Source organism: Molossus molossus, unplaced genomic scaffold (genome assembly GCF_014108415.1).
Source record: "Molossus molossus isolate mMolMol1 unplaced genomic scaffold, mMolMol1.p scaffold_m16_p_5, whole genome shotgun sequence".
NCBI classification, from domain to species: Eukaryota; Metazoa; Chordata; class Mammalia; order Chiroptera; family Molossidae; genus Molossus; species Molossus molossus.
The window spans coordinates 51401434-51689791 of record NW_023425388.1 but is presented as its reverse complement, the minus strand read 5'-3'; the positions used below and the strand labels follow the sequence as shown (position 1 = coordinate 51689791).

The 288358-nt window shown below is 44.7% G+C and overlaps 3 protein-coding genes, 1 long non-coding RNA gene and 1 pseudogene across 25 annotated transcripts; 2 read left to right on the top strand and 3 right to left on the bottom strand.

Moving 5' to 3' along the window:
* The first annotated feature begins 9219 nt into the window (after positions 1 to 9219).
* MASP1 (mannan binding lectin serine peptidase 1) lies at positions 9220 to 67681 on the top strand. 4 transcript variants are annotated; one of them, XM_036242853.1, is made up of 15 exons: positions 14953 to 15195; positions 33884 to 34061; positions 35083 to 35214; positions 37255 to 37451; positions 38837 to 38984; positions 40257 to 40375; positions 41370 to 41448; positions 47500 to 47637; positions 48448 to 48522; positions 58275 to 58412; positions 61882 to 61974; positions 62801 to 62986; positions 64756 to 64823; positions 66903 to 67002; positions 67491 to 67681. In XM_036242853.1, exons 1-15 carry the CDS (start codon positions 14953 to 14955, stop codon positions 67679 to 67681), a joined length of 2085 nt encoding a protein of 694 aa, XP_036098746.1. The 4 variants fall into 4 exon arrangements, with proteins under 4 accessions (XP_036098748.1, XP_036098745.1, XP_036098747.1 ...); XM_036242852.1 differs by lacking the exons at positions 58275 to 58412; positions 61882 to 61974; positions 62801 to 62986; ... (1 more) ...; positions 66903 to 67002; positions 67491 to 67681 and adding exons at positions 9297 to 9523; positions 52451 to 54016 and having other exon boundaries at positions 14964 to 15195; XM_036242854.1 differs by lacking the exons at positions 14953 to 15195; positions 58275 to 58412; positions 61882 to 61974; ... (2 more) ...; positions 66903 to 67002; positions 67491 to 67681 and adding exons at positions 9420 to 9523; positions 52451 to 53681.
* A 13085-nt stretch (positions 67682 to 80766) lies between these two features.
* Positions 80767 to 96108, bottom strand: RTP1 (receptor transporter protein 1). 2 transcript variants are annotated; one of them, XM_036243752.1, is made up of 3 exons: positions 96102 to 96108; positions 83439 to 83636; positions 80767 to 81691 (listed from the first exon to the last, which is right to left on the bottom strand). In XM_036243752.1, the coding sequence occupies exons 2-3, from the start codon at positions 83600 to 83602 to the stop codon at positions 81172 to 81174; spliced, it is 684 nt and encodes a 227-aa protein (XP_036099645.1). In that variant the 5' UTR covers positions 83603 to 83636; positions 96102 to 96108; the 3' UTR covers positions 80767 to 81171. The 2 variants fall into 2 exon arrangements, with proteins under 2 accessions (XP_036099645.1, XP_036099644.1); XM_036243751.1 differs by lacking the exon at positions 96102 to 96108 and having other exon boundaries at positions 83439 to 83710.
* Positions 96109 to 148986: 52878 nt separating this feature from the next.
* On the bottom strand, positions 148987 to 268603 carry ST6GAL1 (ST6 beta-galactoside alpha-2,6-sialyltransferase 1). Of its 18 annotated transcripts, XM_036242564.1 has the most exons (12): positions 248354 to 248471; positions 240319 to 240452; positions 239691 to 239764; positions 238706 to 238839; positions 237888 to 237943; positions 237666 to 237799; positions 187988 to 188122; positions 183718 to 184374; positions 170739 to 170836; positions 156164 to 156262; positions 154588 to 154762; positions 148987 to 151867 (listed from the first exon to the last, which is right to left on the bottom strand). In XM_036242564.1, the coding sequence occupies exons 8-12, from the start codon at positions 184322 to 184324 to the stop codon at positions 151626 to 151628; spliced, it is 1221 nt and encodes a 406-aa protein (XP_036098457.1). In that variant the 5' UTR covers positions 184325 to 184374; positions 187988 to 188122; positions 237666 to 237799; positions 237888 to 237943; positions 238706 to 238839; positions 239691 to 239764; positions 240319 to 240452; positions 248354 to 248471; the 3' UTR covers positions 148987 to 151625. The 18 variants fall into 18 exon arrangements, 13 of the variants coding, with proteins under 13 accessions (XP_036098457.1, XP_036098461.1, XP_036098462.1 ...); XM_036242568.1 differs by lacking the exon at positions 237888 to 237943 and having other exon boundaries at positions 239691 to 239781; XM_036242569.1 differs by lacking the exon at positions 238706 to 238839 and having other exon boundaries at positions 239691 to 239781.
* A 187-nt stretch (positions 268604 to 268790) lies between these two features.
* Positions 268791 to 270883, top strand: LOC118617059. Its single transcript, XR_004956778.1, has 3 exons — positions 268791 to 269146; positions 269632 to 269769; positions 270864 to 270883. It is a non-coding gene; the product is annotated as an uncharacterized LOC118617059 (long non-coding RNA).
* Positions 270884 to 282994: 12111 nt separating this feature from the next.
* Positions 282995 to 284619, bottom strand: LOC118616941 (annotated as a pseudogene).
* Between the last annotated feature and the right edge of the window lie 3739 nt (positions 284620 to 288358).

The following is a 288358-nucleotide window of genomic DNA, read 5'->3' as shown; positions in this document are numbered from 1 at the left end:
ATTCCAACATGTGAAAAATATGGTGCAGGGCCTTGACTTATTGTAGTGAAAGAATAACACAAGTAGACAAATATTTGCTCTATAATTTGACACACACAATAATTTAAAGTATGTGTAAGGAACAAGGTAGTGTTTACTTCTGTGTTGGGTGATCAGGGAAGATTTCCCAGAGAAGTTGACATTTGAGCAAGATTTCAAAGGATAAATAAGAGGAAAGTTTACATACACATGAGGAAGAGACTAGCATTAAAGATCAAGAGAACCAGGTGTGTAAGTGCACACAGGTATGAGAGGAGGAGGGAATCTGGAATACACAACTACTTTGGTAGCAGTTCCAGACATTAAAGTGTGCAGGTTGTGGGGGATAATATAGAGGTAAAACTGCAGTCCCATGTAACAGGAGTGTGACAATCAGGATAGGCTAGATTGTCTGCAGTAACAAACAATACCAAAAGTCAGTGGTTTCGCACAATTCTTTCTAATTCATACAAAGTCAGCCATGGCACCAGGCAAATCTTCAGGGCAGCTGTTCTCCACATGTTAGCTCAGCACTACAGGTTACCTCGGTCTCATGTCAACATGAGTCAGGGTTCAAATGCTATTCTGAGACATTTCTATTTTATTCTGTAAACAAGGGAGAACCCTGGAAAGTTTGGCAAAGAGAATTAATAAGGCTTATATTTTTATTAGAGTGGGACCAGAGGTATAGAAATCAATCAAGAGTTTGTTGAAATAATCCAGGGAGAACTAATGAAGCCCTCCGCTAATGCAGGGACATGGAGAATGGAAGATCTGCATGGTGATGGATTTGATAGGTACTTATACATCAACAATAGGACATTGATTGATGGCATATGAGAACAAAGAGAAAACATAAATCAGGATGACACTCCAATAGCTGGTTTTGGTTTCTGACTTGATGGTGATTCATGGACACAGTTGGTAGAGGAGAATGAGCAACTTGGGAAAGAACAGATAGCGACCTCTGTTCATTATAACCTTCAGATGGAGGTGTGACTAGGCATTTGATTTGTGGGTGAGGAACTATGGGGAGATTTTAGGTTAAAGAAATTGATTTGTAAGTGATCAGTCTGTAACACTATTTAACACTATAGTGGTAAAGTGCATGAGAAATTTTCAGAAAGAATGATTAAAACTGAGCTTCTAAAATGTCCTCAGGAGAAGATAAAATAATTTTTAAAAAAGAATAGAAGAGGAAAATAGGATTAAGGAATGATGCATTGGGACCTGCTGTGTTTGAGATTTACGTGTGGCTCTTTAAATACAGTTTAACTCAGCCCTGGCCAGTTTGGCTCAGCGGTTAGAGCGTCAGCCTGCGGTCCAGAGGGACCAAGGTTCAGTTCCCACTAAGGGCACATGCTTTGGTTGCAGTTTCTCCCCGGCCTTGGTTGGGTCGTGTGGGTGGCAGCCACTCAATGTGTCCCTTTCGTGTCAATGTTTCTTTCTCTCTCTCTATTCCTCTCTCCCTCCCACTCTATCTGAACAAAATGTGGAAAAATGTCCTCAGGTGAGGATAAACAATAAATAAAAATAAATACAGTTGAACTCAAAAAAACAAAAAACAAAACAAAACTGAGCTTCTAAGCTTCCTGGTCTCAGGAAGGCCATGAAGCCCCTGAAATTATATGCCAAGTTTTAAGAATATGTGCATATTTAAATTTGTATTGGAAAAGGCCTATTTCACAAATGTTTATTAAGGGCTTACTATATGCAAGTCAAAGATACTATTCTTGGTACAGGGAATACATTAGTTAAAAATATATATACTTGTCCACTTGGAGATTGAATTATTCTAAGGGATGGAAAGGAAGTAACAAATAATTAAAGTAAATAGTACCTTAGGTGGCGACTAGTGCCATAAGAAAAATGAAACAGGGTATGGGCATAGCAACTGTGAGTGGGAATGGAATTAGTAGAATAGCGTGGTCTGGTAGGACCTCGCTGAAAAGGTGACATATTAAGAAATAACTCAAAGTGGGAGAGCGTGCACTATGAGGCTTTATTGGGGGTATTCCAGACAGACAGAATCTAGCTTTCACTGGATTCTCAGTGTTTCACCAGAAAGATAAAGAACCATTCCTCTGAAAAGAGCCAAGAAACGGGCAGAGAAAGAATAATCTACTAAGGAATGCTAGTGATCGGTTGTGGGATTCAGAAAAGATGTAAAGCCAAGAGAAGCTGATCGACTAGAAGAAAATAGAGTGATGTCAAATGACTGGATGTCTTGGCGAGGTTGAAGTCCAGATATAGGGTTACTGAAGAAGCAAGAGACCTAGAAAGATAGAAGATGATCATCAGAGAATGGGGTGTTATGAGCTTAAGACTTCAGAGGTGTGTGTGTATGCGGCTAAGGGAATAGTGTCTGGCTAAGGTGAAATGGAAGACGTCATCACTGAAGATGAGGAGGGCAAGGAATGACATCACTCAGCCTATCAGGAGGAAATGGAAAAGAAAGGTAACCAATGGGGCCCAGTGCCTAAGTTCTTAATGAAGGGAAAAACGATAGGACTAAGAGATTGGAAGGTCACTAACAGAGATGAGTAAAATATGCCAGAGTGATAGAAAACAGGGAAATCTGGAAGGAGGATAGAAAAGTAATGGTCGTGAAACAGCCATAGGAAACTGGGAAAGTGAGAACCCTGACTTCTTGATGATCCGAGTCCTGTCTCCCACACTGTCTTACCCCAGTTCTCCATTTGCTTCTTCTGGCCTAGTCATCCCCGTCCATCCATGATTTGATCGGCTTAATCCATGTGGTCTTAGCATCTGGGAGAAAGGAGAGTGAATATGCATGTGTAGCAACTATAATTGATGTAAAATGGATTTAGGTGAGCAAAGATAAGGGAGGTATGTATGGTGTATTAGTTTCTTAGGGCTGCCATGCAGACTCGGTCCCTTAAATTGCAGGAATATATTTTCTCACAGTTCTGGAGGCTAAAATTCTAAGATCAAGGTGTTGGCAGGTTTGTTTTCTTTGGCATCCTCCCTTCTGGGCTTACAGATGGCTGCCTCCTTGCTGTGTCCTCACGTGTCATCCCTCTGGGTTGTCTGTATCCTCATCTCCTCTTCCTATGAGGACATCAATCATTTTGGATCAGGGCCCACTATAACAGTCCCCTTTTAACTTAATCACCTTTTTAAAGGCCCTATATTCAAACACAGCCATATTCTGAGATACTAGGGGTTTGGACTTCAACAAATGAATTGTGAAAGGGGCACAATTCAGCCCGTAACAAATGGTGTATGTCTCAAGTTCTTAAGAACCCCAGGATTCTCTCTTATACATCACCCCACCCCCCAAGAATACCATGAGGAGAAACAGCCAAACAGGAAGCCAGGTACCCTGTGTTAACAGCTAGGCTAGCGCCATAGTCATAGACTCAAGCTCTTCAGTGAAGCTTGGATGAACAACAAGGCTCCCTTTGGCCAGAAGTTGAAGTGGAGCATCCCCACCTCCTGCTAGTTTAAATTTTCATCTCCTCTCCTCCCATTCTTTCGCCAGGCACATGAGAAAGAAGATCAAAGAGAGAGCCAGAATTACCTACAAGAAGCTGCTTCCACATTAATTTTCACTGAATGAAATGCGGCAGAAAGCAGAAGTTGGTGTGTGTGCCTGGTTGACTCACTTTCACTGTAAACTTAGACTCTGGCTTGGAGAAGAATGAGAAAGAGAAAAGAAATCAATTTGGGCTGAGAGGTGGGAAAAGACAAGGTAGCCCTTCTTATATAGAGATCAAAGGAGGTTCTAGAATTCATAAGCCTAATGGCAGCTGAGAATGCATAAAGATTTTGCTTCTCAGGAGAGGTCAAAACACCTTAGCATACTTCTTTATTTGATAATCCTGTGTGGGAGAGAGCAGGGCTGCGTTGGTTAGGCAAGGGTCTTAAAAAAAAAAAAAAAAAAAAAGTAAGTTACTTTTTAAAGTACTTAGTCTCAAATAGAGTGGCCTGCAACTAATATACAAGAACAGGGGAGGATAGAAATCTGAGTTCATGGTCTCAGCCCCACCCTGGGCAATGCATATATCGCCTCTGGGTCTAAATTACCTCATCTTGATATCATTAATCATGTAAGTAAAAGAGAGATGATAATGTATGGCTTTTACTGGCTATTTTGAGGAGAAAATGAGTCACAGCAGAGAAGTATTCTTCTTGGAAACATCTTTTTCTGTTCTACCTTAGAGGTCACCCTCTTTTTAAAACTACTTTGAAATCTTCTAACCTTTAATCTAGTCTCAATAGTGGTGCAATCGGTATCGTTCCACACACTGAAACAGAGATGCCGTGAAGGGTTTGAGTAGGAAGGTACTTAAAAATAAATAAATCAGAATGCCTAGTCCAACATTATTCTTGTGAATGAGAAACTCAGACGAAAAGCTCAAGGCTTCACCCTGGGCTGAGGCAAAGTGTGGCCACGATTCCTGGCATCTTGACTCACAGGTCAGTCCTCTTCCACCATGAGTCCACCCTCTGGAGCAGCCACCCAACATGTCATTTATCTTGATAGATTTTCATATGCATAAATACCACCTACGTTATTATTTTTAATAGTTTTTATTCAAATCAAATCTGGATTTATTTTTTAACTAAAATCCACATATTTGAAAATAATGGTACTGCCATAAATGTAAAAATGAAGACAACGAATAAAAAACTGTTAAATTCTAGCGGATACTATTGCCTCCACAGGACTCTGAACTTGAGGCCTGCTTTTCCTTGTGAAAAGGGAAGACATCACACATGGCATAGTGGCACCACCTTGAGACTGCCTTTCTTTGCAATATCAGGAGTGCAGGAGAAATGTAAAAGGCAGGACTTTTTTGGCATATGATGGTGACGAACCCCGAAGATTGACTCATACAATCCCATTTGCAACCCCTGTCTTCTTTACTGCCTGCTTCCACTACATAAGCTGTGAAACCTGGAAGTTATGGGGGCTGTGGCACCCAGCTCTGGCCTGTCACACATAAAGAAAAGTCCCCCAAGGCTACCATTTCCTCTTTCTTCTTCTTTTCTGCTTAGATATTGACATGACATCTGGAGTTACTGCAGCCATTTTGTAACCATGAGGTGACAAGCATGCCAACAATAGCCCAAATCCTAAGTTTGGCAGAGCAGAAAGAAAGAAAACAAGGTCGAGCAGCTGCCCCAGAACTAACTACCTCCTCACTTCTTGCTATGTAAAGAAAATGAATTCTCTCTATTTCAGCATTGGTCAAGGTTTATCTTATTACCTACCAAACAGCGTTTATTAATTCCATACGTATGGCACCTGCACCCGGCTTGACACCACTGGTGGTATGTGTTTCATGCTTTCGGAGAACCTTCTGTAAGAGAGCCTGTATTCATTTGCTAAAGCTGCCATAACACACTACTGCAGACCGCGCAGCTTAAACAGCAGAAATGTCTTTTCTCACAGTTTTGGAGACTAGCAGTCCAAGATCAAGGTGTTCTTTTGAGGTATCTCTCCTTGGCTCACAGGTGGCCACCTTCTTGTAGTCTCTTCCCATGTTTTCTCCTGTGTTGTCTGTGTCCTAATCTCATCTTCTTATAAGGACACCAATTATATTAGACCCTGATACCCCACTTTTAACTTAATCACCTTTTCAGAGACTATTTCTAAATAGTCATATTCTGAGGTACTGAGGGTTAGGGCTTGCTTCAATATATGCAGTTGGGATGGACCCAGTTCAGTCCATTAAAGAGCCTAATATTTTGTTTATTTATTTAGTAGAAGCTATTTTTCCTTCCCCAAAATCTTGCAGTCACATGACAACAAGGCTCATGGATGTTTGAAGTCCACAGGCAGGATCAGGAGTTTGCAGATGAAAGGAAAGATTCCTGAACTGGGGGTCAGGAAGCCTGGGCTCTAAATATTGGTTGTCCTCCTGCTGACACACTTAGTCTCTCTGAAGCTGTGTCATCATCTGTAAAAAGATGGGAATATATGTGTAGTAATGTATATGGAAGTAGCTGGCACATACTAAGAATGTTTCATCAAATCCAAAATGCCATCAATTACAAGATGCACCATCATGTTATGTGCACCCAAAATGTAAAGATTATGCCATAGAAGTCATGGGAGTTTTTTAAATTACAGCATTAGGATCTCCAACCAAGATTCATGAATCTGGGATAAAGTTTGGGAATTGTATGTTTTAAATTCTCCAGATGATTCAGATAATCTGATAGGCTCTGAAGTGATGACTCTCAGCATACTGTCAGTCAATGTGTTCAATAACACAAATCTTAATTCTAAGCTATGTTCTTTGGGGATACTTATCAGTTTCTTAGATATTTTATAGGAAGCTTGGATTTCAGACTTTGCCAACAAAAACCCATTGCCCAAATTCCATACATTTTTCTAACACATTCATGGAATTCCAGAAGGTCCCGTCTCAGGAGCTGCATATAATAAATACTTCAGTAGAACATGTAAACTAAGTCCTTTCTCGTGGTAGGAATGCTGTGGCATTTACCCTCTTCGTAGTCGTTTTCTGGTCCCTCACCCTGACTATAACCTGGGGGTGCTGAGCCCACATCTGTCATTCTATAACTTTATTATCCTAAATATCATACTGTTAGTTCCTTGTATGCATATTTTAAACCTTTTGGTGAAACTTTTTTAAAAACTAGCTGAATCTTCTTAAAAATTATTGTTGTGAATACCTATGTTAGAATTCTGGCTAATGGGATACTAATATGACAACAGTGTCAAGATCAGAGAACCACTCTGGACTCTTCGACTTGCCTTACAGGTCATTAGCAATCCACCTGACCACCTTCACTGCAATAGCATGCCATAGTCTGCAAGCCACATCTATATGTGTTCATGATCTCAGAAGAGTCCAATCCCCTGATTTCACAGTGGAGCAAACTGATGCCCCTCCTCCCTCTCCCCTGGTTGAGAACCTAGATGACCTGCCCAAGGTCACACATAAGTTAGCTGCCTACTTTCAGACCACGTCCATTGCTCCCGCTTCCACATCTATCAATGACTTCACAGGGAGTTTTTTCCGAAAGCACAGGACAATATCACCAATGCGATCTAACCCAATGGGAAACTGCTCCAAAGCCCACCCAAATCATTCCTAAGCCACATGGTGCCTGTTTCCACACAGATTCCATCAGAGCATTGGCTCACTCCCAAGGAAGAACACATCAGATCTGCTGTGTATTGGCAGAACTTTGGCGTACAACATATTTCAAATGCCTCCCATTGAACATTGGCAGCCTTGTAAAAACATGGCCAGGAAATTATTCCTGGAGGCTCAGTTGCTCTATGACACCTTACAAGGAGAAGCTGATGGCTTTCCCCCCTAGGTTCTCCCCTTCGTGCCCAAGACAAATGACTGCATTCCCCTCTATGCGCCCTAAGTTAGGAGAGGGCCAGCTCGGCTGCAGCATGAATGGAGGGGACATCTTCAATGAGCAGGGCCCTCTGCACAGACAGTGTGCCTTGCGCCAAGTTCTTTCTCCTTCAGTTTTAAAACCCTTGTGTGTTCCAAGAGAAATGTAGTCCATGTGTTTCTGATTCATTTACACTTAAATCATTAAAATGTTGTTTTGTGAGTTATTTGATGTCGAAGGAGCCTGTGAGTCTTCTTAATGGGACTTTTAAGGGGTTGTTTCTATTATGCCTGAAACACAAAGCAAAATTTTGTTGAAACAGTGCCTGAGAACAAACCTATTTTCTCGTCCCATGTACTTGCACCCACATCATTGACCACAGCCTCTTAATCATGCCAGATTTGGCAAGGCTGACATTTGAAAGTGTTAAAATAGAGAAACTGGAGAGAAGATGGAGCAAGGAGAATTTTAGCAAGATTGAAGCCACTGTTCCCTAAAATATGACAAAGCAGGGTTGAGAGTGCATGCATGTACCCCCTTGGTTGGAATCAGTGGTAACTCTTTCTTGGGTATGCCGCTGCATAGCTAAAAAGCACTCCACAAGTATAATCTCACGTTTCATAGCAACCCCCATTTTCTAAGAAAACAGAACTGCAGATGTTCAGTATTGGGGCTAAAGTGCACAACTAGCTTAGAACAGAAAAATCGCATCTAAGTTCTGACTGAGTCTAACCCTGTTTTCAAAATAACTCAAATTGAGTTTCTCTGTGAATGTTGTGTGGACTTGAAATGTCATATTCATTATAATACATCACTGAGAAGCCGTACAATAAATAAGTTACAGCTCAGATTTTTTTCTCATTGCTTTCTAGCTGTGTGACCTTGTTGGGTAAGTTACTTGACCTGTCTTGGCAGTTTCATCATCTTTAAAATGAAGATACTATTACTACCCACCTATATGAGGTATAGAGATGATTGCAGGGAATTAACACATTAGCAGAACAGTGCCTGAGGCATAGTGCTCAATAAATGTTAACTGTTAGTGGTAATGGCAGTAAGGAGTAGCAAAGAGCTGGGTAATCTTGGCAAGTCATGTAGCTTCTCCGAGCCTCAGTTTTCTCATCTGTAAAATGAGTATGATGGTATGACCCTCACACGTTTGTGGGAGTAATTGAGATGACACTTGTGCATCGCTCTGTGCCTAATGCAGTCAAGGTCCTCAGTAAAATCTAGATTTTACACCCTTTTGCTTGTCATTGTTGTAAGGGAGTGCTTTTCCTGCTGTTCAGCTCGGCTTAGGTCTGGTGCCAATCTCTCCACAAACCTGCACACAGACATGTATACAGGCCTGGCTCTTTCTACACCCCTGGGTGCGAGGTTAGCCCTCTGCACCCTCCGAGCTGGTAAACAGTACAAGTTCAGTGTTTAAGTGGAAAGAAACAAGGAGCCAACTGCAGGATCTATGCTCCAGAACCTTCCGGGCCAGCGGCTCTGCTCACAGGAAAACCTGTAGTATTTGGGATCTGTTTTCTTTCCCAGTGTAGATGTTAGAATTGCCTTCTTAGTGGTTATTTCTGTTTAGTTGGTGTCTTTTTGCCGGTGTCCCAAAAAAAGAGCAGAAAACTATAGCCATCTGGCAAGGGAGACTGAAGAGAAATTAGACTTTGTCCCCCTCCACCTTCTACACACACACACACACAGAGAGAGAGAGAGGGAGAGAGAGAGAGAGAGAGAGAGAGAGAGAGAGAGAGAGAGAGAGGAATACCTATTTGAGCCTCTCAGTTATTTTCTCAGGGACTGGAGCCAGCCATGCAGGATAAAGGGGGGAACTGGAGGAGCAGTCTCTTCAGGAAGACAGATTCTGTTCTGTCAGGTTCCTCTGAGTGTGTGTAAGAGCCAGTGAGAGGCGGGGTGGGGGGAGAGAAAGAGGGAGAGAGAGAGGAAAAGGCAGAGGGAGAGGGGGAGAGGGGATCTGTTGCAGGCAGGGGAAGGCGTGACCTGAATGGAGAATGCCAGCCAATTCCAGAGACACACAGGGACCTCAGAACAAAGATAAGGCATCGCTGACACCACATCGGGGACGAGCTCACAGACAACTCAGGCCGGGGGACCAAAGCCAGGCAGCCAGGAGCACCCAAGGCAGGAAAATGAGGTGAGTGCCCGGGCAGGAGTGGGGACAGTGTCCCTTCAGGGTCCAGGTGTCAAGTGGCCCTGTAGGGACTGACCTTGTCTCTGGGCTGACTCACCTTTGTGTCCTGTAGGTGGTACAAAGGGTTTCTTATCAATCCTTGGGGCTCTGAGCAAAGACGTGGGTTGGGCGCCTTCCCCGGGACTCCGGAGACAAGCAACTTGAAACGGGAGACTTTGTGCAGGTCCTGCCCAGCGCGCTGAGGCTCAGATTTCTCCCTCTGCCAGCGCAGGGTGCTGCCTGCTGGCCACGGACTCTCCTCCTGTGGCCCACAGGCTCACTGTTGGTTGGTTTGTTTTCCTCCTCTGCAGAGAGAATCGGTTCATCTCTCCCAACTCTTTGTGAGTTAGGTATGTGTTTGCATGTTTATTTGCTCTGACCGGAAAAGAAACCCGCTTCCCAGAGCTCAGCTCTGTGGTTTCTTAAACCATCAGTAGCTGGCTGGTTAAAACCTCAATTTTGAAAATTAAAAACCGGTTTAACAGTTTTCTATAAATTTCTAATTTTCTCATTGAAATCAGAGGCAGCCGGTGGCATGAATCTGGCTACGAAATGCACCAGCCGGCTCTTACAGGGACACCACAATTTTGCTTAAAGGAGCCTTTGGAGTTCTGAACCAAGGGCTTTAAATTCTAATTGTTTTTATGCTCTTCAACATTTCCAGTTCCTCAGCCTATAGTTAAGTTACTTGACCCTTCCTACATCAAACATTCCTTGTAAGTTTTTCTCTGCAAGTCTCAAAACCCTACCACCATAATTATTTTTACTTCTTATAAGTGTTAATGCTGTTTAAAAAATACCAAAAAAGAAAAACCCTGAAGCAGGTATGTGAAGTCCTAAACACCTCTTTTCCCATTAATGTTTTCTCAGTGGAAAAAGAGGTTCTATTTGCTTCCCTGTTGTAAAGTCACCTAGCAACTTTTCTGGGTCTGAGTCCAGAAGGGGCTTCAGACTGTCAACTCTTTGAACTCACATTACCTGGGGTTCAGAGAGGGAATCAGGTCTTTAAGGTTCATTCAATCATTCTGTTCTTTGAAAATTCATTGTAATTTTAGATCTGCCATCTAAGTTCATTTTCCTTTCTCCTAAAAGAGATGAAATGTGTGCCATCTACATGCAATGACAATTTGATGCATCTGTTTGCTATTTGAATCCCACCCTACCACCCAAAGCCCCAGTCACCCCAAACTACAGGGCTGATGAACAGTTCTGTGTCTTTGGGTTTACTCGTTCTTGAACCCAGAACATCCCTTCCCCTTATTTTCTACCAAGGGTACCTGATTGCTCCAGCTGGCTCGAACACCACCTCCTCTTCCCTAGCCAGCATCCCCAGAGTAAGCATCCCTTCCTTTGGCCCCTCTCTGTCCTCTGGGGCCACACCTCTTCTTGTCTTTGTAACACTTCCTTGTTTAAATGTCCACCTCCTCTTCCAAGACTGAATGCGGCTTAGGGTACGGAATCTATGTCTTGCTCATGTTTGTATGCCAGTACCTAGCATACTCCCTGTTTCCTATAAGGCATTCAATAAATATTGGCTGGATTGAATTCAGTTGTTAAATAGCGAAAGTTGTATTGGAAACACGTTCCACTAGAGGTTTTCAAAGAGCCTTACCTCGAACTTCGGAGTTTGCAAAACACTGTAATGGGCACTCTCTCTTCTGGTCTTCAGACTGTTTGATAAGGTGAGGAAGGATGGAAAAGTGAGGCTAAAAGCAGCTAACAATTTACCCAAAGCCTTTTGAAAGGCTCAGACTTAAGCTTGGGTCTTTGGGTTCCAACTCCAAGACTTTTTTCTACTATATTCCAACAGACTCTCAACCAAGTCACACTCTACACGGGCAGCTCTCGGTTGTAGCTGCACATTACAATCATCTGTGGCGCTTTAAAGTGCCAAGGACCAGACCTCACTCCAGACCAATTAAACTAGAATCTGTTGAGGAGGGGCTTTGCTATTAGTATCTTTTTAAAAATTCTTCACATAAAGCCATGGGTTTTTGAATTATTTTTCACAGGATTAATTGCTTTGGCCAGATGCCTAGGCATATGGGCATGGACCCAGCTTCCTCTGTGAGCTTTGGTTACTCCCTTCTTCTGCTGAAGCTAGTTCGCCATATGGTATTGGATATGAACTGTCACCTCTTGGGGTATCCTTTTCATCATCCATCAAATAAGGGTGTTGTCAAAGGGATCTCTACAGTCCCTTTCAACTCTTCTACTCAGAAACAGTCTGGGTGTGGTATAGGTGGACGTGAGGGGAGTGAATGGAGAGGATAGAGACTACTCATGGCACAGTCACTGATCTACACGGGCATTTGGATCATTCCCGATAGCCTGCTCCCACAGTGGAGCCTCTGAAATCCCACCTTTCGGCATTACTTTGACATTTCGAGCAAACGTTGCTAAACTTTTTTGATTAGCTGGAGAATAGATAGCAGGTGTCAGGAATTGTACAGCCAGTGCCTGGTGTATCAGAAGCCAAAAACACTCAGAGAGCGTGAGGGGGAATGAAAGCCACCACTTACATCCTTTGATTCGCAGCCCCTAAAACAAGCAAGCATATGCTCAAGCCCATTATGTGCAAGGAGCTATTTGTTTCATATGTTCAAGTGTTTTGGGATGCAAACAAAATTGAACAGAAAGCTTTGCAGGCCTTCCTCCCACACTAATGAGTTGTCTACCCCACATGGTTCTGGGCCCCTGGGGCTGTCAGCAGCTGGCCCTTGACAGACCTACAGTAGGAGGCTCAGAGTCTCCTCCATGTGATCTGGAAAAAGCAGACATGGAGAAAGTTGACCTTTGAGCCTTGCACAATCTGGACGTCGCTATTGCAGGGAAGCCGGGTTTGGGAGGCAAGGCTCACTCCTAACCCCTGCTTTTCGGGAAGCAGCATGATGGAGTAATCATAACTAATGTTTGCCTAGGGCTGGACAGTTAATAAAGCACTTTCCAACCCTCTTTTATCTGAGAGCAGCCCTGTGGGAAGTCATATTATCATCGAACGGATGAAGAAACTGAAACCTTACATGACTTCCCCAAGATGGGTCAGATAAATGAAGTCAGAGTTTGGACTTGAACCTAGGGCTGCTGACCCAGGACCAGCACTGCCCCCTCTCCAGGCAGCACTGAGCCAGAACTCCCTGCCCTGCTGACGTTGGTATATTTCCTCGCTTGAAAGTGGGGCTGCCTGGGCCCAACAAGTGAGTTTCTAGACTCAGCTTCCCTCCGAGTTCACTGCACACATGAACTTATGTCTTCCCTTCTCTGCCTCTGGGGCCCTTCCTCCAACAGATTGCTTTAAAAAATATTGACCCTGACAATTGGATTAAAACATTTTGTCTCCTTAGTTGCATCTCATATGTTGCCATTGTAAGGGCCTTGGAAAAAAAATTTAAATAATTCTGTTGTCTTATTTTTATTGAAAAAAAAAATAGTACAGATCCTTCTCGACAAATTTGAGCATTTTGTATAAATAAAAATAAAAGAACATTCATATTCCCACTTCAGCAATAACCACTATTCATACCCTGCTGATAACCTTCTAGGCCTTTTTGCACTTACCTACTTACCTTTTATGTGAACATTATATGAGAAAACTAGAAAGTCTATGTATGTAGTTATCTTGTGTTTACACACTCAAAAATTCATGTGTATGTACATATACACTTATATGCATCTGTACACCTGGCACAGAGGGATGGGAGGAACGGCTTTCTGATTAGCAAAGATGTAACTATTAATCCTAAAATGCTGGTCTACTTCCCCAGCACTGACTTTTTGGGCTATATAAGACTGCGGGCCCACTTCCATTCATCCATTCAGTCATCATCTATTATATATCACACTCTACTCTAGAGCATTCAGTCCATCATATCGAATGCTCATCTGAGTCCTATAATTAGATATTATAATCTCCATTTTACATATGAGGACATTGGAGCTCAGTGAGGATAATTACCCAAGCTTCTATGGCCAGTAAGCAGGAGAATTGGGATTTGAACCCAAACACATCTAACTCCAGGGGCTGCACCTCCAAAGCAGTGCAGTGTGATCCATGCTCTAATGGAAGCATGTACTGCTGGGAGCCGTGCAGTGAAGGATACTCCATAGCCCGGGAAGCTTTGAGCTGGATGGTAGAGGAGAATTAAGACAATCAGGTGAGAAATGTACAAGGGGACTGGATGGGCATGGTGTTTTCCCAGAATGATGCCAAAGCATGGTTGGCACTGAGATAAAGCTGGACAGGCAGAGCAGCATTAGATCAGAAAGGGCTCATCAGCCATCCCAGTAGCAGATGCTTTACCCGGCAGGCACAGTGCAGCAGCATGGTCACATCTGTGCTTTAGAAAATCAACCTTGGTGGAAGATTGCTGAATAGTATAAAGTGGGGGCAGGGAGATCACTTAGGATGCAATAGCAAGAGTCCATATAAGAACACTTAAATTTGGGCCCTGGCCGGTTTGGCTCAGCGGTTGGAGCGTTGGCCTGCGGACCAGAGAGTCCCGGGTTCTGTTTCCGCTAGGGGCACGTACCAAAAAAAAAAACAAAGAACATTTAAATTTCTTGACCATGGGAAGCAGAACAAACAGGACTTATGGGAGAAGTCGATGCACCAGGTTTGGGATGTTTGAGTTCAAGGTCCTTGGATCTTGCTTGGTTGGGGGTGGTGTCTATCTATTAGATGCCTGGTGTGGTGCATATTGACCATCAGGGTTTGGGCCAGCCTTGAACATTCCGCCTCTTGATTGCATCAGTCACTTTGGGCATGTTCTGTAATGTTATTGAGCTTTCCTGTTCCTTTATGCAACTCTCTTAACAGTCCATTGTCTTCGACTCCTACAGCTGGAAAAAATTGTACGATTTTGATCCTTTTGTAAGAACACTTACCAAAACAGAAAAAAAATTGTTTTACTGATTTTTTTTCTTAATTTCAAATTTTGCATACCTCGATTAATTTTGTTAAATTTGTTTACGGTACTGCAGATCCCATCAATGAGTATAAATCTCATCCCAATATTACTATGTTACTATTACCTACTTTTTAGAAAATGAAAGAGTTTATGATTCTTGAATGAAGCTGAGCTGAAGAAATAATAACAACTTTTACCTAAGTATGAAATTTACATTTTCAACAGAAAAATGGTGTGAGTCAGAGTTTCAAATGTCATACTTGATGGGAAAGTTTAATACTATTATCAAATTTTCAAAAGTGCACCCTGGAAGAAACCTTAGAAATCAGAGTTACCATCTTCTGTATTCTAGACTGGTAAGAAGGCCCACAGGGAGAAGCAATGACAGAAAGTCCATGGCAGAGATACGCCGAGAACTTGGTCTCCGGGCTGCTGATTTAGTTAAATGGTGAGGACCTATGTCCATGAATGTAAGCAGATCCATTTATGTCTTTCAGGTGGCTCCCTCTTTATCATGCTCTGTGCTTCTCCTTGTTGAAGGCTTTGGCCCACACTGTGGAGCTTAACAATATGTTTGGCCAGATCCAGTCACCTGGCTACCCAGACTCCTACCCCAGTGATTCGAAAGTGACTTGGAATATCACTGTTCCAGAAGGATTTCGGATCAAGCTTTACTTCATGCACTTCAACTTGGAATCCTCCTACCTTTGCGAATATGACTATGTGAAGGTGAGACCCCCCCACCCCCATGTTCCCTAAGTGGGCCAGGATCTCTGCTGGGGAACTTGCTGGGAGTTAGGGAAGCCTAGATGAGCCGGATGCTGTGCTTGCCCTCCCGCGGTGCAGTGAGGGAGACGCAGTCCGGCTGCTGAGTGGAGGTGTGAGTGGAGGCTAGGTGCGGCTGAGTACATACACCTAGAAAGGACCGTGGAGAATGAGGCCGGCAGAGTGGGACTCAGCCAAACACGGCTGCCCCTTTCCATTTCTGTTCTCAGAGTCTTTAATGCTTTCACTAATCTCTGCTCCAAGGTCACCTTTAATTTTAAAAAAAGAAAAAGGCAGAGACCCCAGAGGAAGCACTAATTACACTAAAACGCATCCGTAATGATGTCCAAATGTGAGGCATTAGGAAGCATCGCCCAGCTCCCTAACAAATGATCAAGTTGTGGAAGGTGTAGGGTAGCAGTAGCAGGCAGTAGGAGGGGAGCCTGGGAGGCTGGATTGGGGAGAGATCCTGAAGGGCCTTGAATGTGATGCTAAGGAGTTTGTGTTTTATCAGCAAAGAGTATAAGCAAGGGTGGGGGTCATTGTCAGAGGTGAATGTAAAGGAAAAAAACACACATGAAATAATCAACACAATATTCCCTGGAATTTAGAGAGAACCCACAAACAAGACCATGGATGGAAAGTTGTTTTTTTTTAATATTTTTTCTTTTTATTGATTTTAGAGAAAGAGGAAGGATGAATGAGAGAGAGATAGAGACACTGATGAGAGAGAACATCAATTGGTCATCTCCTGCATGCCCCCCACTGGGGATTTGGGCCACAACCTGAGCATGTGCCCTGACTGGAAATCAAACTGGCGACCTCTTGGTGCATGGGTCGATGCTCAACCACTGAGTCACAATGGCCAGGCAGGAAGTTGTTCTTTAAAAGTGGGGCTAAACAAAGTTAGAGTTCTTTCTTTCTTTTATTTTATTTTATTTATTTAAATGGAAAAAAATATGTGATTGGAGTACTTCTGAGAGATCAAATTTAGTAAGATTGTGCCTGGTTCAAAAGATAAGAACTACTTTCTAAACTTTCTCTGGTTTCCTGGAAAAGATTTTCATCAAACCGCTCTAGAGTAGGTAGACTTTGCGTATTGTGAGTATTGCTGGAGTCTCATTCTTCCACAGCCAGTAATTCAACAAGAGTTAACTTTGCATCGACAACGAAGTAGTGAGTTTGCAAAGTACTTTTACACTTATAATCTTATTCAGCCTTTAAAACAATCCTATGAGACAGGTACTACTGGCCCATTTAACAGGCCAAGAAACAAACCCAAGAAGATGAAGCAACTCACCCAAGGTTGTATAGCTAGTAAGCAGTGAATTAAGGTCCTAAGCCCATGTTTTGTGACTGTCAATTCCATGCTCTTTCGGCAATGCAAGCTGTGCTCCACTGAGCCCCAGGATACTGCAGGGGCTTACGAGGCCACTAGAGGCAGGGGAGGCCTGGCAAGTGGGGCTGTGGACTCCTTACCCTGCTTAAACTCATTTTAATTGCTGGATGTTGCTTATTATTTATGTTGGGTCTGCATCAAAAATCTCACTTGCAACAAGTTTTCTGTGACTTAAAAACCTTCCCAAATTGGTACTCCATGGCAAAGTTTCTCAATGTCGACGCCACTGACATGTTGAACCAGATCATTCTTTGTTGAAGAAAGCTGTTTTGAGAATTATAGGAATTTTAACAGCATCCCTGGCTTCTGCTCACTAGGTGCCAATAACACACCCCCTCCAGCTGTGACAACCAAAAATGTCTCCAGACAGTACCAGTATCTCGGGAGAGGCAAAATCTCATCTGAGAACCACTGCTCTATGGCATACAGTTAGGGACTATTGAGAATTTAGGGATACAAAAGATCTGATCCCTTGCAAAGAAAGATGAGCCCCCAAAATAGCCACTGCCCATGATGGAAATGAGTAATGACAATAACAGACTGACCAATGGAACCAGCCTCTCAGTGTCACAACAATCAGGCAGGGGCTATTCACCAAGTCCCTAAGTGTTCATTATCCTAAACTGATATTTCTGACAAACAGGACAATTATGTCTTTCAGGATATAATCTGGCCTCTGCCAGAACCAAACTCCAAGAGAAGATGGATTATGGGTGGGGGACATTAGGTTAGCAGAATCCCTCAGCCCAATTCCCCAGCTAATGCTGGTAGTAAAACCAAGACATTCTTGAATATCTGGGTTGGAGAGGAGACTTAACTAGAAGGAAAATGACCACAAGTTGGCTTAGTAAAACAGTGTGTTCCACAGATGTAGACAAGACTAAGTTTGAGCCTCGTAACTGCTTTATTTCTCTCTTTCAAACATGTCAAAACCATGTAGAAATTTTGTCAGTGAAAACACTTGCTTTTATTGGTAGCTGAAGCCTCACAACCACGAAAATTACATTTTTTTCTTTAGCTGCAACAATGGCTTATTATCATCATCCGCCCTCCTCCCCTCCCCCGCCCCCTCCTTCCCACCCGTAGAACTGACTCTCGGTTCACGTGCACTGAGCAGTCATTTCTCACAAGTTTTCCTCTCATTCAAACTGATGCCGGCCTTTGACCTTGTTAGGACTCCTTTATCAAGATGATAAGCACACAGTAGAGGATTTAACTTATTCCTTTGCCCCAAATAAATTCAGTCTCCTGGCAAAGCAGATTAAGGAGCTGACATCAGCTGCATTTCATAGTAAAAAAAAAAAAAAAAAAAATGACAAGGTACTTTTCAAGGGCAACCGTAGAATCTGAAGACCTTTTCTGACACTGAATTAAGGACACTGGAATACATTTGCACCCAAAGCTTGGCCTTTCTGGCCCGAAAGGATTTTGGAAATTGGTTGATGGTTCCTATCCAGGGCCGTGAGACACCTTCCTGAAAGCCCGAGGAGGAAGGGCAGCATGGTCTTGGGTTCTGCCTGGGTTTTAGGAAATGCCTGCTCTAGTCCTGTATCTGCCATTAATTCCCAAATGATTGGGAGTGAGCAAGAAAATCTCTCTCTGCTCCAAAATTAGACTTGTAACCAAAAAAGCAGTCTGCTTGAGGCAATGCAGAAACTGGGCTGTCTGCCTGAAACACCCTACAGTCCTTGTATCTCTGATCCAGACACATTTTCCCAAAATCTTTGAGGGAAGGGATGAGCACACTGGGCAGGGAGGGCAGGATGCATTTCTCACTTGTGCTTGCCCAGCTGACTCCCTTCTAGAATGCCAACCCAGCATCAGCATTAGCCACGCTGCAGAGGCTCCAGCAGCCATGAGGCCTTTGCAGGACACTGTGCCCTGGTCAGCTGACAGCTGGTGCTCACATGGAGACAGGCCCTGTGCCCTTGGCCACACATGCCCGGCAGAGTTCCCCTCCTGGAGTCAAGAACTCACAGAGTGCCAGGCTGCTAGGCCCTCTGGAGACTCATCTTGTCCTATGTTGTTGCTTGGTATTGTTGTTTTTTAAATATTATCTCCCCAGTAAACTTTTTCTTCTAAGAAATCTTCTAGTAGCCTGATATAGAAAACAGAAGTGGGGCTGCCTGGGTGGAAAATGGCTCTGAGGCTCACTCTGCACGCTCACCCTCCTTGGTCACCCTGAAGGTCACACCTTTCAGGAATCACAGCTTGACTGTTGCTTAAGTTCCTGTTGGACGGAAGAGGCCACCATCTCAGAATTCAGGGACAAGACTAGTACTCTGGCTTTTGAACTCCCAAGCCCAGAAACCTTCCACATATAGTTGGAAACCACCCATTATTTCCAGTTGCCCCCCACCCTTGGCCCCCAGAATGTGTCTTTCCTGGCTGCAAATGAGAGGGACGTTCTTCCCTTTCCATCTGCGTGAGGTTTGAGTGGGTCACGCCACCCCGATAAGTCAACCCTTCTACAAAAGTCTGTGTTTTTATCTGCTCCCCGGTGGTGAGATGATGAACACTGAAGTCCCTTCAATTCTAGAATTTTAATCCTAATCCTCCTTGCCATACCTTTCCAGATGACCCCACTGAACCCTCATTTTCCTGGTTAGAATAATTCCAGAAACCGGTAATAATATGTTATGACAGCCTCTTCTCAAGGTCCCGTGGCCATAAGCACCCCCAATAAAAGCCAACAGTCTGCTGGGGATGCCTCAGTGACATGTCATTTAAAGAAAACTTGTAAACATATCAGGCCACTGCTGTTCTTTTTTATAAGAAGTTTTAAATATTTCTGATTTCCATTTAATGGCTTCTATCCAGGGATGTTAAATGCTCACATACTATCTTCTGCTTTGAGGCTTTATCACTCTGACTAAACTCCCTTGGCAGACTTTGAAGTGGTTTTAAAGAGCCCTCCAGTTCACAGGAACCCTTTTCAGTCCAGTCTAAACCCACAGACCACCCTTCCCACCCTGGCCCATCCAGGGGATGAGACCACACTGCTGGCCCTGCACAGCAGTAGCTTAAAGAAGACCAGGACTGATGCTCTCTTTTGATTCAAATCCCTCTCTCCGACTTGATTTCCCGTGGTCCTTGGTCTTCAAGGTGCATACACATCTGCACGACAGCATCTGCTTCCTTGGAATGTGTCTACACTGTGTGGATTCCTGCAGCACACAGATGAGGGATGCAGATCACAGTGGGTTAATGCTGCAGGCGGGGGCAGAGCTCCAATCTAGCCAGGGCGTAGGTAGGCCTGGATTCTGTGGCCATTCTCTGCTAACAAGGTAAACCTTGGGCAAGTGACTACTTCTAGAAGGAGCTCTGCTTCCTTCCTCCTCTTTCAAATACAGGGACTTGAACAAGATGGTCTCTAAGACCAATCTAGCCCTCATTTATATGCATTTAAGATCTCAAAAATTACAGTTCATCTCTATCATCATTATGATCAAAGCCTAGGGAAGGGCAAGTCATTGGCCAAGGTCACACTGGGACCAAAATTTATATTTCAAAATTCTCAGTCTTTTTCTTCTTTAAAATAAATTAAATGGCAGTGGAGTTCCATATTGTGGGTACTTAGGGTTTTTCTAAGTGTAATGAAATATAAGTATAATGTAAGGCAAATATTGTTTATAGTCAAACTTAATCTCTTAAATAGAGTAGTGCATGTCTGATAGTATATCCAGAGGGACTTTTTTCCTCAGAAATGCAACAAATTACAGTTCCTTTGGTTGAGCATCACATGAAGCGCTCAATTTGTGCTTAGAAAGGAGCCCTGAGCTGTGGTTCCTGAAAGAGGTGCTTAGCCACCAGAACCTCCAAGGGGACCGTATATTGCACACACCCTATTTTCAAATTCATTCCATGGCATCTGTTTGCCGGAGGGGAAGACAATGAAAACCTGCATTCGGTTTGTATTCTCTTCTCTCTTTTACTCATTGGGTGCAGAGAGCTCAATTGGCATCTGTTAAATGTTCAGGTGATGTAACACCATTGTTCTTCTGTTAACTCCATACACTTGATGTAGTCAACATTTCTCCCCTTCTTTCCACTGTTAGGCTCTTAGTTCCAGTTTATTCTTCTCACCTAGTCTATTGCAATAGCCTCCTAAATGTCTACCAGCTGTCCGTCTCTCGCTATCCAGTCCACCTCCAAAGGAAAAACATCGCTTTGATTGTGCTGCTCCTGAAATCATTCAACATCTCCACACCATCTATGGTATAAAGCCCAAGAACCCTATTGAAAACCTACTGTAAATTGGACACTGCATGAAGACCAGGCTCACGAAGATGAATAAGATAGTACCTATCCTTAAGGAATTCACAATTCCGCAGTGTCTTATGAGACAAGTATAAAATTAATAAATTAAAGCTAGGCCATTAACACAAGGGGTATAAGGCAGTATATAGGGGTATAAGACAGAGTGGTCATTTCTGGGTGCTCAGAAAAGGCTTTGGAAATAGTTAATGTCTACAATAAGTCTTGAAAGGTAACTAGGAATTCAACAGTGTAATTCCCTAAGCTTCTCAATCTCCCTAAGCACTGGTTTTGTCATCAGTGCAGAAAAAAGAAGTTTAAAATTATACAGTACTTTTCTCGAAGGCCATGGGAAGGTTGAAATGAGATCATGACTGTAAGGACAATCAGCACTGCAAAAGTCATGTTCCAGGGTTCAGAAACGAGGCGTTAGAGCAGGTCAGACCTGGGGTCAGGTCCTGCCTCCACCTCTCACTGTAAAAGTGGGATAATAACAATGCTTATCTCATGGGCTTCTTGTGAATGCTAAATAAGATAAATGCTTTAATGGTGTATGTCCAAGACATGTGTGATTAGCTCAATAAATACCATATAGGGGTAATGATGGCATGGTGTGAGTAACACAGTGCCTGCAGGGATCAGTGGATGCTCAATACATGCCAGTTATCTCATCTGCTCTGACTCTGCCACTAGCTGGTACTTTGAAAGGACTGTTCAAAGGCAGGAGGTTGTTTCTCCTGTGTTTACAGGTAGCAACACAGATTTATTGCAGATTCTACTCCATTTCCTCCCTTCGTTCCCATGGAATAGAAAGAGCAGGGATGATGCACCTGATTTAAAGAAAAGAAAACTGATCACAAAAAAAGCTTAAATGGATTTGTCCAAGTCTCCATAAAAAGCCAGGTCTCAATTCCTGGTCTTCTTACTCCTAAGTCATAATTTTTATCTTCACTTGGCCCTTCTCAGAACAGGTTTTATCATGGAGGGGACCTTGATATTCTTCCTGGCTATGCATGTTTCCTAAGGCAACACTGTCTGTCGGGGTAATTTAGTAAAATTTAGTAAAGCAGCAAGACCTTGAGGGTCTTGTATTGTCTAGATTTTGTTAAAGAACTCTTTTATCCTAATTTTGAGAGGAAAACTATTTTATAAAAAATAATTGGAAATGGAGTCTGAGCTATGAAGGCTGGGAAATGCTCCATTTATCTGTTTGTACTACACAAGCTCTAATGGTGAACTCAAGGTCATTCCGCTAGACTATCAGCCTCCTAAGTTCAGGGCCCATGTGTGTGTTTTTTCCCAGCAGTGAGCACAGTTTTGGGGCAGAACAGAAAAAGGTTCCTGGCAGTGACCATAAAGGAAAAGACTCTGGTCTAGAAATCAGCCGCTGAGACATTGGGCAAGTGACCTCTCTGCTTTGGTCCTCAGTTTCCCCATCTTCCCAGGGAGAAAGTTAGACTAGCTGGCCTTAGCCCTTCCAGTCCTGAGGGTCTGTATCGCTCAGTCTACCACCCCCTCCCCCAGGCCTCGTCATCAGTCTGCATCCTGCTGCATAATTGGAGATGAGTCCTCCGTGGCCCTGCTCCAACCCCCTGACCCCGCCCTCACGGTGCAGAGTTCTGCGTTTCCTCAGCGCAGGGCCCGCCCCTTCCGGCTGTGGCTGCCCCTAGCTACTGCAGCAGCTCCGCTGGTTCTGTGGGGGTGCACAGGAGGCCTTGAACTCTGAAAGAAAAGAGAAATGGATAAATGTTTCTTGGGAATTTTAATTGTATTCCCTGTTGGGATTCTTTCACTCCAGAGATACTGGGTCCCAAACACTAATTCTTGCTGATTCAGAAGAATCCAGAAGTGAAAATGAGCTTCAGAAAAGTGTGAAAAAAAGCTTGTTTTATGCAGGAAGTGCAAGCAGCACAGGCTGTGGGTGATAGAAAACAGAAGGAAGGTCACAGTGCTGGGGCAGGGAATGTGTGAGGGAGTGCTCCAGGGTGGGCGCACCTGGTGTGCAAATCTGGGTGCTTGTGTGTACATAGGCTGCTCTCAGATACACCTTAGTCAAAAGCAGAACTTCTTTGGTGTGCTCATTCATAGAGGAAAAAGTTGGGGAATGGGAGGTATTCATTTATTCAACAAGTGTATTTATTGAATGCCTACTATGTCCCAGAGCTGGGACTATAGCAGTGATTAAAACAGGCACAAGTCTCTGCCTGCAAGGTGCTTACATGGCACTGGGGGAAACAGACAATGAACATTAAACATCATCCAAAGTAAATTACATTGTGGGTCATAAGGTGGTCGGCAAAGAAATGAAACAGAGCAGGGAGAAGATGGGCCCTGAGTTGGGGTGTGGGTTGTGATGGAAATATGTTGGTCAGCCCAGCCGGCGTGACTCAGTGGTTGAGTGTTGACCCATGTATCAAGAGGTTGCCAGTTCTATTCTGGCACATGCAGGTCAGGGTACATGCGGGCTCTATCCCCTACAGGAGACATGCAGAAGGCAGCCAATCAATGTTTGAATGTTTGGCTCTCACACTGATGTTTCTCTTTCTCTCTCCCTCTAAAAAATAAATAAAAACATTTTTTAAAAAATATGATAGGGTAGTGCTCATTGAGAGGGTGACATCTGAGAAAAGAATCAAAGAAACTGAGCAAGTTAGCCATGTGGCTTTCTGGGGAAAGCATTTCCACCAGAGAGAACAGCCAGTGCAAAGGCCCTGGGGTGGGAAAATGCGTGTTTGAAGAACAGCAGTGTGACCTAAGCAGGAGGGACAGGGATGATAAATGAAGAGAGAGGTGTGGTGGGGGGCAGGGAAGGAAAGCCTGCTCATGGGGAGGGTAGGGGATAGGGTCCCTGCTAAATGTCAACAAGCAGTGAACAGACTTTACGAGCTGCTTTCACACCAATGTTTCTTTCACTTGACCTCTTGACTCTTAGAGGACAGAACAAATGTCCATCTTGTATGTTTGTGCAAACAGCCTGAACACAGTGGCGTGCTTGTAAATGATTGACAACTGGTCTGCACTTGGGGGAGGGGAGCAGAGTGCACAATAGCACATCGCTCATCACTCCTGTACCAGATATTAACATCTCAAGAGCATAGATAATAGTAAAATGCTAAAATAGGAGGCAGTGCATTTTTATATCATTTGTTTTTCATATATATTATTTCTATGTAAGTTCTAATAAAACTTAATTTTCCATGAGGGTTGTTTCACAACAGGGTCACAAAAAGCCCTGGATGTTCATGGTTGGCTCTCATAAACTGGTACAAGCCAGCTTTTCAGCTCCAGCCCGGGAGGTTAAAGGGACACAGGACAGAGCAGCGACCAGAACCCAGGCTGTGTTTGAGTCGGCTCCAGCTCTCCAGAAGGGCTTGCCTGGAGATGTGAGGAGGGGCACTGGGTCAGGGGGGCACTGGGTCAGGGCGGTGCAGGCCTGGGCAGTGGCAGAGCCCTGGATCACTGGGGACCCTGGCCTGGCGGGTCCCTGCTCTCCACTCCGCACTTCGCAGTCAGTGCTGCGCTCCAGGCCAGGCTGCGACACACCTTGAGGCAGGCGGCCGGCCGCGGAGGAAGCAGCGAGGCTCTGTTTTTAGCTCTCTTCCAGCAAATTTCCTCAGCTGTTTGGGGCTCAGCCTCCTCGTCCCTGAGGGGATTTGCATGTAAATGAAAGTCACTGAAGGGGTCAGGTGGGGAGTCTGAGCCATTCACAGGCGAACAAGAGTGTAAATCCTTCCTGGCCCGCCTTCCCAGCCTGGATTCCCAGGCCCTCCTTCCCACCCCTGCTTCCCAGCCACTCCCGCTGAGACGGTGGGCACTGCCAGCTTCCCACCTGCGGGATGCCGCTTCCCAGGCTGCCAGCCGCAAGGCCTGCCCAGCCCGCTCTCCTCTCCCCTGCTCATGCTGCCAGGAGCCCAGCCCCTTTTGTGTCCAGAGCCCTCTAGGCAAATGGGCCGTTGTGCTGCGACTGAGCGTCTTAGACTCTGAGGCTTGTGAGGGAGCTGCGTTAGGGCCTCGGCATGTGTGTGTACACAATACCTTCCTAGGACTCCCCTACTCTGTCGCAGGTGTTCACTCTGACAAATAAAGAACTCTGGACGGGGACTATCAGTATGCCTGGGCCCTCCTCCTGGCTCTGCCATTGGCTGGCCACGTGACTTTGAACCAGTTGCTTCACTTCTCCGAGCCTCAGTTTCCCCATCTAAGAAAGAAAAGAGATAGACTTGATAGCCTTCAATGTCTTTTCTGTCTCTGATGCTCTGTGGTTCCCTGATTCCAGCGACTGAACCAAGGCTGGAAAACAGGACACCTGGAGCTGGTCTCAGGGCTGCTGCTCCCAGGGTGGGTGGCCTCGGGGACTCACATCACCTCTCCGGGTCCAGGATCACAATGCCTACCTGAAGGGCACTCATGACAAGACTGCTGTCACAAGCACATAAATAAACAAGGTAGAAATATCCTGCCACTTGGAAAGTTTCACACAAAACAGGGGACTATTCTACTACTACTGTTATTGTTGTTGTTGTTGTTGTTTTTATGGCCAAATGACTTGGGCCAGGACTGAAGCATCCAACTCCAGCCCTTCTCAAATGAGGCCACCTTGAATTAGACCCAACAGTGGTGCTATTTTTACTTACATGGCTTCCAAGAGCTTCTGAAATATAATACACACACACACACACACACAGAGAACTCTTTTTTCCCTACTCCCATGTTCTTGTCTGGCATCCAGTGCCTTTCATTTGCTCCTTTTCATCATCTTGAAGTGTAATTTGAACAAGTGGATAAAGCCGCAAACTTGGGCTGTTAGCCCTGCTGCGGCCCCCGGACGTGGCGGACGTGCGGTGAGGGTGACGTCAGCAGCACAGAGCACTCAGGAGTCCTGCGCCCAGGGCTGTCACTGACTCAGCCTAAATTCACATATCAAGCAAAATTCTTCGGAACACGGGACAGTGAAGAGATTCCTGGGCTTAATAGTGTTCTCTGGCAGCTGGAAGCTGTTAGAGGTTCCTTAGAGTACTCTGGTCCTCTCTCAAAAAATAGGAATGATATCCTGGCCGTGTTGCCCACCTCCCAGGGCAGCTAGGAAGTTTGTCGAGTGCAGAAATCAAAGGGACCTAAGATACCACCTGCCAAATTAGGAGACTGGTGGGGGTCTCTAGGTTCCCTTCTGCTCCCTCAGCCCAGAACCTGGGGCTCTATAAAGAGGGAAGTCTTGCTGATGGCGTCCGTGAGATTAGGAATGGAGTGGAACCTGCAAGCAAAAACACGTCCAGGAGCCGTTCTAGTCTCTCAGTTCTCCAGCCGCAGGAAATTGCCCGTGTCCCACTTAGCTGGGTGTCATGTCAGTGGGCTGGATCTCAGTAGTCCTGTTCTTCTCACTAATTCATTGAGTGCTGACTATATTTCAGGCCCCTTGCTAAATGTCTTACATATATTAACTCATGTTGTGTTGATAACATCCCTGTGGTATAAATACTCTTATTTTCACTATTTCACAGATCAGGAAACCTGTATTCAGAGCGTATTTTTTCCTAGGGCTGGCATAACAAACTACCACAAATTAGGTGGCTTGTAAAAATAGAAGTACATTCTCTCCTAGTTCTGGAGACCAGAGTCTGAATCAAGGTGTTGGCAGGGCCATGCTTCCTCTGAAGACTCTAGGGGACAATCCTTCCTTGCCCGTTTAGCTTTGACACCCCTGGGCATTCCCTGGGCATGGCAGCCTATCTCTAATCTCTGCCTCTGTCTTTATACGTCCGTCCCTCTGTGTATCTCTGTGTTCAAGTGTCCTTCTTATAAGGACACCAGTTATTGGATGAGGGTCCAACCTAATCCAGTATGATGTCATCTTAATTATATGGGCAAAGACCTACTTCCATATGAGTTAGGTCCAAAGGTTAGGACTTGAACATATCTTTTGGGGAGATACAATTCAAGCTCTAACAGAGAGAGTTTAAGTAATTTCCCAAACATCTAATAACTGGTGAAGACTCGTGTTCAACTAATAACAATGGTCCCACATGATTCAGTCTCAGTAAAGATCTACATCCCAAAAGACAGGAAACTGAAACAATGAGAAATAATGCACAATCAGCTCACTCTCTCGAAAAACAAGCAAACAAAAAAGGCAGAGGTGTTCTTGTCACAAACATTCTTAAATCTTCAATCCCTCCTCACCTGATTTTCTCTCTCTCTACCCCGAAAGTCTTCATGAACTCCGCACCAAGGAATTCTTCTGTCTCCCCTCCTTCATCGACTTCCACCAACCTAGTATCTTCTTGTCTTGGTGACTCAAGCACAAGATAAACACAATAGAACTCCTGTTGAAAATGGGAGGTGTGGGAGGCACATTGCAGTGACTGCTCCATAGTAATCTGAAGTCCAGCCAGGCGAACGTTGCCTACTCCAGAGATCAGCTTTGGATTGGAGCCCGGCTCTGCTCTCTGAGAGGGTTCCCCAGTCCATTGCTCTCTGTGGCTCTCTGCTCTGCCCTCTGGCTTCTCAGCTTTGGCATCTGAGACATTCTTCCTTTTCCATAAGAAATGGCACATTTTACAGCTAAGTTGAACTTTCCACCGATTTCCTGTGCATTGAAACTTGGGATCTAGAGGCCTCTTTTTATTTTGAATTGTCTCAGCCATTTCTAGTCCAAGCTGGTTGGTACAGCTCTCTTTAAAAAATGTTGGTGTCTCATATATGTGAATATAGTCCACTCCTCTAGACCAAAACAACACCCACAGTTCTTTCCAAAATAGGCCTCTCTGTCTCTCTACTTTGAAGAGCGTGTCAGGGTGCTATGGGACAATGCTCATACCATTCTTCAGTGCCCTTTGTCTAGCTGATAGGGGGCTCTAGGCACTGTCTTAAATATTCTACATGTAAATGAAGAGTCTTACAGCCAGAGCTTTGACATGATTTTTACCCTAAGGGCATTTTTGCTTTTAAAATATTTTGCTAGTAGTTGCCCGGCTGGTGTGGCTTGGTGGTTGAGCATTGTCCCATGGTTTGAGAGGTCCCAGTTCCATTCCTGGTCAGGGCACATGCCCAGGGTTGCAGTCTCAACCAACCCAGTAGTGGTGCATGTAGGAGGCAGCTGATCTGTTTCTTTCTCACATTGATCTTTTTATTTCTCTCTCCCTCTCTCTAATACATCAATAAAAACATATTTAAAAAATAAAATATTTTGCTAGTATAGAGACTAGAGATGAGAAGCAGTCTTATTTTCCAACCCAGCTAGTCCTGGACACTCTGTACTTCCTCTAATTTCAGCCGTACGCCAAAGACTTACTTTTTCCTGGAGCACCTTGCCCTGTACAGCTAGAAGCACACACTGACACTTGCAACATGCTACATGGAGATCTCCTCAGCCAGATCCACAGGTTTATTACTGTATATTTTCCACAGGCAAATTGTGCCACTTGTTTCACCACGACACACCTCAGGCCACCTTTTGTCTGGCCTCCTGTGGCGGTTTCCTCACCACTAGCCAAACCACAGCCACATGCCCTAGCTTTGGTTATGCAGCATCCTCCTTCTGATGCCAATAACGGTGTCTGTCAGACTACCTAGTCCGTCAGGAAAGCAGGCCCTTTACCAGTATTGTGAGATAACGGCTCTTTACTACGGGCATCAGAACTCATATAATTATGGGAGGAGCTAGGAAAATGAGAGTCCCAGCTTCTCATAGGCAGAGAGTTGGAGGACCACAGAAAGGTCACTGATCAGTTCTCCTGAAACCCTGGAGTAAGTGGAAATGATGGTGTCTGCAAAGAAATTGAGAATTAAGCAAGCCCATCTAAGGACTGTGAAGGGGAGCCCATGGGGAGAGATCTTGGAGAAGCTGTTGGCTCTGAGCAGCTACCACCCCTGTGGGTTCACCTGCCAAGCATCTGGTGTTAGGTCTGGGCCACTTGGTCATCAGAGCCAGTAGTTGAAAAGAAGAGCTGGATGTAGATTGAAGAGAGTGAGGACACGTTATAACCTAATGGGTACATCTACATCTGTTCACTTCTGTATCTGATCACACAACAACCCTCAGAGAGTAAAAAGACTGTTATGTGCTAAACTCACCAAAGTTCCTCTTTTGGTCAACACTACCCTGGAACTATACAGGAAAGGAGACTCTGGGGGATGTAGCTCCCAGATCAACGAATTGACAACAGGACAATCCCCCACACTTCCTGAATGTCTGCCTAAATTAACTCTGACAAGGTCTTCAGGGGCCCAGAGAAGACTTCAGAGGGGCTCCGGGATGTAGCTTGTGAACAAGGACAACCAAAGCCTTGAGGGAGCACGAGTGTCATTGGCTATGGAATCAGGATGCTGCAGCTGTGGACCAGGAGCCACCGCTCGATAAATAATGGCCCTGTCTGATTCAGTTAAGTCATCTGGGCTTTAGGTTTCTTTTCTGGAAAATGAGAACAATCACTCCGAAGCTATCTTCTCCATCCCTTGCTCACGGAACCAATGGGTAGCTGTCCATAAACTCTGACAACTTGATGATATGTGAAGAGCCGCTGTACCTGTCCTCCCACAGAAACGTGGCCAAGGTTTCTGTGCCCTTAGTTTTGCTTAAGAGTTTTGTGCTGTTTCTACTAAGGCAGAAAATACATAGAAAACAGACTCTGGCCTCTCCTCCTTAGATCGCTTTTTCCAGATTTCTGTCCACAAAAGAACCCCTTTCAGGTGGAGGTGGGAAGGGAGGGGTGGTTGGGACTCTAAATACCTCAGGACCATCAATTTTCTCTGCCTGGAGCCTCTTCCTCCTACCCCTCAACCCTCAACCTGTTATTTCTACCAGCCTAAATCCTATTCACCTTTCAGTCCCCAGCTCAAAGAACATTTTCTTCTTCCTAAATGTTTTCTGATTCCCCTCAGCTGGATGGTATTTTTCCCCCTGTTTTAAACCCCATGGGACTTCCTCTTTCATTGCAATAACTATACCCTGATAATGCCTAACACATGAATGTTTGAGTACTTGTCTTAGTCTCCTACTTAACTTCACATTCCCAGAAGCAGGGGACTTGCATATGAAGCTCATGCAACAAGTAATTCATTTTGGGCATACTCCACATTACAGTCCAGATGGAATTTGGTGTATAAATAATTGATGAATTCAGTTGTAAGAAAACAAATTGAGGACATACATCATGTGTTGGTGCCTTAAATAACAATAGCCTGAAAGGACATGGTTGCCCATAATAAGATATAGAAAAATGAAGAGTCTGTGATCCTCAACCAGATGGTTCTTGGTTCTCTATTATGAGTTTTGTGTGATAATGCTTTTGCCTCCATCATATTAATATGATGACCCTAGAAATTGGACAGCCCAAACAAAGCCAGGGCTCAATCTTCCCCCTGTACTCAAAGGTAAATGATTTTTATAGAATTTTACAATTCACAGTAGCAGCTACAAATATTAACCAGGGCCAGTGACCCCTTCTGTTTAACTTATGGCTGGAACTGTCACGGAGCCACATCCTCTCTGGGAGACAGTCCATGTACCCAAGATAAGATTTCAAGAGGTCCTTGAGCCAAAGAAGTTGTCAAAGTGTCTATGTCTTTTGTCATAGACACTCTGGGTTGGTGGGTTCTTTTCTCAAGGGTCAGAAGAGTTCCAAAAGCAAAACTGATATCAGAAAATGCCTGTGATTATCTCTCTACTCTTAAGCAAGTCACTTCCCCTCTCTAGACCTCAGTTTTCTCTAGACAGAGGGCAATTGAAATAGCTCTTAAAGGTCCCTCTCTCCCCACTCTGATATTCCAGGATTCTATTCTGAGAGGCAGGCTGAATGCCCAGGGCTTCGTGGCCTTCTCTTTCCTGCTTCTGAAGACATATACGGCTCAGATTTTCCCAGGGACCTCAGCTGGGGCGTGCTTACCTGTTCTCTAAAATAGTGTCGCTCTACAGGAGATGACAGTTTATCTGCCATCACAAAAATTTCTCTAAGCCTGGAAGATATGAGGAGGGAGTTTATTTATCACAGATTTTCATTAGGTCTCACCCTAATCCAAATGATCACTGATTGGTTTTACTTAAAAGTGTCTATGCTACAGACATTATAAAAGATATCACTATTTATGAGTAATTGATTTTGTATTCTACGGTTAGAGACCACAAACAAGTTCGTGTTCATCATATTCTTTAGCAGGAAGCAATTTGTGTGTTCAAACTCCTGCTCACCGTCTTCTAGTATGTGTGTATGGGTCTGTATGAATGGATATGATGACTTGTTAGAATACCAGTTTGTCAGAATTGGAAGCAAATATAGAGCTCAACTATTTCAAACCCCTGTCTGATTAGGTGGATAACTGAGAACTAAAGAGGAGGCTGCCATGTAACAGTTTATTGTAGATCAGGAACAGGGGTCAGGACACCTTCCATCACTCCAAAGCAGCGGCCACCAAGAGGGTGTGCTCCAGCTCCTTCCGTCACTCACAGCAGAAGCCCTTTCCCAGGCCCTCGCTGTAAACCCAGTTAGTCTTATTTTTAGGTTCTAAGAAGAGCAGCTTAACGGCTTCTATTTTACAACATATTTTAGCTAATAAACTCATAAAGATACATGAAATAAACAGTACATAAAGAAGACGTAAGAACTGCAAAGGCATTATAGTCTGGGGATGTTCAAAGTAAGGCAAGCCCCATTACACAATTCTATATCCCTAAGACGGTTCACTTTCATACCAGTGTCCCTGGATCTCCAAGAAAGGTTAGCATGTTTCACCTAAGAAGGCAAGAATGTGTATAAAGCTCTTTAAAAGGCATTACAGCCCTGGCCGGTTTTGCTCAGCGGTTAGAGCATGCGCCTGCGGTCCGGAGAGACCCGGGTTCGGTTCCCACTGAGGGCATGTACCTCGGTTGCAGTTTGTCCCCGGCCCTGGTTGGTCGTGCGGGTGGCAGCCACTCGATGTGTCCCTTTCACATCAATGTTTCTCTCTCTCTCCCCCTTCCTCTCTCTCCCTCCCACTCTATCTGTACAAAAAATGGAAAAATGTCCTCGGGTGAGGATAAAAATAAATAAATAAATAAAAGGCATTACAGAAAAAAAATATATATATTTTTAATTGTAGTTAAGTAAAACTACAGTTATCTGGAAAACTCAGATAACGAAAATAACCAACCAGCTGTGATGTTCAAGGAAGTTACATTTCAGCTGCGTGCAGATAGGCACATTCTACAGTAATAAGCCTGGTGAAGTTTGGCTAGTATCTGCAGAGAAAAGAAATAAATAGTAAAGCCATGATCTCATCTTCTGTTTACACTTCAATTCCCAAAGTTAGCGATTAGTTGTCCTCGTGTTTTGTTGCCAGGGCAAATTGTTTTTCTTTAAAACTCCCACTTATTTTAAACAAATAAATCATTAGTTTAAAAACAGCAGTGTCAAATGTCAAGATACTCTGACATACTAAACTAATAAGCAAAACAATTCATTAGAATCTACTAGAGATAGGCAGCCTTTGATAACTTTCCTTTAATGACTTTGAAAGGCAGCAAAATCATTCTTGGTCGAGATTTCCTTATGCATCTTGGCTAAAACATCAGCCTAGAAGCTGCAAATACAAATACAAGCGTAAAAGAATGTGGTAAGGTGCAAACAATAGAGTCATGGGAAAGCCAAGTGCTTGTGGTCAATTAAATAATACTACACAGCTGCCACACTGTGCTTCCCAAATCAACACGCAATCACCGTTAGGCAACCTGTTTAAGATCTCTGCTTGGGTCTCTGAATGTACCCTGGGTTTCTGGCTTTCCCACTGTAGTGAATTCTTTTAGCAAATAGGAAACTTTGCATATGAGTCTTAGTACAAACATACACAAAAATGCACTATTGCTGGACGATCCCAGTGGTTTTGGTATTATTAAAACTGCCTATGCCCAGCCTGTATGGCTCAGTGGATCGAGCAGCGTCCCATGGACTGAGAGGTCCTGGTTCGATTCCCGGTCAGGACACATGCCTGGGTTGCGGGTTCAATCTCCAGTTGGGGGCAAGCAGGAGGCAGCCCATAGATATTCTCTCTTACATCAATGTTTCTATCTCTCTCTCCCTTCCTCTCTCTCTAAAAAATCATTAAAAACATAACATAAAATAAAATAAAGACTACCTATTCAATGTAGTTCCCATGACATAACTTCCCTGTCAAAAGTTTTTAATGTCTTCCCTTTACTCTCAGAATGAAGAGTCAGATATTACTATGGCATTCAAGATCAACCATGATCTAGTTTCAACCTACACTTCAAGTGCATCTCCTACAATCTCCATAGACTACCTGGCTTCTCGTTGCTCTCAAAATGGGTCATGTACTTTGAGTTCTTGACAACAAATAACTCCTATATGCCTGGTCTGTTCCATGCACTGAAGTCACATCTGTAAAGAAAACAAAGTCTTGTTGTCCTGCAGCTTACATTCTAATGGGAATAGTTCACCTCCTTCTGAGCATTCCCTGTGCTTGTTTTCCATTAAACCAGCTGTCACACTGAATGATAGCTCCGTGTGCGTTTTCAGCAGTCTGAACTCTGTCTCCCCACGCCCAGCTCTGTGTCTCATTCTTCTATCATCATCCCCATCACCAGTGTCAGGCACACGCTGAATGCTCAATGAATGGGCCAAATAGTGTATATAAAGTTTGTTTTCTTTGGAAATGTGGTAAATTTCTGTTGCATACAGAATTCATCTGTGAGTTTATCTAACTCTTTTTTAATTTTAACACTGAGTTATTTTCAACAAACAAGCCATTTGGTTGTCAACAGGAATGACAAAGGTCAAGCTACTTCCGATGGACCTAAACGAAATGAATGAAACAGCGACTGGACGGCCCCTTTGACTTACCCTGCAATGTGTCTTCCCTTGAATTCCAGAATCCCTAATCCCTCGCTTTAGGTTTCCCTGGCTGCCTGGTGTGCTTAGGGGCAGCCCCTCCCTTTCTTCGACGGGAGACCAGCAGAGAAGCTCATTTGGGAAACTGCTCATCTTGTTCCCTTTCTCTTTGGCCTCAAAGGTAGAAACTGAAGACCAGTTGCTGGCACTCTTCTGTGGCAGCGAGAACACAGACACTGAGCACACCCCTGGCCAGGAAGTGGTCCTCTCCCCTGGTTCCTTCATGTCCGTCACTTTCCAGTCAGATTTCTCTGATGAGGAGCGATTCACAGGCTTCGATGCCCACTACATGGCCGTGGGTAAGTGAGAAGTGCGTGGCTCATCCCCAGGTCTCCCTTTCTCACTAAACACTCAAAGTGCCTTGTGCTTTCTTCTTTGCAATGAACACCTGTGTACTCACCACACAGATTCTACCATGAATGTCTTACTGCATTTGCTCTATCATATATCCACCTGCTGACCGGTGACTTGGAGCATCTTTTCTTTCTTTTTTTTTTTTTTATCCTCACCCGAGGATATTTTTCCATTTTTTGTACAGATAGTGTGGGAGGGAGAGAGAGGAAGGGAGAGAGAGAGAGAAACATCGACGTGAAGGGACACATCGAGTGGCTGCCACCCGCATGACCAACCAGGGCCGGGGACAAACTGCAACCGAAGTACGTGCCCTTAGCGGGAACCGAACCCGGGTCTCTCCGAACCACAGGCCGACGCTCTAACCGCTGAGCCAAACTGGCCAGGGCTGGAGCATCTTTTCATGTACTTGTTGGCTGTTTATGTATCCTTTGGGGGGAAATGTATGTTCAAATTTTTTAATTGGATTGAGAACACACATCTTTTTTATCTTTATATTTCAAATGCTTAGAACAGTGTTTGATTTCTATATGCAACACAGGACGGGAGAGGCAGCATGGAGAAGTCAGAGCCCATGCTCCAGAGCCAGCCCACCTGGATTTGATTGCTGCCTCCACCACTTACTATCTGTGTGACCTGGAGTCAGTCATTTAATGCCTCTAAGTCTCAGTTTTGCCATCTATAGAATGGGAACAGTAACTGTCCTGCTTGCTATTATCAAAATTGTTAGATAATAGTGGCTCCACCAGGAGTCAAGGTTGCTTGGGTTTGAACCTGGCTCTCTGTAATCTTGGGGAAACCTCTCCCCTCTCTGAGTTCCCATTTCCTCATGTGAACAGAGAAACCGGCTACTTCTGGGCTTCATGTGAGGATTAAATGATGAAACTCATGCTAAGTGCTCTGTAAATGTTGGCTGTTGTCCTCACCACCCCACGCGCACTGACTGACTGAGAGGCTGTCTGCCCGCAGACGTGGACGAATGCACCGAGCGGGAGGACGAGGAGCTGTCCTGTGACCACTACTGCCATAACTACATTGGAGGCTACTACTGCTCCTGCCGCTTTGGCTACATCCTCCACACGGACAACCGGACCTGCCGAGGTGGGGCCTAGGGGTGATCCTATTCATCGCCATCGGGTGACACGTTTTCCAATCAGATTGAGGACGCTCAGAGAATGGACAGATATACAGTAGGAACAATTAAAAGTGAAGTCAGAGAGCTGTGCCTCCAGGTACCACATGGATGATGCTGTTGACATGCCCAGAAGCCCTAGCCTCTGGGCCATCTTTCTTCCCGGGCAGCAGAAATCTCTGCCCTTTTCTCCCTATCTGTTCTCCTACTGCAGGCCGTCAGTCTGGCCAAGTTTAGGAAAAATGGTTTCCTAGTCCCCTCTCTGAGCCATGAACTAGGTCTCACCCAGAAGTTCCTTTTTTCCTTCTCTTCCACGGCCCCTAAATTCCTCTGTGATAAAGAGAACCCCCGTCCAAAGGGAAGGAGGAGGAGAGAGGCAAAGACAGAAGCAGCAAGAAAACACCTCCTTCTTGCTATCTCTGTTTTCATCTCTCATCCACATACCTATTCTATTCTGCCATAGTGTCTGGGCTGGGCAGAGGTGGACAAGCAGAGGGGTCAGCTACTTTCCATGAGGACCACCCAGGCGAGTGGGAAGCGGCCGCACAAGCAAGTAGTAAATGCTGTACAAGAAGAGTGGCCACAGCACAGTCAGACCTCAGTCCACCTGGGGAGGGAGCAAACACCTCCCAGAAATGGTGGCGCTGGCAGACGTAAAGGAACAAGGAAGGGGCGAGCGTTCTAGGCAGGACACAGCTTTTGCAAACCTCCCCAGGTCTGACAGAGCATGGAGCGTTTGGGGAATTACCTGTAGATTAGTGAGACCGCAGGGTGAGGACCTGTGTTTTAGGGAAATCCCTTGGAAGCTGAGTGAGGGATCACTGGAGGAGAACAAGGCTGGAAACAATAATTCTCTTCTCCTTCAAAAGCTTCCACTTGTGTCTGAATAAAATCCCTATATGACTCATCAGTACAGAGCAGGCACATTTGGGGTTTTCTTCCAGAGAGGGTCATATTTTCTGTTTCCATTCAGTAAGGTTTTATTGAGTACCTGCTATATGCTGAGTACAGTGGAGGCTAAGAATGAGCAAGGTTTCTTGATCTCTTTTTCATTTTTACCTGTGCCTCCAGGAATTTTTTAAAATATCATCTTCCTAATCTTCTTAATATCTGCCCCTGCGATATACTGTATATATTGTTTACGTGCTGTATGCCTATCTATTAATAAAAAGGGTAAGACATCCCCCCACCAAGAACCAATTTTAGCCATGAGAATGCTTGGGGTGGAAAATGCAAACAGGTGAGAATTCAAGTGACCTTGATCTAAACCTTGTTCTAGAGCTCAGAGTGGTAGAACTTCAAGTTAGTCACATGCCCTTTTCTGGGCCTCAGTTTACTCATTTGCAAATGAGCAGGATGAGCAAGTGCTTAGACAGGACTGACATCCTAGGTCTAGGATGGGCCAGCCCAAGGACAAAGGTACAGCAGCCAATAAAAGGACGTCAGCAGCGCTAAGCCATGGCCAGGATCCTAGGACACTGGGTCCCTGATGCAGCAAATGCAGTGGGGACAAAGCAGACTCCCTGAGCTCAGGGGACCTTCAGTCTACTGGGAGCAAGAGAATCCACAAACAAATATATCACACAATGGCAAGTAGCGGTCAACAGCATGAAGGGCAACAAAGCAAGGCCAGAGGCCGGAGAGAGTGTGTGAGGGATGGAGGCAGGCTTTGAGCAGAGACCTTCTGGGCTGAGGGGAGAGCAGGCAAAGGCAGTCCCGACATCCCCCTCACAACCACTCAAAACCTTCCCATGTTATGCTCCCTTTGTCCCCGAAGGCTTATCACATTCACTGCCTTTGAGTCTTGACTCTGCAAATTATTAGGTATGTGACTTTGGATAAATTACTTCCCTTCATTGAACTTCAGTTTCCCCATCTGTTAAATGGGGAGAATGAATCCTTTCCTGCTTGCCTCTTGGGACCGCTAGGAAACCGTACAGTAACAGATAAGAAAGGCGTTTCTGTGGCCATGGTGTGCTGTGTCACTTTGCTCTGGTACGTTTCCACAGTGGAGTGCAGTGACAACCTCTTTACCCAGAGGACCGGCATGATCACCAGCCCTGACTTCCCCAATCCTTACCCTAAGAGCTCTGAGTGCTTCTATGTGATCAGACTGGAGGAGGGTTTTATGATCAGCCTGCAGTTTGAAGACATTTTCGACATTGAGGACCATCCAGAGGTGCCTTGCCCCTATGACTACATCAAGGTAAGCCTGCAATGGTCCTTTGCGCTGAGGGTGCTGGAATATCTGGCTGAATTGGGAAAACTAATATTCTTGCCCTCTACCTTCTCCCAGGATAGGGGGCCAAGCAACTTACTTCCCAAAGAGTAATTATTTAAAATAGCATCTACCAGCTTAATCAGATCCAGTCTAGGGATCTTCCCTGATCCAAAACTACCCAATTGGCCACCTGCAAAATCCCGTTTGCCCTGTAACATAACATCGTCATGAAGTAGCACCCAGGGTGAAGGTCATGGGGACCACCTTAGAATTCTGCCCACGACACATGGTCTTCCAGGAGTTCTATCATGAGCCTTATCGAGGTACTTAATCTCTTGGGGCTTTGCTTTCCCCTTCTCCACAGTGAGGGTGGCAAGATGAAGATACCACCGGGATTATAGAAGTCACTAAATGAGGGTTAAGGAATTCTCATCTTCAGAGATGGAAGGAAAAAGTTAAAGGCATAGAAAGGACCCAGGGCTGAGAGCTGAGAAATCTGGATCAGCCTATAGTACCTATTCCCTTTCTTCACCCCACTGCCTCTATCCCAGCACAAACCCCCATATTTCCTGGTCAACTGCAAAGCTTCGTAGTAGGTTTCCTAGCTTCAACCCTTGCCCTGCACAGCCTGTTCTCCCGTGAGATCCAGGCTGATCTTTACAAAGGGCAGATGCGATCAATGTTGCACTTGGAAGTAAACACAAATTCCTCAACCTCACGTGGCCCTTGCCTGCCTTCTCTACCTCACGCGGTGGCACTTCCTCTGCTCCAACCACACTGGCTTCCTTCTGCTCTTAATGCTTTCCAGACTCTTTCCTACCTTTGGCCTTGACCTTCCCCTTTGCTGTTTCCTGCCTGGAAAGTGTCCTCCTCTCCTCCTCCAATGACAACCTCCTGTTCATCCTGCGTGTCTCAAATCCAATGTCGCCTCCTCAAGGAGGCCTTCCCTGGCCACCTATTTAGAGTTATTATCATATTAATGATGAATTCTATAGGTCACATAGATTTTACTACATATTATAAACCTAGAGTATATATTTATTGTCAGACTCCCCCAGCTAGACTACAAATTCATTGAGCGCAGAGGCCTTTTTCTGTGCTGTGCACCCGGACAAGGTCCGCCCCTCTCTGAGTTGTGCTGTGTTCATCTTTGAGCAGGGGATTATGGGCCTGCTTTGCGCGCTGTCAGGGCCACTGTACGTGGTAAATGGGGGGCTGGAGATGGAACAGCTGGTGAATGGTGACGCCTACCAGGAGTGTGATGGATACGGAGGTTTCCAGGAACCCCGGGGCGCAGAGCAGAGGAGGTCCCTGCGGCGGCCACGGCTGCTCCAATGTGACCTTCTTTTTCTTCATTTTGCTACTCACAGATTAAAGTCGGCCCAAAGGTTTTGGGACCCTTCTGTGGAGAGAAAGCCCCGGAACCCATCGACACCCAGACTCACAACGTCCTAATCCTATTCCGCAGTGACAACTCGGGCGAGAACCGGGGCTGGAAGCTCTCGTACAGGGCAACAGGTACCCTGGGCGCTGTGCTCGGCCCTCGTGGAGCGGTGGCCGAAGGAGAAGGGGTGCTGGCCTGGGACTCCTCTGGGATTGTGGCAGGACTCCCAGTTCTGCCTCTGAGGTCGCCAAGGCACATTCTGTCTTCCGACTCAGTGTCTCATCTATAAAATGGGATGAAGGGCCGCAGTGATGTGTTCGAACTTACATTCAGGATCACATGGGGAGATTAAGAAACAAAACTCGGTGTTTGAACTGCCCCCTCACACTGTGATTCCCTGAGCCTGGCGAGGACCTTCCAGCGCCAGCCCTCTCCAAGTCTGAGGCGGTGCCCTGGGTGTGGGCCTGCAGCTCAAAATGCTCCCTTGTGGCAGTTTGCCTCCTTGTGCTCCCCCAGACTGGCAACGCCCACAGCTTTCCCTCCCCACTACCCCAGGGCAGCCAGTCCCCGCCCAAACTCTGATGGAGCCCTTCCACCCAAAGGGTATACACTAACTAGAAAAAAAGAGGAGAGTGGACATCAGCAACGAGACCACAGCTGGGTGTGACTAATGCCATTAGCAGGCTCCAGTGTCCTGGCCTGGCCTGCATTATCAAATTCAGTGCCCAGTTCTGGGGAGAAAAGTGACAAGAATATTAACAAAAGAGAGTTTGTCTAGAAAAATAAATAAAAATGTCAGGGATAGTCCCAGGCCTGGGAATCCTGTCTGATTTCACCTTTTGAAGAGAGGGCTCAGAGGTATATGATCACAGTCCAACACTTTGAGGAACGGTCTTGGGAAGAAAGAGAGATTGGAGTCACCCCGAGTTCCCCAAGAGGGCCGACCACACCTGATGAGTCAAAATTACATCTCAGTTGAATATGAAACTACTGCTCCTTTAATCAGGTGAGTGTAGTATGAGAGGTACAGGTTTGCGAGGTGGTGTGCTCCCTGTCACTGTAGGAATGCAAATAGATGTTTGATGTCTACTATGGAAGATGTTATTTACAAAAAAAGGCGTCAGAAGAGGATTGCACTCAGTGACATTTCATATGCTACCCAACCCTGAGTTTTGATTAAATCATCTGGCTAACCACCTCATTTTACAAATGAGGAAAGGGAGGTCCCAGTTGAAAAGTGGCCTGCTCGGGGTTCCAGTGAGTCTTCAGGGCTTATTAGGCCCAGGCCCCAAAGCCCAGTTCTGTGTTTTCTGCACCCCCATCACGCCTGGCAGTCTAGGGATGGGCTTCTCGCTGCCAGACTTTTGTTTCTCACTTCTTTTGTTTCTTCCATTGCTCCCCACCAGGGAAGGAGTGCCCAGTGCTACAGCCTCCTGTCCACGGGAAAATTGAGCCTTTGCAAGCCAAGTATTTCTTCAAAGACCAGGTGCTCATCAGCTGTGACACGGGCTACAAAGTGCTGAAGGTACAGGCTCCTGCCCGGGGAGAGAGAGCCACTGGCCAGAGAAGTCCTCCGAGCCTCCCAGAACAGAGGGGCTTCCAGAACTTGAGATGATCCTACCAGAGTATTTTCTAGATTCCCCATAAACCTTCAAAATGCTCCAAAAGTTCCAGTCTTCTGAAAATACAAAGCATGTGTCCCAGACTCACTTCTGGAAGAAACACAACAGTCTTTTACCAGAGCCTGGCCTGGTTTGAATTTCAAAAAAAAAAAAATCTAGACCTCCTCAGCGCTACAATCAGGACAAACAACATTGACGAATTTGAGGCATACTGGGGGAATGGGAACGGAAAGCGGAGATTTTAGAGGTGGCAGGCAGGTACTGCTCACCCCCTCACCCTCTGCAACAGTGGTTCTAGGAATCACCTGCTTAACTTAAAAAGCAAAGTCACCTCCCAGGCCCACCTGAGCTCAATGAAAGTAGGATCTCTGGGGTGGTGCCCCGTGACTGGTTTTTCTGTCATGTTGCCCAGGTGAGTCTGATGTGAACCAAACTCAAGGACCGCTGCCCTCAAGAAATGGTTCTTGAAGTGGGGTTCCCACCGCAGTATCTTCTCACTGGTTCAAAATGCAAGGCTTGATCCCCAGGCCAGGCCCACTGACTCAGAAACTCCGGGGGCAGGGCCCGGGCATCTGGGCACAAGTCCTCAGAGATGTGGATGCTGGCTCAGGTCTGAGAGCCACTGCTCTGGAAAAGGAGTCAAGGGGGGAGGTTTCCCTTCAGAGACGGTGCCCAAACCCCTTCTCACACCCTGCCTTTCGCCCTTTCCAGGGTAGGAATAGGGACTATAAACTCAGCATCTGTCTTTCCCTTACCTTCAAGTTTGCCCATGGAAGCTTATGGTCAGGAAATCTCAGGTTAGGACACCCAGGTTTCTAGTTTGAGCTGGTTTTACTGGAAACCACCACCAGCCCCACCTCTCTTCCTTCTCCCCACACCTTTTCCTGTTTCTCCTAGGACAACGTGGAGATGGACACGTTCCAGATGGAGTGTCTGAAGGACGGCACATGGAGTCACAGGATTCCCACCTGTAAAAGTAAGAAAACAAACTTGGTTGATTACACAGACTATGAGCTCCCCAGCACAGTGGGATTTGAACAGAGACCACGCAAGGGAGACAGCTTGGCAGATACACTTTGAAAGAAAAGGGGCGGGAAGTCAGCAGACCCATGTGGGCTGGACCAAAAAAAAAGACTATTAATGTTTCTTTCAGAAATAGGACATTAGGATTCCAAAAGGAACTTTTTGTGGGTCCCAGTTTAGTTTCTAAATACTAATTTTACCTCTGCCTGCAGACAGGTCGCCAAACTTGCTAAAGGAAGAGCATGTCTCCTGGTTTGAAGCTAGCTCTGGCAATGGCTAATTCAGGAAGCTATTCTGGCCCCAGTACCCAGAGCCCAGTGACCTTGTCAGTCTCTGTGTGGCCGTCAGCCAAATCCACTGTCTTCTGGGACAGCTGATGCTTTAGGGCTGTAGGGTCCGCACAGTGAACGTGTGTGAAGCAGGGGACACAGTTCTTCCCGGCTCTCAGGACCCAGAGTTCTTGCCTTGTCTCTGCTCCTAACCTACCCTCTGACCATGGACAGGATCCTCCTCCTTGACAGTAGAATAAAGAGTTGGACTAGCTTTAATATTCTAGACTATATCCTGGAATGTAGTCCATATAAATCACCTACTGAGCTTTGTAGATCAAATTGTCGGCCACTACCGCCTCTCCCTCTGCCCCGGTGATTTCAATGCAAAACTTGTAAGGACCACAATTTGAGAAAACTCATCTATAGGGCAGAAAGGAAAGGAAACGAAGAGGGAGGACAGGAAGGCATATTTACTTTAGAACAGAGGGGTGAGAAGTCAAGCATTAGGATTGGTCCTGCCCACCTGTAGTTCATGACTTCATGAACACTTTGGCGTGGTGTCCCACCACCTCCTAAATGGCTCAGAGCCATTCCCACTGCCCCAAGGGGACACTGTCAGGGCAGGGCTCGCTTGAGGCAAATCCCAGGCAGAACTTTGGAGAAGAGTGTGCTTGTTTTTCATTTTTCTTTTTTTATATGATGATGTGGCTGGAGCCAGAGCCCATTGTGGGGAAGGGAGGAGGACGCCATTGACAGTTTCAACAAAAAGTTTCAACGAACATTTACCCGATGCCTATCCAGAGGTCTATGAGGAACTTGGGTAAAAAAGACAAGGTCCAGACACGGAGGGACTCAACTGCCAGCAGACACAGCTGCCCCGCCTCCAGCCTGTGGCTCCTGTGAGGCGCTGTGGCTGAGTTCCACCACGCAAGGGGGTGTTCGGAAGGAGGGGCTAGAGGAGGGTTTGGGGTGCACAGGACAGAATGTGGCTTTGGAGTCAGAAGGTTGTAGATTCAAGTCCAGACTCAAACAGTTGAAGGCCCCTAAGCAATCTAGTCAGATGCTTTTGGCCTCAGTTTCCCACATTCTTGACTGTTCTGAGGACTGACTGTGTTCATGTACATGTCATACCTGTGGAGCGCCAGGAGCAAGGAACAGCTCGAGAAAAGCTTATTTCTCTCCCCCACCCCCCAACTCCTTCCCTAGGAAGAGGTTTGGTTTCTCTCATTCACACTTTTGGAAAGTAGGAAACTTGAATAATAGTTTTCTTCCCTAATGAAACACACACACTTTTTAGTGTAACGGATGTGTTGCTAGAGTTAGGCACACCTATATCCGATGGTACTCTTTTAAGTGACTTTGGTTAGTATACAAAAGAATTCCTGTCATTTTGTGCCACAGAAAAGAGGAATTTTTTTCTCCCTAATATGACCTGGTTCTCCCAGCACAGCCTGGATTAGAACTATTAGAATCTCTATTTAGACACACCCGGCATCTCTGATCGTTCACTGAGTGGGTGTTTATTGAGCATCTCTCTGTCCCAGGCATGTGCCAGGTCCCAGGGGAGATGCAAAGTTGAACAAGACTGAGAAGCTGAGAATCCCCAGAGGTGGTGAGGAAAGGGGTTGGGAACATACAGGAAGTGTGTGTGCTGGAGAAAACCTGCACAGGACCAGGAAGTAGAAATTATGGGTTGCTGTCCTGGCCCTGCAACCACTCTGAACGCCATCTGTCAAATGAGGGTCTGCATCAGGTGAATGCAAAGCCTGCTCTGGGGCAGAATGTTATAATCCTCATGAGCCAGAATTTATGATTTGTGCAAATTCTCCAAATGGTACAAATTCCACAACCCCAAACTGTCCTTCACACTGGCTGTACCTGAACTATGCGTTCTTAATCAATTCTGGTGGAGCGATTTCTGTGTTTCCTGCATAAACTGCTTCTGCTTTGCTTGCTAATTTTTCTCTTCTTTCTCTTTCTCCCTTCCTCTCTCTGCTCCCTTCCTCTGGACCCACTGATCCCTCTTTGATCTTCACCACGGTGACAGAAACCGAAATGGATGTGGAGAGCGAACTCGAATCAGAGCAAGTGGCTGAGTGAATGACGGGACCCCACACATTGCAGACATCCAGGAATGGATCCCTCCCAAGACCCCGGGCCCCGAGCTACTCCGTCCCTCCCCACCACGCCAGCACTCCGTTCCCGTTTCAGTGCGGATTAGAGAGGGCACTAAACAAGGCAACACAGTCTCAAGCAGCTGAAACTCCTGTGTGTATGAGAACAGTTCTCCATTTGAGGGTTCACCCACCATTCAAACGTTACTCTAGAAAACAATAAAAAGACACTGGGAGATTTTTTTTTTTTAGCACCTCTAAGTGGAATGTATTCTTCTCAAAGGAAAAATGACTTTGGTCCTAGAGATCTCGTGATTTAATGATACACAATCATATGGCTTTAGGTTGACCAGGTCAAAGTGGGCCCTGGTTTCCAATCCACTCCACACTCCAAGTTTAAGTGGACCAGAATGCCTATGACTTTATGACTTTAATATTTTCACCTGTTGCCCCTTTCTTAACATGAGTAGGTGGAACTAGGAATAACTCTTATAGCCCAGATTTTTAGGGAGTCTAGATATATCCTCATGCCTAGAAGTTTCCCTTCCACCTACACCTAACACAGGGCTGAGATTCCATCATCAGGGGTTCTTTCCTCTGGGGCTTACAAGTTTTGAATTTCTCAAAATTTACTGCTTAAAGTTCTTTAAAAGGTAGGCATCACACTGCAGGCAGTGGTCCTCAGCTCGGGTGCCCCGGGACATCACTGAACAAAATCTGGATTCACATATCAGAGAAGCCTTGCATGGCATTGTGACTACTAGTCAATTTGCTGATGAAGTGGCCCCTGGAGGAGGTCAGAATCCCACAAGGGCGAACAAAGAGCAGTCCAGAGACCGCAGTGCCAGCCTAGGGCAGGGGTGCCCCTAAGATAGGACACGGGGTGGTCACTAAATACCAGCATCAGTTGAATCAGTATTTTTAAGCCCACAAAGTATAATTGATGTTGTACTTAGTGTGTTAGAAGGAACTATAATTTAGGCAGAAGGCATGAAATCAACATAAGATACACACATCAGAGAAAAGTCAACAGATAAAGGGATCTGCAAGGAGAAATGCAGACAACCAGAAGCAGCCCTATCTGGTTTGAAGAATGAGAAAGGCTTTCAAGAAAGAGCGGTGTTCAAGGCCTGGAGGCTGGCCGGAGCCTGGACACGCAGGCTCTCCCATGTGGGGAGAGCTGCGGGGGGAAAGAGGCCCAGGAAGGGGTGTGATGCTGGAGCACAAGTACTGAGCGGAAGGATGGAGATGAGGCTGGGCGGGAGGGGGCCATCCCTGGGTTGAGCCAACTGTGAGTTGTCCAGGAAGTTCCCAAATGGTGACAAAGTAGGCTCAGGACAGCATGTCAAGAAAGATGTGTCTGAAAGAAAATAAATGGCAGAAAAAGGTGACAATGGAGACAAGACCTGGGGTGGTACTTCCCATTCCAGAGAACAATGAGAAAGGGAGGCCAAGGGAATGGGAAAGAGGGGCGGGGCACGTTGAGAGAGTGGAAATAGCCAGAGGAAGCTTCAGAGAAAAGGATGAAACTCTTCCTAAAGCAAAGAGGACAGACTAGCCGAGGAAGCAGGGTCCGGATGTGGCATCTTTGATGGTGCCGGGCAGAGCTGATCAAGGCCTCCCAAAAGTGGACGTTGTCTCCAGGCCAGAGAGAGACTTGGTTCTTTGCCGGCTACCATAGACTTGGGGAGAAGGCACCCCTTCCCTGCTCACTCTCCCCAAGCTGAAGTGACCTCCATTTTCCACCATGTGTTACCTCCTCTAGATGGTTGTAGGGCCAGCTTTAGCAGTAGGCAGGTTTCTTCTCTGGAGCGATGTGAAAGCAGGCCCTCTACCCAGGAAACTCACCATTGCGGGCCGTGTCACATAGCCTGACCGTCTCACTCACCATGGCTAAGACCAACTCTGGAATTCGTCCACCTGAAATTAGAATCAGGTCTGGAGGCTACCTTAGGCAAAATGAACTGCCAGACCGGAGTTAAAGGAGACAAGTGTAAAACCAAGATCCAGGCACCAATCAATGGCATTTCCTAAAAAAAGGAGGAAAAATCTGCTTTGGTATTCGGAGGATAATACATGTAAATTTGTGGCGAGCTTTCAGTAATAAATATGATCACCCCTTGTTCTATCGCTGACCTCCACATGCTCTCCTCAGGGAGTAGAAGCCTGTGTGTACTTCGAGTGATCAAAACACATGGAAACGATTTGTCTCGGGGGGTTGGAGGCCAGGACAAAACACTCCTGACTTTGGCCTTCCGAGAGGGTAAGAGGGACCCCCTCGCCCTCTGCTGCATCCTGGAGAGCTTGGAGTTAGCTGTTTTTTAAGTCTGACAGTTCTGTAAGCAATCAAATAGATAAATTTAGATTCCTAAACTTTAAAGTCATTAATATTTGAGTAGTATCTGAGGGGTGTATTGCCCCCCCCCCCCCCCCCCCCGTTTCCCAAGATAAACAGGTAAAATTCAGCAAGAGGAAAATTCTGGAAATTCTACCAGGGCCTTGGAATTCAGTCCTCTGAATTATCAGAAGATTGATAACTAAAGTCCACCATTACCCAGCTAATACTGATTATAGGCAGTTTCAACTAGAAAAACAGATCCTTCAGAACTGTCCATTCGGTTTATTAAAAAACAAAACAAAACAAAAAAAAACTGAGTTTAAGGTCAGGTCTAGTTCCCTGACCAGTTCTCTGTGTGCCCTTAAACCAGTCAAGTCTCCTCTCTGAGCTCATCTGTAAAGTAAAGATCACTTTCTAGATCACCTGCCAGAACAGTCCTTTGCAGCTGAAGTTCTGTGATTCCTCTAAAATTCTTCAACGCTGGCACAGGCTGTTAGGATTTCCTTAGAAATGAACAACACCCCCTAACGGAGGCCCATGAAGAGACACTGACAGTTTGGGTCCTCAGACTATAACCTGGCCCCTGGCAGGCTTGTAATGGACTCTATCAGTGCTAGAAACATACCTGAGACCTGGTTGGACGCATCTTTGGTCTTATCCTACAGCCAGCCCTAATGTTCAGTCACCGATGATTGGAGAAAATAAGCAGGTGAAGACTAAAAACATTGGTCCACCCTGACCCCACTTCTGTGTCTACAGAGCCAGCAGGGTGGGGCTGTATTGGATTTCTTCCTGTTATTCTTTTTCTTTTTGCTGAGCTCCAGTGTGAGCACATTAATGGCTCTTACTCAGCGTGTGTTTGGATCTGGAAGAACTGAATATTCTTTGATTCTTGTTAGCCAGAATTTCTTGCTGAGCCACAGGCTTCAAGCTTGGGCAGAAGAGGCTAAGAGGGCTGAACAATAGATCTGAAAGTCAAAAAAGGGGCCCTGGTGGTGAAGAGATGGATCTGCTTAAGTCTCAGCAGATCTGCCCTTGTCCTGAAATTGACATCAGGCTAGGTGAGCTGACCACACAGTAGATGGGAGAGACCCTGCAAGCAAGACCTCCGATGATTACAAAGGTTGCGCCCTCCACATCCCCTGGGACGTCATTCTCATAGACTATAATATGGCTTACTGGACTTGTGTGCAGAGCAGACAACTATATGAGGCAGACCTACCAGGTCCCAAGAAGAAGAGAAAAGGGCAACGGAGGGATCTCATTCTCTTCTCTATCAGTTGCAGACTGTGGAGCCCCGGCAGAGCTGGAGCATGGTCTGGTCACCTTCTCCACAAGGAAAAACCTGACCACATACAAATCTGAGATCAGATACTCCTGCCAGCAGCCCTATTACAGGATGTACCACAATATCACAGGTGAGCCCTGCATGCTAAGCCAGTCCTCTCCTACCTCTTACCCTCTGGGTCTCAGGATTAGGGTGGGGGCTGAAACAGCAGGAATGGGGAAGAAAAACACAGGAGACATGTCTTACCTCTCCCTGGCTCAGGCCTGTACCTCAAAAGATAGGCCACATGGTACCCCACACATTTACATATACACACTCACAGCCTTCTACAGAGAAGGAACCCATAGGGAGATGGAGCTGATCAGTTCTGCCCCTGCCGCAAACTAGCACTGAGAAAATTCCCCTAATTTCTCAAAGCCTCCGAGTTCTCACTTTAAAAGTGAGCAGGGATGTAGCTCACAGAGCTACTGTAAGACTCAGCTGAGATGACATGAGAGTGGTTCATTAAAGAGTCTGTTAAATGACAAAGGAAGGGAAGGAGAGTGTGCCACAGAGCACTGTGTGAACCAACGCCTGTGTGACTAATGGCATGTGCCTGCCAGCGGCTGGGCAGGGCTGGGCAGGGAGACGGCAGCCTCCAGACAGTGGAGTCAGATTGCACAAAGCCTTGGACACCACGCTGCAGTGTGCGGTGTTTGTTTTTGAGGGCAACGAGGAGCTATTGTTATTACTGAGCAGTGGAGGGACATGGTCAGATTGTCATTTTAGAAAGAGCCTTCAGGTTGCAAAGAGGACTGGCTCAGAGGGAATGGCATCAGAAAGACAATCTGGAAGACTGGCAGTGGTCCACAATAGAAGAATTAGGAACCCAGATCCATTTTCCATGTGCTTTAAATCAACCATTTTCTCCCTTTTCTTCAATCTTTCTTCACTCTACCAGGTATCTATACCTGTTCTGCCCAAGGAGTCTGGATGAATGAAGTACTGGGGAGAAGCCAGCCCACCTGCCTGCCAGGTATCTCGCCCTCAAGTCCTCTGCCTCAGGGTCTCCTATGCAAGGTGTTAGGGCCACAGGTGCTCTGGCTGTTAATGGAGCAGGGAGTTGGGGGATGACGCTTTGATTGCTTTTTAAGATACCTTCAGAGGGTCCAAAGTCAGAGAAGCCCAGCCTCTATATTCGCCTGTTCTATCAGACTGGTTCTGCTGCCTTCACACCAGGATTTTATCCTACACAGTTTGTGTGGTTCAGGAAAATCAAGAAAGCAGGCACCCCATCCTCAAGCACTCACTGTGCTGCAGAGGAAACGAACAGCAGCAGACAAATAACCAGAGGACAGAGGAGGTCCTTTCAAAGATCAGTGTGTTCAAGTCTTACTGACTGCTGCCTCCTGGTGGCTCACCTACTGACCCACTTTAAAATGAAAAAAGACGTGTAGTAATAGGGAATGTCACTGTGTATATAGATTTAGGGGATATTCTGTGGATCGCTGTGTTAGCATTAAAAGCATGGATGATTTACACTGCAATCATGGTGCATATATGTATATGTTAAAACCAGCTTATTAGAAGAATATAGCCCTAAATAACCCACAAAATTATATTTAATATTCACAACACTGAAATGTATGCTTTTTTTAAAAAGCAAGAACAGAAGTAATTGAAAGACGAAACCATTCCAGACAGCACTAAGGAGCAGTACTGATTCTGTCTATGTGTTTAGTCCAGCGTTAGGAGCTTCCCAGTATGGCTAAGTGTTGGGTGTCATTTGTATTTTACTGAATTAGAGTATTAAGTAGATGGAGATAATATTATCATTCGATTGCTACATTTTAGTAACCCTCAGTATCACTCAGTAGGCTTCTAGGTCTTAGAAATGGAAAGGCTATGGAGTCATCTATCATTAGCCTTAAGAACTGAAGAAAGTGTCAGCGTTTGGGAATCAGTTTTGGCCACACAGGAGCTATGAGATACCAGAGAAGGGGGAAGTCACTGAACGTGGTTGTCTGGGAGTGGAAGGGTGAGGACTGGTTAGGAAGACTTAACTTAGGAGGGCTTTATGTTTACAAAGGAATTCTTGAAGAGGTAAAAGAGGGGAAGGTCAACCCACCCACACTCTACTAATCCCCATCATCTCATTTAGGCTCAGCCAGAAAGACACCCAAGGCGTCACACAGTTGGTAAAATCTCAGAGGAAATGGGGAATAGTGGAGTTGTAACAAACAGAGGGTCAAATCCCTACTTTGTTAAAATACTATGTGGGCCATAGAAAACAGCACTGCAGGTGGATTCCATCCTGGGTAGCTATGTTGCGACCTCTGGAAAGGAAAGAGGCACTGAGCTGGGAGTCAGGGGTCTGAGTCCCAGTCCTGGCACTGTCATTTCTTAATTGCGGTTTTTGGTAAGTAATATCACCTCTCTGGGGCTAGGATTCCATACCTCAGTGGTAAGGGAGCAGACCCATGTGATCCATGACATTTTGTAATTTTTAATGGTCATCATCCTCTATATTTATACAAAGCATCTTGGATACAATGAGTCATAAAATTATTTTAACACTTGTGTTGGGCAGAACTATGGTGTATTATTGGACCAGGCTAGAGATTTATACATTTTCCTCTCCTAAAACACTGAGATTAAACCCAGAAGCAAGCCAGAATGGAGAAAACCATTTCATCGAGCATAATAATACCCACCTCTCCAAGAAAACTTTAAGCAAATATTATTTGCCCCTTATTTTACACATGAGAGAACTAAGAATCAATGAGGTATGATTAATCCAAAGCTACCTAAAGAAAGTTAGGGGCAGAGCTGGAAGGTGAACCCAAGACTTTTGATGTCAACACAAGCAATGCTGAGCTATTCTTGATTCTGATTATATTTTATTCCATCCTCATGAACCCAAAACTTTAGAATATCACATTTTTGTTTTAAAAGTGCTCCTCAGTATCTCCAGTCTTCTAGAGCCCAAGTCTGGCTTCAGCCCAGCTGAAACTATAGTATTTCAAGATTCCTTTCTCCCAAAAAAGACTGAATGTAGAATGGTGTCCACCATAAATAATGGCCCCATTTCCATGAGCCTTCTTAAAGGCTTGTTGCATTATTCAACCTCTCAAAAGTACAAGAGCATATTAAAAGTAAAACCAGTCTTTTGTGGAGAAAATAAAACTAGAGTCACAAAAAAAGGGCGCTTCTGGCTCTGTCACTAATGACTTCGAGTATGTCATGTGCCTTCTCAGAACCTTGGTTTCTCCATCTGTAAATCAGCTGTTCTCCAGCTTCCCCAACGCTAACATTCTGGAACTTGGGTATGCCATTGGCACCTTGGTTGGAAAAAGGAGTCGTTCACACTGGCTTTGTTGTGATCATAACTAAGCCACAGGCATGTCTTTTACCAGATGAGGTCCTTTTGACACTAGATGAGTCATTGTGCAGGGCCAATCACAGACCTGCCTTGAGCTGTCACCTTGTAGGTTGCTGCTTGTAACTGGGAGTCTGGCCTTCAACTGTGAAAGGCCAGACCACAGAGAGTTAGCAAAGGCCAGCTCACATCTGGCCTGGAATGAACAGCAGGGTGCCGCGGGATCACGTAAGAAGCATTTGGCAGCAGGAAGAAGAACATCTGAAAAGCATTAGGTTTCTGAAAGCCTGACCTCCCAAAGTTGTCAAGAACATTCAAATGCTCTTTGGTCTTTAAAGGATTGTTGATAGTTTCCAGGGCCAAGGAATGTAGCCTGGCCATTTGCAACCAAGAGGAGGCCCACACTCACACCAGGCTTACCTCCCAGGCCTAAGAATCATGCTGGGAAGGGCCCATGTGAACCACTTGTTCTTAGCCAGCGGGTCTGGTACTGAAGACCCTCTGCTCATGAGCCAAAGGCGTTTGGCTGCAGGAAGCTGATGGTGCATGTGCATGCTCGGGGTACAACTCAGTGGAACGAAGTTTGCTCAGACCTTTCTTCTTCCCCTAAAGGTACTACAGGGCTCCTGGGTGCAATGATGGGTGGCTCAGAACAGGGCCCATGCATCATTGCTTGTAGATTATGCCACCTTTCCCCATTCCTAGATGCCCTGGGCATCCATTCACAGCATGAGTCCTTTCTGCTAGAGAAGAAAAGGTTGGAGGGCCCATCACATGATCTTTACATGTAATGAGGCATTGTGGGATATAAGACAAGACATTGATCTTAGAATCTAATTAAGCCTCTGCTATTTATCTTAATAGCTATGTGATCTTGGGCTAGTCACTTATCCTCTGGAGAGTTTTACTCACCTATGAAATGGGGGTGACTAGGGCAAGTGAAATAAAAATTAAAGAAACTTGGGATTTGAAAGATCCTTGGAGATCATCTTGATCAACTGCCTCATTTAGCAGATCAAACATTAAAATCTAGAGAGGGCAATTTACTTACCCAAAGTCACACAGAAGACAGGAGAGAAAAGCCAGGTCAAGGCCACAGGTGTTTTGGCTCCCAGTCCAGTGTTTGCTGTGACCTGCTGGACAACCTTTCTGTTTCCTTTCATCTCTCAAAGCCCATGACCTACAGTTTTCAGAATTTGTCTAAGTAGACACAGTATGAACTAGTTCTGGAATATGAAATGCCTTTCTAGAGGAAAAAAAGGGGAGAGGTGATCACAGTTAGAGACAGGCCTGACTCAGATGGCCCAGGCCGAAAGTAATCCTGGCTACAAATGGTTCAAGATGGTGACGGTCCCTGCATGAAATGGTTTGGTCATAGATGGCCCAGAGTACATCTTGGCCAGACTAGAAGACTTAGGCGAAGCACAGAGCTCTCCCAGGCTGGTGTGGCCCCATGATGCAGAGCAGGGTCCTGTGGTGGCATAATCTACAGTGGGTGAGATGTGAATTTCTCTTAGTGGCTCTTTCACACGTCTGACCTGACCAGTCTCCGTCTCTTGTCCCCACTCCCTCCTTCTCCTTACAGTGTGTGGACAGCCCTCCCGGTCTCTGCCAAATCTAGTCAAGCGGATCATCGGGGGCCGGAATGCCGAGCCCGGCCTCTTCCCGTGGCAGGCCCTGATAGTGGTGGAGGATACCTCGAGGGTGCCAAATGACAAGTGGTTTGGGAGTGGGGCCCTGCTCTCCGAGTCATGGATCCTCACAGCAGCCCATGTGCTGCGCTCCCAGCGCAGAGACAACACAGTGACCCCAGTGTCCAAGGAGCACATCACCGTCTACCTGGGCCTGCATGACATGCGGGACAAATCGGGGGCTGTCAACAGCTCAGCTGCCCGAGTGGTGCTCCACCCCGACTTCAACATCCAGAACTACAACCATGACATAGCTCTGGTCCAGCTGCAGGAACCCGTGCCACTGGGACCCCACATCATGCCCATCTGCCTGCCAAAGCCTGAACCCGAAGGCCCGGTGCCCCACATGCTAGGCCTGGTGGCAGGCTGGGGCATCTCCAATCCTAATGTGACAGTGGATGAGATCATCAGCAGCGGCACACGGACCTTGTCAGATGTCCTGCAGTATGTCAAGTTACCCGTGGTGCCACACGCCGAGTGCAAAACCAGCTATGAGTCCCGCTTGGGCAACTACAGCGTCACAGAGAACATGTTCTGTGCCGGCTACTATGAGGGCGGCAAGGACACATGCCTTGGAGATAGCGGTGGGGCCTTTGTCATCCTTGATGACTTGAGCCAGACCTGGGTGGCCCAAGGCCTAGTGTCCTGGGGGGGCCCTGAAGAATGTGGCAGCAAGCAGGTCTATGGGGTCTACACAAAGGTCTCCAACTACGTGGACTGGGTGTGGGAGCAGATGGGCTCTCCGCAAGGCCTGGGGGCGCTCCAGGTGGAGCGGTGAGCTGACTGACCTCCTCAGGGCCTGGCTGCCCTGCCTCAGCCCGCGTGGGCTGACCGCACACTTCCAACAGCACACTCCACGTTACTCACCGGACCAACTGCAATGGAACATGCTGCCCCCATCCTCCTGAGACAACGCCAGGATGCTGAGAGGCAGCAGAGTGGTAGAGGGGAAAGTCTCCACCCAGAGACTTGGTTCCATGGCCCTGGGCAAGTCCCTTCCCCTCTCCAGGCCTCTCTGTCCTCAGCAGTAGGAGGGAGCAGGACGTCTGGGCCGGTCCAAGCACTCCTCTCCAGGACCGCCTTACCCCAGTGGCCCCATTCACTCCTATTCTCTTATCAAATCCACTGTTGGTATAACCGGGCCTGATTGTTAGAAAAGGTTTTCTTTTATTAAGCTGAACTCCGAGTCCATATATTTTCCCAAGTCTGTCCTCTGAGCACAGACAAGTCTAGTTCCTCCTCTAGGAGAAAACCGTTCAGGTTTGGGGAGATGGCGTCATACCCCGAGGCCCCTCCTCCTAGTGAAATCTCTGCAGTACTCTTATCACTGGGGTTTCTCTCTCAAAAGCTTCTTGTAGTCCAAGCCTTAGCCTTTATGTTCTCTGTTAAAGGGATTTCAAAGGACACAGCGAAAGCTGGGAATGTGTGGGTGTCTGGAGGAGGAGAGCAGTGGGAAGCTCCCCGACCCTGTTAAATTTCTATTGTCAACTCAGAACATGTCATTTGGGACCATATGTCACCCTCGAGTACCAGCTGACAACACAGGATACTCCAGACAAGCCTGAAGCAACCGTCCAGCCTTGAAATGTGTCATCTGAAAAGGCTACCTTCGCCCCAGCCCCATGCATGGAGACTCCTCTGGATTGCTGGGAAAAAGAGAAGGCACGCACTGTGCCCCACAGTGCTTCTGAGCAGGAGAATGGAAGGCAGGTGGGCCGAGGACATTAGGAGTGACCCCATCCCACCAGGCTGCCCAGCATGCCCACAGTCTGAGCTCTTCCGGGAACCCACCCAGCATGGATGTTCAGAAGGATGCCCCTCCGGCTTCCGGGAGCCAGAGTACAAGGCAACAGACACTTGCCCATGAGAAGAGACAGAGAGCTGAGTCCTGGACTCCAGCCCCAGCTCTGCCCCGACTGGCTGGATAACCTCTGACAAATCACTTTTCCTTTGGGGGCCTCAGTTTCACCATCTGTAAAAGAAAAGCATGAGATTTTCCAATTGCCAGCAGCCTCTCCCTTGCCCTCACAGGGCGGATGGTCCTCCCAAGATTTTCCACCAGAGACAGACAGCCAGAGAAGGCCCTGAGAGGGACTCCAGAGAACATCTGGGAAGTGTCCGCTTTCCCAGTGGATTCATGAAACCACACTCCTGTGTCTATGAAAGCTGCATGTAGAGGATGCTATGTATTGTATATTTTATATCACAAGCTCACTACTCTGTAAGGTGCCTCTGTACTCTGTTTCTCCTGCCAAGGGTCTAAAGTGGAAATAAACCCTCTGTGGATAATCAACAGCCTTCATCTGGGGGTCTGGTTATTATTGATATTTGTTTGTTTTGACTCTTTAAAAAGAAACTTGCCCCTCACGAAGACAAAACCTCTCCCATTACAGAAAAAGTACAACTTTGTCACCTAGATATCATCCAAGAAAAGGTGATGAGGAATGGGGTTGCTAGTGACATGTGGCCTCTCAGAGGCTGCACAGCCTGCTATTTAAGCCCTTGACTTCTAAGAGCTCAAACTAGCATGCAAGGCAAGGTCCTGTGCATCCGGGTCGCTCACAGGAGTCATAGAGGAGTGGAGATGGCAGTGTTATGGGAACTTAAAAGGAGCAAGGAACCCATACAGCTGAAGGGGGTCAGGGCAGCTTTGCAGAGGTTGCAGAGGTTGCCAAGGCTGCCCTGAGGGGCGGAAGGAATGGGCAGAGAGGACAATGATCCAGCAAGAAAGTGTGCGTGACTAGAGTGGGAGCTGTGGGGTTAAGGGAGAGTGGAAAGGGTCTTGAAAGCCATACTGTTTGCACATTGTCCTGCAACTAGTGACTCTCTAATTTGGGGTATATCACACTCACCTAGGATGCTGGTTAGAAATGCAGATTTCTGGGTCTCCCCCCACCCGGGGAATTCTGAATCAGCAGGTTTGAGGGTGGGCTGCATAGTGTGGGAAGTGGCTTGTTGCAGGCGGTGAGCTAGAGGAAAAGGTGGGGAGACTACTGCAGTCATTCAGAGGGAGATGGTGAAAACCCACCTCACCCAGGGCTATGCTAGCGCAGACGTGGGCGCAGGGAGTTTAAGACAGTTAAGGAGTGTGTTCAGCGGGCCTTGGTGTCCAGGCTTAGAAAGGGTGCAGGTGCAGGGGGGCACAGGCTTGTTGGTTAGCGGGGGCTGTCCATGGAATGTGCTCATTCTGTGCCTTTGTTTGGAGTTTGTATTATAATGACGATGTCATGCTTTTCACACCGCTGGGAACTGAACAATTCTAAATTATGTTTTACACTTTATATGTGGCTGGTTTCAAGGATTACCATATCTTGTGTTACATTTCAGATTTTTACTTTCCTCTAGATAGTTGGACTGTGTGTTGTGACATACTGAGACACTGAGGGTCGTGAGGTTATGTGGAGCAAACTGACATGGAGTGGGAGGGACACATTACTCTCCACTTCCCCTCGTGATTTCTCACGGGTCAGTGACTGAGTACAGGGTGAAGGAAAGGAAGACAACAAAGATAAGGCCAGTGCAGACATTAAATGTAGGCATTAATAGACATCTGGATAACAAAGAGGAGAAGGTTGTTGAAGGGCAGAGACCAGGGCTTGGCTCCGCTGCGCTGGAGGAGTTTATGAGCATTCCAGCCGGAGGTAAGGAAGGAGGTATTTCAGGGGGAGGGGCAGACTAGAGACACCGATTTGATATCCCTCAGGGTATAGTGGTGTGATGGCATGAAAGGAGAAGGTATTATGTACTGGAAGTTTGCAGGAAAAAGAGGGAGGGGGGTAGGACTGAACAAGGGAAATACTAGCATGGGAGGCATAGAGAGAAGAGAAACGAGAGAGACAAAAAAGAGGGATCGAAACAAGGAACAGAAGTGCTTCAGAAGCCAAAGAGGGTACGTGTCAAGAGAGATGTAAAGTAGTTAACAGTGCGAAGGCCACAGTGTAGTCCAGAGGAGCATCTGAGGCTGGACATTCCTCGGGGACGGGGACCCAATCTCTGTTGTCAACTCTGAAAGAATGGCCAGGGAGCAGGGACCATGCTGATGTTTAAAGTCCCTAACCCTCCCGCTCTCCCCTCTTTTCCCCTTCCCCTCCTCCTCCTTCCCCTCCTCCTCCTTCCCCTCCTCCTCCTTCCCCTCCTCCTCCTTCTCCTCCTCCTCCTCCTCCTCTTCCTCCTCCTTCCCCTCCTTCTCCTCCTCCTCCTCCTCCTCCTTCCCCTCCTCCTCCTCCTCCTTCTTCTCCTCCTCACTCCCCCCCCTTTCTTGCTCCCTTTCTTTTTCTCCCCTTCCTTCCATCCTCCTCCCCTCCCTCCCTCTCCAGGCATCTCCTAAATTTTTAGGTCTTTCCTGAGACAGGACACACTACCCTTACATTCTCCCTTCTCTATGACTTATAGTAAAAGTTATATACCCAGTTTTCCCAGTTGTACTTCCTTAAAACCTACAATTTTTTTTTTACCACGGGCCCTGAATCTTCAAATGAAAGTCTGTATTTCCAGACATTGGTTTGTGCTTTGCTCTTTCCGAAGGCAAAGCTGTATCTGGCCTAACTTAAAACAAGGATGCTCCAGCTTCAATAGTGAGGAGTCGCAGGGCAAGGAGACTTCCGGGGAATGAAGAATACATGAGATAGATGTTCAAATAGTTTCTTCCTATACGTGTAGCTCTCACTATTGAACATCTGTTTATGGGTCCAGAGCCATTCTATCTCCATCTATGGTTGTGGATCTAGTAACTATTCAAACGGCTACTTTTCTTCCAAGTATGTGCAGAGCATGGTGCTTCTTCTAAATTCACCTCAAAGGAGAGAGAAGGATGTGGAGACTGTCAACTCTTCTTTCCAGAAGCTTAGCTATGGAAAGCATGGAGGGTAGAAGTCTGATTTTAGGATGAGAGGGCCTGACCACATTTTGGAGTCATAGAAAAAAGAGAGATGCAAAATACAGGAAAGGGTATGAATCCCCAAAGCCAGGTCCCCAAGAGTTTGGAAGTGAGGAGATCTAAAGTCCAGAACTACTTCTGAAGAGAAGGAAGTTTACAGAAGCAGATGGAGAGAGGGATGGTTGGGGCACTTCCCATACAGTGGGCTCTGAGTATCTCCTGGGAATGGGGCAGGTGTTTAGCTTAGGGAGAGAGAGAGAATTACAGGCTCACATAACTGAAAGTCTATACCAAAAAGCTTCAGGTATGGTTAGATCAAGGGGCTCAAATATCAGGATACAATCTCTCTTACTTCACCCCTCATCTTCTAGCCCCACTTTTCTCTGCTAGTAAGGTTATTCTCAGCAGACTCTTCATGAAGTGATTATTGGCAGACCTGGGCTTATAACCAGTATCTTAGCAACCCCAGCAAAGAAATACCTTCTCTCTCTCTATCCTTAGCAAAACTCCCGTCAGGTTTTCATTGGCCTGGCCATGGTTCCATTCTGATCTCTGAGCAATTGCTGTGACCAGAGGAGGAGAGGTATTAATTAGTTAGGTCTAGGTCACATCCCCACCCCTAAAACCAGAGGTACAGTCATTCCAACTCAGGATATATGGACTCGGAGTAGGGGAAGAGTGGATCCCAGGGGGAAATTAGCATGCTGTCACTGAATGGGGCAATGGATGCTGGGAAATCAAAAAATAACAGATGTTCCTAACAGAGAGTAACGAGCCGGCAGCTCTGGCAAAGGGCAGTATGGAGCCAAGAGTGTGACGTGTCCCTGCCTCCCTTGCCACAGTGTGTGGGCTCCCCAAGTTCACCCGGAAGTTTATAGCCAGGATCTTCAGTGGAAATCCAGCCGAGAAGGGCACCACCCCCTGGATTGCCATGCTGGCGCACCCGAACGAGCAGCCCTTCTGTGGAGGCTCCCTTCTAGGTAAGGAGAAAGTGGAAGGGTGGGGAGCCCAGGGGTAGGGACCAGGGTGGAAGTGAAGGTACCTGACCCTCTTTCTGTACACTGATCAACATTTCAACATGTCTTCCCTGAGGGCCGCTGTCTGCACTACAGCAAGGCCCAGAAGTTCGGGAGCGGGAGCAGGAGGCGTGTTCCTAGTCAAGCTGGCTCCTTCAGTCAGCAAGCCCTGCTGAGGCCTGCTCAGTGTCTGGGCGTGGAAGGGTCAGAGAGTCCGCCCCTCAGATACGGATCCCAACACATGGCTCCAGGGCAGGGTGGCCAGGGCTGTGGGGTCAGGGAGAACCAGCAAATTCGCCCTCAGACCTTAGGGAAGAGAGACTTACACAGGCCTTGAATGCCTTGCTGAGGGGTTTAGATTTTTATCCTGAACACTAATGCAGGTTTATAAGCATGTTCTGGAGAGTTCTCTCAGGGGCGATGAGAATTGCAATGGAGGGTGACTCAGGAGGCGAGGCATTCAGTGAGGTGGCGATCGCAGTGGTAGTGAAGGGAAGTCATTAGCTTCAGGATATGGACAGGAGATGGGGGATGGAAACGAGGCTGATTCAAAAGCATTGGGAAATCAATTCGTCAGAAGTTCGTAATGGGTTCAATATGGTGGGACTAGGAGCAAGGGCAGGGAGGGATGGCTGCCGACCTTCCTGCCGCAATTGGGTCCAGATGGTCCAAGGTCCATTCCATAAGAAAATGAATAGCATTCTCGAGTCTACGCCCGACTCCTGGCTTGATCCCATCACAGAAGGTCTGGATGAGACCACATCTGCGTGGACAGCTCCCGGGGCTGCTGGTCTCGCCTGCACTGACACACGTCCTCCGGGGTGCAGTCAGGTGAGGGCAGCTCCCCATCAGGGGTCCCCAGGGGGCGGCACCAGGCCTGGACCAGGCTGCAGGCCGGACACCCTGGGATATGTGACATGGCCACCAGGCACTTGTCCTCCTCTGCAAGGACTTGATCCTTACATTCCACACACACGGAGGTGAATGTCCCCGCCCTGCGAAGCCTCCCGAAGGGCTTGGAGAGTGAGCACAGGCGACAGGGCAGCCCTGTGGGGCGTGGGCAGGGGAGAGGACCCAGGGAAGAAGGGGAAGAGGAACAGAGAGACAAAGCTGGAAGGACAAAGACAGAGAGGACAGGAAGAGCGACAGAGAATATGAGCGAGACCTGGAAAGTAGGAGAGAGGGAACTGGAGGAAGATAAGGGAATAAATAAAAGTAAACAAATATGACGAAAGAAAAAGACTGGCAGGGCACGAGAGAGCCGAGAGAGGCAAGCCAGGAAAGACAGGAGAGCTGAGAGGAGCCGGAAGTGAAGAAAGTGTCGGAGGAGAAGCGGAGAGATGGTGAGGAGGAGCAGACAGGCCGAAGGGGGAAGCCAGACCCCTTCATCGGACATTGCCGATTTCGCTAGAATGTGAGTGAGAGAGGTGGATTACGTGCCCATCGTTTCAAGAATTAAATTAGTTTTCTAAGCCTTGAGATTTTTTTTCTTTTTTTGTTCAGATAGAGGGAGGGAGAGAAAGAGAGAGAGAGAGAGAGAAACATGGATGTGAAAGGGACACATCGAGTGGCTGCCACCCATACGACCCAACCAGGGCCGGGGACAAACTGCAACTGAGATACATGCCCTTAGCGGGAACCGAACCCGGGTCTCTCTGAACTGCAGGCCGACGCTTTAACCGCTGAGCCAAACCGGCCAGGGTGAGATTTTAAGTTCAGTAATATTCAATGCGCCCTGTCTGGTTTGGCTCAACGGTTAGAGCATCAGCTTGCAGACTGAAGGGGTCGCAGGTTTGATTTCCGGTCCAGGGCACGTACCTAGGTTGCAGGTTTGATCCCTGGCCCGGTTGGGATCGTGTCGGAGGCAACTAATTGATGTGTCTCTCTCACATCATGTTTCTCTCTCTCTCTCTCTCTCTCTCTCTCTCTCTCTCTCTCTCTCTCTCTCTCTCCCTCTGTTTCACTCTGTCTAAAAAAATCCAAGGACAGATATCACAGATATCCCTAAGGGAGAATTAGCAAAAATAAGAATAAGAATGTTCACTGCTTATTTGTATCTACTGCGTGTTTATTCCCTGTTGCGTTTTGAAGATGTTAGAAGTCTGCTTCTCTGTCCTCACCAAGCTTCAGGTTCTTTCATGCGCCAGCCTGCACAGCCTTCTGATCTAGCATCTCCTCCTCCTGGTCTGCAGTTCTGTGGAGGGAGGTCTGAGTGGGGAAGAACAGGGGAGCGGGAAAGGGGCCGAGGGACAGAGGAAGGAGCTGGGAGGCAAAGCCACGTCTCTGCACTGGCCACTGCACACCCCTGAGTGCATCTCAATGGCCAGGAGCCCTGCTCCGAAGCAGGCCCTCCCACCTGGCTACCTCCTCCCACTTTATCCACCTGGAAAATTTGGCCCACAGTCCCTGGCTGTGGACAGAGATCCAAATGCCTCCAGGGAAGGAGGTGGCCTACCTGGAGCTCTATCCAGAATCCAGTGGCCAGAGCACATAGCTGCTCCTGAGAGGGCCAATGGGGCCTGGAACTTGCTCCAAAACGGTGCCTGTGCCTGCGCCTCCGAACTCCAGCCTGTACCCTCAACCCCAAAGCCTGTGCCTTCTTTCCTGTTTGTCTCATCCCGGTTATGCCTCTAGGTTTACATATGGATTTATTATCTTCTTCACCTAAAGGAGGACCAGAGCCTGACCCTGTATTAAGCAAAGGGCAGGAACCTCTCCATTGAGGGGGAAAGACGGCTGAGAGAAGAGAAATGCTCTAGGCTTATGGTCCGGAGACTCAGGGTCTGGCCCCGGCCTCTCACTAACCTCCTGGGTGGCCCTAGACATCCCTCTTTCCTCTGGGCCACAGGACCTTATCTGTAAAATGACGGGTTAGGATCAGAATAGTGACGGCAGTAGAAACATCTGGGGAAGTTTTAAAATATCCTGGTGCTTGGGCCACACTTGGCTGGTCTGGCTTCAGGCCCAGGCACTATGTTTTTGTTTTGTGTTTTGTTTTCATTTCCCCAGATGGGTCTGAAGTGCACCCGTAGTTGAAAAGCACCTTGCTAAATCGGTGCTTTTCACACTGCGGTGTGCATAAGAATTACTCGAGGATATTGATACAATTCCCAGATTTTCTGCATTTCTAAGAAGTTTCCAGATGAGGCTGTTGGTGCTGGTCCAGGGACCACAAGGCCAGAGGGGTGGCCAGTGAGCACAGGTGTTTCGTTTAAGGGAGCCCTGAAACCCCGTTTGTGAGGTTCAGCCTTGGCTTTGGTTGGAATAGGTAGATAAAACCACAGGTTTAACTCCTCATCTTCGGAGCCGGACATGAGCGTCTGACGCGGGGCCTTGAAGTGCGACGGAGAAGTGTGCCCTAGCGCAGCCGGGGGGCCTCCGCTGCAGACAAGGGGCAGCGCAGGGCAGCACGTGCACACACTTCTGTTCTCAGGCTCCAGCTGGATCTTGACCGCGGCTCACTGCCTCCACAATGTGCTTGATCCAAACGACCTGCTCAGCCCTGCTGACTTCAAAGTCATCATGGGTGAGTGAAGGGTGAGCTGTTTCCTGAAGCCAACTGTGGTTCTGGGGATGGGTGTGTCCGTTCACTCATTCATCAGGGCAGGACACCCGGGGTGGAGGACCAGCTAGGACAGGAGTCCAGGGCCCTGAGCCCAAGCTCGAGGCCATGATTTCTAGGTGCAGGGACTCTGAGCAAGTCGTTGACATCTAGGCCTCAATTTTATAAAGTGAAAATGAAGAGCCCAGTCCCAGACCATTTCCAAAGATTCCTCGGGCATCTGTAATCCATGGTTTCAAGTGGATCATACAACCCAAGCTTCCCCTTCCCAGGACCACAAGCTGGTTCAACTTAGTTCCCTGCGGACACTATGCCAGGATCTAAGGACATAAGCATAATTAAGATTTAGTTCATGCCCACAAGGAGCTTACAGTCTAACAAAGGAATAAAATATAAGCACAGAGACCTCCAATATAAGAAAGAAAAAAAAAGCAGCATGTTCTATAGGAGAGAAACAGATAAAGTGTCTTGGGAGTTCATAGGGAAAAGACTTCTAACTAAAGAATCTAACTCAAGAGTTGGAAGGCTTCTGGAGGAGGCAGCACATGATCCAGGCGCTGAAGTGTAATTACGTGATCTGAACATGGGGTGATGAGCACTGAAGTTAGTACTAAGGCAATGAGATCGGCTCATGAAGAGAGACAGAGGTGGGAGCCCATGAGAACACATGAAGAGCAGGTGGGGAGTAAAAGAGTTAAGGCTGGAAATGTAGGCTGGATGGGAGCAAGGTGTGACCCTATCCTCTGTGTCTCTGTCATCTCCATGCCTCATGTGCCTTCTTCTTGTCCAGGTAAGCACTGGAGGTACAAGTCAGATGAGACTGAACAGCACCTCAGGGTCAAGCAGATCTTCCTGCATCCCCTGTACAACTACAGAACATTTGAGAACGATGTGGCTTTGCTGGAGCTGTCAAAGGGCCCGGTGCTGAATGACTTTGTGATGCCCATCTGTCTGCCGGAGATGCCCACGGAGGAAGGTACCTCTCCCCACCCCAGTCCCGCCTTTGCAGAACAGCAGGTGCCTCCACAGACTCTTCTCCCGCGTTGGTGAGGCTCTGGTGCCAGCAAAGCCAGCTGACGGTGTCTGCATGGTTCCCAGCCGCCTCCCCCGAAACAGCTGTCAGAACTGGCCCCGAGGCAGCACAGAGAACCAACTGGCTTGATCAGAGCTGCAAGTACTGTATCCATCAGAGTCCAGGTAGGAAAACAGAAGCCAGACTAGTAATTGTAACAGAGAGGACCTACCAGAGGGGACTGGAGGACTAGAGAAGGAGGGAATAAAGCTGAGATAATAGAGAGGGTATTTGTAGAAAGCAACCATCACTCCTGGGGCTGGAGGAACAGGGAAGAGGTTGGGTTATAGGACCCAGAAGCTTGGACAGGGACCCTGTGGAGCCAGAGCTCAGACTCCTGCCAAGAGGCCCTGGGTGGTGGCGTTAGGAAAAGCAGCTGGAAATGACCACCACAGCTGGGATAAGGAACCACGGGTAGGGTGATGCCAACAGTAATGCCATGCTATCCTAGAAGTGCCCCCTATTTTCAGGATCCCCTCGAAAAGGCAGAAGTGCCATTTCAGAGTCCCACCTGTAGCGTTACAAAGCTCAGTATAAAGAGTAAGTTTGGAGCTGAGGGACCATCGCTTAACCACCAGCACAGACTCAAATCCCCATGCTGCCATTTCCTACTTGGTTGACCTTGAGGAAGCTGCCGAACCTCAAGTCCCTTCTCTCTACACTGAGGACAACACCCCACAGGATGGTGGTGACATTTAAAGAAAATACCATACTCAGATGTATCCAACATAGAGTGAGAGTCCAGCCAGGGCCACTGGCTTCCCTTTCATCCTGTTAGAAGTTCAGGGATGCCATGTCACAGCTAAACTCCTTTAGTTCAAAGAAGTTGTGGAAAGGGCTGGATGGAACCTGAGAAGAGTTTGGGTGGAGGGAGCCACCGGGAAAGGCACTGGTGGCTGATTCACCAGACGCCATGCGCCTACCACGTGCTGTTGCTTTACATTCGTCCGCTTATTTGCCACTAATGAAAGCCTTGTGAGGTTGTACTGTAGTCCCGTTCTCCAGACGAGAAAATTAAGGGTCAGCAAGGTGAAGTGACTTGCCCAAGATTCAGCTCGTAAGAAACAGAGCTGGGGCTAGAATCCAGGTTTTTTGACTTCAGGCCCCAGGCTGTTTTCAGGACCCGAGGCATTTTTTCGAATAAAGACGTACGTGTTCCATCAGTGCTCACCCACTTCCACATCCCTCCAAGATGTGCCAACGCCGCAGTCTTCTGGAATGTCAGCGCTGGGGTGGGAACGTTGGAGAGTCCCCAGCCCAGCCTCTTCATTTTATGGATAAGGAAACAGACTCGTAATGGGAGGAAGGGACAAAGGCTTGCTGTGGGTTAGGCCGGACTCCTTCTTCCACAGTTACTGACCGAGCACGTCTGTGCCAGCGCTGCCGCAGGCCTGGGCATCAGCCTGAACAAGACAGGGAGACACTGTCTCGGGGAGCCGCGCCGTGCTAGTTGGGAGGGGGAGACAGACAACTGAACACCGGCTAACGATTCATACAAACGAATGCCTAGACCTCCAACCTCCAACCCAGCAGTCCTCCTCCCCGCCAAGCTGCCTTTCTCTGAGGGGTCAATTCAGCCCTTCCTCCTCAGGCAGAGGATGACGGGGCTGCAAGACGCAACCTTCTGCAAACCCCGCGATAGCCTCTGCTTCCACGGTGTCTCCCTCCTCCAGGCACCATGGTCATCGTCAGTGGCTGGGGGAAGCAGTTCCTGCAGAAGTTCCCAGAGACCCTGATGGAGGTGAGGTTCAACTTATGCCCTACAGGGAGTGACACCCCTACTCTGCATGGGACCCTCCTGCTCCGTGTTGCCCTTTAGGATCTTGGAGGCTTGGGCAGGGAGTGGTTGAGAAAGCCACCAAGGTTTACATCACTGGGACTTTGAATCCCCAAACAAGCTTGATCTCTTTGTCTTGTATGCATGGCCTCTAGTCTCCAAACATTGTTGACTATTTCTGTAGCTTATTAAAGGCTCAGCTCATGGCAATTTTTGCAGAAAACAGCAGGCTTCGACGCCCAAAAGGATGATCCATCTGTACATGATAAAGACTCACACAGTAGACTAAACAAGAATGTGCCAAAGAATAGGCTCTTGAGAGCTTCAGTCCGTGCAGTAATGAACTTGACTGTTGCATTTAGAATTGCACATTCATATCATTGCATAAAAGAACACTGAACTAGACGTAAGGGGCCCTGGCTCCCCATCCTGGCTCCTGCTGACTTGCTAGGTGCTAGTAATTTGCCGTTTTAGACTATAGTATGGGATCTCAAGCTGCAAAGTCAGGGGCAACACTAGATGTCCTTCCAGAGCTGCCTGGCTCTGACAGTTACTGGGTTCCATGACTACCACAGCTGGTTCCTTCAACATATGTTATTTTAATGTACTTTAAAATTTCAAATTTGCAACAACCATTCATCCTCCGTTCATTAACTCCCAGGCATTTATTTGGAGCCTACCATGTACTAGACATTGCACCAGCTATCGGTATGCTGGGGATAAGAGGACAGATCTGGTCCCTGGCCTCCTTGGTTTGAGAGTCAAGAGTCAAATACAGAAAGTAGTTACTGCCCTGGCCGGTTTGGCTCAGCGGTTAGAGCGTCGGCCCGCAGACCAGAGAGACCTGGTTTGGTTCCCACTAAGGGCACGTACCTCGGTTGCAGTTTTTCCCCGACCCCTATTGGGGTTGTGTGGACGGCAACCACTTGATGTATCTCTCTCACATCGATGTTTCTCTCTCTCTTCCCTGCTCTCTCCCTCAAAAAAAAAGAAAAGAAAAGAAAGAAAGTAGTTACCAATACGATAAATGCGATGATGGAGAATGTGGAATGCTCCGGAATGTATAAGGGAATCTGACCTCATCTGAGGGGTTCAGGAGGGCTTCCCAGAGGAAGTGACACCTGAACAATAAAGAGGTTAGTCAGGCGCTTGGTGGTTTGCTGAGGATAGGTGCTGACAACCACCTGCCCTGACTTCCTCTCTCCGCTTATTCAGGAAGGCCGCGGCCCAAGGGCCACGTGAATGTCCTCTGGTCCCCTCCCCGCAAAGGCCAACAGGAGCTGTTCTTTGGGGCTATATGACCCAGTCAGTTTTTAGTTTGGCTGAGTTAGACTCATAGTTTCCTTGTTTTGCTCCAGACATCTATGCCAACATTTAGTTTCCAGTTATGTAGGACAGAAATGGACAAGCTACAGACCCAGGGTCTGGAAGCTCACACCGTGGTGAGGGAGAACGCAAGGACGTGCTGGCTGCCAGGTGAGCACCAGGAAGCCTGCAGCACCTAATACGCAGGCAGTGTCTGTAGCTTGCCAAGCAGCATCCGCTTATCAATCTCCTCTTTCTACAAGTCTGTGTGACAAGCATGTGGCTTCCATTGTTCAGATGAGGAAGCAGAGTCTCAGAGGTTTGAGAGAGCAGCGATTAAGCAACATGCCACAGGCTCCACAGCCAGTCATGGCAGGATGGGGGGAAAGAAGCCTGCCCGGAGCTTTTGCACACATTGCCTTATTTGAAATAATGCATGCACTAGGCAAGTGTTATTATCACCAGTTTACAAATGAGAAAACTGAAACTCGAAGAGGGCCAATGACTTGCTCAAGGCCACACGGCAAGTTCATGACTGAGACAGTACCTGATCATGGACCTCCTGATTCTCCATTCAGCGTTTCTTTCCCCTACACCAGCGGGCAGCTTCTGAAACCAGGGCTAAGGTAGTCCCAGGCTCCTTCACGATAGGGATGGGGAGGAGCCAGCTCTAAGGGGTGTCAGACGGCAGGGACTCCTCCCCCAGGAGTGGGGACCAATGATGGCCTTGTGTTTCAGATTGAAATCCCAATTGTTGATCACCACACCTGCCAGAGGGCGTATGACTCACTGAAGAAGAAAGTGACCAGGGACATGATCTGTGCTGGGGAGAAGGAAGGTAAGTCAAGAGGATGGCGTATAACAGGGCACCACCAGCCAGGACGTGGTGCAGAGCCCAGAAATGGAAGGACTGGAGACCTTGGAGTCTGGTAGGCTGAACAGTGGAGAGGGGGAGGAAGGCCATGAAAGGAAGGATTCTGATGGAGAAACTGCATCAGAGAGAAGAGTGATGAGAAAGTTCCAGTGTTCCCTTCTCCAAGTTCAACTTTTCACCTATGAAACAAGAGAGTCCTTAACCTGCTCTTTCTAAAATCACTGAGCTCTGTGGAGGTCTGACCAGAACTGCTCAGAACCCAGGTTTGAGTCAAATGTTCTGTTTGCGCCCCCTCGTGTCCAATTCTCTGAACTACAAGTCAGAGGTGGGGAGAAGGAGGCGCCTTTGGATTTGTGGCTAGGGAAGGGGACAGTTACCCTGTCTCTCTCTCTCTCTCTCTCTCTCTCTCTCGCTCTCGCTCTCGCTCTCGCTCTCTCTCTTTTTTTATCTAGGGGGGAAGGACGCCTGTGCAGGTGACTCTGGAGGCCCCATGGTGACCCTGGACAAAGAGAGAGGCCAGTGGTACCTGGTGGGTTCAGTGTCCTGGGGTGACGACTGTGGAAAGAAGGACCGCTACGGAATATATTCCTACATCTACAGCAACAAGAACTGGATCCAGAGAGTCACCAGTCTGAGGAATTGAATTCCATTTTTCCCCATCTGTTCCTGGTCAGTTAGCAGCAGAGGGTAATTATCTGATGCAAGACACTCTGGCCTTCACCCGCCTCATTCAGCCCATCCATTCCTGGCCAATAACGGGGGCATCTCAGCCCCTATCCACTCTCCTTAAAGAAGCAGAGTAGCTGAGTGGTCAGCACACAAAGCTAAATCCAGCCTCCATCACTTACTAGGTTTGCAACACTTGGAAGGTTGCAACACTTCACCTCTTTGAACCTCAGTTTCTTTGTCCATATTCAGGAAATGGCATACCTTTCTACCTCATAAAAGTTTGATGAGGATCAATTAATTATTATATTCATAGCACTTAGCACAGTGCAGGGATAGACGGCATGCTCAATAAATGTGACTTCGCAGGATGTCAGTGTCTACCAGACAGGCAAAGTTTTCTTACAAATCCTGGCTGGTTCTTAGGGCTAACAGTATGGACCCTTCCCTTCAACCTTGACCGCTTTCATCTGCCCCTAAATGCTTCTTTGTTACCATACATATTTCCCAACCCAGTCCCTGCCCCCCGAAAAAAAGTAAGAGAGACAAAGATCTCAGCCCCGCAGCATGGCCCGCAGCGACGCATGAGCTGGACACCAAGGGGTGAGGGTGCCCATGAGAAGCAGGATGGGGAAGGAGACTGGGAATGGTCGACGGGAAGCCAGACACCAGGTTCTAGAACGAGCTCTGCCTCCAGGTCCCTGTGTGACTCTAAAAATGTCCCTTCCCCTCATCCCAAAGGACCCTCCCAGCTCTAACAGTCTAGGATCCAGTGAAGCCATTTCTCCTTGATGAGATGACTTAAAGCCAAAGTAACAGAAAGGCAGAAATTACCTTAGGGTGCAATAGAGTTTTGACGCAGAGAAAATACTGCTGCTGCAGCAGCTCCCACCCTCGTTCACCACACCCTGGTTCCCAGAGACGCGGCCCAGGCAGAGTGCTAGTCAGGGGATCTTCCTTTATTCCTAAGCAGAGCATCAGCTCTAGGGCCCAATCTCCTCCCTTCCTGAGAATCTGAGCTGCACCCGATCAGCCCTGATAGGCTAGCCTCAGGCCCCTGACCCCTCCCTTCCTGTGTCCACAACTGACCCCACGCAGCCATTCTTCTGATTCCTCCCCCCTGTCCTAACCCGGAACACCCTAGGCCCACACGGTCATAAGTGTATCCCATGCAGAATTCCCTCGGACAGCCATGTCCTCTCTCAGGAAGCCCCCATAGACCTCATCCCCTGCAGAGCTCTAAGATTTAAGCTTTTCAAGGGATCAGAAGCCCCAAGTCCCTGTCTGGTTCTATCAAAAGTGGTCTTCGTGGGAGATTTCAGCTCTTGACCCACACTGCCGCTGCTGGGGTCATTCAGGGGTTTTGCTGAGAGAAGATACAAGGAACGAGACTTACGGACACTGATGTAGGCTGAGTACTGAGGGACAGCAGTTCACACCCTGCTTCTGGTTCTGTGAGTTAGTCATTCTCCCTCTCTGTGTCCTGCAATGTATTCTGCAAAGGGCAGATGACTGTGGTACCCAACTCCATCAGGCATTGCTCAAGCAAGCTGGAGCTGTACTGATACACCAAAGAAGAAGTGTGATGCCAAGTTTAGGAATTGTCCTAAGGCATTCCAGCACACCATACCTCCCTGACTCACAGACTGCCCGGGAGTCCCGTGCACCAGGCTGTGCTGACTGCTCTGGAGACTACTGAGATAAGGACAACATGACTCCTACCTTCCAGAAGCTCCAACATGGGCCACTGATGCATACACAAGTGACCACCATGATCAGAATGAGCCTCACCCGCCGCTGCGCAGTGGAGCAGCACAGAGGCACTGGAGGAGGGGGCATCAGGAGGGCATCCCAGATAATACGATGCTGGAGCTGAGCCTTGAGGAGGGTAGGCATTTCCACGGCTAGGCAGGGAGCCTTTCCCGGTGGAAGGAGAACAGAGTATATGGCCTCTCGGCTTTTCCCAGATTACACTACCTTCTCTCACAAAAATGACGTGTCTTATAGACCATTGTTCTGATTTTGCAATCAGAACCAACAGTGAAGGGGGCTTGCTCCTTAAAGTCCAACAGCAATGGGACTTCGCCTCAGGATTTGTATACCAACATGAGTTTCCCTAAACTCGTTCCCTGGGAACGAATTTCAAGTTCCTGTAAAACTTCTCATAAGACAAAATGGTGTAAAGGGAAGAAACAGTTACCTTGGGACACATCTTGCTAACAGATGCGCAAAATAAATCAAGGCAAAGCACAGATGCTCACAGACACAGTTCAGAGCCATGGCGTCTGGATTTGCGATGCTGAATGGGGCTCCCAGGGCAGGGGCTCGGCGGGGCCGCTCTCTCAGCTCAGGGTGCGCCCTGCTTCTGGAACCGCTGCTGCAAAACAAACGCTGGACACAAAGTTTGCTTTCCATTTTTATCTTAAAAGTGAAAATCCTCTTCCGATTTCTTCTGGTTAGTGAAACAGGTATAATGTAGGTCTTTTATAAAAGTGAAATGAGATAAAGCAAATGTTACCCTTATTCTGAGGGCATCTGTGCTGCATAAAGATGTATCAGCCCCTGTACTGCTGCTGAGATCCAAGAAAAGAAAATCTCTCACAGTCATAGAGGCAGCAGGTTGGAGTGTCTGTTAGGACCATTTTGTCTAACTTCATGACCTCTTTCTTGAACATTTCTAGAGATGGGAAACTCACTACCTCCAAATGCAGCCCATGCCAACTTCAAAATGAGCACAAAGTTCTCTTCTGTGCAACCGAAACCCACCATCCTAGAATACAGTTTTTTATATCTAAAGCTATGATTTCATCCCATGAAGTTTGTTATTATAAATAACTATCATTAGCAACAGAAGCTGTTGTTCTTGTGGGTGACTACACATTTGTTCCAATAAACATCTGCATTGAGTCAAAGCATCCTGTTTGGCTTGTATGTCTTTCATGCACTGATGGTCCTGGTGAGTTGTGTTTTCACTTATGAATACTTCTCTGTATCTGATTAGGATCACTGTATCATGAAGAGAGAGAGAGAGAGAGAGAGAGAGAGAGAGAGACTATGATGAGAAGATCATATTATCAATACAATAGCATGTCTTAAGTTTTGTAGGTCAGTTCTGATTAAATACTGTGTCCTACTGATCCTATAAATTGTCAGAATATCTCAGGATGCCAATTTCTCAGCATCCATTTACATTTCTTGATTTTATCCATACTGAGAATAGAAAAAAAAATTTTGTTTGTATGTTCAATTGTTTGGTTTAGAAAAGATGGCACCATGTCTATGAGTGGCCTGTTATGGATTGCAGGACTTTCTTTCTGCCATAAGTTAATATTTTCTGATGACAGGAATCTAAGAATCAGCACCACCAAGTCCTTCAAGCAAAGGTAGGCAAAAATCAGGGACGGGAAATCTATTCCACTCAGTTGGCAGAGATGGTGGCCAATCTGGTCAAGAATGGGTCTTGGAATCAACACATTTCGGTTTCAATGTGGCATAGATTGATCCCTTATTCACATAATGTCTCTGTGTATAAAGTGGTAGGAAAATATTTTCCCTACCCTTATATGAGGGTTCTTGCTTCATAAAAATGAGCAGATAGGAAAGAATTTTGGCAACTAACTTAGCTCACATGTAAAAAAATCTATGGGAAATAATCACTAACATTTTTGAGTGTTTACTACGTGCTCTATGATTGAGACTACATTAAGTTCTTATTCCGTTCTCTAATTTAATCCTCAAAATAACCTATGATAAAAGTACTGTTATTATCCCCATTTTACAGGTGAGCAAACTGAAGCACAGTGAGGTCGAATATGTGGCCCAGCCTAGAAAAAGCAACACCCTGTAGCAACAAGCACACATAGTATTCAAATTTTGGTTTCAAATACTATTCTCCAATAAAAGAAACTCATTGAGGAAATAGCTGGTTCTGGGGCTAGGGCAGGAAGTGTGCCCCGCCCTAGTGCAGGTATTGTTCTGGTACAAGACGAGCTCACAGCCTCGGTATTAGAGAGTGAGGAGGACACACGATGATGTAGGTGCACCAAGGAGCGCAGGAGCCTGCAGGAAGAGCTCCAATGGCCAAAGCTGGAATAATTTAAACAACAAAACAAATAAAATAGTATTGGATTATAACCCAAAGTGTAAAGTAAATATCCATGAGCGCATACTTATATGCACAAATTACTGGGTACATAAATAAATGGGGAAACTAGATAAACCTCCCATGGGGAATGCCAAACAATTTATGTGAATACTTTGCTCTAAGGGAGGTGGAATCACGCTCTACCCCTTACGTACGGGCTGCACATATGACTTCCTTCCAAAGAGTACAGTATGAAATGGGGGAGGGGGAAAGGTCACTTTATGGTGGAGAAACCTGGCAAATCACTACTGTAGCCAGGTGATCGCAGTTAATATCGACAGTGATGAGTCATGTTGATAGTATGTGGTGGAAGTGACACTCTACCTTTGCGTTTTTCCTGCCTCCCTACATCTCATAACCCCCGTCTAATCATAAGAAACATATCAGAAAAATCCCATTTGAGGGATATTCTAAAAATGCTTGACCAATGGTCCTCAAAAATTTTAAGAGTATCAACAATAAGGAAAGTCAGAGAAACTGTCACAGCCGAAAGGAGGCTGTCATGGGTCAAATTGTATCCCCCCCCCCCCCCCCAAAGATCTGTTGAAGTCCTAATCCTCAGAACATGCAAACGTGGCCTTATTTGGAAATAGGGTCCTTGAAGATGTAATGAAAGCAAGGTCATACTGGAGTAGGATGGGCCCGTAATCCAATATGACTGGTGTCCCCATAAGAAAAGGAGACATGAGACACAGACACAGGAGAGAGAACCCCACGTGCCAGGAACTGACAACCACCACCAGAGGCTGGGAACAGGCCAGGAAAGGTTCTTTCCTACAGGTTCGGGGAGCCGGCCCTGCCAGCAGACCTGCAGCTTCCAGAACCGCGAGACAACGCAGTTCTGTTGTTTTAAGCCACCCAGTTCGGGTGCCTCGCTATGGCCGCCCCAGGAAACCGAAGCAGAGCCCAAGGAGGAGGATGACTCCATGCAACGTAGTGTCCTCGATGGCCTCCGGGGACGGGAAAAGGACTTCAGGTAAAAACGAAGGAAATCCGAGTGAAGTACGGACTCTAGTTAAGAATGAAACATGAATATTGGTTTATTAATTGTGACAAATGTACCGCACGAATGTAAGATGTTAATAACAGGGAAAACTGGGTGCAAGTCATGCGAACTTTTTGTACCATCTTTACAATTTTTCTGTTCATCTAAAACTATTCTAAAAGTTAAAGTTTATATTTAAAAAGTGTGACCCAACATCTCTCAGTTAGGAGAAAAAGTGACCCAGCCTTGAAACCAGTTCTGACGGACTCTGGAGCCCAAGGTCTTACTGCGCAGGTTCTACACCAGGGGCCGCCCAAGTATCTGTACAAGGAGTCACCGGGGAAGTTTATAAAAATACTGATATCTGGTCCCACCCCCAGAGATTCAAATATAGTCAGTCAGGAATAAGGCCTGAGCATTGGGGTTGGGGGTTCAAATTCCCCAGGTAATTCAAAGGCACATGCCCCTCGAGAACCGCATGTCCAGGCTCTCCTGCTGGTGTGACCCTGCAAGAATGTTGGTGGCCTCTATGACCCAAGCTTGGGTCTTTGACTTCAGTCCTCAGTCATGCAGCTGGTGAGAAGCAGAGATGTGGGCCCCTGCCGCTCCAGGCCATGATGCAGAACTTTCCTGTGACTCTCAGCAACGCCCCCACTCAGAGCTTTCTGCATCTGTTCTTCCTGGAAAGAATTGCCTTTGGCTTTGCAGCGGCCAACTGAAGAAGAAGGCATTGCAGGCGTGGGGGCACAGCATTTGTGAAAGAAGGGGGGAAAGGGCTTGGTGTTCAGGGGAAACTGAATGACTGGGTGTCCCTCAGGAGCCATACAAATTGGGAGAAAAGAAGACCACCAAGAGGGAGATCTGAAGTCTCAGCCTGGGGTGCGCAGCTTGGTTTTGGAAATGGGGAGACATTGAAGTTTTGGGACCAAGGAGAGGCATGATCAAATAAGCATTAGTGCCAAGTGGGCTGAGGGAGAAGCTAAAGGCAGGGAAACTTAAGACGGCCTGTGGGCATCGGGCAAGGACCCCGCTGGCCCCGAACGAGGGCAGGCCCATGCAAAGACAGCACCCGAATCTGCTTCCCGTGGCTCTGAGAACCTAGACTGGACCTAAAAAATAAAATAAAACAAAACAAAATAAAATAAAATAAAACAAGTCAGTTTTAACAGATTCTCCACTTCAGGGTGAATTCGGAGAGAAGCAGAGAGGAAGCAGGGCCGGGACCCAAACCCAGAGAGGTAATGGGTTTCAGGCCCTGCTCTCTGCGGCCTGCTGGCATCCGTGCTGGTCTCCAGAAAGGAAGGAACAGCATTCTCTGAACTTGAGGGAGGAGACAAACAAGGCCTTTGAAGCCATCTCCTGTGTCTGGTACGTGCTGGCCGTTTTTTCAAGAAGACAAGGAAAATGTCACTTGGATGCCAAAACAGGCTCCATTCCCAGCAATGAGCTTCTGATCACAGGAAAAAGAGCCAGGACCCTTTCAACACAGGCAGATCACAAAGGCTCCAAGGGAGTTCCCTCTGCGGAATGGGGTGTCAAAACAAGACAGTGTAATGACAAGGTGTGTCAGGACAGGACGGTGCCTGATGAACAGATCGGTGTGGGTGGGAACATACCTCCCCCACCAACATGTGCCAGTCCCAGTGGAGGCCTCTGCAAAGTCACAGGTTGCGATGCCCAGTCCATACCAACTGGCCAGCAGCAGCCAGAGCAAGCTCCGGGCCCTGGGGAGTGAACAGGCGCAGTCCAGGCCCAAGTCTCCAAAGATGACCTACTTTGAAAGTGAGGACTCTCATCTCCCCTTGAGCTATTTATCCTGTGACATTATTCCTTCTTGCCCATCTCCTGGGACTGTCTGACTTATTTAATCCTATTTATTAGGCACTGACATGTGCCCCAGGCTGTCACTGAGATCCAAGACAGGACACTTTTTCCTTTAAACAACACCAACGACATCTCCCTTTGGTCTAAGTTTGCATGTCCAATGCCTAAATCCATGTCGGCAGTCTAGGCCTCCCACTAAGTCTTCAGTTTCAATGCATTGTAAAAGTGTTAAGTACTTCAACCACGCTGAGAAAAACAGAGGCAAAAATCCATGTCCTGCTCAGACTTGATAAAACAACTTGTCCCAAGCAAAGGACATGGACAGAATTCCAATCCAAAGAGTAAGTTGGTACCGTGAGAGAGGGGGGGCTTTGGGCCGGTGGAAAGAGCTCTGAGCCCTGACTCTGAAGACCTGGGCTCCAGCCAGGCTCAGATGCCTACCGGCTCTGAAAGCTCAAGTGATTCATGCTCTGTGCCTCAGTCTCCACAGCTGCCCTGTGGGTTTCTCCTTCTTTCCAGTCTCTCTACATGGAAAACCCCAGCGCTATGTATGAATAATTCCACCTAATCTCATGACATTTAATATTATCTAAATGTTGATAACTCCAATTTTATCTCTAGCTTGGACCTCTACTCTGAACTGCCACCTTGGTATTTCTTACATTTGATGTCTCACGGAATGCCTAAGACACATAAACTTCGCGTGTCCAAAACTGAATTCCTCAGATTGCTCCCAAAGCTTTTCCTACACAGCCTTCCTCATCTCAGAAAGTGGTAACTATATTTATTCTTCCAGTTTCCCAGGCCAAAACAAAAAACAAAAAACGTGGGGCCTCTTTGAGTCTCTTTTTCTCATACCCTATGTCTGAATCATTAGCACATCTCAGCTTATCTTTAAAGTAGATCCAGACTGAATCCCATTTGCTACCACACTGGTACAGGCCACCACCCTGGAATACACTTCTTTTATTACTCCATAGTTCAAACCCTCCTGTGGCTTCTCGTCTCATTCAAATTAAAAACCAGTGCTCTGACCCCCATTACCGTATAGTAATGACTAGTAAGTCTGAACTGCATCCAGCCACATTGGCCTCCTCCTCACAGTTCAACATTCCATCTGCTGCTACCTCAGGGCCTTTGCACATGTCATTCCCCTTACTCAGTTCTTTTCTTTCTTTTTTTTTTTCAAATGCCACTTTCTTAGTGAGACCTTCCCTCCTTATCCAATCTGAAATTATAATTCTATCACCTGTCTTTCCTATCCCCTCTGCCTACTTTATTTTTCTCCTTGCTACTTAACACTGTCCAATATACCAGACATCTTATTTATATTGTTTATTGTCCAGTTCCTCTACTATCAATAAGGTCAGTGATTTAGTCACTTTGTTCTTCACTATATCCTAATGCCTAGAACAATACCCGGCACATAATGTGTACTCAATAAACATTTGTTGAATAAATTGATCTTGAAAATAGGTAATATATTATGTCCTCAAAATATTACTATGACTCTGTTAAGACATAAGTGAAAATATTGGGCTTATTTAAGAAATAAGGAGATAAAATACAGATTGAAATGCCATCACTACCACCCAAGTCCTTACATAAGGCAGTACCTCTCAAGGTAACTCCCTTTCAAAATATGAATAACCTTTAAAGAAGTCTAGTCAGAGTAAGATTTATAAAAGTTTGCTCCCAGGAAGAAAAGGAAAGAAAAATGTTATGGCTGTTCAGTTAAGGGGGTCAAATTCCAAACTAACGGAGACTGAAATCCTGGGGTAACAACCAGATGATCTGCTAGAAGAGTCAGGGTCCTGCACAACCCCAATTGCTCAAGGACAAATAGGGCATAGTCTGTGACAAGGTCAGAGCCAGCAGGGATCCTGCAGATCATTTTCCCTCTTTGCTTTACAAATGAGGAAACTGAGACCCAGGGGAGGGAAAAGACTAAGTCACCCAGAGTAAACAGCCTAGATATCTAAATAATGACTAAGCAGGGCTGAAACCCCAGTTGTCTGGCTCCTATACTAACCTCACCCATCCTTGCGAGGAGGCCCTATCACCAAATAGCCAACCAACAGGAGGATTTCATTTCCCTCCTGCATGTGGCAGTACCCACACAATGCCAAGAATGACTCCAAAGGAAATTCCTTAGCTGAGAGTTCTACCGAGAACCAGAATGAGACTTGGAAAAGAATTGAATTCCTTCTGGGGATTTCAGCCAATGGAATGGAGCCCAGAAATCACTGGTGTTAACATTTGGGGAGATTTTTTTAAATATCTATCTTTGAAGAATGAAGAGGGGCTACGATACTGCTAGAAAATGAAGTCATTGCTTTGAAATATAGGAGGAAAAGAAAAGAAAGGACCCTACGTATATTAAAGTAGACCAGGTCTCAGCCTTGTGCTAGGAAATTAACCCTTGCCTTCCATTGTTTCCCTAAAGCATTTATTTATTTTTTTTGTTTTTTTGTTTTTTTTTTTATCCTCACCCGAGGATATTTTTCCATTTTTTGTACAGATAGAGTGGGAGGGAGAGAGAGGAAGGAGAGAGAGAGAGAGAGAAACATCGACGTGAAGGGACACATCGAGTGGCTGCCACCCGCACGACCAACCAGGGCCGGGGACAAACTGCAACCGAAGTACGTGCCCTTAGCGGGAACCGAACCCGGGTCTCTCCAGACCGCAGGCCGATGCTCTAACCACTGAGCAAAACTGGCCAGGGCTCCCTAAAGCATTTATCATCAGAGCTTAAATCACAAAGGGAAGCGCCCTTCCGAACTCAAAACGGGGGCGGGACTGTCAATTGAAAGAGAAAGGGGACAAAAGAATAGAAGGAGCATGTGCTCTATCAGGCAATATCACAGACAGTATATTATTTATTCCTTACCGTCGCCCTCCAAGGCAGGTAGTATTATTCCCATGATGAGGAGGAGGAAAATGGGGCTCGAGGAGGTTAAGTAATTGCCTAAGGCCATACAGCTGGTCAGTAGGAGAGGCAGGAATCAAGTGTTTCCTAACCCCAAATTTCGTGATCTTTCCTTACTTCATGCTGTACCCTGATGGTCAAGTTTTTTACATTCTCTAGGCTTCAGTTCCCTGACCATGACATAAGGGCCCAAGATTGTGGTGTCTCTAATATGTCTTACAGCTCTGATGGTCTATGGACTTAACCTGTTGGGAACTGACCTTAGTTAGTGATTTTTTTCTTTGTTCTCAACGCTCCTGATCCCCAGGAAGAGTTCTCCCATTGGGCTGGTCCCCGATCCCAATGAGTTTGAGGGAAATGATCAAGGCAGCACTTCTTGCTGACCCCACACCAAGGATTTCAGCCTCTAGAACCACAATTCAGTGCCTGTAGGTTTCCTCCTGGCTGGAACATCAAGACCAGTGCACAGAAGGTCCACTGGAAGAGGCTTGGGATCCTGGAATGTCCCTGAGAAGTTCATTTACAGTCGTCCCTCGTTTATCGAGGTTAAACCGTTCCAGACTCCAGTGGTTGCACTGGTGTTGAAGGATTCCTGGGGTGCTCGAATACATAGGCCTACAGTCCACACATACAGTAATTTTAATTTTAATTGTAATACAGGGGTGTATAATTGACTCAGACAACCAAGCATGTGCTGTATTATTTTCACTGTCTCGATCAACTTTTTAATGAATATATTTGAAAAAACCGCGATAGAGTGAAGTCGCGAAAGTATAAGTGCGAAGTGGCGAGGGACAACTGTATAGCACCAAGGGTACATCTCACAAGTTCATTGTGTGGCATGTATGTAGCAATGTGTGCATGGAAAGAACAGTACCAGACAAATCTTTGCCAAGGCAGGGCTGAGCTGGTGAGCAAACCTACAACCCCCATCTATAGCAAGTATAAGGGACAATAAGGGAGACAGAGGGGCCTCCAAAGATTGTAGACATCTCCCTAAAGAGGAGGAAGAGACATAATGCTTTAGGAAAGAGTTCTGGACTAAAACTGAAACTCGATCAGAGTTAGACTCCCTGCTGTCACACTATCTGGCAGTGGGACCTGAGGTAAATCACTTCCATGATGGGGTCCCATTCCAGCAGGGAGTATAGTCACAGACAAGTAATTAATAACAAAGTTTCATAAGTATCTGGCAAGATTGGTAGAGCGAGTAATGGAGACGCTCAGAGCAAGATAAGCCAAGGTCACAGTCAGGAACTGGGAGGTTTGAGGAAGGGTCAAGTTCCCTGGGTAGGGAATGGGTGTAAGAAAGCTGCACCCAAGTCCTAAAGAATCCAAGGCAGGTCATCAGGGAAAATCTTAGGGCTCATTCTTACAAGACCAGGTGCCAACAGAAGCCTGTTCCTCAGTTAGAAGGCATTATACCACCTGGGTGGATCACCTGGGAGTCTTATTCTAAGTCAGAAATTCTGATTCTGTGGGTCTGAGGTGAAGGCTAGACAACTGTATTTCTTTAAAAGCTCCCCAGGATTTCTCAAGTGCAGCCAGGGCTGAGGAACTTTTGTAGTAAGCAGAGACCTCTGAGAGACAGGGCCTGCCCTTAGTGCCCACTGGATCCTGGCACCCAAGTCAGGGCTTTCCAGAGAAAAGCGCTCAGGACATGTGACCCGAACACAGGGAGGAATGCTTTGGGACTAAAGCAAAGGAAGTCACCATCCAGGGCAGGACTTCCTGCAAGGGCAGGAATGACACTGACCTTATACTGGTTCCCTGACCAAGGGCTGCCTGCATCCCACTGATTATGAACACAATGGCCCACACCTTGAAGCTGGAGGAAGATAGGGCCTTATGTGGGGACCCCAGAAAAGAGGGAGAGGGGATGGGAGATGTCCAACAGTCCACTACGGATCAGGGAGAGTATGGTGAATCTGAAGCACACATTAATGACTGCTAAGCCTGATTGAAGAAACCCCATCTTTATTAATGTAAGTGGACCTCTTCCCTCCACCACTATAGATGATGGCGACTTTTCATTAAAAAGGGGAGCAGAGGGGGAAATAAGTCAAGTTATTAGGAGAGGTGAGGTGAATAAGGAACCTCAAAAGTGCAGGGTGGCATTCCACCTCTCCTTTCTGCCTCTCTCCCACACCCCACTCTGTGCCCCCATTATCAGAAGTCTTCTCTCCTCCCACTCCAAAGCATACTGCTTCCCATTTAAGCAAATGTAAGATCCTCCCACATACCTATGTACTCGTGTATGGGCACATCTTTAAAGCTTCTCCTCTTCCCATCCCTGTGGTTCGAGGTGGACAGCTGGTTTTTGGTGAGAAGGCCCATGCACGGCCTGTGAGAAGACCTCTCAGTGAGGGTTCCAGCGAGGGGCCCAGGAGACCAGGCCTCGCTTGTGCGTTCCAGCCATCAGAACTTCTGAGAATCAGTCAGACTTGGCCTCTGAACTCTGAAGACCCTTTGTTATTATGGGAAGTCATTATATTTGTTTCTTAGGGATTTTGTACTTTGCTTCCAACACTCGATCTTCTATCCCCTAAATTCTCTGCCCGTTCAAATACACTGTGTCAGAAGCCTAGTTCTATGGGACTGCACCCCAAGCAACACCTCGGAGCCAGGCAGACCCCAGAATTTGCCCTGAGTGGAGGGAAGCTGGAAGCTGGCATCCTGGAAGAAATAAAGGATCCTGTGGACCCAGCAGCAAAAGGACAAGGCTAGTGCCCCCACCTCCCTTCAAAGGGAGCCTCTGCTGTGTGCATGGAGGCAGAGCTGTGGATGAGGCTCAAACAAGAGGCAGAAGCTCATTAAAGGCTGCAGCTCCAGATGTGGGAGATAATGGGGGAGGGGTGCTTAACAAAACAAGGATGCACTCACTGCTGTGGAAAGGCCTTTGAGATTTCCTAGTCCTGTCATTTTCAAACGTTTTTTTGAGCAGATAGAAAGGAGTTCTGGACTAAAACTAAAACTAGATCAGGGTTGGACTCCCTCCTGTGACACTATCTGGCAGTGGGACCTGAGGTAAATCAGGGGTCACATTCCAGCAGGGAGTGTAGTCATAGACAAGTGATTCTAACAACATTTGATAGTACTGGCAAGGGTGGTAGAGGAAATAATGGAGACTCTAAGAGCGAGATAAAGCCAAGGTCACAGGCAGGAGCTGGAAGGCTTTTGTTTTTGTTGTTTTTTTTTAATACAAATTTTTAAATGGAACTCCATCTAAGATGGAGCTGTTCTGATTAAAGACACAGCAGGAGGTAGGAGTTGGGGATGGGTGATTTGACCAGGATGGAAAATCCACTCACTCAATCTACCTTCCAAATTCAAAAGTCCCTGGGGCACCTATGCAGAAGTCTGGGGCCCTGAGTTTCACTTTGAAAACCCAATGATCTAGCCCAAACCCATGACAGTGCAGATGGAAAAGCTGGGTGAACTATCCAGGGAGCCCAGTGAGTCAGTGCAGCACCAGTGCTGGAACTTAACCCCACTCCCACCCCAGTCTCTCTTGGTCCCTCCCACTAGCGGGCTGGCCCCCTGGCCTTGGGGGGCTAGAGTCCCCTGGGACTCACCAAGGGAATCTTAGACTGAGCTGCGGAAGGAGAACTGTAGGTAGATGATCAAGAGCAGGACTGTGGCCCAAAACAAGCACCAGGGGATAGAGCAGAAGTTGCGGCCGGAACTCATCTCGGCTTGTGGTTTGGAGGGGCTGGGGGCAGGTTTAAAAGTGTAGGTGGTCGCCTCCTCCTCCAGCAGCTTCTGGCTCGGCTTCCAGTGCACGATGCCCTCCTGGCAGGCCTCGCAGAACTCGCCGCGGTGCCGCCTGTTGTCTTGGCGGCTGGCCACGTGGATGCGGTACTGGCCGCCGCGCTCGCCGTAGCACTGCTCGCGCAGGCTGGTGATGAGGTTGTCCACCAGGCTCTCGATGTTCTCCTCCAGCATGCTGGACTCGTCCAGATGCGCCGTGCCGCACTCGTAGCACAGCTGCTTGAAGACGCGCATGCGCACCGAGCCCGCACGCTGGGCCCGGTCCAGGAACATGTGGAAGAGGATGACCACGTGGGGCGACTGCCACGTGTGCCAGCACCAGGAGCAGTGGAACCTGCGGGGATTAGGCCGAGGAGAAGGAATGGAAGCAGTGGAAACAGCCGCAGGACGTAGGGGAGGGTCAGTAGGCAGAGCATGGAGGCGGTGCGTTTGTGGTCCCCTGGGTTCATAAGCTTTCCCCAGGTGGCTGCCCAGCCTGCCCCCTTGTGTGCTCTGCTGGGCCCAGGGCAAGCTCCTTAGGATGCACCTGGCATCCAGCAACGCTCTGCCAGTCATGGGCCCACCTCCTCCGTGCTCTGCAGAGGCCTCAGCTCCTCCATCCCACTGCCCTCAGCCTTGCCCTGGGCCTCTGGCTCTGGGCATCTTGCCTCATTTGTAGAACATACAAGTACATAGATGAGCCCGGATGGCCTGCATCATTTAGGAATCGCATGGTCTATCCACACCTTCTTACCTGTCAACACTGACTGTGAAAAGGCTAGACCCAAATCCGGAGAAAATGATAGTAATTTAACCTCTCACCTCCAGCCAGAGATAGGATGCACGTATCTCAAGGCCTGGAAGTGCAGGCAACCGATGCCCAGAGTGAGCTCACTGGGGCCAGCTGGAGATCACAGGTCACCAGGCGGTCTGGAGGAGGCACAAGCCCTCTGCACTTAGCCCAGAACGCCTTCCAAGTCTTGAAGAAGCTCCTGGGTCCTGTCAGGAAGTATCCAGCCTTTTGCACCCCCAGCAAGTGTCCAGCTGTTTGTACCCTCCTGTCAGCCAGCTTAGGGGCTTCACAGTTCAGTCTCATCTCTTGTATTTTACTCATATCCTTTGAGGACTGTCCTTCTCTCAGACTAGACTACAAAATTTGGAGTAGAAAATGTCAAGACCTTAGAAATCACCTAATTAACCCTTTGTTGTACTCTGAGGCAGAGAGAATAAGAAAGCAATCCCTTTACATGTAGCTAGTTAGACGCAGAGCCAGTACCCAGCACATTGCCGGTGCCCAGTAGAAGTTTCTTGAATTGAGTTGACTAGGCCGAACCAGAGGAAGGCAGGAGGCAGCACCACTCAGCTTCCCTATCTTATGTCCCAAAGGTAAGTTTTTACATAACGGACCCATGGACAAGAGAGACGGAAGGTCATCTCAGATGTTATTGTACATACGATATATTGTACATACCTAGGAGCCTTTATTGAAATGAAGATTCTGATTCAGTAGGTCTAGAATGGGGTACAAGTTCATCATCTTTCACAAGTTCCAGGTGATTTTGATGCTGCTAGTCCATGAAGCACAGTAAGGATCTAGACTAACCCCTCCTCTTGCAAATGGGAAAGTGAGGTACAAGATGGGCAGTGAATGGCTCAAGGGCCATGGAGCTAAGTAGAGCCAGTTTCTCGCACACTTCTTGAGTTCAGTATTTTATATTGAATCGAGCTGTATTACACTGATTGAAATGGAACTGCTCCAGGACCAGAGCACTTAACCCCCAATAGATCTCAAGCCCTTCTTCTCTTAACCATTTTAGATTATATCCGAAAGTACGTATTTAGAACTAATGACTACATTCCACCTCTTTTTTGGAAGGGGAAACTTGGACTCAGAGAGGGAAGGTTACACAGGTGCTCAAAGGAAGAGCAGAAATCAAACTGAGGTGTCCCAACTCCCAGTTTGGGACTCTTTCTCTGCCTCCAGTCTACACGGACCCAAGAGTGAGACTGACTCTTAGCATCTGGGAGCCCCATGTTTCTGTCTCTCCTTGGAAGGTGCCCCAGCAGCTGCCTGCAGGGCCCCTACTTACTGGACTACTCACCTGCCTGAGGCATGCAGCTCCAGGTACTGCTTCCAACCAGGGGCCAGCACATTGTGCTTGAGGTTGGGATCTATGATGAGGTCCCAGCTGTCAGCCGGCTTGGCCACCTCCATCTTCTCATAGAAGGCTTTCTTCCATTCACCTGTGGTCACGCTTTTGCACATGGTCTCGTCAGTGGTGAGGGAAGGCAAGCTGCACCTGAGCGAGAACACGGAGAGTGAGGGCAGGTGCAAGGCAGGGCAGCGCAGTCTCCACGGTCTAAAAATTCTCATCTATAGGAGCAGGAGGAAGCAGGACCCGGCTCCCTCCTTTGTCCGCAGTGGAACCTGTTTCCACAGCAACCAGGCAGGGTGCCAGAAATAGAGCTTAAGGAGAAGGACACCTCCGAAAGGGTGTTTCAGAGCCCTGAGGCTGCAGAGGCAGGGTTTGTGTGTCTAAGTGGCTCCAGACAGAGTGGGGGTCCTGAAAGAAGGCTGAGCTTCAGCCGGGCTCACTCTGGTCTGCAAAGGTCATGTGGAAATGAGGACCTGGGAGCTAGCTCAGCTTCGCCTTGCTGCCCCTAGAGGCATCATCAGCATCTGGCTGTTATGGTAACCGAGATGCCTTAGAGAGCCACAGAGAAATAAGGGATGAGAAGATTAAACCTGTTAATAGATGCAGCAATAATAATAAACTCTCTCTGTACCCCCACCCCCACCCATCCTGTGACCAGCACTTTGCCATTTACAAAAACTATTGGAGGTCTCTTGACTTACAATCTTTATTGCCACTGTACAGATTAGGAGCCTGGGACTCACCTAGCTCATAAATTGTAGAGTTCCTATCCAAATCCAAGTTATTAAGCCCCTGCCAACTCATTCATTTATTTATTTCAAACATACCCATGTGCCAGGCTCTTCACCAAGTGGTTGTAACTGCGTATGTACCCACTAACCTGAATGCAACAGGATCTGCGCTATGACAGGCGTTTTACAAGAGCAGCCCTGTGCACAAAGGTGGGAGCCATTGCATCAGCCAGGCAGGAGCAGAAAGATAATTTTCAATTTCAATAGAAGAGGAACACACTATCCACGGAAAAAGCGGTCTTTACTATAGGTGCCTCTCCTGCCATTTTTGAATAAATTATTTTTTCTTTATAAAAGTCATACAGGTTTATTGTAAAAAAAATTAGAAAATATAGATAAAATAAGGCAAAAGATTTTTCCTAATACTAATATGCATGCTCAAAATTATCACCATTAATATTATGAGACATACTCTTTGCCTGTCATTTTCTGTACATGTATGTGTGTATGCATATATATAGACACACATTCTATATACCCCACTGTGACCTATTTTTTTATTTTATTTTTTTATTAATTTATTTATTTTTGTTACAGATGTTTCTTTTTATTCCCCCCAGACACCCTCCTACCTAGCCCCCTCCCCCAAGCATTGCTGTCTATGTCCATGGGTTACACATACATGAATATAAGTTCTTTGATTTATCTCATCTCTATGCACCACCCTCCACCCCCCTCCTCTGAAGTTTGTCAGTCTAAACCATACTCCTTTCTATGTCTCTGGGTCTGTTTTGTTCAGCTTTTTTTGTTCATTATATTCCACAAATAAGTAAGATCACATGGTATTTCTCTTTCTCTGATTGGCTTATTTCACTTAGCTTAATACTCTCCAGGTCCCTCCATGCCGTCTCAAAGGATAAGAGATCTTTCTTTCTTACAGCTGCATAGTACTCCTTTGTGTATATGTACCACAGCTTTTTTTTTTATCCTCACTCGAGGACATTTTTGCATTTTATCTTTAGGTAGAACAGGAAAGAGAAAGAGAGCGAGAGAGAGAAACATTGATGTGAGAGAGACACATTGGCTGGTTGCCACCCACATGACCCCAACGGCCGGGGACAAACTGCAACTGAGGTACATGCCCTTAGCGGGAACTGAACCCGGGACTCTCTGGTCTGCGGGCCAGTGCTCTAAGCACTGAGCAAAACTGGCCAGGGCAGTACCACAGCTTTTTAGTCCACTTATCTATTGATGGACACTTGGGCTGTTTCCAGATCTTAGCAAGTGTAAATAGTGCTGCTATGAACATAAGGGTACATATATTCTTTCTGATTGGTGTTTCAGACTTCTTAGGATATATTCCTAGAAGTGGGATTATTGGGTCAAATGGCAGTTCCATTTTTAATTTTTTGAGGAAACACCATATTATTTTCCATAGTGGCTGTACCAGTCTGCATTCCCACCAGCAGTGTACTAGAGACCCCTTTTCTCCACACCCTCACCAGCACTTGTTGTTTGAGGATTTGTTGATGGTGGCCATTCTGGCAGGTGTGAGGTGATACCTCATAGTGTGACCTATTTGTTTTTTTTTTATTCTCACCCGAAGACATTTTTCCATTTTTTGTTGAGATAGAGTGGGAGGGAGAGAGAGGAAGGAAGAGAGAGAGAAAAACATCAATGTGAAAGGGACACATTGAGTGGCTGCCTCCCACACAACCCAACCAGGGCCAGGGACAAACTGCAACCGAGTTACATGCCCTTAGCAGGAACCGAACTTGGGTCTCTCTGGACCACAGGCCAACACTCTAACTGCTGAGCCAAACCAGCGAGGGCTTAAATAACAATGAACTATGAATATTTTTTTGGTCCTTAATAATATTCCATCTCGTAGGCTGCCTATGTTCTGTTATATGGTTGGGCATAATTTATCTAGCCAGTCCTCTATTTGGGGGCATAGAGCTTTTTAAATCCTCACAATTACACGAAAATGATGCTTCCTGAAGCTGGAAAGCACATCTCTCTGCCATCTGCAGAAGCTTTGTGTGGCTAGAAGAATCTGAACAGGATCTTCAAGCAGTATGACTACGAACAGCCCGCAGATCCTGAAGTTAATGATGAAACAGAAGGGTCTGAATCTGCCGTCTGATACTGGAGACTATCTTCCAAGTGCTCACCCTGTCTCTATGAATGCTTGATGCCTTGACATCCTTTAATTTACCCTCAGTTTATTCATCTTAGCAATGGGATAATTAGGAAGCAGTATCTGTAGCGATTACAAGCCTACAACAGACTTCGGGTCATGATGGCAGCGCAGGTAAACACGGTATCGTGTCCTCCCACAACCATATCAAAATTACAACTAATCTACAACACAACCGTCATTCAGAACCACCTGAAATCGAGCTGAATGGAAGTCCTACAACTACAGAATTAAAGAAGCCTCCACATCGAGACTGGTAGGAGGGGTGGAGGTGGACGGGCTGGTCCCACACCCACGTGTGGTGGATAAAATTCAGGAGGACACCTCAGCTGGAAAGGTCCTCCCTGAGGACTGAGGGGTCCCTGTCCCACACCAGATGCCCAGCTCAGGGTTCCAGTGCCAGAAAGAAAAGTCCCCATCACTTCTGGCTGGAAAAACCGGCGGGAGCCCTGGCCGGTTTGGCTCAGTGGTTAGAGCGTTGGCCTGTGGTCTGGAGAGACCCGGGTTCAGTTCCCGCTAAGAGCACGTACCTCGGGTTGCAGTTTGTCTCCGGCCCTGGTTGGGTTGTGTGGGTGGCAACCACTCGATGTGTCCCTTTCACTTCGGTATTTCTCTCTCTCTCCCTCCCACTCTATCTGAACAAAACATGGAAAAATGTCCTCGGGTGAGGATAAAAAACAACAAAAAAAAACAGTGGGAACTGAGGCTGAGAGAGGCTGCGGCTACTAGAGCCCCAGGCAGCTTCTCTTAAAGGGCCTGCGCACAGACTTACTCGGACTTGTTCCCTCTGAGTTGCAAGAGAAGGCAGCTTGAGGGGTGCCAGAGACATACAGGGAAGAACTGAGCTGTTTGGCCTCGGGACAAGGGCTGGAGAGGCGGCTTTCTCCTGGACAGACACGCTGGTGGAGGCTGATGTTCCTTTGGTGAGCCCTTCCCCCACAGGCCCAGCAGACAGCTGCCATATCTGGGACTCCAGCAACCTGGCTCACACTGTTGGCCCCGCCCTGGTGATTTCCTCAGGCCCTCACCCAACTTTCGGGCCCACCCAAGCTGTTTCCAAAGGCTTTACCATAGTATTGGCCTGTCTTGTATCCTGCTTCAGAGTTTCCTAAAATCTCTCAAACAAGCAGCATCTGGTCTCAGTGAGCCCCATACTTCTTGTTAAATGGCCCCAGGCCTGGCATTAGAAGCAACTAGCCTTGGTTCGCAACTTGGCTTTTCCTGGGCACCTCCAAGCCCAGCACAAAAAGCAGCCATAGGCAGATCACTTTGTAGCTTATGCTAGTGGCACTGGATAAAACACAGGCAGTGGCTGACCTTGCCCCAGAGCCAGCACACCCAGTGGACAGCTTCAGACCACATCAAAACATAACCACCCAACCACCTCCACAAGTGACACACTCAATGAGTGGACTCAGTGGGTACCAGAGCCCTGATGAAGTAAGTCTTCCTCTGTGTGGTGGGCCTCTACACCACTGATCCTCCAAGGTAGTCAGAGGCCAGTGGCTACTGGACACAGCCAGTCTTTGCGGCTGATCAGCCTGAATAAATCCCTCCTACTGACATGCCAACAGCAATCAAGACACACTAGGAGTGCACCTAGAGGGCCCAGCTGGGACAATCAGGGAGGCTGTGTCACTGGATCCTACAGACACCTACAATAATAGGCCACCCTACAAAACCTAGGAGACATAGCAACTCTAATACATAGAGACAATTACAGGGAAGCTACCAAAATGAAGAGACAAAGAAACATGTCCCAAATGAAAGAAAAGAACAAAACTCCAGGAAGAGAACTAAACAAAATGGAGATAAGCAATCTAACAGATGCAGAGTTCAAAACACAGGTTATATGATTGCTCAAGGAACTTGGTGAGACATTCAGGGGACTTAGTGAGGCCTTCATGGAACTTAAGGAGACCTCTAGGAAACTTAGTGAGAACATCAACAACATAAAAAAGGACCAGTCAGAAATGAAGCATGCACTAACTGAAATAAAGAATAATTTACGGGGAATCAATAGTAGAGTAGGTAAAGTCAAGAAGCAAACCATCGATTTGGAATATAAGGGAGCAGAAAACACCCAGTCAGAATAACAAAAAGAAAAAAGAATCCAAAAAAATGAGGATAGTGTAAGGCGCCTCTGGGACCACTTCAAGTGTACCGACATTCTCATCATGGGGGTGCTAGAAGAAGAAGAAAGAGAGCAAGAAATTGAAAACATATTTGAAAAAATAATGACAGAAAACTTCCCTAACTTGGTGACGGAAACAGACATACAAGTCCAGGAAGCACAGAGAGTCCCAAACAAGATGAACCCAAAGAGGACCACACCAAGACACATCATCATCAAAATGCCAGAGGTTAAATACATGAGAGAATCCTAAAAGCAGCAAAAGAAAAGCAGTTTGTAACCTACAAAGGAGCTCCCTAAGACTGTCAGCTGATTTCTCAAAACTTTGCAAGTCAGAAAGAAGTGGCAAGAGATATTCAAGGTGATGAAAAGCAATGACCTACAATCAAGACTACTCTATCCTGCAAAGCTATAATTTAGAATTGATGGACATATCAAGAGTTTCCCAGACAAGAAAAAGCTAAAGGAGTTCACCACCACCAAACCAGTATTATATGAAATGTTGAAGGGTCTTCTTGAAAGAGAAGAACAAAAATATGAACAATAAAATGGCAATTAATACATATCTATCAACAATTGAATCTACAAACAAAATAAGCAAGGAGAACAGAAACAGACTCATAGATATAGAGAACTTTTTGTTGGTTGCCAGATGGGTGGGGGCTGGAGGGATGGGTGGAAAAGATGAAGGAATTAAGAAGTACAAATTGGTCCGGCTGGTGTGGCTCGGTGGATGAGCATTGACCCATGCACCAAGAGGTCATCAGTTCGATTCCCGGTCAGGACACATGCCCAGGTTGTAGGCCTGATTTCCGATGTTCTCTCTTATTGATGTTTCTATCTCTCTCTCCCTCTCAGTTCCTCTCTCTCTAAAATCAATAAAGGAAAAAAAAAAGAAGTACAAATAGGTTGTCAGACTGATGAACCTCAAAGGGAAAGGGGGAGGGAAGGCAGGATGAAATAAACCAAAGAACTTCTACGCATATATGCGTAACCAATAAACACAGACAATAGTGTGGGGAAACAGGAGGGGGGCGGGATTGGGGAGGAGGGGGTCAATGGGGAAAAAAGGTTGAAACATCTGTAATACATTCAACAATAAAAAGGAGTTTAAAAAAAAAGTCTACAACAACCTCAAAAAAAAACACACACACAAAAACAGGAGCTCTAGAATCTCTTGCCTGGCGGGGGTTGGGGGCAGATGGTGGTAAAGGGTGTTGTTTTTGTTTTTTGTGATTCCCTTTTATCTTCCTGGGTAGCTATGCTAATATATTTAATGTGTATATTTCATTCTGGCAAAAAATGTGTTGGTGTTTTATGTGAATGTACTTTAAATTTGTATAGTAACAGTAGTTACTATATAGTATTTACTAGGCATCAGGCATCATTCCAAGTGCTTAATACATATTAATTTATTTTATCCCAATAACCTCTACAGGTAGGTAATAGCAGCTGCAGCTCCATTTTCCCATATGTAAGTTCAGCAGAGAGGTCACATAACTTGCCCAAGACTCAACAGCTAATAATTAATGAAACTGGGATTTGAACCTATATGACTGTCTCCAAAGTTCCAGCTCAATCACTGCACTGCCCAGCATGGAATCTAAAACATTTTCTAAGTAAATGTCTCTTTCTGCTTCCTCATCAGCTGGATAGGGTCATTCCAGACTCCAAGAACTGAAATTTATATTTGTTCAATAAATGGTTCACTAGGCCACTCTGAGGCCACACCCCCAGGAAGAGGAGAGAGGTGTATTTGACCAGTCAGGCACCCTGTTCCTACTACGGATGCCACTTCTGCTGCTGAACCGAATGGAGCCACAGTGTCCACAGACTGCTGATGTCCAGCATAAATACTTCAGAGCTGAAAGAAAAATGTAACTTGCAATCTTATCAAAGAAAATATAGTGCATACAGGCACCTCCAGGTACACCAGTCCTGCGAAGCCCTGGTTCAGTGGAAAGAGCACTGGACTGGAGTCAGGAAATATAAAGATATATCTCAGCTCTGCTACTGGCTGGCTCTGTGACCTTGGGTGAGTCACTTCTCTTGGCCTCAGTTTGTCCATCCGCTCAGTGAAGAACTAGAGTAGATGGTAATGCTGAGGTCCCCTCAGACTGTGGCCATATGTGGTTTGAGAGAGCTTTATAGTGAGAAACCTGAATCCTTGGAGGGAAAAAGGTAGGATGGAGGCCACTAGATGAGGAGGGCAGCTTCTAATGAGGCATCGCAGTCAGGACCTGGAGTCGGGTCTGTCTCCTTGAGGGCTGGTATGTAGCTAAAGAGTGGGGACATTTCACTCCACTAGCTTTGTACTGTACACAGTAAGAAGGACAGAAATTAGCAACTGACCGCTAGCACTGGAAAGAATTTTTAAGTTCACTAAATATTGTATCCTTCAATTCAGTATTCTTGCCTCTGAATTAAGGCAGTCAAACCCAGAGAAGTAAAGTGAATTAACCACCCTCGGAAGTGTGATCAAGATGACTCGGGTTGCAGCCAGGGGCCAACGTGAGAATGGGGGCTGGGGACATTCCCAGAAAGTTTGTAAAGCTGAGAGAAGCTTATAGAACTTGTTCTGGAGCCAGAGTGTATTATTACCCAACACCAGGGACAAATTCTCTGAAAGTATTTTGCATGTGTTGCTACAGTAAACATTATGATGAAAAACAAGAACACAGAAAGTAAGAAGCACCAGAGGGGTGTGCGTGTGTGTGCGCGCATGCTTGTGTGTGTGTAGCCAGATGATGCAATCCCCATTGGCACAAATTAAGTTTAATTTAGAACCTGAGCTTGCTATGCAAAAGCCAATGTAAGGCATCCTTCCATATAGCACAATGTTTCATCTAATAAAATAATATTTCTATCAAGACAAATAACCCATGGTATTGCAACTTGCTCTCCATCACAAAGCTCTGATGCCCTGACATCTACAGTTTTGAGATTGTCAGTCTAGATAGACATCTTTGAAGCCAATGGCCTCACCTTGGCCAATTTCTTAAAGTTTGTGATGTGAATAATTTAAATTCATAAAACGATTTAAAACTAAATTCCAAACACAAAGTAGAGTGATAAAAAACAAAACAAAACAAAACAAAAAAAACAGAAAGAAAGGAAATCATGTCTCTAATTTGTTGTTTGACTCAATAAGAAATATTTTACAAAGTTTATTATTTTATTATTGTTTATCAAAACGTTGCAAATATTAACAGTGTCACTCTTGAAATAATGCACTAATGAAAAACGATTCTCAAACAGGGGAAATTCTAAATCCCTAAAGGGAATTTGGGAAGAGGGAAGAGTATGTTTGGGGGCTGCATTGAAGACTAGAAGTTTTGCCCTGGCGGGTTTGGCTCAGCAGTTGAGAGCATCAGCCTGAGGACTAAAGAGTTGCAGGTTCAATCCCCGGCCCTGGTCAGGTCCTGCAGGAGGTAATCAATGGATGTGTCTCTCTCACATCAATGTCTCCCTCTCTCTCTCTCTCTCTAAAAATCAATGGAAGAATATCCTTGGGTGAGGATTTTAAAAAAAGACTTAAAGTTTCTACTGGCATTCAGTGCCCAGGAAACCAAAAAATCTAAATGTGCCTGACAATTCCACAACAGAGAATTTTCCTTCTCAAAATGCCCCACCCCCTTGCTGAGCTTGAACAGTAAGATCCTTCAAGATCTAATTAGTTTTAGTCATTCAAAGGCCCATGTAGTAGTTTCAACTTCCACTTTAATGGAACCACTCATTGTTTTGTTTCCTAGGGGAAACATCCCTCCCTTGGGAACCAAGACCTCTAAACCAGCTGGTCCAAAGTTGTGCACCACCCCTAGGCTCCTTCTCTGCCTGGCTATTTTTATATTTTGTGCCAGGAGGAAGCTAACACAGACTCTTCCTCTATTTCCTCCCACCCGGGGAATTGCTGTGGCCAGTGGATGTGGTGACTTAGAGACGGGGTTTGGCATGGCCTGGAGAGAGGACTGGGGGGAAGGGAGCATCAGATCTGTTTCCAACATCATCACCAATAGCCTAGCCAGTTCATTTCAAAGTGAACAGTTCATTTTAAGCCTCCTCACATCTCACTTCGTAGGAAGCTTCCCTGACACTAGCAAATGGCCCGTCACCATCTCTATTTCCCTAGTGCTGTGGTAATTGTGTCCTCGGTGTGTTTTTGCACATTTTGGTGGGAAGTAGGTCTGTAGGTTCCCCAAGCAACTGAAAATAGCTGTGTAAATCCTCTCTGGAGGAAAGAATCCTGAATTCAGGCCCCAGGTTCTCCACAAATGGAGATCAACTACGTAGAGGATTATAAAGCATTACCCCCAGGGAATGTGTTTCCAGTCAGCCTTCAAGCCGCCAGGGACCAACCCCAGAGGGCTCCTTTCCTATGAAAGAACAGAAGTGGATGCTCCTTGGGCTTTGACCGGGGGCAACCTGACTCACTTTCTTTTTAGATGACTGCCACACTTCACAAAGTTTCTGTTTAGCCAAGGCCTTGGCTACACCTGAAGTCAGGCTTTACTTTCTGTTGCTATGTTGTCATTTTTTCTTTTTTAGAAATTTTGCCAGTCTCATTTCAGAAGACCTGGGTATGAACATTAGGACGTAACGGACATCTGGTAGGATTCAGCTTCGTCTTCCGATTAGAAAGAGACACACCTGCATTGCAGGTGTATGGATGGGCTTCGGTCAGTGCCGAGGCTGGTACATATGTATTAATTCACACATAACTGATTTCACACTGTCAGCCAAGTTAAATCTGAATCTAGCATTATCCGCAAACACATTAGGTGTTTCGATTATAAAGGCTTGATGCTATAGTCTGCACAGCTCCAACCCTACATGGTGTTGTGTTGAAGGTAAATGCTACAAGAGCCAAACAAGTAATTATGGAAGAATTTTATTTACTTGCCTTTCCGAAAGGAGACAGGAGTATCCAAGTCACCAGCTGTAGCAACATTTCTCCCACTCCTGTTTCTCCCTCTGCTTTCCACCCCTGTGCCCCCGGCTCCTCTCGTTTAGCTCCCGCTCGCCACCTGGGCAAGAGGAAAGTACACGGATAATTCCTGATTAATATTAACTTTAACAAGTCTTACGCCTATACATCATAAAGATACAATCATAAATTTTATTTTAGTGCCTCATAAAGCATTATAATAATAGTAAAAATAAAAATTAATTGATGCCCCAACTTTCTGGAAAAAGAGTTTAAAGCAGCTTTCAAAGATGCATAAAATATAACAAGGTGTTCTATATTTTCAAACAGCCAGAAACATGTAATGAAATAATATTACATTTCCCTTCAATACGGCAACCTCATGTTTAGAAATCTATTGCCTAAAATACACTGGCAAAAAATGTAAAATGATATGCACAAAAAGCTATTCATTGCGATGTTATTTGTGGTAGCCAAAGGTTGAAAACAGCCTCAGTGCCGATCCGTAGGGTACCAGATGAATAAACATGGATCATCCACCCAGTGAGAACTATGCAGCTGAACAAAGGTGTGAGGATCGTCTCTGTGAGCTGTTATAGAGTAATCACCAGGATATACTTTTAACCTAAAAAAAGAGAAAGAAACAAGTAAAGGGCAGAAATGTATATGCAGATTGCTACCTTTGATCTAAGGATGGAAGGTAAATATTTACATACATGAAAAATAAATGGAAGGACAAATGAAATTTGAACGAAGAACACCTGTGCCTACCAGGACAGGAGATAGCAGGGAGGCTTGATCACGAACAGAAAGGCAGCCTCACGTCACATGCCTCCGAACACAGTGCTATCGGAACCGTATAGCACTGACCCTGAAATAGTCACATAAAAAATCAGGGGAACTGCCCTGGCCAGTTTGGCTCAGCGGTTAGAGCGTCGGCCTGCGGTCCGGAGAGACCCGGGTTCGGTTCCCTCTAAGGGCACGTACTTTGGTTGCAGTTTGTCCCCGGCCCTGGTTGGTCGTGTGGGTGGCAGCCACTCGATGTGTCCCTTCACGTCGATGTTTCTCACTCTCTCTCCCTTCCTCTCTCTCCCTCCCATTCTATCTGTACAAAAAATGGAAAAATATCCTCGGGTGAGGATATAAAAAAAAAAAAAAATCAGGGGAACTATTATAAATAAAGGGCATTGAGGTGTGCCACCAAATGTGGAGTGTGGACCTTCTCTGGATACTGGTTGAATCAAAGGGGACTATAAAAAGACATATGTGAGATAACAAGGGGAATTTGATTATGGGCTGAGTTAGATGAGTCTGAGGAATTAAGAATTTTGTTAGATGTGATAATGTCATTATGGATTTGCAAGAACCTGTCCAAAATTTTTAGAGATTCACACCAAGAGGTATACAAGGGTAAAATGGAGTGATATTTAAGACTTGCTTCAAAATTCACCAGCCGTGAACGAAAAAATAAAAGGAATGAATGATGCAAATATGGCAGAATCCTGATAACTTCTGTCTGGGGCGGGGGGGTGAATATATGGAAGCTTATTGTGTTATTCTCTCTACTTTTAAGTATGTTTGGAAATTTCATACAAAAAATTTTTTTCAATCAGTAAAAACAAACAGGGCAAAAAAGCGGAGAACTGTAAACCAGATGGATCCAGTATGGAAGTCTGTGCACAACTGAATTGCATGTACTCCTACATATGTGTTCCAGGGGTGGCCACAAGGCTGGTCCATGTCTGTAGCTAAAAGGAGATGAGAACAGTGAGGAGGTTCTCAGGGACTACACAGCAAAAACAAACAAGGCGTTCAGTGAGAGCACCATTCCTGACGCTGAGTCCTAAGCAAAACCTCTCCTATGGGTCTTCATTAGAGAGCTACTGCGAGGTGCCTCGAAAAGCCTCATCCTCAACAACACGTTCACAACAAACCCAGGAAGGCTTCCCTGGGGCTGTGACTGCCCCCCAGGCCCAGCCTCGCCATCCAGCTCTCTTATGTCTGTGAGACCATGACCCTCAGAAACTCCTAGAGCCCGGCCAGGGGAAGCAGCGTAGACACATTACACACTCATCTCCCTCCGTTTTATCAGAAGTACTTGGGACTGGGGATGGCTCGCTCTTCTTTCCCTCCGGGAATGCTCTGCAGAGCCCACAGTTAGTCTCTTGTAATACTCTCCGGATGAATAAATGAGGACTGGATTTTTAAGGAGCCTCCTCCAGGGCTCAAATGCTTTGTGCTCTCAATTGTACAGTGGTTTCCAGACTGAACTCTGTTTGAAATACGTTGTACATGGTCTTTGCCTACAGTAATTTGTCCAGCCATAATTTCTATTGTTAAAATAAAACAAAGATTCTATCTGTCACTATAGAATGCACATCTAAGCAGACAGATTTTTACCAAACTTGGATGGTCTGTTTGGAATAGTCTGATTTAAATTAGAGGCTGAGTGGCATATATAAAAATTACAAAGGTCCCTAAGCGACAAAGGAAAGAAATAATCATCTTTCAGGGTGGCTGAAACTGATGCACAATGAGAGGCCGTGATGAATACTATCTGGAGAAGCATGCCATGCATACAAAAACTGCACAGAGAGAATGGTAATTTGGACATATTTACCTCTGGATGATTGATGATGTTTCCAGGAAACGCTAGAGATGCCAGCCAGATCTAAACTCTTCACTTCCAGAACATGACCTCCAAGCCCACAGCATGTCTGTGATCATGCTCTTCCCTTCTCAGATATTTCCTTGGGGAGGAAACTGGCATCCAGACAGGTAAAGTGACTCCCAAGAACACAGATTTACTGCAAAGCAGAACCAAGTTTCAGATCCTAGATCACCTACTCTAAGTGCAATGTTCTTTGCATGAAGCCTAAACAGCTCTGGAAAGAGAGGGCTTCGGGGTAATGAAGGACAGGAGGATGAGAAATGTTGCATAAGGTCGAAGAAGAGGCTGAAGAGAGTTGAAGGGCATTCCATATTTTGCCAAGTCCTAAGTTATGAAAAAGCCTCAGCAGCACTCCCCATGAATCAGGGTCAGGGATGCTTCTTGCAAGAGAAAGAAGATGGTAGAAGAGAAGGGTAATACAAGGCTATCCAACTCCTTAAGTTAGCCCAGTGATGTTACCTACCTGGTCTACATTTCCCCATGTGAGTTCCGAGGTCCACCTGCCATCGGCACTGTGAACAGGCTGATTCAGTTGAAGGGTTTGATATACCTGCCTCCATAGAACCCACCCAGGGCTATTCTATCCTCAGTGGTAGACTGGGGGCTCTGGAGGGGGGGAGGGGAGCGGCCTAGGTGGACTCTGTATGCCCTGTCTGCTTTCCAAAGAGTGCAGTCAATCCTTCCTGACATCAGCCAGGCTTTCTGAGAATTCCTTCCCATTTCCTCCAAACACTGGGAAGCCCCTTTTTTATGGTTTCCAGTCATGGCCCCTCTGCTATTGAATATCTGGCTCAGCAAACTACTGTCTGTCTGTGTCCTATGGCTGGGGCCCTATTACCAACGAACTGGACATTCAGCCCTGCCTCTGCTTCCAGAATCAATCTTTTATTCTTTTGGAAGCAGGGAAAATTTGGGGGGTAAATTTATAGAGGCTTCTGTATTACATTTCAAATAATAGAACTTCTAACACAATATGGTTTAAGCAACTTGAAAAACTTACTTAGAAGTCAACCTTTTAGGTACCCTCAACCCCAGATAGGTTGAGTTTCAAGAAGGCTTAACCAAGTTGCTCAACAAAGTCACTGGAATTTGTCATTGGAATAATGGTCCCGGCCCTTACTTTGATTGAACCAACGAGAGTCAATCACCCATACATGAACCACTCACTGTGGCAAAGGGGCTGAAATTATACCACTGGTTTAAGCCAGTAATGGCCTAACATGGGAGATAAGAGGTGTCGATCCTGCTCAAACAGCATGTCTGCTGCCCAAAACATCTGGAGAGATGTTAGGGAAGAACCTGACCATATGCACCCAGCTGGTTGGAACACAGCTGAGTCTTGCCCTTTTATCTCCAACCTTTGCTCCATAGCCAAGCTCAGGAGATATCTGTTGTGCCTTTATACATTCTGGCTGCAGGATCAAAATTCTCCAGGCTACGGATTTCCTGCCATGGCTGGGGCTTTCTCTCCGTGGTGCTGGCGGGGGGAGGCCAGTCATGCCCCACCCTCACCTGTGTTACAGGTCACTCCTACCTTCCACAGGGAAGAGTTAGCTCTAATTTTTTATGCTACCTCTAGTTTTTGTGGGGGGGGGGGGTTGTGTTTTGTTTTGTTTTTTTTTTGTTTTTTTGCTTTAAGTAATGTTATCATTTGATGTCTACCCTTGTATTTTATACCTTTATTGTTTATTTACTAATTTCTCTCTTGTAGCTTAATCTAAAATCATAATGCATACAGTGACTAAACTGAACTAAATAGAACTGGGTTTCTTTTAATTTTATTTTTTTAAATTAAGATTCTTGCAGAGTCACATGTAGTTATAAGAAATAATGCAGAGAGATCCCTCTTAAACTTCGTCTAGTTTCTGACAATGGTTAACATTTTGTAAAACTATAACATAATATCATAACCAGAATATTGACATTGACATTGATACAATCTACCAGTCTTATTAAGATTTCCCCAGTTTTACTGCTGTGTGTGTGTGTGTGTGTGTGTGTGTGTGTGTGCTGTTCTATGCAATTTTATAATTTTATAACCAGTGTAAGTTCATATATCCATCGCCACAGTCAAGATATTAAACTGTTCCAACATCACAAGAATCCCTTGTATTGTCTCTTCTTTAGACTGAATTGTGTCCCCCAGAAATTCATATGCTGAAGCCTTGACGCCTCATGTGACCATATTGAAGGTAGGCTATTTAAGGAAGTGGCTAGGGTTAAATGAGGCCGTAAAGGTAGAGCTCCGATCTGATGGGATTAGAGCCTTTTACATAGTGACACCAGAGCTTGCTTGTTCCTCTTCCCTCCCCGTCACATGCACATAACAGAGAGGTCATGTGAGGACACAGCAAGACAGGGAAACTACAGGCCAGGAAACCTATTATGTAGGACCTCGATCTTGGATTTCCAGCCTCCAGAACTGTGAGGGTGTAAGTGTCTGTTGTTTAGGCCGCCCAGTCTATGGTAATACACCCTGAGCTCACTAATACACACTTTTAAAAACACACCCACCACCCTCCCACCTCTTCACTGATCAGTTTTTTGTTTCTAAAATTTTGTCATTTCATCCCGACTGGTGTGGCTCAGTGGTTGAGCATTGACCCATGCACCAAGAGGTCATCGGTTTGCCTCCCAGTCAGGACACATGCCCAGGTTGTGGGCCCAATCCCCAGTGGAGGGCATGCAGGAAGCGGTCAATCAGTGTTCTCTCTCATCATGTTTCTATCTCTCCCTCTCCCTTCCTCTCTTTCTAAAAAAAAAAAAACAATAAAGAAAAATACATTTTGTCATTTTAAAAATGCTATATAAATGGAAACTTAGGATTGGCTTTAAAAAAAAAACTTCAGCACAATTCCCTGGAGATTTATTCAAGTTTTTGCATGTATCAGTAGTTCATTCCTATTTACTGCTGAGTAGTATTCCATGATGTGGTATACCACAGTTTGTTTATTCACCTGTTGGAGGACATCTAGGCTGATTCCAGTTTTTAACTGTTACACATAAAGTTGCTATGAACATTCTGGTACAGGTTTTTATGTGGACATCAATTTTCATTTCTCTAATATGATGAATTCAATTTCTGGATGCTATTGGAATTGAATGTTCACTTTCTTCAAGAAACAGCTGAACTCTTTTCCCCAGGTGACTATGCAATTTTACATTCCCACAAGCAATGTGTGAGGGATCCAGTTTCCCTACATCCTCGCCATCACTTGGTATTGTAATTATTTTTTAATTTATTCATTCTGATAGGTGTTGGTGTTAGGCCTCTTTTTTTTTTTTTTTTTTTTTTATCCTCACCCAAGGATATTTTTCCATTTTTTGTACAGATAGAGTGGGAGGAAGAGAGAGGAAGGGAGAGAGAGAGAGAAACATCGACGTGAAGGGACACATCGAGTGGCTGCCACCCGCACGACCAACCAGGGCCGGGGACAAACTGCAACCGAGGTACGTGCCCTTAGCGGGAACCGAACCCGGGTCTCTCTGGACCGCAGGCTGACGCTCTAACCGCTGAGCCAAACTGGCCAGGGCTGTTAGGCCTCTTTTTAATTTGATTCACCGCATGTTTAAAGCCTTACTCCATACCCCAACTGCCTGAACTGTAGGTCCAAAAGGCCCTTTTCCTCATCATTCAAGAGACACTTGTTGTAATAAACTATATTTCCATCTGTGTGCTAATAGTACGATACACGTTCACAAACCAGCCAGGCTCTGCCCTCAGAGAACTCAAAGTCTATTGGGAAAGGCTGTCGTTCGTAAACCACATGCTCATGCAAAGATGAGACATGTCATAAGAGCAGAGTAAGTCATGTCTCTGGAAGTAGACAGGAGAATTCCCACTCAAATTGCAAATTCCCAGGACAAGTTATGGTGTTCTTCAGAGAAGGGGTGTCAGTTCCACCTCTTGGGGTGGAGGATGACTCCACATAAAGAAAGAGCAAAGGGCCCTGGCTGGTTTTGCTCAGCAGTTAAAGCATTGGCCTGTAGGCCGAAGAATTTCAGGTTTAATTCCAGTCAAGGGCACGTACCTCGGTTGCGGTTCTGCCCCCAGTCCTGGTTGTGGTCATGTGGGAGGCAACCAATCGATGTGTCTCTCTCACATTGATGTCTCTCTCTCTCTTTTTCCCTCCCATTCTTTCTGAAGATAAAAGGAAAATATCCTCGAGTGAGGATTTAAAAAGAAAGAAAGAAAAAGAAAGAGCAAATGCATAGATAAAGGAGGTCTGCACATCCTTCTAAGGTAGTGAGTACAGTGACATGCATTAAATAGGTGTTCACAAGTGCCTGTCAGTCAGAAAACTATACGTAGACTTTAATGGCTTCCTGCAGAGACAGTGATATTCACTGGGTCCAAGGACACTTTGTAACCATTCTTCCCCTCCAGGTAAAACTGGGTAAGAGATTCATCAGTAAGATAGTACCAAGGGCATAAGTTTGTTCAACACCATTTGTCAGGCTCTTGAGAAGAATTTGGTCCTTTGAGTGGACTTTCAGAAATGACAGAATCCTAGAGAACGATGTCTATATGGATTGTCTTATACATGTGTGTATATATATGTGTATATAGATGAAATATTTGTTTAAATGCATGAAAGCCTTTAGAGATATACTTGCAATGTAAACATATATATGAATATGTATGAAGTATATTTTACATGTAAGCATATAGGTTTATGTATAATCTACGATGTTATTTTCTAAAATCCAACGAGACTGTCTATTCTCAGTGACTAGAGAAGTAGCTGGTATGAGCTCCACAGCAGCACATAGTGAAACCTCTAATGCAGCGGTTCTCAACCTTCCTGATGCCGCGACCCTTTAATAGTTCCTCATGTTGTGGTGACCCCCAACCATAAAATTATTTTTGTTGCTACTTCATAACTGTAATTTTGCTACTGTTATGAATCGCCATCGGAAATATGTGTTTTCCGATGGTCTTAGGCGACCCCTGTGAAAGGGTTGTTCGATCCCCAAAGGGGTCGCGACACCCACAGGTTGAGGACCGCTGCTCTCATGCGATGACATTTCTTTAAAGCCACCTCGGGCTCTGCACGGTCAGACAGAAACAGCTGACTGCCCCGTGCCCTGGAGGGTTGCTAAAATTAGCCAGAGGGAGAAGTGGTGGACATAGAGTAAGAATGGCTGGGAGCTGAGTCTAACTTCACTTCTTCTCAAATAAACAACTGTCAGAAAGTTTTAAGCTCTGGACCTAAAGTAGCTTCAGAATCCATTTGATCTAAGTTCCAGCCGATGTGGGGGCAGTTTATTACTTTTCTAACTACTTTTAAAAATGGGCTTCTGGAGCACTAATCTCCTGGTTTCCCTCCCGCCTCACTGGCTGTTTCTGCTCCGCCCCTTGGCTGGCCCCTGCCCACTCCAGCTGTCTAAATACAGTGCCCTCGAATGCAGCCCGCCTCCTTCTCTTCTGCTCTCACTTCTGTGTAATCTCATTCGGTTCCATGTATTCCTATGACTCCCACCTGTGTGCTTCTAGCTCTAATCTCTCTCCCAGACATATATGGCACCTGTCACTACACATCCAACTTGGATGAGTACTAAGAACCTCAAAGTTAATTCACCCCAATAGAACTAGACATGTGCCCACCCGTCTGACTACTCTGACCTCCACTCTCACTCCCAACCAAGCCCAAATCAGGAGTCATCCTGGACCCTTATGTTCCTCGCTCCACACGTCCAATACATCAGCCTGTCTTTGGGCTTTATCTTCTAAACACATCCTGAATATAACCACTTCTCACGCTCTCCACCGTTTCATCCAGCCCAACGTCACCCCATTTCTAGCTGGAGTTGTAGTAGTTTTCTGTGTTGCCACCCTGCTTCCACTTTTGTCCTCCTCGAGTCCATTTTCTACCAGCAGCCAGAGTGATCACTTCAAAATGTAAATTGGATCACATGGCTCCGCTGTTCAAACTCTCCAGCGGATTTCTATCGCTCTCAGAGTCAAATCCAATTGTTTTACCAACTTACAAGGACCTGCCTGTCTCTTCCTCTCATCTCCTGCTACTCTCAGCCTCCCTCCTGTGCTCTTCCCACACACAATGAACTTCCCGCTGTCCTTCAAACATGCAAGTTCTTTCCCACCTCAACGCATTTGCCCTTGCAGTTCCCTGTGCCTACCCTCTTCCCCTTGACCGTCACATGCCCTGCTCTGTGACTTTATTCACATGTCTGTAGATCATCTTCTCTGAGTGGCCAGCCCATTGCCCTCTATTTCCTTACTATTAATTTGTCTTCTTTTCAGCACTTATCACTAACTAGCAGCATGCTATTGCCTATTTGTTCACTGTATTTGTTTAGTTTTATATTCTACTGCCCACAACAATGTCTGGCACTCAAATATCAGTTGAATAAAAGAATGGAATACCCACTGGAATAAATGTCCCCAGCCTACTTTCAGAGTAGGACCTGGTACCTGAATTAATAATATTGTAAAAGATATGTTTTTTAAAAACATTCTTTTAGGCGCCTGAGCACCTCCCAACTTTATCTTGGCAAGGTTCTTTATGCCAAATTCCTTTCTGTCCTGGTGAGTCCAACCTCGCTAGAGTCAGAGCCCAGCTTGGTGCTGGTAATTGAAGCCTCTCCCTCAACCAAGCCCTCTGCAGCTGACAGGTATGGTCTCCTCAGCCCCTACATGTAATTTGAGAAAGCTGTTTTGGTGAAATTTGACTTGGTTGTGGAGCCCTTTGTTGAATAAGCAAAAATAAGCACAATAAGGTTGTTATAGTTGTTGTCAAACACAAGGGGGCAGCAAATCCAATTCTTATTTTCAAAAGTGAAACAGGTACTCTGACCGCTAGGATTTGATGTCAATAGATGGGGTAAGTTTCAGTATGTCCATACAATGAGAACCAGGCAGCAGTGAAAATGAATGAACTATAGCTAACAGCAGCAACGTGGATGAATCTTGCAAGCAAAATGTTCAGTGAAAGAGGCAAGACACGAAAGTATATGGTATGACTGCATGTACATAGCATTCAAAAATAAAGAAAATTAAGCCTTTTGTTTAGGATGCGTACATAGGTGGTCAAACTATAAAGAAAAGCAAGGAACTAATAGTCACAAAAGTGAGGTTTGTGAGGACCGAGAGACCTACAGTCAGGATGACACATGACAAAGGCTGTGGGTCTTGCGATAACCTGTTTCCCCCTTTGCAGAAGTCACACAAGGCCCGATTTATAATAATTTGCTACAGTTCACACAAATGGTTTGTGCCCTTCTTTGTACACATATTTGTATTTCACATTCCAGTGTCTTTTCCGGAAAAGAGAAAGAGAGAGATTAAGGAAGAAAGAAACACACAGAGACTGGTAGAAAAATCGAGGTTAAGAAATAAAGTAGGAAAAAGAAGCTTGGAGCTTAGATAAGAAGAAAAGAAAGAGAGATGCTGAGAGAGAGGATAAAAGGGAGAATATGGGGAAGAGATGGGAAGACAGAGAAGGAACCAGGAAAGGAGTTTAAAGGAAGATAGCATGAGGGAGAATACATCAGTAACAAAGGTCAGTAAGGAGAGAGGAAAACGAGAAGAGATCAAAGATGACAGGAGAAACGGACTGTGAAGAGGGTTGAAGACAGGAGAAGTCTAAAAGATGAAGGCACAGTTACTGGGAGGGAATATCAGTCAGCAAATCCAGAAGGACAAGGGGTCAGGCAGTCACCTTGAGCCTCAGGGAGGCTACATCTCGCAGTGAGCTGCAACTAGAATATGACGATGGCAAAAAAAAAAAAAAAAAAGTCAAAAACCTTTAGTGTCAGAAACTTAAAAAAAAAAAAATCCCATTTACCATCGCAGCAAAAAAATTAAGATACCTAGGAATAAACTTAACCAAAGAAATAAAGGACCTATTCGCTGAAAACTACAGGTCATTGAAAAAAGAAATAGAGGAAGATATAAAAAAGTGGAAGCACATACCCTGTTCATGGATTGGAAGAATTAACACCATCAAAATGTCCATACTACGCAAAGCAATCTATAGATTCAATGCAATCCCCATAAAAATACCAATGACATATTTCATAGAACTAGAACAAATACTTCAAAAGTTCATATGGAACCAGAAAAGACCCCGAATAGGCACAGCAATCTTGAAAAAGAAAACCAAAGTTGGAGGAGTCACATTACCAGATTTCAGGTTATACTACAAAGCCACTGTAATCAACACAGCCTGGTACTGGCACAAGAACAGACAGATAAATCAATGGAACAGGATAGAGAACCCAGAAATGAACCCAAGGCAATATGCTCAATTAATATTTGACAAAGGGGGCAAGAGCATACAGTGGAGTAAAGACAGCCTCTTTAATAAACAGTGTTGGGGAAATTGGACAGCTACATGCAAAAAAAATGAAACTAGACCATCAACTTACACCATACACAAAAATAAACTCAAAATAGATAAAAGACTTAAATGTGACTCATGAATTCATAAAAATCCTAGAAGAAAATGTAGGCAACAAAATTTCAGACATCATACGCAGCAGAATTTTCACTGATACATCACCTAAGGGAACAGAAACAAAGGAGAAAATGAACACATGGGACTACATCAAACCCAAAATCTTCTGCACAGTAAAAAAACAACCACCAAAATGGAAAGGCAACCCACTGTATGGGAGAGCATAATTGCCAATGATATATCAGATAAGGGGTTAATTTTCAATATATATAGAGTGCTCATACAGCTCAACAAAAGGAAGACAAAGAACCCAATTAAAAAATGGGCAGAGGAATTAAATAGACACCTCTCCAAACAGGTCATACAAATGGCCAAGAGACATATGAAGAAATGCTCAACATCACTAATTATCAGAGAGATGCAAATTAAAACAACAATGAGGTATCACCTCACACCTGTCAGAATGGCTGCCATTAACAAATCATAGAACAAGTGTTGGCGAGGGTGTGGAGAAAAGGGGACTCTAGTGCACTGCTGGTGGGAATGCAGACTGGTGCAGCCACTATGGAAAACAATATGGTGTTACCTCAAATAATTAAAAATCGAACTGCCATTTGACCCAGTGATCCCACTTCTAGGACTTTACCCTAAGAAGCCTGAAACACCAATCAGAAAGAACATATATACCCCCATGTTCATAGCAGCACTATTTACAATAGCTAAGATCTGAAAAGAGCCCAAATGTCCATCAGTAGACAAATGGATCAAAAAGCTGTGGTACATATACACAATGGAGTACTATGCAGCTGTAAGAAAGAAAGATGTCTTATCCTTTAAGATGACATGGAGGGACCTGGAGAGTATTATCCTAAGCGAAACAGCCAAGCAGAGAAAGACAAATATCACATGATATCACTTATTTGTGGAATATAATGAACATAACAGTCTAAGAAACGGCGTAGTCCCAGAGATGTGGAAGTAGGGTACAGATTGACAATCCCCAGAAGAGGGGGTGGGGGGAGAGATAAACCACAGAACATATATGCATGTATGCATGAACAATGGACATGGACAACAAAGCTGGGGACAGGGCGGGGAGGGAGGGGAAGGGGGTATCTGTGGGAGGGGAGAGAGAAACATCTGTAACAAAAATTAATTAATTAATTATTTTTAAAAAAGAAAAAGACCTTCAGTATCAACAAAAAGTTCTTTATCTGTAGATCTGTATGTGACAGACAGGGCCAGGAGAGGCAGGGGAGGGCCAAAGCAGGGATGATAATCCCCAGCATCCATCAAAAGCACAGATACAAGACTTCACAACTCCTGTCTCTGTGGAGACTTTTATGTAACCTCTACCAGTACTCGCTCTCTTTGCCTGACTGCTTTCAGGCTCATAACTTCCCTCCTTCTACCTTGCCCCATCCCCGCTCTCCTGGTTACTTGGCAGGAATCCTGGACCTCAAGGGTCATCCAAGACACACTTCTGATGCCCTGGAGACATCCACAGTCTCCGTGTTGGGGAAAAGGTGGCACAGGCCAGGGCATGTTCGCCCCATTGCTCGGAGGAAAGTGTTCATGGAAAAGCTGCACCATGAGCTGGTAAATTAATCCGTTAGGCAGGGACTTCAGTTACTCTCCTTGGCGCCTTGTCACTACTCTCTTATCTCTGCCACAAAGGTTTCTATGGCTCGGGGAAATTCCAGTGTATTAAGAGTTAGAATCTAAAAATTTCCATTTTTGTTTCTTATCAGAGTGAGATGAACTCTGCCTCTTTCTCCTGTCCAGATTGTGCCCTCCCTACAAAGGAAATTTACCTAAGGACACAGCTCTGTGGACCTGAATCTCAGTCTGATCATTCTGTGGGCCCTTTCTCCTAGAGGAATCTAATAATAATCTGCCTAAAATTCAAACCTTGGCCTGAGCCATGAACGGTCGCACTGGTCAAGGAGGGAGGGTGTAGATGCTACAGGGAAGACAACCCATGTCCTCTCTTGGGCCATCAGGAGCTTGGGAGGGGGACAGCCAAGGGAGGAGGTGCTTCCCTGAGCAGGGAGGCTTCTGTGGGAATCAGAACTACGAGACGCTTAAACCCAACTGCCACCCCCTTGGGCCTGTGGAGCTGGGGTTCTGCCAAGGTGTCCTTGCCAAGATGCCCTTTGGAGTCTACATTCTTATCACCCCTTCTACCTCAACGTCATGAAAACACAGAAAAGCAAATAAATATCCAGTGATCATCTGCAGCAGCCCTGGACAACGAGGAATAGTGTCATCAGTGGACCAGAAACTTGAAGACATTTTTGGAATGATGTACATGAAATGAGACTGAGAAACATTTTGACCAACCCATCAAATAAAAAGAGGGCCTGGGAGAGAGGTCAGTGCCCTGCCAGAATCTGAGAAAACCAGCAAGTGGAGCAGGAGGGCTGAGGGTAAGGGTGAGCCAGGGTCGCTGGGGGTCAGGCAAAGGAAAGACAGGCTAGAGCAGAAGTTGTGGTCAGAAACAAAGGAATAACTGTAAACAAAAATACAGAACAATGTAAAGTGACAAAATGATTCTTGAGAGATAAGGAGCGCAATGCAAAAATAATACTATTTTTAATTTTAATTTAATACTACTAGGTAAGTACTACTGTATAACAATACTACTAGGTAAGCTTCATGGAGTCACTGTGTATATATACTACACTATGTGTTTAATATGCATTATTTCATTTAATCTTGATATTGCCTATTTGGTAGACCCCATCATGATATCCATTTAAAGGATGAGGAAACCAAGGCTCAAAGAGAACTCGACCGAAACCACACAGCACCAAAATGTTACCAGGCAAGTAGACTCTGCAGCCAGCCTTCTATCTCATGTGACTCCAGCAAAAACTAGAGTCTACAAGATGGAGAGTGAGGTGTTAGGAAGCCTGTGTTTTCGAGACTACCCTTGCTCCACACACCATGTGATACTGTTCTCGTTGTTCCCACATGAAAGTGAAAACATGGTGTATTTGGAGCTCATAGTCTTCCAGCTCAAACAACTGAAATGGACACCCTGAAGACTCTTTCAGGAGTGGCATTTCTGCTTTTTCTTTTTTTTTTGTCTTTTTAAATGTTTTTGCTTGATGGGTAACTGTGAACACGTAAGTGCTAATGAAGTAACTCCATTATGACCCTCAGTTACTGCATGTACACAGCCTGGTGGTTTTTTGTAAAAATGACGACCGTGGAAAGCCCAGAGAAAACCATAAAGATAAGGGAGTTAGTGATGGCCTTGGGAAACTCAGAGGAACCATGAAGAGAAAGATTAATGATTGCCCTGACCTCTGTAACAGCTTCTCTCACCACCTTTTGTATCAGTTCCCCCCCTTAACGGTGCCAACAGCAGTGCCAAGAGAACGGAGTTTTTGCCTGTAAAAGTGGGCGGCAAGAATGTTCACTGCTATGACTGGGGAGAGCCCCCGCAGCCCGCCGGTGAATAAAGTGCTCCTTTACAATTCGGCGGCGCCTCTCTGATTATCTCGCTGACACGTTACAACACTAACAGATCCTGAGCACAGGTAATTCTTCATTCAGTATTTTCCATTATGGGTCTTTCAGGGCCAGGATGTGAGTGCAGCTAGAAAACTGCCCTTGGAAAGTAACACTCTGATAAAGCTCCATCCCCTCCGTGGCATTTCCCTGGCATCTGAGTCCAAGGGAAAATTAAGTGACATGATACCTGTCCCTGCAAGCTGGGAACTCTCAACACTGCCCAAAGGGGGGAAGAGCCTCCAGGGCAGGAAAAAGCCCCAGTTTTACAAACCCACAGCCAGAGAAAAGGAGGGACCAGCCTGGGGCTTTTCTCTGCTCTGAGACATGGTGACTGGGCAGAAACAGGGCCACAGCAGGGGAGAGAGTAAGGAAAGAAAATGGAGAGCAGAGTGTGGAAGGAGAGGCACAAAAACACGTAATAAATGGCAAAAGGGAGGAAGGAGGAAGGGAGGTAGGGAAGGGGAATGGAGGAGAAAGAAAGGAGGGGAAAGAAGAAGGAATCTTTAGAAAGAGCGAAGCAGAGACTTGGGGAGAGAAATAGAAGGAGAGGCGCTTACCAATAAAAAGATGAGAAAGAGAAGCAAAGAAACAATCGAGAGAAAAGAATAACAGGAGAAAACAGGAAAGAAAGAAGAAGAAGAGAAGATATTGGGCAAGAAAGATCAAAGAAGAAAACAGCAAGGAGAAGAGAAACTAGGTGAAGCCAAGGTAGGAAGGACAGAAAGGAGAAGAAAAGGAAGGAAGGGAGGGAGGGAGGGAGGGAGGGAGGGAGGGAGGGAGGGAGGGAGGGAGGGAGGGAGGGAGGGAGGGAGGGAAAAGAAAGGAAGAAAGACAAACAGAGGAGAGGCAAGAGAAAGTGGAGGCAGAATCCTGGAGACAGGGGAGAGGATGGAATGAAGAGAGGAGAGAAAGAGGAAGACAGCGTCAGAAGTCCAGAAAGACTGAAGAGAGACGGGGAGAGAGGTGGAAGTGAAATGAGAACAGGGAAATGAGAGCGGGAGGCAAAAGGCCAAGAGAAACAAGCGGAGAGAATTTGAGAGGGAGGGAACATACAGATAACAGAGGGTGGTGCCGAGGAGAAGGAGGAAGTGGAAAGGGGTGACATTAACAGAAAAAAGAGGGGAGCGAAAGAGAAAAGGTTATGCCAGAAACAGGACACCGGAGCTCTGTCCACTAGTCATCTAATTCTGGTCATGTCCGGGTCGCAGTTTTCGCAAATGCAAAACAAAACGCTTACTTCAATGATTTTGTGACAAGTAAATTCAATAACGTATGTAAAGCACCTGAAACACTGTAGTCCCCTAATGACTTTTTTTATTTTGCATATTTTTTTCTTTTATTGATTTTAGAGAGAGAGGAAATGGAAGGAAGAGAGAAATAAAAACATCGATGAAGGAGAACATCGATTGGCCGCCTCCTGCATGCCCCCCACTGGGGATCAGGCCCACAACCTGGGCATGTGCCCTGACCAGGAATCGAAACGGCGACCTTTGGTGCATGGGTCGACGCTCAACCACTGAGCCACACCAGTCAGACTATTTTGCACATTTGTAGTTTCATTGCCAACAATGAACTAAGTTACAGGAAAACAAGGATCTTGTTTTACTCATCTTTATATAGCCACCACCTAACACATGCCCTGGCCCACAGCCCACGTCCAATGCGTCATATGAATCGACCAAACGCAGTCAGGGATGGGAAGATACGGGATTCTTAGAATCGAGGAAGATAGACACAGGAAAAGAGACATGCGGACAAGAAGCAAAGAAATAAGATTAAAGAGAAAAAAAAATGGAGAAAGGGGGCCAACATAGAGGAAGGAGACAGGCAGCTCAGGTGAGCAGCTGCCACTCAACCGTGAGACCTGTAGTTCCATGGGCCTCACAGGATGTAAGATGCCACACTGACATTTCTGGCTGCGAGGTGGAGCTGTGATGTGCGATGGAGTTGGTGACAACCTAGGATCACAAGGATGTGTTGAGGGTTGAAGAGATCATGACCAACTGTCACCTTTTGAAATTAAAAAAAAAAAACTCTCTTGAGCCAGACTGACTTCTTCAAGCTCCATCTAATTTCAGCACCTTATTCCCAGGCCACGAACTCTGCATGTCACAGCCCCTCCATCAGACTGCTGAGGCACTAGAGATCTCAGCCCATGGCTACCTTCAGCGGATTGTAAAATACGAAGTTAGTGAGGGCTCAGTAACCATCCCATGGGATGAAGAAGTTTGCTTCGATGTACCGAAGAAGTAGGCAGGATTGATTAATGAATGAATCAGCCAACTAGTTCCCTTAACTCCCTGTTGCACACCTAGACACTGTGACACAGTGACTATTAAAGGAACCACAATACATTATTTAAAAATTTCAGAACAGCAGCAATAAAAAAGGGGGGGGGTCCTAAAACTTCCCAGAGATTGAGAAGATTACATACGCAAGTTCAAAAATGAGATAGATAGTTGGATTTCTCTACAAAACCCCTAGAAGCCAGCAGATGGAGTACGGCCTTCAACATTATAAAATTATTTCCAACCTAGAAATCTCTACCCAGCTAATCTTTTATTAAAGTGAGAAAATCAAGATATTTTAATACATATGTCTGAGAATATTTTTTTCCTCTCATGCGTTCATTTTAGCAAGCTACTAGAAGTCTTGTTACACCAAAATAAGAGTAAATCAAGAAAGAGTGCCCAGCTGGTATGGCTCAGTGGACTGAGCGTAGTCCCATGGACTAAGGAGTCCTGGTTCGATTCCCAGTTGGGGCACATGACCAGGTTGAGGGCTGGATCCCCAGTGGGGGGGACGCAGGAGGCAGCCGATCAATGTTTCTCTCTCACATTGATGTTTCTCTCTCTCTCTCTCCGCCCCCCCTTCCTCTCTGTCTGTAAAAAATAATCAATAAAAATTATTTTTTTAAAAAGAAAGAGGAAGTTCTGAGCATACAGGAAACACAGGATCTGACACATGAGAAAGAGGAAGGGATTTGAGTTTGATGATACGGGGAAATCCATCGTCCTAAAAAGTGGCCAAAAAAGGATTCTGCAGAATAGAAATCGCTTCATGACCACAGATGGCAAGAGTTTTTCTCCAATGTCACAATCTAAAAGTGCATTTGTATGATTTTATTTCAGGTGTTTCCAGGAGGTAGGAAAAATTGCAGTCAATTATTGGAAGAAGACCTGGGGTACAGCAAGGTCATTTCTGATGGCAGGGAATTTTCAGGTTTCTCAAAAATTAGATGGGAACTAAGGAGACAACAAAAGCTGAGATAATATGCATGATGCAGGGAACAGGGGACCTGTTTAAACTATGAAACAAGCTCTATAGCTGAAGAGGTCAAAAGTCAAAGAAAAATCATCATACCAGATACTCAAAAGGAAATATGTAGTAAGATAAATATCCTCTTTTGGAAATTCCTCACTGGCCACTTTTCCCCACCTACTCTTCTCTATGCGCATCAAAAAAAAAAAAAAAAAAAATCTCCAGCCCTGGCTGGTTTGACTCAGCAGTTACAGTGTCGGCCCGCGGACCAGAGAGTCCAAGATTTGGTTCCCACTAAGGGCATGTACCTCGGTTGCAGTTTGTCCCCCGCCACGGTTGGGGTCAGGTGGGTGGCAACCACTCGATGTGTCTCTCTCACATCGGTGTTTCTCTCTCTCTTCCTCCCTCTCTCCTATGCACTTTATCTGAAGATAAATGGAAAAAAAAAAAAATGCCACCCTGGTCGGTTTGGCTCAGCTGTTGGAGCATCGGCCTGTGGTCCAGAGAGACCCGGGTCCAGTTCCTGCTAAGGGCACATACCTCGGTTGCAGTTTGTCCCTGGCCCTGGTTGGGTTGTGTGGATGGCAACCATTTGATGTGTCCCTTTCACGTCGATGTTTCTTTCTTTCTCTCTCCCTTCCCCTCTATCTGAATAAAAAATGGAAAAATGTCCTCGGGTGTGGGAGACTGTTTGCATGGCATCCATTTTGCTAAAATCTGCTCTGCCATCACCTTCCCCAAGGCAGGATATCTCTGCATTCTGCATTTCTTTATCTCTGTATTTTGCATTTCTCTAAGTAACCATTTACTCATCAGCCAGTCTTTACTGACCTTTTGTTCCTTTTGTAGTATTTCCTAGAATTGCTTCGGGCAAGCCTGGTGCTTGGCAACAGGTGCTTCTTGCCCTATATATTGTGTGAATTACCCCTGAATAAACGAGACTTGATCAGAATCCTGTCTTGTCTCCATTTCTCGTGTCTCTTGTCCCTCCTCATCCTCACTCCCCCTCTAGAGTCTTCATTGCTCGACCTGCAGGATGGGTCAAGTGGCGCCCAACATGGGGCTCGAGAATGGGGGATCCAGTGAAGGATGCCATTCAAGTGGCCAGCAGAAAGGAAAAGAAAAGAGGGAACGACATGGGAACCTGCTGCATCTGCACCCCTCGGGTAAGTGAATGGCGATTATGGGTCAAGAAATGAGCCAACATAAGATGTTTGTTGAAGGACTAGGAAAGGCTCTCAAGGCACAAGGAGTAAAGGTAAAAATTAAGCATTTGTGTCAGTATTTTGATTATATTAAAGAAGTTTGCCCTTGGTTTCCTACAGAGGGAACTATAGATCAAAACAGATGAAAAATAGTCAGTGATGCTCTTAAAGATTATTATAAGACTTATGGACTGGAGAAGGTCCCGGTAACTGCTTTTTCTTATTGGAATTTAATAGATGAAATCCTATCTCAGAGACATTCTGATCCCCTCTTTGCCAATGTAGTAGAAAATGGCGAGGGTATATTACAGATAGAAAAAAGGGAAATAAAAGCAAAAAGGGGGAATGAAAATAAAAGTAAAGAGTGTGGGGACCTCATGTCATTCGATGGTGATAGTGAGGGGGAGGAAACCAAGCTCACTCGGAATGGGGTTGTGCCTGAAAGCCCTCATATGGGGAGCCACCCCAAAGATCCCTCCCCGCAAGCAGCCTGCACCAGAGCTAGATGATATAGAGGCTTTTCCAGTAACAGAAACAGTGGACGTGCAAGGACAGGCTTGGCGCCTCCCATAGCGGGTTTGATTTTAAATTAATGAAGGAGTTAAAGACCGCTGTAGCACAATACGGAGCCACAGCCTCGTATACTATGGCAATTTTAGAATCAGTAGCCGAGAATTGGCTTACACCTGGGGATTGGCAGACGCTAGCCCGAGCGACACTTGCTGGAGGAGACTATCTCCTATGGAAATCAGAATATGTAGAGAACTGCAGGGACATTGCTAAATGCAACATGCAGGCTGGTAATGGATGGAATTTTAATATGCTAATAGGCGAGGGAAATTATGCTAATAGTGATGCCCAAATGCAATATGATGCAGGTCTTTTTGCACAAGTTCAGGCTGCAGGCACTAGAGCATGGAGGAAACTGCCCACCAAGGGCGACATGAGCTCCTCCCTTACTAACATTAAACAAGGACCTGATGAGCCTTTTGCAGATTTTGTTCACTGCCTAATTACTGCAGCAGGCAGAATTTTTGGTAATGCAGACGCCGACATGGATTTTGTTAAACAATTGGCTTTTGAAAATGCTAATGCTGCCTGTCAAGCCGCTATTAGACCTTATAAGAAAAAGACTGATTTAACTGGCTATATTCACCTATGCTCTGGTGTTGGGGCTGCCTGTCAACAGGGCCTTGCCATGGCTGCCGCCTTGAAAGGGTGTACAGTTGGACAATTCTTGTCCCAACAAAGCAAGAGTAAATGTTTTAACTGTGGGGAAACTGGCCACTTCGCAAGAAATTGTAAAGGAAATACCACTACTAACTCAAAAACTCAGAATCCAGGAGTTTGCCCTAGATGTAAAAGGGGGAAACATTGGGCTAATGAATGTAGGTCTAAAAAGGATGTTCAGGGTAACGAACTACCCCTGATGCAGGGAAATGGGCACAGGGGCCAGTCCCAGGCCCCCAAACCCAAACAAATCCTTGGGGCAGTCAGTTTTGTTCCAGCAAACAACAATCCATTTCAAACCTCCTCAGAGCCACCACAGGAAGCGCAGGATTGGACCTCAGTTCCACCACCTACACAGTATTAACTCCTGAAATGGGAGTTCAGGTCCTTCCTACTGGAATTTTTGGCCCTCTGCCTGAAAACACATTTGGACTAATAATAGGACGTAGCAGCTCAACAATGAATGGACTACAAGTCCTTCAGGGAGTTATAGACAATGACTACTCTGGAGAGATTAAGGTTATGGTATCATCCCCCCAAAATATTAATACTGTCATCACAGGACAAAGATTCGCTCAATTGCTGCTCCTGCCTTTGATGCCCACCACAAATAGGGCAGTATCAGGACAAAGAGGTGATCAAGGCTTTGGATCATCAAATGTTTACTGGGCAGAGGTCATATCAGCACAAAAACCCATTATGTCTCTCTGGTTAGATGGTAAGAAATTTTCAGGGCTTATAGATACAGGGGCTGATGTCACAATAATTAAAAAGGAGGACTGGCCTACAGCCTGCCCTCTGGACACAACTCTGACTCATGTAAAAGAAATAGGACGGGGTCAAAACCCAGAGAGAAGTTCAAAGCTATTAACTTGGAAGGGTCAGGAAGGTAACCAGGGCACCATACAACCATATGTTATAGCAGGATTGCCTGTAAATCTTTGGGGAGGGGATCTCTTATCACAGTTGGGACTGGTAATGGGAAGCCCAAATGCTGTTATTACTACCCAAATGTTAAAAACCGGATATCTACCAGGCCAAGGGCTGGGAAAAAATAATAGGGGTATAAAAGAACCCTGGAGGCCTCCCCAAAGACTGATAGGGCAGGATTAGGCCATTTTCCATGGGGGCCATTGACACTCCTGTGACCCATGCAGAAAAGATCACATGGCTATCTGAGGAGCCGGTGTGGGTTGATCAATGGCCTCTAACAGCAGAAAAACTGATGGCTGCACAACAGCTGGTACAGGAGCAGCTTGATGCTGGCCACATTGTCCCTAGTAACTCCCCTTGGAATACGCCTATTTTTGTCATTAAAAAGAAATCTGGTAAATGGCGGCTATTGCAAGACTTAAGAGCTGTAAATAAGACTATGGCACTAATGGGAGCCTTACAACCAGGACTTCCCTCACCTGTTGCCATACCTTTGGGTTATTTCAAAGTCATTGTTGATCTAAAGGATTGTTTTTTCACGATTCCTCTGCATCCAGATGATCAGAGGCGATTTGCATTCAGCTTACCAGCTATAAATTTCAAAGCGCCTATGAAAAGATTCCAATGGTGTGTTCTGCCACAGGGAATGGCTAATAGCCCTACCCTATGCCAATCCTTTGTGGCCTCAGCCTTACAATCAGTTAGAGACAATTGGCCAAATATGTACATTATACATTACATGGATGATATCCTCATAGCCGGAAAAGAGGGGAGCGAGGTTTTGAAATGAGATGATGCGCATTGCCTTACGAGACAAAGGCCTGGAAATAGCCCCTGACAAGGTCCAACTCGCAGACCCTTATACATACCTTGGTTTTCAAATGCGAGGGTCCCTAATTTCCTGTCAAAAATTAGAACTAAAATTAGACAAGCTTAAAACCCTAAATGATTTCCAAAAATTGCTAGGGGACATTAATTGGCTTATGCCCTATTTAAAAATCAGTAAAGGAGAACTTAAACCCCTGTATGATATATTGCAGGGAGATGCCAACCCTACATCTCCCCGTGAACTTACCTTGGAAGGAAAACAGGCTGCACGCAAAGTCAAACAGGCTGTCAATTCTCAAGGAACCACCTTTATGGATTACACTGAACCTTTAAAGTTTATTGTTTGAGGGACTGCTCTCTCCCCTACCACTGTTTTCTGGCAGACAGTGCCCTTAGTGTGGATTCGCTTTCCTGCCACACCTAAAAAGGTCATTGAGCTGTGTTGTCAGGCAGTTTCCAATCTCACTGTGATGAGTAGGGAACAAGGGAAATGTTATTTTGGTAAGGAGCCAGATATCATTATACAACCCTATACCATGGACCAAATTAGCTGGCTCATGCAAAATACTGAATTTTGGCCCATTTCCCTAGACTCTTATGAGGGGATTCTAGACAATCATTATCCACCAGACAAACTTATTGATTTTGCCAATGTACATGAGTTTACCTTTCCTATACTCACAGCATCTAAGCCTTTGAGAAATGCCTTATTAGTATTTACTGATGGGTCCTCGACAGGTAGGGCCGCTTACACTTATCTGGACCAAACAGTGTCATTTATGACCAACAGCATGTCTGCTCAACTAACAGAACTGCAAGCCATTGTTGCTGTTTTTTCTGCCTTCCCAAATCAATCTCTCAATATTTACACAGATAGAGGTATAGAATGTGCAATGTATGCACTATTAGAAACAGCTGGTCAAATAAAAAACATATCCAATGCAGGAAATTTGTTTAGACAATTACAGAAACTAATTACAAAAAGAGTCCACCCATTTTACATAGGCCACTTACACGCCCATTCTGGGCTGCCAGGACCTCTCACTGAGGGAAACCAAAAAGCTGACCTAGCTACTCGCCTCCAGGATTCTAATCAAGTGTTTACAGCCATTAATAACAGCTCTGATAAAATCACCCTAGCGCTAAACAGTCATCGATTACATCATCTCAATGCTAAAACGCTTCGCCTCATGCATCAGATTACTAGGGAACAAGCTAGGCAAATTGTTAAAAACTGCCCCTCATGTGCCACTCATTTGCCGGTCCCCCACCTTGGAGTAAACCCAAGGGGCCTTATCCCTAATGCATTATGGCAGATGGATGTTACTCACATCTCTGAATTTGGAAATCTTAAATATGTACATGTTATCATAGATACCTTTAGTGGATTCATTAATGCTTCCCTCCAAACTGGTGAAGCCACAAAACATGTGATTAGTCACATGTTAGCCTCATTAACAGTCCTGGGATGCCCACAGCAATTGAAAACCAATAACCCCAGGCTATACAAGTTCAGCCTTCTCCCAATTTTGCAAATGCCTCAATATTCAACACATAACAGGTATACCTTACAACCCTCAGGGCCAAGAGATTGTAGAGAGAACACATCTGTCTTTAAAGATCACCATTAATAAAACAAAAAAGGGGGAATGGTACCCCACGAAGGGGTCACCCAGAAATATTCTCTCTCATGCCTTATTTATCCTCAATTTTTTAAATTTGGACACTGATGGGCAATCTGCTGCTAATCGCTTTTGGCATACAGAAACTCAAAAACAATTTGCATCAGTACTATGGAAAGATCCGCTAACCAACTCTTGGCATGGCCCAGACCCAGTCCTCATCTGGGGCCGAGGTTCTGTATGCATTTACTCTAAGAAAATGAAATCTGCCAGATGGCTACCAGAGCGTCTGGTTAAACAGATTGATCAAGTTAAAGGAATAACAGATAACCATATAGATAACTCCAGGGATGAAAATTCGCCCTGAGAGCCTTTTCCTGTTTTTTCTTTATTTCAAGAATTGACTGGAAGGCTGAGATCTTACTGCTAGGGATACTACTGCACCTTTGCTTGCTTGTGGAAGGAGGTTTTGGGCCTCCTCCAAACCCTGATGAGCTCCTGAAGGTCCTGTTTGGCCCCCCATGCGACTGCCTTGCAGGAGTGCTGCTGCTTCTACGCTAACAAGTCTGGTATCATCAGAGACAAGATCAAGAGGTTGCAGGAAGACCTAATAAAAAAAATAAAAGAGCTTTTTAATAACCCCTTTTGGAGCGGACTAAATGGGGTGCTGCTTTATCTTCTACCTCTGTTGGGCCCCTTACTTGGCCTTTTGCTGATTGTGTCACTAGGACCTTTCCTCTTTAATAAGGTGATGGCTTTCATCAAGCAGCAGATAGATGCCATTAAGATGCAACCTATACAGGTCCACTATCATAGACTTGAAATGGCCGACAGAGAAGCTCACTCTAGCTGTGAGTCAATAAGCTATGACTATGCCCAAGATGGCAAATAGTGAGTCTCAAAAACCTCATCACCTTGGTGCGCTGGACTGGATAGCCAGAGATGGGCAACTGGAACTCACACGCATCGCCAACCACCACCTAAGACAGGAACAAGGCCTTATGCTGCCTTGCTATTCCAATGACGGGTTCGAACATGTTGGCACTGTGTGCAAGTTTCCTGACCTAAGACAGGCACAGTCCCCTCAAGGTATTATTTCAGCCTTAAAATTAAAGAAAAGGGGGACCTGTGGGAGACTTTATGCATGGCATCTATTTTGTTACAATCTGCTCTGCCATCTCCTGCCCCAAGGCGGGGTCTCTCTGCATACAATGTCTCTGCATTTCTCTAGATAATCATATACTCTGCTAGCTATTCTTTGCTTATCGTTTGTTCCTTTTGTAGTATTTCCTAGAATTGCTTCGGGCAAGCCTGGTGCTTGGCAACAGGTGCTTCTTGCCCTATATATTGTGTGAATTACCCCTGAATAAACGAGACTTGATCAGAATCCTGTCTTGTCTCCATTTCTCGTGTCTCTTGTCCCTCCTCATCCTCACTCCCCCTCTAGAGTCCTCGTTGCTCGACCTGCGGGACGGGTCACTCGGGTAAGGATAAAATATATATATATATATATATCTTCTCGGGTAAGGATAAAAGAAAAATCTCCAGCATGTTCTCATGACTGGAAATGGAAAACTGCAATCCATTGAACTTCAGCAAGAGAACACTTTAGTTTGAGGTCCTCTGGTTTGAAGATGGGCACAGGTTTCCATTTCTTCCTTTTCTTGGAGATCAACTTAAAGCAACAAGCAAAATTAGAAGCAGAAATGCAAATTCTTCCTTCAGAGAAACTAGAAGATTGATGAAACCTCTAGTCACAAAACAAGAAGGGTTAGGAACGCACGACTCTTGGGATCTCGGGCCTACGGCTCTAACCGCTGAGCAACACCGGCCAGGGCCATACAGTATACTTTCTAAGAAAAGGGGAATATTCTGAGATGTAAAATCTAAACTTTTGGTAACTGAGGGATATAGTGTACAGACGGCAGTTCCCTGGACCTGGTTTTCATGTGAAAAGTGGAGGAGACGAGGTTGAATTACACAGACAAGACATCATTTCAGTCCACCCATGTGTCGGTAGGAAAGAGAGACTTGCAGAGTGAAAAGTTCTATAGTTGCCTTTTTCCATTATTAGGAAGAAGTAAAGTCTGTAATAACTCATACTTAAAACACCAAATGAAGGGAAAATTTCTTCTCAATGCATAGGCTTGGCCCCAGCTCCAAATGAACCCCCATAAATATCTGGTGTAGGAAAAATTCACCTTAGTCAACAAATGAGGTCACCAAAAGCAAATGATCTACGCAGAGAACTATAATAACAAATGAGGAAAAAAGAAAACAGATTATGAAGTGTATTTATTAAGGGACAAAGTTGCTTTGGACAACTTGGAAATTATGAAAATTTTAAAATTAAAAGAGGATTTGATTGTAAAATTGAAAGAACACACAATGTCCCAGGAAAAAGTAATACAGAGACGTACTGTAATAAACTACTGAACTTCAAAGACAAAGAATCCTTTGTGGAGCTACACAAAAATATTAAGTCATTTACAAAAGAAAAAAATAAGGCTGACCTCAGATTTCCCCAGGGCAAATTTCCATACTAGAAAATAGTGCAGCAATGCTTATAAAATCCTCAAGAAGAGAAACTGTAACCATGGAATATTTTAGTCACTCAAAATGTCATTCAAGTGTAAAAGCAAGAAATGAACACTGTGGACACCTGATGAGCTCTTCTTGTAGGAAATACTAGGTTAACTTTCATCAGTTGCAACAACAACAAATAAACAGGACTGGCATTGAGATCGAATCTCCTTAATTGTAGGACGAAGACTGAAGCAAATGCAGGGGTTATGGTAACAACACGAAATGTAACGTAGTAATCCTGACTGTGGAAATGGCACATCTAATAGAATTGAGAGAAGAGCTGGGAGAACAAGTATGTACTAATACATACTAAACTCACTGATCTTCTATAGCAAGGGGTCAACAGATTCCACTGGAAGGTGATAAATCAAGCAAAAAATAATGAAGGTTTATTTAGCAATATAATGGTAAATGCTAAGAAAACAGCAACTGAAGTTGGGTAGAGGGGTGAAAAGGAAGAAAAATATATATATTAATTTGCAACTGCTCACAGTATGGCGTTAATAGATTCTGCTTAAACAGATATAGAACTAAAGGTTTTATCCAGAGTTATAGCTATAACGGTAATCTTTACATCAAAAATAAATAATCTCCAAAGGATTAGAATAAACACACATTTAAATAATAACAACACATTACATAGTGGATGCTAAAACACAGAAACATAAGCTAAAACAGGATGATAGCCAGTGGTGTGCTAAAATATATTTAGCAACAGAACTCAGGAAAACAAAAGAAAACAAACACCTTTTGCTGGTTTCCATGGTGTACTCTCCCTACCGTGGCCAATTTCAAGATACAAATCGGAAATTACTGAATGTAAAGTCGGGGACTTGTGAACCAGCTTGGCTTGACTCCAGCACACCAGTGTTGACACCAATATATTTAACTGAGCTAAGGAGAAAACTTTCATACTGTGTTACAAAGCAAATTCAACGTATTACTGTATACAGGAGACCTTCTTAATAACCAAGTGGTTGAGACCTTTGAAAGTGAAATGGTGGACAAATGTACACTAGGTAAAAGCAAAAAATAAGGAGAGGGGTCACTATTTTACATGAGGGAACATGAATTTAAAGAAAACATTATCAAATGAGATGTCTCAAAAGAGTGCTTTATAATGATAAAGCATACAAATAACAATAAAAATCACATTACGAATATGTAGGCACCAAGCATCAATACCATAAACAAAAATTGCAGGAGTCATGAGGAGAAACAGGTTAAAAATGCATTAGTAAATAGAGACTTCATTACTCTCAGTCTAACAAATTCCAAGTGAACAGAAATAAATAAGGATATAGAAGACAAAGTAGCAAATTAAATTAAACATCCTGGGAAGCAAAAACAAAACAATTCACCTTTTTTCCAAGAAACCATGGAAGAGAAGAATCATGGAAATTGATTACATACTAGGCCACAAGGAAAAGTTTAAATAAATACTACAGACAACATTCTCTGAGTAAATTTTATAAAGAATAAAAACCAAATATTTATAATAAAATTTGACAAAATTTTCTTACCATCTGGACACTTTAATATTAGTCTTCAAACAATTATTGAGTCAAATGGAAATTCAAAACTGAAATTACAGAATATATTAAAACTAATATAATTATGAAATTTTATATCTCAGCTTTAAGTTATAAAAAAATAACAATAATGAATATTTTAAAAGGAAGGAAATAGCCCTGGCCGGTTTGGCTCAGCAGTTAAAGCATCGGCCTGCGGTCCGGAGAGACCCGGGTTCGGTTCCCGCTAAGGGCACGTACCTCGGTTGCAGTTTGTCCCCGGCCCTGGTTGGGTCGTGTGGGTGACAACCACTCGATATGTCTCTTTCACGTCAATGTTTCTCTCTTTCTCTCTCTCTCCCCTTTCCACTCTATCTGAACAAAATATCAAAAAATGTCCTCGAGTGAGGATTGAAAAAAAAGAAAAAGAAAAGGAAAGGTAGATGTATTATAAATCCAAAATCAGAAAAAAATGAAATATGTTTATTTATTTATTTATTTAATCCTCACCTGAGGATACTTTTCCATTTATCTTCAGATAGAGCAGGAGGGAGAGAGGGAGAGAGAGAGAAACATTGATGTGAGAGAGACACATCGACTGGTTGCCTCTGGCACGACCTCAACAGGGACCAGGGACAAACCACAACTAAGGTACGTGCCCTTGGCCGACACTCTAACCACTGAGCCAAACCGGCCAGGGCTAGAATATTTTTTAAAGGTCTGAAACCTGGTTCTTTGTAGGGCAGGGTAGGAAGCAATAGAATAGATTTGCTTTTCACCTAATTTTTAAAAGGGAAAAATACAATAATACAAAATGACATATAACAGAGGAAATCGTTACAGACAGATGAACTTGACACATAGAGACAACTTTGCTAAACTCTGTGCAATTAAATTTGAAAACCTGTGAGAAATATATAATGTTCCAATAGAATAAATTTTATTAAAATATAACTCATTGCAATTAGTCAAAATAGATCAATTACCATAGACTATATTCAAAATTTGTCCAAGACCTGTCTTCCCAAAAATGCTATGTCAAGACAGCTTCACGTGGACCTATTTCTGAACCTAAAAAAGGTTATTCCAATGCTGTCTGAACTGTTTCTACGAAAAGAAAGAGTTTATATTTTGGAACTACTTCTCCCAAGAAGAGATGCGGGGGGGAGGGGGGGGAATGATAGAATAATCTCCCTTATGAATATAAACATAAATTGTAAATGAAACATTAGCAAACTAAGTAGTATATTAAAAGACTGATACAACATGACCATATATGGTTTATTCTAGGAATAAAATATTAGTTCTGTATCAGAAAATATGTTCATATAAATTGCCATATCAGATATTAACATACCAATATATTATCGTTTCCTTAGACACTATAAAGTAATGGATAAAAACTTTTTTTTCAACCCTCACCCAAGGATATTTTTCCACTGATTTTTAGGTAGAGTGAAAGGGAAGGAGGGGGAGAGAGAGACACACACATCAAGTGGTTGGATTGGTTGTCTCCCACAAGACCCCTGCAACACAGGTATGTGCCCTTGACTGGGAATTGAAATCTCAACCCTTCAATCCAAGGGCTGAAGGAGTGGGCAACCTTTTTTCTGCCAAGGGGCATTTGGATGTTTATAATATCATTCAAAGATTATACAAAATTATCAACTTAAAAATTAGCCGGCTATATTTGGTCAAGCTAATTCGGTGAAGTGTGTGATATTAGCTGGTATTGATTTTGAGGGCTTTATACAGCCTGTGGGCCAGACGTTCCCCACCCTTGCATAAGCCAAACCTGCCAGGGCCTGAATAAAAACCTTTTAAATAGTAAACTATAGTTACATCATTAATATGATAATAATGGTACATGGAACATTCCCCTCCTTTTGAATTATTTATCCAGGATACATTATGAGGCCCACCAGCTCAAAGAAATCCTCTTCTCCTGCTTCATACTTAGTGCAAAAGTAGTGTTAATTTTTGTATAGCTAACATACTGTTTTCTTAACAAGATTTAATTTCCAAATCTCCAATAAAGTTTGAAAAAAAAAAAAAAAAGATAATAGAAGTTTAACTGGTGCTGAAGTAATTGGATATCCATAGGTAATAAAAAAAAAAAAAAAAAAGAATCCTGACCTAAGTCTCACTTCTTATACAAAATTAATTCAAAATAGATCAAAACTTAAATATGAAACATATTATAAAGCTTTTGGAAAAAATAGGAGAAAATCTTTAAGATCTAGGGCTAGGCAATGAGTTTTTAGACAACACCACAGGCACCACCGTTAAAAGGAAAAATTAATAAATTGAACATCATCAAAGTTAAAAAATATTTGCTCTGTGAAAGATGCTGTTAAGAAAATGAAAAGACAACCTACATGATGGGAGAAAATATTTTCAAAACACATATCTTACAAAGAACTAGTATTTAGAATATATAATAAAACTATAATATATATAATAGAATATATAATAACTCTCAAAACTCAACAGTAAAATGGGAAGAAGTTGGTAAAAGACTACAAACTTCCATTATAAAACAAATGAGGTCTGAGGATCTAATATGTAACGTGATGGATATAGTTGATAATACTGTATTGCAGCAATTTTCAACCTTTTTCATCTCATGATAAACATAAACTAATTACTAAAATTCTGCGGCAAACCAAAAAATGTATTTTTTGCCAATCTGATACAGAAAATAGGTATAATTTTGACTTGTTCACACCAGACAGCTATTGTTGTGTTGGCCTTTGTCATGTTTTTATTTGACAGTCTAAGGGAAAAGAAGTCAGTGCAATACTTGACTAGTCAGGTATTGCATGTTTTAAAAATTCTTACAGTACACGGGTTGAAAATAGCTGCTATACTGTATGATTAAAATTTACTAAGAGAATAGAACTTAAATGTTCTAACCAAAAAAAGGGGGGGGTGGTAGTAAATATGTGAGGCATTTGTTAATTAACTTGATGGGGTGATGGGGGAAAACATTCACAATGTATACATATTAAATCATCACGTTGACTTACGATCTGTGCAGTCAATCCATTTGTGATCTTCTAAAACAACCTCAGTCGCCTTGGGTCGTGCGGCCCTGATTGGGTCGTGCGGGTGGCAAACACTCCATGTGTCCCTTTCACATCTCTCTCTCTCTCTCTCTCTCTCTCTCTCTCTCTCTCTCTCCCCCTCTCTCCCTCCCTCCCACTCTATCTAAATAAAAATAAATAAAACAACCTCAGTCAATATTTACTGGACAACATATGTAAGTAAGATACCTGTTCTATCATTTCATGCTTTAGCCAGTGTAATTATAAGGGGTTTAGATCTAATATAAACTTTCATATACACTCATTTGGAAAGATGACACACATTATAATAGCATCTCTACCTATTTGTTTGAGACAGGTTTCAATGCAACATTGCAGTTACCACAAAAATGAACAAGGGGTAAGCTGCTAATATGTAACAAAGATTTGCAATTCTTTTAAATTTAGAACTACATTTTTATAGATACAGTATTAGCAGGAATGTTATTTTGTCCATATTTTTTAAATAGAGTGATTCATTTAAAATTTTGTTGCATAAGAAATTTTATGTCAGAATGACATCTTGACTCCATGTGTAAGATGAGCAAATTGTGAGTGATGAAAAGACAATGCAGTATAGTAGTTGGTCCTGGTCTCAGAGATGGACGAGAGGGCGCCCCCTGGAGGCTTGGCGGTTCCTCGCTGGTTGACTCACTGAAGCCCAGACTCTTCACCTCTTGCCCCTACCCGCCCCAGCGTGCGAATCTTTTACTCTTTTATCCAACACTTGAGGATTAAGCTACACTGTGTGCCAGGCGCCCTTGCCAATGTGCAGATAGGAGCTGCGGCAAGACAGAGAACTGGGGAATAGCGGGGAGCCCAAAGAGGACCCAAAGCGAATCACACCCTGCAGCCAGCCAGTAGCTGCTGCTCCTCAGAAGGGCGTGGTCAGGCGCGCCGCCGGAGGCGGGGCCTGTCGCCCAGGAAACGACCTGTCAGTCGCCTTGCGCTTCCAAGGCCCAGATTTCGGTTGAGCGGCTGCTAGTGGATACTCCCCACGGTTGCCGCCCCCGGTCGTCAGTGGGAAAATGGGGTTTTAGTGACTCTGGGACACCGAGCTCCCTACGACAGTGTGGCCGCGATTAGGCCAAAGCTGGGGCAGTCGCGAGGTTCAGGCCTTCCTTTGAGACGCCGCCAGGGCTTCAGGGACAATGGATATGTTTTGGGTGGGTTGCGCACGGACCTGGTGGTGGCTCGGTCTGGATGGTCCTCATGGTCGACTGGACGTCCCCATCCCCCGCCCCCACCCTAATCTTCTACAGATCGCGGTCTATGATCCCCTAATGGGAGAGACGCAGAAGTGCAGACAACCAGTGATGGAAGTGGGTAAGGACAGTCCCCTCCTCACTCTCGATCTTGACCCTTTCTGGCCAAGCAGAGTCAGTGGCTGGAAACCATGCCACAGCTCAGACTCCCACAGTAGTAGCTTCTGGAGGTCACTCATCGTCACCACCTGTTTCTGGCTTGGAGGAGGGGAAAGCTGACTGAAGTAGCTTTGCAAGGATTCCTGCTCAGGTCTGCAAGTCACCTTGCAGGTATCAGTCTGGTGTGGCCTCACTAAGGTCCCCAGAAGTTTGACCTGATGAGTACCCAGGATGTGAGTGCCTGATAATTCAGTGGTTTAATCACAAAGGCAGGCGTTTTACCTACCTACTTTATCCCCTCACTATTTTCAAGGGGTGCTCACTGGCTCAAAACCTCTTCCTCAGTGAATTCCAGTGGATATGAGTTTGGAGTCCCCTGTAAGGTCCAGAGACAGAAGCCCTGCCCAGGACCAGCTTCATGAAGGTCCACCCTGTGCGGTCACACGGGGTGCATGCTCAGGAGGACACTGCTCACAGGGCCTTGTGCTTGTTCTAATGTTCTGTGGGTGAATTTGGAAGTTCTTAATTTTTTATCAAAGGGCCTCATATTTTTATTTTTCACTGGGCCCAGCAAATTATGTACCTAGTACAGGTCCCAACTCTCATCTTTTCCCAAAGGCCTTTTTACATGACATTCTTTTTTTTTTTTTTTTAAGTAGTTAAAAGGGATTCTTTCTTCCCTAGATCTCTCAGTAGCTACTAAGACATCAAGAGACAGAGGAAGGATGATTCTATTAACTAAAATGAGTTGTTGAAATTTTGACACCTTTGTGATGAAGAACTCACCCCCAACCCAGTGCCTATTATATTCAGGGTCTTTGAAGAATGTGTAGAATGAGAAAGTGCCACACCTCTGAGTGCAGCCGTGTTTGGCTCCTTGCCTAGAGTCTGCAGGTGAGGACTCAGCTGGTCACGTAGTAATGGATACTCTGGGACTGCTTCCTAGGTGCCCTGCAAAGGCTGGTGCAGGTGGGTGTAGGGGGGTACAGAGAGGGGAGACTGCATTGTTTGACATGATGTGGAGGAGGAGACCTAGAGAAGGAATGTGAGGCATTCTAAAGCTGTAATGTCCAGTATTGCAGCCACAAACTATAGGTGCTGTTGCACACTTGAAATATGGCTTGTCAGAAATAGATGTGCTATAAGTATAAAACGAACACCAGATTTTAAAGTCTCATTTTTAATGCGAAGTGTTTTCTTTTTATATTGATTACATGTTGCAGGGTCACACAAAGAGGTAGCCCGACTCTCCCTCCCAGTCAGTAGAACAGTGTCCGCCTGGCCAGCAGCCACAAGGAGCAGAGCAGCACATATCCCGGTGTCTTCCCACATCCTTGACAGCCAGCAAGTCTCACCAGATTCTTTATTTGTCTTTGGCCTGCACACAAGCTGCCCCAAGCACGGCACGCTTCCCCTCCCCACTGCTAGATAACACCCCGCTGGACCCTGGCCAAGGGTGGAAACTTTCCTGACCAGCTACCATTGTCTCCTCATGTGTAAGTAATAAAGGCTATGTCCTTTCCCTCTGGTCCCCCAAGTGGTTTTTTCAGACTATCCAAGAACAGTGTGGCGCTCCCAGGATTGGAGTTCTTAAGTTACACACGTTGAAGTAATATTTTGGATATGCTATGTTAAATAAAATATACTAAAACTGATTACACCTGTTCATTTTTACTTTCTAATCTGACCCCTAGAGAATTTCTAATTATATATGCGGCTCACATTATGTTTCTCTCAGAGAGCAAAGATTTTGGAGTAGTAGAAACTACTTAATTCAAAATTCAGTAAAATTGCTTCTCCCCAAAAAACTCACATTGCCCTCCATCTGCTAGAAGGTATCCCAACCTACCCTTACCCTATCATCTATATCCCCTACAACCATACTGACCTCAAACTAAAGGCCTTAGCACTTAAGAGCTGCAGCCTAACCCTAAGTGGTCTAGAACTGCAGGATGATAGTCACTTTTACAAGAGAGCGTCTCAAACTACTGTCAGCTGTTGCCACTAGAACCAGTCAGGTGCTGGCAGAGATGTTTCTCCTACTTGGACCAATTGTCCAGTTTTGCGCAAACTCACTGTAGAGAAACTGCAGAGACAGGAAGGAAGAAATAAACAAGAGAGGGTGATCACCTCACCAGCCTTCACTGCAAGTTATTGTTACTGTTTATGATTGTGGGGTTATAGCCATCTCAGCCTGACTTCTTTTTGTGAGTCACCCCACCTTAAAATGTAATTAACTTTAATGAAAAAAAACTGCCCAATTCTCTAGTCTGAAGCATAGACAGGAGCAGAAAATAATGTGTACATTTAAACTCTCACTTGGGCAGCCTCCTATAGTCGGAGAATGCACAATGGGTAGACTCCAATACCTCAATCTTTTGAATGACTCTTTCAAGTCGTGCTGAGTGAAGATTAACAAAAATTATCTCTAAATTAATATGTACTAGATGTTGGTCCTAACCAATTCTGCTGGAGCCTCTAGTTTCTAGGAAAGTGGCCCTGAGTGTTTACTTAAGAGAGCTGAGGCCCAGACCTGTTGGGGTGTGTGATTCTCAATACAGGATCTAATCCATTAGATTCTCAATACTAATCGATTGCCTTGAAGAACTGCCAGATTACCCCTGAAATGCTCTGCTCAGCAGCTGTGGTTGCAGCCAGAGCATTTGCAGCCATTCCCCCACCTTGTTGGGGTGCCTTCACTGGCATGGCTCAGTTTGCTTTCAGACTGCTCACGTTTCCTGGAGTGAGTCCATTTTAGGGACATGTTTTCCCCTGGAAGTGTTGGCTTTGTTTGTGAGCTCCCTCACCCAAGAGTTTGCTTTGCCTTCCCACTGATCACCCCTCCAGCCATGAAGCTCAGCCTCAGCCGTGCACCTCAACTGCTTTTCCTCAGAGCCACCCTGTTTGACCAAAGCCCAGAACCTGGATCTCTATTCCCTTAGACACCTGTGGATGACTGAAACAAGGTTCTGTCCCACCACTGTGGAAGGATCTACCATCACGTGGACATGTCCAGGCAAGAGATTAAGAAATTTTTCAGCTGAAAAGCCTTGGAAAATTTGAATTAGAATCTCAACTCAACATACTGTCTTTCTGAGGCTTCCGTGGTTTCACTCAACTTGCAGAGCCAAACAGCACCTTTCGACCATGATCCAGTCAGCACTCCAGACAGGATTGGGGTGTCTATCAAAGAATGTGAAATATTTGAGGATCCCCGGAAAGGGGTGCAGATCAGTGCCCTGAGAGCCAATAACTTGGGATTCTGAACTTTGTGCAATGTCCAGCTTGAAGCTGAAGCATTCTTTCTAGCACGATGTACACTGAGAAGAGCTGGTTTGGTCTTCTGATCTTTGCCTTTGGGCGGTGAAGGCATCTTGGCCTGTAGTTTTTTGTTTTTTGTTAGAGTTCTTTGGATTTTGTTGTTTTTAGGTTGTTGTTTTAACAAATTCTTTATCTTTAATAGATGCAGGGCTTTTCAGATTACATAATATGTAAGTGAATTTTGGTAGTTTGTGTCATAAGAAATCACTGCTTTAGATTACCAGTTATCTTTTAGAGCAAACAAAAATAAAAAATAAAAAATGAATCTTTATAGTTTACTCCCATTTTAACCATTTCTAGAGATCTTTATTTATTTGTGTAGATGCCAGTTTTGTCAGTATCATATTATTTCTGTTGGAGGAAGTTGTTGTTGTTTTTAAACTTAAATTTAGTGCAAGTCTGCTGATCATGAATGTTCTTGGGTTTTTCTGTCTGTCTTTTAAAGTCTATTTTTCTTTTATATCAGAAAGGTCTTTTTCCTGGGAATGGTATTCTGGGTTAAGAGTATTTGTCTTCAGTGTTGTAAAGATGTCATTCCACTGTATTCTAGGTTGTGTGGTTTCTAAGTCTGCTATAATTCTTAACTCTCTTTCTCTGTAATGTCTTTTTCCTGTGGCTACCTTCAAGATTTTCTTTTTGATTTTTCAGCAGTTAGAATATGATGTGTCAAGCTGTGTGTTTTTGGTATTAATCCTACTTGGGAATCTATGAACTTTGGGGCTTTATTAATCTTTTTTTTTTTCAATTACAGTTGACATTCAATATTATATTAGTTTTAGATATAAGCATAATGGTTAGACAGTTATAGAACTTACAAAGTTACCTCCCCAGTAAGTCTAGTACTCACCTGGAGCACCATGCATAGTTATTACAACATTACTGACTATTTTTTCTATGCTGTACTTTACATCCCCATGACTATTTTGTAACTGCCAATTTCTGCTTCTTTTTTGTTTTAATTTTTTTTCTTTATCAATTTTAGAGAGAGAGGAAGGGAGAGGGAGAGAGAGATGGAAACATCGATGAGAGAGAACATCGACTGGCCACCTCCTGCATGCCCCCCACCAGGGATTTGGCCCACAACCTGGGCATGTGCCCTGACGGGGAATCAAACTGGCAACCTCCTGGTGCATGGGTCAAAGCTCAACCACTGAGCCACACTGGCTGGGCCAGTTTCTGCTTCTTAATCTCTTTACCTTTTTCACCCAGCCCCCCAAATGCCTTTCCATCTGGCAACCATCAGTTTTTCCACTGTTATCTATCAGTCTGTTTCTGTTTTGTTTGTTTACTTCATATTTTAGATTCCACATACAAATAAAATCATATGATATTTATCTTTCTCTGACTTTTCACTTACCATAATACCTTCTATGTTCATCCATGCTGTCTATAAGCTTTTTGGATCATGGTGTAGTATATTTCATTATTTGGGGATTATTCAGCCATTCTTTCTTCAAATATTTTTTCTACTATCTCCCTCTCAAATTCCAAATACACTTTTATTATATTATCTGATATTATTTCACAACTCTTGAATACTCTTTTGTGTTTTCTTTGCACTTTTTTTCTCTTTGTTTTTACTTTGGGTAATTTTTGTAGACATATTTTCAAGCTCACTGGCTCTTTTCTTAGCTGTATCAAGTGTACTGATTAGCTTTTTGAAGGTATTTTTTATCTCTGTTACCATGTTTTCTATTTCTAGCATTTCCATTTGACATATATAGTTTTTATCTCTGTCAAAATGTTTTATCTGTACATTTATGTTATCCATTCTTCCCACTAGAACCATTAATATATATGATTAATATATTAATCAAAGCTATTTTAAATCCCCTCTCTCCTAGTTTCAACATAAGTAATCTCTGAGTTTGGTTCTGTTAATTGCTTTTTATTTAGACAAAGGGTTGGTTTTTCTTTCTTTTTTATGGTTCTCAAATTTTTATTAAATTACAGGCACCTTGTATACAACAGTAGAAAGTAAGATAAAGAGAATGGCCCTGGATAGGTGGCTCAGTTAGTTAGAGCATCATCCCATATATACCAGGTTCCATTCCCAGTCAGGGCACATACCTAAGTTGCAGGTTCCATTCCTGGTTGGGGTGCATATGGGAGGCAATCAATCAGTGTTTTTCTCTCACATCAATGTTTCTCTCTCTCCTCCTTCCCCTCTCTCTCAAATCAATAAAAACATATCCTTAGGTGAGGATTAAAAAAGTAATAAGAGCCCTGGCCGGTTTGGCTCAGCAGTTAGAGTGTCGGCCTGTGGTCCAGAGAGACCCGGGTTTGGTTCCCGCTAAGGGCGTGCACCTCGGTTGCAGTTTGTCCCGGGCCCTGGTTGGTCGTGCGGGTGGCAGCCACTCGATGTGTCTCTTTCACGTCGATGTTTTTCTCTCTCTCTCTCTCCCTTCCACTCTATCTGAACAAAAAATGGAAAAATGTCCTCAGGTGAGGATAAAAAACAATAATAATAATAAGATAAAGAGCATGTTCCTTCTTCTTCCAGGTCAGTGATGTGGGGTGGTGAATCAGTCTAGTCAGTAGTTCAGCTGGGTCAGGGTTTTTTGTTTCATCTTCAGTGCAACACTGGTTTCAATTTCCTTTAGTGTTACCTGATGCTTAAGGTGTAGGCTGGAGGGATTTTCTCAATGTGCTTGTTCTACTGTCAGCTTCTCACCTTCCCTGTGAACCTGCGCCACAAAGGGACCTCTCTCCATGCTTTGCCCCGACCCCACCCACCCGTGCTGTCGTTGCCTGGTGTTTGCTAGCCTGGTATAGTGCCGGCCAGAGGACTCTCAGCCATCCCGGTCCAGTCTCTCTCAGGCAAGCCTTATAGTCTAAGCTTTGAGAGGTGGTTCGTTTAGCCCCTCAGACTCCCTTTGGCAGACAAAATTCTGTCTAGTATCTTTGATGGGTCTTGGGAATTGAGAATCTCCTGCATCCTGTAACTGCGTTGGCATGAGATCCTTTGCCCAAGACTATTTCCTGTGCCTCCAACCCCAGGAGTAAAGTTGCTTGTTTGACCTCTCCCACTCCTGTCCTTACCCAATATCAAAGGTCCTTTACCTGGGCCCTGAAGGCAACAGCTTGTGGCTCCTTCCCCAGCGGTTTGAAGCCCTGGGCAGGACTTTGTCCTCACTCCCCTAAAAGAGATCTTCACCACTATGATCCCCTACCTTGCCCTAAATAGTTCTCACCAGTACTCAGAGGCGAACATGGAGAAGAGACTGAAAATGGGAGTAAACATTTTTGTCTGAGGCTTCCAAGGGTATATGTAATCTCCCCTAATGCACACTTAGCCTTTAGCAATTCGTTAACACTTGTAGCTGAATTTTTACCACCTTGTCTGATACTTGATGTCTCTTCTTCAGTGACATCCTGTCTCTCCTTGGTGGGGCCGGCCTTTCCCCGGATTTCAGGCTACTTGAACTGATCTGCAACCCTACAGAGGGTGACCAGCCTTCCCAGATTGTCTGGGACCGAGGAGTTTCCCAGGGTATGGGACTTTCAGGACTAAAACCAGAAAAATCCAGCTGGTCACTCTAAACTAGCTCTCTCATAGCTTCAGGAAAAGCTATTCTTCTGTTTTTCTAGTTGTTAAGATGAAGACAATGTTCTTTCTAGATTTCTACATCCTAGGTGGAAGCCAAACCACTGAAATATTAATGCATATTTAATCTGAACAAAAATGGTTCTTGATTAGTAAAAAAAAAAAAAGTGGAGAAATACCTGTTTCTTACTAAGGCAGAGGTGTGCTTGTGAAATTTCCCTAAAATAGAGAAAAAGCAAAATGACTTTAGTCTCTGCCGTTCTTTCATCTGTCAGCAGCAGATTTATCTGATTACTTAGATGAGCTCTGTTTGAAAAGGTTGATTCACACCTTTTCTTTCTACAACTCTACTCAGCATTCAGCTAGCACCAGATTTGGACCTTACTCCCAACAGGTGAGCATTTCCTATGGAGTTTCGAGTGAAACTTAAATGATGTTATTTTGTAGAAGAGGAAGAAGACTGAGTACAGAAATAGGCTTTCAACGGCCAGAATAGTAACGACCTCCTGGTAAATGTATATGTGCACATGAATGTATACTCTTGCTATCAACCATCTAGGGACATACCTGATTTCCATTGCCATGGGTGGTGGTACATCTGGTTTTGCGGTTTCTGTTTTTTCAGATATCCTGGGAGCCAGAAGTGTTTGGGACCACACAGCCAAAACTAATAGCTATGATATAGGCAGCCTCAAGGCAATGCTCTAGTTTGTGTGATGACACAGGCTCTATCATTTGCTCAGTTACTCCTTAGCGTATCCTTAAATATCCAAGAGAAAACATGGCCTCTTGTGAAAATTGTAGGCTGCATGTCATATCTTCCCATTAAATGGTCAAGATAGTTTGATTAGTATAGTAAAAATAGCACAGAAATCATAAGACTGGAAGCATATATAATCTCAACAGCTGTGGGATTACATGGCTATAAACATAATAATAGCTAAAACGTGTAGTGTTTATCATGTGTCAAGAATTGTCCTAAGAGTTTTACATTCAGCACATTGAATTCTCGCACATACCAGCTTTATGACAACCTTATGACATTAGGTATTATTATTCACATATTACAGACTAGGGAAATGAGGAACAAAGAGGTTTAGTAATGTGTTCAAGTTCACACAGATAGCGAATGGTTGCACTGGGATTTGAGCCTATGCAGTCTGTTTCCAGAGTCCTTTTAACTACTATGACAATGGTTAAAGGCACAGAAGAGGTAAAGATTTCAACCTGTGGGCAGGTGTACAGGAGTGGGAGTTGTACATATGTGAAAAAAGCCTTTTCAATAACATTTTGATTTTAGGTTGTATACTAAACAAAAATGCACAGATAGCTAAAAGAAGGTGTGCTAAAGAAAAGGATTCAGTCACCACAGAGTATGAATTACACAGACAAGTGCAGTGAAATATTTTGATGGAAACTACATGCGATGCAGATAATTCTGTAATATTAGGAATGCTGAAAAAACAACTTTCCAAAAGATCTCTACTTCTGCATATAACATATTTAAATACTTTCACCCTCAAATTTGAAGATTACTTATAAACCACTTGCCATACAGAAGAAATTGAAGCTGACATATTTTATCAGTTTAATTTATGATACAGTGATTGAGAATAAAAACAATAAATATGTATAAAGAACTTTAACTTAAAGGTGGCAACATGGACATTATCAACTCACATGAAGCACAGTGAGATTCACAAATGAGTGGAAAATCCCATAACTGTCCAAACCAGTTCTTGTAATCCAGAGGACACACAGGAGAGCAGACAGTCAACAGGTATACCCACAACTTTTGTGGGGTCTATTTACATGGACTCCAACTTTCTTCAAAAAGTAAAATGCTTTGAGGGCTTGAATTCACTTTCAAGTCAAGTGATTATTACAACAAAGTATTGTTTTGACCTAACCTGAGAGCAATTCTCTCTATTCCCACTGGGTGACCTGGATGACTTTATGCAGCTGTTATGTGGCACCAATTACGTGTGAACCTGATAGTCTCACAAAAGCAAGAGCGTGTAGTCATGAGCTGGGAGTGAAGAGAAAGTACTCAGGTTGTGTTGAAAGATACAATAATGTAGAACTTCTACAGGACAGTTTCTTCTAATTAATTTTAACCATGGTCCAAAATGTTCAGAGCATTGGTAATCTAGTAGTACAGCTTGTGGCCTTTAATGAAAGGATATCATAGTTGCTTGACTCATCCTCAAGACAAATAAAACAATCAATTTAATATAACAATGTCATTTGCACCCTGATGGTCTGGAATTTCCTTCTCTAAAGAATTGAATGAGAGTGTACTTTCGAAGGGCAAATTCAGTATTAATGGTATTGTCAACAATGGGAAGAAAAGGGAGCACTGTTTTACTAGGTTATGCCTCTTTTAAAAAAATTATTACTTTCTAAATTAAAGTGAAACCACAGAAGATTGGGTTTGAAGCTTGGGAAGGATGCATCATGGGTAAAGGACACAGAGGACATTGGGTTGGAGGAGTTCAATGAATGAGACTTCTCAAGCTTCTCTAAGTCTTCCCTCACAGAGCAGAAGTGAGGGCTTGTGTAATAGGATATGTTGGTACTGAGAACAAAATAAAATGGCAAATACTACCATTTTTTGAACTTTGCAGAAGAATTTGATCCCCAGAAAAAGTATTTTTGTATAAACACAAGAAACGGGTTGTCCACATCCCAGATTTCATTAATGCTGTTGGAGGATTTTTGAGTAGGGATTTAAAAGTACAATCTGGCCCTGGCTGATGTTGCTCAATGGCTAGAGCATCAGCCTGCACATGGAAGTTCTCAGGCTTGATTCCTGGTCAAGGGCACATGCCTGACCTCCAAGCAGGAGGCAACCAATCAATGTGTCTCTCTCACAATGATGTTTCTCTCCCTCCCTCCCTTCCCCTTCCCCTCCCTTCTACTCCTTCTGAAAATCAATGGAAAAAAATATCCTCAGGTAAGGATTTAAAAAAAAAAATTTAAGTACAATCTGTGCTGATCAGTTTATTATAGTGCTTTACTACCTTTTTCATTGTCTCCCTTCCTGCAAAGAGACTTTCTATATTTTCCCTTAAAGTGTTTACAAATTTGAGGCCAGCTAATGAATTTTGCTTTTCCTACTGGAATTTCTGGAGAATAGTCAGGGATATAGGAGGCTTGGGAAGCTCCTCATAGTAGGCAGGCACTAGCTATTTCATTCTCAGATTGTACTGGGGAGGCATCTTTTCCTCTTTGGAGGGGGAAGTTCTGATGCCAGAGGGATGAGCCACTACTGGGAACTTAAGCCCCAAGCGAAGAGGGGTCTTGGCTTCATGCAGGGAAGAATTTAGGACAAGGACCAGACAAGTGGTTAAAGTGGAAAAACAGATTTTATTGAGCAGAGAGGACAAGCAAGAAAAGCCACTTTGTAGACACAGTAGCAGACTCCTCACAAGAGAAGGAAGAGAGGCCTCAACCATCTCTAGAGGTTGAGCTTACAGTATTTGTATGGAAAATTGATGGTATGGGGAAATAGTGAGGGAAAAGTTGGGATTAACTTGAACCTTTGCAAGGTTTATTTTGTGGCCTTGTGTGTTTCCTTTTATGGTATGAGTATATGATAAGGTACAGGTAAATAGCTATTAGTCATTCTCTGCAGGGATTTTCTCTCTTTATGCAGAGGCTCCTTGTGGTCTGCTTGCAGCTCCGGTCAGCTGAGTTCCGTGTCAGGCAATGGAGAACAGGTCCCTGACTTCACTTTGTTCGACTGTAGTTCATTTACATAGTTCTTATGCCCCTGTCCTACATTCATTCAGACTGGTAAATGTAGGATTCGCCCCCTTTCTTTTAACTTAAAAAAATTTAAAGCAGTAACTTTTTACATTAGACACTTTTTCTTGTTAAAAGTTTAAGATAGCTTTTTAGTTTTGCAGGTAATTTTACATTGGAGATGAAGAACTAAAACTATAGACAGTGTCATATCTCTAAATAGTAAACGGTTTTTAAACAGAGATTTCAGAAACTTAGACTAAATTTGTCTCATTGTCATTTTTTTTAATCCTCACCCGAGGACATTTTTCCATTTTTTATTCAGATAGAGTGGAGGAAGAGAGAGAGAGAGAGAGAAACATCGACGTGAAAGGGACACATCGAGTGGCTGCCTCCTACACGACCCAACCAGGGCCAGGTACAAACTGCAACTGTAGTACATGCCTTTAGCAGGAACCGAACCCGGGTCTCTCCAGACCGCAGGTCGACTCTCTAACCGCTGAGCCAAACTGGCCAGGGCTCTCATCTTAACTTTTAAAGCTATTTTATTTTGTGAGCTAATTACACTAGAAACTAAAATGAAGGAAATTACCTCTTAAAACTTTGCAAGCTTTTACACTTTTTACTTTGGGGGTTGATTATAAATGAGGGTCGGGAGATGATGGTGGAGAGGGTTAGGATAGTGGCATTTGACTTATACAATTGAATGGGGAAAGGACAACCAGAGATTTCTTTATGCCTTAAAATGTAAACATAACTTCAGTAATCACCACTAAGATTAAGTAATGGAAAATTGCCCACATTACAGGAAATTTCTACACGCTGTTTCCAAACTGCAGCCCTTCTCCCCACAGGGGACCTCAGTCCTGCATAGCGATTCCTTTTTTGGACCCCAGTGTTTCTCGAAGTTTGGTCTGGCATGAACATCGTCTGGAAACTTGTTAGAAATGCAAGTTCTTGGTCCCTTCCACAACTTCATACACTTTCATGTTTTTTCTGTGGGACGCATATTTATGTGATTAAAGTATAAAGCAGTGATTTTCAACCTTTACCTTGTATTGGAATGACCCAGGAGACCTATTAAAACGCAGATGCTGGGCCCTACACCTAGAGGTCCTATGACCTCCTGCTGTCGTCTGTTTGATTCACTGCTTCTAATATTCAAATATAATGGGTATATTTGACTCTCTGCTAGTCATTCCATTTGGAATGTTATTTTGTAGGAACAATTGTGAGGCCTGTAATGAAAACACTTTGCTTCAAAGACTATTTGCATTTGCTTCTGCCAGGCACTCAGGGGCACAACCAGTCTGTACCATCTGTTCAAAGTTTCACATTTCCTGGACAACCCAAGAGATTCTTACTCTGTTTTAAATTCTCTTCAAATTACCCCACTTGTTCACCTCCACTCTGGGATCCTGGAACCCAGATGGTTGTAGGGGGAGATCTCCTTTCGGACTCTGCAACTGTGTGAATCCAGGGCTTTGATTTTCTGCTCCCTCCACGTCCTGAAAGGCAGCAGAACGGAGGTTCTCGGTCTGCGATTAGCTGGCGCCAGCAGGGAAAAGGGCGTCAGGCCTGCGCACTTCTCCAGATTGACTTTACTCTTGGCCTGATAACTCCTTACTATTTCATAATCGCTTTGATGCTTTTAAAGGGGTTCTTTTAAATACATTTCATTCAGTCTTTTAGTTGTTTTCAGCTGTAGAACTGATGCAAAGAACCTGAGCCAGCCCGGCCGGTGTGGCTCAGTGGTTGAGCGTTGACCCATGCACCAACAGGTCACCGGTTCGATTCCCAGTCAGGACTCATGCCCAGGTTGTGGGCCTGATCCTCCGGTGGGGGGCATGCAGGAGGTAGCCAGCCGTTCTCTCTCATCAATGTTTATATCTCTCTCTCCCTCTCCCTTCCTCTCTCTCTAAAATCAATAAAGAAAAAAATTAAAAAAAAAAAAAAAAAAAAGAACCCGAGCCAGCATTACCAGAAATGGGAAATCTGAAAAATAAATTATTAATGCATAGCATTTTTACAACATACTGTGGTATTTTTCAAAACATTAAAAATCTATGGATGTCTGTTATATCCTTGGGGGAAAAAAAACTGTTTTTAGTTTACAACTTAACCCAGACAGGGGACCCACAGGAGTTTTGAAACCCCTCCTTGTGAAAAGATTCCCAGGGTTGCATACTTATGACCTTGAACCACCCCAGAGTGCTCTGATATATCCTAGTGGGCTCCAACGAACGCTTCCCACAACTTCAGAGAGCCTCGCAAAGTGCGGAGATGTGCCCAGCACAGAATCTGTTTCACAGTGTGTGGCACTGTCTATGAAATGTAGCTGGCCTGTAGCTTTAACCAGTCTGGGAACACTACATTTAGGAAACACAGACAGCTGGTACTCTTATCCCTCAGAAGGTTTCTGTCTGCAAGGGCACATGGAATGCCCCAAACTTCATTTACTGTCAAGTTCTAAGCATTTGATGGATACTATTGTTATCGAAAAACTAAAGCTCAGCTGCTTGCTGCACCAAAACCAACACTTGAGAAACAAGGGTTGGGTGGAAGGGAAAGGTCGCTTTATTCAGGAAGCCAACAGCCTGGGAGGAGGGCGGACAAAGGTGCAAAGACTACCTCCGAAGTTCCAGACCAGGCAGAAGGATTTTAAAGTGGAAACAGCAGGAGCTACACACTGGTCAGTACTCAGCCAGCATGCAGTGAATCGTTTTCTTGGTCATGAGACTTGCCAGGCTGCCAGCTTCCTGCTGTAATTTTTGCACACTGTCACCACCCCTGCCACCGTAGGGTTGGAAAAATAACCCCTTTGTCACAAGAGATCTGTACTGTTCGCACATCTCTGACACTGTTTGCAGTAGGACTGTGCTGCCATAACTAATGACTCTCAGCATCTCAAACTTAGACTTTTTTTTTGCACTCAAATCCTTTCAAAATAATCATTTGTGCCTCTTTGCCCAAGTTCAGAATTTGACATTTCTTATCAATGGAAGGTCTGAGATCCTCCCGTGGATGATGCCATACATGAAAAGCAATTCAGTAGACAGAAAGTTGGTCAATTTTGACAATTAAGTTAAAAAATTAATATCCATGGTTACTGGCTTTTAAAATAATAGTAATATAAATGTATAATTGATGGCTTTACAACATATAACCTGTTTTACATGTATTGAATTATATTTTAAATTTTATGGAGATGAATTACCTTCTTTTTAGATTCCTATGTATTGTGAACCAGTTATTCCAGCCTTGTATTATTTGTCATAGTGAAACATTAGAACAGATTGAAGATCACAAATATAAATGATTATTGCAACAATGTACAAAGTTCCAAAGTCACATATTGCTTTTATCAGTTGTGGTCACAAAATGGTATCTATCAATGTCTCACTTTATAGAAAGATAATCTCTGTGTACATATATAATATCTGGAAGGCTATAACATCAAGCTGTTATCATTTTTTTTCTAGATAAATGGGATAATAGGTTTTTTTAGTGTTCTATTGCTTTCATTTAATGAGCTGTTAACTTTCCCATAAGAACCATTTTTTTAAAGATGAAAAAAGTTCTTGAGGGACATTTAACAAGAGAAGCAGGAGCATGTTTCTAAGAAATGAACAGCAGGAAGAAGTCAGGAAAGGCAGACACCAAGGGACACTTGCTCTGGTTCCCGAGACCCACCAGCATAGCCAAAGGACTCGGACTGCCATAGCCCATGAAGCGCTCCTGAGCTGCCGGTGGGAACTGAGTGACGATGAGCCCTGGTTGTAATGTTGGGGATGCTCTTTCTTGCCTGCTTTTACTTCCTCATTACCTTACCCTATCCCATGTTAAAATGTCTCTCTGGACTTTAAAAATTTTACTTTCATTTATTCAATAAACACTACAATCTGAGATCAATGCTAAACCCCTCAGTAAAGGCTGAAGCTATACCAGTGAGCCAAAGAAATCTTCATGGAATTACGGTCTGTGGTGGGAGGGCTAGATGCTAATCAGATTATACGGATGTATAGAAGCGGACACAATGGAATAAGGACACATGGAATGCCCCAGAGGACAAAGCTGCTGAGGGGTGGAGTTACAGGACATGTGGGGACATCCCTGTTGCATTAGGTACTCAGTATTCATTCATTACTCGATTTAAACTGAGAACTGTAGGCGGGGCAAGAGTCAGGTAAGTGATGACTGTGTTTGGAGGAACAAGTAATGTAGACACCAGCATGTGTGCAGGCCCTGAGCAGCAATGAGCCTTAGAGGCCTAAGGACATGAAAGGATGATGACTAGAGACTAGAAAGCCAAGAGGATGGCTCTAGATGAGTTTGAAGAGGGTAGCAGAGGCCAGGTTACACAGGGCTTTGTAAATTATGGTAGGATTCTGTCTTTTTCCCTAAGCAATCAAACCATTGAGAGGTTTTGAGCTGAAAAAATACCTTAATCAGATTTATTTGCACATTGGCTGTTGTATGGGAAATGGGTTGGAGGAAGAGACGAGAATGGGGTTGTAAAAAACAGGGCTCAGTAGAGGGCCGGCCACAGTGTTAGTCACTCATGTTGCTGTTCTGTTTAAATGAGACAGTACCCAGAGGCATTTGCAGACTCTGGCCCAGAATCTGTAACCTTGCCTAGTATAGTTAGCGGTCTCGGCTTTTGAAATGTCTGACCATCTTCACGCTTCTCTTTACGGGTTCCCGTGTTTGCCATAGACAACTTTTCAACAGCAGTCACGCCAGACAGATACGAAGTGAACTTTTTGCTCTTCCCATAGTACTGAAGCCACAGTTAGGAAAAGAATTGAATAAAGAATGAGAGCTTACTCACTGCGTGCCAGACACTGTAGTGGGCACTAGCATTTCACTCAGTGAGAAAGTAAAAATAGAGTCCCTCCTACGTGGAACTTATTAGACTGGGAGCAAATATTAAATTTTGCCAATGTGATTACAAACGGTGAGATGAGCATGTTTACTTGTCAGCTACTAAAACAAATCTTAAGGTAATCCTCTTTATTACCCAGACCCAGAGCTGCCTTGTGTAATTGTGCCTTTTGAGTGTTGCACAAAGATCCCTGGCCCAGGGAGGTAATGGAGACCGAACCTCTGCTAGGACTCCCCTTAACAAGACACACCCTCGTGCAAGGCTACCTCTGAGCAGAGAAAGGGTATGTTTTCCTTTGTACCAAGGTGTTATCCAGGTTAACACAGCCCTTCCTCTGGTATTAGGAGGGAATTCCCTGTTTTCCAAATAGAACGGGAGGCTCTACCTTATCGATCTACAGCTGCCCGGAGCACAGACACGTGTCTGAGGTGACTGTCAGAGCACTCAGTGCTTGTACCAAGGCCTGACCTCGGGAGAAACTAGTTACCCAGCGCCCAGCTGTCAGGGGGAAGAGAACTGCACTGTTCCAGCCCACTCCAGTCTTTTTGTCCCACCTAAGCGGGGAGGAGAAAAACTGAGAGACACGTGTAAAGTTCACAGCCAGAGGTATAGGGCCATGAAAGACTGAGAGCTAATCTTAGAACTGAGAACATGTTCTCTTCCTTCACACCTTACTGTCATATTTATAAAGGCCTATTTATAGCAGGGTTTTTTTATTGGTACATCATGTCCAGCTATCAAGAAAAAAAGAAATTACAAGGCATACTAAAAGGCGATAAACAGAATTTGAAAAGACAGAGCAAGCATCAGAACAAGTCATAGAGGGAATATTGGAATTACCTGCCCAGGGAATTTTTTTTTAACTATGATTAATATGCTAAGGGCACTAATGAATAAAGTGGCATCTAAGAAGAGAGGGACAATGTAAGCAAAGAGGTGACAGGACCAAAAAGAAAATGCTAATTATCAAAAACACTAACAAATAAAGAATGCCTTCGATGGGCTTATTAGTTGACACAGTTGCGGAAAGAAGCTCTGAGCTTGAGTAATATGAATAGAAACCTCCAAAACAGAAGAGCGAAGAGAACAAAATTGGGAGTGGGGGGAACAATAACAGAATAGCCAAGGATTGTGTGACAACTACAAAAGTTATAACATACATGTAATGGGAATGTCAGAAGGAGAAGACAGAGAGAAAGGAGCAGAAGCAATATACGGAACAATGGCTGAGAATTTCCCCCAAATAAATGTCAGGCAGCAAACCACAAATCCGGAACGCCTAGGGAACATTAACTAGGATAAATGCAAAAAAAAAAAAAAAAAAACTACACCAAAGCACATCATTTTCAAACTTCAGAAAAATCAAAGATAAAGAAAAATCCTGAAAGAAGCTAGAGGACAACTACATAATCACAGCTTTTCTTAAACTCATTAGATAGCTGAGGTTACAGGATAATTGGTTCTCTTATCTCAAAATACTAGAGTCTCTAAAGAGAGACAAGGCACAAACATTGACTCACTTGCAGCAAAGCACAAGAATATGGGGCCAGAACACAAGCAGGAAAGAAGAATTCAGCTAACATTTTGAACCAAGTCTGAATGTGAATGTGAAATAATCTGAGAATAGGATCCCTAGGAGCCAAAGAAATAAGGGATTTCATACCTACTTGCAGGCTTTCCTCAACAGACCCCCACAAGGTATCCATCCACAAAAAATCTCGGTTGGCAGGGCAGAAGACTAGAGGAGAAAGCATCCCTTGTACAGGCCTGAAGGAGGTGAGCAGTTTCTACTGCAGGAAAGGCAGGAAACTCAGTCTGGAAATTCAGCCCTTTCAGATCAGAAAAGTTCAACTGCTGGGCCAAGGGCAGAAATCCCTGTTAGTCCTCGGGCACAGGTGAAAACTGATTGTGGCTGGGAGAAAAGGAGCAATAAACATCATCATGAGCTCAGACCACTATAGGTTTCCTACTGCTAGGGGAGGACAGGGTCACTGAGAAGGTCTCATCCTCGAAATGCAGGAACATCAGGCCTGCCTAAGACTGAGGTGGGACCAAGGCCAGAGAGACTCATTCTGCCCTGACCAGGCTACCAAGCAGGGTCAGTAAGGAGCAACTGCAATCTGATACTGGGGAAGAGGCAAGGGAGTGGAGAGACATCCTCTCTGGAATGCAGGCAAAGGCAAACAGCAAAGGCCTTAATCTAAAGGAACAGGAACGATGAGAGAAACTCTCAGGTAAACCTGACTCACAGGAAGTACAGGGAACGCTAGAATTGAAGGCCAGTGGCGAACTGACAGTAATTATAGAACAACAAAGCCCCAGCCCAGCTTAATTCCTGACGACATTGATTTAACATCCCACACACTGTGCCCTAGCAGAAGAGTGCTCAACTCCAGACATAAACACCACTTACCTTGGTTATTACTGTCCTACAAGCAATGTCTGGCTTTCGACAAAAATACAAAATGCACGCACACAGACAGTACATAATCATGGCTAGCCAAAGTAATCAATAGAACCAGACTCATATATGACTCAGATGTTGACACTGGGACTTAAATCAGTGGCTTTCAACTGCTGTGCTCCGGCACACTGGTGTGCCACAAGAATATTTGAAGCGTACCATACCTGACTATTTAGTCAGGGGCACTGACCTCTTTTCCCTTAGATTGTCAAATAAAAAAATGACAACAGCTATCACAATAGTTGTCTGGTGTAAATGAATCAAAACTATACTTTTTGTGTGTGTGTCAGATCTGCAAACAATACATTTTTGGTGTGCCTCAGAATTTTAGTAATTGTTATGTGTGCCCCGAGATGAAAAAGGTTGAAAATAGCCGACTTCAATAACTATAATATGCTAAAGGCTAGTGGAGAAGGTATACAACATGTGTGAACAGAGGGGGGAATTTTAGCAGAGGGATAAACTATAAAAAAAAAATAGTCAAATAGAAATTTTAAAACAAACCATAATAACAGACGAATTATATGCACTTATGGTAAAAAAAAAAAAAAAACTCAGCAAACTGTGAATGTGACTTTATTTGGGAAAAGGATCTGTGCAGATGCAATTAAAGTAAGGATCTTGAGGCAGGATCATTTTAGATGATCTGGTTGGGCCCTAATTCCAATGCCAAGTGTCCTTGGAGGAGAGGAGGAGAAGATATATAGATAGAAGGTACTGTGAAGATGGAGGCAAAGATCAGAGTGATGCAGTCACAAACCAAAGAGCACCATGGAGCCCTGGCAGCCACCGGAAGCTAGGGAGAGGGATGGAAACTAGGACAGAGCCTCCAGAGGAAACCACCCCTGCTAACATCTTGATTTCAGACTTCTGGTCTCCAGAGCTGTGGACAATCAATTTCTGTTGTTTTAAGTCATTGGGTTTGTAATAATTTGTCAAGGCAGCCCTAGAAATCTAATATAGTTAACTTCTTAAAATGTACTTTTATTTTTATTTATTTATTCATTTTCTTTATTGATTTTAACAAGAGAGGAAGGGAGAGGGAGAGAGAGATAGAAACATCGATGAGAGAGAACATTGATTGGCTGCCTCCTGTATGCCCCTCACTGGGGATTTGGCCCACAACCTGGGCATAGACTCCGACTGGGAATCAAACCAGTGACCTCTTGGTGCATGGGTCATCGCTCAACCACTGAGCCACATCAGCTGGGCATAAAATTTACTTTTAAAGGTTAGGATGATTTTTCTTTTTGTTCAATTTATTTCCTGAGTTCAAGCAAGTCTCTTTTAATTTCTTCCTGTCTTTTTTTTTGTTCAAATCCATTTATGATTTTAATTTCTGATCAAAGGTAGTGTTTCATAGTTTCCAAAACTTCTTTGAGGTGATTTAGTTCACTCTGAAAAGTTGTGTGGCAGTTTTCTGCTGCTTCATGGTTGTTTTTCTTGTTTGGGTTTTTGTTGTGTTTTGTTCTTTATCTCCTTTGGAATAGTGGAAGATTTCATCACTTGAGATATATTGATTTTCTGGGTATCCCCCCCACCCCCAAGTAGTTTTGCATAGGTTTATTCCATTTTCTTCAGGTTTTTTTTTTGTGTGTGTGTGGATTTGGATGCAATGTCTTACTTTAAAATTCTTAGCCTGGCCCTGGCCAGTTTGGCTCAGCGGTTAGAGCATCGGCCTGCGGTCTGGAGAGACCCGGGTTCGGTTCCCGCTAAGGGCACGTACCTCGGTTGTAGTTTGTCCCCGGCCCTGGTTGGTCGTGCGGTGGCAGCCACTCGATGTGTCCCTTCACGTCGATGTTTCTCTCTCTCTCTCCCTCCCACTCTATCTGTACAAAAAAAAATGGAAAAATATCCTCGGGTGAGGATAAAAAAAAATAAATAAATAAAATTCTTAGCCTGGTGACCAGCACCCAATACACAGAGGAGAGTGGGGGATGGGAGAGAAAGGGGGTGAGGAGTGGGGTGAGGAGCAGGAAAAGTAGGCCGATGTGCTGGGCATTACCTTGCCAATGATATTTTCTAGAGAAGGACTTGCAACAGATATAAAGCAGAGATTAATGAGCAAGCATAGGTGTTGGTGATATTTGTGGTTTGGGTAAGTATTTTTCCTTCTAACTAGGGTTCTAGAGAAGTGTTAAAGACTCTCAAGAGCAACTACTGTGGCGATCTGATCCCTTCCCTCAGACTCTTTTCTGTTCCAGTCACTCCTGACAGCCCCCATAAACGTAGCTGTGACACCCTTGGAGTCACATGCCCACGAGCTCTCACTAAATCTACCTGAATCTGGCCTCGCCCACCGCATCAGTACCGTGTGGTGCCCTGGAAAGCTCAAGAAGTTGGTCACTCACCCCCTCCTTTATCCCGGTGAGTAGAGCTCTTTCTGGCTAGGACCTGCCCTCTTGACACTGAGCGACGCCAACTTGCAGGATGGAAAGATGCCGGCGAAAGGAAGCTGTCTTCCTCCTCCTCTTGTGCAGTTCATCTCAGGCTTTTGGTTCCAGTGTTGCTACAGTCTCCCCAGAACTCTCCCAAAATGGTTTTGGCTAGCTGTCTAATTGATGATCTCTGTGTGGGCAGAGGCTGGGGTCTTCTATGTGGTCATTTTGGTGATGTCACACTCCTTGTCATTATTATTTTTGTAACTCCATCAAGTCACACTGGGATTGGGCACAATGTATGTACACCATTATTGATCAGTTGGATGAACAAGTGGTTGGGTGGATGGGTCGATGGATGAAGACCAAATGTAATGTATTTCTTTGTTGTTGTTGTTGTTTTATCCTCACCCGAGGACATTTTTCCATTTTTTGTTCAGATAGAGTGGGAGGGAGAGAGAGAGAGAGAAACATCGACGTGAGAGAGACACATCGAGTGGCTGCCACCTGCACAACCCAACCAGGGCCAGGGACAAACTGCAACAGAGGTACGTGCCCTTAGCGGGAACCGAACCCGGGTCTTTCTGGACTGCAGGCCGACGCTCTAACCGCTGAGCCAAACCGGCCAGGGCTATATTCTTAAGTTCTAAAAGAAGAGGATGCAACGATTCAGTAGGCAGGATTCGTGCACACTCGATTCAGAGTATAAAATGAACTCCAGGTATGGACTCGAGTCCATCCTAAGTAAGGTTGCTTCGCTAGGCAAGAGTAGAAACTTCGATGTAAGGGTCATTTTTAAAAGTGTCACCACTCTTGAATAGTGGGCTGGCAGTTGTTGGTATCCTTCCAGCTGGTAAACATGAAATACTGCCCTGTGGCTGCTGGTGGAATTTACCAGGGTCTGATGCGAAACAACTCACACGAGTGAAACTGAAGGGGAAAAGCTGAGATGACTAACTGCTGGCCAAGTACAGCACAGTGAGACCAGCATGGTGGCCGCAGGCCAGACCGCTCGCCCCATCTCGGTAAGACTGCCTGGAGCGCTAGCATCTTCCGCGGTTGGAGGATTTTACTGTAAAAGTGGCTGCTCACGGTTTCTCTCTGTTTTTACTTCCATCTGGAACTGTCAGCTGAGTACTGCTTTATTACCCAGCGCTGCCCAGGGCCACGCTTTCCCTGGGCAACGTGTTCCAAGAATGGGATGTTTCTCGTCTGGGAAAGAAGTAGGCCTGTAAGAACAAAGCAAGTATTTCCCGTTTGATCTCCATCCATAGAGATTTGCGAAGGTTCGCAGCCTTTGTCTCAACCTGAGCTGCAGAATTGGACAGACTCTCAGCCACCTTCATGCCTGTGCCTGTGACTGTCCCTTTTCTATTCATCTAATCATGCCTTCAGCTAGATCTCTGGCAAGTAGATTCCAGAGTGTCCTGATAAAGAACTTTATGTAACTCTCACCTACGTTAAGGCTCCTTCCATCGTTCTTTGGTGAGAGGTAAAACAAACATCTGGCGGAGCACAGTGAGAGCTTTGGGCGATGCCAGGGCCTGAGTCTTCGGTGCTGGCTCTGTTTATTCAGCTGGACCGGCCACCTGTAGGCTGCCCTAGAGCAGGGATGTTGTCACCAGAGACAAACAGACTTCATCACCACAGAAAGATTTAGAGTCCCTGTAATTTGGCAAGCACGAACCTCAGTCCCCAAACAAACTGAAATCTGTTTTTATGTCATTTCTATTTCGAGCTCCCATTCTCCCAAGATCCAGGCAGAAAAACTCTCTCAATCAATGCTGTGTTACAACCGAGTCCCAGGGAACTGACGACACTGAGGCCCTGGGTGTGGGGGTCAGGAGTAAACTTTGTTGCTGTCTGGTCACTTAGCACAACTCAGGTGTCCCTCATTCATGGTCTCATCAGAAGGGGCATTTCCTCAGCTGTTTCTGCACCTCTCCAGCACGGGATCCCATCTGCCTGGACTTTCGTCCCCAGGAAGCCTTGCCCTTTAAGGACTTGCAGGTCCTTCCCAAACCTTTAGCCAGGGAGCAGGACACAGGAACCCTCTCTGGGCTCTCAGACAGACACTTCCTTCACTGTCCCTTCCAGACACAAGGGACTCTGTCGGAGCTGTGGGGTTACAAGCAGGTGTGCTTGCAGGGGCTGCTGTACCAAGTACCACGAACTGGGTGGCTTCAATCACAGAAATGTATTTTCTCCCAGTTCTGGAGGCCGGAGTGTGAGATGAAGGGGTCAGCAGGGCTGGCTCCTCCTGAAGGCTGAGGGAGACTCCCATGCCTCTCTTCCCCGGCTCCTGGTTTGCTGGCAACCTTGGTTGGTAGAGCATCTGTGATCTGATCCTGCCTATGTCTCCATATGGCATTCTCCCTGTATGCATGTGCATCCCCAAATTTCTATAAGGACACCACTCACATTGAATTGGGGCTCACCCTACTCTGGTATGATTTCATTTTAACCAGTAAACTCTGCACTAATCCTAGTTCCAAATAAGTCCACACTCTGAGGTACAGGAGATTAGGACTTCAACATATGAATTTAGGGGGACATACGCAACCCACAATGAAAGGGGGGCAGTTCGTCACGTGACGGGATTCCTTCTCCTCTTATTCCTGCTTCCCCTTGGGATTCGAATCCAAACATTTTGGCTGTTCCCTTGGGACATCATTCCTTTAAGGGGTTTTAGGCTTTGGGAAACCAAGGTAAATACTTTCCTCTTATGGTGCTTTCTCCACGAGGTGTTGCACAAACAATGGCTTAGTCATCTGAGTCCAAGCAAAAGCAAAAGGAAGAAAAATCAATAAGTGAGTCAGTATCTCACAGATGCTATCCTGATGCATCAGTGAGATTCCTTTTTCCTGGAGCACTGACATATTGATCAAGTAAGATGAGAAAGATGACACATTTTCTAAAAAACACATTTATTTAGAAATTTTACATAATCTTTGGGTAGTTCAGAATTAGCTTAGGCATTTTTCAGGTTTCTGAGATTAATGTCTCAGTTCCAAACCATGTCCCTAGCTATCTGATTGGTGAAATGATTAGAGGACCACGTAGAAAAGGATGAAGAGATGGCTACTGAGAGAGACAGAACCATGAGAGACAGGGGCTCTCCTAGTTTTTCAATCATCTGCAACAAATATTAAACATCTCACCGGACCAACAATATATACATTTTACCAGTTTTATGTAGAACACAGAATCACACTTAAATTAATTTGATCCCTTATATTAATAACTAAAAGCTAGCATCTACCCAGTGTAGTCTCAGTGTCCACACCAACATCTATCTCCTGCTGATGGAGTGACACCTTCCCCTGCACTCAGTGTTCATGATTCCAAGACTGTAAGGAGCGAGTCAAATAAGAACAAAAAGCAAGCCAGAAGGCATGGGCCCCGGGAGGCAGACAAGACCATTCCCAAGGCAGTTAGCAGCCCGTGTGCCCCTCCCCCATTCCCCAGCAGAATCAGGCCTGGGCGGGGCTGCAGGCAGGGCAGAGGAGGGGCATGCCCTGCCCCCTCCACTGCCTCAGAGGCTTTCCTGGATGTTCCAAACAGGATAGTCGTTGCCTCCCAATAGGACAGTTAATTCCCTAAGGACAAGACCCCATCTCTGGCCTCCTTCAAAGCAGGGTACTGCCCAGGTGTGAGCACAGAGCAGGTCCTTAGTAAGGAAAGGAAGGACACTGCCATGTACTAAGCACCTGTTAGATGCCAGGAGCAGAGTCAGGGCAGGTGTTTCATGTGACTCACAATAGCCCTGTGAAAGAGGCTTATCACCCCCGTTTTACAGATGTGGAAACAGAGGCGCAGATGGGAGAATTTGCCCATGGTGGTATAGCTAGTAAATAGGGGCCCATGGTGGCATAGCTAGTGAATAGGGGAACTTCAATCTGCAAACCCAGGGCTTCTCACTCCAGGCTTGTTCCACTGCCCATCAAAGCTGAGCAATGGGCAGCATCCAAGTACTCCAGCTCCCGGGGCTGGTCCCGAGCGCACACAGTAGAGGCTCCTGAGCAGGAGGAGTCAGCTCCAGAAGTCCAGAGGCCTGGGGTAGGAGGCCTGGCCCTACAGCATTACTCAGTAACCTTGAAGAAGTCCTTCCTTTCTCCACACCAGACGCTGTACCAGTCCAGGGTGGTTCTCCACCAGAGGGCAGGGATGAGCAAACCATCTAGAAAGCGTTTGCAGACCACAGTGGGGGAACTTCTGCTGAGGGACTGCCCTGAACCCCCCGCTAGAGCAGCAGAGGACAAGGCCATCTGATCCATCTTGTGAAAATCAGTGATGGTCTCTAAGGGTCGGACCAATGAGAGCAATATTAAGTTCTTGGGAACCCCATCCCCACTCCCTGAGAAACCTTTCATAGAAGGCCCATGAAGGTCAAAGAAGTCGGTCAAGATATTCTTCAAGGAGAAAATGCTTAGAGGCAATCTGGGAGGGGGAAGACCACTCTAAAGGGAAAGAACAAGACGGCAGTTAGTGGGAGGTTTGGAGGTGGGAATTAAAAAGGAAGACATGGACAGAGTGTACAAACCCAGTAAGTAGCACAGGGTCAGGGCCGGCCAACCAGGTTTTTGGCAACGTTCATGTCTGTTATCTGCCAGGGGGCTGCACTCACCGCCTCAAACATGGGTTGAGGTTTTCCTCAAAAAATAATGTGAGCCTGTAAATTCAGGCAGAACTCAGAGAATAAATGTGGATAATAGAGGAAGACACAGCTCAAATGACTCAGACAGAATCTGTTTGGCATGTTTCTCTTCTTCCTCTAAAATCCGCTCCTCAGCCCTAGCTCTGCGATGCCCGCTGTGACCCACAGACAGTGTGCCCTCCTCTCTGGGTGCACAGACAGATGACACAGCAAGCCTACCCCTCCTCAGGCCCCAGTGCAGAGCTCACTGCATCCTACCTGTCTGTACCTCCATCTCCATATGGAAAGGAATGTAGGTTGATCAAAATCCTTTGCACTAAACACCCAGGCTAAGGACCAACCAGATCAGCTTGAATGATAAAACATTGTCTCTCCCAGGGTCCTGGACCTGAGGAGCAACTTTGTTTTGGAGGAACCAGGCCTGTTTCCTACACCCTGCACCACTTACTTGCCCCACCCCCGCCCCAGAGCCACACTTTACCCGACACAATCACAATTTGGGAGATTTCCTTTAAAACACAAAATCAATGTCTAGGTGCAGATTTCAAGCAATATGGACTGCTGGTTTGTGAGGATAACATTACTCAGGTGGAAAAAGCAGCCCAGTTTCGGCAGCCCCGGCAGAAAATGCATTTACCCGTGTGGAAGGACAGGAGGACCCTGCTGGAAAGAGCGCTAGGTGCTCCCGTCCACGTGTGGCAGGGGCCTGTGGGCTCACACCCCTCTATGGCTGGAGGGCAGGCTGGACCCGATCCCTCGCCCTCAGGTCCCTGAAGCCCCAGGGCTCTTGCTGACAGAAGGCCTAGAATGCAAGGAGCAGGCAAGGATTGTTTGGTGACACGGCCTCTGCAGGCCCAGGGTGGCCAAAATGGACAAGGGTGAGGGCACCTAGCGGGATGCCCATGCTCAGCAGTGAATGTTCCGGAAACCAGGCAGCGTGGCTTTTCCCAGCAGGTAAATGTCCTCGTCTTTGCCCTGGTTGAGCGACTTCACCAAGTTCTTCTCGAAGAGGAGCGGGTGGTAGGCACCCAACGTGCAGGCGCTGTCGAAGAACTTCTGGTAGTAGTGGCACACATCCGTCTTGCGCTTGGACGGGAGGAACTCGTAAATGTCCACCTGGTCACACAGCGTCATCATGATGATGATGCCTGGAGAGGGAGCAGAGGTAAGTCCTTCCCGACAACCACCCTGTACCTCGGAGCTGTGCCCAATGGGTCCACAGCTCATGACCCAAAATTGGGGAGACATCTGTCTGGTGTGCCTGGTGATAACTACGACTCCCAGCCCGAGTCCCTCTGGTGAGCCAGTCCAGCAGGCTGTTCCTTGAGGGTCCCTGAGCTAGACACAGGCCAGGACCTGGGCCTGCTAGGTCTCCCCTAAGCATCAGCAGATGGAAGGACCCCATCCATGGTCAATGAATGTCTCCATGCAAATAGGCTACGTGAAGAGAGAGGACAAGGTGACTGAGAAGACAGTACCATCACGTACAGAACATTTTCTAGCACTTTCATATCCCAGAAGAACCCCTCAGATGGTGCTATGTGGAAGGCAGGGTTTCTTCTTTTTTTTTTAATCCTCACTCGAGGACATTTTTGCATTTATCTTGAGACAGAGCAGGAGGAAGAGAGAGAGACATCGATGTGAGAGAGAAACATCGAGTGGTTGCCACCCACATGACCCCAATCGGGGTAGGGACAAACCACAACCGAGGTACGTGCCCTTAGTGGGAACCAAACCCGGGCCTCTCTGGTCCACGGGCCGACGCTCTAACTGCTGAGCCAAACCGGCCAGGGCAGGAGATGGTTTTTCTTATAGTGTCTGCAGGAAACGGTGTGGAGAGGGCAGACTGTTCCTCCCTCCGCTGGAGGTCGACATCTGGAAGAGGAGCAGCCATGGCCTGTACGGAATGAAGGGCTGTGCTCATCCAGACAGGAGATTGGCGCCAAGGAGGCGGGGCCAGGTTGATGCCCGCAGGGAGGCAGTTTAGACGCAGAGATGCAGACCCGGCAAGAGACAGGAGACTGCTGCTACCACCCACACCTGTCCCCACCTGGCTCAGTCCTCAAGTGCAGGACACGTCCTTCTCTGGGCCTCGGGTACTTCCTCTGCCCTAACAAGGTGATCTGCCGACCTCCTCCCACACAGGCCGTTATTGTTAGGATGCAATGAGATCATGGTCTAAGGCCCCTTTGTCAACCACAAACACAGGGAATCTTGGTGATGGAGCAGTTCCCACTAACCGCAAAACTATACACTGCTAACAGCAACTTCGTTCCTGAAGAATCAGATATGAGGAAAGCCCTCCCTCTGCCCCCGGCTGCCCCTGGTCCAGTGGGAGAGAAAGGATACCTCTGTGACTAAGGGAGGTAGGCACAGCAGGAGTGCGCCTAGAGATTGTGGGAAGGAGCACTTCCTAGGGGAGAGAGCTCAAGTAAACCTCCCAGAGCGCTGGTGTGGGGCTGGTGTGGGGTGGCGGGGGCCACGGCCAGGAGGGAGGGGAAGGGGGGAGAACTGGGGGTGGAGGGAAGAGCCTGGCAAAGGCAGGCAGTAAGAGCAACAAGAAAGGATGTTCCCCATGCTGCTGCCCAGCTGTTCCTGCTCAAAGGGGCTCCAGGATGAGCCCCAAATGCACCCATTCAGAAGTTGAAGAGAAAGATATGAGATGTGAAACTGAAAGAGCCCCAGTCTCTTTCTGTAAAGAGGTCCTCTGATATTAAACACGTATTTGTTCATTTACTCAGAGAACATTTTCCGCAGGGCTGTCTGGTGCCAGACCCACAGAGGACAGTCAACCACCGTCCCCACCCTGAGGGAGTTTGCAGTCTGACAGGGGAGGCCATCGTCCCCACCCTGGGGGAGTTTGCAGTCTGACAGGGGAGGCCATCGTCCCCACCCTGGGGGAGTTTGCAGTCTGACGGGGAAGTGGACAGGCAAATTACACAATGGTGAGCAGCTGGGGCCACTGGTGGAACGTGGCCGCCTCAGGCACCCAGAGGAGGAAGCTTTCCTTCCTGGGCACACATGAAGCTCAGAACCTCGTGGACACTGCCCATGGTCCAGCCAAACTTACAGCAGAAGGGAGGGCGGACAGCCATCCATGGGGCCAAGAGGACTGGAGAAAGTGTGCAGCCAGCCTCCAGGGCCCTCTGCTGGCCCAGCCCAGCCCAGCCCAGCCCAGCTCACCCCCATCAGCTCCCACAGCTTCCGAACCCCGCCCAGCTTCACCACTCATTCTCACAGGGCCACAACTAGGGTGAACGATGTTTTTGAATTTTGAATAATGTATTGTTGATTCTTCCTTTATCCTCAGATTTCAATATGACTCAGCATGATATAATTACTGATCCTGTCTTTAAAATTTTGATATTTCATTCATCATGAAATTTTGCATTAACCGTGATTTTTAAAAGATAGTGTATTAAAATACTACCTTGTTACTGAATTGCTTGCACCCTTTAAATTGTGTGCTTGCTCAGCCAATGTCCCGCCCCCCTGTGTTCCCGCCTCCCCTCTTGTCTGAGATTTTCGCTACTCCAGCTCCACTGCCAAATCGGCCGCTCACAGGCCTGACCCAAAGCGACTCCTCCACGAAGCTCCGGGACTGTCCACCTGGATGGGGTCCTCTCCTGTGGCACCAGGATGGTGGCTCCCTCCTGGCACAACCTGAGTGAACTCCCCACTGAACACCCCAAAGAAAAAGGAGTCTATCTTATCCATCTCTGTATCTCAGCTGGAATCGTCATAGTGTGCAAACCCAGCAAAAACCTAGCAATTGTGTGGTGAACAAATGAGTGAATGAAGAAGACCCCAGAAATCTAATCTCTTCTAGAAACAAACACGAGAGGTCTTTCCCCAGACGTGGACTCACCGAGCATCCCAGAGGACGGGGGGTTTGGCTGAATCTCCTCTGGGGAGATTTCTTGAATGATGTCCCACAACTCCCAAGGCATCTGGGGTTTGAGGATGTAAAAGGGCTGGTCAGGATGTAGCTTACGATAGCTCTTGTAGTTGTCAAAGAATTTGTAGTCGGGATTCTGGTACCACTGAGAAAGAAGGGAATGATTTGTGTCAAGGAGGGGAGTGTGCTAGGGCCTCGGCTGCCCCCAGGCCGCCATCCTCCTCTGGGGACACGGGGAGGCAGAGAAGGAACAAGAAGATCCCTGAGGCATGGCCCCTTCCTTGGAGCAGATTCCAGACTTCTCCACATCACAGCTCTCACTTGACAGAGGGGGAGCCAGCGTGTTGCTTGTGCTCACAGGGAATTCTGAGCTTGGTGACCCTGGAACAGCTTCAGACTTCAAGATCATAGGATCTGGGAACAGTATCAGTGCTGAAAGGGGCCTGTGGCACCATCTAATCCCAGTCTCTCTCTCTCTCTCTTTTTTTTCTTTATCCTCACTCGAAGACACTCTTCCATATTTTGTTCAGATAAGAGTGGGCGGGGGAGAGAGAGAAACATCGACGTGAAAGAGACACATCGAGTGGCTGCCACCCACATGACCCACCAGGGCCGGGGACAAACTGCAACCGAGGAACGTGCCCTCAGCGGGAACCGAACCCGGGTCTCTCTGGACCGCAGGCCGACACTCTAACCGCTGAGTCAAACCGGCCAGGGCCCCACTCTCATTTTTAACAAGACGAAAACTGGAACACAGCTTGTCACATTTGTGAGTTCCGAGTCTCTGTCCTGACCTAGGAAACCTTCAGTTTTGAGTTAGCTCAGTGCGAAGCTGTGGACACTGAGGGGGTGAGGGCGCAGAGGAACCCCCGAGCCTGTCAGCTATTGCTGTGTCCAACCCAAAAGTTCAGGGTCCCAAGAACAGGGTTCTCTGTCCCTCCTAACGCCAGTCTCCAGTGGCCACTGCAGCCCACACCAGAGAAAGATCAACTGCCACGCATGACAACCGTGAGAAGACCATTCCGGAGGGGCCGAGAAGCCGGCAGGCCGGGCACTCCTGTCTTCTTCCCTGAACAAGCTGATGTCCCAGATCTGTTCCTTTGCTGAGGAAATCAAGTCCTGGAGCAGGTGGCTTCCCCTCCACATTCGTTTTTCCCTCGATGAAATGGGAAGCACCGCGCTTTTCTACTTCCTTGTTATGAGACTGAAACGAGAAGTCTGGAAACTGAAAGTGTGCTGGTAGAACTTGCAGGACCAGTGTCCGTTCCTGCTGATGCTCGTCAGGAACAATCTCCTTGCCAGACGCTGAGAGGAGCCACCGTTCCTCCTGACACAAGCCAGTTAGGAGACCTACAGATGGCAATGCGGACAGAGCACGGAGGGCACCGGAATAGGACAGAGGTGCTTCTGAACGGCCAGTCCAGAGGACGCAGGGTGCCTGGAAACAGCAGTGCTCGGGATGGCCAGGTCGGCCACGACGTGAACAACCCGGGAACTCGGGAAAAGCTACCGGCAAGCAGGAGGCCCGGCCCTCCTCCGCACTTACCTTGGGGATATCTGAATGGTAAACAGACGGGTCCCACACAATTAGGATTCCTTCACTGTACAAACTGTCTTTGAGGAAGCGCTCTTCTGTGGTGACCAACTGCAGGAAGAAACACAAGCTGTCACCTGGACATTTACATGTGAATGTTTGAATTGGACCACATCCCAAAGGCCAGCTGTGGCCTCAGAGCCGCGGAGCTCCCGAGTCTCCGTGCAGCAGTGAGGGGAAGGCAATACCGGACTGTGTGGCCCTGAGAGGGCATCTTGTCCTCACTGATCAGCCACAGAGCAGAAAGGGGTGCACTCGGACTTTGAGATCACTGGGGTGAGGGTACGGTGAAAATGGCTTGAGGTTAGTCCCCCACAGTTACACCTCAGGGGGGGCCAAAGGGATGAGGTTTAAGGTCAGATTCTCATATAATCAAAATAATCTCGGGAAATCCTTTTCATTGCCTATAAAGTCCAGTACTCAATATTTATACATCATGATGGAGACAGACACAGTACCTCTCACAAGCCCAACACAGCCAGTGATTTCTGCAGTTGTCTGTGGTTGAGTACCAAATGAAGTCACCAGACTGTGTGCAGTGGCCATGGTATGTGCAAAAACATGCATCTCTAAACACGAGAATCTCACTAGTTTGGTAACCTGCTGGAGACCAGTCACAGCTCCTCCGTGTCCCCCCACCACACCCCCCCAGCTCCCAGACTGGCCTGTGTGCGGCAGTTAGAGCCGGCTGGGAAAATGTGACTATCCTGAGTCCTGGGACAATTGTGCCGGACCAATTCTGCAAAATGTATGAACATTCTTCAAAAAGTAGTATATGTAGACTTTGACTCGGTAGTTTCACTTGTTATGGTGTTTATCTTAAGAGAATCTAAATTCGGGGAGAAAAGTCTGCATAGCGATGTTCATTAAATCTAACATCAGAAGAGAGTGGGGGCAGCAGGTGAAAGATGCTAGAACTGGACACAGAGAGACCTGAGTTCAGTGCTCGGCTTTCCAGCCAACTTATCTGGCAACGATGAGCGAGTGGGGCAATCGCCCTAGGCCTTCACACTCACCGGACGGGGTACAGGAGTGAACGAGAAAGACAGAAACAGGGCCCCAGAGGTTTACAGTGCAGAAAGCCAGGTCCCTCTTAAGAACCCCAAAACTGACATATGAGACCAGCTGCCAGACATTCACCTTAAAACGCAGGTGGCAGATGGTGTTGCCCAGGTATAAACTGAGAGGAACAAATGACTGGGATGAAAGCAAGAGTCACAACAATCCGTCCCCACCTCAGCCACTCCCCATCACGAGGGCGGAGACCTCACCAGGGTCACGGCAGTGGCTGCAGAACAACCAGAATAGAATCCTGTTTCTTCAGTATATCTTTGAGACAAGAAATATGGCTGGTGGGCCCACCTTGGCCAGGGATTATGCAATTGCACAGGGTGCCAGGGTGAGGGTGGCCATGAGGTGAGTGACTGTTAAGGAACAAAGAACAGGCCAAGTCAGGGGAGCGTGAGGGCAAGAGGGAGGCCATCCCAGAAAGAAGGAACAACATATGCAAATCACAACACGTGCAGGTGTGAGGTTATGTGGCAGAGGCTGCTAGGTGTCACCCGATATTCATCTCTCTTCCTTAGTAACGAACACTTCTGACGTTTACTTCAAAACAGGGCTAACTAAAATAAAGATACAAAATAATCCTGAATGTAAGCCGTAACTGAAGAACTATTTAAAATAAATAAATCAAAAGAATAGAAAAATTAAAATATAATAAAATCAAGACTACCCGAAATAAAAATTTCCCAGTCTCTCTTACAGGTAAAATTCTGACCAAAGATGTGTAAACAAGTGTGACTTTCAGGAAGTGTCCTTAGAGGTAGGGTTATGCCATTCCTGTTCCTTCCTCCTTCCTGCTGGCTGAAAGTGGGTGTGATGGCTGGAGCTGGAGTAGTCATATTGGACCATGAAGTAGAAGTCACATGGCAGAATAGCAAATACACAAGGTAGTAGGACCCTCAGTTCCTGACACTCTGGGACACCATACCAGATCTGGAATGTCCACCTCTGGACTTCTTTTATTTACATGAGAGAGAAATACATGTTTATCTTATTAACCTAGTATTTATTAAGTGGTAGGCAGAGTGTTCTTGTCACTTGCAGCCCAACATAATTTTAGTTAGTAGAGTGAGTAGCTTGTTTGGGAATTTCAGGCTGCCCAGGTATGGCTAGGATACACTGAGAGAGCTGGAAGGGATCAGAGAAATTTAGGCAGAGGCCATTCAAGGAAACTTCTAGGTTCTTCAGTAGTGTATGGCAAAAGTAAGGCTTTTAACTGGGAAGGGTCTAAACAGACTAGTCTTCTGGACTAGAGCTTTTAGAGGAAAGGAGACCAGATAACCCAAGTAGGAGAATAGTGAAGAAGAGTTACAACTGTCAGTTGTAGGCTTGCAGACTAACTGGGTGTTAAAAGTAAAGAAAAAAGGGGTCAAAGGGTTCTCCTGGACCTCAAGCCGTTTCCTAAAATGAGGACACAGAAAGAAAAGTAACCGGTACGTGCCTGTAGGGGTTTTGAAGTTCACCGATGAGAAACTGGTCTAGAGTCCCGCAGCTGAGAGGCCATAGGAAACAGGAATGGAACCCACATCTTCAACTGTAAGCACTGTCCTCTTCCTATGGGGACTCTGTAACTCACAGCACAGGCACCCAGTGCTGTCGTCCAAAGGCAGAGTAGGCATACAGGCTGGTGGGGCTTTGCGAGACTGAGCTGGTGACAGGGAGGCCCAGGGGACGGCGGGCTTGCCTCCCTCCCACTATTCTGCACGCGTCTTCCAAGACAAAATTCTACAGCTTCACTCCCACCCCATCCCATCCACCTGCCCCAAACAGCTGGCATATTGAAAGCACAAGTTTTTTCTTGAGCTCTGCTTCTTTCTATGTAGAGTACTGAGGCCAGGTGATTTATGGTACTCAGGATTCGAGGTAACTGGGGTTTTTACAAATGTCTCCTCTTGCCATAGCCCCTCTCTGACAGTTTTCTTACTATACGAAGCAGGAGGCCAATGACAGCAACTTCTGGCACCCTGAGACCTTCCCAGGATCTATGGCTCCACTGTCCTCAAAAATCTCAAGAGAGATGCATAAAGTGTTCTCCTTTACATCAAAGGATGACAGCAATGATAACAACAGATGCCCTTTATTGATGCTTATTCCAAATTATCTCAGTTCATTTTCATGATAGCCCTAGGAGGCTATTATTAATATGCCCATTTTTATAAACAAGAAAATAGAGATGCTAAGTAACTTGCCCAACCCAAGTGAGCAGGTAAGCTGGGGAGTCTGAATTAGAGCCCCTTTGCCTGGCACTGGAGCCCACACTTCTAATCTGCACAGTGCACTGCTTCACCCAAGGAGGTAGGATGGGACACCCATGGCTCTTGCAAGGAAACAGCAAAGAAAGCATGTGATGAGTGGCATGGAAGTGTCATGAGAACTTTGCTCTTTGGCTGAGTTGTCGTGTGTCACAGCTGGAGGATTCTTGGGGGCCTAGGTCCAAATCCATCATTTTCAGATGGGTAAACTAAGGTCCAGAGAGAAGAGAGACTTCTGAGGTTTCAAGGTGAGTTTGAGGTAGAATCAGGACCAGAGGTCAAAGTGTCTTTTCTATTCCCTCAGGGCTACATTCATAAACCACAAGATGCTCAAACAAGCCAGCACACTATCCGGATGGGGCCATCCTCAGTTCTCACAGTACCGAGAGGGAAAATGATCATTCACTTGAGCTTCTTGAGGTGAATGAAAAAGTAACTCATAATGCTGAGAAGAGGTGGAGATAAATGCTAGTTTTATCCAGAAGGAGAAACAGAAAGTGGCGAGGCTGGGATCTGGTGGACAGAATGGGGAGAAGCCGCAAGCAACCCTCAATCTTAAATAGATATGGCTCTGAACTTCCTACATTAACTCTGGCAGTCCTTCGTGTGAGATTCAAAGAGTTACTAAAAAAAAAAAAAAAAAAAAAAGCCTCAAAACTGATCAGGGAATTGGGATACTACTGTGAGTCTAGCTCACTCTGTGGTCTTAGGTGGGTTACTTCCCCTCTCCAGGCCTCAGGTGCCTAATTTCTAGGACACTACCATCCTCTAGGGTCCTGCCCAGGAGACAAGCTGTGCCCAGAGGACATCTCAGTCTGTCATTTTTTTCAAATGCAGCAGAAGGCACTTGAGAGAGAATAAAGCTCCTTGCAAATGCATTTGTACTCACCCACGTTCAGAGTTTGGCCTAGGTTCAGGGATCCTTAGGTGCCGTCTCTCGGCCTGCCAGGATCGGTGCAGCACAATGAAACTACCAGCACACGCTGCTTGGAGTGAGAGGGAGCTTTGCAAGAGAGCAAATGCTCCAGATCTGAGAAGGCAGTCCCATCTATTTGGAGACTGGTTCCCCCAGGTCACAAGTGGATTTATGCAAATTATTTCCTTGAGATGGTGTCTCTGCAAACCATACAGCCTAGCTTTGTCTCTTTTTTTTTTTTTACAGCGGAAAGAGATTTTGAAACTAAAAAATAACAAACACAGACATTCTTGAGTCCTAGGACCAGTTAGTCCACCCATGCAAACCTTATCTTATTCACGTGCAAATGAAGCACTCAATCACATCTGGGCTGGCCAGATAGCGAGAATAACACAAGGTTACAAATCGTCCATCTTCCAACCCCCTAACCCCATACTTGGGGACCTCTGGATGAGGAGAGTAAGTCATTGCCAGAGCGACAGATCCCCAAGGAACATCTGTCAGGAAAAGGCTACACTAAGGAGATGGAGTGTTGCTGTTTTAGCAACCTGTTTAAAGTAACCTTCCAGTCATAAGTAGAAAATGCTCCCTGCAGAAAGTTAGAAAATACAAGAATCTACACACACATCTATCTATATATGAAGAAAATGATGATCACCCATAATTGCATTCTTTAGATATTACTACTGTGACTATGTTGGTTTTTTCCCTGTTACTAACTGAATTGTGTCCACTGTTCCCCAAATTCTTGTGTTGAAGCCCTAACCACCCCCATATGACTATACTGGCCATAGGGTTTTCAGGGAGGTAATTAAGGTTAGATGAAGTCATAAATGTATGACTGATCAGACTGATGTCCTTGTAAGGAAAGGAAGAGACACCAGAGAGCTTTCTCTCTTCCTATGCACACAGAGGAAAGGCCATGGGAAGACAGGGAGAGAAGGCAGCCATGTATGAGGCAGAAAGATCTCAACTTTGACGGCACCTCAATCTTGTACTTGTAGCCCCCAGAACTGTGAAAAAATAAATTACTGTTGTTTAAACCACCCCATCTGTAGTGTTTTGTTACAGCAGGCTTAGTAAACTAATATATCTCCCTGTGTGTGTGCATGTGCGTGTGCGTGTGCGTGTGCGTGTGTGTGTGTGTGTAGATATTGATATATCTTAACTATAGAGTCTAGACTTAGTGGCTTTGTTAAAGCCACACAACAATCCAGGTCAATGCCTTTGTATTCATGCCTCACAATATTTCCAAGCCCCTGAGAGGCATGAACAGGAAGCTCTAAGAACTTATGCAACTGGCCCAAACCACAAAGCTAGGTAGGGATGGGGCTGGGATGCAAATCAAGATCTGTCTGATCTTTTCCCATTGTGCTCGGCAACCTTCAATGTGTGTGTTCTGGCTGCCAGATTTGCAAATTTGCCAGAGTTGCAAAGTGAGTCAGTGCTATAAGAAAACAGACAAAAAGGTTGTCAAAGTCTTGAGTAGATATTAAAAACTACATGGATGCTCTGAGCCTTAAGGGAAGGCCTAACCATTGTGAACTGGACCTGGACAGGAAGTGCTCTGACAGAGAGGGCACCACAAATTGAAACCCCCAACAAACGCCAAATCAGAGAGGCCTGTAATTCTACCCAGCACCACAGGAAGTCATCAAAAGCAGCTATAAAGTATTAGAGGAAGTAAATGTTTGAAAGTACTTAATGTCCAAGCAAAAGAAATTGATAGAATAAGCTATGAAACTTATCCACAAAGAAGTACTGTTCAACTATAATATAGAATGAGAAAGATTTCTGTGAACTGATACGATTTCCAGAAGATATTGGAAAAAAGTAGAGTGTAAAGAATATAGTCCACTATATTTTGTGTAAGAAACGAGAGGAATTTTAAAAATGTATAGACATCTAGCCCTGGCCGGTTTGGCTCAGCGGTTGGAGCATTGGCCTGCGGTCCAGAGAGACCCGGGTTCGGTTCCCGCTAAGGGCATGTACCTCGGTTGCAGTTTGTCCCCAGCCCCGGTTGGTCGTGCGGGTGGGAGCCACTTGATGTGTCTCTTTCACGTCGATGTTTCTCTCTCTCTCTCTCCCTCCCACTCTATCTGTGCAAAAAATGGAAAAATGTCCTCGGGTAAGGATAAAAAAAAAAAAATGTATAGATATCTATTTGTCTCTACAAATAGAAACACAAAAGGATAAATCAGAAAACAATAAAGTTGGCTACCCACAAAAGTGGTGGTGGTTCGGGTGGAAGAAATTTGAGGGGAGTGGCCCTTCTCTGAGTATACCTTTTTGGATAGTTTTGAATTTTGGAAGCATGCTAATATTCTGCATATTTTTTAAAGGGAACAAAAAAGAAAAATCTAAAACTGAAACAAAATGAATACAATTGAATTTCAAATAAATTCAATAATTTCAGTGTACAGAAAGACTAATCCAGGTGATTTAGGTGCATATAATTTGGCTATGTAACCTCAGTCTTGGGTGGGATGTACGACCTCCTAACAAATCCTGAACTCTCTTTAGCAGGTTTGTATTATGTAGAGATATGCAAAGCAATTTGCAAACTATCTTAGATGTATTATAGATATGAGCAAATAGGAAAATGTGCTGAGGTTGTTAGAAGCAGGATTCTCACTGTGAAAGAAGGGCGAATACAAATATAAAATGGAGAAAGCAAGGAAAACCTACCTGTGGATAGAATAAATTTGAAGGTATCAGTCGAGTCTATCATTTCTAAAATAGGCATATTTGCATGTACATACATGTATCTATATAGATGTGCATATACACACATAGGTATATGTATGTATGTATGTAACTGAATGAATACACATGGATACGCATTGTGTATGTACAGGTGTACTTGCATGTGTGTATACATGCATATAATTCCTAGCTCCACCCATTAAAAGGGTGAAAAAACAGACATCTCGCCCTGGCCAGTTTGGCTCAGCGGTTAGAGTGTCGGCCTGCGGTCCAGAGAGACCCGGGTTCGGTTCCCACTAAGGGCACGTACCTCAGTTGCAGTTTGTCCTCGGCCCTGGTTGGGTCGTGCAGGTGGCAGCCACTCGATGTGTCCCTTTCACATCAATGCTTCTCTCTCTCTCTCTCTCTCTCTCTCCCTCCCACTCTATCTGAACAACAAAAAAAAATGGAAAAATGTCTTCAGGTGAGGATAAAAAACACCAAAAAAAAAAACCCAGACATCTCAGTAGGCACAAACACACCTACTGCCCAGGTATTGGTTTCTAATACCATTTTTTATTTTAAAAAACCAGGGCTCCTTGGGAAAAAAAAGATAAATCCCAACGACATGGGCCCGAGGCTAAGGCGACCAGACTCCATTCTCATGTAGGCCTCTTGGCTGAGGCGACTGAATGACTCCGTTTTTATCAATGGACCTTCCTCAGTATCTCTCCAATAATAGGTTAATTACCCCTAGAAGTAAGGAATTTTGCCTAAGATTATAGTTGCCCCACGTGTTGGGAGGCATTTGCAGTTTCCAGTACCAGCAATTGCAGGAATTTGCAGGTATTCCTGAGCCCGGTGAATAATGAAAAAAGAGCCCAATACTCCTGAGACTCTTCATCTACCATGAGAATAAAATCTATAGCTATTTGTGTAGTTAATCGCTCTGCTTGGATTCAAAACATAAACCCTGGACAGGTGGCTCAATTGGTTTTAGTGTTGTTCCATATACCAAAAGGTTGTGGGTTCGATTACCAATCAGGGCACACACCTAAGTTGTGAGTTCAATTCCTGATAGGGTCTTGTATGGGAAGGCAACCAATCGATGTTTCTTTCTTCTCTCTCTCTCCTCTCTCTAGAATCAATAAGCATGTCCTCAGGTGAGGATTAAAAAAAAAAAAAAAACCATAATGAAACTTCTCCTATCTCCCAAAGAAGCCAAAAGGTTACAGCCCAGACTAAAGGTTGATATAGAAATATTCCAAGAGGCCAGGAAAACTGGAGCAGAAGGAGAGAGGCCCAGGAGTTCGGAAACCTCTCTGGGTGAGTTTGTACACCAAGGGCCGGAGTAAGAAGGGGACCCTTACAGGAGGAGAGCATAGTTACCTCCTGCCTTTCATCAACAGGGCGGGAATCACTTACTTGTTATCTCTTGCATATAAGGCATCTGGCTACTCATGGAGGATACTGACCTGGATCTCGCTGCACTGCCTTATGAATAAGAACTTGGGCAAAGGGGAGGTAATGAATTATTTACTGGAAGGTATTTAAGAAACCTGTCTCTGGTCCAAAATACCTTGTGTGTACATTCAGGATAGAATTAACAAAGATAAAATATTAAAAACCCAATAGATAGGCATAAAATGAGCTGGAACATCTTGTTATGCCAGAAGTACAGAAGAGGCTTTTTTTTTTTTTTTTAAATGATGAGGGCATGCAGGCCACAGGGAAATGAGAGCCAACAGCTTGAAGGAACTCCCACCAGCCAAATCTGGGACGATTAGGACACTCAAGTAACTAGAGCTGTAATGTATTTTGAGCCACTGAAAAAAATTAGGAGTCCATCAGTTCTTACCCATATATAGAGACAGAGGAGAGGGGAGGGGAGGGGAAGGAAACTTTATACTCATTGAACAACTCCCCATCTCCCCCTCACCCCAGCCCCTAGCAACCACCATTCTAATATTCAGTCTGTTCCTATAGAACATTACTCGGCCTCAAAAATGAAGAAAATTATACCATATACAACAACATGGATGGACAGTGTGCTAAATGGAATAAGTGAGACACAGGACAAATACTGCATGAGTCCACTTATATGAGGTATCTAAAATAGTCAAACTCATAGAATAAGAATAACACTGCTTTGGCCTACACCTGTACTGCCCTTGTGTGTAGATGAGGGAAGAGAAGGAGGGTCTTTTCTCTTCAACTAAATGGAAGCCCTTTGCCTTCTCTCGCTCTTCCCCCATACCAGGCAGGGTCTCGTGGGAGCTCATTTGCTTGACGGAATGGAATCTGGGCAGCTGGCTGCACCCCTGGTGGATGGGCCACACAGGAAAAGACAGAGCAGCTCTGACATGTTCAAAACCACTTATGACCCTGAGTTTTGAAATAAGCAGAGTCTCAAGTCACAGCTCCCTCTCTGGTTCTGAAAACTACCAGCCACCTAGATTGAGTCTGCTGGCCCTGCATGATACCCAGCATGTCTAAATGTCAGCTCCCCAATCATAATGCCCAAGTCCTACATCAAGGGGGTTCCATCACAATTATCCATCTCACCCGAGCACTCTTTAGATCTGCTATTGATAGTAACCACCCCAACCACCACCTATCCAGACTGTCAGCACTTTGAGAGGGAGAATTTGCAGCTTAAAAGAAAGCTTAGGGGATTTGAAGTGTTGCTGGCAAACAAAGCTAGACCCAAATCCACAGCTAGCACGCACTCTCTGCACTACCCAGAGCAACTCACATAAACTCCTTTTTATTATTAAGTGTATTGGGGTAACACTGGTTAATAACATTATATAAATTTCAGGTATTCAGTCTTTCAAGACAACATCCTTGAGAAGAGGGTCAAAAAGCATAAAGTGAGGGAAGCATTCTAGACTTTGGGCGGTGAACACAACGCATGTCATTTAGACAGTGAATGTATTTAATAAGTGGCAACAGCTGTGATCTCAGGAAAAGCCCCATTAACGTCTGGTTACAGTCTAGTTAGCACGCACCATGGCTTTCGCAGGACCTAGGTTTTTCTCCCCAATCTATACAGGGCTTCTTAGGAAGCCACTGGGCCTTCTTGTCCCATCATCTCCTCCCTCAGGGCTACTGGGCACAGTAGGGGCTCAGCTGAGCACCGAGAAACCTTCTTACCTTTAAAATCAGAACTGAGTTTATTTAAAGACGCACGTTGAGTTAAATATGGTTTTCCTATTGACTCTCCTAACAAGGCCCGACCCATACATGCCTGAATAGATCTGCTGAAACTTCACGGTATGAGACCATACTCTACAAAAAGCTACCTTCTCAATCAGAAAACCACCTTTTTGTTTTCCGTTGCCATGTCTCAGCCCAGGTGTACAAAAGTTTCTCCTGTGCCATGTGGGGTGGGGGACACAGGAAATTATTCTGAATATTAGAGTGGTGGTTGCTGAACCAGCTCGCCCAGTGGCCGCCAGAAGACAGTGCTGTAGGGAGCTGGCGGGGAGGGGGGCGATGAGCGGCCCCCAGGCAGAATTTACCAAAGCAACAGCTATACCCTCAGTGACTTCTGGGTGCCAGCTGCTCTCTGCATGCAGTGGTGGGACTCACTCTACTTGTTCGCAGAAACAGACACCAAACAGCTGGGGTAACCAACCAGGACAAAGACAGAGAAGACAGACCATGAGGAAGGACAATGATAGAAAGGTGGCAGTCACAGATCGGTATCACAGGAAGCACTGTCATGGAGCTGCCTGTGACAAAAGTGTTCAAGGAACAGCCCAGAGGGGTAGTACCACTTATGGAAGGAGAGGAAGGAGGGTCGGTGTGCCTAAGGAGGACTGGGAAAGGCCTTCTGGAGAGTGGACAGCGTGGTCACCCTCCTCTCAACCCTGGCACAGGGAACACAGTGATCTGGAGGCGCAGGCAGAAAATGCCGTACTCTGAAAAACGATGCATTATCTATAGTGCACCCTTTCTTCTCCTCAGATTCTGATTCTGTGGGGGCTGTTTTACAAGTCTGTAAACCGTAGTTAACAGACGTTTACACGATCTTGCCCAGTAGTCTCTACTGACTTCCCCCCTTTTCCTTCCCACCTCACAGAAAGAAGCTTCTTTCCTTTACTCAGAATTTATGCTATTTTGACTTTTCCTCTGAACTAGTTAGAACATCTGCCTGGTTCTCTCATATGAATAAAATAGATTGTTTAACCCATGTCCATGTTTGTATCTATATGAGGGTCGCGTTCTTAATTTTTTTCTTAAAAATTATCCTTAAGCAGATGCCTTCCCCCACTCCCCCCCTGCTGAGTGCCTACCAAGTGGCCCCCAGCCAGTTAACCATCCCTCCTGGGAGACAAGAGGCCCATTTGCCCGGGATTTGGGGAGGCACAGTGATTTCCCAACAGACAAGCTTCACCACCATTTACAGAGCGCTTTTCGCTGCCTACGAGCCTCTGAGTGAAGTGCCCATGCTTAGCACTCTCATTTGCTCCTACAAAGGCCCTGCATGGTAACATTTCTTATTCCCCTTTACAAATAAGGGGGAACAGAGGCTCAGAAACATAAGGCGACTTGCTCCAGTCTCTCACCTAGGAAGTGCTGAGGGAGTAATTTGATCAAAGTCTGTCTCTTAATTTGTAAGCAACCTTACCTTGGTTCTAAAGAGTTCCAGAATCTTTGTGGGATGGAGATTTAGTTCCTCACCATGGAGAGATGCCCAAGAAGCAGGCAGCCCCCCATTCCGAGGGACTTTTCAGACCCGCTCCACACTCGCTCGCTGGATTGCTGCTGCCCACTGATCAGACCACCCTGATCAATGGAGCTCCCTTTCTCTCTGCATTCGCGCTCTCAGCCTCAATGCGGCCAGCATGGCCTGGAAATTCTACTCCATTCCACTGCTTTGCTCCTTCTCCACTGTCCCCAAAGACAATTTCAAACCTTCTTGGCTTAAACCTCCTCTAACACCTCTCTCCCCCTCAGCCTCCCTCCAATTTGCACCCCACTTTGTAGAGAAAACAGAAGCCCTTACATGCTTCCACTACAAACTGCCCCAGCTACACCCCTTCCCATCCGTTTTCCTCTGACTCCCTCCTGCTGGGGTTAATCCTGGGCTGAGTTTGGATCAACCCCCTCCACCTCTTCACTTCTCTCCTCTGTTTGGTATATTCAGTTTCTCCCTCTGTCAACTGGTTTCTCAATTATCGACTGGGTGAATTTCTTTATTGTGATCAAATATACATAAAATGTGCCATTTCACCTTTAAAAAAAAATCCTCACCCGAGGATATTTTTCCATTTATCTTCAGATAGAGTGGGAGGGAGGGAGGGAGAGATGAGAGAGAGAGACAGAGGGAGAGAGAGAGAGAGAGAGAGAAACATCAATGTGAGAGGGACACATTGATTGGTTGCCTCCCATATGATCCCAACCAGGGCCAGGGACCAAACTGCAACCAAGGTACGTGCTCTTGACCAGAATCAAACCCACAACTCTGGTTCACAGGCAGAAGCTCCAAATGCTGAGCCAAACTGGCCAGGGCCATTCACCATTTTTAAGTATATGGCTCAGTAGCATTAAGTACAGTCACATTGTTGTACAACCAGCACCACCATCCACCTCCAGAACTTTTTCATCTTTCCAAACTGAAACTTTGTGCCCATTACACAATAATTCCTCCCTCCCACTAAGCTCTGGAAACTACTATCCTACTTTCCATCTCTATGAATTGACTACTCTAGGTACTTCATGTAAATGGGATCATACAGTATTTGCCCTTTTGTGACTGTCTTCCCATTGACTGTTCAACATTCAATTCTCTCCAATCTAAAAAAATAACAAAATCTGGCCCTGGGTCCCTCGACTCTCTACAGCAATTGCCCTATTTCTCTCCTGCCCTTCAGAGCCAGACTTCTCAGAAGAACCATCCACCTTTTTCTTCCCCCCTCATTCCTGCCACTCAGTCCTCCACACACTCCAGTCTGGCTTCTGGCTGGCTTCAGCGCCCTCCCAAAGAGCTGCTGCTAAGTCACTGGTGGTCTCCATTTTGCTAAAGAGAGAACAATGCTTTTCAATCTTCATTTCAACCAGTGTCTCAGTAGCATCTGGCAGTGCGCTGTTTTCATTCCTCAAAGCCCCGCCTGGGACTCTCCTCTCCCCTCTCTGCACTCCCTCTCATGCTCTTCCAGTCCCACTGGTTCATCGCCACATAGATGCAGACGACTCACCAACTCTCATCTCCAGCCTTGACCTTTCCACTGAACTCCAGTCCAGCCGCCTACTTGACACCTCTTCACAGATACCTAAAAGGCAGCTCAGATCAACCATATCCAGAACCACATTTTTTATCTCTACACCCCTCTCTGACCCTAGCCCTCACAACCCAAAACATTTTCAAATACCTCCACTCTCAGTGACTTCTAGCCAGCCAGTTACACAAGCCAAAAACCCATTACACCTGTGGCCCCTCTTCCTTCACCTCTCACATCCACCTCAACACTAACACCTGTTGGCTGCACACACCAAATAGCTCTCAAACCCAGTTTTTTCTCACATTCGCCTTCACTTCTCTGGAGCAACTAGCAGCATTTCTAGCCCAGGGTGCTCCAAGAGCCTCTGTCTCTCCATCCATGGTAGGGCTTCTGATCAGATGGAAGCCGATGATGTTTACTAAATGCAAGTCTGAAAACATAGATGGATGTTGAGAATATTATGTTAAAAGAAATAAACAGATGCAGAAATTCAAGAAGCATATGATTTGATTTCACTCATATGTGGGATATAAAACTAAAAGAAACAAAAGAACAAATGAACAAAAATTCATAGACACAGACAACAGTATGGGTGGTACCAGAGGTAAAGGGGGTAGAAAAGGGTAAAGGGGATCAAATATATGGTGATGGAAGAAGATTTCACTTTGGGTGGTGAACACACAATGCAATATGCAGATGATGTAGAACTGTACACTTGAAACCTATATAATTTCATTAATCAATGTCACCCCAATAAACATAATAAAATTAAAGGGTGTCAGTGGGGGGGGGGGGAACATCTGTAACAAAAATAAGTTAATTAAAAATAATAATAATAAAAATACTTAAATGCAGCCCCATTGCTTGGTACCTTCTTACCTTCAACCTCATCTTGTACCACATACCCCACCCCCCGGCCCCACACACTCCTCTCTTCCTAGGTCCTCGTGCCCCTGTTCACTTCCACGAGGCCTTACCTACACTGTTGCCTCTTTTTGAAAGGCTCTTGTCTCACCCTTCTTGTCTTCTCCTTCTCTTCCCACACAGCTAAGTATCACCCCCTCCCTTTTCCTGACTTCCTTGATTAGGGAGAATTTCCTTCTGATGGGCGCTGGTAACATCTTGACCCTCTTTTTTACAGTTCTCTATTGCAACTTCAAGTTCCTTTGCATGACTATTTGATTGTATCTCTTAGTCACATGAGAACAAGGGCAAGTCCGCTTCGCTCACCATTGTGTCCTCCACACTCATCTCGGTGTCTGCACACATACGTATTAGAGCAGCTAACATTTACTGACATAAGTGCCAGGCACTTAAGTGCTTTGCGTGGATTTTCTCACTTACTCCTCAAAACCCTATCTGCACAAAAAAATTTTTACCTGAGAGTTCATCAGGCGAATGGTGGTTTTCGTGCCCACATCCTGTTGAAAGTTGGCTGTAGGTGCCCCATTAAACCTCAGGACTGCATCATGATCATCTATAAACCACAAGGAAATAAGGATTGATGAATACACAGAAAGTGAGAAGTTGTGGAGGGAGTGAGGGCAGGAGGAAGGGGAGGGTCAAGAGAATAATATTTCCCGATCCTTATCCCATCATGGTACACAGAAGGAAATGATCATATTTGTATGGTACATCTGGATAAAGTTCATAGACAGAGATAACCACCTGACTGCCCGGCCACTGCAAGGACTAAAGAAGTCCACATCATGGCATTCCTGAAGTCCATTCAATAATAACAGTATGCTTAAGGCACAGTGGAAAAGTGAACAGGACCAGTGGACTCATATTCCAGTTACCAAAGGAACAAAACCAAACACTCTCTTGGTATTACCAGGAGGTCACACTTCTATCACTGTCAGAAAAATTAAGACATAGCTCGGTCTAACCTATAAGTGCAAAGCACCCCATAGCACTCTCGAAAGCTTGCAGTGCCCAGCAAATGGGAGGGATTCACTATGGCATCCAAGACCACGTCCTTAGTGTTCCATTTAGGAATCTGAAACCCAGGAAGAGTCACAAACCTGGTGGTGGCAGAGAAGGGACAGAAGGCCATAGAGCAAAACTAAACCCCATATTTTTTTTTGCTTTCTTTCTTTTAAAAAAAAGCTCTTTGTCAGACACAATGTCCTAAATCCAGCCAAAATCAAACAGACCATCTTTAAAAATCTACTCACTCCCTGGTTCTAGTCCATGCAGCTATTTAAGCAGAGTTTGAAAGACTTGGAGAAGTTGACTGGCATTGACCAATTCATTAGGAGTGAGAATTGATGAATTTTAAGATGTATCCCAACTCTAAGCCTCTGTGATCCTAGGAGAGTTCATCCCAACCTTACTCGATCAAGCAAGTTTGGGCTCACCACTGAAATATGCACATATTTAGAGGTCAGCCCACCCCTCCCTGGTTTTATCTCTCTGCGTGTGGGTTTATTTGGGGTGGTTCTTTATCCACAAAGGTAGCATCAGGAGGAAGTGGGTGGGGTGGGCACTTGGCTCAAAACAAGATGATCTGAAAAGAGAATGCCCACAGAATTAAGGCATGAAAGCCTCCTCCTTTATTTCAATTCTGACATACTTATGAAACCGCCAAGAATCTAGACCTCTCTTTCACAACAACCCTATCCTCAATCTTTGGACAAAATCCTATCATAAGCATTTGAAAGTTGCATGACATGTACACAGCCCAAACTTTATCAGCTTACAGGGCAGGCACACTGAACTACAAACAGAGCAGGAGGTACATCTTTACACAACTCAGATTGCACCAAGTTTTATCAGGATCCATCCCTGGTTTCGCAGGTCACTAGCAGTAATCACACTAGAAATGCAGATCCATCCAAAATTTCACTTAGTCAACTTTCTTTTTTCACAGATGATAAATGAATAACCTGAGGGTCCCAGTAGAAAAGAACGACAAGCTCAAATGGAGTATTAATCAAGAGTTGATTAGTAAAAGGACTATTTACACAGTTGTAGGTAAACTTCAAGGAACTCAGCAAGGAATGGAGATAGCAGGGAGCCAACACTTCCCTAACAGCTAATGTGGCAATAGGGGCAGAAGGCCACCTGTTGAGAACTGTGGACTTTAGAATACAACTACTGCTGATGTCCTACCAACAACAACAAAATCAGCACCCCAACCTCTCTTTCCTTTTTCCTGCTGATTTCTAGGCCCTGAAGGGGGAAAAGGGAACAACCGGGGTCGAGGTAACTCTGCCAGGAGAGACCCTGGGGGACAGACAGACTGACCTGTCTCTCCTTCTTCTCAGTTTCTTCCAGCGCCTTATTGTCCATCCCCAAATAAATGCCAGAGGGTGAGGAAGCCCAGATGACACAGTACCAGATTTCACTTTCCCAGGTCACAGAGTCAGATAGAAGAGTAGAGTGGATTTAGAAGGGCAGAAGCTGCACACTCAGCACAGGAGGCTGAGAATAGGGCCTTGGTGTGCACCATAAGAAAGAAGAATTTTTTGTTCATTCAACAATTACTAATTAAGCCCCTACTCTCTGCCAGGCATAGTTCTAGGTGCTGAAGACAATGGTTGTGAGCAAGAAAGACAAAGTCCTTGCCCATGGAGATCTAATAATCTACTGCAAGGACATAAACAGTAAAGGAGCACAACAACCTATACTCAAGATAGTTACCGACTGTAATTAATACTATGACATAGATAAACTGAGCTGTGTAACAGAGACCCTGAGAAATCTCCTTCAGATAGGGTGATGTTTCAGGCAATGCTTCTAGCTGAGATCCAAAGGGTGGCTGGGCCTGGGAAGGGCCCAGGTAAGTGCATTTCTAACCAGATGATGTAACGGTGTGAGGACCCAAAGAGAATAAGGAGTTGGCTGGAGACCAGTGATGGCGAGGCAGAAGAATAAAAGATGAAGTTAAAGAGGTTGGCAGGAATCAGATCATGCAGGCTATAGAGGCCAGGTATAAAGTTTGGATTTTATTCTAAGAAAAAAAATAAATCATAGGCAACTTTAAAACAGGCCGCTAAGCCCAGCTGGTGTGGCTCAGTGGGTGAGCATCAACCCATGCACCAAGAGGTCGCCAGTTTGATTCCCGGTTAGGGCACGTGCCCAGGTTGTGGGCCTGATCCCCCGTGGGGGGCATGCAGGAGGCGGCCAATCGATGTTCTCTCTCATTGATGTTTCTATCTCTCTCTCCATCTCCCTTCCTCTCTCTCTAAAATCAATAAAGAAAAAAAATTTTTTTAATAAAAAAAACACAGGCCACTAAATTGGGCTTATAAGGAAAGAGGACAAAATCTTTGTCAAACTGCTCTTTGCTACTGAAGGCTTAAGAGCTTTAAAACTCAGAAGGAACCCCAAAGATCCCACCAAAATGACTAGAACTGAAAAATAAATTCAGTAAAGTAGCAGGATACAAAATGAATATCCAGAAATCAGTTTTGATATCCAGAAATCAGTTTTTATACCCCAAAAATGAACTATAAGAAAGGGAAACTAAGAAAATCCCATTTACAACTGCTTAAAAAAAAAACCTATAAATAAATTTAACCAAGGATGTAAAAACCTGTACTCAGAAAATTATGACACTGAAAAAAATACAAGTAAGTGGAAGTATATATAATGTTCATGGATAGAAAAAAGAACATCATTAAAATATCCCTACTACCCAAAGCAATCTATAGATTCAGTGCAATTTCTATCAAGATACCAATGACGTATTTCACAGAATTAGGAAAAATATTACAAAAATGTATATGAAACCACAAAAGACCCTGAATTGCCACAGCAGTCTTATGAAAGAAAAACATCAACCTACACTACAAGGCCACAGTAATCAAAACAGCATGGTTCTGGCATAAAAGCAAACATATAGATCAATGAAACAGAATAGAGAGCCCATAAATGTACCCATGCTTTTATAGTCAATTAATATTTGACAAAGGAGGCAAAAACATACAGTGGGCTAAATATAGTTATTCAATAAATGGTGTTGGGAATATTGGGCACATACTTGCAAAAACATGTAACTAGACCACCTTCTTACACCATACACAAGAATAAACTCAAAATGGATTAAGAGTTAAATGTTAGACTCGAAACCATAAAAATCCTAGAAGAAAACATAGGCAGTAAAATCTTGGACATTTCTCATAATAATATATTTTTTTTCTAATATATTGTCTTGGGCAAGGGAAACTAAAGAAAAAAGTAAACAAATGGAATTACACCAAACTGAAATGTTTTTGCATAGTAAAGGAAACCATCAACAAAATTAAAGGACATATTCTCTAATACATCTGATAAGGGGTTAAATGCCCTGGCCAGTTTGGCTCAGTGGTTGGAGCTTTGGCCTGTGGACCAGAGAGTCCCTTGTTCGGTTCCCACTAGGGGCACATACCAAAAACAAAACAAAACAAAAACACAGAATTTATACAGAACTTATAAAACTCAACACATACACATAAACCCCAATCCAATTAAGAATTGGGCAAAGGACCTGAATCAACCCTTCCCAAAGATGGCCAGTAGACATGAAAGGATGCTCAATGTCACTAATTATCAGAGAAATGCAAATTAAAAGCACAATGAAAAATCACCTCACACCTACCAGAATAGCGATCATCAATATATCAACAAATAACAAGTGTTATGGAGGATGTGGAGAAAGGGAACCCTTGTGCACTGTTGGTGGGAATGCAGACTGGTGCAGCCACTGTGGAAAGGAGCATGGAGTTACCGCAAAAAAAATTTTTTAAATAGAACTGCCTTATGACCCAGCAATTCCACTTCTGGGACTATATCCAAAGAAACTTAAAACACAAATTCAAAAGAATATATGCACCCCACTCTGGCCAGTTTGGCTCAGCGGTTGGAGCATTGGCCTGCGGACCAGAGAGTCCTGGGTTAAGTTTCCGCTAGGGGCATGTACCAAAATATATATATATATATATATATATATATATATATATATTCCTATGTTCATTGCAGTGTTATTTACAATAGCCAAGATTTGGAAGCAGCTCAAGTGCCCATCAGTAGATGAGTGGATACAAAAGCTGTGATACATTTACACAATGGAAAACTATTCAACTGTAATAAAGAAGGAAATCTTATCTTTTGCTACAGCATGGATGGACCTGGAGAGTATTATGCTAAGTGAAATACGCCAGTCAGAGAAAGACAAGCACCATGTGATTTCACTTACACATGAAATCTAATGAACAAAATTAATTAACAAAGTAGAGACAGACTCATAGATACAGAAAACAGACTGTTAGCTTTCAGAGGGGAGGGGGTTGGCGTCTTGGTGAGAAGGGTGAAGGGATTAAGCAAAGAATAAAAAAAAGACTCATGGACACAGACAACAGTAAGGTGATTGCTAGAGGGAAGAGGGAGGGAGGAGGTAGAAGAGGATAATGGGGGTAGAAATGGTGATGGAAGGAGACTTGACTTCGGGTGGTAAACACAATACAATATATAGATGGTGTATTGTAGAATTGTATACCAGAAACCTATATAATGTCATTAACCAATTGCACCCGAATAAATTAAATAAAATTGTTAAAAAACCTCAAACAGCACTCCAGGAAATCACCAGGAGAAATCCATAGATACTGGGATGCCAGCCTTGCAAGGAGGAGGGCCGGAGAAAACACCCTTCTCTTTAACTTAGCATTAGTAAGCAGGAAAAGATACAAATTAGAAAAGAAGCAATGCACCATTATGTGCACAGGACACAACTGTATGCCCAGAAGATTCAACAGAATCAGCTCATTAGTAAACTCATGAATACATCAAATCACTGCCTCCAGGTATAGTAACGAAATAGCTAGAAATTATGATCAAGGGACTTTTAAAACAATTTGGATCAAATATATTTTATATTTTCAAATTAGCTTAATGAATCTATAACCATTGTGGAAGACTACATTCTGACTCTGGTTAGGGAAATCAGACCTATAGGTCAGTGAAAGGGCTAGTAACATTTTAAAGGGTAAAGGTAAAAGCTTGCAAAAGGTGGAAACTGGAAACGGTGAAAAATGTGTTGCTTGCATGACCTTTGCTCAGCCTTTTGTTGAGTGTGGATAAGGATTATCTGGATTATCCGCAAGGCAATGGATAACCCAGCAGATGCTGGACAAGATACCATACCAGTCCTACTGCAAAGTGGACACTGGGCCAGACAGAGTACACCAGCAGGAACTGCCGGAAGCTAAAAGTAGAGTATATAACCAACACCCCAACCCTGATTCAAGGCTGAACCCTTTTCAGCTCAGCCCACCTGCACCCAGGAGCATGCAATAAAGCCATTTTGCTCTATGTTGGCCTTCTGTTGTGGATGTGATCTCCCACCGGCTCAGACCTTTTAGTCAGGGTTGGCAAACTATGGCCCACAGGCCAAATCTGACCAGTCCTCTATTTCTGTCAAGTTTCATTGGAAAACCAAAAATATTTACTCTCTGGTCCCTTAGAGAAAAAGTTTTCTGAGCCCCAACATAAACAATCATGCTCTCTGAGGTTCTCTCTTTTTTTTTTTTTTCCCTCTCTTTTTTTCATGGTATGTGCCCCTAGTGGGAATTGAACCGGGACTCTCTGGTCCGCAGGCCAATGCTCAACCACTGAGCCAAACTGGCCAGCGCTGAGGTTCTCATTCTAAGGGTGTATTCTCAGTCCTCGCTCTGCCAAAGAACTCCACCTGCCCCGACTCCATGCCCCTTGGACAGACCTACTCTTTCCACTACTGCTGCTCAGACAGGCCTGGTCCATCTCACCTGGTTATGGCAGTAGCCCCTGATCAGGGAGAGATGGTATAGCAGTACCCACAGAGAAGTGAGATCTCCCCAAATGTCCACGATCCCATCACTCACTTGCTCAAAGGCCTTTTAGGTCTCTCCATGACTTAAGAAATAAAACCCAAAGTCCTTCTTGTGACCTTCAACAGTCTCTAAGAGCTGAGCTCTGGCCTCATTCCTCAGCCCTCTAGAGCCAGCAAGAACCCACAGCTCAGCTACACAGCATTATCTATGATGCCCAAATGCACTCTGCACTTTTTCCCATGCAGCCCTTGTTTCCTTTGTTTTTCCTCAACTGGAATGCTCTTCTTCTTTCCTCTAGGAGAACAAGTAAGCAAGAATATCCAGGGACTTTTCTTAACCCAACAAGGAATACATCGTACCAATGTTTATTACAAATCCAGAGTCACTATGAGGCACAAGGGCTGAAGGGCTAAGTATGAGGGCCTTTAAGTCAATGATCAGGGTTCAAGTCCCAGTCTGCTGTTAACCGGTTGTATAGCCTCTTCAGGCTTCAATGCTTAGCCCATCAGTAAAATGGGAACAGCGAACTTATCTACCTCCCAGTATTGCTGGGAAGATGAAAAGAGCAAGCAAGGCATGTTAGGTACACAGCTGGTGCACAGTAAGCATCATGTCTATTGGTTATAATATTTTGTTAAATATGCTATTGTTTGAAATGAAAATCCAAACAAATCTAAGATACTTTACATAGATACCTATCAAAAATAATTGAAAATGACTGAGCACCCCATTGGCTGCTAGAGACACAGTACATTATTACAATCCCTCTGGCAAACAATTTTGCAATGGACAAAAAAAAAAGAGCCATAAAACTTATGTTACTTTGGTCTTCTAGTCTCATTCCTGAGGATATTTCCCCATGAGAGGGCAGGGACAGTCACTGATATTATTTACCCCCAAACTGTGTCAACATGCTATTGGTAAGAGCACATCATTTGAAACCATCTGATATGTTCAATAGCTGGGAATAGACTAGACAAATCCCAGGCATAGTGGAAAGGCTGTGGGCCTGGCATGCTGCCTGGTACTCACAGGCCTTCAACAAAGGGCCTTTCCTTTCCCATTTCTCTTTGTATTCTTTGTTCCTATTTAGTATTATTGAGAAATCCATGAATGAATAAAAGAATAAATGAATGAATTCCTTAAAATATGTATTACACTAAATGCCCAGAGGATATATCCTTTATAAGGCAGAACACTTGAAGACTAACATGCAATTTTTTTATGTCTCAGGATCAAAGTTCTTCCATAGAATACATATTTAAATTTATAACTACAGTCTATAGAAAGAGATTTTTTTTTAAATTTTTTTTCTCTATTGATTTTAGAGAGAGAGGAAGGGAGAAGGAGAGAGAGAGATGGAGACATCGGTAAGAGAGAACATCAATCGGCCTCCTGCATGCCCCCTCACTGGGGGTTTGGCCCACAACATGGACATGTGCCCTGACTGGGGATCGAACCCACGACCTCTCAGTGCATGGGTCAACGCTTAATCACTGAGCCACACCAGCTGGGCAAAAGATATTATTTTAATTCATGTTGGTTAAATCACATCAAACTTTTATGGAGTGCATAAAAATAAATAGCATATTTCCAATTCATGAAAGTATCAGACTCTGCCTTCAACTTCAACACAATCCCAGCCAGGCAGACACTGATAATTTGCCATGAAGAAGAAGATCCGCTAACACCTAGAATGTTCTAAATATTACCACGATAGAGCAAAAATGGGGAAGAAAGAAAGAAATTGAGTTCCATTATGGATGAACAAAATCAATCACAAGTAGTTTCTAGAAAACGCAGTCCAAAAGAAACCAAAAAAGCAAAAGCAGAGGTGAGGCTGGTTATCTTGGCAGCGTTTATTATACAGTAAGTGCTGCCTATTGGTGGAGGTACAAAATCTGATCTCATCACTTTTTTCCTGCTCCAGAGAATCCAATGTGGGTCTACTTTTCTTCTTTTGAGAGCCTGTACTTGGTTTCAGACCATTTTTCCTGGCAGTCTTATGCAAGAAATTAAAAAGGAGACATATGACCTCACCTGCTCCAGTACCTTCCAGAGACTGACCAACAGCAATCCTTCCTGTGCTTTGCTTTCTTTAGCCTGATTCATTTCATAATAATGGAAAACACATTCTCTCAAAATAAGGGAACTACAGAGTCTTAAGCAAACCTGCAGCTCTGTGTTGTACATGTTTACAGGATGGATAGACTTTGTATCTTTATCAACTATAAAGGATGTCGAGAAAAGCAAATTTGTATATTCTGACCAGTGACTTTAATCCTCTTTGGGGATCGCATACCCCTCTGAGAATCAACTGAAAGCCCTGGATGTTCTTTCTAGAAAAATGCACACATCAACGTACACATATACACACACATTATACATACCTTATCCACAGATATTTTGCACGCAATTTTAGGGATTCATGAACCCGCTGAAGGTACTCCACAGTACTCAAATTAAAAATTCCTGTCATTATTAGCAGATGACATGGAACTATATAAAAAGAACCTTAATGATTCCACTGAAAAACTACTAAAACTGATAAATGGATTCAGTAAAGCCACAGGATACAAAATAAATATTCAGAAATTGGTTGCGTTTTTATACACCAATAATGAACTATCAGAAAGAGATATTAGGAAAACAATCCCATTCACAATTACATCTAAAAAAAAAAACCTGGAAATTAATTTAACCAAGAAGGTAAAAGACTTGTACTCAAAAAAATTATAAGACATTGAAGAAAAAAATTGAAGATACAAATAAATGTAAGCATATACCATGCTCATGAATAGGAAGAACTAACATCCATAAAACTTCCATACCACCCAAAGCAATCCATAGATTCAATGGAATTTCTATCAAAATACCAATGGCATTTTTTCACAGAACTAGAACAAATAATTCTAAAATTTATATGGAACCACAAAAGACCCTGAACAGCCACAGCAATCTTGAGAAAGAAGAACAAAGTTGGTAGTATCACACTACCTGATATCAAACTATACTTCAAGGCCATAGTAATAAAAACAGCATAGTATTGGCATAAAAACAGACATGTAAATCAATGGAACAGAATAAACAGCCCAGAAATAAACCCACACCTTTATGGTCAGTTAATCTATGACAAAGGAGGCAAGAATATACAATGGGGTAAAGACAGTCTATTCAACAAATGATGTTGGGAAAACTGGACAAATACATGGGAAAAAATAAAATTAGGACACCTTCTTACACCATACACAAGAGTAAACTCAAAATGAATTAATGACCTAAATGTAAGACCTGAAACCATAAAAATCTTAGAAAAAAACATAGACAGTAAACTCTCTGATATTGCTCTTAGTATTTTTTTTTTTTTTTGATATATCTCCTCAGGCAAGGGAAACAAACAAAAAAAAAACTAAATAAACAAATGGATCTACATCAAACTAAAAAGGTTTTGCACAACAAAGGAAACCATCAAAAAAAAAACACAAAGACAAGCTACTGATTGGGAGAAGGTATTTGCAAATGATACATCCAATAAGGAGTTAATATCCAAAATACATAAGGAAGTCATACAACTTAACACCAAAAACAAACAAACAAACCAACCCATTAGAAAATGGGCAGAGCAAGGCAATACGCTCAATTAATATTTGACAAAGGTGACAAGAGCATACCAAAGTGGAGTAAGGACAGCCTCTTTAACAAATGGTGTCGGTGAAAGAAGCCAAGCAGAAAAAGACAAATACCACATGATCTCACTTATATACGGAATATAATGAACATAACAGTCTGAGGAATACAGTAGACCCAGACACATGGAAGTAGGGCACAGACTGACATCCCTCAGAAGAGGGGATGGGGGGTGGGGGGGGTGGGAAGAGATAAACCACAGAACTTATATGCATGTATGCATGACCAATGGACATGGACAACTAAGCCGGGGACAGGGTGGAGGGGGGGTGGGGTGGGGGGTGCCAATGGGGTAAAAAGGTAAAATATCTGTAACAAAAAAATAAATAATTAAATAAAAATTCATAAAAAAAAAAAAAAAATGGTGTTGGGAAAATTGGACAGCTACATGCATAAAAATGAAACTAGACCATCAACTTACACCCTACACAAGAATAAACTCAAAATGGATAAAAGACTTAAATGTGACTCATGAATCCATAAAAATCCTAGAAGAAACTGCAGGCAACAAAATTTCAGACATTATACGCAGCAGAATTTTCACTGATACATCACCTAAGGCAATAGAAACAAAGGAGAAAATGAACACATGGGACTACATCAAATTCAAAAGCTTCTGCACAGCGAAAGATACAATCATCAAAACAGAAAGGCTATCTACTGTATGGGAGAGCATAATTGCCTATGATATATCAGATAAGGGATTAATTTCCAATATATACACAGTGCTCATACAACTCAACAAAAGGAAGACAAAGAACCCAATTAAAAAATGGGCAGAGGAACTAAATAGACACCTCTCCAAACAGGATATACAAATGGCTAAGAGATATATGAAGAAATGCTCAACATCACTAATCATTAGAGAGATGCAAATTAAAACAACAATGAGGTATCACCTCACACCTGTCAGAATGGCCACCATCAACAAATCATCAAACAACAAGTGTTGGCGAGGGTGCAGCCACTATGGAAAACACTATGGTGTTACCTCAAAAAATTAAAAATTGAACTTCCATTTGACCCAGTGATCCCACTTCTAGGAATATACCCTAAGAAGCCTGAAACACCAATCAGAAAGAATATATGTACCCCCATGTTTGTAGCAGCACTATTTACAATAGCTAAGATCTGGAAACAGCCCAAGTGTCCATCATTAGACGAATGGATAAAAAAGCGGTGGTACATATACACAATGGAATACTATGCAGCTGTAAGAAAGAAAGATCTCTTATCCTTTGAGACTACATGGAGGGACCTGGAAAGCATTATCCTAAGCGAAATAAGCCAAACAGAGAAAGACAAGTATCATATGATCTCACTTATTTGTGGAATATAATGAACATAACAGTCTGAGGAAGGGGGTAGTCCCAGAGACATGGAAGTGGGGTACAGACTGACAATCCCCAGAAGAGGGGTTAGTGGGGGAGAGATAAACCACAGACTTATATGCATGTATGCATGAACAATGGACATGGACAACAAAGCTGGGGACAGGACAGGGAGGGAGGGGGAGGGGGGAAGCAGTGGGGGGGAAAAGGAGAAACATCTGTAACAAAATTAAATAATAAAAAAAAAAAAGAACATGGGCAGAGGACATGACTAGACATTCCTCCTAAGAAGACATATAGGTGGCCCCATACACATATGAAAAGATGCTAAACATCAATAATCATCAGAGAAATGCAAATTAAAACCACAATGAGATATAATTTCACACCTGTCAGAATGGCTATTATCAATAAACCAATAATCAGTAAGTGGTGGCAAAAATATGGAGAAAAGGGAACCCTCATGCACTGTTGGTGAGACTGCAAATTGGTGCAGCCACTATGGAAAACAGTATATAAGGTCCTTAAAAATAGAACTACCTTATGACCCAGAAATTATACTTCTAAGTATTTATACAAAGAAATCCAAAACACTAATTTGAAAAGTATATGCACCCCTACATTCAATGCAGCATTATTTATAGTAGCCAAGATATGGAAGCAGCCTAAGTGCCCATCAATAGATAACTGGATAAAGAAGTGGCACATATATACAGTGGAATATTACTTGGTCATTAAAAAAAAAGAAAGAAATCTTATCATTTATGACAACATGGATCGACCTAGAGGGTATTGAAATATACCCTCTAAGTGAAATAACTCAGACAGAGAAAGACAAATACATTATGATCTCAGTTATATGTGAAATCTAAAGAACAGAATAAACAAACAAACAAAGCAGAAACAGACTCATAAATACAGAGAACAAACTGAGGGTTTCCAGATGGGATGGGGTTAGGGACCTGGATAAAAAAGGCAAAGGGATTAAGAAGCAAAAAGTAGTAGTTACAAAACAGTCATGGGATGTAAAGTACAGCATAGGGGATACAGTCAATAATATTGTAATAACTGGGTATGGTGCCAGGTGGGTACTAGGAAAGAAATAATTCCTGTTTTAATTCATTCTTTTCCAACAGAAAAGCTTAAAATTACCCAGGCAGTTGTGGCCAAAAGAGAAAAGCTCCAAATTTCAGAACCTGAAGATAGAGATCTGTCCTTCAATTATTTTTAAATGTCAATTATAGCATTTTGCTTCTTTGTATCAGTAGAACTCTCCTTTCAAATAAAACTTTCAGAATAGTAATATTTAAAACAGATAAAAATAAAGCTATTCTAACTGGTAAAGATGCTGGGAGACTCGACCCCCATCCTTTTAGCTGCCACTGAGGCACCTCTGGCTCACAGGCAATTGCAAAACACTGACTTTGGCTTCCTCTGCTAGTCCACAGAGACTTTCCACAGTCTCCAGTCTTGTCTGTATGCTCAGCTACTCAAGATGAGGTAGCAATCTCGCGTTCAGATAACAGTCTTAACACTACAGAACCCACCTATTTCTTTGCCCAGTTGAGAAGACTTCAGAGATCCCGCTGATGAGACGACAGCACACCTGCCCCATGGCCCAGCCTTGGTCCTAATGCTCTCCTTGGGCAGGTAACCCTCCCATTCAGAGGTATTGAAGGGAAAATCTGTGGTCTCTACCATGGATACGTTCACTTGGTCCCGAAGGTGACAGCACAGGGCCTCTGCACTGAACTTGACACCAGGACCTGGCCCCTTGTAGGACACATTGTATTTGTTCATGCTCAGATAATTCCTCCAGATCTTCCGCAGCCTGGGGATAAGGTTTTTAGAAGAGCTGTCTTTGTTCCACACCTGGAAGAAGGGCTCTAGTTTGGTCTTGGATGGGTCTTTAGGACTGCTGAGGGTCTGGCTGCCCTTGTGGAGGTCCTGGGTGCTGCTGGAAATTGCAGACTGGGACCCAGACCCCATGGTAAGTTTCTCCAGACTCCTCATCACCCGGAATTCCTTGGTTTGTATTTTAAGGAAATCATAGTAACTCCCTTTCTTCTTCTCCTTCCATATACAGATGACTGCAAACAGGAGAAAGGCCAGCACACAGCAGCTGAATTTTTTCTTCAAGTTGGTGTGAATCATAATGAAAGATGCATTCAAGGGAGCCACTCTGTTGTGAGCGGAAGACAAGCCTAAAAAAAGAAAGACAAGGCAAAAATTTATGGAAAGAAAATCTACAAGTGTGACTGGCAAGATAGAGGCAGGGTAATGGACAGAGCAATGGATTTAGAGTAACAAGATTTGAATTCCACCAGGTCTGCAGCTCTTATGAAACAATGAAATGAAATGAAATGAAATGAAATGAAATGAAATGAAATGAAATGAAATGAAATGAAATGAAATGAAACGAAATGAAAAAATAAATAAAATGTCACTCTCAGTTTGGGTTTCGAATATAGAGAACAGTTCTCAGACATTCCCTCTCTGCCTGTGCTCTCTGCGATTCCTTTTCACACTTTGAACCTTAGTTTCCTCTTGTCTTAGTCTAGCTTTCCAACTGCACTCTGAGCTTCCTGAGGTCAGGAATCACATCTCACACATCATTCAGTCCTTAGGGCCTTATACTATCTGTTAAATGAAGTCATGCATGCTTGAAAAACTAGAAGAAAAGGAAGAGCAAGCTAACTGGTCTGCATCATAAGAACCCAAACTCCCAAAATCATAAAGGGGCCAGAATCCTTTTAAAATTGCTAGACAGAGATCTCTTGCCATAGGCAATGTCACAACTTTGTGATGCATCTCTCTAGGTGGCATTGGATTCCTGGGTGAGGACAGCAAGGGAAGCTCCAGACGCAGCATTCAGTTTTATGGAGTGGCTCTCATGAGAGTGCTGTCAAGTGTTGGGGAGCTGGCTTACCTCATGGTAAAGGACAGGAAATCTTGGTAAGATAGCAGACAAGTGACCAATTCAAGAAATGAAAACAAAGATGAATTAAGCACACAAGATGTGATTTCATTTAATGTCATCATAAACCAGGGTCACTGTGATATACAACTCCAGCAGGCACCATGTATATGACAGTCTCGTAGGAAGGAACATCTCCTGAGCTGTGGAGAGCCCTGACCATCACTAGCCATGGTATTCTATTCTCCAGTTTATAGATTAGCTAGAGAAGTGCCTAGGATCACAGTGCTGAGCAAGTGGCAGCACTGAGGTTCAAATGCAAGTACACTTGATTCCATAATCCATGTCCTTTACACTACATCCTGTACAGAACGGCTGAAAATTCTAGAAAATAAATTTGACTAAGAAAATAAAGCATGAATAGTCCCTTTCATATCTAGGTAAAGAACTACTTTGTTTACCCAGAATTTATTGTGTAACTGAATGGAAGATGAAAGCACTTTGACATCAAACAATGTCTGTGTCTTTTGAAAAATGTTAAGCTCTTTCCTAAATAAATGGGTTTATTTACTATAATGAGTGTAAGGAACCACTCCCAGGCTTTTGTTAACCTGCTAGGGATCTCCAGTTCCTTCCCATGGAGCCTGCTCCTAAGGATACTAGGGACAAGGTGGTAGGGTATTCAGGAAACCTGGGTTCTCATTCCCATTCTTGGTGACTGGATAAGTCATTTAACCTCTCTACCCCGAAGTTTCTGTAATCATCTCTTCCTTATCTCATTTACGAAGTGCTGGGAGGACCAAACAAGGGTGGTATTATTGGGCTTTGAACTGTGTAAATGTAAAGACACAGGAGTTGTTCTGAACAGAGACCAGAGAGCAGCCCCCCCGGCGTAAGAGCCATGTAGTGGTGACACGGGACAGTGAACAATGCCAGAGTGGAGTGCTGGCCATCATTCATGAATCTGAGCTTCAGGTCCTTCATCTGAGACTCTAATTTCATTGATGTCCAGACCATTCTTGGAATCCACTGGCAGTACCAACCAAGCAGCACTTCCCACCACCCCAGACCTCAGGAACCAGTGGCACTGGGGACGATGGGTTCCTGCCTTGGGTTTTGAAAGTGATGAAATGTACACAGAGGGAGAATTCAAACTTGAAATCAAAAAATGAGGAAAAAGGCTTGTTGTATTCTCGGAAAACTAAGAAACTCAATTTCTTCAGCCATCCAACACAGCTAATGTCATGACTATGACAGCCAAAAAAGAACTAGAGAAGAAGAGAAAGTCGGCACTTTACCTGCAATCTCTCATACATCTTTTACTATAACACTATGGGGTAGATATTAAATACCCCATTTAAGGAAATAAAGAACCTAGAGGTTAGCAAGGTTACAGGGCTTCTCCAAAGTCTGTAGCTAATCAGTATAGAACCAGGATTCCAACCCAGGTCTCTCTGATTCTAAAGGTTCATGATCTTTGACAGGTGTCAGTGATAGAAGACAGTGAAAAGTCAGTGTTGACCAAACTGGATTCAGAAATCAGGATCGCTAGAGAGACATCTCAATCTGCCGGACAATCACAGAAAAACCACCCTTACCATCAGCACTAGAGCAGCCTTGACCTGTGTGTACAGTTTGCCACTCAGGCAGCCCTTCCACAGTCATTACACTTATGAGACCCAGCAGAGCCTGTGAGATAAGGAGGCACATTTTTATTAGCACCATTTATAGCTGAAGAAACTGAGACTTTTTAATCAAAATAATTTTTGAATTGCATGAGTGATTTGGAAAGAGTGGAGTTGGGAGACGGACCTGACCCACTGCCTGGAGAGCAGAGGCTCAGAAGGGACTAGTGTTCAGCTTTTTGCCAGCACCCACTCTCCAAGGTTGAGTTTCCCGGGGAACAGGAGGTCAGCCAAACAGCCAGGCACAACGCAGTCCTGCAACTTTAAGACAGCCCCCGCCTTTAGCATCTGTGCCCCATCCTGGCCTCAAGGCACTCACCTGAACCCTCCCAACTCCCTTGAACACCACCCTCGGTTGAGGCCCCACATCCACCAGCTGGCTGGAGCGTCTCATAAGCACTTCAAGCTTCAAGACCTTTTCTCGTCTCTCAAGCTGCTCTAGAGACAGGGACTGAAGAAGTTTCATCTCAGCAGCCCAAATTGAAGGAAAGAAGTAGCAACTTTTTGTCTCCCCATATTCTTTGGGAAAATACACCAAGTGCTGAATTTTCCCATCATACCCCAGTCTGATTCCTTAAGCTTCCAGGCCTTTACACTGCTGCAATTTCTTCCCTAGTCCATTTGTCTGGCAATCGGGCAGCATGACCTTCTGCTTCTACCTCCAGGGGAGCCCACTTCCCTTTTAGACTATTCTGCCTCCTGGCTTATTTCTGAAACTCCAGTGCCCAGTACAGTGCTAGAAAAAAGGGAGCACTCAGTAAAGGATTATTGAACAAAGGGAACCAACCGTACCAATGAATCCTTACGATCCCCATCAGACTTCTGGAAGAATACAATAACAACTCATGTTATCACAGAGAACAAGTCAACACTGAACCAACAGGAAGAAAATCCCAGCCAAACTGAGGATCCCACCTCCGGCCCCAGTCTACCCACCGTTGCCTGTACATCAGATGCAGGACATGGCACATAGTGGCGTTCGAAAAAGGGGGCTGATTTACAGAATAACTTCAAATCTTGTATTACAGGGTATAGAAATAGACAAACGAACTATCCCCACCCCTCAGTGAACCAACTTAAAACAAAACAAAAATGCATGAAGGAAACAGCAAAGCTGCAGCCAGACACTGAAACGCTGCGACACCTGTCCACACACGCTGCGACACCATTTTTATTCAGGGGTGTTCCCCTGTGCTGCTTCCAGGTGTTTCTTACCTGCTCTGGTTAATCCCCCTGGGGCTACAGGGCCTCCATGTCTTCAGGACCCAGCACTATTCTTCATGGGAGGGACACTTGCTTTATTGGGGCTGGCAGCCAAGGCTCATTATTCTCAGGATGAGGAGAAACCATCTGCATAGGCAATAAAAAAGGAAATAAGAGCTGTTTTCCAATAAGAAAAACAAGGGCAGGGTTAAAAATTAACAAGATGTAACTTGTGCTAGCCTCCAGTGTGGGCCCTGGCCTAGGCTAGGGCTCAATCCAGAAAGCCCCAAGGGTTTGGAAAAAGAGACCTGTGCAGTGTCCTGGGTCCATGAACAGCACAGACAGTCTAGAAATAGACCTTATAGATAAGAACATGCTAGAAAGATAAAGCAGATACCACAGATAAATCTAGGAAGAAGGGATTGTTTAGTCATTGGTTTGGGGACATATATATAGGAACTTGAGGGAGAGAGGAGTCAGTTAATCGCAAAATAGACTCTAGACAGATTTTTTATAATTATTTATTATCAAAGAGTATTTAATAAAATATGAAAGTTTAATCATAGAATGTTAATATAAAAATGGGTTATAAGCAGTACATACTATCCAAATACAGAAAAATATATTTTTTCAAACATGCATGTGAGAAAGAGAAAGAAAAAGAAACACCATGGATGATAGAGTAATGTGGTTTCATTTTTAATATTTTTTTTTGTATATTCCAAATTTCTAAAAAGGATGCATTACTCTTAGAGTTGGAAAATATTATAAAAATATAATTTTTAAAAGCCTAAAACACAATTCTATATTTGTCAGCGCTTTCTTTCTTCTGATGGAATGTAGAAAAATAATAAGGAAAAGTTTAATAGAGTCAGTTGCATGTTAATCCCAACTTCTATGCAATAAAAAGAAAAACAAGAGTCAAGGTAGGCAAAGGGTTAATACAATAAAAGCCTCTCAAACAGGCAATCAACATGAGCAAGCAAATAAATCCAAAATAGAAAGTACAATTAACAAGCATCTGAAATTATGATTAACATTAAACCAAAAGAGGTAACTGGAATTTTAAGATATACAAGAATTTACATTACGTAGCCATTTTCAAAATGATAATACTCATTTCTGGACAGACTGTAATGAAATTGGTATATTTCCAGAAAACAGTAAAAATGGATTTAACCTTTTTAGGTAATCAGGCCACAGAATTAAGAACTCATGACTATTATCCAACTTCCAAGAAATAAAACAATAAATAATTCAAAGAAGAAAAAAATTATATATTTTGGTTTCTTCACGTGTAAAATGATTCCCTACTTTACATAGTGTGTTGAGGACTGAAGAGGATTAATGGAATAAAGAATGAGTTTTATAAAGCAATAAGTACATGCAAAAAAAACCAATAGTTTTCAATTTTAAAATTATTTAAATGGTCCCAGTTCAATTCCGGATCAGGGCACATGTCTGGGTTGTGGGCTTGATCCCAGTAGGGGGCGTGCAGGAGGCAGCCAATTGATGTTTCTCTCTCACATCAATGTTTCTCTCTCCCTTCTTCGCTCTGAAAAAATCAATAAAAACATATTTTTTTAAAAAAGTTACGCACATCCAAATACCTAGAAAAAATGTACATGGTCGAGACTTGACAACTGTTGATGAGCAAATAAGAAATGAATTCTCATCTTTCAGTTTGACTTCCTTTATTCTTATTATGTTAGTTGAGTAATTAAAGTGAAATTATTGGGGATGGTGCTCTCCCTTCGAGGAGCATGCTGGGGACTTTCCCTTCCTTCTCCCCCTACCCCCAGGCGCATTACCATTACCTTCCTCATTCCCTAGCTCCAAGGGCCCTTCTTTTGCCTCTATAACTTGTTTCCTCAGCCCAATTCTTCAACAAATTACTTCTTCTACCTCTGTGATTTTCTAGAAAGTGTTCTCTTATAGTTTGAAAACAGAAACTACTAGGAACAACATTGAACATACACTTCAACCTTGTGTATCAATTTGATATACAATATTGAACTGGCCTTGAAGCCTATCCTGGGAGATGCAGCACTAACAGAACTAATAAGAAGCTGCACTGGCCACAAACTGGCTTCATTCCACAAAGTAGGAGGAAATCCTTCCCTGAAGGCCTGGGGTTCAAGCTAGGGGATTTTCAACTTTTCATGACCAGAAAACAGGCAGGCAGGCCCTGCGCATGACTCACAGGGTCAAACTTAGAGGTGCCAGTCTGTCCTTTGTCAAAAATTTCAGGGCTATCCTCATGAATTCAGGGAAGAAGTGACTCCCCAGCAGCTTCCTTGAAGAGTCAGAAAATATTTCTGATAGCTAGCCCTCTTTTTATGTCATGTAAATTTTCTTTGTGGCATGAGAGTTTGTAATGATATATATTCATATTATTATTTGGTTACCTTTGTTTTCTCCTACAAAATATGTAAATTTCATAAGCAGAAACCTCATCAGCTTTCTTCACTACTATCTTCAGTGCCCAAATGAGTGTTTGGCACATAGTAGGCATTTAATAACAATTTGTTAAGTGAATGAATGAATCAATCAATCAATCGATCGATCAATCAAGGGTTGCCAGCTCTTAAGAGTTCTGTTTCCTCAGGCACCATAAATGGCAAAGGTTCTTTCTCAGCAGCCTCCCAGGGAACACTGGGGGCAGTCATCTGCCCTTTGGATGATGCCTCTTTCCTGTGAACACTGATTTGCTGCCATCCCCCCAAGAGGTGAACTGCTGGGGTGTGAGACTTTTGTCCGGGTTCAGTGCACAGATATCAGAGGAGTACAGTGAACCCAGATCTTCCTCCCTCACATCAACTGCATCTGCTCAGAACAACTGATCTTCTAAGAGATAAAAATCTCTCCCCACTCTTGGTTTCCAAAAATCAAACAGTTGAAACAAAAGTAGTGCGATTGTCAATCTGAATCTATTGTAGAAAATGAGGGCCCTCCAAAAATAGTCACTGCTACTCATTAGATAGTAGGGGTGATCTTCAACCAGCTGCAAGTGACAAAATCATCAATTTGAGGGGTGAGAAACTTTAGTAATTGTGACAATGGCTACCATTTATTTCGTACTAGCTAAGTGCTAGTAGCTTAGGGGTTGACTATAGCTTAGGAGTTGAGTAAGAGCCCTACAATTTGACTGATATGACCAAGAGTCCAAACTCTTGCCTCTCACCAGTTACATGATGTTGGGCAAGTTACTCAACCCCCTAGCACTCAACTTCTTTCTCTGTAAAACAGAACTAATAAAAACAGAACCTATCTCATAGGATTTTTTTCAATAGTCAAGTAAGAACACGCCCAAAGGATTACAATAGGGCCCATGACAAATATTATATAGATCACTTCTTACCATCACCTACTCTGTGGATACCAATACTATCCCCATTTTACAAAACAGGAAACTGAGACAGGGAAGATGAGTAATTTCCCCACAGTAACTCAACTGTGGCACTCCACGTGTCCCATACTCTTTCATGCCTTTGTAGCCCTGCACGTAAAGTTCCTTCCAAATAAAATGTCCTTTCCTACCATGTCTCCATGGGAGCACACCCATTAAGCCTCCCACACCAGCTCAAGTGTCATTTGGACTCTGAACCCTTTCTTGACCCCACAGAGATTGACACAACTTCCCTGTTGTGTCTGGCTCTCATCAGGCTACATGACATATACATTTGTTTGCAGGTCTGCCCCAACTAGACTGAGAGCTCCTTCAAGATTTATCTCCTGTGTCTAGCCAGGCTCTTCTCCTCCACCCAGGTTCTTGAATATTTTAGCTCTTGGATCATTCTCTCCAACACTATTTGTCATAACTCATGGTGATATTAACATCCACCTACAGAGTCATTCTAGTCCCCTTGTCTCTCAGTTCTTTGATCTCCTCTACTCCAATGATTATGACCTCAGCCACTCACTCCCAAGGTCATATCTCTGATCTTGTCATTTACAAAAAATATACCCCCCTTCATAGTCTTGATTTCAGTCATACCCTCTGTAATCACCACTTCTATCTTTGCAGCTGAGTCCAACTAATACCCAACTCCAACAATTGGACGTGGTTGACCCTACCACCTTCTCTTTATCTCTCACTTCCTTTATATCCTTTCTCCCCTTCCCACCAGCTTAAATTCCATGGTCAGTTGTTCAGTTGAGCTCTCTCATCACACATTGTTGGATAAACCCCAATAATGGTTAAATCCAATTCTCTGTCCTACTTCACACATGTAAATATGTAGCTGAACATGGCTAGAGAAAATCACACTCTCATGCTTACTGATTTCACTTCAAGTTCATAGTTGCAATGTGCAGGTAGCTTCTTAATGCTTTCCAGCAATTATGTGCTACGTTTTTAGTCAATTCATCTGTCACTCTCTTAGGGGATTATCTGATACCCCTGCCATGATAACTCGCCTCATCCTCACCTTCCCCTTATTCGTGGAGAAAAAGAAGCTCCCAGAATAGAATTTGCATACACATGCCTTTATACCCAGCTACTCACACTACCTGCATTTATGCCCAAATGATCTCTTGTTCCTAGGGATGACTTAGATGCATCCAACACTTATCCAAAATTTGTCTACTTGATCCTATGAACTCTTATCTACTTAAGGACATTCTTATAGAAAATTTCCTCTTTTTTCTTCTGCATCAATAGATATCTCTCTCAAAGATCATGCCCATCAGCATATAAACATACTATTATTTTTCCTATCTTAAAAAAAAATCTCTTGGCAATAGGAAACACACAGCACTTCCTTTGAAAAATTCTTGACCAGCCCTGGCCATTTTGGCTCAGCGGTTAAAGCGTCGGCGTGCGGTCCGGAGAGTCCTGGGTTCGGTTCCCACTAAGGGCACGTACCTCAGTTGCAGTTTGTCCCCGGCCCTGGTTGGGTTGTGCAGGAGGCAGCCACTCATTGTGTCCCTTTCACATCGATCTCTCTCTCTCTCTCTCTCTCTCTCTCTCTCTTTCTCTGTTCCTCTCTCTCCTTCCCACTCTATCTGAACAAAAAATAAAAAAATGTCCTCGGGTGAGGATTAAAAAAAAAAATTATTGACCACACTATAGACTAAGTATATAGATCAAACCTTTATAGTCAATTCTAGTTTTTAGGACATACAGGAGAAAAAAGAGCAAGTTAAATGATGCCATAAAGAGGTTTTCAAACAAATCCTGAAAGCAGGACAGTCTATAGGACAAGTCAATACGTGTGACAAACAAATGGCTTGAAATAAATAACAATCATATGCAATATGTAGACCTTGTTTAAATTTTGATTAGAACAAAACACCACTGGGGACAAATATCTGAATATAGATTTGATATTAAGAAATAATTTTGTTAATTTTGTAAGATACAATAACAGTATTATTATATTATTATATAGTATATTTTATATAATATATATTTTTAAATCATATATACATATTAAATTTTTAAAATCCTATACGTGTGAAGTAGAGACAAAATCCACTTTCAAATACTTCAGCCAAAAAATAGATAAAGCAAATATAAAAAATGTAATGTCATTTTTAAAATGTATTCAAATTAACAAGAGTAATGTGCTAACTCTTCTTGGACAATGTTCTTTGGAAGTGGGGAGAATTTGAAAGAGCTTGAAGAAAAAAATTTATGGTAGATAACTGTTTCTGTTTTACTGAAGGAATTAACTGAAAAAGATACATGACTGCAGAAGTCACATAATTAGCAGTGCATGAGTTTTGTGTTGTTCTTGTTTTTTTATTTATTTTTTTCTTTATTGATTTTAGAAAGAGAGGAAGGGAGAGGGACGGAGAGAGAAATATCGATGAGAGAGAACATCGATTGGCCACCTCCTGCATGCCCCCCACTGGGGATTTGGCCCACAACCTGGGCATGTGCCCTGACCTGGAATTGAACTGATGACTTCTTAATGCTTGATCACTGAGTTACTCAGGCAGGTTTGCATGAGTTTTAAATACAGTCCATTTCCTTGTTCCTCCTGCAAAACCTTCCAACCTCATATTAACCTCTAGCCCCTCCTTCCTCTTTCCTTTACAGTACAACTCTTTGAAAGAGTTGTCTCTTGGCACCATTTCCAATATCCCTCTTCCCATTGTCACTTGAACCCACTCCTTTAGGCCTCCCCATATCCACGAAACTGCTCTGGTCTATGTCACCAAAGATCTCCATGTCATCCCTGTGCTCAGTCTTTTTTTTTTTTTATCTTCACCCAGGGACATTTTTCCATTCTTTGCACAGACAGAGTGGGAGGGAGAGAGAGGAAGAGAGAGAGAGGGAAACATCGATGTGAAAGGGACACATCGAGTGGCTGCCACCCGCACGACCAACCAGGGCCGGGGACAAACTGCAACCAAGGTACATGCCCTTAGCGGGAACCGAACCCGGGTCTCTCAGCGGGAACCGAACCCGGGTCTCTCCGGACCGCAGGCAGACGCTCTAACCGCTGAGCCAAACCGGCCAGGGCTGTGCTCAGTCTTTATCTGATTTAGCCCATGAGCAGTATTTTATTCAGTTGGTCACTCACTTCCTCCTCCCAATTTCCAAAACCTACACTCTCCTGATTTTTCTCCATCGTAATTACTGGTCCCTCCTCAGTGGCCTCTGTTGCTGGTTCCTCCTCATCCCCCCACTCTACACACTGAAGTGCCCCTAGGTTCCGTACGTGGTTTCATCTACACTCGCTCCCTACAGATTGTGAGCACCTTGTGTTCCGTCTCCCCTCCACCCAGCCTGTAGTTTAGTACACATTAAGAGATGTGCACTAAAATGAGTTCAGAAAACAGGTTCTCTCAGAAAGTTTCTACAGAAAGGAAGTCCTTAAAAATTAAAAACACACACACACACACACACAAAAAAAAACAGTAGCATGCGGGTGGGAGCATAGAATAAAACACTGTACTCACTCCACAGTTCACCCCATCAACTACTATCTGAAAGGGGAGGCAGCAGCACAGAAAACAATGATGATCAGACTCAGAGCACATCAGCCCTGGCTGGTTTGGCTCAGCGGTTAGAGCGTCAGCCTGCGGACCAATGAGTTGCGGTTTGATCACAGTAAGGGGCACGTACCTTGGTTGTGGTTCATCCCCGGCTCTGGTCATGGTCGTGCAGCAGGTAACCAGTCGATGTGTCCCTCTCATGTCAATGTTTCTCTCTCTCTCTCCCCCTCCCTCCCACTTTATCTGAAGATAAATAGAAAAATATCCTCAGGTGAGGATTGAAAAAAAAAAAAAACACAACAGACTTAAAGCACATCAGAATGATTAAAACAACTTGTTCAAGTCCAGATTTCTGTTTTTGTTTGTTTTTTTTTGTTTTTTCATCCTCACCCGAGGACATTTTTCCATTTTTTGTACAGATAGAGTGGGAGGGAGAGAGAGGAAGAGAGAGAGAGAGAGAGAAACATCGATGTGAAAGGGACACATCGAATGGCTGCCACCCGCACGACCAACCAGGGCCGGGGACAAACTGCAACCGAGGTACATGCCCTTAGCGGGAACCGAACCCGGGTCTCTCCAGACCGTAGGCCGATGCTCTAACCGCTGAGCCAAACCGGCCAGGGCCAAGTCCAGATTTCTAAAGTTTACCTTCGTCTTTCTGATCCAACTCCTCAAACAGGGCTCAAAAATCTGCATTTGGACGGTTCAGATTGACAAACCTCAGAGGAGGGGGCAGGAGGGAGGGAAGAAATGAACAAAAGAACTTATATACACGTAGGCATAACCAATGGACATAGACAACAATGTGGGGGAGGTAGGGGAGAAAAAGGAGAAACATCTGTAACAAAAATAAAGTAATAAAAATTGCAAAAAATAAATAAAAATACTTTATCAAAAAAAAAAAAAAACAATATGCATTTAGCAAGCACCCCAGGGTGTTGAAGCAGGGAGTCCTATCTATATGCCATGCTCTGAAAAAACAAGCAGCTTAAAATAATATTACCCAAAGTGCTAGTCTGAGAAAAGCTTTATCAAGATCCAGGATGAAGTCAACTTCTATAGTAATTCAGAAGAGTCATTTTATGCCTGTTGAATCTAATAATAACTTTAAAAATATTGCTTGTTATTTTCATCATTTCATTACTCTATTGATGTGTGAAAAGTTGGGGGGACTGGTTATTCCCCTCTGACAGCTGGAGAATCCCTGGCTCTGGTGAACGCGTTCGGGTTTTGTTGTCTCCAGCCCAGTTTGACTTTTCTACCTGTCCGTTATTCGTTCGTCAACCTCTGTGAACCTTGTGCTTCATCTGTAAAGTACGGATAATAATACTTTAAAATATGCTTCTGGCCCTGGCCTGTTTGGTTCAGCGGTTAGAGCGTCAGCCCGCGGTCCAGAGAGACCCGGGTTCGGTGTCTGCTAAGGGCACGTACCTCAGTTGCAGTTTGTCCCCGGCCCCAGTTGGGGTTGTGCAGGAGGCAGCCCCTCGATGTGTCCCTTTCACGTCGATGTTTCTCTCTCTCTCGCTCTTCCTCTCTCTCCCTCCCACTCTATCTGAACAAAAATGGAAAAATGTCCTCGGGTGAGGATAAAAAAAAAAAATGCTTCCGCAGGGTCGTAGTGACAATTTAATGACAGACTTTATCACTTTGTAGTTGGCAAATCTGAGAAGCAGGTGAAAGGAAGCCAAGAGATTTACAAAGTGCCTGACCAGCTGTTTCTGCTGGTATTTACCTGGGGAAAGGCCCAGCCGCCTGGCTGATGGTGGGAGGGGGAGATCCTGCCCCGGTTAAAGCCCTGAAGTTAAAGGGGCTTTCATTCCTGCCTGTCCCAGCAGTTCAGACCCAGGTGGCAAAGGGTCTCTTAACAGAGATTAGATCTCCTCCCAGCAAGGCAGGCACTGACGGGGACCATTCTGAAGTCCTCAGGCACGTCTGAGTACACTTCCCTGAGTTTTCCAAAACACGGAGAGAAGAACTTTGTGGGGGGTGTTGAATCCCCACCACAGACAGGACAGCAACTCTGAATGGCTGAGGAGAGCTCTGAACTCGGGATTAAGAGCCACTACGAAGGCAAACGGCGGGCCACTTGCTACTGTCTTCAACCTGTGCCTTCAATGGGTGCATATTTGAGGGAATATTTGCCTTCCTATCTGGCAGATGCCTGGGGAAAAGTAGACACTGTACATCAGTTCCCTTTCTGTGTGCGGCCCACCCCCAGCCCCAGCAGGCATCTCGCCCAATCTTACCACACTAGAGACCGGTCTGCACTCCACTCCATCAGTCAAGGGGAAGCTGAGAGGAAGGAGCAAACAGGAGGGCTAGATAAATACTGCACCCCTCCCTAGCAAAAGAGCCACTCAAATTTCCTTCATACCTGTGCACACCCAACAGATAAGTAGACAGAAAGAAAACAGACCTCCCTCCTCCTCAGGAAAAGGAACTCTTTCACTTCCTCATCTTTAAAAAAGAATTCAGTTGGTATTATAGAAGTTTTTACACATACAAACAGGTATAGAGATGGATAAAAAGACTGTGGTACACGTACACAACAGATTACTACTAGGCTGTAAAAAGGAAGGAAATCTTACCCTTTGCAACAGCATGGATGGACCTGGACAGCATTCTGCCAACTGACATAAGCCAGTCAGAGAAAGAAAAGTACCATATGGTTTCATTATGTGTGGAGTCGAATGAACAAAATAAACTAATAAAAAAAGATAGGAACAGACTCAAAGATAGAGAACAGCCCGACAGCTGTCAGAGGGAAGGGGGGGTTGCAGGGTCCAGTGAAAAAGGCGAAGGGATTAAACAAACAAAACACTCCTAGACACAGACAACAGCATGGTGATTACCAGAGGGGACGAGGGGAGGGCAGGTAGAGAGGGTAAAGGGGGATAAATGCTGATAGAGACTTGACTTGGGATGGTGAACACACAATACAATATAGAGATAATGTATTATAGAGTTGTACACCTGAAACTTATAATTTTACTAACCAATGTCATCCCAATAAACTCAATTAAAAAATAAAAATAGGGTTTTTTTAAAATGTATAGGGAAGAACATCATAAACCTCCCTGTTTTCATAACCCAGCTCCAAAGATTATCAATGTTTTCCCAATCTTATTTTATCTGTCCCCACTCCCTTTTTTTTCCTGGAGTCATTTAAAGAAAATGCCAGCCTCAGTTCTTTGGCACCTACAATGGTATTAGCTATACATCATCCTAGGGAGAACTGAGAACATACACTCTCAAATAATTTTCTATGGAGCTTACTTTTCTGGAGAACTACACACATACACATACACGAGGCTCTGCCAGAGAATGAATAAATACACACACACACACACACACACACACACAATGCTATTGGCACCGAATAGCCAATTCACTTTTTTTTCTTTTTAATTAATTTATTGGGGTGACACTGATTAACAAAATTGTACAGGTTTCAGGTATACAATGCCACAACACATCATCTATACACTGTATTGTGTGTTCACTACCCCGAGTCAAGTATCCGGGCATCACCATTTATCCCCTTATATCTTCTTCAACAAAGTCACTTTGAAATTGTTACCAATTCTATCAAAAATGTATTTTACACTAAATTCCTTGAATGATGATCCAAACAAGGTAGACACATTCTGTTTGGATGATATGCCACTTTTCATTCTCTTGTAATTTATCACTGTTCCCCACTCTCTTAATTTTCTTTTTCATGACATATTTGTTGAAGAAATTAAGTCATGTGCACTGAATTTGGCTAATGAAATCCTCATGATATTAACTTACTCCTCTTAGCTCTCTTTCATCTAAACTGAGTGTTAAGATGTCAAGGATTGTTAAAATTCAGCAGTTTAAGATTCAATGGTTCTCTCCATATTTTTATACCAAAGAGGAACTAAGCCTTGGTTGTCTATGGAGTTGGAGTGGGGGAAAGGCACCGAGAAGCCTGCGCTCCTCCACTTTGCCGTGGTCCCTGTGAAAACAAGAAACACCGATACTCAGAAACAGGTTCGTTCACTCAGCAAATGTCTACTGTCTACTGGAATCCAAACCGGAGATACAGCAACGAAGAGAGCAGCCAGAACTCGCATTCCAGTGAGGAGGTGAATAAAGAGTAAGACAAAATAAGTACATATGTAGAGGCATAATTGCTATGCAGAAAACTAAAGCAGGGAAGGTAGAGAGGGCAGCAGGGTATACGTGGGGAGAGGATGGAGATCAGTTGTAAACTGAATAGTCAGAAAAAGACTCACTGAGAAGGCATGTGAACAAAGAGTAGAGAGAGGCAAGAGGTGGGTCACACAGAATTCTGAAGGAATACGGTTCTAGGTGGAGAGAACAGCAAAATCCCTAGGCTAAGCTGGCCTGTTCCAAGGTCAGCACAGAGGCCGGAGAAGAGTACACAAGAAGGGTAGTCTGAGGTGAGGTCAGGGAAGTGTTAGGAGCAAGGTCACGTAGACTGGTGTAAGGATTTTAGTTTTCACTCTGAGCTAGACTTGGATGACTTATATTTGAAAGGGACCATTCTCACTGCTGCATTGAGAACCAACTGTGGTGTGCAAGGTTGGGGGAGGTTAGGGGGAAAAAAAGACCTTTCAAGAAGCTGCTGTACCCTAGCTAGTGTGCTCAGTGGTTAGAGCATCAGCCCATGCACCGAAGGGTTGTACATTTGATTCCCTGTCAAGGGCAGGATTGATCTCTGGCACCAGTCAACTAACAGATGTCTCTCTCAGATCAATGTTTTTCTTTTTTTTATCCTCACCCGAGGACATTTTCCATTTTTTGTTCAGATAGAGTGGGAGGGAGGGAGAGAGAGAAACAATCAACATGAAAGGGACACATCGAGTGGCTGCTACCCGCACGACCAACCAGGGCCGGGGACAAACTGCAACCGAGGTACGTGCCCTTAGCAGGAACCAAACCCGGGTCTCTCTGGACCGCAGGCCGTCGCTCTAACTGCTGAGCCAAACCGACCAGGGCAATGTTTCTCTTTCTTGCTTTCTCCACCCTCCCCATTCCCTTCCACTCTCTCTAAAAAGCAGTAAGAAAAATATCCTCAAATGAGGATTGACCAAAAAAAAGCTATTACAACAATCTAGGTAAGAAAGGTCATGAGCCCATTTACTGGGTGCTAATATTTTATATGTTACCAAATTGAATCCTTACCACCACCCTATGGGGTGGGGTATTAACAATCCTCTTTTATAAATGATGAAACTGAGGCTCCAAGATGTCATTGTAAGTGGTCAAACCAGGGAGTGAGCCAGATTACTCTAACTTGCAAGCTGCTCGTACTATCTACCATATGTCCCTCTACTCAAGGTCCTTCAAAGGGCTCCCGAAAGGCTGTCTGCTTGACCAGGACAACTATAGTTGCCAGGCACCATCTTGAACCTTCTGGTGACCCCTCTTTACTCTGCCAGGATCTCCATCTTCTTAACTTCTCAATGTGCAAACCTCATTCTGATCTGTACCTTAGGACCCACACTTTTTGTCCCTAAAGACCTTGACACCCTATAGCTCCCAGAGCTACCTCCACGAACCATGCCTCCAAGAAACCTTCCATGTGTCCTGGATCCTGGAAACCTCCAAAATGATGAGCTCTCTTTATCTAAGGTCATGAACTTTTCCTCTGAGTCACCTGAGCAGCCACTTAATCCTATAATGATACCTCTTCCTGTTACCTCACTTCAGGGATGACTGGCTGCTCCATCAAAAAGGTGTTCTTTATATGGCAGATGTCATGCAGAGTTGTGTTCAAAGTGGCAACCCACCCAGGGATTACATTTTCCAAGTATGCACACATACACCCTGTCTGGGTGACCATATGGCTAGTTATCAACAATGAAATGTGAGTGAAAATAACGTCCTTTCTGGGCTTAGTGAATAAGAAGTGAGACTATTTGTTATGGCAACTGGCATTACTCTCATTACTACGACTACTAAATATTTGTTTCTACTGGTCTGAGAACATCAGCAGAATTCTCAGCTATAGATTTTTCATCATCCACAGTTCTCCACTCATCCCAACACTTCATTAGCACAGTGGAAAAACAGACGCTTCCCTTAATTTAGTCAAAGCCAAGGGTTCCTAAATTCATCCACACTAAGTATCTCTTGTATTTGTTTCCCCCGCTATGATCCCCAGGTTTTAAAAGACGTTGTCAACCAAATTTAATTAAGAATTTGAGTTCTTATTTGTTATCAAATCAGCAAAGATACTGGTGCCAATAAGAGCTTCTGACCAGCATGAGCTTGTCATTATTATCATAGTCAACTGACAAAAGTCAATTGATAAAAGTCCAGCATGATGCGAAGAACCTTGATGATTTCCTCATGCTGTGCAGATTTGTTGGGGTAAATGTGCTTCTATCATCAGGTTTTTTGAAAAACTAAAAGTTAAACGTGTCTGATGGGTCTCTGGAGACCTGGGACAAAGAAAGGAATTCTGGTTTGTATGGCCTAAAATTTACCTCAACACAATTGGAACTTTCTGATCTCAGATGGCCTCCTAAAAATCAGGTACTACTTATAGGCTAGATACCAAGGGGTACTTAAAAACTATTCTCAACTGCCCCCACCTAGGCAGAATTAAGGCACTTTAAGCTTATCTGGAAGAATCTGGCTCCCAAGTGCTTAAAAATCAGAATAGCCTAGTAAAATCAGAATTTTACCCTCTCAGCAGGCTGCAAACAGTTCAATGCACAGCAGCAGTTACATCAGAAAGATACACACACCCCCCTGCCCCCCAGGACAGAACAGCAGGGCTGTTGTAACTGGGTAGGGGAATTGGGCTGCCCAGAGTCCTCCGGGCTGAAGGTCAAAGGAGCAACAATGCAAACAATACAGGAGGGAAAGAGTTCTGTGGAAAGACCACAGATTAAGAATCTTCTCTTAGCCCTGGCCGGTTTGGCTCAGCGGTTAGAGCGTCGGCCTGCGGTCCGGAGAGACCCGGGTTCGGTTCCCGCTAAGGGCACGTACCTTGGTTGCAGTTTGTCCCCGGCCCTGGTTGGGTCGTGTGGGTGGCAACCACTCGATGTGTCGCTTTCACGTCGATGTTTCTCTCTCTCTCTCTCCCTCTCACTCTATCTGAACAAAATATCGAAAAATGTCCTCGGGTGAGGATAAAAAAAAAAAATCTTCTCTTAAATCCTGGTAACAAGTGTCTGATGACTTTACATCCCTCTCTTCAAACCCCTATTGAATTGCCTTTCGGGAGAACAATGATGTCTGCTAATGTTGTCTTGAATGTAATTTCCTTTAGGAACTCCTGGTATGAAAATCATGCCAGGGGCTGTTTATTCTACCCTTCCATCAGGAAGTCAGGGCCAGAGTTTTTTGACAGACCCTTGAAGTGAACTCTCCTTAAAATCACCAAGGTGTCCACTGTTTACCCCTTCCACCTTAGCAAACTGATCTCTTTCCTAGGACCAGCCCAAGGTCAAATGGGCCACCATACAAAGAGAATGTAGAAGAGAAGAAGTTTGATCAAGTCTGTCCTCAGAGGTGCACCCACTCCTAGACCCATAGCCATAAATATCTGTGTAGGTAAAAGAAACCATTTAGAACACTACTTCTCTCTTACCCATGCATTAACAGCACTGAGAAAGTATTTTTAAAATGTAGATGCCCAATATTATCCTCGGTAGATTCTGATTTAATTAGCCTGGACCAATAAACATTAATAGAGAACTTAAAGAATATACACATTTACAGGAAGGAGGCCAGGACTTGACCAGAAGTAGAGAGGGCAACGAGGGTCTAGTCACCATGGGTGATGAGTCAGCACATGGGCTAAACATTTAATCCTGATGTAACAGACTCTTCCACAACCCCAGGAGCTTGCTGCCTCCTGATGGCCCAGAGTTACTGAGGAGCTGGCAGGGTCTCAAGCTTAATCCAGGTCTTCAAGAATTTCAGACCAAATTATTATCAATTCTGAGCTCCGGCCCAAAGGGGAAATGTGAATGATTCAAGTCTGTGATAAGGCCAAGAGTAGTCAGCACTACCAGAGACAGAGGGAACAGCCCTTGCACAAAGGTGCACCTTTCACCTTTCCCTACTCCTGTGACCTTGACTGTGATCACCAGATGGCAGTCAGCCACATGGCTGGCAATTAATCTCTTTGGAGGAGTGTTCTGTATTCTGTCTGATCAATCCCAGATGAGGCTCTCATTCAATTTCCACTCTTGTCTTGTGGTTTATTCCTTCCTAGAAGGCACAGGCTGATTTCCTGGGATTTTCCTCTCCCCATGACACATACACCAAGACCAACTACTATCTGCACCTGTTTGGTGCTTATTGGTGGATATTTTTCATTAGGGGCCAGATGCACAGATCTCAGAACTCACTAGTTAATCTCAACCCCAAACCTCCCTACTTGCCACTCCCTCCTTTCACTTCAGGAATCCAAGGGTGTACCCAAGGTAGAAGCTTCCAGACTCTCCAGCGTGGAGTCCTCTACCTTTGTGGACTTCCACCACACTCCTGGCCGGAGTGAATGCTCACTCACATGCTCCTCCAGGTGCTGCGTGTGAGAATATTATTCTTCCAGACAGGGCTAGGTGGGGGAATCCCATCAACACCTCTTCTCTGTTTCCTTCTCCGCACTGCCAAGCACAAGGTACACAGGTTGCACTCAATATCACACTGATGCCCACTGCCAGGGCTTGTGGTATGTGTGTTGAGAGTGGAAGGTAGTTAATTTGTAAATTAAAAAATAATTTTAGACTTGAAACGAAGTCATCAATGAACACGAAGAACCTACTGGGCATGAGGCCATGTGCAGAGAGAAGAGAGGGATGTCATCATTTTTAGGGGCTTCCTATGTGTCAGGCCCTGTGCTAACCCTATACATACAATAGGTCCTTCAATCCTAACCACCATCCTTGGAGGTTGGTGTGGTGATCGCTTCCCTTTTGCAGATAAGGAAGCTGAATCCTAAAGAGGTGGAGGGTTTATGCTAGTAAGTGGCAGTGCCAACTTGAACCCAGAACTGAATCTGAAGACTGTGCTCTTAACGCCTGTACTCAAATGGTCATCTTGTTAGATACGTGACTCTTTCCACCACTATATGCCCACCTAACCCCAAAATCAAATGGTTTCAGTTCATAAGGAAACCAAGGGTACTGAAGTTCCAAACCCAGGGTGCATTTAGAATGCTAGACACTTGACATCATCTCATGGAAGCCCGCAGCAGCCCTATGGGGTTGCTGTGATTCCAGTTGACCTTTGGCGTTTACAGAGCCAACATTTGGGATGTTGTCTATTTGAGAACAACCCCAAAGGTCCTATCCATAAAACAGCCTGACTTTGCTCAGGAGTGAAAATGACATATGGGCACTAGAAAGCTGGCATGAGCAAGTCCCTTAGTATGTGAGAGAGCTCACCACACCTGGTGCGTGGGGGTTCTATGACCACCATGTGTCAGGAAGTGATGGAAATAACTTGTGAACTACAATTTCCAAAGAAAGCAAACCACTAGCCCATGTCACAGCAAGTTTATACTTATCAATGAATTCCTTTTGATAGATTCATAAATCTATTATAAATACAGGGCCTACAGCCCTGTATTCACAGAATCACTGAAGGACAAAAATCACTCAAATTGTTCAATATGGGGGAAATGATGTGCACAGTGGCATGTGCATGAGTTCCTCACCTGTCAAGAAAACAACTGTCTCACTTTAGGGCTGTTGTCAATAAATGAGATCTTCATCACAATGGTAAACAGGATGTTGAAAATTCTCCACGATCCCAAGAGAACTCTCCCAAGAATGCCGAGTCTATTGCTTTAACATTCTATAGAATAGGAAGCGGGCTGGAGGAGGTCCTATGACCTGCCCAGGAATGTCTGGCTACTAAAGCCAGTGTGCACCCCTCCCTACAGCCCAACAGTAAGTCATCCAAAAAGTGCCAAATCCTGCATGTAGACCTAATCACACGCAGGCTTGGGAGGTTGGAGGGGATGAAGAAGGGCTGCAGAAGGGAGAGAGCTTTCCCTGGGATCCCCCACTCTCCTTCCAGACCCGCAACCGTGCTGGCCTGGGAAAGGTAGAGTCGTGAGCTTACCTTTTGACCACATCCATTTAGATCAATCAATTCAACCAAGATGCTGGTAACTGGGCTCAGAACAGAGGGCCCAGAGGTAACGTTCATTCTACCTGCCCTCAAGATACAAAGTCTTAAATGCCACAAGAAATCAGACAAAGGCCCAAATACTTAATGCACCATTTGCTTTGTCTATTTCTCCCCCATTTGACACTGAGTAACTGAATCATCTAGTTACCTCAGTATTCCCAGGGCCAAGATCAATACCTGTGGCTTAGCTTCATCTGCTAAAGAAGTGAATGTTTTCTTTTGCAAAGGAGGTCAAGAATATTAGACCAGGCCCTGGCCGGCTTGGCTCAGCGGTTAGAGCATCAGCCTGCTGTCCAGAGAGACCCAGGTTCGGTTCCCGCTAAGGGCACGTACCTCAGTTGCAGTTTGTTCCCAGCCCCGGTTGGGGTTGTGCAGGAGGCAGCCACTCGATGTGTCCCTTTCATGTCAATGTTTCTCTCTCTCTCTCTCTCTCTCCCTCCCTCCCTCCCACTCTATCTGAACAAAAATGGAAAAATGTCCTCAGTGAGGATAAAAAAAAAAAGAATATTAGACCAGGAGGAGGGGCCTACATCCAGCCTGGGATCAAAGAAGCCTTCATGATGGAAAAGACCTGAAGATGGGAGGGAAATGGCATGGAGGTGGGTGAGGGCAGGGCACTGGGGCACAGGGAGAGGTTCAAGTCAGCCCAAGCAGTTGTGCAAAGCTGACGCTGAAAGGGACACTTGGGCCTCACTGTGTGCCGTGGTGCATAGCAGGTGGAAGAGTCTGGAGTTCATTAGCTACGTAGCGAAGAGCAGAGGAAAAGCTTCAGAGCGGGCAGGGACCTGACGAGCCAGCGGGGCTGTGCAGGTTCAGCAGCAGGAGGGGAGGCGCCCTGCAGCTCCCAGCACCCCTTCTCCACTGCCTGAAAGCGAGTGCCCAACAAACAAATAATAGCCACTGCTTCTTAGGCACCTACTATGTGCCAGGCATTTTAATCTTCAAATAACCACACAAGACAGGTAATTGTCAAACTTATTTTTACAAATAAGGAGACTATGGCTCAGAGAGGTTATAGGACTTGCCCCACTGTGAAGAGGCAGAGTCAGGATCTTAATTCAGATTTGACTCAAGGCCCACAGGCCAAGAAAAGCTGGTGCGGGCCCCTGAGCTGATGAGGACCAAGACTGAGATGGGGAAGATCCTCAGACAGGGCCTGGCTTGGAAGATTGGTGCCGAATTTCACATGACCCAGCTTTGGAGCCAGACAAATCTAGATTTGGATCGCAGTTGCATTATTCATCACTCCTTGGTCTTAGGCAGATGACAGGATCCCTTGGGACCTCAGTTTCCTCACCTATAAAACGTGTGCAAAACCATCCACCTCACAGGATTGCTGTGAGGGTTACAAGGACCGATTGCACGGTGACTGGCATGTGTCAAGTGCTCAGTAAATGGTGACGTGTAAACCTGGACCTGCTGGCACAGGGGAGGAGGGACAGGAGGCTGGGGTCTGGTTTAGCCACTGTGGGTGGAAACAGTCTTTGTTTCCGAGTAAGAGATGAACTTTCTGGAGTGTCACGAGTCAATATTTGCCTTTGGCTAAATATAGAACCTTGATGTTCGTCTCAACAAAACCAGTACCTGCCACTTTCAGTGTTAACGATTTCAAACACTACTCCACAGCAAAAAAGAACCAGAATTTGGGCCCCTCAAGGGAGTCAGAGACAAGGGGCTGATACTGAGAAGGCTGAAGTCCTGGAAAAGCCTGAAACAGAGCACAGTGCTCAGCTCTCCAGCCTAACCACTCTGTGTAGGTGAAAGTCACTTATCCTCTGAGTCTCTGTTTCCTCCCAATGCAAGGGGCTTAATAATCCCACTGCACAGGGTTGTGCTGAAGTGCAAGGGAGATAACACATGAGAAGGAGCTTTTAAGCTATGCAGATAAAACAATTATTTTAAATTTCTCCAAGACTGTGGCTCAATTTCATCACTTCGATAAAGCCATAGGCAATAACGCTGTAGATAAAGCAACCACCCCCGGTTGAGAGAAAAAAAGAAACACTGTTTGACAAACACTTAAGACACTAAAGATTTCTTCTATTGAAGTGTCCTTCAGTGATGAATTGAGAATTCTAATTGTAAAAAGGATCATTTCTCTATGACCCTCAAGATGAAAACACAGAACTGTTCCGTTTTCTCAGAACTCGTACATCCCAGAGCCCAGGGAAGAAGGTGGGAAGTCGGGTGCTTGTTTGCACAGAGCAGACAGCTCTCTGCCCAAAACAGGAAAAGTCAGTAGACCCAAATCCTCACAATAAAGCCTGTTGTCTTTTCTCTGGATTTCCGCTCACTTTAGAAAATAGGCCAAACTCACTCCATTTCCCAGCCCCACCCTTATGTCTCTTGCAACTGGCATGTACCCGGGGGGAAAGAGCAGGCGCTCAGTGAGCTGGGCCCAGGGCAAGGCCAGGGCAGGCGAGAGCTCAGGCCTGGGCACACAGTCTTGATTTCCAGAGAAGTACCTCTCTTCTGGTCAGATGCACCCACATTCTGAGCTGAGAGTGTCCGAGGGTTTCCTGGCCTCACCTGTGAGCCTGGGCCAGATGGTGTTCAAATAACCTCCAGGGTGACCCACTCCTTTCAACCTTTCAACCCCCTGTTCCCCCATCAATCAAAAACAGTAGAGAAGAAAATACTTTGAGTTTTCACTTGGTCTTCAGGCAGACAGGTTATTTAGACTCAAAACCCCTCCTCTGTTCTGGCTATTCCCAATCATCTGGAAGGGGTGCATGTGTGCAACAAGAACATGTCAACTTAGGGGCTCTGGGCCTGGACATACAGTGAGAGTGGGAAGATGAGGGGCCAGGGACAGAAACCCCAGCTTGGTTGGGCTGGGCTGCCCTGGAAAGATCATGCTCCAGGTCTGAATTCTCCTTTCAAGAGTAAGGTGAGACGCCCTGGCTGGTTGGCTCAGCGGTTAGAGCGTCGGCCTGGGGTCCCGAGAGACCCGGGTTTGGTTCCTGCTAAGGGCATGTGCCTCGGTTGCAGTTTGTCTTCAGCCCTGGTTGGGTCGTGCAGGAGGCAACCACTCGATGTGTCCCTTTCACGTCGATGTTTCTCTCTCTCTCTCTCTCCCTCCCTCCCACTCTATCTGAACAAAAAAGAAAAAATGTCCTCAGGTGAGGATAAAAAAATTTTTTTAAAAAAAGGGAAGAGTAAGGTGAGACATTGCCCAAGGTCCCACCTGAAGTTCACCCTGATCCTCTGAGCCAAGCACTGCAAAGTGCATTTCCACGGAACCAGATGAATACTGTTAACAATCAGAATTTGTTCCCCCAAGAACACCTAATTCTCCCAAGGTGGATTCCCTAGCTCATGTTAGCTGCCTCCAATGCCCAGCAGTGACTAAAAGACCACCAAGCAGGCAGTACAAAGAATGAAAGGTGAAAAGGCAGTGACCCAATGTGAGCAGAAATTCCTGCAGATGGCCTTCTTTCTGCAGGGTGGGGAGGGTCCCGGCTCTGAGCTCCCTGCTGCCTGTGCAGCGGAGCAGTCGGTCCTTTAGGCCTGAGCCTCAGTTTCCCAAGGACAACAAAAGCCACCGCCTTCAGACTGACCACTGTACACCATGCTTTTTCCCTATAAATCTCTGTTGCCTCTCACTTGTGGAGACCAGTATAACTGCTCTACCTCTTCAGTGAAAACCTCTGAGGCTCCAAGAGCTTAAGGCTGCAGCTAATAAGTGGTAGAGGCAGGATTTGAACCCAAGGCTACCTGTGTCTGCTTTGCCTCTCATCTCCAAAATGGGGAGTGAAAAGCAGGCAATACATCTCTCTTTTCTACTCTTCTCCCTTGTATCTTCCCTAAAAGGGTGAGAACTAATTCAGAGGCAGGTGGGGATTCAATGTCACTGGAAATCAAAGAAATGTACATGAAAATAACAGGATAGCACCTCCTCCTCATCAAATTAATAGAGTTAAACATATATATAATATAGAGCTGACAAGGGCATTCTCATATACCTCTTGTGTGAAAATAACATGCAACATCCCTTCTGAAAGGCAATTTGGCAAAATGTATTAAAACATGTAAAATGTCCATCTTCTGTTAACTCAGTAATTTCATCTCCAAAAAGGAAATAACCAGAGACGATATAAAAACTATGTAGTTTCATCTCAGCCCACGCATAACTTAAAACAACCTCGATTCACAATAGAGGAATGGTTGAATGTTACTGAATATCCACAGGATGCAATATGATTAAATGATTGAAAATAACATTTATGTCCAGCCAGTGTGGCTCAGTGGCTGAGCATCGACCCATGCACCACGAGGTCGTCAGTTCAATTCCCAGTCAGGGCACATGCCCAGGTTGTGGGCCCAATTCCCAGTGGGGGGCATGCAGGAGGCAGCCAATCGTTCTCTCTCATCGATGTTTCCATCTTTCTCTCCCTCTCCCATCTTCTCTCTCTAAAAATCCATTTTAAAAATAAAAATAACATTTATAAAGAGTTCTTAAAGTTTTTTTTAATGATAAATTGCATACAAATAGAAAACTATAGAAAATAGTATAATGAATCATCATGTATCCATTATCCAGCATCAACAATTATTAATTTATGGCCAACCTTATTTCACTGATATCCACCCAGCCCCCCCACCTTGGGTATTTTTTTAAAATCACAGACATCATATCTTCGCATCCATAAAAATGTCAGTATGTATGTCTAAAGGGTTCTCTTTAAAAATATATATATAACCAAAATACCATTATCGAACCTAAAATTTTTTTAAATAATTTATTAAGTTTTCTTAATAAAAGAGAAGTTTTTGTAATATAATGTGAATTTATAAAGAATATTATAACTATACACTATATAGTGGATGGAAAGAAAAAGAGAGGGAGGGAGAGAGAGAGAAGGAGGAAGAGGATGGAAGGAAAGAAGTTACCTCTGTGTTATGGGATTATACATTATTTGGGTTACTTTGTATTTTTGTGTGTATTTTTACTAATGGGAATCTACTATGTTAGATGTTTATCATTTCTCATATTCTAGTCTTCAAGTTCAAAGTTTCCCTCTGGTATCATTCCCTTAGGCCTAAAAAACTTCCTTTAGTGCTTCTTTAAGAGCAGATCTACAGAAAACAAAGTTTCTTGGTTTTTCTTCACCTAAGAATATTTTACCTTCAAGGATGTTTTCTTCTGAATATATAATTCTGGGTTAATACTTATTTCCCTCAGATGTTGTTCCACTGTCTTTGGCCTCCATGGTTTTGGATGAGAAGTCTGCAGTTATTTGAATAGGTTTCCTTAATTTCTAAGTGCCATATTTCTGTGGGTATGCTCAATATATATATTTTTATCTTTGGCTTTTAGCAGTTTAACTATGATGTGGTTGAACAGTTGTTAAGCTTATCCTGTTTGGGATTCACTGAGATTCTTTAATTTGTAAATTTGTCATTCCTCAAGTTTGGGACATTTTCAGCCATTCTGTCTTTAAATATTTTTCCTGCACCAATATCTTTCTTTTTATTTTCTGAAATGGCACTCCAATAACACAATTTTTCAACTTTTAATGTTGTCCCACAATATCCTGATATACTCTTCATTTTTTTTCCCAATGAAAAGTACATTAATGACCTGAAACTAATATAATATTGAATGTCAACTATAATTGAAAATTTTAATTAAAATACCAAAAAGTATATTTACAAATATATAATTTCTATTGATCTATCTTCAAGTTCACTGACTTATTTCCCCTGTCATCTCTTTCCTGTCACTGAGTCCATGCAGTAAATTTATTACAGATGTCTTTTCAGTTCTAAAATGCACATCTGGTTATTTTGTATAGTTTCTATTTTCTGATGAGAACTTCTATCTTTTCACTCATTTCAAGAGTCGAGAATGGTTATAATAGTTACTTTTAGTTTGTCTAATAATTGCACCATCTGAGTCAGCATCAGGGTTGGAACATACTGTCTTTTTCCTTGAGTGTTGTTCAGATTTTCCTGGTTCTTTTTATTGAATAAACTTGAGTTGTCTACTGGACTTCTGAATATTACATTGTGAGACTCTGGATCCTGCTAAAAATCTCTGAAGAAATGTTGATATTTTTGTTTACTTCTTTAGCAGATAATTAACCCACTTAGGTTCAGATGGAAAGTTCTGCCTTACCTTTTGTAACTGGTAACTCTGATTTCAGTTTACTTTTCAAAGCCTTTGACAGGCCATTTGAATCTGCCTGTCACACAGGCAACTCATAGGTTTATCTGGAATTTGGGCAGTGTCCCTATCAGACTTAAGTTCTCAAAACCTTTGTTGTGGTTCTTTGGGTCTGTTCCATGTATGCACACTTTGTAGTGTACCCGTGACTTATATCAGTCCATCTACAGACTTAGTGGGTCCCCTTTTCTAACTCTCTGGCTTCCAGTGGCCCCTTTTCCTGGTCCCTCTGGCTTAAAAGATGGGGTTATCTGAGCGTTTCAGCCTCCTACATAATTATGCTACTCCATGTGACAAAGGCCATTATGGGTCATCATTCAAATTTTAACTTCAGTATCCTAGCTGCCTACTACTACTTTACAGGTTCTCATGCAGTTGCTTTTTGCATTCTGTCCAGTTTTTAGTTGTAAACAGTTGTAGAGAGAAGTTGTAGTTGGATTACTTCTCTTGGCTGGTACTACCACCCTTCCTTCTCAGCAATTTTTACTTCTCAAAATTTCACCCATCTCTCAAAGCTTCATTAAAATCTCACACCCTGCCCTGGCCAATATGGCTCAGTTGGTTGGACCACTGTTCTATACACCAAAAGTTGGTGGGTACATACCCAGATTGCGGGTTTAATCCCCAGTCGGAGTGTGTGTGGCAGGCAATCAATCAATACTTCTCTCTCTCTCTCTCTCTCTCAAATCAGTAGAAACATGTCCTTAAGTGAGGATTTAAAAAAACAAAACAAAAACACTTCCTCCCAAGAAACCATGCTTCTTCTGAATTAAGGAAGATTCAAATTTGGCAACATTGAGAATCCAACTGAAAGCCAAATCTTCGCATGACTATTTTTGTTCAAACATCTAGGGGTTAAGAGAGTGGACTTCACCTAAATCCCAGCTTTGCTAATTGCTGGATGTGTGACCTTAGCCAAGTCCCTTACTTCCATATGCCTCAATTTCCACATCTATGAAATGGAAATAATGACACTTAAAACATAGAATTATTGTGCAGATTAAATGAGTGAATAGTTGTAAAGCACTTAGAGAAATGCCATGTTGTAAATGCAAGCAATTATCATCAAACTTGTCACCATAACTTCACTCTGCGGATAAGGGAAACCCAGAGAGGGAATAAGAAAGAGTAAACAGAGTTGGCTCTATGCCCACCTTTCTTAGTAGGCTCTGCAAGTAAATGTAATTTTTGTTTCAGTAAACACTTAAAAGAACCCAATGTGTGTGCCTGTGTGATATTTTGAGAAGCCAGGTGGCAGAACGGAAGGATAACTGCCCATGATGGGTGAGGGGTTACGGCTTCCAGGACTGGATCTCCTTTGGGTCTGAGTTTTCTATTATAAATCATGACTACACAGGGCAGAGAGGTATACCTGCACCTTTGTAAAAGGCAAATGGAACTGGGTCATTTTTAAGTCTACCTCCAATGTCTTCCCGATACACACAGAATAAAATCCAAACTCTTTAAGACGCCCTGTAAGACCTGCTGTGAATTTTACTGCTGCTTGTGCTGTCTGTGACCTGGTCTGCGGCTGCTCCCCCACAGCCCTCACATGCCAGCTGTTCTGAACTGAGTTCACCCACCCCACCTCCCCCTGTCCCGTCCGCACCACTGCCCTCAACCTTGAGCTGAAATTTCTCCCTATCATCTTTTCAAATATATAAACACCTCAACTTTCATGCAAACTGCTCAAGAACTTCTGTGAGGCTTTCTCAGACTCTCCAGGCCCCTGCTTAGTCAGTCCTTCGCTCCCTGTGTCCCACAGTGCTCTGGGACACCCTATTAGCACTTTCTGGTGGGCAGTAATCACATTTTATAGGGCCCCCTCTCTCTCTCTCGTTACACTGATGTCTTTCAAAATAATGTATTATTTTACATGACTGGGTCTCGAAATCAGTTTGGAACATCACTACCAGTCTTTAAAAAGAGACTAAACTGCCCTGGCCTGTTTGGCTCAGCGGTTAGAGCGTCAGCCTGCGGTCCTGAGAGACCCGGGTTCGGTTCCCGCTAAGGGCACGTACCTCGGTTGCAGTTTGTCCCCGGCCCTGGTCGGTTGTGCGGGTGGCAGCCACTCGATGTGTTCCTTTCACGTCGATGTTTCTCTCTCTCTCTGTTCCTCTCTCTCCCTCCCACTCTACCTGAACAAAAAATGGAAAAATGTCCTCTGGTGAGGATAAAAAAAAAAAAAAAAGAGAGAGACTAAACTTGTTAAGAAAATAAAAAAATTCACTGCATGCAATAAGGGGGGGGGTGTTCATGTTTTCTGAAGCTTTGTCTTAGATAATTAGAAAGACAGATACAGATAGATGACAGATAATGAACTCCTATGAAACATGACCCAGATTCAATAAGCATCAACTATGGCCAATCTTATTTTGTTTATATTACTACCCACTCCTGTACCTCCTAGATTATTTTGAAACCAATTATAAATAGCATGTCATTCCATGCATAAATATCTCAGTATGTATCTATAAAAGAGACATAAGACTTTTTTTTAAAAGTAACTACAATACCATAAAATATATTACTTACTGTTGGTGGCAGTCAAAAAAAATGTGTAAGACTTAAGCTCCCAGGGACATACGCCACCTCTTTAGTCTCTATATTCTCAGGGCCTAGCACTCAGTACGAGCAGAGTAATAGAGGGAGAAGAGAGGAAAGAGGAAGGATAGAAGGTGGAAATGATGAGAAAGGCAAGAAAAAGAAGACAGCCTCTTTCCTGTAGCTTTGAATGATCTTAAAAGTACTTTTGGTGGCCAGCCGGTGTGGTTCAGTGGTTGAGCGTTGACCCATGCACCTAGAGGTCTCCAGTTCAATTCCCAGTCAGGACACATGCCCAGGTTGTGGGCCCCATCCCCAGTGGAGTGCATGCAGGAAGTGGCCAATCAATGTTCTCTCTCATCAATGTTTCTATTTCTCTCTTCCTCTGTCTCTAAAATCAATAAGGAAAAATATTTTTTCAAGTGCTTTTGGTGAACTTCTCAAAAGGAAAAAAAAAATATATTAATTTAGTTTCTTCATTCTTCATTCTTGCATAATGAAGGTTTCATATCTATTGTTCTCCCTCTGGGTGCCACACATGACTGTGCAAGTTGTTCACGGCCGACAGGCATTTGGCCCTGGCACAATGGCACCTTTCTGTGTCAGGGCAGGTATCCCTAACAGACGCAAAAGCACCCTACGGGCTAACAATGACCCTGTTCTCCCTCCCCATTCCAGTGTCTTATAGATAGTCATTTTGGTCTACTTTTCTCCCTCTGCTGTCTTCTTCCCTTCCTTTTACACTGTCTGCAAAGACCACAGGCAGGAGAGTCTCCATAAAGCCAGACTCCTTTGACTCGTGATCTCAATAACAGTTATAAAAGGCTACCTCTATTCAGAATGATGGTGGTATTCGAAGCAGTACTGCTCTCTTAGGAAAGTCCTGGGTTCTGGGCCAGGCTTTGCCACCTCAGTCATAGGACTTTTAGATAATATCCCTGGGGCCAATTTTTCTTATATGAAAGTAGAGATGATAATAGTTCCCTTGTCTCTTTCTGGGAGATCTTGCAAGGAAAAAGAAAGAAAATTCTTTGGGAATGATAAAAGGTATTTTTTGTTGTTAATCCTCACCTGAGGATATTTTTCCATTGATTTTAGATAGAGTGGAAGGGAGGTAGGGAGAGAGAGAGAAACATCGATGTGAGAGAGGCACATCAACTAGTTGCCTCCTGCATGACCCCAACCAGGGCTGAGGATTGAACCCACAATCCAGGTACATGCTCTTGACTGAGAATCGAACCTGTGACCCTTTGGTCTTCAGGCTGACGCTCTAATCACTGAGCAAAACCAGCTAGGGTGATAAAGGATATTTTAGTAATGATTTATGGTTATGTCCAGAATGGTAGTTCCTAAACTGCTATATGATTGATTGGGAATTATTCTTCTCCTAAAAATTCTATATTCTTTAAAACTACAAGTTCACAAATAACTGGAAAATATATCTTAAATGCAATTTATAATAATGAAACATCAAATACCAAGAAGCAAATTTAATTAAAGCTAGGCAGGACTTTTTACTGAAAACTATAAAATCTTACTAAGAGAACTTAAAGAAAACCTGAATAAAAGAGAACATACACTATATTCATAAATTGGAAGGTTCAAGTTTATGAAAATGTCCATTCTTCCCCAAATTGATTGTGATGGCAATTTGGATGCGTCAACTTGACTGGGCTACAGGGTGCCCAGATATTTGGTCAAACATTATTCTATGTTGATAAGGGTGTTTTGGATTAACGCTGAATTGGGAGACTGAGTAAACAGACTGCCTTCCTGAATGTGGATGGGCCTTATCCAATCATTTGAAGTTCTGAATAGAACAAAAACCTTCCTCTGAGTAAGAAGGACCTCTTTCTGCTTGACTGCCTTGAGCTCAGACATCAGTTTTTTTCCTGCCTTTGGACTTGAAACGTCAGCTCTTCCTGGTCTTAAGCCTGTCAGCATTTGGACTAAAACCACACCATTGGCCCTCCTGGTTCTCAGGCCTTCAGACTCAAACTGCAACACTACACCACTGGCTCCCCTGGGTCTCCAACTTGCTGACTGCAGATCTCAAGACTTGTTAGCCTCCGTAATTGTGTGAATCAATTTTTTATAATAAATCTCTGTCTGTCTCTCAACCTCTCTCTTTCTCCCTCCTTTCCTCCCTCTCATATTAGTAACTTAATAAGCCCACATATTAGTAACTTAATTTTTTATAGTAATACCAATGAAACTAAGTAGAGAAAGGAAAATCTTTTTAATAATTTGTTCTACTGTCCGAATATCTATGAAAACAACAACAACAAAACCTTGAACTCCGCTTTACTCTATGCAATTAATTTGATGTGGATCCCAGACCTCTATGTGAAAGTTCAACTATAAAGCTCCTAGAAGAAAATATAGAAGAATAGCTTCATAAACTTGCAGTAGACAAAGATGTCTTTGGACACAAAAGGCACTAATAATAAAAAGGAAAATGATAGGTGAGTAGAACGTAAACACATTTAAAGTCTAAGTTATTTGAAAGTGGCTCTGACAACTAATCTCAGGTTTTGATATAAGAAAGATTGACAATCTAGGCCTGGAAATAAATGTCCCAGGATAAATATATACAACCAAGATGTTTCAGGACCTCACACAGGGGTACCAAGCCTTATATTTCACTAATGTGGTAGACCCAGGGTTAGGAAGCATTTCAGAGAACAAAGATGGTCTTTGTCACTGGGAGATCAGAGTATCACTGAGAGATAAGACTCACTCAGAACATATTGTGCTATTAAACTACATAATTCTGACCTGCAATCCTAAAGTAACTCAGGAAAAGAAGAGAGCACGTTGGCCTGGCCAGTGTGGCTCAGTGGATTAAGCATCCCATGAACTGAGGGGTCCCAGTTTGATTCCTGGTCAGAGTACATGCCCAGGTTTTGGGCTAGATCCCCAGTAGAGGGCGTGCAGAAAGCAGCCAATCAACCTTTCTTTGACATCAGTGTTTCTCTCTTTCCCTTCCTCTCCCTCTAAAAAAAAAATCAATAAAAAGTATTAAAAAAAAAAAAAGTTGGATTGGAGTAGACCACTGAGGGTATGAACCAGAAGGGGATTTAGAAAGCATCTGCTAGATGAGAAAACTGAGGCTCACTGGCATGGAGAAGGCCACATCATTGGTTCCTGATAGAGCCAAAGGAAAACTCAGATTTCTTGGTGCTCTCTCAGATTCTCCTTCTATCACAGATCGTGCTGCTGGCTTCAGTCTGTGGACAGGCTCCTTGGAAGATGTAGGGTCTCACATAGAGCCTGAAAATGTGAACTTGAAACAGTATTTATGAAGCTCCCAGTACATTGTTCAGCATACAATAGGAGCTCAGTAAAGAATATAACATTAGATTAAATGGGACTTCCCAGATGAGCAGTGATTTTTTTTAAAGGCCCCAAAGCCAAAATTTGAAGAGCAAAGTTCATTTTACAACAAGATTTTTTCTTATACCTTCCTGGTCCCCCACTTTGCCGATTATTGCCATCCAAGGAAAGCCAGTAGGGCCCGGGCCCTTCTCTAATTCACAGGGCATGCAGACTGAAGACGGGAATGTCCATCCTTTCTGCAATATGCCCAGAGTCCTGGTTTTTCCCAGGAAACAGAAAGGCTACAAATTGGACATAAACATATCACGGAACTATCCTCACCCCAAATCTTTGGCAAGGGTAAACGGCACAGATGGGAGCTGGCAAGATGTTGAAAGAGAGAAGCTGTGTAGGGGAGAGAACCAGCTGGGATGAGGGAACAACCAATACCTCACAGAGTACAAGGTGACATAGGCAAAGTCCTATGAGTTTTCCAAACAAATATTATTGTATTCATTTTTCCTCAACCCAAGCAGACTTTCCACTTGCCCCACTTTTCAGATGCATCTGTCATTACTATACACACACCTTCTAGCGTCACAAGCAGATATTTGCAAGTTCATCCATTGAGCCAAGCAATACTTACGGAGTGCTATGCTATTCAGGCTCACTGCTAGGCAACAAGAATGCTGGGGTGACTAAGGCAGGTCTCCGCCTCCAGGGGAGAGAGACAGGTAAGGGAACTACAGCTACAGGGTGTGTTAGTTACCATGTGGAGAGTCTGGCTACCCAGTCTGGATGGTTCGGGGAGGCTGCCTGGGGAGACATCTCAGCTCAACATGAAGAGGAGGAGGAGTTGGACAGACAGGAGGCAGGGATGGGATGAGCTGTGCTCAAGTGCCTCTTAGGTCATTTCTTTGCATTTCCTAAAGAATGCGGTTTTTACCTTATCATTTAGACAAATTTGATCTGTGTTGCTGAGCATAAACAATTGACATCTTCCAGGAACCTGACAGTTTCTTTTGACACCAACTATGGGAGGAAGCCACTAAATTAGTAAGTCCAGGAAATATACCCCTCTCTCTGTGAAATTATGTACTCGATAACCTCAAAGACAGGATTTCATATAAAACATGTTAAAAGCTTCAGGGTCATGGAAATGTTGATTTGGGACCGTTTGTTTCTGGATGGTCCCAAATCTACAATGTGGACATAAAAATGGACCACCAGTCCTGGCCGGTTTGGCTCAGCAGTTGAAGCGTCGGCCTGCGGTCCGGAGAGACCCAGGTTCGGTTCCTGCTAAGGGCCGTACCTCGGTTGCAGTTTGTCCCCGGCCCCGGTTGGGGTCAGTGGGTGGCAACCACTCTATGTGTCTCTATCACATTGATGTTTCTCTCTCTCTCTTCCTCCTTTTCTCCCTCCCACTCTCTATCTCAAGATAAAATGCAAAAATGTCCTCGGCTGAGGATTTAAAAAAAACTTAAAAATGCACCCCCAAAAAACAAATGTGTGTGTTTTGGGTTTTTTTTGGTTTTTTTTGGTTTTTTTGTGACTCTCCACCAAAAAACAAATATGGTCAAAATCTAAGAGCTGATTATAACAAATCTGCTGCTTAGACCAATGTAAGGGGACAAAGCTCTCCCTTTTGCAGAGTAAAAACTAAAACTGCAAAACAATGTTTTACTTTTAGTTCCATTTATGGAGGCCTTTCCTGTGCAGGGCTCTGTGGGAAATGCCCTGTTCACATTATCTCACCAAAACCATGTACCTCTGAGAGGCAGGTGCTATAATCTCATTTTACAGATGAGGAAGCTCGAGGCCAGAAAGGCGAAATAATTTGCCCAATGTAGGCATCTAGAGAGCGCTGGCACCGAGACTCAACCCCACATGTACTGCGTTTATTGCGCACTCATCACATGCCAGGCATGTTCTTATTAGCACCTGTCATATTAAACACATTAAACCTGCCAACAACCCCAAAGGAAGACGCCACTCTCATCCCCATTTAAAGATAAAGAAATGAGGCAAAGAGAGAGAAAATACTGCGCCCAGCATTACATCTCTCTCTGACTCCAATGCCAGGTCCATGTGCGGTCAGGGCTGGGGAAGGGAAAAGGGCCACACACAGCGGAATGGAGCTCTGTCCTGCCTTGTGCGCTGCAGGAGGTGAGGCTGGGCATCGGGAAGTGCCATGTCTAGACCTGAAGGTGCTGGGTATTCGGCATGGCCCTCACCTTCAATCTGCAAAGGAAAACTATTAACCAACCTTCCTTCAGCGAAGGTGGCCCCGCACCAGTGGTGGCCTCCCCTGTGCCACCTGTAACGTGTCCGTTACATCAGTGGTGTTCTCAGGTCTATGGGGAAGTCCACACAACCACCTTCATACATTTTTACCTTTGTTCAATTTAGCAAAACTTTAGACTATATTTTCATGCCCAATGCTGGTGATTTTGTGGCAAAACAGATGAGCTCACATCTCACCCGTTGCTGGGGGAGGGGAATTTTACATTAATAATTATAAGTAATATATCATTTTAATTATAAATATATAATTTTTAGAATCGAATTCTAAAACACAGAAAAGAGCCCTGGCCAGTTTGGCTCAGCGGTTGAGCATCGGCCTGTGGACCAGAGAGTCCCGGGTTCGGTTCCTGCTAGGGGCATGTACCATAAAACACAGAAAAGAAACATAAGCATGTGATTGCAGGCTGTAGCATCAAATAGAATGTCAAGAAATTTTGAAACAACCTAAATATCTAGCCACAGGAACAAAAAATACTGATACAGCATTCAGTGATATCCTCCGAAGCCATTAACATACTACATGCACTGTAAAGATGGGAAAATGTTCATGATAAGGGGAGACACAAAATCACTTTCACACAAATTATAATTATGTTAAAAACTGTTTTCACAAATGGGCAATAATTGCAAGGGAACACTGCAAACCGAACAGGATTGGGTCAGAATGCCAGGATTTTATAAAAGTGTATCTTTATCGTTATTGCAAGGTTTATGAATAAAACAAGAAAAACAATCGTAAAACCAATTTGATTTTGACAGGCACAGGGACCTCTTCATCCGGCTTCTCCGCATCTGAGTGCTACAGAGCCTTCCTGGAGAGGGATACAGCTGGCCTCCTCCAGAGGGCCACCTGCCTTCGCTCAGGGAGGGCAAACGTATTGACTCAGCACCTCACAGCCTGACCCTGGCTGAGCTCGCTCTCTCTGTGTTACAGCCTAAATCTTCACATAGTATCTGAAAGGAAAGCTTTATTAATATCCTCAAGTCCCATGAGAGGATCTTGCCTTGTGAAAAAACTCCCTGAACTTTGGCATATGCATTTGAAGATAATGGTTCCCTTTACTACACTCCAGTCTCTGAGCTATCTCCCAGAAGGAATCAAATTAATGGTTTGGAAATTGGCTACCCCTGCTTTGCCCCCGGGCCCCCTTCCTCACCACATATAACACTGTCAACACCAGCAGCAACTGAAAGCATCAGGGGTGATGATCACAACATCAAGGCCGCTGCTCATTTCCGCCTATTCAATTCTGCCGCCTTCCAGGTCCAGACCCAGCACGGCTCCCTCCCGAGGCTTGGCAGTCCACCAGAGTGGGAAGAGCAGGATGGACCAGGGTCAGAATCCAGCTCTGTCACCTTCCAGCTTTGTGACCCCAGGCAAGTTACCTAACCTCTCTGGGCTTCGTTTCCTCAGCCATTAGATAGTGCTATACACAACTCTTCATGTGATTGCTGAAATAAATGAAATGTCAAACACAGAACTGTGCTGCCCCATACAGTGGCCACTGGCCACGTGTGGATACCACACCTTAGAAATGTGGCTAACCCACACTGAGGTGTGCTGTGCCTATAAAATACACACCAGTTTGAAGACTTCGTATGGGAAAAAAATGTTAGAGTAATAATTTTTACATTGATTACATGATAACGTAAATAATATTTTGGCTACATTGAGTTAAATAAAACACTTAGAATCAATTTCATCTGTTTATTTTTACTTTTTAATGTATTATAAAAGTACATATGTGGCCCACTTTTGTTGTTGCTTTCTGTTTCCATTGAACATAGTAACTGCTCAGTGTTAATTCTTTCTCTATTTTTCCCTGGCCATGCACGGACCACCTAGAGAGCTCAGCACCGTCAGTAAGTCTTTAATTACATCTGAAGTACCAGGTGAGTCTCTTCTTCTTTCCAGGCCCCTGGTTACCAACCTGAGACATGTGACAAAGAGTAGAAAGGAAACTAGATTTAGAATCAGAAGACGGGCTCTAGTACTGGTTCTACCAATACTAATCAGGAAGCCCTTAGCATGTCATTTCACTCTTCTGAGCCACACTTTTGTCATTTACAAAACAGGGAACAATAATATCCTGTTCGTGGCAAGAGGGAACGCACATGAAAGGCTTAGTAAACTGCAAAGGCTGTCTGGGCCAGGATTAAGGAGTCTAATTTGCACAGCGGGGAGGTTGGGCAGTCCTATCTGCATCCTTTAATATTCTCTGCCTTCCATTTTGTGCTGCTATTTAACTATTTTCCATGTCACATCTCTAAAAACAAGTTTCCCCAAGAACACACCTCTTCCTTCTCACACAGCCCCTACCACGGCCAAAACAGAGCGCTGCAGACAGAACCCCTCAAACCACCTTCTAGACTGAGTGTGTACCAGGCATTAAGCTCAGGGAGCTCCAGATGCAGTGGTAGAGAAGGTGTTGCTAAAAAATACGATGACACAACATGGAATATACTCAAAATGGAGGAATCGAGTAAGTATAAATGCACCAGGGAGCGAGAAGGGGTGCATCTTACTTGGGGAAAGCCAAGAAGGGTGGTGGTGAGGGAGACGGAAGAAGTGGCCAACAGGAAGGACTCTGGGGGACATTTGCAAAACTGAAGGGAGAAAACGTATGAATGAGCATGAATGCTATAGCATTTAATGCAAAGTGAACATCAGAGTATAATGTACAACGTGCCACCTAACACTGAACCTTATGGTGAGAGACCCCTAGTTGAGAGGTTCTTCCTACAGATGGAATACCATTGCCTCCTGCCTTTGCCACCTTAGGTTCCCCTGGTTCACCCCACAGTCCACTCATGGATGTGTGCAGTGAGCTCTTAGGAGCATAAGTACCACCTGTGCCAACGGCATAAACCATTTTCACAGAGACGCTTGTGAGAGCAGGCACACTGTCTCAAAACATCCTGTTCCTATTTTTAGCAATGAAATACCTCCTTATCATCTACATTCTATTTTCCTCCTCCCAAGGCCAACGAGCGTGAAAACAAAAGGCTACACTTCGTCCTGTGGTTGGCAGGGTGGGCTTCTCAGCTCATAGGATGTTTCTTCCCGATTCCCAAGTATGCTCTAGATTATTTCTAGTTAAGCTCAACTGCAAGCTCTTACTTTACCAAAACACAACATTCCACCTGCATGGCATGGCAAAAGCAAATACACGAGCTTCTTGGGTGAAGATCTGAAGTTGAATTTCTGCAGCTGAACTTGTCCTTCAAGATTGGTATTCAAATATTTAAAGACTAATCTCAAAAGTTCTTATTTTAAGAATGAAAAGATAAGATCAGAAAATGAGTGTTTCTGAGAGAGACGTCGAGCAATGGCAGCAGGTAAGTACCGACACAGAGATGGCTCTGTGGGCCTGTGGCCACCTCGGCATACGTGGACATGGAGCCACACCTTACTCAAGGGTTAGTTACAAAATCAGTACCAGAGCCAAAAATTCCCTTCTCTTGGCAAACTACTGGTTAAAAGCATTTTCAGATTTTAAAAGTTCTATCAATCTATTGCAATGTAGGGACTTTATCTGAATAAAAAAACAATTTGTAAAATTATATATGTAGCCCTGGCCGGTGTGGCTCAGTTGGTTGGAGCATCGTCCTATATGCTGGAAGGTCACAGGTTTGATCCTGTCAGGTACATACTTAGGTTGTGGGTTAGATCCCTGGTTGGGGAGGCAACCAATCAATGTTTATCTGTCTATCTTTTCCTCTCTCTCTCTAAAAGTCAATAAACATGTCCCTGGGTGAGGATTAAGGAAAAATAATGAAAATTAAATTAAATTAAATTAAAATTGTGTGTGTGTGTGTATGTGTGTGTGTGTCTATGTGTACACACATAGCCACATACACACATATATACTATAACAATTGGGAAAATTTTAATATTGAATCCATATCTGAAGATATGAAAAAATTTTTCATTATTTAAATGTGGTAACAGTATATTGTAGTTAAGTTGTATTTGTAAAGAGTGCCTTTTAAACATACACACTAAAATATTTACAGATAGAATTAAAAAATAAGTAAACAGCTAAATTAAAAATCCACTAAGGTAAGATATTATGTCTCACGGATAATCATGTGCAGTACATGAAATAAAGTTAAACACTAGGGCCCTGGTCAGTTTGGCTCAGTGGTTAGAGTGTTGGCCCGCGGTCCAGAGAGACCCGGGTTCAGTTCCCACCAAGGGCATGTACCTCGGTTGCAGAATGTCCCCGGCCCCAGTTGGGGTTGTGCAGGAGGCAGCCACTCGATGTGTCCCTTTCACGTTGATGTTTCTCTCTCTCCCTCTCTTCCTCTCTCTCCCTCCCACTCTATCTGAACAAAAATGGAAAAATGTCCTTGGGTGAGGATAAAAAAATAAATAAAAAAAAGTTAAACACTAGGGCCTGCTACCTTAAATCACTCATAAAATACAGAATACATAATCTGTTTATACAACCCTGAACACTCATACAAAAGTTCACTCAGTGACTCCAACACAGCTGGGTTATCCTCCAGCCCGGGAGATTATGAGTTCTTCTGGGTACCAGAATTAATTATCTTGAGTTTAGTACCATGCAGCACAAAAAAGACAAATATTTAAACACTGGGATCACATCCAGCCCAAGATGCTCACCCTGCAGAGACTGAGGGAACCGATTCATGTCTCCCCACCTGCACTGAGCAAGCCTTAAATTACGCTGACTGACTGTCAGAACTGTGGGCACTATTTCAATTGCTTTCTTTCTTGCTCAGTCTCTCCCTTTTTAAAAATGTGTTAAGCGGGTAGAGTTGAACTGCCATTCCACTCTGCGTGCCCACATGCTGCCTCTCTGAGGTGAAGCTATACAAGGCTTCTAGTATTAGAGGTGATACTTAGGGGAAGGAGGTAATCACATCTTAACCCATAGAAACATGTGGCCAATACAGACAGAGCATGCAGAGCAGTTCAGGTCACAAAGACGATCTTCAACGAGGAAGCCTAGCCATGTCTGCCTGTAGGCAGTGACCCGGAGCCAAGAGGTATTCGGTTGTTATCGTCATAATCACTGCCGTTATTACCAGCACCACTTACTGAGCTCCTTTTCTATGCCCAGTGCTTTCTGTTTTATCTTAAATCTTCTACATAAGTCTGTGGGTTGATTATTTCACAGGTGAGAAAGCTCAGAGTGATTGAGTGATGTGACAAAGGCCACACAGCTAGAAAGGGACAGAACCAAGACTCAGATCTCACTCCCAAGCCTGGCACGCCACTACCCAGCACGCAGATGAGGCCTTTGAGGCACGGTTGTTTAAGATCGCTTTATTTTCTGAAACAGTCAAACAGACCCTGTTGAGTTGCCTAACTGGAAAACCCCACTCTGATCTCATGGGGCTCCTTCTGCAAATCTGCAAGCCTGTTTCACTTCCAGTTTCTCTGGCCACCACTCTGCCTTCCCTTTCATCCACCTGCCGTGCTGGAGAGAACAGGATACAAAATGACTTTTCTGGCCCTAACTGGTTTGGCTCAGCCGTACAGAGTCAGCCTGTGGACCAGTGAGTTGCGGGTTCGATTCCAGCCAAGGGCACATATCTCAGTTGGAGTTCATCCCTGGCCCTGGTTGGGGTTGTGCAGGAGGCAACCAGTCGATGTGTCTTTCAAATCGATGTTTCTATCTCTCTCTCTCTCTCTCTCTCTCTCCTACTCTATCTGAAGATAAATGGAAAAATATCCTTGGGTGAAGGTTAAAAACAAAAATGACTTTTCTCTTTGGAATGATGGATGTCCAGGTGACTCCATACACCCTCCCTGCCCCCCCAAATAGACCTATTTTGGTCCCATAAGACAATTTTTTTTTCTTTAAATCTCAAGTCCATTGGTTTATTATGGCAACTTAATACTTGAGTCAGACTGGACATTTATGAAAGTGAAATGGCCAAGGATATGTTCTGCCCAAAGACCAGCCGAGCAGCAACCACAGGGACTCCATGGGAAGTCTGACCTTACAGTAGATCCCTTTTGATGAACTAGCTACTTTAATTTCTCATGCAGGTGCCTACAAAGGGACCCCCACCCCAGGTGCTATGGGACGCATGGACACTCGGGTCTGAGTCCCAGCCCATAGGAAGCTCCAGGTATCATGGGAGCAGGACTGGGGAGAAAGCCATTCTCTGTCACAAAGCCCATCCTCCACCATACCCAGAAGGACCAGAGGGGATGGGTGATGTAGGAGGGGATTAGTAAAGGGTTCACCTCCTAAGCGCTGACCAGTAGAGGGAACTCTGACCTAGCTAGATAGTGGACTGTGAGCACCTTAAGGGCAAAAATCACACTTAATTTGCCTTTGTATTTCCAAAAAAGTAGGCCTCAAGTATTTGTTGTGGCTGTTTACAATTCTGAAAGATATTTATGGTCAGACACTGAACCTGTTCTCAGGTCCAGCGCAGAATCGAAAGGGCTGCTTGAGGAACCGCATTCCTGTCCTTCAGATCCATCTGGTCATATGGGAGGCCAGCCAGAGGTGAGGGAGATGGTAGAGTGGTACCCAAGAGGCCTCCTAAAGTGTAGGATTTATTGATGTTTCAAAAGATTGTGAGCAGAGTACCCCTGTCATCAGAAGGGAGGGGAGGTGAGTGGGCACTGGAAGGTCGCTCTGGTGTCTATTGTGGGAAGGTGAAGTTCTATGACTCAGTGGAACTCAATTCTGTCCACATGTTTGACGTGCCCCCATCCACCCAGCAGTAGAGTTATGGGAGCAAAAGCAGCAAGATAAATCCAGATCATCACAGAAGGCACCAGGGGAGCTCATACCCAGGCCCAGTGCAGGACGAGTCCATCAGACGACTAACCCATGCTTCCAAGGAGCCCAGGTCACAGGAGCAGACACTTCACCAGCTGGAGGAGAGGATCCGAGGCTGGGGAAGCTGGGGAAGGTCTACACAGGCCACCCAGGGAGGAGCTGCAGGCATCCTTTCACTTAACGTGTAGGAAAAGCCAATGGGCCTGACATAAAGAACGTGATGAGTATGCGGTAATGTGGTCATAGGAGCCAAGGTCTCCCTGACCCCCAGTCTGTTAGGAGGGCTTCGCCGGTGCTCTCACGGGACGCAGCGCGGACCCCTCCCAGCATACCTCTCCCAGCTTCCATGTCTCTCTCTTCTACAAGGGTGTGACCCTTCGGAGCACAGGAACCACTCCAGTCCTCTCAGGAGTGAGCCACACTGCTAGGGACTCAGCAATGACTTTTGCACGCCCTGAATGAATGGATCCTGAATGAGGTCCCTATAGGAGACTCACACCCCACCCACGAGAAAATAAATGCCCAGCCTGACTGAAAACCACACCTTAACAAGTCCAGGAGAGGGCAACTGGTTAGGTCCTACCTGCCTCCCCCACGTTATAAACTCACAGGAGAGAAACCTGGCAAGGTGATTCATGCTAAAGCTGGAAAACCCTACCAGCTGTTTGCACGTGATCTGGAAGCAGGAATGGAGGAGGTGGGAGCCCAGCAGCCACGATAGGCAGTGATGGAGAACTCAGCGGAACTAGCATCTGAGTCAGCTGGACTTGGATAAAGCCAGGATCTGGTGTATGTTATTTACTAAAATATTTAGAAGAGATCAGAACGGACCAAGCTGCAGGAAAAGACTGAGTGGCTTAAGAGAGAAGGACTGGAGACACGATGCTCGTAAACATCACCCCACTTGCTATGGCCCCAGCCAGGGGATTCTTTATACCAGGTAATCACCCTGAATTGGGGGAGGCTGAATATAGCTGTTGAGCCTGATGCCTATCAATAATTATTATATATGAACACTGCTGCCTGGCTCTGGCTGGTGTGGTTCAGTGGTTAGAGCATTAGCCCATGCACCGAAGAGTCACAGGACACGTATGTGGATTGCAGGTTCAGTCCTTGGTCCCAGGTGGAGCATATGCAGGAAGCAACCAACCGATGTATCTCGCTCACATGGATATTTCTATTTCTGTTTCTCTCTCTCTCCCTCCCCCTTTCCACTCAATAGAAAAAATATTCTCAGGTGAGGATTAACAAAAAACACATACCACTGTCTGAATATGAACTGTCAGGTGTAGCACAGGCAGTCTGTCTCTATCCAATTATTCTAACAACATTTCAAGGTAGGTGCAATTCACCTGCACTTTGTAGGTAAAGATGAGTATCTTTTTTTTTTCTTTATCCTCACCTGAGGACATTTTTCCATTTTTTGTTCAGATAGAGCGGGAGGGAGAGAGAGGAAGAGAGAGAGAGAGAGAGAAACATCGACGTGAGGGGACACATCGAGTGGCTGCCACCCGCACGACCAACCAGGGCTGGGGACAAACTGCAACCGAGGTACGTGCACTTAGCGGGAACCGAACCGGGGTCTCTCTGGACCGCAGGCCGACGCTCCAACCGCTGAGCCAAACCGGCCAGGGCAAGATGAGTATCTTTACATGAAGAGATAAGCCCCTTGGCCAAGGTCATGTAGAAGGTCATGTAGCTATTATAGAGCTAGGATTCAAATCCAACTCGTCTACCTCTAGAGCCCATGCTGACCTCACACAGAAGTAAGACCACTCCTACAGATAAGAGCAGGTAAGGGAAGACTTCCTGTGAAGAAATAGGGCTGGACCTGGACCTGGACCTGGATGGATATACAGAATTTGAATGGCTGGAACAGTGCTGGAAGGACATCAGGAGATCCTGAAGATGCCTGAGATCCCGTGGGAGAAGATACTCAAAATCAAGTGCCCTGTAGTTATGCTATTTTAACAAATGCTAACTAGTGGGCATTTTGGGGTTCTAACTTTCTACTGATTGCAGAGAGTCAAATACAGCAGGTCTTCAAATAACGCCATTTCGTTATAACATTGAAGAGATGCCATAAGAATTTAACTCTTGTTTATATCAACTAGCCAATGGTTAAATTGGTTTCATTATACATCGTTTCATTTAATGTTGCAGAACCTAACAACAATGTTAAATAAGGACAAGAAGATTTCAATCATCAGCTCTGCATCTGAAGCCCAAACCTTCTACACTGTCCCATCCCATCAGACCACCAACATCATTATCTGGCTTCCTGTACACGATGTGTGCGGTCTAGGCATTCTCTGAGGTCTAACAACATACCATTTGTTTGAAAAGACCTCGGTGGACAGTCAGGTGGCCAACCCGCCACCTATTGAAGGAATTCCCCACTCAATCGCAACAAAAAACATAGCCAGCATCTCCTTTCATACCTGCGATAATGATCATTTCTTCTTCCAAGGCAGCCCAATATTCGTTATCACAACTTTTTAATTACATCAGACTGAACACCTCCTCACACCCCTTAGCTTCCACTGCTGGTTCTAACTCAACTCTCTAGAGGAAAATATATGTTTCGTTTACTGTGTCACCTTCCCACCCCCCACTCACCCACCCATACCTAAAATATCTTTTAACAGCTCTAAAAAAAAACCTCTCAAACATATCACTTCCTCAAACAACAACCTAATGTCTTAGTATCTCCTTCCTCATAACCAGGTCTCTTAAAGTCCCCATTTTCCATTTGTTCCTCAGATAACTAAGGTCAACCCACATCATTGCACCATTTAACTGAAATCACATTTCTCATTGAAAACTCTCCAGTACCCACCTCAGTGAGGATTCACAGTTCTCCTTCAAAACTCCCTCCTTCAAAAGCCTGACGGGCATCCTCCCAGGTCCCCTCCTCGCTCTCAGCCCTAAAATGCCCACACCCAGAGGGGTTCAGCCTCAGCAGGTTTTCCACTCACCTCTGTACCCATCACCCAAGCATGTGGCCAGACCCTCTGGAATCTCCCCTGGACTCCAGACCACATCTTTGTTTTTGTTTTTGTTTTTAAACTGGCCACCTATATATAAACTTTACACTCTACATTTACTACTTTTTTAAAAAATGTATTAAGCACTAGCATAAATCTTAGTGCTTAGGTTACAACAGTGAATAAACCAGATGAAGATCACTGCCCTTAGAGCTTTACATTCTAGGAAGATACAAAAAGAACACACATGTAACCAGAACATTATTTAGTATCTGGGAGGATGCTAAGTGCTCTGGGAAACAAAGCAGGGCAGCAGAGACCGGGAAGAGGAGGCTCAGAAGGACTGGCTTGAGGCAGGTTTCCACTTTGAAAAGGGCAGTCAGAGCAGGCTCATTGAGAAGCGGACACTTAAGCAAAGCAAGGTGGTGAAAGAGTGAGCCGGGCAGTGTATCGGTGTGCCGGGAAGAGCATTTGCATCATGGGGAAGGGCCCATGCCAAGCCCTGAGGCTGGTGTGTGCTGGCTGGAGGAAAGGCACAGGCAGGAGGGAACAAAGAAAGGGGGTGGGAGAGGAACAGAGACAGTGGAGGGGGAACGGGAAGGGGGGGATCAGGTAGTGCCTTATAGGTTATGATAAGGACTTTGGCTTTTACTGAGTAAAACTGGGAGCCACTGGTAGGGTTTGAGCAGAGGGGCAACCTAATCTGATTCATTATCGCCTCAGGCTGCCTGCGGGGCTAAGAATAGGGGACAGGGTAGAAGCAGGCAGTCGGCAGACTATCAAGAGGTCACTCAAGTGATCCTGGTGAGGGATGCTGGTGGCTTGGACCAGATATTTGCAACAGAGGTGGTGAGAAATGAAAAGATTTTAGATGTGCTTCAAAAATCAAGCCAGGAATCAAACCTGCAACCCTTCAGTTCGTGGGCCAACACTCTAACCACTGAGCCACAACAGCCAGGACTGCTTTTCCTCCTTTCTTATTCCATATTCAACTCATCCCTTACCCTGCATGCTCCTGGATCACTTGTTCACCCTGGTACCTCATTGCCCCTGGAACCAGTCCTTAAAACGTATTAACTCAAACGAAATAGGAAGTTCTATTATTTCTACTCAAAACATTTCTTTTTTTTTAATCTTTATTTATTTATTTATTTTTATTTATTTTTATCCTCATCCAAGGACATTTTTCCATTTTTTGTTCAGATAGAATGGGAGGCAGAGAGAGGAAGAGAGAGAGAGAGAAACATCGACATGAAAGGGACACATCGAGTGGCTGCCAACCGCACGACCCATCCAGGGCCGGGGACAAACTACAACTGAGGCACGCACCTTAGCAGGAACTGAACCCGGGTCTCTCTGGACTGCAGTCCGACACTCTAACCGCTGAGCCAAACCAGCCAGGGCAAAAACATTTCTTAACTCTGTCTCCATCTCTCTTTTCTTGTCATTTCTCATCTGAGCCCCCTATAAATTTTACTATAGCTCAAATCAAATTAAAATTTAATTTTAATTTGCTTACAAGTCTTTTCTTCCCTTAACTATAAGCATTTCAACCACCAAGTAATAATTGCCTCCATATCCTTAGCACCTCTGTGTCCAGTGCCCAGGATGTGGTAGTATCCAGTGAATATCAGTTGAACTAATGAAAAAACAATTTATTGGCTATCTGTTACATCCTAGACACTAAAATGAAAATACGGTTATTACTACCTCCACATAAACTACCGTCCCTGCCCTTAAGGAGGTTTGAGACACGAACAGTATACCTGAGGCAGAAAACAAACTAGCTGAATACATGTAATGACATCACTATTTAAAGCAAAAGCTATGTAAAATTGATCATATTTACACAAGGAGCTCTGAAAAAAAGGATCCATCTTGGCTAAAGTTAAAAATGAAGATAGGGATCATCTCATAGTTTAAACTTTCCCAAGCTATACTATGGGATTTTATGCCAAATTCTAAGCTACCAGGCAACTTTTTTTTTTTTTTAACTGTAATAAGGAGGAGGAAGTGTTCCCAACCTAATTTACATGTTGTGCTTTGTGGTACAGAAATGTCAAACCAATGATGGGTACAAGGGTGAGTCTTCGGTTTGGCTCTACGACTTTGAGCTTCATGACCTGTCAGTTTGGTCTTATTCCTAAGAGACCTGTTCTATGTATAACAGCTCAGAGTTGTAAAGTCACATGTGAATGATATGGTAACTGTTAGAATTATCTGTATTGTATTTAAAGATTGTTTGGCACAAACCTGAAGTTTGAACTTACATGTTTCATTTTGGTATGCTAAAAAAAGTACTGAATTAACATAACGATTTTCTTTTAAATTGACAATATTGTAATCTAAGTTCAGAATTTAACTGAAAATATAAAACCCGCATGATTTCTATATAGTAAACTGAACGAAAGGGAGGGAGGGAGGGAGGGAGGGAGGGAGGGAGGGAGGGAGGGAGGAAAATCAAGACAGGGACTGTTATTGGAATGGTTGACTATAGCCAGAAGCCTTCAAGAAGGAAACGTGATGTGAGCAGGAATTTTCTTTTTTTTTTTTATCCTCACCCGAGGACATTTTTCCATTTTTTGTTCAGGTAGAGTGGGAGGGAGAGAGAGGAACAGAGAGAGAGAGAAACATCGATGTGAAAGGAACACATCGAGTGGCTGCCACCCGCACGACCAACCAGGGCCGGGGACAAACTGCAACCGAGGTACGTGCCCTTAGTGGGAACCGAACCCGGGTCTCTCCGGACCGCAGGCCGACGCTCCAACCGCTCAGCCAAACCGGCCAGGGCTGAGCAGGGATTTTCAAAAGCAGGTGGAGAAGTGAGGCAAGCCACTGGGGACTTCATCAGTGGTCAGAGATGCCAGAGGAGAGGAACGGCAGTGTGTAGGGTGCTGGCTTGAAGTGGAGGCCAAAGGCGCTGCTGGAAGACCAGACGGCAGATACGCAATCGCAAAGAGTGACCACACAAACATACGCTCCATGCCCAGGTGATGCAGAAATATACAGTGTCCAATCCTTGCTCCTGAGGCCTCAGAAGAAGGGAAAGACCCATAAATTGATGTGTGGAAAACCATGTTAGGCATTAAGAACTAAGGGCTGGGTGGCATCAACTCCGCTAGAAGAAGTCAGAAAAGATGCTTATCCTGGGTTTTGAAGAACAAACAGAAGTTTGCCAGGCAGAGAAAGTCATGCCCAACAGAAAGCAGTTTAAAGGCTCAGCCATGAACGTGGACCGTTGTACACAGGGAACGGTGAGAAGCTGTGAGGGTATGAGAGCTGCAGTGATGGGAACGAGGCTCAGCAGAGCTGTCTGCTCCAGACGCAAGTGTTTCTGGTCCAAGTTTATCCTTCAAGAAACTGAGACCGGTGGAGGTTTTCTAAGCAAACCAGTGACATTATTAGATGATTTTCTCTAAACTCAGTGTTGAGCTCCTGGCACTAAAAAGGAGCTTCGATGGAGCCTGATGAAGTGAAACAGAGTGACTTCAGTTGACGAAGGAGAAGGTGCCAGAGGCCATCTTTCCTTGTCCCCAGTCTGGCCTGCAGCACCACCATCCACCTCACCTCCTGGCCCGGCTGATTCTGAACTCTACCCAAGTCCTCGCTGGAATACCAGCTCCAAAACAGGTCGACAGAGTGATGGGAAGGGTCAAAGATCAGGGACAGCTGTACAGATAACCTGAGGATGAGCTGGAGAAATATTATTCTGTGTCTGGGGGCTTACAAGGTTCTGAAAGAAGCATGCAATAGACCTGGGTTCAAATCCCACCTCCACCCTTTTCTACCTGCATGACCTTGGGTAATTCACTTAATCTCTCAGAGGCGGTTTACTCATCCATTAAGTGGAGGTAAAAAGCCCCACCTCAAAGACTTGTTGTGAGGATTAAACTATCGACATACCTCATTTATTGCACTTTGCTTTTGTGGGGACACTCACTTTATGGCGGTGGTTTGGAACCAAACCCACAATATATCTGAGGTATGCCTGCAATTTCTTTCAAGCAGCCAGCAAAGCATTTGTTGTAAGGAGTAATGAACCTCTAAATATTACTAAACTGATTATTTATATCTTCATCTTTATCTAATAGAGGAGGAGGCCTTCAGACTAAAAAGACCTTCAAAAAATGACAGCCCCTAAAGCACCAGGATGGAGTCGGCTCCCCGGGACGCTCACTGTGTGGTTGTGAATTCCCAGGTGAGACCCTGATCAGTCCCTTCCAAGTTGCCTTCTGCCCTCCTGGGCTGTTTGCAGTTTCTGTAGGATAGGATCCCATTTCCCACTGAGCCCGGGAGCCGGGGAAGGGTGGGCCTTGCAGCCCGGCCTTTTCAGAGAGCTCACATGACAACCTGGCAGGCGCTGCCGTCCCCAGCGAGGGCATTAGTAACCCAGGCCTTCTTCCGCAAACTCTGGCAAACAGTCTAAAGTGACAAGTGAAAACACCGAGTCCAAATTCTCACTGGGGCTAGGGGCAGAGGAGGCCAAAATACTTGACCTTATCAGGGTTAAATCATGGAACTGAATCAGACCTGCCTCAGGGGAAGGAGGCAAACTTCTTGCATCGCAAACCTCCGTGTTGCCTATGGGTGGTTTCCATAAACCGATTCGGAGCCACGGCAGAGAGAAAGGAGTCTGTGTGACTTGGTGGCTGAGGAGTGAACTGGACCAGGTATTTCATCTCAGCCAAAAAACACTTATACCATTTTAGCGCGTGCACACACACACACACACACACACACACACACACACACAGTGCCTGGCATCAAGGCACTTAGTCAACATGAAAGACTGAAAAGACATGGGGTGTGGAGGAAGAACACAGGCTTCAGATCCACCAGCACCAGTTAGTAACTGTGCAAACCGAAACAAGCCACTTGCTCTCTCTGAGCCTCAGTCTCCTCATCAGGAAAATGGGATAATGGCATGTACTTCGAAAGGTTCTTATAAGAAATGTAAAATAATCCATGTAAAAGCCCCTAAAGTAATGCTTGGTAGGTAGCATTCAGTAAATAGACTTCTCAGAATTAGACGTGGGTCTTCAAATACAGATCAGGTTTTAAATGTCAACTCTGTTTCTAATTCTTATAGTGTGTGTGTGGGGGGGAGGGGGGGACAATACAAAGAGAGCGTAAAACAATTGAAGATAATAATCAAAGAAAAGTAAAGAAAGATCTCTGAGGTCACACCTTCCTGTGTGACCTTAGACAAGTCACATACTTCTCTGGGTCTCAAAATTCTCTGTGTAAGTTGAGGGGTTGAATTCAGGCAGTGGTCTTCCAACTGTGCTCCCGAAACCCTAGATAGTCGGTGGGGATCCCGAGGGGCTGTCTTGGGCTAAGGAGGGAAACAAGTGTTCCCTCACACAGCTTCAGGAATCTTCTCTAGAGAGGCTTTCTACTGAAGAAACCATTCCTCACTCAGTCCTTAGCCCTTCGCAACCTAATGCTTTCCCTAAGGTCACCAGCTTCCTCCGAATTGCCAGTTCTCTCCAGGAACATAATCCAAGACTAGGGTAAGGCAAGGAAGGTACCTAGGATGCAAAATTAAGGAGGCCCTCACTCTCAGGTTTGTATAAGTCCGCGGCTGGCACCCACCTGTGAAGGCCTCCTTACATGTTGCACCCAGGGCACCTGGCCTCATGCTAGTACCAGCCCTGAGTCCCCAGCCCTTCTTCAGTCTCCATTCTCACTCGCCTTTGGCTTTTAGCACTGCCAGCCACCCTCTCTGCAAACTTCTCACCACTGCCGTCCAAGGCACTGCCTTCCATGGGTACAGTGTTCAGTGTTCGGCTTCCTTCTGGCTCCTCTCCTTCCTCCCAGTGAGAGGAGGGGGGCAAAGAGAGAAATGGAGGGGAGACAAAAGCATGCCAGGCAAGGGGAAAGCATGGAGGGGGCGGCTGTTGAGTCTGGCTTTTGACAGGCTGAGTTTGCGGGGTTGGTTGAAGTGCAACAGGCTGGTGGACAAGGCAGGTATGGACCTAAGAGAAGGGGTTGGGACAGAGATTTTTCTCCCCTCACCTGGCAGGATCTTCTCTCCCACCCACTTCTTTCCTTTCCCCACTGCCCCTGCCCAGGTCAGGTCCACATCACCTAATCTTGGCACCCTCCTTGTAGCCTCTTAACCCACGCCTGTTTCCCTCTCTCTCCTCCTCGCAAACTTACTCTCCCAAGTCCAGTTCTGAGTACTCAAGCCCTTCTCGGGAGACTTAAAACGCTGTCTTCTACATTTGCTCCACAAACTCCAAATTTCTAACTCTACAATATAAGACCACACTCCTTCCTCACCCCAAGACCCAAGCAACACCCCACCACATGCAGATGTGCCCCTAAGCTGTAGGCCACCTAATGCACCACTGCTCCCTGAATTTGCCCTGGCCTGCTATCCTGATTTTGCTCAGGTTCTTTACTTCCTTCAGTGTACCCTCACCCCAATTCTACCTGTCGAGTCTTTGTACCTTAAGCTTTGTACCCACTTTCCTCTCCTCCCAAATCCTGCATCCAGGCTTATCAAAGCCTGAGCTGTTTGCAGATGAGGGTACACTTCCCTTTCTACTCAGCCAATGATGTCAGTACAACACCAGTTCAGACATACTTCTGCAATGCTGCAGGTTCGGTTGCAGACCACAGCAATAAAGTGAATGCTTTCAGTTTGTGAAAAAATGCAACATCTGTGAAGTGCAATAAAGCAAAGCACCATAAAATGAGGTATGCCTTTTGCAAAAGCAAGGCCCTTGTGTGGTCTTCAGTTAAGAGCCACAGGGTGATAAACAGATACGTGCACAGCAGTTGCCCAGGAGACCCAGACACGCAAGTGGGTTACATGTAACAGTGTCTTCAGTAGGAAGTTTGTCAGCTGCAGGGAAGCAGCCATCTCCACCTGTTCATCTCTCTATTCCCTGATGCAACTAGCCCAGCTGTGGGCTCCAGCAGGCTCTCAGTAAATACTAAGTGCTCTAAATTGCCCTGGCCGGTTTGGCTCAGCGGTTAGAGGTTTGGCTCAGCGGTTAGAGCTCGGCCTGCGGTCCAGAGAGACCCAGGTTCGGTTCCCACTAAGGGCGCGTACCTCGGTTGCAGTTTGTCCCCGGCCCTGGTTGGTCGTGTGGGTGGCAGCCACCCGATGAGTCCCTTTCACGTCGATGTTTCTCTCTCTCTCTCCCATTCTATCTGAACAAAAAATGGAAAAGTGTCCTCAGGTGAGAAAATAAATAAATAAATCAGAGCCTCTTGCTGGGAGCACAGAACTAATTCCGGAAAAAATAATTATGGAACTATTTCCATGGAAAATCATTTTCTTGCCTTTTCCATGTATGGATGGGCTCACTGATGATGGAAAGGTTCTATTTATTTATTTTTTTTATCCTCACCCGAGGACATTTTTCCATTTTTTGTTCAGATAGAGTGGGAGGGAAGGAGAGGAAGAGAGAGAGAGAAACATCGATGTGAAAGGGACACATCAAGTGGTTGCCACCCACACAACCCAACCAGGGCCGGGGACAAACTGCAACTGAGGTACATGCCCTTAGCGGGAACCGAACCAGGGTCTCTGGGGACTGCAGGCCAACGCTCTAACCGCTGAGCCAAACCAGCCAGGGCGATGGAAAGGTTCTAAAACTGAGTTGTGCCTATGGTTGCACGACTCAGTAAATGTACTGAAAACCCCTGAATTTAGACTTAAAGCAAGTTAATGTCATGGAATATAAAGTTGTTTTAAAAAATTTGTATAATGAGCCCCAGCCGGTGGTTCAGTTGGTTAGAGCAATGTCCCACATAGCAGAAGGGTGTGGGTTTGACTCCCAGTCAGGCACATACCCAGGTTTCAGGTTTGATCCCCAGTCAGGACAAGTTTAGAAGGCAGCCGATTAACGTTTCTCTTTCTCTCTCACTCCCCCTGCCCCCACTCTCTCTAAAATCCAATAAAAGCATATCCTCAGGTGAGGATTTAAAAAACAAATCTGTATGATGAAAGTAGAATGTGGTTGCGAGGACTGGAGGAAAGTGGTAAGAGAAGTTGCGTAGTGAAAACAGAATTTCCATTTGTAAGATTTTTGCAAGATGAAAAGTTCAGGAGACCATTGGAGAACAATGTGAGTATATTTAACACTACAAAACCGTACACTTAAAAATGGTTAGGGTGGGAAATTTATGCAATGTGTATCATACCACAATAGAAACATTTTAAAGATATAAAATAAAATTTAAAATGTGTATAATGATCAAAACCACCATAATGATGCACTATGTTTGGTTACTCAATAAGCTGACTGAGTCATGAGCACCCCCAAAAACAAACGATAATAAAAAGACACCTGAAAGGTGTGCTCCCCATGCAATCCATGCAAGATGAAGTTACTGCTGCTGAACAGACAGGTGGTTGATAGTTTTATAGGTTGTTTGCTCATCTATGGGGAAAATATATATATACATCTCTATAAAATATCACTTTTCTGGAGCCACCTAGGGCAATGAAGAAGGAAGAATATTTCCTGTGACTGACTAACCTGGTCAAAGGACAAAAGAAGTCAGACTCTGGGGGCACCTCCAGAAGTGGTAGGAGGGGCATTGTCAGCAGGAGGTCTTCTTGCATCTCACTTTCAAAAAGCACAGGCTGAGGTCTCCAGTCACACAGCCAGACCTGAGTGACAAGAAGAGTAAGAGTCACACACACAACTAGTCATTAAAAAAAATGCAAATTAAAACCATAAAGAAATACCATTGCCCACCCATTAGCACTTTGAGCTGCAACTGTTCAGATGGCTTCAGAGACAGAATGATGTTCCTGGAGGAAAGGGACCCTACTTGTTAAAACTTGATTTGGGATCTCCAACCCCTGTGGGGGAGTACTTGCTGTAAAAAGCGCTCACTAACTTTGAGGGGCTGTGGAGGTCACAGACAGGCTTAGTTGCTTATGAGCTGTGAAATCTTGGGCAAGACTCTACCGCTGCAAGACTCAGTGTAAACTTCTGAGCATGGTGATAGAAACACCTACCTTGTTAGGTCACTGCAGAACTAAATGAGATCATGCAGACAGAGCACAAAGCACAGTGCCTGGAGCCATCATGAGCTCAGATACCCTTCTCTTCCCCATACTTACACCTAAAGGTCCTCAGAATATAAGATTTCACAGCAGATTTCACTGGCCTGGAGCACCAGACCCCTGCTGAGGAAGGGGGCTTAATTTCTAGCACCCCAGCAAGGTATCTCATGAAGTGCACGGGGGCTGTGGGAGCAGATGCAGAGGAGGGGCCCAGAAGGGCGGAGGCAGAGCTGGCACACAGAGACCATCCACCAGGCTCCCTTGCCAGTCCTATGCAAGGGTTCGGTGAGCAGGTGGCCTAAGGAACAGTGTCCCTCCCCCACAGCCTGGTTCCCAGCCTCCCCTGGAGCACAGACCTTTACCTCAGGCAAGAAAATTACCAGCTGTGTGACCTGGCTTCTTAAAATGAGGGTGTGGGACCAGATGGCCTCTATAGTCCTTCCCACCTTTGTAATTTTCTGAACTGCAATTCTAGAGTCAACTGGTGCTTAACCGAGACCTCACCTTCGCTCAGCACCTCCTTCAGGATCCAGGAAAGACGTGAGAAGGAACCGGGAGGTACAGAAAGCCCAGGGAGAGGGCAGGAGCTGGGGCTCCATATGCTAATTTAATTAGCTCTAATCTGCTGACAGCGGGGCCTTGAAGAAAGAGGCTTTTGTTTAAATTTCACATTTGGCAGGAAGTGCCCCTTCTCCTCGTCCCTCCTCCAACCACCCCCTCCCCATTAGAGCTCCTGAGTCAAAAGCTCTTATTTCAGTCCTGGCTCCCACAACTGGTAGCGCTGGGGCTTCCTGTTCACACTTCTCTGACCGACTTCTTGATTTTTCCAGCAAGGAAATTTGCCCCAGATGTTGGCCAGTAAATGGAGTTTTCAACCACCCTTATGAAAGGATGTCAGTAATTCACAGATTCCCCCCAAGTAGCAAAAGCCAATGGGAGAAATGCGACTTCTCTCCATCAATAAAGCAAAGGTTTCCCAATCAACTAAACCCCCTCCCTCCAAGGGCAGGGAGCCTCACAGCATGCAAAGCATTTCGTTTTCACTGTCTTATGAGATGATAAGAACAGATATCTCATTCTCATTCATTCGCTTAATGCATGCTTATTGGGCACCTACTGTCCGCAGGAGGGGGGAGGGGAAGATGCACGGTGGCGACTGGCCCATGCAGCCCGGCCTGTTGGTGGTAGAGCAAGCACCAGACCAGAGACGTGCTGGAAATCTCAGTCTCCAAAGCAGAACAGCCTGGTCTGTAGCACTGGATCATGTCCGCGGTGTAAATTTTCCTACCATGGCCAATTTCAAGCTGCCAACAATCTTTAACAACCAGTTTCCCAAATTCCTGAATATTGAAAAATCTGCTGTCAAGGGCCTCCAGACTAGAAACAAGTTCTCCTGGCTCCTGAGTGTTCTTTCTGCCTCATCTCCACCTCCACGCCGGAGGAGTCAACATGCTACAAAGGCTTAAAGAGTAACCTTAATGAAAATTACCTGGAGGATTGTTAACAGCAGTAGGATTTCAGGCATGTTTTATTTTCTTCCACATCAGTGGTTTTCCAAATGTCCTATGAGCACATATTACCTTTATAATCAGAACATATCTAGGTAATTAAAGACATTTTTTAGTGAGCTTAGTGGAATGTTTTTTAATAACCCCTCCTCCCATACAATTTCTGTTACTCTGTCTCCCTTGGGTTGGAGAAAGACAGAAGCAGAGATGGACACAGAGATAGACAGACAGACACAGAGCTCGACTTCCCTGTAGGACAGAACAGGTGCACCTAAGTTAAGCATTTACCTGAATCAGATGCAGCCTTACCTAAAGAATAAATTTACTACTGTTGGAGTTCAAATTTCACAGGCAACTGGGTAAATACAACTCCCTATTAAGATTCCAAAAGACCTGCTCTGAAAAAGCAAAGCCTCTTTGGCCACCAAATGACCTTGCCTCCCAATGGGCTGAGGTGGAAGCAGATGGTTTGAACCAGGAACAACTGCTCCTTCTTTCCTCAGCCTGAGAGAGAGGAGGAGGCTTTCACACACTCAGCAGCACCACTACCACCCCAACCGCAGGCATTGTGCTCTCTCAGTCCCCAAGCTGAGACTCCAGGGGTCTTACCTCAGCTCTGGGAAGGAGCTGTGCCACCAGGGCTGCAGCAGGGTCAGGGAGGCCAGCTCACTTCAGCTGGGCTCCATAGCTGCCTCTCTCTAGTCTGCTGGCTGCAGAGCTCTGCACCGTGGGCTCCACCTTGGCTGCAGAGAAGGGAGAAACGGAGCAAAGTTGCCTGTGAGCACCAGAGGTGTAGATGTTAATGCACACAGGAGGGTAAGCGCCCTTGCCCCTCCCACTCCCGGCCCAGGCCACGCCCACAGTGTCAGAACCCCTTCCAGAATGGCCTCACCTGAAGGTGCCAACCTCCTTCCCAGGCTTCAAACTGGCCATCTATTCCCCCAGACCTATCCCTTCTGGAGCTGAGTAATTTCACTGTGAACTGTAGACTAAGCAAAGCAAACCACTACAGTCACTGAGTTCTGGTGCTACTTACTTGCTGTCATTGGTAAGAAAAATAAGAGTGAACCCCAAGACTTGTGTTTAGATAGGCTTGTGGACAACTGATTTCAATCAACAAATACCTCAAACTTGTTCAAGTCTCCCTGTGACTTACAGTATATTGCTTATAATGTTACAAATGTGGATTCAATTTCTAATTTATCTTAGGAACATTTTTAACTGAGCTGAATTTTCAACCCATATACGGTGATAGCTGTCTGGGTGGCTAGCATTTGTTTTTAAAGTAATTGTTCTTCTTAGTGTCAAAGAAATTTATGTTCATTCTAGAAATTTTAGAAAATATAAATAAGTCAATAGAAGGAAAAAGTTATTCATTCTTTCTCCACCCACCCAAGATAACTACAGATAACACCTGAATCAGATGCAGCCTTACCTAAAGAATAAATTTATTTTATTATCTGGATTTTATTTTATTATCTGGATTATTTACAAAGATATAATAAACCCAGACAATTTATTGTACCATAAATTTACCCCACGCCCAAAGGCTGGACATGTAAGTCATATCCAACATTTCTTGTTAAGTACAAATAGTGCTTTGTAAAACTTAGTCTTTGGGGTAAATTCATGGTTATTTCCATAAGACACAGTCCTAGAAGTCAAATTGCTAGATCAAGGAGTTTCCGAATTTCTCATGTGCAACATTTCTAGTGGAAATGGGTGTGGCCTTCAGGGAGTCTGGGTTTTATATTTCTTTTTTATTATTATTTTTTTTTTTATCCTCACCCGAGGACCTTTTTCCATTTTTTGTTCAGATAGAGCGGGAGGGAGAAAGAGGAAGAGAGAGAGAGAGAAACATCGATGTGAAGGGACACATCGAGTGGCTGCCACCCGCACGACCAACCAGGGCCGGGGACAAACTGCAACCGAGGTACGTGCCCCTAGCGGGAACCGAACCCGGGTCTCTCTGTACCGCAGGTCGATGCTCTGACCGCTGAGCCAAACCGGCCAGGGCTGGGTTTTTATATTTCATGCTCACACTATGCTCTGCCCATCTACAATAAAATCCATGATAATAAAATGAGCTCCCCTAGAAAAAGGAGAAACATCTGTAACAAAAATAAATTAATAATAATTTAAAAAATGAGCTCCTCTAATCAAGCTTGGGGAGTGAGTGCATGAGTAAGAACTGGTAAGGAGGGAAAAAATGAGAACTACCCTGAGGAACAGAGCAGTGGTAATACACAGGGGTGGTGTCCAGGAAGGAGAGATCCCGAGGCGCAAAGAGAAACAAGCTGGTAGGAACTGACTGATGTCAGATGAAATAGAAGTTGAAGTGAGCCATTGGAGGGGATGGAAATGTAGATTCAGGGCAGATCAGAGCAAACCACAAAGGCATCAGGTGAGATGGAAAAATAAAGAATTGCTTGCAACGTTTGAGCATTTTACTGCTGTCTATTATTAATGCCAATAAAACACCAGGAGCCAGAGTCACTATGGGGAGAACGAGCCAGGCCAAGAAGAGATCTCTGCCTGCAAACAGAGCTGAGCTAGTGGCCACCTGGGAGACTTCCAGTAAAGAGCATTCCTTAAGGAACAGGAGCAAGGTGCTCTCCAGGAATGGGGACTACTGGGCTGCTAACCCACCTGCCTCTTTAACAAGAAAGAGACCCCCACTCTCCATCCCTCTCTAGCCAGCCTCTCACCTCCCTCCTTTTACTCTAGGCCAGACCTTCAGTGAGAGATGGATAATTCACCAAGTAATCTGTCTAAACAGACTTAATGGATTTCTGTGGCCCTGTGACCCAGGCAAAGACCCTGGGGACCCAAGTCTTTTGCCCCTTCTTAGCTGACCAGCCCCCTTGCCACTCTACCCCATGCACCCTGCACTGTAGCCACAGCAACTCACAGACTAATGAGAGAACATGCAGTTCCATTAATGCTTTTTAAATTCTTTTGAAGATGGCCTGCAGACCTCCAATGTTACCCAAATAAGCAAGTCATTTTACCTGCCCAACCTGCCACTACCCCACCCACTCATACTTTTGACCTCCCCGGATGATCAAAGGATGGAATTTTCAGTTAAAAACAACTCGCCCACAAATAAGGGAGCTGGCCCAATCAGACACTTTCAAAATTGCAACTATGAGAAAAGACTACAGTGAGCTGGTGGCAGACCCCAAAGCCTAAAGGGAAGGTAGTGGGGACCCTCTGAGAGAAGTGGATGTCATGCACGAGATCAAGTGATGGGGCCGTGGGGACCTGCAGAAGAACAGGAAGTTGGCCTGCAAAGAGAACAGGGCTGGGGGGAGGCAGACAGGAAATTGTGCAGATCCAGAGAAATGAGATGCCTGGTCACTTTCTAGTGGCTGTAAGGCTCATATGTACTTCCTACTTTTTTATTTTTGTAAACATTCCCTGAATCACTTCAATAAACCTCTGAAGAATTTGGTTTAGACCAGCTCTGGGGTCCCAGCTGACTCGGGCTCACTGGGGTCTCACTGGGCTGTGTGTGAGAGCAGGCAACTCGCCCATGAGCCAGTGTATGGCTTTGTGGTAGGGCTTTGCCACAAAGAATGGTTTTTTCTTTAACCTTTCTTCCTAACGTTGTGCTTAGGTTTTGATAGATGAGGCAACTGGAAGGAATAGCCCCGGATTCCAAGTGTAACTTTGCAGAAACGTGAGAAATAAACAACCTCAAAGCCGCAGAGACTATAGATTCTTGTATTATAAGATTTTTCTATTAAGTGGCTGATACTAACTCCTCCTATCACCCTATCAGCTTTACACAGTCAGCTGATCACAGGGTCCCCTTGCATCTCCCTTGTCCCTGAGCCACCTAGATACTCCTGGACTTCTTTGCAGTTTTAATACAGTATCTATTTAATGCACGACCCCATTGTAACCTGTGTGTCTTCTGCTCCCTAACCTCCCTCCTATTCCACAGGGGTTACTGGCTTGACGACTAGATTTGATTTCACTACTATTTTCCCCAGGCCTAACCAGCCATGTTTTACTTTCCTCTTTTCTCATGCTCAAGGCCGGTCCTCTACTTTATCCCCGCTGCGCTCACGCCTGCATGCGCTGTCCCCCCACCATACAGGCCCAGCAGCTCCTCAGCCAATGCCCTTTCTCCTCCCCCCTCAGTCAGACCTAGAAGCATCAGAAGATGAGAGTTGATAAGTGAGAGGCCGCCTCCGCCTCATGAACACCCTCGAGCCTCCAGCAGGTGTTTTCTTCGGGTGTACATTGCGTGCAGCCCCGACCACAGACCAGAACTAGTATTTACAGAGATCTCCGAGAACCAAACAAGTTCATAAAATGAGCCAAGAACATACACCCTAATGATTGGACAGCCCAGCATCCTCTGATGTAAGAATCCTCCAAGCAGGCCATTACTAAAGGGCTCGGTTTTGAGTCAGAGAATGGGTTGGCCCGGCACAGGGGCAGGGCTCTGGACCCGGGTCCTTGGCTTAAATGAGTAAAATGAAAGATAACCTGTTAACCCTGGAACCGTTATTCTACATCATCTGGGAGGTGAGCAGTTGCTCTGATTGTGTTTGGATATGGAAGCTAAATTAGCTAAGAGCTTTTATCGATTCTTGTGCATGAAACATTCCAGGATCTGGGTCTCTACAAATTTGCTGAGCTCTGCAGTCAGAGCAGAAGACACTGTACCCAAAATATAGTAAGAACTTCTGCTAAAATCTGAAAATGTCCTGGATAATTTCTGCCCTCCGCTCCCAGAGCTCTTGTCCCATATGAGTGGTTTACTGTGGAGCCCAAACCCAACATTATGGTTACCAAGGTATAACCAGTGTTCCTTTATATTTTTTTAATTTAAAACAATTGTCAATTATTATGTGCTAGGCACTCTACGTGCTAAATTATTCATTTATTCCTCACGCAATCCTATGAGGCAAGAGTGTTTTCTATTTTCAGGTGAGGAAAGGACTTAAGTAAGGAGTCCACACACAAAACTTGTGCCTAAGCCAGAATCCCACACACTGGCCTTCGTCCCCAAGGCCTTTCTTCTTGCCAGTTAGGATAGAGCCAGGCCAAGCTCTTTCAATAAAGGAGCTGAAATTAAAGATGAGATGAACATTGAACACACAGGTTCTGACAGAGAGAGAAATGGTGTAAGAATTCATTTTCAGAGAACCAGAAAAGGGAAGTGCTTCTGTCACTGCTTGCAAACTACCTAAGGGAAGGCCCTGCTGCTGTTTCTTTGTATTGTTACTGTGTTTTCTACAGCAAACAATCAATCAATTTTCATTGTGCCTACTTGAGGGGCCCATCTGGACACATGGAGACACTAGCCCCTTTTTCAGTCAACACAGTCCACATACATTATTTTAGGCCCTGCCCCTCCTGTGCAGGCCCCTAAGTGCAACAACTGTCCACTCTTAAAAATGTCTAGAGTTGTGTCCGTGTACCTAAATAGCATGTTTATATGGCTCTTTTTTTTTTTTTCATGTTAAATATGATTCATTAACATCCTACACAAGAAAATGAGGATTTAGCTTTTTTCTTACCACCATCCCACATACCTCTTCTACTTACCACATCCTCTTACTATAGTTATATTGTGAAAGGATAGTAAGGAGCTATGAAAATTCCTGGGGTAAATGGGATAAGAAAATTAAACAAGGCCAAACAGTTTGGGCAGCTTGCTGCCCGCTTGTGAATTGCAAGAACTTATCTTCCCCAACCAAGAACACTTGAGAGCAAGCAAATGTTTATGCCTGTCCTCCCTAATCAGAGAATATAGAGCTTCAATCACCCTGGCCTGGGAAAATAGAGAACAAAGACCCAGTTAATGTCATTTGTGCCAGCTAAACCCAAGGACAGATATCACTTGAGGGGGAAATGTTAGGGCAGGAAATGGGGAAAGGGAGAAAAAGAAGAGTTTATCTCACCCACTAAACAAAGAAGCCAGCTGACTTAGGACTTGCCAAAGAAGATGACCAAGTGTATGTACAAACATTCTGAAATAAACCACAATATAGAAGGGGACTTTGAAACCTAGTCTGCTACCCAAGATATCTGGCAGGGGAACTTTGAAACCTATAAGGGGAAGGGTATAAAAGCCCTTGAACCCCACTGGGCAGCACACTCAGACTAGCTCAGTTGCCTGCTTGTGCTTTATACCAAGTGTATTTTTAATAAATTTGCTTGCTTTGCTTCAACACTGCTGTCTGTCACCCATCTGAAATCATTCTTGCAAGATTGACAAGAACTGAGGAGGGGACATCCCCACCCCTCCGAGTCAGTGGGCTGTCCAGTAACAATAACATTTTTTCTATTAAATCAATACTAGAAGTTACATTATTATGACCAGATAAATTATTGTTCATAGTTCAGCCATGTGGTATGTTACAATTCCTCTCTTGTACATTTCTTAGTTGTCAGTACCTATCATTAATTCAGCCCTCAACTTTCCAATAGTTCTTTTGTTTTTTTTCAGCACCATTTATCCCCCCTATACCTTCTTCCACCTCCACCTCACCCCCGCAATCACCACACTGCTGTCTGTGTCCATGAGTTCTTTCTCTTTTTTCTGTTTGCTCAATCCCTCCATCCACCTCCAACAGCTCCCCGACCAGAGCTGTCAACTTGCTCTCTGAGTCTGTCTCAGTTTTGCTTGTTAGTTCAGTGTGTTCATTAAATTCCACATGAGTGAAATCATATGGTACTTGTCTTTCTCTGACTGGCTTGTTTCCCTTAGCATTATATTCTCCACTCTGGAACCTTGTGTCCACTTACTCCAATCAGAGCTAGTTAGTGGCTCTCTAATAAAGAGAACATCCACTTCTTCTGTCTGAATTTACTCCTTCACACGCTATTAATAATTTGTCCAGACATAAATTCACAGTTGAAAATAATTTCCTCTTGGAATTTTTAAGGTATGGCTCCACTATAATCTAGATTCTAATGTTAGTGTAGAATCAGATTTCTATTCTTATTTGTAATAGTTTGGGTTTTGTTTTTTCCCTGTCTATACACTTCTCCTCAGTTTTTTTAATGATATGCTTTGGTGTGGTCTTTTATTATTCATAGCCCTGGGCACTCAAGTTTTTCACTCTAGAAGCCCATGTTGTTCAATTCCCAGAGTTCATTATTTCTTATAATTACAATTGTATTATTTCTTGTAATTCTTGCCCTGTTGTCTCTATTCCCTTTTTCTGTAAGTCCTACTATTCAGATGTTCAACTTTTTAGACTACTTATTTTTCATTTCATTATCTTTTTTGTTTGACTTGATTTCTTCAACTTTATATTCCAAATTCTCTGATTTATTTATTTTTGCTATCATACTTTTAATTTCCAAGAGTCTATTCTTACTCTCTGCATCTTCTTTTAAAATATGATGAATTCTGCCCTAGCCGGTTTGGCTCAGCAGTTAGAGCGTCAGCCTACAGACCAATGAATCTCGGGTTCGATTCTGATCAATGGCATGTACCTCAGTTGCAGTTTGTCCCCCCGCCTGGTCAGGGTCATGTGGGAGGCAGCCAGTCGATGTGTCTCTCTCACTTTGATGTTTCTCCCCGCCGCCCCCCGCCCATCTGAAGATAAATAGAAAAATGTCCTCAGGTGAGGATTAAAAAATAAAATATGAATAATTCTGAATGCCAATACTTATCATGTCCCAAAGATTCCTGATGAGTGATTGTGAACCTGTGTTAACACTTTTCTAAATGTCCAGCATTTGAAACTATACCTATAAAAAAAAGTGGGTTTTTTTCTTGGTAAATAAAATTTCCTTTAAGGATCTTTCCAGCAGAAACAGACTCGATTTTCAGATATAAGATCAGGCACAGCAGGTCAAGCCGAGGTGGGCATGTGGGAGATGACATTCTAAAACAGAAGCAGGCATTTTCTCTGCAGTCTTTGTTTCATTAATGTATTATCTTGTCTCTATGACACTAGTAATTATAGTTTTTGAGAAGTTTTCCTCTGCTCCCTGCATTGTCTCTATTTCTCATAAGGTTTTTCCTATGTTGTTTTTTGTTGTCTCTTTTGATTTCTGCCTTCCATGTTTCAAACCTTCTCAAATATCTGGTGATCCTTAATAGTCTTCTTAATTTAAAAGTGACACACTACAAGGCTAACCAGCAGCTCTGTGTGGGGGCAGGACTGCTGGACTGACCGGTGAATCTTACAAGAAAGGAATTGAAAGTAATCGGTCCATTTTATTAATTTTTTTTATTTTTATTTTTTATTTTTTCATTTTCACGCGAGGACATTTTTCGATATTTTGTTCAGAGTGATAGGAAGAGGGAGGGAGAGAGAGAGAGAGAGAGAAACATCATTGTGAAAGGGACACATCGAGTGGCTGCCACCCACACGACCCAACCAGGGTCGGGGACAAACTGCAACTGAGGTACATGCCCTTAGCAGGAACCGAACCAGGGTCTCTCCAAACTGCAGGCCAACGCTCTAACCGCTGAGCCAAACCGGCCAGGGCTGGTCCATTTTATTTAAAGAACCCTAAATAGCAATATCTATAGGCCTTTTCCCTTGGGCTATTTAGTTTATGGAGAGATTCCTCTCATCTTATAAGGAAAAGGGAGTATAACCCTAGCTTGCCAGTACTGTAGGAACCCACACACAAAAAATAAGGTCGGGAGGGGTGATCTCACTGTTCAGTATGTAGACTTGTATTCACTCCCTCTGTTTTAGAATGGCATCTCACACCTGCCTGTCTCAGCTTGGCCTGCTGTGCCTGATCTTAATCAGGTCTGAAAATTGAGTTTGTTCCTGGGAAAGACCATTAAAAGAAATTTTAGTTACCAGGAAAAAGAAAACCAACTTTTTTTTTACAGGCATAGTTTCAAATGTCAGACATTTAGAAAAGTTATAACACAGGTTCATAATTACTTATCAGGAATCTTTGGGACCTAATAAGCATTAGAATTCAGAATTCTTCATCTTTTAGAAAACTAATATGTTAAATAAATCATATATCACATCACATCCACTGCAGGATCGGGGCATCTCTTCATAATTATATGGATTAATATCTCTGCCACAAAACAAATAAATATAAAACTAAGTAGGTTAAATAAAGAATTATAAATAGACTCACATCAATCCAGGTCAAGTTTTGCCACCAAATGGGTTAAAAATAAAACTTGGCTTTCACAGGTTTTTATATCTGAAAATGGAAGATTAGTGATGTGTATGCTTTTCCTATGTGCTTCCTACACCTCTTGTCACATGAGGGGCACTTCACAGGGACTCTGCCACTCTGAGGGGCTGCTTGAGAATACAGCACAGTTCTGTCTTGGACTTGTCATCACTGAGGTGTCTATTAGACACCCAAGGAAATTTGTGCATAGATGAGTGGATATATGTGGTGGCCGGAAAAAAGGTCTGGGATAGAGCTATAAATTGAGGCTGTCAACATGTGGGTGGCAGGAGGTCGCCAGGGAGTGAGGAGACAGGGAAGAGGCCAAGTCTAAGAGCTGCTCCCTGGGGCGTTCCGAAAGGAACAAGTGAAGGTGAACCAACAAAAGAAACTGAGAAGGGAAAGCCAGTGAGAGACGAGGAGAACCAAAGAAAGTGATAGTCCAGAAGCCAAGAGTCGACATTTTTGAAGGGGGGTGGAATTATCAACTATATAAAATGCTGCTGACAAATGAAGATTAGGACTGAGATTTGACCAATGGATATGGCAATATGGAGATCACTGGTGAACCCTACGGGTGTTTTTGTGGAGTAATAAGAGCAAAACAGTGAATAGACTGGGTTAAAATAGTGGGAGAAGAACTGCAGGGAGCAAGCACAGATGACTCAAGGAGCAGAGAAATGAGGCAGCAGCTGGACAGGTAGATGAGGTCAGAGATGATATGCCTTTGCATGTGTGTGGGCGGAAGAAACAACACCATAGATGGGGTGGGGGTGGGGGAGATGATCCAGCAGAGAAACACTGGAAAAAGAATTGCTGGTCATGTCCTCAATTAAGGGAACAGGATGCAGTATAAGTAAAGGGGTTTGTCCTACATAGAAGCAGAAACAATTCATCATCCAGTGTTACAGGAAGAAAGAATACAGGGCATAGGTTTGGTAGTGGGAAGGTGTGAACGTTTTCTTTTGCCATTATTTTCTCAGGTGAGTGGGAAACAAGGTTCTCAACTGAGAGGAAGGATGAAGAGGAGGTGTTAAAGGTTTGAAGAGAGAGAAAAAGGTGTGAAACCGTCATCTAGATTAGAGAATGGCAGTGGTCCTCATCCAAGGCTGATCATTAGAATAACTGCAGAGCTTAAAAAAAAAAGATACTAATGCCCAGGTCCACCCCACAAAGACTTTAATTTCATTAATTTTGGGTGAAATTCAGGCAGCAGTAATTTTTATAATGTCCCCCAGCTGATGCTAATAGAAGCCAGAATTGACACCACCAAAGTCCACTCAAGGGCCATGGCCATGAATTAGAGAGGGGTCTGTCAGGATGATGGCATGCTTCTACAGTGACATTTAGCTGTGTGGAGCAGGCAGGGTGTACAGCAAGAGAGCTGGATATAGCTAGGGTTAAATGGACTACCCGTAAAGCCTACAACATGCCTGGACATTATAAGAGTTCAGTAAAGAAAGCATGCTATGTTTCTTTTTATCACCAACTAAGAGACACATACCAGCCTTGTAGCAAATATAATTTTGTTTTTATCTCATCCAAAATGATTCATCCAATTTGTATATATCTTAGGGTTTTGAAGTCGTCTGCGAATAATTAAAATCACAAATGTATATCCTTCAATATCCAGGAGTCTCCTCTGGGGGGTGTGTGTGTGTGGTTTGACATTGAGCATTGCACATGGGGTCGCTGGAATTCGGAGGTCACCCCTCCTACTCACTCTTCCTCGTGTCCCAATTTGACAAGTTTTGTGCCAAGGTTTTCTGAAGCCCCCTCCAGTCCACAACACTTGAAGCCTGCATTTTAGGGCTTCCACATTTGCAATTCCTGCCTGTTAATCTGTTCTACTCCCTCTGGGAAGGCCCACCCTTGATCCTAGCCCTGAGCCTAGAGAAAGCTCTGTGATGATAAGTACCATCTCAGTACCGTCTCTCCAAGTCAAGTCTGGCTGGTCCATGTCCACCCAACTGATGGAGACAGGCTACAGATTCTATCCCAAGCCAAACTGTGTGGGATCCAATGCCAGCAGAGGGCATAGCCCTGTGGGCTCATCTGCTGGGGAAACCCCTACTTGTCAGCTCCTGCTTCCTCCCACAACAGTTAGATCTAATGTCAAACCTTTGTGTGATCCTCCTTCTGTTCTCCACACACCCCACCCTAACTGCCTACAAACCCTTCCTGTGGGGGGGTCTGGCCTCTTCCTCTCTGACCCCACCCTGCCTCTTGCTCCCAGAGCAATGCGTGCCGCTCCCATGCATCTGTGCCCAGACCACACGTGCCCATCTCTCCTCCTAGGTGGAGGCCCCTCCTAGGAGAGACTGGACCTGTGTTTCTGCATATCCGCAGTGCCTAGCAGAGTGTCTGGCCCATTAGATGACCAGAAACTGAGAATAACCATTGACAAGTGCGGTGGCATTAAAAAGGACTACCGTTTATTGGTCACTAAACACAAGCGGGCACCAGGTGAAGCACTAGATAGCACTCCCACAATGCTATGAGGTAGGAATGAGCCATACAGACTACAGATGAGACACTGAGGGTCAGAGACGTTCCCATGTTCACACAGCTGACCAGTGCCACATCGAGAATGAAACCCAAATCTACTGGCTGCAAAGCATGTGGTCCCCCCCCACCGAACAATATGACAAAGGCTTTCTCAGAAAGGTGCCCCTGCAGATGGTGACGGGGGAGGCAGTGACTTGCCCACAGTCCTCCCACTGGGAGTCACCCAAACTGTCTGGGAGACAAGGGTAGAACTCTCCAAGGGCAGAAGCATTTCTCGGGAAGGAGGGGGAGCTTTCTTCTATCTCCCCACTACCCATTGTTTTCTCTCCTCCAAATTTACAGATGTAGACAGATGTTTACTGGGTAGACAAAAAAGGAACTAGCACAGCCCTCCAGCAAGAAGCACCTTCTGGAGATTTCAGACTAATGCTGTCAGGAACCAGCCCCAGCTCAGGCCCTAGGCCAGCCCCCTCCCAACACGACAATCGACAAAGGCAATCCTTGCAGTCTGCTTAGGTGTATGATGATTCAGACTAACTGCCTTTGTCAGAGCTCCCTCACTGCCTTCCTCCCTCTCTCACCCGAGACTCTCTCTCCCAGGGCTTGGGCTCCCAATAGGATCAGAAAAACAGAGTAAGGTCCCAAACCTGACTCCCACTAGGGCTCAGCTCCATGGATCAGTCCAGAGAACGTTCCATATTGCATCTTGCTGCTTGCCTCCCATTCAAGACCAGGGGTGGCAGGTAGGAAAAGGACTGTCCTGTGGGCCAGGAGGACCCATCAGAGCCCTAGGTGTTCCCCACCATGGGCTCCTGCAACCCCACATTACCTAGAGAGCACCAGCTCACGCCCAGTGCGGGCTGAGTGCATCCTGGTCTCAGCAGGCAGACAGGTGCATCAGGAGAGCTGAGCTCATTCCATGAGCCTCCTCAGGGCTGGGCTCTGTGCTGGGTCCAGGGCTGTGCAGAGCCCAGTCAGCGTCCTGCCTTTCAGGAGGCCATCGTCTAACAGAGCCACCTTCATGTAACACAGTGAGTACCGTACAAGAGATAAAGGTCTTCTCTTTCCTTTGAATGTCACGGACTTGAGGAGCTTCTCCTGAGCTGGGAATGAGCTGAAAGGCCAGTCTGGGCACAGTAGAAACCAGTGAGATGAGGAAAGAACTGATCACTGCTGCAGTAAGAAGTTGGCTCTCTCAAAAACCCCCACCCCCACCATCCCAACACACAGCACACACAACAAGGCTTTTGGAAGCCCAGCGGCACTCCAGGCCCCATCCCAGACCCTAGAACAGTCCTGATCCTTCCTGGAGCAAATGTGAGTTGCTCAGGCCACACTAGCTCAGTGCTGAGGTCCGGCTGCTGGCTCACCTGTTATGTTGTGTCAGAGCCCAATGTCTCTGAGGCCAGGGCCTGCCTTGTCCTCAGCAGGACTTCTGAAGAAGCACTGCTCCAGAGTCTCCTGACAGCTTTAGCCCTCCTATCCCTTTTCTAGACCACGAGCCTCTACCAGACAGGCGTAGCACGGGCCTGCTCGCCAGGCAGCTCTGACATTCCTTCCTGTAGCCTGGCATGTCTGGAACACCCTCCTCTGCCCTGCATAACTCACCAAGCTGCTGACAGCCATCCCAACTCAACTCCCTGTCCCAGACTTTCCCAGCAACCCCGAAGGCAGGCCAACTGCTGGCCTCCCTGCGTTCCCTCCCGCTGCGGCCCCCAGCTGGTTATCTGAGTCAGGAGAGCACAGCGTTTCGCCTGTTAACCAAGTTGTTTGTTGCAGGCCTGCAGGGACCGTGTCCATGACTGTGGGAGTCTTTATAGACACCTGTGGGTACTTTAACAGATGTCTGTAAGTTCGCAGAAGAACAACGGGTGTGTCAGCAATAACAAACCCTTCTGTGTGGCTCTTTTATACTTTCTCATCGTTTCACATCTATGATCTAATTTGAACATAAACACAAATACAAGGGTCAACAGCCGCACCATTATTATCCCCTTTTTTGGATAAGGAAACTAGGGTTCAAGTTAAGTAGCTTGAGGCCACACAGCTACAGGATAGCAGAGTCTGAACCACAGTTTAATCTTTTATATTTATCTATAAAATGTACACTGAAAGCCCTGGCCGGTTTGGCTCAGCGGTTACAGCGTCGACTGTGGTCCAGAGAGACCTGGGTTAGGTTCCCGGGCGTGTACCTCAGTTGCAGTTTGTCCCCGGCTCTAGTTGGGTCGTGCTGGTAGCAGCCACTCAATGTGTCCCTTTCACATCAATGTTTCTCTCTCTCTCTCTTCCTCTCTCTCCCTCCCACTCTATCTGAACAAAAAGTGAAAAAATGTACTCGGGTGAGGATTAAAAAAAAAAAAATTTACACGGAAAATATATTTACATTTCCTAGGTCTACCTGTATGTAACTATATAAAATAGATTTACCTATAAAGTCTTAACCTATAAAAATACTTTTTACATTTATTTGTACTTTATACTTCATGTTCACAAGAGTTGGCTAGTCGGGTCTCCCATGCACTACAAGTCACAGCACAGAAGAACCATGAGCTTGGGAGTACGGGCAGCTCGGGGGTTCAAATCACAATCTCACTACTGTGTAACTTTGGGCAGATAAATCTCTTTCTCTCTTAACTTCAGTTTCCTCATCTGTACCATAGGGCTAATTGTACCCATTCTGTAAGCTGTTGGGCAGCCTAGAGACATCTGTGTGTCACTCCTGGTACCTGTGGGCACTTAATGAGCAGTAGCTATACTTTCTTTTATCTTTGGTTCTCCAACCATAACAAATGACTCCCCATTACCCAGACATGCTGCATACTTTCACTCCTCCAGCCTTTGTTCGTTGACTGAATATCCTGTCTTCATTCTCAAGCTATCAAAATTCTTCTCATCCTCCAAAATTCAGTTCAACTCTATCTCCTCTGTGAAACCTTCCCCATTGTCCTCTGGGCCCCAACACCCAACTGTTCATCAGATTTATAAAGTGTGTTGTTCTGCCTACAGTTTGGTGTTCACATAATTGACTTGCCAACTTTCCCAATGAAAAGACAGTGTCTTATTTCACCCGGCTCGCCTCACCCTGAGTATTGGCATTTAACCGTGCATTTTAGAATAGCCTTAGTGGTCCTATCCAGCTCGTTATTTGTTTAAAAATCAATCAACACACAAAATCAGAGAGAGTTCAGTGTCACCTAAGATCCCTCCATCCACACACAAACAAATAGATTAATATCATTTTTCACATGTTTCTACACTTTCACATGGATAGCAGTGTGGAGGATGGAAGAATGCATGAAAAAAAATGGATGGAACTGCTTTACAAAATAGCTTTTTAAAAAATTTATTAATTGATTTTTAGAAACAGAGGAAGAGAGAGAGAGACAGAAGCATCAATGTAAGAGCAAAACATTCACTGGCTGTCTCCTGCATGCCCCCTACCAAGGATGGAGACCACGACCCAAGCATGTGACCTGACTGGGAGTCGAACCTGCAACCTTTCGGTCCATGGAGCAATGCCCAGTCAACTGAGCTACACAAGCCAGGGCTAAAAGAGCTTTTGCTTTTTAACTTTATTATATTTTAATTCTACAGAAAAGAAAAATAATGGAAAAGCTGAACTTTTAACACACTTCTCCTCAAAAAGATACTACTTCCTTAGAGATCCTTCCAAGTTGAAAGAAATAATCATTGAAAGGCTGGAGTCATGACTAACATCCTAGTTAGTCAGTACGAGAGGGAAAGTTAGCACATACATGTTCTCCCACTTCCTGCAATCTTTTTACTTTGTCACATTCGATTTCTTAACCTGACTGCCCACCTTTGCTTCGCTCTGCTGTGTCTGAGAGGATGAAGAGCTCACCAAAGGACCTTTAACCAAGCCTTCCGAAGTTTGCTTTTGATTAATCTTTCTCACCATCCAGGTTTTCCCAAGAAGGGCTCATATGTGCCATATCCCCTGAGTTCTTGCATATGTGAGAGTGACTAGCTGCCTTTTCCTTGCGGAGTGATTTAATTGAAAGACCAGTCACACTGCCTTTCCCTCAGAATTCGAACTAGTTCTTCTCCGTGTCCTCAAGTTTTTCTTCTGCTGCAGAGCAAGTCTGAGGTCAACATGATTTTCCCTTGTGGCAGAGATGAATTGTTCCCAATATTCATTTCCACATTTTCCTTTTGGTAATGGAAAAACCCTGAATTTTAAAAGGGCACAAGGCCACCCAGGTGGAGACATTTACCCAGCTTTCTTTGCAGCCAAGTAGGTCCATGCAACTATGTTTTGGTTAATGTAACGTAAGCAGAAGTAGCGTGTGTTTCCACAGATGCCCTAGTTACCCTTCTGAGGGATCATCTTTGTACAACCTTTAAATCTCTGATTTTCTCTGATGCATTTTTTTTTTCAGATATACTGTAATTTTCTTCAAGCCTTCCCTCTCTGTTAGTAATTTAGTTTTCAGCTGATTCTTATTCTGTTCCTTTATTAATTTTTTCTCTAATGAAGTTGTTTGTATCCTCAGTTTTTCCCTTGGCTCTGTCATTGCCCTTTTTATTTCATTCTGTAGTTTCATCATCTTGTCTTTGTGCTCTCAAATGATTCATTTTCAATAAACTTTATTTTGAATGAATGAATGAATACCTCTCCCACACAAGTGCCAACTCCGGTGCAGAAGTTATTCTGGGAGATGGGGAGAATAAGCCAGAGGCATCCCATTTATCATTGAATAAGACAGAATAATTTTACTCCACCGTCAGGCCTTCCACCTTTCTGGTCCTATTCATCCTCAAAGGGCCAGCTCAAGGCCCACCTGCTCTAGACTCGTCCCACCCACACTGACTGCTTCCTCTTCAGCCCGAAAGAGCTTCTCTGAACTAAAGGATTCACAGGTAATGCCTGAGCTACTAAATGAACCTCAAACTTTTGAGAAAGAGGGTGAACTTTCTCCCTCTCCTTTGTCACATATGGTTGGGCACATAAAGAGTTTTGGTGTGTGTAATTTTTGTTCTTGTTTTTAAGATTTCTGGACTACTGATTTTCTGAATGAAAAAAAAGTATAAAAGCTAGAACTAAGACACATAAGAGGCTTCAACACCAGACCCGCTCATCCCAATTTAACCGTAAGCTGGAAAACACCGAGGCAAGTGGAAGACAGAGGATTCAGCAAGAGTGTTACCCTTGATAGATGAATAGAGAGGAAACAAGCATCTTAGCCAGCAAACCAAACCTTCCCAACCTGCCTCTGCAGGCACTGGCGGGGGAGAGGGGTGCCCCAGCAAGCCTACATTCAAGTCCTAGCACCTCCCTCAGTCGCTGTCTGATTAAACAAATCTCCAAACTCCCTCAGTCTTCGTTTCTTTGTCTGTGACATGGAGATGGTAATAGTATATGCCACACAGGGAGGTTATGAAAATATTAGATAATGTATGCAATGGTTCCAGCCCCATCCCTCTCCACTTCCTGCCTGGTGTATTTCTCTCCATGCATATCAGACTCTTAGTGGTTCCCCCACATCTTTGCTCCTGCAGCCCCTTCTGCAAATGCCCTGTTCCCAGAGGCTAACAGATACTGCCCTCTAAGATTCAGCTTAGGCATCACCTCCTCCAGGAAGCTTTCCCAAATTGGCTGTACCTTCTGCCCAGACTGTGTGCACCAAATCCTAATACTTATCACACTGTATTATAATTAATATCTGCATGTCCACCTTCAACTAAGCTCTTGGAGGAACAGAACTGTGGGAATATTTGGGTCTATGTTCCAAAAATAAGCACTGCGCTACAGAACACAGTCCAATGTTTGTTGAATAAGTAAACAAAGCCAGGACTCTGAGAAGAGAGGAAGAGGGTAACAGAGGAAGTTTATCTGCCATTAACTTCCAAGGCCCTGCTAGCCACCCTGAGTATGTGTGTGCATGTCTACAACGTGTGTGTGTTTTTATGTAGACATTTCCAATGCCTCGCACATAATAGGCACTCAATAAATATTTGGTGAACAAAGTAATATTAAATAAACTCTACAAAAGAAGACATTGTTTAAGAGTCTAGAGGCACAGCTGCAAGATAAGCCCTTAACAATGTTGATATTGAGTTCCATTTACAAGCTCAAGGCATTTAAAGGTAGCTAAGCAGTAGTAACCACCAATCTGCGGCCATGCTCACTCCCAGTGTTTATTCCCAGTTATAACCAAATTTTTTAAAAGGCAAACCGGCTTGATACAAATCACTCTGACCAAAAAAGGAAATTAGAAAGTGTATGCTGGATCCAAATGTCATGCTATTCGTGTGACTGTCCACAAAGTTATTTCCATTCATATTTTCATAGAGGAATGATAGAATGCTCCCATTGCCCTGTAAGAAGAAACTCAGCCAAGCCCCCAGTGAAACTCAAGGACAAAGCACTTCTTAGATGCAAAGGACTGGCTACTACCAGCAGTGAGAAAACCTATAACATGACGTAGGAAAGTGCTACACCCAATACCAGCTTCACTACTTAACAACCAACAATGACCCTTCGGGTGGGTCTCTGAAACTTAGTTTTCTCAACTGCAAATGGAGCTAATGATATCAGGACACCAAATGTTGCCATGGGGACTGGATGAGAGAACACACACAGTGCCTCCTCAGGCCCAGGCACACCGCAAAAGCCAGAAGATGGTAAACTTGCCATTTTCCCTCTCCAAGCCTTGGCTAAGTCCAAGAGGCTCTTCCTCGTCCACAGGAAAGAAAGGGACAAGCACTCAACATGGGGGGAGCTGTCACCTCCAGCTCAGAGACCCTTCCAGAGGTTGCAAAGGGCAGAGCACTCCTAAAATTAAGGCTGAGTGGTGTCTCAGCACTGTGCTGGGGAAACCAGAAGATGCATGCAAATTTAGAAAGACTGTAATGAAAAAAATTACAATTATCCTCCTGGGACATGTAGTTCTTTTCTGGTTGCCAGATTTCCTGGTCAACTAAAGTGTATGTGATATATTTATTCCTGTGGAAGTAATTTATGAATAAGAGTCAAGCAGAGCTGAAGCCAAGGACAGACATGAGGAGGGTTGCCAAGACCCAGGGGAAACAATGTTTAAGCCTCCTTTGAAGATTTCCATTTTGTTTCACCTTTTCAGAGCAGGTGAGAGCTGCTCCAGTTACATTGTGCAACATCCTGCCTATCTTGTCCCACCCACTCAGTCCAATTTAGCATCTTTCTGCTTCTCGCCATACAGTCATAGAGTCATATACTCTCCAAGTTGGAAGGGGCATTTTAAATCAACCTTTCTGCAAAGCAGGAATCCTCTGATAGCAAATCCATTCACTTGCAACTTCTGCTCGGATCCTCCCGTGACAGGAAGTCCACTGCCTTGTGACATAGCTTGTTCTATGGCTGCGCAGTTCGGCTGAGTAAGTTCCTTATCTGCCATCCGGCAACTTCTCCCGCGTCCTGGACTGGTTCTCCCCTCCACAGAGAGAGTGGCAGCAGCCACTCTAATTCCTCTTCCATGTGAAGAAGGCGCCTCTTTTATTTTATCTCCTACAGGCTAGAAACTCCCTGTTTCTGTATTTATTCTGCCTCCAACATGGTGTCTGAAACCTCGGCTTCTAAGTAGCCCATTTTGGGGGTGCTTCATTTAATCATGATCTGTATTGGACCCAAGGAAACGTAACGCTCCAGATGGGTCTGAACCACCTGACAGAGTGGAGCAGAATTGGCACAGTCCCTCCTCCAGAGCCTGAGATCACATCTCCCTCTTCTTGGCTTCTCTCTCCTCCCTCACTCAAATTCCAGTCCTTCCATCAGGTCCCCAGTGACCCTGAGAACAGAAACAAATTTGCAAGTGCCAGAGACAGTGAAAAGAGGAGGAAGTGATGACGCAGCTCAATTTCTTGCCCTGGCAGTCAAGGGTACCCAACTAGGCAGCCTGGCTCCAAAAATAGCCTTCCATCCAGTTACTTTCTGGGAGCCCTTTATTCCAGCTTTCCAGGGAGCGGTCCTCAGTGTGCATGCACCCCTTCTGTTGCCACCCTTTCCAGAGCTTAGCCACTGACATTTACAACCATTGTTCTGTATGTGCAAGGTCTAAATATACTTAGAAATATATTTTTATGGAAATAGATTAATGTCCATCAACAGAAGACTGGTGAAGTAAACACGTCCTTAATATAGAATGTGATGCAGCTGTGAAAAAATATGTATACACTGATGTGGAAATAACTCTAATACATATAGTACAGTGACAAAGGCATTTGTAAAGTGGCAGTCATAATGTAGTCCATTTTTAAATGTATCTGCACATAACCATGAATACAACAAAAATTCATGCAAAAGGCGCTAAAGGACCTACAAGAAACTAAGCAGTAGTCACTTCGGAGAGCACTGGGATTGGGAGGAATGAAGGCAAACAGTGAGGGGGTGATTTTTTTTACCCTATTTGTAGATTCTAAAAGCAAAGAAATTTCATTTATTATTTATGTGAAAAAGCTCCCTGACCTGTATCTTCCACCCTTTGCCATCCGATGATCTCAGAGCTGGAAGGGACTAAAGAGCTGAGAGCTGAGTCCCTGAGGGGACATGCCCAGGACGGCATGCATCCTGCCCAAGGCCACACAGTCAGTGAGCAACAGCAGGAGAACACAAGTCACACTGCAGGCCCTCACATAATGGGTGTCCAGTGGATTCAAGAGAAGACTTTGACTTAATTACTAAATCATGTCAACATTTTTCTGTTAGTTCGATCAAAAATTCCTGTGTGGCCTAGCTGGTGTGGCTCAGTGGATGGAGCATTGGCCTATGGACCGAGAGGTCCTGGTTCAATTCCCAGTTAGGGCACATGCCCAGGTTACAGGCTCGATCCCCAGTAAGGGGCATGCAGGAGGCAGCCGATCCACGTATCTCTCTCACATCAATGTTTCTATCTCTCTCTCCCTTCCTCTCTCTAATAAATCAATTGTGTGTGTGTGTGTGTGTGTGTGTATTTGAATGCAGCAGTGAGTTAGAAGTGACCAAGACTCATCCAAACTGGAGTGGGAAAGGGGAGCCTGTCTCTTTCTCTGGGCTGCCTTGTCCTCAGTCACAAATCAGAGGTAAGGGGATGAGTGAGGGGATGAGAGAGATTTGCAAAGCCGGGGTACTCTGCCTGCTAGGCGCTCATCTGAGCCATGACCACATCTTTGGAATGAGAGACCGGTGGCAATGCTCCTTGAAAACGTCCTGTTGCAGAGGGGCCGTTCGTCTGTGACCTTGATTCCATATGCAAACTCTGCTTCTCCGGGAGAGAAGGCTGGGATGAAGTCTGATTCATGCCCACTAATATGGAGCTGCTGGGCTGCCACTTGGATGAACTCATTCAATATTCACTGTATTTTTTTTTTTTTTTTTATCCTCACCCGAGGACATTTTTTTGTTCAGATAGAGAGGGAGGGAGAGAGAGGAAGAGAGAGAGAGAGAAACATCGACGTGAAGGGACACATCGAGTGGCTGCCATCCACACGACCTACCAGGGCCAGGGACAAACTGCAACCGAGGTACGTGCCCTTAGCAGGAACCGAACCCGGGTCTCTCGGGACCGCAGGCCGACGCTCTAACCGCTGAGCCAAACCAGCCAGGGCCTCACTGTATTTTTATACATGTGCTCGAAGAAGTTCAAAAGTCACTTGCCAAAATCCTACAACTGGTTAAGAGTAGAGCCCTTATTCAAAATCAGGTCTCCTGACTAAATTCAGTGCTCCCTCTACCCTGTCTCTTTGGGACACAAGACCTGGCAGGAAAACTCAGTTGAGCAGTAAAATTTAGAAGTTCTCAGGTTGGCACTTTCTGTCAGTTTCTGTCTCTCCAACTTTCTCTGTCTTTCTCTCTCTCGGTCCCACAACAATGAGAGCAGAGACAGGCTCCAAGAGCCACAGGAAAATACCTCAAATACCCATCATGCAACTTGATGAAATATTTTTGGCTGAGCAGGTGTCACAAGGTGCTTCAAAGTAATCTGGGTAGAGTACAGAGTTATAGATCGGCCATGAGTTTTGTAATCGTAGAAGATAAGTGATTGTATATAGGGGTTCATTACACATTTTGTATGTTTGAAATTTTCCATAATAAGACTTTTTTATTTATTTTTATTTTTTATTTCTCACCTAAGGATATTTTTCTATTTTTATTATCAGATAGAGTGGGAGGGAGGGAGAGAGAGATAGAGAGAAACATCAGTGTGATAAGAGACACACCAACTGGTTGCCTTCCGCACAACCTGACCAGGGCCGGGGATGAACCACAACCGAGGTACATGCCCTTGACTGGAATTGAACCCACGACTCATTGGTCTGCGGGTCGACGCTCTAACTGCTGAGCCAGGGCTATAATAAGAATTTTTAAATAATGCATCATGTGAGTTATCATTTCTCTCTCGACTTGTTACCTGGTAGGAAGTTCCACTCTTATTAACTTTCTGCCTGCTATCATGGTAAGAAAAATATTAGGACCAAAAGTTTCTACAGCTTGTAAAAATCCCAATTATAACAATAATAGCTCTCACTTACTGAGTGCTTCCTGTATACCTGGCACTATACTGGACTTTTTTTTTTTTTTAATATATTTTAATGATTTTGTAGAGAGAGAAGAAGGGAGAGAGAGAGAAATATCAATGTGAGAGAGAAGCAACGTTGGCTGCCTCCTGCGTGCCCCCAACTGGGGATGGAGCCCACAACCCGGGCATGTGCCCTGACCAGGAATGGAACCAGGACCTCTCAGTCCAAGGGAGGACGCTCAATCCACTGTGTCACACCGGCTAGGCTAGATTGGACTCTTTAGCTATGATTTTCTTTATCCTTAGAATGGCCCAGTGAGGTAAGGGAGTGAGATTAAGTACTTTGTCCAAATCTAAATTGGTGATAATTTATTATATCCTAAATTACTTGTATTCCTAATTTCTATTGTTCCTATAAGATATAATACTTAGGTACTTTAGGACTTCATATGTAACAGGGACTAAACTTATTAGCTTTTTAAATGATAATACCCTTTAAAGTGTGTCTGAGTGATTCCAACTTTAGGATTCTATTCTTTGGAAATTATCTGGAATATGAAGAGATTTAGTCACAAACATGTTCATCTCAGAGTGAATTACAATAAAGAAAAAAATAAGATGTGGTTTGACTATCCAGTAATGACCCTTCTCCAAGAAGTCTTCCTTCTCCACTGCTCCAGTCATGAGGGGCTGCCCCTCCTCTTGGTCTACAGCATCCTGCATTTGTCTCTTGTTACCCTGACTTCTCCATCATACTGTGAGCTTCTTAGAAGCTGGCTCTCCTTCTACACCTCTGGTTTAGAGTGGGCATTTGAATACGTGAGGAATGAAATAATAAATGATCCTCGAGTTGCTTATTTAACACATGTAGAAACTGAAAACTGGGATGTTAAAGTAAATCGTTGGAGCTCACAAGGGCAGGACTAAAACCCAAGGCCATATGCAGGGCCCTTTCCCCTCCACCCTGGACTTAAGACTTCTAAAATAAAAATGGCTGGTGTTTGTCAAACAATCCAATTTTAAAATGGCAGAGGACCTGAACAGACACTTTTCTCAGACATACAAATGGCCAATAAATATATGAAAAGATGCTCAACTTCACTAGCTATGAGGGAATTGTAAATCGAAACTACAAATGAGATACCACCTCACACCTGTTAGAATGACCATTATTGACAAGACAGGTAATAAGAAGTGTTGGAGAGATTGTGGAGAAAAAGGAACCCTCATTCACTGATGGTAGGAAGGTGAACTGGTACAGCCACTATGGAAAACAGTATGGAGCATCCTCAAAAGAATTAAGAATGGAGGACCCAGAAACCCCTCTTCTGAGGATCCACTCAAAAAAATTGAAAACATTTCATTTGCAAAGATATATTCACCCCTATGTTCACTGAAGCATTATTCACAGTGGCCAAGACATGAAAACAACCAAAGTGCCCTTCAACAGACGACTGGATAAAGAAGATGTGGTACATACATATAACAGAATACTACTCAGCTATGAGAGAAGGTGAAATGTTGCCACGTGACCTAGGAGATGCTGAGCAGCTGACATAGGTGATGAATGAAAAGGCACAACTTTCATGCAGATGCAAACTCTGATGCACATATGAGACAATTAAGCAAGAAAAGCAAGAAATTAAGAGATAACTGTACATACCATGGTCTCTCAACCACTTAGAAAAAAGCAAATCCATTTGAAAAAATAGACCACACAACCAATGGACAGAGACATCAGTTTGGGGAAAGCAGGAGGGGGTGGGAGTGGGGAGGAAGGGGTCACTGGAGGGAAAACGGGGGTACATCTGTAATACTTTCAACAATAAAAATAAAATAAATAGACCAGAAGAAAAATTACCAAATGTTAACAGTCATTACCTTTGAATAATGGAATTTTTTTTCTGTTTCTCTGTACATTTTTCTAATTTTCCAAATTATCCTCAATGGACATGCTTTATTCTTATAATCAAAATGATAAACACAATCTAAATCACCAGATTAGCCCAGCCAGTGTGGCTCAGTGGCTTGAGTATCATCCCATGGACTAAGAGGTCCAGGTTTGATTCCCAGCAGGGCACATGCCCAGGCTGTGGGCTCCATGCCTAGTAGGGCATGTGCAGGAGGCAGCCAATTGATGTTTCTCTCTCACATCAATGTTTCTGTCTCTAAAAGTTCAATAAAAACTTATTTAAAAAAAAAAAAGCTTTGCCCTGGCCGGTTTTGCTCAGCGGTTAGAACGTCAGCCTGAGGTCCAGAGAGACCCAGGTTCGGTTCCCACTAAGGGTATGTACCTCGGTTGCAGTTTGTCCCTGGCCGGGTCATGTGGGTGGCAACCACTCAATGTGTCCCTTTCACATCAATGTTTCTCTCTCTCTCTCTCTCTCTCTCTCCCTCCCTCCCACTCTATCTGAACAAAAAATGGGAAAATGTCCTCGGATAAAAAAAAAAGTTTTAAATCACCAAATTAACTCTAAAGGCTAACTTGACCCTTCTAGTAATGATTAGAAAATCACCCAAGTATTTAATGTGAAACTATGTTACCATTACATATAAGCCCATAAAAAGTACATCTCTCAGAATCAGAATATATGGAGCATACATGTAATATACATGCAGACAAGCAATAAAAATGTTTTCCCCCCAATTTGGTTCTTATTGAACAAATCACTGACACCAGGTCTGAGCAAATTCTCAGGACTCTAATGTTCCAGAAGATTACCATGAATTTCATTAACAATTTATTCCTGTCTTTTTTTAATGCTACCACATCCTCACATTTGTAGACAAACACATTCTCTTTGAACCCTTCCCTCTTCCACGCCCTCATTTAACCACTTGTTTTATTTATGAAGAACAGGGGACCCCACTCAGGTCAATATTGAAATAAATGAGATCTATTTTCTCCAAATGTGTTCTGGGCAAGGGTGGTGAGTCAGAGAATGGGTCATGTTCTTTATAACTCCAGGCTGAGCACAGGACACCCCCACCCAACCCGCCTGCTTGTCTGTAAATATGAAATAAATGAATGGAATGTCTTTAGGTCTCACTCATTTGGGCCTGAAAGTTTTGGTTTTGCTTTTCATTTGTGTTTTACTAAGTTTATCTACCTTGGAGTCACACACATTTCACAGCTATCCAAAGGCCCACTTTACAGTTTGGCAAACATTCACACCTCTTTGTGACTCGGTTGGGTCTCCTTGAGCACAGTGCTTAACCTCTGGGGTCATCCCCCCACCCCCATCATTTTCTGCCACTTAAAAAGCTGGGAGCACCCAAACCTGCCAAGAGGTCTTAACAGTCCTAAGCGTGGGTCACTTGACTTAATACTCATAACCACCCCAGGAGATTCATGCGTAATTTTCCCCTCATATTATACAATGTAGATGCAGCCTGCTGATTCTCAGGGGACACAGTGGAAAAGAGGGGTGGCCCAAAGCCACTTCTCTGACTCTGAGGCCTGAGCATCTTTCACTTCACTAGAACAGACTGTGCAGACACTGAGCAGAAGGGACTCCCACTGTACAAGTAAGGAAACTGGAGCCCAAGAAGTTCAGTAGCACAAAGAGCTAAGTGGGTCTCTCTCTTCTGAGTTTTTGCTGCTTTCTGTTTCATGATTATACTCAAAGCAGCTCCCTACTGGGAAAAAATTATATTATGGGAGCCCAGGGCAAGAGTAAAGTGAACCATTTAGTAAACACTAAAGAAAACAGATCCCCAATGATAACCTCACCATTGAGAGCTATGGCTTTGTTTAATAACCAAAACCTATTTGAATCCTTAAGGAATTCATTATCTGACTTAAAGGTGGTTGTTATAACAACCATCATCATAACTTTGACTTTACTGTGGCATACCAACAAAAACTCTTTTGATGCAACAGTTTCCCTTTTAAACAAAAAGAGGCACTAGCCCTGGCTGGATGATTCAGTTGGTTGGAGTGTTGTCCCATACACCAAAAAGCTGCAGGTTCGATCCCTGGCTGGGGTGCATACAACTGATTGATGTTTCTCTCTTCTTTCTCTCTCTCTTTCATCAATAAACATATTCTGGGGTGAGAATTAAAAAAGAAAAAGAGAGACTAAAAGCAGATACCTTACTGAGTGTCCTTAGGCAAGCAATTTCTCCTCTCTAGGCCTCAGTTTTTATAGACAATTTCTGAAGTTCTTTATGCCAGGTACAATCAACATGAAAATGAAATACCCTGGAAATCCTAAGAAAGAAACAAATGCAGCCAAGAGATAACAGGGACATAGTAAAACAGCATGTTAGCTTCGGGAAAACCCAGACTCCAAGTGTTTTTTTGATTTTCCAATTTTTCCTCTGCCAAATACAAAAATAAGCAGCTACTTACATGGAACTCTCATTAAAAATTTTAATTAAATAAAATCAATGAAAACAATGCTTTGTTCTTTCACAAGTGGCTTAGGAGTAGCCTGCTAAGAGATACTTTCTTCCCAGCGGGGCTGATGTCAACAGCCCATGCTTATGCCCAAACAAAGGCCTTCTGGCACAGGAATGAGAGGCAAAACATCTAAGTCTCCACAGTTGGCCCTATTCCAATTTGAAGGGAGGGGAAAGCCAGGAGAGAAAAATAACTAAGCTTATGAAGGGCTAGAAGAAGAGTAGGGAATTGCTAAATATCTTTTTCTCATATGAATAAAGAACTCCTGCCTGGCCAGTGTGGCTCAGAGGTTGAGTGTGGACCAAGAGGTCACCAGTTGGATTCCAGGTCAGGGCACATTCCCAGGTTGTGGGCCAAATCCCCATTGGGGGGCATGCAGGAGGCGGCCAATCAATGAAGTTTCTATCTCTCTCCCTTCCTCTCTCTCTAAAATCAATAAAGAAAAAAAGAAGAACTCGCGAAAGGGATAATGGAAGGGTGCAGCTTTCAATCTGAATTACTTTCTTTGTTTAACTCTATTCTGCCTAAAGCCACTGCCTTTTAGGCCAACCACAGAAGCCTGGTTTTGCCTTCTGCTGTCTGCCTGGCAGTGTGCAGTGTGGGAGTTGGGAGACCCATACTCAAGTCCTGTCTTTGTATGGGATTTCAGTTTAAACTTGGACAAGGGGCTGAACTCAACAGGTCCCCATTTCCCACCTATAAAATAGGTGGATTCCGTGGATGCTCTCTAGATTCTCACTAAAAGTTGTGTGGGGCTGAAAGCTCCCCAGTTCTCCCGAGAGACAAGCTAATCTCCAGCCGTACTAGCCAAGGTGAAGCCACAACCCAATTGCTCATCAAGCGCACTAAAGCAGTGGTGCCGACATTCCTACTCCCACAATGTGCGGGGTTTACTCCTGCACCAACACCAACATGTGAAATGCCAATTCATCCTCTCAGACATCTTTGCTACTGCCTGAACTGGTCTGATTAACCAAAATCTGCAAAGCTGAGCTGAGAATCAGTAAGCAAAAAAAACAAAAACAAAAAAACCAGAGGCCTCTCTTTCCAGACCTCGGAATTCCTCTCAAACTCCAATAGAACTGAAGATAACAGTGCCCCCCCCCCCCCCCCAGGAGGCCTCGGTTAGCCTTGCTAGTAAAATGCATAACAAGCCAAAAGGGGCCATTGACACTGGGGCAGGCTAGACGCAGGGCAGACCTACAAAGCAAAGCGCAAATGAAACCCAAGACCACGCTGGGCGCTGTTTAAACTGTACCATTCTTTCAGCGGGCTGCGGAGGTGCTCGCGACCTCCCACCAGAGCGCAGGGGCAATGGTGTAATAGGCTCGGTCATTTTTTGGAGGGGGACCCATAGACCCTTAAAACCTCCGTGAGGTGGAAGTGAGGGGTTGTCCTGGTCACAGAGGGCAGACTCAGCCTGCAGTAATCTTCCCGTAGCTGCTCTCTTGTTTCGTTTTTCACTGTTTAAGTCTGGCAGTTTGGTCTGATGCCCCGGTGGCTTTGTCGACCTCCTCCAGCAAGCGTGCCCCCAGCGCTGCTCCCCACCCTGGAGCTGAGACAATGGCCGGGTTCCGCAGGGCGGCTCCTAAGGGTTTGCTGCGCTCAGGGATCCCAGAGCTGGGTATAGGTGTGTTTGTTATAGTGCCTGTGCTGCCCCCCCCCCCCGCCCCAACACACACACACACCTACCCACCCACCCACCCACCCAGGGAAGCTGTTTCCTGGTCTTTGAATCCGGCAGGCGGGATCTGAAGGAGCCCGGCAGTTACAAGGCGTCCCACCCTTCCTTACTGACAGTGCTGTGGAGAAAGCAGGGCTCCTGGTGGCCGAGCACACGTGGGTTTGTTGTGGGTCAGCAGGAGCTTGGAGCTGGCAAGAAACCAGGGCGGCCCCTCTACCAGGACAAAAACACAGGCACCCCGAACCAAAAGGTGGCCAGCCCGCAACCAAGGTGGCTGAGGCGGCGTTAGACACCGATTTCTTGCGCACTAGGCGCGCCTGGGGCCGCCGCTCCCCTCCCCTCCTGAACCCCTACGCGGCACTCCTCCCGGGGGCAGGGCAGCCCCCCAGGCTGCGCCGTGGCCTACAGCACCCCTACTCACTCTGCGCGCGAGCGGCGCGGAGGCTGCGGCTGCTCCGCCTGCTCAACACCCCAGCGGGCCGGCAGCTGGCTCCCTTTGTTAGCGCTGGGCAGTGCCCCAGGCGTCTTCCCCAGCTGGCCCAGCCCAGGACTCCACTCCCCCGGGTGCCTCAGAACTCTGTCCAAGGCGGGGGCAGGAGAGCCCTAAGGCTGGGAGCCCCAAGCTGGAGTCCCCGAAGGGAGGAGGGTCTGCTGGGGAGGAGCGGGAGACAAGGGATGAGGGTGGAAGGGACTCGGGAAGAAGGGAAGAGGAGCGTAGTGAAGGGGCGGGGAAGCAGCAGTCTCCGTTATGCAAATAGGAAGACTGAGTGGGTTCACCCACCGCACGGAACCCCAAATAGGACTAGCCCTCTGGAGGTCGCTAGTGAGCAAGCTTCAGGATCAGGGGTGCCGGGTAGGGTACCACGTGATGCTGGGGAGAGGGGTCACGCAGCGGGGCGAGGATCCCCCAATGCCGTCTCTACCCCAGGTCCCGAGGGTTGAATCCGGCACCCTCCCACTTTTCATCGTCATAAGCAGGAACTATAATTCTGGCTGCGTGACCGCGAACAAGTCACTTAACTTCTCTGAGCCTCGATTTCTTATGTAAACTATGAAGCAACAAACTGTTTCTCGGGTTAGGCGAGAGCCTCCCGACATCCGGCGTGGCACGTACTCGGTGCTTTCAAATGCGACAGACAGAAAGGAAGGAGTGAGGTCGAATCCCGCGCACAGACTTCCACCCCAATGATCTGCTGGCTGGTGGGCCAGAGGCCACAGGTAGGGTGGTCCGGAAGGAAGGAAGCGGGTTCCTCCCCTTCGCTGGGGCTACTAGAGGAAGGCGAGAGGAAAATGCGTGTTGAACAAGCGCCGCCAGCCACATAATGGCCTTCCCTGGTGGGCCCTGGCCGCTTCCCTAAAACAGAACACCGCCTGCAGAAGGGCTGCAAGCAGCCTTAAGCCACCGCTTGGGTAGAAAGGATGTGACTATCTGAGGCAGTAATCGTCTCCCAAGTGCCTCTAGAGCACCCTCTTGGCCCCTGGCTCTAAGATTGAAGGGAAGGGGGTGTGGCAGGGGAGGAAGAACCAGCAAGTGGAAGGTCCTCTGGGCACAGGAGGTGGGGTACACACTCTGCAAGTGCTTGAAGCCCAGGCCCAGAATCGAGGTGGCCACTCCCTACCGCCAGTCTGGAAAAGTAGAGGTAACAACATCCTCATCTCATCCCCAGTACCCTTCTTCCAAACACTGCTTTCTCCCTCCCCAGATCCTGGACCCCTACTGTTGCCTCTGCTGACCCTTCCCAGCTGCTGGGAAAGCATCACTGCTCTGTAGAAAGAGCTCCAGTTGGAGAGAGTGCCAAGAAGAATGAATCCAAATCCCTGACAACTAGCTGTGTGTTGATGTGAGTTCCCTTGCCTCTCTGAGCCTCCCTTTCCTCTTCCATAACATGGAGATATTACAGACAGTGCTGTTTCCAGGATTATGTGAAATCTCTGTGAAGCACTTAGCTTAGTGTCTAATATACAGAAGGTGCTCATAACAGTAAAATGTATGTGTGATTGAGTGGAAGCAGACAAACTCATAAGACTATTTGGGGAGTTTTAGACTTTATTCTGAGAAAATTGGAAACTATTGAAAGAGTTTGTGCACACCTTGGCTAGTTTGGCTCAGTGGTCCGAGCATCAGCCTGTGGACCAGAGGGTCACGAGTTGAATTCCCGGTCAAAGGCATGTACCTGGGTTGCAGGTTTGATCCCAGGCCCTGGTCAGGGTTGTGCGGAAGGCAACCAATCAATGTGTCTCTCTCACATCGATCTCTCTCTCTCTCTCTCTCTCTCTCTCTCTCTCTCCTTCTCTGTCTGTGTGTGTGTGTGTGTGTGTGTGTGTGTCTCCCCTTCCCTTCCAGTCTATCTAAAAATCAATGGAAAAATATCTTTGAGTGAGGATTAACAACAACAAAAAAGATTTTGTGCAGGGGTATGACATGTATCTTTGTGTTTTACACTAATTTCTCTGGCAGTATGCTGAAAAATGAATGGTAGGAGCAGAGACTGCAAGCATGGAGTGCAGAGACCAACTTGGAAGCTAGCATGGGTGGAGATATAATGGGAGCCATGACAATGACAGGGAAGATAAAAAGGGGACATCCATATAATACCTACCATTTGGGGAGCAAAAGCACTCTGCTAATTATATTGTCTCTCCTCATCATTAGATAGGTAGTGGCCTTAGCCTCACTGTATAGTTGAGGAAACTAAAGTCACCTCAGAAATGGAAGAGCTACAATTCCAGCCTTCTTCCACATTCATTGAAAACTTAATCACTTTCTTCTTTGGTATCACTTTTGTGCCAATGATAAATAGAAACCAAGAACAAGAAACAGAGGAGAGGCTTTCTTTACAATGTTGAGTCCACTCCATAGCTGTCTTTTTACCAGCACCCCAACCAAATTATGGGGAAAACGAGAAAAGTTTCACTGTAGATTCTTGACTTGCAGAATTGAAGTGACCACAGATGACATGAAGTCTCTGGGGCTGTGAGGCAGAAGAGCAGGCAAGTAGGAGTGCCTCTGGCAAGCTTCCAGGATGGGAGCAGGTAGGGAGCTACTCCATTTAGGGGCTACTCCCTCAAAGTTGCTGTCTGGTTGGTTGGGGCTGTTTGACCTATAAATGAGAGGCAGGAGGCTGAATCATTATTATTTTTAATCCTCACCGAGGATATTTTTTCCACTGATTCTTAGGTAGAGTGGAAGGGAGGGAGGGAGAGAGAGAGAGAGAGAGAAACATCCATGTGATAAAGACACGTTGATGGGTTGCTTCCCACACAACCCTGACCAAGGCGGGGACCAAACCTGCAACCCAGGTACATGCCCTTCACCAGGATCCAACCCGACACCTCCATCCCCGCGCCACTGAGCAAAACCGGCCAGGGCTCACTGTCATCACTTTAGGTACCTTACTGGCTAATAAAAATAATGCCCTACTTTATAATGTAAATTTACAACCTACTCCCAAACTATATTTTCATAGCACTCTTGAACTGGAGGAGATGCTCTTAAAGTCTTGTGGTGGGTAAGAAGGTGCAGGCAGTTGAAAGTGTCCTCTCAGACCCTTATTCCTCACTCCACTACAGATGCTCATCAAGACCCTTAGATAACCTTCTCAGCTCCCCTCTGTACACTTTCAGCACCTACTGTCCAACATGAGCGTGTGCTGTGGGTTAAAGGAACTGCTCTGTGGTCTGTATTTGCCCCCTACCTTGGGCCTCAGATGCCTAGAGACAGCTAAGTTATAAAATAGAAATAGAGTAACAGCATCTCTAATTTAGGCACCAGGGACTGCTACTCTTCCTGTCCAGATGGGCCAGTGGAACATGGAATGGGGCAGCAGAGGATACTAGAAGGCAGAGTTAACACTAGACATGGGACTCAGGGGAGGGCCACAGCCACAGCCACAGACAAGGAAAATGGCAGCCACATAGCCTCTAGTATAGCAAGCAGTGGCCTGGTGGCTCCCAGACCTCAGAGTAAGGTGTGAGCAAGGTGTGATCAGGATAGGTCAGAGAAATGAACCTATAGTGTGGGTATAGGTATGGTTGGACTGTCCTTCACCCAATCAGCTTCAGTGCCCAGCTCAGTCCTAGGAAATACAAGGAAAAACCATCTCTGTTATCAAATCACTTATATTTAAGGAAAATTTCTCCTGGCTCACAATAATAATCACCATGTGCAAGGCAGTCTATGTGCAAGTTCTCATTCAATTCTCCCTTGGGGGAGGAGTTATCATTCTAGAACCCTAGTGCACTTAAGTCATCTCAGCTCTTCCTGTTCTTGCCTTAAGGGCGTCTTAGCATGAGATTATGCATGGGGACAAGGGAATGAGTACATACCTCACTCCAAGAACATGAAAAAGTGCGAGAAGTCTTTACTGAAGGTTTCTTAAAGAGACAAAATGGTATACCAAACATCATGAGCAAGACTTACAGCGTCTACTTACAGCAGGGGTGGGGAACCTTGTTTCTGCCAAGGGCTATTTGGATATTTATACCATCATTCACGGGCCATACAAAATTATCAACTTAAAAATTAGCCTGCTATATTTGGTCAAACATTTAATTAACTCACCCCTAATGTGATAGCTAGAACTGCTTCCCTTTGGTGAAGCGTGTGATGCTAGCTGGCATTAATTTCTCAGGTCATACATGGCCCGCCAGCCGGATGTCCCCCACCCCTGACTTACAGCATTCCTTTCTGCAAAGTTCTACGCCTGACAGTTACCCTCTCACATTCTTACATCTGCCTCCTCAACATCCCTCAGTCTCACACAGTATTCCTCCAGTTCCCTTCCCATCAAGCTTCTTCCCTCAGTCTCTTTACTGTTAATGTTAATTAATTTAATTTCATTTTATTTTGATTGGACTTTTTCAATGACTCCAAAGGGTATGAGAAAGTGGGAAGCTACAAATAAATGAAGAGAATTCACGTGAATATAAATCTTTACATTTACAAATGGCTTACATGGACATTATTTTACTTGGGTAGTCCTCTTTAGACTCACAATAACCTGTGAGGTAGGTAAGATTCTTTATCATCCTCGTTTAGAGATGAGAACCCTGAGTCTTAGGGCTAAAGTGAGTTGCTTAAAGTCTATTAGTGAGTGTCGAGTTGTGCATTGAAACTAAGGCCTCTTTGTTTTATACCACTTCTGGCCCTGAGGTTGCAAAAGGCTGGATAAGCCCATCAAAGTCAGGGACACTTCATAGGCTGCAACTGCCAAAACTGTGGCCCTGCTATCTAGGAGCAGGACTCATAAATATTGCCCAGGAGACCGGAGGCACCAGGAATGGTAGGAAATACAGGGACAAAGGGACTCTGAGAAATCAAAGGTACTTATAAATTCTCTCAAAAAGATCCAGGAAATTGATTTCTCTTAAGGGATATCTAGCCAAACAAAAGTGGAAGCTGCATACTGTGTGTTCAGACCTGAGAATGACCACCTGAGTCACGTGCAGTAATGGTCAGGCTTTGTGCAAGAGTGTGTTGGTCAATGAAACCTCTTTGAAATTAACAAATTTGGGGGGGAGGGTGTGAGGGAGGGGAGAGTATTTGATATCAGTTGGTATTTGTCCTAAACCTTCTTCTATACTATTTCATGGTTTTATTTTATTTTATTTTTTCTTTATTGATTTTAGAGAGAGGAAGGGAGAGAGAGAGATAGAAACATCAATGAGAGAGAACATCGATTGGCTGCCCCCTGCATGCCCCCCACTGGGGATTTGGCCCACAACCTGGGCATGTGCCCTGACCAGGAATCAAACCAGCAACCTCTTGGTGCATGGGTTGATGCTCAACCACTGAGTCACACCAGCCGGGCTGTTTCGTGTTTTTAAAAAATCTATTTTTAATACTTCTTTTCCTCTGATTTTACTGATAAAGTTTGCTTTCAGAAATTTTAAAAAGTCAAACAAGTATAAAGAAGCAAGGTGAACCTTGGCCAGTTTTGCTCAGTGGTTAGGGCATTGGCCTGTGGTCTGGAGAGACCCACCCGGGTTCAGTTCCCGCTAAGCGTGCATACCTTGGTTGCAGTTTGTCCCCAGCCCTTGTTGGGTTGTGTGGGTGGCAACCACTCAATGTGTCCCTTTCACGTCGATGTTTCTCTCTCTCTCTCCCTCCCACTCTGTCTGAACAAAATATAGAAAAATGTCCTCAGGTGAGGATAAAAAAAAAAAAAAGAAGCAAGGTGGAAAAATTGGCCACAAGCAGAATTTACCTTTTGGCCTATTTTCTTTGTCATTTACTGTGTATTTTTGTAGAACTTTCCATAGTTCAGATCCTAATGTATATATTTAGAGTATATTATAAGCATTTTCTCTATATATGTATTCATTCACTTCAGCCTGTATTAGATGCAGGGGAAATACTCTTAGGCAAGTTACTAGTGGCTTAATGCACCATTTGTTTGCTCCCTGGGAGACTGTTAATGGTTGAGAACGGACTCTGGAGTCAAGCTGTCTGAGTTTGAATCCTGACTCTGCTACCTCCTAGCTGGGTGACATTGGATAAATCAATTAACCGCTCTGGCTCTTTTTTCTTATCTGAAAAATGAGGATAGTAGTATCTACCTCACAAAGTGATTCTAAAGATTAAACAAGTAAATTATGTTAAAAGTGCTTAGAACAATGCATGGCATGGTATAAGTGATAGAGTGCATCATGAATTATTCAACCATTCTTCTTCAGCTAAACATTAAGGTTGTTTTCCATTTTTCCAACAGTATAAATAGTCCTTCAACAAACCATTCACTGCACTCATGAGGGGGGGAAAGGTAGATTGAAAATTCATTGAGAAGGGGTCTGAATGCCAAGATAAGGCATTATGACTTAAGAAATTCAAAATGAATGACCCAGGAGGAAAATGTTCCTTGGGAGGAGGCATCTAATCAACTTGAAGAGATGACCCCTAATTCTATTTGACATTAACTGAACATCCTGGGTGGAGAAAGGGACTAGGCTTTGTCAAAGAACACCAAGATGAATAGAAGACACCAAGATGCACAAGGGACAGGCTTCACTCTCAAGGAGCTTTAGTAAGATTTACAAAAATTTCACAGACATACCCCCAGGAAGATATTTCACCATGGCATATATGTACTTATGTCAACAGAGGTTACCAAATGCCCAATTTCAAATGACCAACGCAGCGGAAGGTATAAGCTCAATCAGTCCTCCTTCTTCTCACCAGGAAGGCTTGTCAAGAATGCCTCCTTCACCCTGGCTAGTTTGGCTCAGCGGTTAGAGTATCAGCCTGCGGACCAGAGAGTCCCAGGTTCGGTTCCTGCTAAGGGCACGTACCTCAGTTTCATTTTGTCCCTGGCCCCAGTTGAGGTCGTGTGGGTGGCAGCCACTCAATGTGTCTCTCTCACGGCGATGTTTCTCTCTCTTTCTCCCCCTCTCTCTCCCACTCTATCTAAAGATAAATGCAAAAATGTCCTCGGGTGAGGGGAAAAAAAAAGAATGCCTGCTTCACAGACGAGTTGTGAACATTAGAGATGGCATCTACAAAGCTCTTAGATTAGTGTCTGGCACCTACTAAATGCTCAACAAATAATAGCTAACAGTTACTGAACATTTGTCCCATGGCAGGCACTACATCAAGCACTTTTCAAATATTCTGTCATTGATCCCTTGCAACAACCCTATTGGGTAGATACTATTCATTTTATTATTCATATTTTATAGATGAGGAAATTAAGACTTAGCCAGATCACACAAGTAGTAAGTGGTGAAGCTGGATTCTTAACCAAGGCATTGGATTAATTACAGTAAGCTAATGGATAGTGTTAGATTCTGGTGACTCACACATTCAAGGGATCATGCCACTGTTTACTGTACTTCACCCACAGGTATTGTACACATCTCTCCCCAAAGAGAGCTGATGTTTTATGAAAGAAGCCACACAACACACTGTGCACTAATCTAGGAATCAATAGGCCTAAATTCCACTCCCAACTCTCACGATCCAGCTTGCAGACCTCAGCCAAGGCTTCATGAAATGAAGTCAGTTGGACTAAGTAAGTCGTTTACAAATCTGGCTTGCCTTTGGAATCACTGACAGAAATTATTTAAAATATAAATTCTAATCCCCCACCCCCAGCCCCCCATGGTTCCAGAGTCCAGCCGACCCTGGCTATCAGTAATTGTTAACACGCTCCCCAGGCAGTGTTGATGATCAGCAGGATTTGTAAGCAAATCACTGGGTTACTTCTAAGGCTATTTCTAAATTGACCCAGAGAAGTTCCTCCACAGGGCAAAAAGCCACCAGCCATACCTGAGCATGCGGTACTCCGTGACCAGGGGAGCCTTCTCTCCTGGTCCTGCCCTTAGTGAAGGACCCTTTGCCAAAGGATTATGAGCTGTAGACAGCTGAGACAGGGCTGCAGCCTCAGCCACTTTCTTGTTAGCTATCATCACTAATAGTTGACTGACCACAAGGGGCCGGACAATAACATTTGGAAAAGGCCACTTTCCTCTGACACCGGGATAGTACCTGAAGATCAAATATCTCCTAGGAAGCGACTTCAGTTTTCCAACCCCTCTTTGTATAAGGTGCAATACAAAACCTTGGTAGCTTCCCATGAGAAACCCACATTCCCCTACCAGTCACTAACTCTGCTAAAGTCTAAGTATGTGGGCAATCGATAGGCATTGAGGGAGTACTAGCAAGGTCCTGTGCAGGGTGTAGGCCCTGAATGATGCACTATTATCTGTCGTAGCCTTCTGTGGTGATATCATAAAGCACTCAACCATCCAGTTCAGTGAGTAAACGGATGGTTTATGATAACAGCTGCACTTCTCTAACCAAAGACCTCGGCACACCACAAGGTCATGACCCGAAGGCCTCAGAATGACTCCATCCAGAAGGGAGAAACACCAGCACAGGCCCAGTGAGGCAGAACACTGATGTGTGTTTGTGAGGGTTTGCGATGGGGAATACAGGCGCTTGTATGAAATACATGCCATTGTATTCAAAGGGTTGCATCACATGAGCTCGGGGTCCCACTGAGTGGGCTGTAATTCGAGGGAGCGAAGGAATACCATCTATCACATCTCTTTGCCAGTTCCTCTTCGAGGCCCTTCTCAATACAGGAAGGGTGGGTGGGTATTAGGAAACTCATTTCCTTACCCAAAATAGGTCAAAGTTCATAAGTTCACATTCAGAGTGAACGTCACAGGAGGGATTTGTATTTTCAGAATCTAGGACTCTTCTGATGGTTGGGTGAAGAAGAAAAGGTCACAGTGCACCTGCTTGATTCTAATCTACCCACTTTAATCCATGTTACTCATTTAGAACACTTCCAAGTGTTCTAAACATCTTTCAGCTGATCTCTCCTTTACATTTATGTAAATTGAGGCCTAGAGACTCAAATTCCCTGCCAACCCTTGCTAACAAGTGACGGAGTGTAAACTAGGGCCTCCATCTTCTGACTCAGTTGGAAATGCTCATAAAGGGGCCATGAGGCAGCCAGCAAATATAGAGATGAAGACTCAAGGAAAAAAAAAACAGAAACTGCTGTGGGCCAGCCTCTCATAATGAGGCCCCTGAGAGGAATCGGGACCTGCTCATTATTTTCTGACTTTTCACAGTGGTCAGGGATTATTAGGCTGGATTTTCAGCCTGTTTCTTCAAAGGGCTAAGAAAAATATGTAAAGCAATAAAAGTGGATTGTGGAAATGACCAGCATCCTGGTGGAATGCTATTGTTGCTATGAAGAGGAAGTCGCCCATCTGAGATAGCTTTGTGTGAACTGGACCTCTGATAAGGCATTTCCTTCACCTCTGTGTTTTTGGCACAGAGGGGTGAAGGGCAGCCGTATTGCTTCTTAGAGCTCATGAGCTAGAAGAAATCATAATTCTCAGTTATTCGTTACTGAGGTAAAGTAGAGTGTGTTAAGATTATGATCTGGATACTCCAGAGTGATGTGAGAGATAATAATGACTTCCTCAAATTACTGAACCAGGAACTGAACTATTCAATAGTTAACCCTGCAGTGTGCAACATTAACTGCATTTGGAAACAAGATAACTGACGCTTAAGAAGTTCAAATAACTGGACTGAGGCCAATTGTCTTGTAATCGGCAGAGCTGGGGACTGAGCTCATATGTGTATGCCTTCAAGTCACTCTTCCACCACTGTGTTCATCAGCTTTTCCTTGGAGACAAAAGAATGTGATTATCACCTGACTCATGTCCCCATTATTTCTGTCCCTAGGACATGCTTCTACTTTTTTTTTTTTTTTAATCCTCACAGGAGGATATTTTTTTCATTTATCTTCAGATAGAGTGGGAGGGAGGGAGAAAGAAAGAGAAACATTGACATGAGAGAGACACATCAACTGGTTGCCTCCCCAGGCGAACCTGACCAGGGCCGGAGATGAACCATAACTGAGGTACATGCCCTTGACCGGAATCTAACCTGTGACTCATTGGTCTGCGGGCCAGCGCTCCAACCACTGAGCCAAACCAGCCAGGGCTGTTTCTGCTTTTTTATTCTTCTGAAACGCCCCCTTTCCTCTCACTCTGCTATAGGAACATACTCCTCCTCTAAGGTCTAATTCAACCTAAGCTTCTCCAGGAAGCTGTGAGTCCAAAATGATCTCTTCTCTAAAATCTTAATGATACTTGTAGAATTTCCTGGGACCTCAATTTTTTTCATTCATTAAATGTATAATTAAGTGAGATTTGGTATTTAAACTTTTTCAAATAAATATATTAGGTATTTCATAGAAACACTCTTTGTTTTATGTAAACAAACCCACAAATGAGGACAAAATTTCCTTCAACAGAATCAGGATATGAATTGAATCAGTTCAGAATCTTTTCTCTTCACTTAGCTATTCCCCAAATTTGGACCGAGGATCACATGGGTAGGGAAGTGTGGGTCTCTTCTAACTCATCCAGAAATAGACTTACTCCTATTAGTTGACAATTTCCTCTCTGATCCCCTCCAAAGTCTTTAATAAACCTTGGCCACGCCTCTGTGATGGGCCTCTCCATCCCATAAATAAGTAATGAGACAGTGGCTGTCTCTGTGTGGTAGGGGTACTTCAGCAGGCTTTGGGGCAAATTAAAACTGTTTGATCACTGCCTTGATTTTTACTAACCAGGTGGCTTTTAGCAATGTTCTTACCTCCTCTGAGCCTGTGAAATGGGGTTACTGTAGTGCTTGAAGGGTCACAGTAAAGACAGCTGTCTGCTATTATGTGCAGTGCCAGGCATGAGATAGTGAAATTGTCACCAGAAAGGGACCCGTTCAAGGTGGGTCTGCCCCAGCAAATTTGGAATGTGCGGGTCCTTGACTTGTGCAGGAAAGATTTCAAGATACAAGTCCAGGTGAAGGTGAGAATAAGTTTATGAATGCTTTGGACAGTGAGACAAAGGAAGGTCTTAGGATAGAGGGAGCAAAATCACAGGAATAGGATTGAGCCAAGACAGGGCTGCTCTGGCTCTGAGAAACACGAGGCTAAAAGAGCACCCTGGGAGACAGCATCTTGGGATTCTCCTGGGATGAGCTGCTGCTGCAGACTGCTGCCCACTGCTCCCCTGGTTGCAAGTCTCACCCTAGGGCTTAGGCGAAAGTACACACCTGAGGAAAGGGGGGCATGAGCGTGCTCAATGGGGAGCGCGTAGGCATCCTTTGTTCTAAGGGATTTTATCTGTTTTCTATAAGTGGGAATTTCAGAAGATGTCTCAACAGAATATCCATCATCTTTCCAGATATGTTTTTTAATATGCTGATGCATCAAAATGAGTATATAGGAGGGTGAGGGATAATTCTCTGGTCAGTTTTACCTCTGTCTTGGACTTTTCTGACTCTAATTGAGTTTTTTGTTATCTATTCCCTTGAATTCATCTGTTCTTGGGTTAGACTGGCACTAAGTGGTCTCCATTATCTATTCCCCTCACTAGGCAATATATTTGGTTGGGGAGGATAGATTTAAACCATCTGCTCCTAGGTGTCTTTGGTTAGGGAAGATAGTCTTGTGATTCATCAGCTGGTTGCTAATTGCTCGGCCATCTGTACAACTCTTTGTCCCAGTTCCTAGCTTCCTACTAATCTGCCCCCAAATGATGGTAGCTATTATAACAATTAGATGTGAACCTGACCAAAAGTTGATGGACAACTAACATTTCTAACCCTAGGGCCACTTAGAAAAAAATACAAATGCTTATGACATTGTATGAGAAGCCACCTTCTCTTCTCTTTCTTCCTTTAATCTCATTTAAAAAGATGAATATGGTAACTATGATTACCCACTATTATAGATTAAAGATTATGTCACCCCGATATTTATATGTTGCCCAAGGTGATAGTATTAGGAGGTAGGTGTGTGGGAGGTGAATAGGTCATGAGCATGGAGCCCTCATGAGTAGGATTAGTTCCCTTATAAATGCTGCCTGAGAAAGCTCCCTTTCTCCTTCATGAGGACCACATAAGGACACGGGAAAATGACGGCCACCTATGAACCAGGAAGCAGGCACTGAATCTGCTGGTGCCTTTATTGTGGACTTCTCAGCCTCCAAACTGTTTTGAATAAATTTCTGTTTTTCATAAGCCACCCAGTGTATGATACTTTGTTAGGGCAGCCTGAACTGACTAAGACAACTAAGTTATGAAATAGACATATGTCCATGAGAACATTAGTGCTGCTTTTTAGCTTTTAAAAGATTCCTGCTCATATCTGGGCATATTGGCAGGCGAGAATTCTACCACCGAACCACCCATGCACCCACCTTATCTGGGCATATTGAAAAAGAAGCAACATGGAGACTACTTTCCAATGTTTAACCCTGAAATTGCAGGCCTTGTACTAGATCAGAGAGCTAGAGGCCACAGGAGGTTCTTGTAGTAGTGGTTGCCCATTACCATGTAAGAAAAACCTGAAGTACAACTGAGAGAACTTACTATGCTCATAAAATCAGATTATCTCATTTCTCTCATGAGGAAACAAACACCAGACTGGTAAAGAAACCTCCCCTGTGTTGCACAGTGATAGAGCCCAAAATAAACCTGGTCTCTAAGTGCTCAGACCTCTTTCTGCTACCTCCCACCCATCAGTTTATTTATTTATTTTATTTTTTTTATTATTTTTTTATCATCACCGGAGGACATTTTTCCATTCTTTGTTCAGATAGAACAGGAGGGAGAGAGAGGAAGAGAGAGAGAGAAACATCGACGTGAAAGGGACACATTGAGTGGTTGCCACCCGCACGACCCAACCAGGACCGGGGACAAACTGCAACCGAGGTATATGCCCTTAGTGGGAACCGAACCCGGGTCTCTCTGGACCGCAAGCCGACACTCTAACCACTGAGCAAAACCAGCTAGGGCCCACCCATCAGTTTAAAGGCATTACTGAGTAACCCTTGTGCACTAGCTGTGTGCTTCTTGGGCTGCAAGGCAGAAGGAGACAGGGCTCCAGCCCTGCAGCTCACAGGATGGAGAAGCAAAAGTTTACCCACATATAACCATGAGGGAACAGCTCAAGATGGGTATGATCCAGAGGTAAGTGGGGTACCCAGGCTCTAAGTAATTTCCATAGTCCAGGAGGTATACTGCTTTGTTCAACAATCCATCTCCAGTCCCTAGAACATTTCAGCTGAGGCAACATGTATAAATTGTTAATGCAATTAATGAACTCTGAATCCCAGATCACCCAGGGAATAGCTGAGCAACTTTGGGCAAGTTACTTACTCTCTCTGTGCCTCAGCTTTCCCAATGCATGGATACCATTATAAAGATGAATGAGATCATCTATGTAAAGTACTTTAAAAAGTACCAGCACAGAGTAAGTACTCAATGGGCATTAGCCATAATTATTATTATAAGCAACCCCATTATTAAAGCAGAAATTAATATTTTATTAACATATACATACTTGATATGCCATCAAATGATACTTGATAAACGAATGAACAAATGAATGCAATTGGAGTCAGAAAGGAAGGGAGTTTTGCGGGCTGACGTGCACAGGGAAGATTTTCAAGCAGAGGCCAGACCTGAGCCAAGCATTTAAGGAAGCGTAGGATCTGACTAGGACAAAAGAAGAAGAAAAGAAAAATGTTTACTCTTTCAGATCTCTTAGACAAAGATATATTTAAAGATGTGTATTGAAGTGTCATTTTTTTTCTGCAAAATGTTGGAAAAAAGCCTAAATAGCCACAGAGACAATGAAATACAATTTGATGAATCCAGGAAATGAATTACTTTGAATCCATTAAAATGACATTTTCAAACAATACTTAAAGACAAATATGCTCAAATTATAATAAATTACAAAAGAAACTTTACACATTATAGACAGCATAATCTCAAGTAAGTTTTTTAAAAATTCATTTATGTATAAACAGAAAGAAAAGAAATTCCAAAAATGTTAGAAGGTAGGAATATGGATAATTTTGTCTCTTTAAATATTCTTTAATTTTTCAAATTGTCTACAATGGGCATGTATTATTTTACTTCTTTTATTTTTAATTATGGTAATTTTACCATTTTAACTATTTTTAGGTGCCCAGTTTAATTAATAATATTTTTATTTTTTATTCATAAAATTTTATTAATTGTAATCAGATCTCAGCTATCAGAGGACACACACAAAAACACACCATTCAATTTTAAAACTTTTCAAATAAGACAAAGGACAAGAGATATAGGCCAAGAAAATGCTCACCCTTCCACTTGGCCAAAGTCTGGTCTCCTTCAAATGTTTGGACTAACAATGCTTTTGCAAGAAGCTTCCTCCAATTGATTTTATCTAATTCTGTTCTCCTTTAAACAATTACGACACGATATGTAGTCACACAAAACGATTTAACAAGAATCTACACTTGTTGAGAAATTGTTCCACAAGCATCTGCAGTTTGTAAGTTCAGTCTTTGAAACTAGAATGTAATCAAGGACTATACCTTGCATTTCTTCTGTTTATCCCCATCCCAGAGTTTGGATACTCTGGATACAGGAGGGGCTTAAAAGTTGTTGGCTAAAATGTAATTTTATATTTATATTTCATACCGAGTAATGGTTTTCAGTATTGCATATTGTAACCCAGAGGTTCTGTCAGATGAGCGCAAGTATTACCGTGCTGTAACCATTCAGAGTCCCAGGGTCACATTGGCAGCCAAAAGTACACTGCCACCAAGCAAGATGAAAAATCCTATCAGATCTTTCACATCATTGTCTCCAATCACCGAGGTAAGAGTAGCATCCAGGAAAGAGTTTAAAATCCACTGTCCATCCAAAGCAAAGCAGGGCACTGCATTAACAATAGCCAGAGCTCCTGAGAGAGAAATCAGGTACTTGACAAATGTCTCCACAACCACAGAAGATCCATGCTTAGAAAGCTAAAACGTGGGATAAAACTGGTGATACTCACTGTGTAGTGCAGATGTAGTGGATGTCCTACGTACAACATATCAATTTGAGGTGGGTGTTTCACTTTTATTAATGAGTGTGAGTTTCCAAAGAAGGTATTATGCAGAAACTTGAACTTTTTAAAAAAATCTTTATTGGTTCTATAAACTTGGGTGGCTTCAACTGCTTTCTGGGCAGGTAGGCATGCATGCAAATGCTTATTAAAATTATTTCTGTAGGAAAAGCACACATCTGTGAGGCTTTGGTTGTTACAACAGTCGATTGAACCATCTAGCCATTTGTATGCTCTAACTGGGAAGCTTAACTGCTGTAAAGTTGATGCACTTATGCAGTAACCAATTTGGGGTTCATAGGTGATGGTATCTAGACATTCATTCCAATCTGATACATTAGTAACGGGACAATCCAGTAGATGGGTAACAAGGTCTCCCACAAAAAGACCTCTGGGTCCAACTGCAGGTGAGTCCTCAGCAACTTCTGTGATAAGTACCCCAACTCCAGTGTAGTAATAATAAGGGCAAGAGAATTACAGGGAGGAGGACAAGAGCTAAAATACTCAGGAGCGCAAGGACAAAGTTATGCCAGATACCTGCACAAAATATCCTTAGCTGCTGGACTGGTGATATAAGTTGCAAATGCGTGGTGAACAGATCAACAAATGCTCCAGGAGAAATAATGAAGAGAAATATCCCAAAGCCATTCAATCAAACTTGTTCCCTAATAGCTGCTATTCCATGTCCAATTTCATGTACAACACCACTAATGAGGACTGCAGCAAAGAAATAGGTCAGTTGGTTGATGGGTAAATTTATACCAGGAACCACAACTTGTAGCACTTGTTCATTGTGAAGTGAGGAGGCGGAAGAGGAGGAAGAGGAAGATGAGGAAGAGGAAGAAGAGTAGAAAGAAGAAGAAGAGTAGAAAGAGGAAGAGGAGGAAGAGGAAGATGAGGAGGAAGAGGAAGAAGAGGAAAAGGAGTAAGAGGAGGAAGAGGAGGGAGAATAAGAAGTGGAAGAGTCAGCCATCATTTGTGCTACAGTTTGCATCAACGTCTTCCCCAGGAGAAAAAAAGAGCTAAACATGGCCATGACGCCAAGCACCATTCCAAAATTGAACCATTGGTAAAGCATCCTTGCTTTCCGCCGTCCCCAACTGTAAAAGGCACAATGGAAAACTGCAGTTTGTCATCTTATGTGAAAAGGGGAGATGCTCAACCCATTGTTTTTCAGCCAGTCTTCATAAGAAGGCTTAACATACCCAGAGGACTTCAGCACCAGTCGGTCAGGTGGGCCGCAGTCCAGCCGCCCACGACCACCACCACGGCGACACGCAATCACGGCAGCGCAGAGGCAGCGGAGGGACGGCGACCCCGCGGCCTCCTCCCGGCGAGCTCGGTGCCTACGACCACGCCATCTGCTCAGGAACAAACCTGTTCTAATTAATAATATTTTTTAAAGACTTCTTGTGTTTTCCCCAGGTGAAGAAGATGTCCAGGCGTAGGACCTTATCCACACTGTTGTCCTCTCAGAATGACTAACAGAGCTGCGAGTGGAAGGAAGCATGGCCGTTGCTAGTGCCTGAACACCTGACCCCTCTGCCCTGGCAAAACCATCATGATTTTGGAGCAAGTAACTGCCTGATGAGGTTGGCACTTTGGTGCTCTAGCGTAAGGAATAATTTGTCCCCCAACGTCAGAGTGTTTACATGCTTGTCATGTCTGAACAATGAGGGCCTCCCTCATCTCCAAACCTCTCCATTTGGTCTCTGCTACTGCTCTAAATAAATGCAGTTTTCAAGCGTTTCCTCCAATGCTCATGATTCAGGGGAGTTCCCCTCAGGCTTCAGAGTCACCCTCCCCCCCAAAAAAAATTCTTGTGTGCTTCCTGAAAAGTGTAAGAAGTAGGATGCAGGGACTCTTCACCTAGTTCTGGAGCCTTGGCCTCATTCTGCGGCTTGCATAACAAATCAGCACACAAGTTAGAGAGAACACCTTGTGTAATAGAGCCTGGCCAGAGGGAGGGGCTACCTGGCCACAGGCCTGCATCTTGGCTACAAGGCCAGGTCCAAGGGGGAAATGCCAACCTTGATATACCTCCTCAGTTTTCCTATAATTCCATAATTTCTTATGTCCATTCTCTTCCTTCTCCACGTTCATGCATCAAATTCAATTATTTAACAATTACTACTTACCCCCTATTATATAGCAAGCTCTGTTTTAGGGATGAGATACTGGCACTAAGATAATGGTAACAATCTTATTAACTGCCAAGCACTGTGCCAAAAAGCTTTACTTGCACTATCCCGTTCAACTCTTACAACAACTGTACAAAGAAGGGACTCTTTCCCCCATTTACAGAGCATAAATCTGAGCAAGGATATTTGCACAAGAGAACTTCTGGATAAAGGTGGCAAAATGACACTAGATTAAAGGAAATCTTTCTCCCAACATTTTACACAATGAACAGCAAAAGTAAAAATAAAAAACAGTAAAACAAAACAAAACAAAAAATGCCCCCCAGCCATTTTCACTTTGGGTATGGACAAATAAGCATCCACCAGCTGATCTGCTCTCCCATAGTAACAGCTGTGAACTCTGGACAAAATATAAAAAGCAACAACCTTAAAGCATAAGAACATAAATAGAAGCAAACAGACTCCAGAGGGAGTCAAATTTTGAAAGAATGTAATAGCAAGGGGTGAGTTTCCTATTTTTCTAGTTTTTGGCCTGGGAACAGGCTTGAGATTAGTACCATGTGAGGAGGCTAGAACTCTGATAAAAATACAAATAAAAAATCCATAGTCCTCTAGCTTGAAGAAAAAGAGGACAGAGTATGCTAGGAAATAAGGGGAAGGAGAAGTATTGGAAAGGAATGAGCCAAAGAGAGAGAGAGGTCCAAATTCTGTGTATAAACTCTGATCAGGCTTCTGTCAGACCCTGAACCACACAAGCACATGGCAGACTCAAAGAAGCCAAGCTAAAGATGGGGGAACTGAGCTGAGAGTTCAGCTGTTCCCCAAAGAGCAGAGTTTTAGTTTGGATCCACCTAAGTTCATTTGCTTGCAAAAACAAAACATCAACCCTCTCAGAAAACTGCAGTAGGATCTAGAACCTCCCATAACATCAAATTCATAATGTCTAAGATGTAATGCAAAATTATGTAACGTACAAAGAATCAGAGAAATGACCCAGGCTTAAGAGAAAAGACAACCAGCTGAGACCAACCCCAGCATGATCTAGATGTTTAAATATACAGATAAGGATTGTCAAGCAGCTATCACAATTATGCTCAATAAAGTCAAGGGAAATATACTTTCAATGAATGAAAGGCAGAAAATTTTTATTTTTTTCCTTATTGATTTTAGAGAGACAGGAAGGGAGAGGGAGAGAGAGATAAAAACATTGATGAGAGAGAACATTGACTGGCCACCTCCTGCATGCTCCCCACTGGGGATTGGGCCAACAATCTGGACATGTACCCTGACCAGGAATAGAACCGGCAATCTCTTGGTGCGTGGGTGGATGCTCAACCACTGAGCCACACCAGCTGGGCAAAAGGCAGAAAATCTTAAGTGAGTAATAGAAACTATATTTTAAAAGAACCAATGGAAATTCTAAAACTTAAAAATAGAATATTTGAAGTAAAAAATACTCTGGAAGGACTTTAAAATAAGGGAGAGCAAGTCAAAGGACTTGAAGATAGATCCATAGAAATTTTCTAATCTGCAGAACATAAAGAGAAAAAAAAAATCATTGAAAAATATGAACAGAGTCTCAGGGACCTGTAGAACAATATAAAAATGTCTACATACACATAATTTTAATTCTAAAAGGGGGAGGAGGGGATAAAGCCATAAAAATATTTAAATTAATAATGGTTTAAATTTTCCCAATTTGTTGAAAGACAAAAAAATGCATTGATTTAAGAAGTTCAGTAACCCCAAGCAGCACAAGTATAAATAAAGACGCACATAGGCATATTATAGTCAAATTGTTAGAAACTAAAATGAGGAGAAATTTTTTAAAGCAGCCAGAGGGAAAAAATGGTACATCACATAGGAAGAGCCATTTAAATCACTGCTGAATTCTGATTAGAAACTATGGAGACCAGAAGATAATGGAACATCTCTACACTGCTGTGGGGAGGGGACAGGGAACACCTGGCAATCAAGAATTCTATATTAATGGAAAATATCCTTCCAAAATGAAGGCAGAGTAAAGGCACTTTTAGAAACCCACTGAGAGTGACAGGAAAGGTTCACTCTGACGCCACAAACGCTGGAAAGAGTCGCCTGAGAAAGGAGCAAAGAGCTCCGATGTGGTGTCACATCCACCGTGATCTCACTTTTCTCTAGAAGCCGTGGGGTGGAAAATAAATGGAATGGAAAAACCCTGATAATTTTCAGGAATCCCCCACCCCTCGGTTCCAATTTGGAGAGAGTATGACTGAGAGGGTAAAAAGGCAGCTTGAAGGAAAGTCAAGAGAAAGCACTTGGGAGCAGAAGCACCTACACAGGACTGCAGGACCATGACGGACAGTGTCCAGATCACTGCAGTCGGTTGAGACGGTCCCACAGGAGTGGTATACACACCCAGCTGATGGCATGGGAACTAGAACTGGACATTTCAATGGGATCCCAGAAAAGCAGAGGTTCCAGGCCTGCCAGCAAGGGCTGTATGCAGCCCCATCCCCTGAAACTATAGAAAAGGGAACAGAAGCAACTGTCAGCCCTCGCATTGCAGCTCTGATGAGAAGGAAACTACGTTTTACATAAGACAGAAAGGATTTTCAGGGGAAGTCACCACAGTCTGTATCCAGCCAAACAATCCATGTTAATCACAGGTAAAATAAGAAAGAAATAGGGCAGCTCTGGCCGGTTTGGGTCAGCGGTTAGAGCGTTGGCCTGCGATCTGGAGAGACCTGGGTTCAGTTCCCGCTGAGAGCACCTGCCTTGGTTGCAGTTTATCCCGGCCCTGGATGGTCTGTGTGGGTGGCAGCCACTCGATGTGTCCCTTTCATGTCGATGTTTCTCTCTCTCTCTCTCTCTCTTCCTCTCTCTCCCTCCCA

What these genes read in the sequence shown, in the direction of transcription:
- MASP1 (XM_036242852.1), top strand. Translation starts at nt 9,381, where the DNA reads ATGCCAGCCAATTCCAGAGACACACAGGGACCTCAGAACAAAGATAAG. An exon ending in GCTCTCGTACAGGGCAACAG is followed by an intron (nt 38,985 to 40,256) that starts GTACCCTGGGCG and finishes GCTCCCCACCAG; the next exon opens with GGAAGGAGTGCCCAGTGCTA. An exon ending in CCAGCCCACCTGCCTGCCAG is followed by an intron (nt 48,523 to 52,450) that starts GTATCTCGCCCT and finishes TTCTCCTTACAG; the next exon opens with TGTGTGGACAGCCCTCCCGG.
- RTP1 (XM_036243751.1), bottom strand. Translation starts at nt 83,710, where the DNA reads ATGAGAATTTTTAGACCGTGGAGACTGCGCTGCCCTGCCTTGCACCTG. An exon ending in GAGCTGCATGCCTCAGGCAG is followed by an intron (nt 81,692 to 83,438) that starts GTGAGTAGTCCA and finishes TAATCCCCGCAG; the next exon opens with GTTCCACTGCTCCTGGTGCT.
- ST6GAL1 (XM_036242560.1), bottom strand. Translation starts at nt 184,324, where the DNA reads ATGATTCACACCAACTTGAAGAAAAAATTCAGCTGCTGTGTGCTGGCC. An exon ending in TCAACTGGGCAAAGAAATAG is followed by an intron (nt 170,837 to 183,717) that starts GTGGGTTCTGTA and finishes TGTGGTTTATAG; the next exon opens with ATGATCATGATGCAGTCCTG. An exon ending in CCCGTCCTCTGGGATGCTCG is followed by an intron (nt 151,868 to 154,587) that starts GTGAGTCCACGT and finishes CTCCCTCTCCAG; the next exon opens with GCATCATCATCATGATGACG.